The following is a 265,588-nucleotide window of genomic DNA, read 5'->3' as shown; positions in this document are numbered from 1 at the left end:
ATGGACCTTTCCATGTTACTAATAATTAATTTGACTTGATAGGCAAAAGTACCAGAACTTCATCCCCTACTTTAAAACTTCTCCTCTGACTTTTGGAATCAAAATAGGTTTTGTACTGGTCCATTGACAAGCTTAGGTTTTTCGAAACTATGTCAGAGGTCTCCTCAAGTTTGGATCTAAGGTCAAGGAGGAACTGGTAAGAAGACTGAACCTCAGTACTCACCTCCTCATTAGTCCATAAGTCATGAAGGATGGACAATGGGCCTCTGGCCTGTCTACCATAGAGAAGTTCAAAAGGTGAAAACCCCAAAGAGTCACTGGGAACTTCCCTCATGGCAAACAAAGCACAGGGTAGGTAACGATGCCACTCCTTAGGTTTAAGGGAGCAAAGTTTCCTTAAAATGGACTTGAGAATCGAATGCTGGCGCTCAATCCTCCCATTACAGCTGGGATGATAGGGTGTGGTGAAGAGAGGCTTCACTCCCAGAAGTTGGTAGAGAACGGTCAGACAAAATTTCTCTAGGGATGCCCACTCTGGAGAAGATGGACAAAAGGGCTTCAGCCACCTCTGTAGTAGTTATGGTTTTTAAGGGAACGGCTTCAGGGAAACTCGAAGCATAATCAACTAATGTTAATATATATCTATGTCCCCCAGATGAAAGTGGAGACAAAGGACCAACGATGTCAATAGCTACTCTTTCAAAAGGTACCATAAAGACTGGTATTTTGACCATAGGTACTCGCCTGGTACCTCGGGAGGATGACAGTTGCCAAACTTTACACGATCTACAATAGGTAGTGACATCTGAGGACATTTTTGGCCAAAAATAGGTTTCCCTAATTTTATTTAAGGTTTTACGATGCGAGAAATGTCCGGCCACTGGCAGGTCATGAGCCATTTTAAGAACAGTCTCTCTGCATTGACTTGGAACAACTAAGATGGAATAGTCTATCTTATCTGGATTTAATTTGAATACTGACTTGTACAAGATACCTTTTATATATTCAAATTTATATGAAAAGTTTTTCCTTTGGATAACTTGATTTTGTTTAGCGGCATTATGGCAATTCTGAAGAGAAGGGCAATTGCGTTGAAAATTGACAAAGGAGTCCTTCGATATATCTAAAGGCTTAAAGTCAGGGAAAATCAAAGGATGGATAGTAGGAGAAGCCTGGGCTTTGGTCTGAGCCCTAGTCAAGACATTTATTGTATCGGAGGTGATATCTTCACTTTCATCCCCTCATGGAAGGTTCCTTGATGTTGGTGAGGGGCTCTTGATTTAGGGAATTGGATCTGTGCCCCAGTTCCCCGAATTAAGCCTGAATGCCTTCCACATATCCCCCCCCCAGGCGCTGTATAATCCTCCGGGTTTAGCGCTTCCCCCTTGATTATAATAATAATTCACTTTCATCTAACAAGTGAACCGGTGATCCTACTACCTCGCTTTCAAGAGTATCATCACTGGTTTTTAATCCCACATGAATCTCACGAGACATTGTCTCATCTGAACTTTCGAGGGACTTCTCTGACTCTACAGAGAGAGGATCTGAAACACCTATGTCCATCTTTGGTGATGAAAGGTCAATCTCAGAAGGAAGAATGGCACCTTTTACATTACCTATTAGTACGGAGCAAGAAGTGATGGGAGCTAGTATGGCTTCAGAGCAACCTGTGAACCATTTAGACCTAATGTAACAACGGATGGTAGAAAAAGTGTCCGTACGGCCCAAGTAGTCTGAAAGTATAGCAGAGGAATGAGTTTCTTTAAGCTTAGGGAACAGCTTATCAGAAATGACTATACATGTGCATCCAGTGTCTCTTAAAATGGTAGATACATTAAGTCCATTAACTGTTCCTGAACAGAAGGGTGCTTGGTCATTACAGTCTTTAAAACATCTTCCAACTTTTTGGATCTTCTTAGAAGGACAATCTGGACGTTTATGTTCCTTAACACCACACAAATGACAAACAGGAATAAAAGAAGTCATTTTACTTTCCACTAGAGGCTTTGATTTCTTAAGGTCTGATGAACCCTTGCCCTTAGGGTTCGATCCCTTTAGGTCTTTATAGGAATTGTGAGCCTCAGCATACAGGTCAGCAGCCTCAGCAACTTCCTCAGCTTTAATCAGGTTACGTTCTCTAATGAATGTTCGTATCTGGTGAGGAAGAGCTGTCAGGAACTGGTCAGCAACCATGAAGTCTCTAAGAGATTCATAACTGCGATCAATTCCTGAACTCTCTATCCAAAAGTCGAATAAACGAAAGAGTGTTACTTGTAACTGTTGAAAGTTCTGGCCAGGCTGTAAGGTGGCATACCTGAAATCTTTCCTGTAAGAATTAGTGGTTTTTTGATATGCTTTAAGGATTGCCTTCTTCAGTAGGTTATAATTACATATGATATCCTGCGACGAAGTTGCATAGATATTCAAGGCTGTACCAAAAAATCACATTCCTAACCTGGTAGCCCAGGTGTCAGCAGGCCATTCACAGAGGGTAGCAGTATTTTCAAACCTGATAATGTATGAAGTTATGTCTTCCCCCTCTGTGAAGGGAGGTAAATTAGGTGTTGGAATATGTGCACTAGCTGCACGTTGTTCCATTACTCCTTCCTCTAATTGTTGTTGTGTAAAAGTTAACTTTTTATTCTCTAATTCAAGGCGAGATTTTTCGTGCTCGTGATCCTTTTCTCTCTCTATTAACTCAAGTTCTCTAGCTTTTCCTCAACTTCTCTATCCTTTGCTCTTTCCTCAAGTTCTCTTATTTTAGCCTGTTCCTCACATATTTTAGCCTGTTCTTCACATATTTTAGCCTGTTCCTCACGTTCTCTAGCTCTTTCTTTTTGTCTTCTCTTTCTCTTTCTAACTGTCTTTCTTGGATTTCTCTCTCAATTCTCTCTCCTTTTTCTCTTCTCTTTCAATTCTCTCTCTCTCCTTTTTCTCTTCTCTTTCGATTCTCTCTCTCCTTTTCTTCTTCTCTTTCCCTTTCTGTCTCTCTTCTCTCTCAATTCTCTCTCTTTCAAGTCTTTCCTGGATCTTAGCACTAATGAAAGATTCTAAATTTTTCCCTGTTATTCCTAACTTACTACCAGCGTTCATCCAAAACTGGTATTCCTCCATGCTTGCAAGAATAACTTAAACTATCAGGAGAAATGAAACGGGTATTAAAGAAAACGGAGGGCTCAATTCCTGCTCCGCTCAAACTGTAAATAAATCAGAGGGCTCGATCCCTGCTTCAATTAAACAATATGTATTAATTAAAACGAAGGGTTCTATGCCGGCTCCGAGGAAACAGTAAGTAGAATGGGGTCCCTTGACCATCCAATCTTCTCACCAACAAATCAAGAGTGCCCTATTACAGTTCCCTTGATATAATAAAGAGCTCAATGAAACAAATTGTCACTGGAAAATCTCGGGTCCCTAGAGTCTAATCCTCCAAAGTGTTTCAAGCTCACACAAAATTAGGTGGCAGAATTAAATATTATATCCTGCCTAACTTGACTTACAATAAATTGAGACTATAACAATCACCAAATCTTTTAAATACCTGTACTGTAGTCCTACCATAGAGAATGATTACTCATGGCTGGTGGTAACCGTCTGTGGTATGCGGCGTTGAAGTTCCAATGGTAGATTCGAGATGGAGTTGAATCTTGATTCTGTAGAGTTGATCCTGGCAAGGTCGCCACTTGTGAAGGCTTACTCAGCCCTGTAACAACTTCAGACAGTATTACCAAGGCTGGCTCCTCCTCAGGAAAATTAATGAATAGAAAAAGAAATAATAACAAACTTAAACACTTTATTATATAGAAAATATAAAATATAAAACAGTCACAGAAACCCAAGGCAAACGGAAACCAAGCCTGTGCACATACTATGCACTCGGTATCTGCTGGCATGGGAAATCTGGAAAAACAGATGGGACGTGCAACTATGACCACCCTAGGAAATGCCATGCCCATATGACAACAGGAAAATGCAAACTCCCTTCCTGTAAGCTTTTTCACCCTGAACTGTGTACCTCTTCAGTACAGGAAAGACTGTGCTATAACTTAAATTGCCAGGCATACCATCTAAAGGGGACAAAAAGATACAAAACATCCAGGCCATGGGAAAACCTGGGTAGCCACAGCCACTCAAGAGGGAGAGGTTTTTTAGTGCCAGGAAGGAAAAAAAACTGGCAGGAAATGGCAGAAATCGTACACCAAATCCAGTCATTCCTGGAGTGGAACCACAGTCGATGGCCTCCACTCCAAACCAACAGATACAGATACTAATGCCGGAAAAAAAAATCCCCCCCCAGTACCAACAATACCACCAGTCCGATAACATTCTTCTTTGCAAATATACAGGGTCTAAAGCCAGCAACAAACAACAAAATACCTTTCATCCGTGGACTGCTTGCAGAGGCAAAGGCAATGTTCGCGGCTTTCACTGAGACCCACATAAAGGATCACTTGGACAACGAAGTATGGATCCCAGGTTACAACCTATACAGATGTGACAGAGTGAACAGGCAAAAGGGGGGGGGGGGGTTGGCCTGTACATTGCAGAGTCACTTGTTTGCACAGAACTGCTAAATGCCTCAAATGATGTAGTGGAAGTTTTAGCAGTAAAGGTCGAGAACCAAAACCTAGTCATTGTGATAGTCTACAAGCCTCCGGATGCAACATCCCAGCAATTCCAGGAACAGCTGTTAAAAATTGACCACTGTCTGGAAAACCTTCCAGCTCCTGCACCCAACATCTTGCTCCTGGGGGATTTCAACTTAAGGCACCTAAAATGGAGGAATATAGCAAATAATATTGTTGCAGAAATAACACCAGGAGGCAGCTCTGATGAAAACTCACACTCACGCGAGCTTTTAAATCTCTGCACAAAATTCAATTTAAACCAGCAAATAATAGAGCCTACTAGACTGGAGAATACACTAGACCTCATCTTCACTAACAATGATGATCTGATAAGAAATATCACCATATCAAAAACAATATACTCAGATCACAACATAATTGAGGTTCAGTCATGTATGCGCGGAGCCCCAGACCGACATAAGGAGATTAGTCACGAGGGAGCATTCACCAAATTCAACTTCAATAACAAAAACATAAAGTGGGACCAAGTAAACCAAGTCCTAACCGATATAAGCTGGGAAGATATACTAAGCAACACAGACCCCAACTTATGCCTAGAACAGATTAACTCGGTAGCACTCGATGTATGCACAAGGCTTATTCCTCTAAGAAAAAGGAGGAGTAGATGTAAAACAGAAAGAGACAGGCGCTCCCTTTACAGGCGACGGAAAAGAATAACAGAGCGGCTAAAAGAGGTCAATATATCTGAAATGCGTAGGGAGACACTGGTCAGAGAAATAGCAAGCATCGAACTTAAGCTAAAAGAATCCTTTAGGAGTCAGGAATCGCGGGAAGAACTAAAAGCCATAAATGAAATCGAAAGAAACCCAAAGTATTTCTTCTCCTATGCCAAATCAAAATCGAGAACAACGTCCAGTATTGGGCCCCTACTTAAACAAGATGGGTCCTACACAGATGACAACAAGGAAATGAGTGAGCTACTCAAGTCCCAATATGACTCAGTTTTTAGCAAGCCGCTAACCAGACTGAGAGTCGAAGATCAAAATGAATTTTTTATGAGAGAGCCACAAAATTTGATTAACACAAGCCTATCCGATGTTATCCTGACGCCAAATGACTTCGAACAGGCGATAAATGACATGCCCATGCACTCTGCCCCAGGGCCAGACTCATAGAACTCTGTGTTCATCAAGAACTGCAAGAAGCCCCTATCACGAGCCTTTTCCATCCTATGGAGAGGGAGCATGGACACGGGGGTCGTCCCACAGTTACTAAAAACAACAGACATAGCCCCACTCCACAAAGGGGGCAGTAAAGCAACAGCAAAGAACTACAGACCAATAGCACTAACATCCCATATCATAAAAATCTTTGAAAGGGTCCTAAGAAGCAAGATCACCACGCATCTAGAAACCCATCAGTTACACAACCCAGGGCAACATGGGTTTAGAACAGGTCGCTCCTGTCTGTCTCAACTATTGGACCACTACGACAAGGTCCTAAATGGACTAGAAGACAAAAAGAATGCAGATGTAATATATACAGACTTTGCAAAAGCCTTCGACAAGTGTGACCATGGCGTAATAGCGCACAAAATGCGTGCTAAAGGAATAACAGGAAAAGTCGGTCGATGGATCTATAATTTCCTCACTAACAGAACACAGAGAGTAGTCGTCAACAGAGTAAAGTCCGAGGCAGCTACGGTGAAAAGCTCTGTTCCACAAGGCACATTACTCGCTCCCATCTTGTTCCTTATCCTTATATCCGACATAGACAAGGATGTCAGCCACAGCACCGTGTCTTCCTTTGCAGATGACACCCGAATCTGCATGACAGTGTCTTCCATTGCAGACACTGCAAAGCTCCAGGCAGACATCAACCAAATCTTTCAGTGGGCTGCAGAAAACAATATGAAGTTCAACGATGAGAAATTTCAATTACTCAGATATGGTAAACATGAGGAAATTAAATCTTCATCAGAGTACAAAACAAATTCTGGCCACAAAATAGAGCGAAACACCAACGTCAAAGACCTGGGAGTGATCATGTCGGAGGATCTCACCTTCAAGGACCATAACATTGTATCAATCGCATCTGCTAGAAAAATGACAGGATGGATAATGAGAACCTTCAAAACTAGGGAGGCCAAGCCCATGATGACACTCTTCAGGTCACTTGTTCTATCTAGGCTGGAATATTGCTGCACACTGACAGCACCTTTCAAGGCAGGTGAAATTGCCGACCTAGAAAATGTACCTGGAGTTTACCTGGAGAGAGTTTCGGGGGTCAACGCCCCCGCGGCCCGGTCTGTGACCAGGCCTCCTGGTGGATCAGCGCCTGATCAACCAGGCTGTTGCTGCTGGCTGCACGCAAACCAACGTACGAGCCACAGCCCGGCTGATCAGGAACTGACTTTAGGTGCTTGTCCAGTGCCAGCTTGAAGACTGCCAGGGGTCTGTTGGTAATCCCCCTTATGTGTGCTGGGAGGCAGTTGAACAGTCTCGGGCCCCTGACACTTATTGTATGGTCTCTTAACGTGCTAGTGACACCCCTGCTTTTCATTGGGGGGATGGTGCATCGTCTTCCAAGTCTTTTGCTTTCGTAGTGAGTGATTTTCGTGTGCAAGTTCGGTACTAGTCCCTCTAGGATTTTCCAGGTGTATATAATCATGTATCTCTCCCTCCTGCGTTCCAGGGAATACAGGTTTAGAAACCTCAAGCGCTCCCAGTAATTGAGGTGTTTTATCTCCGTTATGCGCGCCGTGAAAGTTCTCTGTACATTTTCTAGGTCGGCAATTTCACCTGCCTTGAAAGGTGCTGTTAGAGTGCAGCAATATTCCAGCCTAGATAGAACAAGTGACCTGAAGAGTGTCATCATGGGCTTGGCCTCCCTAGTTTTGAAGGTTCTCATTATCCATCCTGTCATTTTTCTAGCAGATGCGATTGATACAATGTTATGGTCCTTGAAGGTGAGATCCTCCGACATAATCACTCCCAGGTCTTTGACGTTGGTGTTTCGCTCTATTTTGTGGCCAGAATTTGTTTTGTACTCTGATGAAGATTTAATTTCCTCATGTTAACCATATCTGAGTAATTGAAATTTCTCATCGTTGAACTTCATATTGTTTTCTGCAGCCCACTGAAAGATTTGGTTGATGTCCGCCTGGAGCCTTGCAGTGTCTGCAATGGAAGATACTGTCATGCAGATTCGGGTGTCATCTGCAAAGGAAGACACGGTGCTGTGGCTGACATCCTTGTCTATGTCGGATATGAGGATGAGGAACAAGATGGGAGCTAGTACTGTGCCTTGTGGAACAGAGCTTTTCACCGTAGCTGCCTCGGACTTTACTCTGTTGACGACTACTCTCTGTGTTCTGTTAGTGAGGAAATTATAGATCCATCGACCGACTTTTCCTGTTATTCCTTTAGCGCGCATTTTGTGCGCTATTACGCCATGGTCACACTTGTCGAAGGCTTTTGCAAAGTCTGTATATATTACATCTGCATTCTTTTTGTCTTCTAGTGCATTTAGGACCTTGTCGTAGTGATCCAGTAGTTGAGACAGACAGGAGCGACCTGTTCTAAACCCATGTTGCCCTGGGTTGTGTAACTGATGGGTTTCTAGATGGGTGGTGATCTTGCTTCTTAGGACCCTTTCAAAGATTTTTATGATATGGGATGTTAGTGCTATTGGTCTGTAGTTCTTTGCTGTTGCTTTACTGCCCCCTTTGTGGAGTGGGGCTATGTCTGTTGTTTTTAGTAACTGAGGGACGACCCCCGTGTCCATGCTCCCTCTCCATAGGATGGAAAAGGCTCGTGATAGGGGCTTCTTGCAGTTCTTGATGAACACAGAGTTCCATGAGTCTGGCCCTGGGGCAGAGTGCATGGGCATGTCATTTATCGCCTGTTCGAAGTCATTTGGCGTCAGGATAACATCGGATAGGCTTGTGTTAATCAAATTTTGTGGCTCTCTCATAAAAAATTCATTTTGATCTTCGACTCTCAGTCTGGTTAGCGGCTTGCTAAAAACTGAGTCATATTGGGACTTGAGTAGCTCACTCATTTCCTTGTTGTCATCTGTGTAGGACCCATCTTGTTTAAGTAGGGGCCCAATACTGGACGTTGTTCTCGATTTTGATTTGGCATAGGAGAAGAAATACTTTGGGTTTCTTTCGATTTCATTTATGGCTTTTAGTTCTTCCCGCGATTCCTGACTCCTAAAGGATTCTTTTAGCTTAAGTTCGATGCTTGCTATTTCTCTGACCAGAGAACTTTCACGGCGCGCATAACGGAGATAAAACACCTCAATTATTGGGAGCGCTTGAGGTTCCTAAACCTGTATTCCCTGGAACGCAGGAGGGAGAGATACATGATTATATACACCTGGAAAATCCTAGAGGGACTAGTACCGAACTTGCACACGAGAATCACCCACTACGAAAGCAAAAGACTTGGCAGACGATGCACCATCCCCCCAATGAAAAGCAGGGGTGTCACTAGCACGTTAAGAGACCATACAATAAGTGTCAGGGGCCCGAGACTGTTCAACTGCCTCCCAGCACACATAAGGGGGATTACCAACAGACCCCTGGCAGTCTTCAAGCTGGCACTGGACAAGCACCTAAAGTCAGTTCCGGATCAGCCGGGCTGTGGCTTGTATGTTGGTTTGCGTGCAGCCAGCAGCAACAGCCTGGTTGATCAGGCTCTGATCCACCAGGAGGACTGGTCTCAGACCGGGCCGCGGGGGCGTTGACCCCCGGAACTCTCTCCAGGTAAACTCCAGGTAAACTTAAATATGAAATATTAATCCTACATTAAAGAAAATGAAAAATGAAAAAAAAATGATAACTGAATTCAACGCTAATTTAAAACTTGACTGACCCTACCTTAACAAGCAGCCGGCAGTCAAACTATCACTTTCAGGGTGGGGGAAAAAAGGCGTGAATAGCAGGAGCTTGACTTACCCTACCTTAACAAGTAGCCAGCAATGAAACTATTGTTACTATATACTCCCTCGCTACTCTTATCTATTGAACTTTTCCCTCACAGTGGACGTATCAGTTGTTCATTACTTTGTAATTTGTTCATGACTGTAACCATGTATAGGAGTGAGGCTGATTCATTACCTTTGTAACTTGTCATGACTGTGACCAGATCTACCTGGAGTTCATTACCTTCGTAACCAGTTCAGCTATCATAACTTTGGGGTCCAGTCCCTAGAACCATTATGTACCTTTGTAATTTTTTGACTACCGCCCACAGGATGGGTATGGGGTGCATAATAAACATATTAAACTAACTTTGTCTCTGTAGATGCCTTACGTTGCATTACATTGTAAAATTCTCCAAACTTCAGAACACCCATAACTTAACCTGATTCTTTTTTCCCCTTCTTCTTCCCCCTTTCCTCTTTCTCTTTTGGGTTTTCTTTCATGTGTCTTGGGTGTTTGGTCCATTATTATTTTTTCCCTTCTCTGTGTTCTTGTTCCTACTACCTCTACCACTCCCTCTCTTCTTCCTTTCCTACTAATCTGCACCTCTCCTTCAGACAGTATGTAAGTCTCAACACTGTCGCTGGATCTTCAGATAGTTCCTGACTATGGAACTGAACTTCTCCAGGCTGAGGGACTGACAACCTCAAATCTACGACTTCAGTGGTGATGGATTGATTACATCGTCTTCACATCTCTACTTCTCCTGCCTACTTTCTGTACTCGACTGAAGAAGCCTACTGTGTAGGCGAAACGTTTCAGAATAAAGTTGGCTAAATGTTGCCTATGTGTCTTACCTATCATCTATAACTTCGCAGTAATTAATTAGTTTCCCATAGTTCGAGAGGACAGATATGTCAGTGTTTTACCCGAGAGAAGCTCTAAAACCACAGGGGGTGACATAACGCCTGGAGAATGGGAAGCAATCAGGCAAGATCCAAGGAAAGAGAAGTCCAATTCTTTTGATTAAGATCCCCTGGCCGGTATAAAAATATCTCGCCGATATCAAGAGCCCCTCACCGATATCAAGATCCCCTCGCCGGTAACAAGATCCCCTAGCCGATATCAAGATCCCTCGCCGATATCAAGATCCCCTCGCCGGTATCAAGGATCCTCCCTAAAGGGAGAAATAAATGGACAACTACAGTTTTGAGTGTGTTTCAAGTTCTATTAAGTAAATACTGATGCACAACATATATAAACAAACTTAGTCAAAGGTCTCACAGTGACCCTGACAATAATAGTCATTAATATTCACTGTTTGTATATACCCAATCCCTATAAAACGGAATAATAGCGTATATTTTAATATAAGAGAGATAAAAGGTCTTAGGGAACTTGTGTACCACTTAACAGGAGTGACTAAGTATGCCCGAAATGCCTAGCCATGCTAAGCGTTCTAGTGGTACACTCTGTAATCACAGTTTTACTGCATGTAAACCAAACAATAACCAAATTTCTGTAAACTCAGCATTGTAATCCTTATAGAGAATAAACTTTGAATGTGTACGGTGTACCCTATCACCGTGAGAGTAAGACACATGTGCAACATCTGGGTATCTTTATTGTAGACGTTTCGCCATCCAGTGGCTTTATCAATACAAATTCCAGGACATAACTTGAAGACAGTAGAACTATGTACAGAAGATGAGGTAATCAGTCCCTCAACCTAGGAGTAGGTGCGAACAGCATCATAGTCGTGGAGATTCTGAAAGAATCTCCACGACTATGGTGCTGTTCGCACCTACTCCTAGGTTGAGGGACTGATTACCTCATCTTCTGTACATAGTTCTACTGTCTTCAAGTTATGTCCTGGAATTTGTATTGATAAAGCCACTGGATGGCGAAACGTCTACAATAAAGATACCCAGATGTTGCACATGTGTCTTACTCTCATCTTGTCGGTATTATATACCTTTCGTACACACCCTATCACCGAGAGAGATAATAAACAGCTTCACTTACCCTATCTGTAATACTGTACTTCAGTTTTTTGTAGCTCACTACAAAAACTCTCGGTACAGATTAGATTTTAGATTTTGCCACCGAAGTGGCTAGTTTATTGTGCACCCCATATCCATCCTGTGGACGGTAGCGCGAGAGCATATGGATACACAAAAGGCCTAGGAACTAGGCCCCAAAGGGTTAACAGGAATACATATGGATTTATATCTACATATCTATAGTTCACTTATCTGTTACAAGCAAATTTAGAAAATTTGCTTAGTATATCTGGTATCTTATTTTCATTAATAAGATATCTTGACATGTCACATAGGTTATTATACTGTGTCTCTGTATTCCTCAATAAGTGGACAATTAAGCACATAGTGTTCAAGAGAGTGACCATATGCCTGATCACATAATTTACATTTAGTTTGATCATCATCTGTGTGTCTCCCAAACTGCCAGAAGTACTTGTAACCAAGCCTAAGCCAGGCCACTACAACATCAGTCAGTACTTGTAACCAAGCCTAAGCCTGGCCACTACAACATCAGTCAGTACTTGTAACCAAGCCTAAGCCTGGCCACTACAACATCAGTCAGTACTTGTAACCAAGCCTAAGCCTGGCCACTACAACATCAGTCAGTCTGTTCACATTGCAAGTTGCTCCATAAACATACTTATCTACGTTCATGTTATCATAGTGGGTTATAGATCTACTCAGGCTTCTAACTGCATTCCTATAACAATCATCTTCATTATTTACTTCTCTCCTAATATTATTCCTAATGCTAGACACAGTTATACCAAAGTTATATTCTACGTTCTCCTTCTGGGTACTCTTCTTGGCTAACATATCAACTTTATCATGAAGGAGTAATCCAATGTGTGATGGGATCCATAGCAATTGTACATTAATTCCTTTGTCCCTAATTTTGAGTATCTATAACTGGCTTCTCCAATGAGCATGTTGTTGGAGTCATTATGTGAGTCAAGAGCCTTCAATGATGACATAGAATCAGTAATGATGATAGAGTCAAGCTCAGTGTCATAGGTTAGCTTTAGCGCCATTAGGATTGCAAACAATTCAGTTTGCAGTGTAGACGCCCAGTTGTTAATTCTTATGCCTAACTCAACAAATTTATTACCGTTTTTAACAAGGGAGGTGGCAACAAGAGCAGATGCAGCCCTGCCAGAAGACTCCTGTTTAGATCCATCAGTGTATATAACTTGTGATAACTTATTACTACCAGCTAGGTGAGAAATTACAAAGGAGATGATTAAGTAAAAATTGTATAATTTGTATCATGCAGAAAGTGAAGGTAATCATAAGCAAGCAAAAATAGGCGAATGGCGGATTTAGAGTGTGAGAGTGGCAGCCGAGGGAGACTGATGTAAGTGACCTTGATGGTCTGCTGTTGTTGGCCAGGAGCAGTCACTCACACCAGTATCTCTTTCTCAGTGGTCAGGAGCAGTCACTCACACCAGTGTCTCTTTCTCAGTGGTCAGGAGCAGTCACTCACACCAGTGTCTCTTTCTCAGTGGCCAGGGGCAGTCACTCACACCAGTGTCTCTTTCTCAATGGTCAGGAGCAGTCACTCACACCAGTGTCTCTTTCTCAGTGGGCAGGGGCAGTCACTAACACCAGTGTCTCCTTCTCAGTGGCCAGGGGCAGTCACTCACACCAGTGTCTCTTTCTCAGAGGTCAGGAGCAGTCACTCACACCAGTGTCTCTTTCTCAGTGGCCAGGGGCAGTCACTCATACCAGTGTCTCTTTCTCAGTGGTCAGGAGCAGTCACTCACACCAGTGTCTCTTTCTCAGTGGTCAGGAGCAGTCACTCACACCAGTGTCTCTTTCTCAGTGGCCAGGGGCAGTCACTCACACCAGTGTCTCTTTCTCAGTGGTCAGGAGCACTCACACCAGTGTCTCTTCCTCAGCGGTCAGGAGCAGTCACTCATATCAGTGTCTCTTTCTCAGTGGTCAGGAGCAGTCACTCACACCAGTGTCTCTTTCTCAGTGGTCAGGAGCACTCACACCAGTGTCTCTTCCTCAGCGGTCAGGAGCAGTCACTCATATCAGTGTCTCTTTCTCAGTGGTCAGGAGCAGTCACTCACACCGGTGTCTCTTTCTCAGTGGTCAGGAGCAGTCACTCACACCAGTGTCTCTTTCTCAGTGGTCAGGAGCAGTCACTCACACCAGTGTCTCTTTCTCAGTGGTCAGGAGCAGTCACTCACACCAGTGTCTCTTTCTCAGTGGTCGGAAGCAGTCACTCACACCAGTGTCTCTTTCTCAGTGGTCAGGAGCAGTCACTCACACCAGTGTCTCTTTCTCAGTGGTCAGGAGCAGTCACTCACACCAGTGTCTCTTTCTCAGTGGCCAGGGGCAGTCACTAACACCAGTGTCTCCTTCTCAGTGGCCAGGGGTAGTCACTCACACCAGTGTCTCTTTCTCAGTGGTCAGGAGCAGTCACTCACACCAGTGTCTCTTTCTCAGTGGTCAGGAGCAGTCACTCACACCAGTGTCTCTTTCTCAGTGGCCAGGGGCAGTCACTCACACCAGTGTCTCTTTCTCAGTGGTCAGGAGCAGTCACTCACACCAGTGTCTCTTTCTCAGTGGGCAGGGGCAGTCACTAACACCAGTGTCTCCTTCTCAGTGGCCAGGGGCAGTCACTCACACCAGTGTCTCTTTCTCAGAGGTCAGGAGCAGTCACTCACACCAGTGTCTCTTTCTCAGTGGCCAGGGGCAGTCACTCATACCAGTGTCTCTTTCTCAGTGGTCAGGAGCAGTCACTCACACCAGTGTCTCTTTCTCAGTGGTCAGGAGCAGTCACTCACACCAGTGTCTCTTTCTCAGTGGCCAGGAGCAGTCACTCATATCAGTGTCTCTTTCTCAGTGGTCAGGAGCAGTCACTCACACCGGTGTCTCTTTCTCAGTGGTCAGGAGCAGTCACTCACACCAGTGTCTCTTTCTCAGTGGTCAGGAGCAGTCACTCACACCAGTGTCTCTTTCTCAGTGGTCGGAAGCAGTCACTCACACCAGTGTCTCTTTCTCAGTGGTCAGGAGCAGTCACTCACACCAGTGTCTCTTTCTCAGTGGTCAGGAGCAGTCACTCACACCAGTGTCTCTTTCTCAGTGGCCAGGGGCAGTCACTAACACCAGTGTCTCCTTCTCAGTGGCCAGGGGTAGTCACTCACACCAGTGTCTCTTTCTCAGTGGTCAGGAGCAGTCACTTACACCAGTGTCCCTTTCTCAGTGGTCAGGAGCAGTCACTCACACCAGTGTCTCTTTCTCAGTGGTCAGGAGCAGTCACTCACACCAGTGTCTCTTTCTCAGTGGCCAGGGGCAGTCACTAACACCAGTGTCTCCTTCTCAGTGGCCAGGGGTAGTCACTCATATCAGTGTCTCTTTCTCAGTGGTCAGGAGCAGTCACTCACACCGGTGTCTCTTTCTCAGTGGTCAGGAGCAGTCACTCACACCGGTGTCTCTTTCTCAGTGGTCAGGAGCAGTCACTCACACCGGTGTCTTTCTCAGTGGTCAGGAGCAGTCACTCACACCAGTGTCTCTTTCTCAGTGGTCAGGAGCAGTCACTCACACCAGTGTCTCTTTCTCAGTGGTCAGGAGCAGTCACTCACACCAGTGTCTCTTTCTCAGTGGTCAGGAGCAGTCACTCACACCAGTGTCTCTTTCTCAGTGGTCAGGAGCAGTCACTCACACCAGTGTCTCTTTCTCAGTGGTCAGGAGCAGTCACTCACACCAGTGTCTCTTTCTCAGTGATCGGGAGCAGTCACTTACACCAGTGTCTCTTTCTCAGTGGTCAGGAGCAGTCACTCACACCAGTGTCTCTTTCTCAGTGGTCAGGAGCAGTCACTCACACCAGTGTCTCTTTCTCAGTGGCCAGGGGCAGTCACTAACACCAGTGTCTCCTTCTCAGTTGCCAGGGGAAGTCACTCAAACCAGTGTCTCTTTCTCAGTGGTCAGGAGCAGTCACTCACACCAGTGTCTCTTTCGAAGTGGTCAGGAGCAGTCACTCACACCAGTGTCTCTTTCTCAGTGGTCAGGAGCAGTCACTCACACCAGTGTCTCTTTCTCAGTGGTCAGGAGCAGTCACTCACACCAGTGTCTCTTTCTCAGTGGTCAGGAGCAGTCACTCACACCAGTGTCTCTTTCTCAGTGGTCAGGAGCAGTCACTTACACCAGTGTCTCTTTCTCAGTGGTCAGGAGCAGTCACTCACACCAGTGTCTCTTTCTCAGTGGCCAAGGGCAGTCACTCACACCAGTGTCTCTTCCTCAGTGGTCAGGAGCATTCACACCAGTGTCTCTTCCTCAGTGGTCAGGAGCAGTCACTCATATCAGTGTCTCTTTCTCAGTGGTCAGGAGCAGTCACTCACACCGGTGTCTCTTTCTCAGTGGTCAGGAGCAGTCACTCACACCGGTGTCTCTTTCTCAGTGGTCAGGAGCAGTCACTCACACCAGTGTCTCTCTCTCAGTGGTCAGGAGCAGTCACTCACACCAGTGTCTCTTTCTCAGTGGTCGGGAGCAGTCACTCACACCAGTGTCTCTTTCTCAGTGGTCAGGAGCAGTCACTCACACCAGTGTCTTTTTCTCAGTGGCCAGGGGCAGTCACTAACACCAGTGTCTCCTTCTCAATGGTCAGGAGCAGTCACTCACACCAGTGTCTCTTTCTCAGTGGTCAGGAGCAGTCACTCATATCAGTGTCTCTTTCTCAGTGGTCAGGGGCAGTCACTCACACCGGTGTCTCTTTCTCAGTGGTCAGGAGCAGTCACTCACACCGGTGTCTCTTTCTCAGTGGTCAGGAGCAGTCACTCACACCAGTATCTCTTTCTCAGTGGTCAGGAGCAGTCACTCACACCAGTGTCTCTTACTCAGTGGTCAGGAGCACTCACACAAGTGTCTCTTTCTCAGTGGCCTGGGGCACTCACACTAGTGTCTCTTTCTCAGTGGTCAGGAGTAGTCACTCACACCAGTGTCTCTTTCTCAGTGGTCAGGAGCAGTCACTCACACCAGTGTCTCTTTCTCAGTGGTCAGGAGCAGTCACTCACACCAGTGTCTCTTTCTCAGTGGCCAGGGGCAGTCACTCACACCAGTGTCTCTTTCTCAGTGGTCAGGAGCAGTCACTCACACCAGTGTCTCTTACTCAGTGGTCAGGAGCACTCACACCAGTGTCTCTTCCTCAGTGGTCAGGAGCAGTCACTCATATCAGTGTCTCTTTCTCAGTGGTCAGGGGCAGTCACTTACACCGGTGTCTCTTTCTCAGTGGTCAGGGGTAGTCACTCACACCAGTGTCTCTTTCTCAGTGGTCAGGAGCAGTCACTCACACCAGTGTCTCTTTCTCAGTGGTCAGGAGCAGTCACTCGCACCAGTGTCTCTTTCTCAGTGGCCAGGGGCAGTCACTCACACCAGTGTCTCTTTCTCAGTGGTCAGGAGCAGTCACACCAGTGTCTCTTTCTCAGTGGTCAGGAGCAGTCACTCACATCAGTGTCTCTTTCTCAGTGGCCAGGGGCAGTCACTAACACCAGTGTCTCCTTCTCAGTTGCCAGGGGAAGTCACTCAAACCAGTGTCTCTTTCTCAGTGGTCAGGAGCAGTCACTCACACCAGTGTCTCTTTCTCAGTGGTCAGGAGCAGTCACTCACACCAGTGTCTCTTTCTCAGTGGCCAGGGGCAGTCACTCACACCAGTGTCTCTTTCTCAATGGTCAGGAGCAGTCACTCACACCAGTGTCTCTTTCTCAGTGGGCAGGGGCAGTCACTAACACCAGTGTCTCCTTCTCAGTGGCCAGGGGCAGTCACTCACACCAGTGTCTCTTTCTCAGAGGTCAGGAGCAGTCACTCACACCAGTGTCTCTTTCTCAGTGGCCAGGGGCAGTCACTCATACCAGTGTCTCTTTCTCAGTGGTCAGGAGCAGTCACTCACACCAGTGTCTCTTTCTCAGTGGTCAGGAGCAGTCACTCACACCAGTGTCTCTTTCTCAGTGGCCAGGGGCAGTCACTCACACCAGTGTCTCTTTCTCAGTGGTCAGGAGCACTCACACCAGTGTCTCTTCCTCAGCGGTCAGGAGCAGTCACTCATATCAGTGTCTCTTTCTCAGTGGTCAGGAGCAGTCACTCACACCAGTGTCTCTTTCTCAGTGGTCAGGAGCACTCACACCAGTGTCTCTTCCTCAGCGGTCAGGAGCAGTCACTCATATCAGTGTCTCTTTCTCAGTGGTCAGGAGCAGTCACTCACACCGGTGTCTCTTTCTCAGTGGTCAGGAGCAGTCACTCACACCAGTGTCTCTTTCTCAGTGGTCAGGAGCAGTCACTCACACCAGTGTCTCTTTCTCAGTGGTCAGGAGCAGTCACTCACACCAGTGTCTCTTTCTCAGTGGTCGGAAGCAGTCACTCACACCAGTGTCTCTTTCTCAGTGGTCAGGAGCAGTCACTCACACCAGTGTCTCTTTCTCAGTGGTCAGGAGCAGTCACTCACACCAGTGTCTCTTTCTCAGTGGCCAGGGGCAGTCACTAACACCAGTGTCTCCTTCTCAGTGGCCAGGGGTAGTCACTCACACCAGTGTCTCTTTCTCAGTGGTCAGGAGCAGTCACTCACACCAGTGTCTCTTTCTCAGTGGTCAGGAGCAGTCACTCACACCAGTGTCTCTTTCTCAGTGGCCAGGGGCAGTCACTCACACCAGTGTCTCTTTCTCAGTGGTCAGGAGCAGTCACTCACACCAGTGTCTCTTTCTCAGTGGGCAGGGGCAGTCACTAACACCAGTGTCTCCTTCTCAGTGGCCAGGGGCAGTCACTCACACCAGTGTCTCTTTCTCAGAGGTCAGGAGCAGTCACTCACACCAGTGTCTCTTTCTCAGTGGCCAGGGGCAGTCACTCATACCAGTGTCTCTTTCTCAGTGGTCAGGAGCAGTCACTCACACCAGTGTCTCTTTCTCAGTGGTCAGGAGCAGTCACTCACACCAGTGTCTCTTTCTCAGTGGCCAGGAGCAGTCACTCATATCAGTGTCTCTTTCTCAGTGGTCAGGAGCAGTCACTCACACCGGTGTCTCTTTCTCAGTGGTCAGGAGCAGTCACTCACACCAGTGTCTCTTTCTCAGTGGTCAGGAGCAGTCACTCACACCAGTGTCTCTTTCTCAGTGGTCGGAAGCAGTCACTCACACCAGTGTCTCTTTCTCAGTGGTCAGGAGCAGTCACTCACACCAGTGTCTCTTTCTCAGTGGTCAGGAGCAGTCACTCACACCAGTGTCTCTTTCTCAGTGGCCAGGGGCAGTCACTAACACCAGTGTCTCCTTCTCAGTGGCCAGGGGTAGTCACTCACACCAGTGTCTCTTTCTCAGTGGTCAGGAGCAGTCACTTACACCAGTGTCCCTTTCTCAGTGGTCAGGAGCAGTCACTCACACCAGTGTCTCTTTCTCAGTGGTCAGGAGCAGTCACTCACACCAGTGTCTCTTTCTCAGTGGCCAGGGGCAGTCACTAACACCAGTGTCTCCTTCTCAGTGGCCAGGGTAGTCACTCATATCAGTGTCTCTTTCTCAGTGGTCAGGAGCAGTCACTCACACCGGTGTCTCTTTCTCAGTGGTCAGGAGCAGTCACTCACACCGGTGTCTCTTTCTCAGTGGTCAGGAGCAGTCACTCACACCGGTGTCTTTCTCAGTGGTCAGGAGCAGTCACTCACACCAGTGTCTCTTTCTCAGTGGTCAGGAGCAGTCACTCACACCAGTGTCTCTTTCTCAGTGGTCAGGAGCAGTCACTCACACCAGTGTCTCTTTCTCAGTGGTCAGGAGCAGTCACTCACACCAGTGTCTCTTTCTCAGTGGTCAGGAGCAGTCACTCACACCAGTGTCTCTTTCTCAGTGGTCAGGAGCAGTCACTCACACCAGTGTCTCTTTCTCAGTGGTCAGGAGCAGTCACTCACACCAGTGTCTCTTTCTCAGTGATCGGGAGCAGTCACTTACACCAGTGTCTCTTTCTCAGTGGTCAGGAGCAGTCACTCACACCAGTGTCTCTTTCTCAGTGGTCAGGAGCAGTCACTCACACCAGTGTCTCTTTCTCAGTGGCCAGGGGCAGTCACTAACACCAGTGTCTCCTTCTCAGTTGCCAGGGGAAGTCACTCAAACCAGTGTCTCTTTCTCAGTGGTCAGGAGCAGTCACTCACACCAGTGTCTCTTTCGAAGTGGTCAGGAGCAGTCACTCACACCAGTGTCTCTTTCTCAGTGGTCAGGAGCAGTCACTCACACCAGTGTCTCTTTCTCAGTGGTCAGGAGCAGTCACTCACACCAGTGTCTCTTTCTCAGTGGTCAGGAGCAGTCACTCACACCAGTGTCTCTTTCTCAGTGGTCAGGAGCAGTCACTTACACCAGTGTCTCTTTCTCAGTGGTCAGGAGCAGTCACTCACACCAGTGTCTCTTTCTCAGTGGCCAAGGGCAGTCACTCACACCAGTGTCTCTTCCTCAGTGGTCAGGAGCATTCACACCAGTGTCTCTTCCTCAGTGGTCAGGAGCAGTCACTCATATCAGTGTCTCTTTCTCAGTGGTCAGGAGCAGTCACTCACACCGGTGTCTCTTTCTCAGTGGTCAGGAGCAGTCACTCACACCGGTGTCTCTTTCTCAGTGGTCAGGAGCAGTCACTCACACCAGTGTCTCTCTCTCAGTGGTCAGGAGCAGTCACTCACACCAGTGTCTCTTTCTCAGTGGTCGGGAGCAGTCACTCACACCAGTGTCTCTTTCTCAGTGGTCAGGAGCAGTCACTCACACCAGTGTCTTTTTCTCAGTGGCCAGGGGCAGTCACTAACACCAGTGTCTCCTTCTCAATGGTCAGGAGCAGTCACTCACACCAGTGTCTCTTTCTCAGTGGTCAGGAGCAGTCACTCATATCAGTGTCTCTTTCTCAGTGGTCAGGGGCAGTCACTCACACCGGTGTCTCTTTCTCAGTGGTCAGGAGCAGTCACTCACACCGGTGTCTCTTTCTCAGTGGTCAGGAGCAGTCACTCACACCAGTATCTCTTTCTCAGTGGTCAGGAGCAGTCACTCACACCAGTGTCTCTTACTCAGTGGTCAGGAGCACTCACACAAGTGTCTCTTTCTCAGTGGCCTGGGGCACTCACACTAGTGTCTCTTTCTCAGTGGTCAGGAGTAGTCACTCACACCAGTGTCTCTTTCTCAGTGGTCAGGAGCAGTCACTCACACCAGTGTCTCTTTCTCAGTGGTCAGGAGCAGTCACTCACACCAGTGTCTCTTTCTCAGTGGCCAGGGGCAGTCACTCACACCAGTGTCTCTTTCTCAGTGGTCAGGAGCAGTCACTCACACCAGTGTCTCTTACTCAGTGGTCAGGAGCACTCACACCAGTGTCTCTTCCTCAGTGGTCAGGAGCAGTCACTCATATCAGTGTCTCTTTCTCAGTGGTCAGGGGCAGTCACTTACACCGGTGTCTCTTTCTCAGTGGTCAGGGGTAGTCACTCACACCAGTGTCTCTTTCTCAGTGGTCAGGAGCAGTCACTCACACCAGTGTCTCTTTCTCAGTGGTCAGGAGCAGTCACTCGCACCAGTGTCTCTTTCTCAGTGGCCAGGGGCAGTCACTCACACCAGTGTCTCTTTCTCAGTGGTCAGGAGCAGTCACACCAGTGTCTCTTTCTCAGTGGTCAGGAGCAGTCACTCACATCAGTGTCTCTTTCTCAGTGGCCAGGGGCAGTCACTAACACCAGTGTCTCCTTCTCAGTTGCCAGGGGAAGTCACTCAAACCAGTGTCTCTTTCTCAGTGGTCAGGAGCAGTCACTCACACCAGTGTCTCTTTCTCAGTGGTCAGGAGCAGTCACTCACACCAGTGTCTCTTTCTCAGTGGTCAGGAGCAGTCACTCACACCAGTGTCTCTTTCTCAGTGGCCAGGGGCAGTCACTAACACCAGTGTCTCCTTCTCAGTTGCCAGGGGAAGTCACTCAAACCAGTGTCTCTTTCTCAGTGGTCAGGAGCAGTCACTCACACCAGTGTCTCTTTCGAAGTGGTCAGGAGCAGTCACTCACACCAGTGTCTCTTTCTCAGTGGTCAGGAGCAGTCACTCACACCAGTGTCTCTTTCTCAGTGGTCAGGAGCAGTCACTCACACCAGTGTCTCTTTCTCAGTGGTCAGGAGCAGTCACTCACACCAGTGTCTCTTTCTCAGTGGTCAGGAGCAGTCACTTACACCAGTGTCTCTTTCTCAGTGGTCAGGAGCAGTCACTCACACCAGTGTCTCTTTCTCAGTGGCCAAGGGCAGTCACTCACACCAGTGTCTCTTCCTCAGTGGTCAGGAGCATTCACACCAGTGTCTCTTCCTCAGTGGTCAGGAGCAGTCACTCATATCAGTGTCTCTTTCTCAGTGGTCAGGAGCAGTCACTCACACCGGTGTCTCTTTCTCAGTGGTCAGGAGCAGTCACTCACACCGGTGTCTCTTTCTCAGTGGTCAGGAGCAGTCACTCACACCAGTGTCTCTCTCTCAGTGGTCAGGAGCAGTCACTCACACCAGTGTCTCTTTCTCAGTGGTCGGGAGCAGTCACTCACACCAGTGTCTCTTTCTCAGTGGTCAGGAGCAGTCACTCACACCAGTGTCTTTTTCTCAGTGGCCAGGGGCAGTCACTAACACCAGTGTCTCCTTCTCAATGGTCAGGAGCAGTCACTCACACCAGTGTCTCTTTCTCAGTGGTCAGGAGCAGTCACTCATATCAGTGTCTCTTTCTCAGTGGTCAGGGGCAGTCACTCACACCGGTGTCTCTTTCTCAGTGGTCAGGAGCAGTCACTCACACCGTTGTCTCTTTCTCAGTGGTCAGGAGCAGTCACTCACACCAGTATCTCTTTCTCAGTGGTCAGGAGCAGTCACTCACACCAGTGTCTCTTACTCAGTGGTCAGGAGCACTCACACAAGTGTCTCTTTCTCAGTGGCCTGGGGCACTCACCAGTGTCTCTTTCTCAGTGGTCAGGAGTAGTCACTCACACCAGTGTCTCTTTCTCAGTGGTCAGGAGCAGTCACTCACACCAGTGTCTCTTTCTCAGTGGTCAGGAGCAGTCACTCACACCAGTGTCTCTTTCTCAGTGGCCAGGGGCAGTCACTCACACCAGTGTCTCTTTCTCAGTGGTCAGGAGCAGTCACTCACACCAGTGTCTCTTACTCAGTGGTCAGCACTCACACCAGTGTCTCTTCCTCAGTGGTCAGGAGCAGTCACTCATAACAGTGTCTCTTTCTCAGTGGTCAGGAGCAGTCACTCACACCAGTGTCTCTTTCTCAGTGGGCAGGAGCAGTCACTCACACCAGTGTCTCATTCTCAGTGGCCAGGAGCAGTCACTCACACCAGTGTCTCTTTCTCAGTGGTCAGGAGCAGTCACTCACACCAGTGTCTCTTTCTCAGTGGTCAGGAGCAGTCACTCACACCAGTGTCTCTTTCTCAGTGGTCAGGAGCAGTCACTCACACCAGTGTCTCTTTCTCAGTGATCGGGAGCAGTCACTCACACCAGTGTCTCTTTCTCAGTGGTCAGGAGCAGTCACTCACACCAGTGTCTCTTTCTCAGTGGTCAGGAGCAGTCACTCACACCAGTGTCTTTTTCTCAGTGGCCAGGGGCAGTCACTAACACCAGTGTCTCCTTCTCAGTGGCCAGGGGCAGTCACTCACACCAGTGTCTCTTTCTCAGTGGTCAGGAGCAGTCACTCACATCAGTGTCTCTTTCTCAGTGGTCAGGAGCAGTCACTCACACCAGTGTCTCTTTCTCAGTGGTCAGGAGCAGTCACTCACACCAGTGTCTCTTTCTCAGTGGTCAGGAGCAGTCACTCACACCAGTGTCTCTTTCTCAGTGGTCAGGAGCAGTCACTCACACCAGTGTCTCTTTCTCAGTGGTCAGGAGCAGTCACTCACACCAGTGTCTCTTTCTCAGTGGTCAGGAGCAGTCACTCACACCAGTGTCTCTTTCTCAGTGGTCAGGAGCAGTCACTCACACCAGTGTCTCTTTCTCAGTGGTCAGGAGCAGTCACTCACACCAGTGTCTCTTTCTCAGTGGTCAGGAGCAGTCACTCACACCAGTGTCTCTTTCTCAGTGGTCAGGAGCAGTCACTCACACCAGTGTCTCTTTCTCAGTGGTCAGGAGCAGTCACTCACACCAGTGTCTCTTTCTCAGTGGTCAGGAGCAGTCACTCACACCAGTGTCTCTTTCTCAGTGGTCAGGAGCAGTCACTCACACCAGTGTCTCTTTCTCAGTGGTCGGGAGCAGTCACTCACACCAGTGTCTCTTTCTCAGTGGTCAGGGAGCAGTCACTCACACCAGTGTCTCTTTCTCAGTGGTCAGGAGCAGTCACTCACACCAGTGTCTCTTTCTCAGTGGTCTCTTTCTCAGGGGCAGTCACTAACACCAGTGTCTCCTTCTCAGTGGCCAGGGGCAGTCACTCACACCAGTGTCTCTTTCTCAGTGGTCAGGAGCAGTCACTCACATCAGTGTCTCTTTCTCAGTGGCCAGGGGCAGTCACTCACACCAGTGTCTTTCTCAGTGGTCAGGAGCAGTCACTCACACCAGTGTCTCTTTCTCAGAGGTCAGGAGCAGTCACTCACACCAGTGTCTCTTTCTCAGAGGTCAGGAGCAGTCACTCACACCAGTGTCTCTTTCTCAGTGGTCAGGAGCAGTCACTAACACCAGTGTCTTTCTCAGTGGTCAGGAGCAGTCACTCACACCAGTGTCTCTTTCTCAGTGGTCAGGAGCAGTCACTCACACCAGTGTCTCTTTCTCAGTGGTCAGGAGCAGTCACTCACACCAGTGTCTCTTTCTCAGTGGTCAGGAGCAGTCACTCACACCAGTGTCTCTTTCTCAGTGGTCAGGAGCAGTCACTCATATCAGTGTCTCTTTCTCAGTGGTCAGGGGCAGTCACTCACACCGGTGTCTCTTTCTCAGTGGTCAGGAGCAGTCACTCACACCAGTGTCTCTTTCTCAGTGGTCAGGAGCAGTCACTCATATCAGTGTCTCTTTCTCAGTGGTCAGGAGCAGTCACTCACACCAGTGTCTCTTTCTCGGTGGTCAGGAGCAGTCACTCACACCAGTGTCTCTTACTCAGTGGTCAGGAGCACTCACACCAGTGTCTCTTTCTCAGTGGTCAGGAGCAGTCACTCACACCAGTGTCTCTTTCTCAGTGGTCAGGAGCAGTCACTCACACCAGTGTCTCTTTCTCAGTGGTCTGCAGCAGTCACACCTGTGTCTCTTTCTCAGTGGTCTGTAGCAGTCACTCACACGAGTGTCTCTTTCTCAGTGGTCTGCAGCAGTCACACCTGTGTCTCTTTCTCAGTGGTCTGTAGCAGTCACTCACACCAGTGTCTCTTTCTCAGTGGTCAGGAGCAGTCACTCATATCAGTGTTTCTTTCTCAGTAGTAAGGAGCAGTCACACCAGTGTCTCTTTCTCAGTGGTCAGGAGCACTCACAACAGTGTCTCTTTCTCAGTGGTCAGGAGCAGTCACTCACACCAGTGTCTCTTTCTCAGTGGTCAGGAGCAGTCACTAACACCAGTGTCTCTTTCTCAGTGGTCAGGAGCAGTCACTCACACCAGTGTCTCTTTCTCAGTGGTCAGGAGCAGTCACTCACACCAGTGTCTCTTTCTCAGTGGTCAGGAGCAGTCACTCACACCAGTGTCTCTTTCTCAGTGGTCAGGAGCAGTCACTCACACCAGTGTCTCTTTCTCAGTGGTCAGGAGCAGTCACTCACACCAGTGTCTCTTTCTCAGTGGTCAGGAGCAGTCACTCACACCAGTGTCTCTTTCTCAGTGGTCAGGAGCAGTCACTCACACCAGTGTCTCCTTCTCAGTGTGGTCAGGGGAGCAGTCACTCACACCAGTGTCTTTCTCAGTGGTCTGCAGCAGTCACTCACACCAGTGTCTTTCTCAGTGGTCTGCAGCAGTCACACCTGTGTCTCTTTCTCAGTGGTCTGTAGCAGTCACTCACACGAGTGTCTCTTTCTCAGTGGTCTGCAGCAGTCACTCACACCAGTGTCTCTTACTCAGTGGTCAGGAGCACTCACACCAGTGTCTCTTTCTCAGTGGCCTGGGGCACTCACACCAGTGTCTCTTTCTCAGTGGTCAGGAGCAGTCACTCACACCAGTGTCTCTTTCTCAGTGGTCAGGAGCAGTCACTCACACCAGTGTCTCTTTCTCAGTGGCCAGGGGCAGTCACTAACACCAGTGTCTCCTTCTCAGTTGCCAGGGGAAGTCACTCAAACCAGTGTCTCTTTCTCAGTGGTCAGGAGCAGTCACTCACACCAGTGTCTCTTTCTCAGTGGTCAGGAGCAGTCACTCACACCAGTGTCTCTTTCTCAGTGGTCAGGAGCAGTCACTCACACCAGTGTCTCTTTCTCAGTGGTCAGGAGCAGTCACTCACACCAGTGTCTCTTTCTCAGTGGTCAGGAGCAGTCACTCACACCAGTGTCTCTTTCTCAGTGGCCAGGGGCAGTCACTCACACCAGTGTCTCTTCCTCAGTGGTCAGGAGCACTCACACCAGTGTCTCTTCCTCAGTGGTCAGGAGCAGTCACTCATATCAGTGTCTCTTTCTCAGTGGTCAGGAGCAGTCACTCACACCGGTGTCTCTTTCTCAGTGGTCAGGAGCAGTCACTCACACCAGTGTCTCTTTCTCAGTGGTCAGGAGCAGTCACTCACACCAGTGTCTCTTTCTCAGTGGTCAGGAGCAGTCACTCACACCAGTGTCTCTTTCTCAGTGGTCAGGAGCAGTCACTCACACCAGTGTCTCTTTCTCAGTGGTCAGGAGCAGTCACTCACACCAGTGTCTCTTTCTCAGTGGCCAGGGGCAGTCACTCACACCAGTGTCTCTTTCTCAGTGGTCAGGAGCAGTCACTCACACCAGTGTCTCTTTCTCAGTGGTCAGGAGCAGTCACTCACACCAGTGTCTCTTTCTCAGTGGCCAGGGGCAGTCACTCACACCAGTGTCTCTTTCTCAGTGGTCAGGAGCAGTCACTCACACCAGTGTCTCTTTCTCAGTGGTCAGGAGCAGTCACTCACACCAGTGTCTCTTTCTCAGTGGGCAGGGGCAGTCACTCACACCAGTGTCTCTTACTCAGTGGTCAGGAGCAGTCACTCACACCAGTGTCTCTTTCTCAGTGGTCAGGAGCAGTCACTCACACCAGTGTCTCTTTCTCAGTGGTCAGGAGCAGTCACTCACACCAGTGTCTCTTTCTCAGTGGTCAGGAGCAGTCACTCACACCAGTGTCTCTTTCTCAGTGGTCAGGAGCAGTCACTCACACCAGTGTCTCTTTCTCAGTGGTCAGGAGCAGTCACTCACACCAGTGTCTCTTTCTCAGTGGTCAGGAGCAGTCACTAACACCAGTGTCTTTCTCAGTGGTCAGGAGCAGTCACTCACACCAGTGTCTCTTTCTCAGTGGTCAGGGCAGTCACTCACACCAGTGTCTCTTTCTCAGTGGCCAGGGGCAGTCACTAACACCAGTGTCTCCTTCTCAGTTGCCAGGGGTCACTCACACCAGTGTCTCTTTCTCAGTGGTCAGGAGCAGTCACTCACACCAGTGTCTCTTTCTCAGTGGTCAGGAGCAGTCACTCACACCAGTGTCTCTTTCTCAGTGGTCAGGAGCAGTCACTCACACCAGTGTCTCTTTCTCAGTGGTCAGGAGCAGTCACTCACACCAGTGTCTCTTTCTCAGTGGTCAGGAGCAGTCACTTACACCAGTGTCTCTTTCTCAGTGGTCAGGAGCAGTCACTCACACCAGTGTCTCTTTCTCAGTGGCCAGGGGCAGTCACTCACACCAGTGTCTCTTCCTCAGTGGTCAGGAGCACTCACACCAGTGTCTCTTCCTCAGTGGTCAGGAGCAGTCACTCATATCAGTGTCTCTTTCTCAGTGGTCAGGAGCAGTCACTCACACCGGTGTCTCTTTCTCAGTGGTCAGGAGCAGTCACTCACACCGGTGTCTCTTTCTCAGTGGTCAGGAGCAGTCACTCACACCAGTGTCTCTTTCTCAGTGGTCAGGAGCAGTCACTCACACCAGTGTCTCTTTCTCAGTGGTCGGGAGCAGTCACTCACACCAGTGTCTCTTTCTCAGTGGCCAGGGGCAGTCACTCACACCAGTGTCTCTTTCTCAGTGGTCAGGAGCAGTCACTCACACCAGTGTCTCTTTCTCAGTGGTCAGGAGCAGTCACTCACACCAGTGTCTCTTTCTCAGTGGTCAGGAGCAGTCACTCACACCAGTGTCTCTTTCTCAGTGGTCAGGAGCAGTCACTCACACGAGTATCTCTTTCTCAGTGGTCAGGAGCAGTCACTCAAACCAGTGTCTCTTACTCAGTGGTCAGGAGCACTCACACCAGTGTCTCTTTCTCAGTGGTCTCTTTCTCAGTGGTCAGGAGCAGTCACTCACACCAGTGTCTCTTTCTCAGTGGTCAGGAGCAGTCACTCACACCAGTGTCTCTTTCTCAGTGGTCAGGAGCAGTCACTCACACCAGTGTCTCTTTCTCAGTGGTCAGGAGCAGTCACTCACACCAGTGTCTCTTTCTCAGTGGCCAGGGGCAGTCACTAACACCAGTGTCTGCTTCTCAGTGGCCAGGGGCACTCACACCAGTGTCTCTTTCTCAGTGGTCAGGAGCAGTCACTCACACCAGTGTCTCTTTCTCAGTGGCCAGGGGCAGTCACTCACACCAGTGTCTCTTTCTCAGTGGTCAGGAGCAGTCACTCACACCAGTGTCTCTTACTCAGTGGTCAGGAGCACTCACACCAGTGTCTCTTCCTCAGTGGTCAGGAGCAGTCACTCATATCAGTGTCTCTTTCTCAGTGGTCAGGGGCAGTCACTTACACCGGTGTCTCTTTCTCAGTGGTCAGGGGTAGTCACTCACACCAGTGTCTCTTTCTCAGTGGTCAGGAGCAGTCACTCACACCAGTGTCTCTTTCTCAGTGGTCAGGAGCAGTCACTCGCACCAGTGTCTCTTTCTCAGTGGCCAGGGGCAGTCACTCACACCAGTGTCTCTTTCTCAGTGGTCAGGAGCAGTCACTCACACCAGTGTCTCTTTCTCAGTGGTCAGGAGCAGTCACTCACACCAGTGTCTCTTTCTCAGTGGTCAGGGGCAGTCACTCACACCGGTGTCTCTTTCTCAGTGGTCAGGAGCAGTCACTCACACCGGTGTCTCTTTCTCAGTGGTCAGGAGCATTCACTCAAACCAGTATCTCTTTCTCAGTGGTCAGGAGCAGTCACTCACACCAGTGTCTCTTTATCAGTGGTCAGGAGCAGTCACTCACACCAGTGTCTCTTTCTCAGTGGCCAGGGGCAGTCACTCACACCAGTGTCTCTTTCTCGGTGGTCAGGAGCAGTCACTCACACCAGTGTCTCTTTCTCAGTGGTCAGGAGCAGTCACTCACACCAGTGACTCTTTCTCGGTGGTCAGGAGCAGTCACTCACACCAGTGTCTCTTACTCAGTGGTCAGGAGCACTCACACCAGTGTCTCTTTCTCAGTGGTCAGGAGCAGTCACTCATATCAGTGTCTCTTTCTCAGTGGTCAGGAGCAGTCACTCATATCAGTGTCTCTTTCTCAGTGGCCAGGGGCAGTCACTAACACCATTGTCTGCTTCTCAGTGGCCAGGGGCACTCACACCAGTGTCTCTTTCTCAGTGGTCAGGAGCAGTCACTCACACCAGTGTCTCTTTCTCAGTGGCCAGGGGCAGTCACTCACACCAGTGTCTCTTTCTCAGTGGTCAGGAGCAGTCACTCACACCAGTGTCTCTTTCTCGGTGGTCAGGAGCAGTCACTCACACCAGTGTCTCTTACTCAGTGGTCAGGAGCAGTCACTCACACCAGTGTCTCTTACTCAGTGGTCAGGAGCAGTCACTCACACCAGTGTCTCTTTCTCGGTGGTCAGGAGCAGTCACTCACACCAGTGTCTCTTACTCAGTGGTCAGGAGCAGTCACTCACACCAGTGTCTCTTTCTCGGTGGTCAGGAGCAGTCACTCACACCAGTGTCTCTTACTCAGTGGTCAGGAGCACTCACACCAGTGTCTCTTTCTCAGTGGTCAGGAGCAGTCACTCATATCAGTGTCTCTTTCTCAGTGGTCAGGAGCAGTCACTCATATCAGTGTCTCTTTCTCAGTGGTCAGGGGCAGTCACTCACACCGGTGTTTCTTTCTCACTGGTCAGGAGCAGTCACTCACACCAGTGTTTCTTTCTCAGTGGTCAGGAGCAGTCACTCACACCAGTGTTTCTTTCTCAGTGGTCAGGAGCAGTCACTCACACCAGTGTTTCTTTCTCACTGGTCAGGAGCAGTCACTCACACCAGTGTTTCTTTCTCAGTGGTCAGGAGCACTCACACCAGTGTCTCTTTCTCAGTGGTCAGGAGCAGTCACTCACACCAGTGTTTCTTTCTCAGTGGTCAGGAGCACTCACACCAGTGTCTCTTTCTCAGTGGTCAGGAGCAGTCACTCACACCAGTGTTTCTTTCTCACTGGTCAGGAGCAGTCACTCACACCAGTGTTTCTTTCTCAGTGGTCAGGAGCACTCACACCAGTGTCTCTTTCTCAGTGGTCAGGAGCAGTCACTCACTCCAGTGTCTTTACCTCAGTGGTCAGGAGCAGTCACTCACACCAGTGTCTTTACCTCAGTGGTCAGGAGCAGTCACTCATATCAGTGCTTCACTCTGCGTCACTGGATCCTCACAGATAACTAATTACTTCAGTAACATACAAATTCTCTGGACACCAGATATACTGCAAGTGACTTAGTGACCCTTAACATCAAGTTTGGTGCAGACTGAGTATTTGTTACAGTGTTCTTTGTTTGTTACAGTTACGTCGCAATATATACACGAAATACTCTCTCTTTGTGCCTCAGTTAAGGTTACATACACTGAGGTATATATCCCTCGGTGTATATATACTGAGAGGCCACAAACTAGACGCGGAAATTAAGTTGAGACACTTGTATCATGGCAGAAGGTAAGCAACACTACATCTCGTACATTTATATTTTCTTAATATCTTTTGTAGTTGATGCTTATAAATACTGTGGCCCCACACCGCGTATATACGCAGAGTTGTATATCCATCTGTGGATATACGCAGAGCTGTATATCCATCTGTGGATATACGCAGAGCTGTATATCCATATATGGATATACGTAGAGTTGTATATGCTGGAGTGTACCTGGAGAGGTAAACTCCAGGATATACAACTGCGTATATCCACAGATGGATATACAACTGCGTATATACGCGGTGTGGGGCCACAGTATTTAAATCCATCTGGTGATATATACTAGAATTTACATTAATAGTTTTTCTTGATATTAGTGCACAGATGATTTGAGCCATGTACATGACACGTGCACCTGGTGAGAGGATCAGACATGTGCACCTGGTGAGAGGATCAGACATGTGCACCTGGTGAGAGGATCAGACATGTGCACCTGGTAACAGGATGAGACACGTGCACCTGGTGATAGGATCAGACATGTGCACCTGGTGAGAGGATCAGACATGTGCACCTGGTGAGAGGATCAGACATGTGCACCTGGTAACAGGATGAGACACGTGCACCTGGTGAGAGGATCAGACATGTGCACCTGGTGAGAGGATCAGACATGTGCACCTGGTGAGAGGATCAGACACGTGCACCTGGTGAGAGGATCAGACATGTGCACCTGGTGAGAGGATCAGACATGTGCACCTGGTGAGAGGATCAGACACGTGCACCTGGTGAGAGGATCAGACATGTGCACCTGGTGAGAGGATCAGACACGTGCACCTGGTGAGAGGATCAGACACGTGCACCTGGTGCGAGGATCAGACATGTGCACCTGGTGAGAGGATCAGACACGTGCCCCTGGTGAGAGGATCAGACACGTGCACCTGGTGAGAGGATCAGACATGTGCACCTGGTGAGAGGATCAGACACGTGCACCTGGTGAGAGGATCAGACATGTGCACCTGGTGAGAGGATCAGACATGTGCACCTGGTGAGAGGATCAGACACGTGCACCTGGTGAGAGGATCAGACATGTGCACCTGGTGAGAGGATCAGACATGTGCACCTGGTGAGAGGATCAGACACGTGCACCTGGTGAGAGGATCAGACATGTGCACCTGGTGAGAGGATCAGACATGTGCACCTGGTGAGAGGATCAGACACGTGCACCTGGTGAGAGGATCAGACACGTGCACCTGGTGAGAGGATCAGACATGTGCACCTGGTGAGAGGATCAGACACGTGCACCTGGTGAGAGGATCAGACACGTGCACCTGGTGAGAGGATCAGACATGTGCACCTGGTGAGAGGATCAGACATGTGCACCTGGTGAGAGGATCAGACACGTGCACCTGGTGAGAGGATCAGACACGTGCACCTGGTGAGAGGATCAGACATGTGCACCTGGTGAGAGGATCAGACACGTGCACCTGGTGAGAGGATCAGACACGTGCACCTGGTGAGAGGATCAGACATGTGCACCTGGTGAGAGGATCAGACACGTGCACCTGGTGAGAGGATCAGACACGTGCACCTGGTGAGAGGATCAGACATGTGCACCTGGTGAGAGGATCAGACACGTGCACCTGGTGAGAGGATCAGACACGTGCACCTGGTGAGAGGATCAGACATGTGCACCTGGTGAGAGGATCAGACACGTGCACCTGGTGAGAGGATCAGACACGTGCACCTGGTGAGAGGATCAGACACGTGCACCTGGTGAGAGGATCAGACATGTGCACCTGGTGAGAGGATCAGACACGTGCACCTGGTGAGAGGATCAGACACGTGCACCTGGTGAGAGGATCAGACATGTGCACCTGGTGAGAGGATCAGACATGTGCACCTGGTGAGAGGATCAGACATGTGCACCTGGTGAGAGGATCAGACACGTGCACCTGGTGAGAGGATCAGACATGTGCACCTGGTGAGAGGATCAGACATGTGCACCTGGTGAGAGGATCAGACATGTGCACCTGGTAACAGGATGAGACACGTGCACCTGGTGAGAGGATCAGACATGTGCACCTGGTGAGAGGATCAGACATGTGCACCTGGTGAGAGGATCAGACATGTGCACCTGGTGAGAGGATCAGACATGTGCACCTGGTAACAGGATGAGACACGTGCACCTGGTGAGAGGATCAGACATGTGCACCTGGTGAGAGGATCAGACATGTGCACCTGGTGAGAGGATCAGACATGTGCACCTGGTGAGAGGATCAGACATGTGCACCTGGTAACAGGATCAGACACGTGCACCTGGTGAGAGGATCAGACACGTGCACCTGGTGAGAGGATCAGACATGTGCACCTGGTGAGAGGATCAGACATGTGCACCTGGTGAGAGGATCAGACATGTGCACCTGGTAACAGGATGAGACACGTGCACCTGGTGAGAGGATCAGACATGTGCACCTGGTAACAGGATGAGACACGTGCACCTGGTGAGAGGATCAGACATGTGCACCTGGTAACAGGATGAGACACGTGCACCTGGTGAGAGGATCAGACATGTGCACCTGGTAACAGGATGAGAATGTGCACCTGGTGAGAGGATCAGACATGTGCACCTGGTAACAGGATGAGACACGTGCACCTGGTGAGAGGATCAGACATGTGCACCTGGTAACAGGATGAGACACGTGCACCTGGTGAGAGGATCAGACATGTGCACCTGGTAACAGGATGAGACACGTGCACCTGGTGAGAGGATCAGACATGTGCACCTGGTAACAGGATGAGACACGTGCACCTGGTGAGAGGATCAGACATGTGCACCTGGTAACAGGATGAGACACGTGCACCTGGTGAGAGGATCAGACATGTGCACCTGGTAACAGGATGAGACAGTGCACCTGGTGAGAGGATCAGACATGTGCACCTGGTAACAGGATGAGACACGTGCACCTGGTGAGAGGATCAGACATGTGCACCTGGTAACAGGATGAGACACGTGCACCTGGTGAGAGGATCAGACATGTGCACCTGGTAACAGGATGAGACACGTGCACCTGGTGAGAGGATCAGACATGTGCACCTGGTAACAGGATGAGACACGTGCACCTGGTGAGAGGATCAGACATGTGCACCTGGTAACAGGATGAGAAGTGCACCTGGTGAGAGGATCAGACATGTGCACCTGGTAACAGGATGAGACACGTGCACCTGGTGAGAGGATCAGACATGTGCACCTGGTAACAGGATGAGACACGTGCACCTGGTGAGAGGATCAGACATGTGCACCTGGTAACAGGATGAGACACGTGCACCTGGTGAGAGGATCAGACATGTGCACCTGGTAACAGGATGAGACGTGCACCTGGTGAGAGGATCAGACATGTGCACCTGGTAACAGGATGAGACACGTGCACCTGGTGAGAGGATCAGACATGTGCACCTGGTAACAGGATGAGAGACGTGCACCTGGTGAGAGGATCAGACATGTGCACCTGGTAACAGGATGAGACACGTGCACCTGGTGAGAGGATCAGACATGTGCACCTGGTAACAGGATGAGACGTGCACCTGGTGAGAGGATTAGACTTGTGCACCAGGTGAGAGGATCAGACATGTGCACCTGGTAACAGGATGAGACATGTGCACCTGTTGAGAGGATGAGACATGTGCACCTGTTGAGAGGATGAGACATGTGCACCTGGTGAGAGGATCAGGCATGTGCACCTGGTGAGAGGATCAGGCACGTGCACCTGGTGAGAGGATCAGACACGTGCACCTGGTGAGAGGATCAGGCACGTGCATCTGGTGAGAGGATCAGACATGTGCACCTGGTGAGAGGATCAGACATGTGCACCTGGTGAGAGGATCAGACACGTGCACCTGGTGAGAGGATCAGACATGTGCACCTGGTGAGAGGACCAGACATGTGCATCTGGTAACAGGACCAGACATGTGCATCTGGTAACAGGACCAGACATGTGCATCTGGTAACAGGACCAGACATGTGTATCTGGTAACAGGATCAGATCTGTGCATCTGGTAACAGGATCAGACATGTGCATCTGGTAACAGGACCAGACATGTGCATCTAGTAACAGGACCAGACATGTGCCCATGGTAACAGGATGAGACATGTGCACCTGGTAACAGGTTCAGACATGTGCACCTGGTAACAGGATGAGACATGTGCACCTGGTAACAGGATGAGACATGTGCACCTGGTAACAGGATGAGACATGTGCACCTGGTAACAGGATGAGACATGTGCACCTGGTAACAGGATGAGACATGTGCACCTGGTAACAGGATGAGACATGTGCACCTGGTAATGGGATGAGACATGTGCACCTGGTAACAGGATGAGACATGTGCACCTGGTAACAGGATGAGACATGTGCACCTGGTAACAGGATGAGACATGTGCACCTGGTAACAGGATGAGACATGTGCACCTGGTAATGGGATGAGACATGTGCACCTGGTAATGGGATGAGACATGTGCACCTGGTAATGGGATGAGACATGTGCACCTGGTAACAGGATGAGACATGTGCACCTGGTAACAGGATGAGACATGTGCACCTGGTAATGGGATGAGACATGTGCACCTGGTAACAGGATGAGACATGTGCACCTGGTAACAGGATGAGACATGTGCACCTGGTGACAGGATGAGACGTGCACCTGGTGACAGGATGAGACATGTACCCTGGGTAACAGGATGAGACATGTGCACCTGGTAACAGGATGAGACATGCACCTGGTAACAGGATGAGACATGTGCACCTGGTAACAGGATGAGACATGTGCACCTGGTAACAGGATGAGACATGTGCACCTGGTAAAAGGATATATGTCATGGGAGTTCATCAGGAGACATTTGGAGTAAGAAACACACACGATGGATGTCTTGGAGACGTATAATAAAAGAGTGTTGAGGAGAAGCCAGGCCTGCCTGGCGAGTCTACTAGGCCTGGCGAGTCTGGTAGGCCTGGTGAGTCTGCTAGGCCTGGCGAGTCTACTAGGCCTGGCGAGTCTGCTAGGCCTGGTGAGTCTTAGGCCTAGTGTGGAAGTGAGGGGGAGGCCTGAAGGTGATGGCTTACATGTGAGGTTCTGGTGATGTCACAGTTAGCATGGGACCCTTACTATAAGTAGCTGGGATTATCTAAGTGTACTACCCAAGTGCACAGTAACACTACTGACAGCTCGGCGATGCTAACATATGGCTTCCATGACTAACTTATACACAGGATAGACTGTAGGCAATAAATAATAAATACCGACAAGTTGGTTTAGAAAGACACGTAAGCAAACACTATGACATATTTATTAGAAAACGTTTCGGTCCTGGGACCTTGATCACTTCTAACATACAGAGGTAGAAAGACATTATATATATAGGCGGAGAGTGAGGTGTGACGCACGTGACCTGAGGAATGTCATAAGAACATAAGAATGGAGGAACACTGTAGAAGGCCTACTGGCCCATGTGAGGCAGGTCCTTGTCAAAACAACCTCTACCTATGATGAGGATGGGTAGACGATGAAATCATGTGACTCCTGTGTTGTTGGGTTGGTGGTGCTTAAGTATCATGTATGCCAATGTTTTTGAAATTTTGTAGTTTCCAGTGTTGCATTCTATAGTGTCGGTGACGGCGATTAGTGGTGATGTTGCCACGAATACTCTCCGGGCACTTGCTATGAGTAACATCAACGTTTCCACCATAAACACATCATATATCAAAGACCTCAATACGAAACGGAGCCCCTCACCTCTAACTTCTACAGCAGGCATCTACACTATCCCCTGTGGGTTCTGTCCCAAGAAATATGTAGGCGAGACAGGCAGAGATCTTGCAGTCCGCCTGAATGAGCATCGAAATGCCTCTAACAGAGACGATGTAAGGTATGTCTGTGTCCTCCACAGAGACTCCACGGGGCATTTGACGAACTGGAATGAGGCACAACTCGTTCTCACCGAACCAGACCTCAGACGCCGACGGTGCCTAGAAGCCTCACTAATCACAGTCACCGGCACTATAGAACGCAACACTGGAAACTACAAAATTTCAAAAACATTGGCATACATGATACTGAAGCACCACCAACCCAACAACACAGGAGTCACATGATTTGATCGTCTACCCGTCCTCATCATAGGTAGAGGTTGTTCTGACAAGGACCTGCCTCGCACGGGCCAGTAGGCCTTCTACAGTGTTCCTCCATTCTTACGTTCTTATGTTCTTATGACATTCCTCAGGTCACGTGCGTCACACCTCACTCTCTGCCTATATATGCACCTGGTAACAGGTTCAGACATGTGCACCTGGTAACAGGATGAGACATGTGCACATGGTAACAGGATGAGACAAGTGCACCTGGTAACAGGTTCCGACATGTGCCCCGGGTAACAGGATGAGACATGTGCACCTGGTAACAGGATGAGACATATGCCCTGGGTAACAGGATGAGACATGCACCTGGTGACAGGATGAGACATGTGCACCTGGTGACGTGTACTTTCAGTGGTGACGTGTACTTAGCTCTGTGAAGACCTGTTTGTGTGCTCTCTGTGAATCTGTACCAGGATGCCCTCTCTTGAGCAACTTTACCAGCAGCTGAGAGAAGAGCTCAGAGTTGCTAAGATGGAGATACGGCGATTAACGGAGGAGAACAAGAGGATTCGTAGTAATCCTTCTGTTGTGAGTCCCCAGGTTAAGAGGGGAGCTTGGTCAGTGGTCGGGCAACATGGTACCAAGCTGAAGATCAAGAAAACGGTTGGAGAGGCAGAAACAACGAGAAACCAGAAGACTACCGTGGAAACTTCCAACACTTTCTCGGTGCTACCTGACGAATGTGAGTGTTCTACTGGGAATGCCACAACGAGCACCAATGAAACATTGGCAGACGTGAGTAAGACATCCCTAGAAACCCCAACGAAGACCATCGAGAACGTCTTGACGAATTCTACAAGTGGTGTAATACTACCTGGCGAATGTGAGTCGACTACTCGGAGCATCACGACGGACGACGCCAAGGAAGGTAAAAACATTGTTATTGTTGGGGATAGCCAGATTAGGTACATGGATAGGGCATTCTGTTTGAAGGATAGGAGTAGGAGACAGAGAGTGTGTTTTCCTGGGGCTGGGATGAAGGATATTGTTAGTAATCTGGATGACATCATGAGAGGTAATGGGAGCAATCCTATTATCTGTCTCAGTGCTGGAGGCAACGATGTTGGCAGACGTAGGAGTGAGGACCTGATTAGCAGGTATAGGTCAGCAATAGACATAATTAGGAGGAAGGGTGGGAAACCTGTCATATGTGGCATTTTGCCTAGGAGAGGAGTTGGAAATGAATGGTTGTCCAGAGCAATTGGTGTCAATTGCTGGCTGGACAAATACTGTAAGGATAATGCGGTAACATTCATTGACAACTGGGACCTCTTCTATGGCAGAAATGACATGTATGCCAGGGATGGGGTTCACTTATCTAGGTGTGGGGTGGGAGCACTGGCAAACGCAGTGGAGGGAGCTGTTAGGTCTTTAAACTAGGAATAGTTAGTGGTATGGGTTTTGGCGGGAAAACTGTGAAGTCGCAGGGTAGTAACATGAGTACTAGGAGAACTAGTAATAGGCAAAATAAGGTGGATATTGGAAAGCCAGTGGCACTAATTGACAAGGACAGTAATAGGTTTAGTGGAATAACAGAAAGGAGCAGGAATGGTAAAGAGAAAGGAGGGTCCTTAAGTATATATTACACAAATAGTCGCAGTGCTAGGAATAAGATGGACGAGTTGAGACTAGTTGCTAGTGCAGGTAACATAGATGTATTTGCCATTACTGAGACGTGGTTCAATTCAAAAAGTCGGGACATGCCTGCAGAATGTCACATTCAGGGTTTTAAATTGTTCCAAGTAGATAGAAGTATCGGGAAGGGGGGTGGGGTGGCATTGTATGTCCGAGATCGCTTGAACTGTTGCATAAAAACGGGTATTAAGTCTGAAGTAACACATACAGAGTCTGTTTGGATAGAATTTTCAGAGGGGCATGAAAAATTAATTTTAGGTGTGATATACCGTCCTCCAAATTTAGATAGGGACCAGGGGAGACTACTATGGGAGGAAATTGTTAGGGCCACAAGACACGATAATGTAGTAATTCTAGGAGACTTTAACTTTAGTCATATTGATTGGAATTTCTTGACTGGGAATTTAGAATCATACGATTTCTTAGAAGTAGTTCAGGATTGTTTTTTGAAGCAGTTTGTGACAGAACCTACAAGGGGTAATAACCTGCTTGACTTAGTTCTGGCAAACAATGAATCCCTTGTTAATAATTTAGAAGTTTCAGAGGAACTGGGTGCTAGCGACCACAAATCAATTACATTTAGAATTGAATGGAAGTATGATAGTAGGGATAACTCAGTAACAGTCCCAGATTTTCGCTTAGCAGATTACGATGGGCTTAGAGAACACTTATCATCTGTTGACTGGGGTAACGAAGAGAGCTATCAATATGACAGTTTTCTGAACACAATACATGCTGCTCAAAGAACGTTTATCCCTTATAAGGAAATTAGATCAAATAGAAATGACCCAAAATGGATGAATAATAGGCTGAAATATCTACTAGGGCATAAGAAAGGAATTTATAGGCGTATCAAAAGAGGCGAGGGTCAGCTTATGAATCAGTATATTGACATTAAGAGGGACATTAAAAAGGGGATAAGAAAAGCTAAAAGGGACTATGAAATTAAAGTTGCTAGGGATTCTAAAACTAACCCAAAAAGTTTTTTCCAGGTCTATAGAACAAAAGTCAGAGATAAGATAGGTCCCCTTAAAAATAGCTATGGGCATCTTACTGACAAAGAGAATGAAATGTGCTCGATTTTAAATAATTATTTTCTCTCGGTTTTTACACAGGAAGATACTAATAATATTCCGGTAATTGATTTTTATAGCGGATCAGAAGAAGATAAATTATGTAACATCACAGTCACTAGTGAAATGGTTGTGAAGCAGATAGACCGACTGAAGCAAAATAAGTCACCGGGTCCTGATGAGGTTTTTTCAAGGGTTCTTAAGGAATGCAAAATGGAAGTCTGTGAACCATTAACTAATATTTTTAATTTATCTCTTCAAACAGGTGTAGTGTCTGTTATGTGGAAGATGGCTAATGTAATTCCTATTTTTAAAACAGGGGACAAGTCGTTACCGTCAAATTACCGCCCAATAAGCCTGACCTCAATTGTAGGCAAATTACTAGAGTCAATTATAGCTGAGATTATAAGAAGCCATCTCGATAAGCATAGCTTGATTAAGGATACTCAGCATGGATTCACAAGAGGCCGGTCTTGTCTAACTAATTTATTAACTTTCTTCAGTAAAGCTTTTGAGGCTGTTGACCACGATAAAGAATTTGATATTGTTTACTTAGATTTTAGTAAAGCATTTGATAGAGTTCCGCACCAAAGACTGTTGAAGAAAGTAGCAGCTCATGGCATTGGGGGAAGGGTGCTCTCGTGGATCGAATCATGGCTCACAGACAGGAAGCAGAGAGTGTCCATAAATGGGGTTAAATCCGAGTGGGGATCAGTAACTAGTGGCGTTCCACAGGGATCAGTCTTGGGCCCGTTGTTGTTTATAATATATATCAATGATCTTGATGAAGGAATTACTAGTGATATGAGCAAATTCGCCGATGACACGAAGATAGGTAGGATAATTGATTCAAACGTAGATGTTAGGGAACTTCAGGAGGATTTAGACAAACTCTACTCTTGGTCAGAAAAGTGGCAGATGCAGTTCAATGTAGATAAATGCAAGGTTCTGAAGCTCGGGAGTGTCCATAACCCTAGCACTTATAAGTTAAATAATGTAGAACTTAGCCATACAGATTGCGAAAAGGACTTGGGGGTTATGGTAAGCAGCAACCTTAAACCAAGACAGCAATGCCTAAGCGTACGTAATAAGGCAAATAGATTACTGGGATTTATATCAAGAAGTGTAAGCAACAGAAGTCCAGAGGTCATACTGCAGCTTTATACATCATTAGTAAGGCCTCACCTAGATTATGCAGCTCAATTCTGGTCTCCATATTACAGAATGGACATAAATTCGTTAGAAAACATTCAGCGTAGGATGACTAAATTAATACATAGCATTAGAAATCTTCCTTATGAAGAAAGATTGAAGACTCTTAAGTTACATTCACTTGTTAGACGAAGAATGAGGGGAGACCTGATCGAAGTGTATAAGTGGAAGATAGGTATAAATAAAGGGGATATTAACAAGGTCTTGAGGATATCTCTCCAAGAGAGAACCCGCAGTAATGGATTTAAATTAGATAAGTTTAGATTTAGAAAGGACATAGGAAAGTATTGGTTTGGAAATAGGGTAGTAGATGAGTGGAACAGTCTACCTAGTTGGGTTATTGAGGCTAGGACTTTGGGTAGTTTCAAATTTAGGTTGGATAAATACATGAGTGGGAAGGGTTGGATTTGAGTGGGACTTGCACATCAGAGCTTATTTCTTGGGTAGCATTGAAAATTGGGTAGGTCAAATGTTTGTTAGTGGGATGAATTGTAAAGGACCTGCCTAGTATGGGCCAACAGGCCTGCTGCAGTGTTCCTCCTTTCTTATGTTCTTATGTTCTTATATATAGTCTTTCTACCTCTGTATGTTAAAAGTGATCAAGGCCCCAGGACCGAAACGTTTTCTAATACATATGTCATAGTGTTTGCTTACATGTCTTTCTAAACAATATCAATGTACACAACAATTGAGCAAAAGCAACTATTCATAATAATTGACTAATGCATTGCAAATTATGATATATCACAATGCACAGTAATTGAATGTACAGTTTAACAAAAGGATTAAGATGGAGACAGAAAGAGAAGGAGATTGAGAAAAAGAAAAGGAGATTGCTTAATCTGTATTCATGTAATCTATTGATTCTGAGGATGTATATTTACAAAGAAGAAAGTGTTTAATAGAAAAGGCAGACTTGGTGCACACAAATCTTTTACTGTTAAGGTGAATTTGGTGTGTGTGTGTGTGTGTGTGTGTGAATTTTGATCTGAGCTGCCTCCTGGGGTGATCTCTGCTAAAATACTATTTGTTACACTCCTCCATTTTAGGTGTCTCAAGTTGAAATCTCCGAGTCGCAAGATGGGGTAGGAGTTGGAAGATTTTACAGACAGTGGTCAAAAGCTGCTCCTGGAATTGATGGGAAGTTGCATCTAGTGGCTTATATACAACCACAATGACAAGATTTTGGTTTTAAATTTTTACCGCCAAAACTTCAACTACATCATTTGAGATGTTTAGTAGTTCTAAGCAAATGAGCGACTATAATAATAATAATAATAATAATAATAATAATAATAATATTAACACCTTCATTTACTACAAGTACATGTACATGGTATACAGGCCTAGCTGACATCAATGACATACTACTATATTATAGAAAGCCCCTTGTTATGCTCAGCATTTCGGCCAAATTAGGTCAGTGTCCCAGGATGCAATCCACAACAGTTGACTAACACCCAGGTACCCATTTTACTGATGGGGAACATAGGCAACAGGTGGAAAGAAACACGCCCAATGTTTCTACTCTGGCTGGGAATCGAACCAAGTCCCTCGCGATGTGAAGTGAGAGCATTAGCCACCAGGCCACCAGAGCCCAGGCCAACCCAGGGCAACCCCTTCTTGTTGTCTGTTTAGTCTGTTGTATCTGAATAGGTTACAACCTATTCAGATACATTTCATTGTCAAAGTGATCCTTTATGTGGGCTTCTGTGAAAGCTGGTAACATTGCATTTGACTCAGTGAGCAGTCCATTAATGTAAGGAATTTTGTTGTTTGTTGACGGCTTTAGAATCTGTATGTTTGCAAAGTCAAATGTCATTATATTGATGGAATTTGTGGGGGTTTTATTTGCTGGTTCTAATATCTGTTGTTCTGGAATGGAGGCCAATGACTGCGCCTCTGCTCCAGAAGTGTTTTCAGTTGGTGTAAGATTATTGTCATTTCTTGCCAGTTTTTTACTTCCTGGCACTATAAAACCACTTTCTCTGGAGAGGTTTTAGCTCCCCTGTTTTGTTTCCCATAGTCTGGCTGGTCGGTGTCTTGTCCCCTTTGGATAGTATACCTGACAGTATGTGTTGTTGCAGTTTCTTTCGTGGAGTGACGAGTGACACATTTCAAGGTGAAATAATTTACAGGAATGGGAGGTGCACCCTTCTGTTGTCATGTGGGTGCGACATTTTTTGGGATGGTCAAAGGTGCATGTACCACCTGTTTTACCAGATATACCGTGCCTACAGATACCAAATCTAAGTCGAGAACAACATCCAGTATTGAGCCCTGACTTAGACGAGATAGGTCCTACACAGATGACAGCAAGGAAATGAGTGAGCTACTCAAGTCCCAGTATCAGTCGGTTTTAGCGAGTCACTAACCAGACTGAGAGTCGAAGACCTAAATGAATTTTTTATGAGCAAGACAGAATCTGGAAGATTCAAACCTTTCCTGTATTATCCTGACACCAAATGATTTCGAGAAGGCGATAAATGACATGCCCATGCACTCTGCCTGATACCCAAACAAATGAAACTCCTTGTTCATCAGGTGGCCCGGTGGTCTGGTGGCTAAAACTCCCGCTTCACACACGGAGGGCCCGGGTTCGATTCCCGGCGGGTGGAAATTCTGACACGTTTCCTTACACCTATTGTCCTGTTCACCTAGCAGCAAATAGGTACCTGGGTGTTAGTCGACTGGTGTGGGTCGCATCCTGGGGGACAAGATTAAGGACCCCAATGGAAATAAGTTAGACAGTCCTCGATGACGCACTGACTTTCTTGGGTTATCCTGGGTGGCTAACCCTCCGGGGTTAAAAATCCGAACGAAATCTTATCTTATCTTATCTAACTGCAGACAACTCCTATCATGTGCTTATAACAACCTATGAAGTGGGAGCATGAACACAGCTGCTAAGAACTAAAAACATAGCCCCACTCCACAAAGTGGGCAGTAAAGCAATAGCAGAGAACTACAGACTGATAGCACTAACATCCCATATCATGAAAATCCTTGAAAAGGTTCTAAGAAGCAAGATCACCGCTCATCTAGATACCCATTAGTTATACAACCCAGGACAGCATGGGTTTAGAGCAGGTCGCTCCTGTCTGTCCTAACTACTGGACCACTATGACAAGGTCCTGGATGCTCTGGAAGACAAGCAAAATGCAGATTCAGATGCCTTGACAAAAGTGACCATGTCGTAATAGTGCACAAAATATGTGATAAGGAATAACGGAAAAAGTTGGTAGATGGGTCTATAATTTCCTAACAAATAGAACGCAAAGAGTAGTAGTAAACAGAGTAAAGTCTGAGACAGTTACTGCGAAAAGCTCTATTCCACAAGAAACAGTACTTGCTCCCATTCTGTTCCTCATCTTCATATCTGACAGACAGGGATGTAAGCCACAGCACTGTGTCTTCCTTCTAATGACTCCCTAATTTGTATGACAGTGTCCTTCAGTGAAGACACTACAAGATTCCAGGCAAACATAAACCAAATCTTTAAATGGGCCGCAGAAAACAATACGAAGTTCAATGATGAGATATCGGAAACGTGAGGAAATTAAAACTATATCGGAGTATAAAAAAAATTCCAACTACACAACAGAGCGAAAAACTAATGTAAGACCTGGGAGTGATCATGTCAGAGGATCTCACTTTCGAAGACCACAACACTATCAATTGCATCTGCTGGAAAACTGACGGGATGAATAATGAGAACCTTCAAAACTAGGGATGCCAAGCCCATGATGACACTCTTCATGTCACTTGTTCTATCTAGGCTGGAATATTGCTCCACACTAACACCACCTTTCAAGGCAGGTGAAATTACTGATCCAGAAAATGTACAGAGAACCTTCACGGCACACATACCTTTGATATACATTTGAAAACTTTCGAGAGTTTATCTACTCTCTGAGCCCGGCCATGGGCCAGGCTCGTCTGGTGCTTTCCTGGTCAACCAGGCTGTTGCTGCTGGTGGCCCGCTGCCCAACATATCCATCACAACCTGGTTGATCTGGCACCTCGTGAAGATACTTGTCAAGTTTTCTCTTGAAGGCTTCTTATTACGGTAGACCTTAGAATTTATAATATATTTGGCCCGAGTATAGGTGATCTTCAGTATGGAATATACTCGTGGAAAATCGTAATAAGGATTTATATGATGGGCTGATGGAAAGACTGAATTAAAATTTGTTTTTAATATAACTTAATTTACGTAATATTCTTTAAGGTATTTTAAAATGGTACCTTTACTTGTAATATAGAAATAACACTTAACAGACCTATAACTTATATACCACTTACAATTACCTTCATTCTGACTGAATGGGTATTTACATATGAAATTGCTAAGATACATGGTCGCTCTAACCAGAGACGATCCAAGCTTAATAAGTGAAACCTCTTTAAACACTGATGAGATTTTACTTGGTGAAAGTTTCACAAATACTCTACTTTCAAAAGATTGAAAGAATAATGCTATACTGCTGAATAACTCCTCAAAGTAAACGAGTAGGTAGAGAGGACCTTCTTGAAGACTGAGAGAGTTGTTGTACTGCCTAACCCACACCACTCACCCCTGACGTCAGCTCACGTCAGGCGAGTAGTGACGCCACACAAACATAAATTGGTCGTTACCTATGGTGAACGATCCATTTCCTTACCAAAATAATTCGTTATATAAATATTTACATATAATGAAAACGGGGAAGATGAAAATGAATATTTAATATTATATTGATGATTACTCTCGTTTTAGCTATTAATGATGGTAATCGCAATGTAATCTTAGATAGATGAACATATATAAAAGTTAGATTTTAGAAAGCCACATCTCGGGGTAGCACTTCTACACTTGTCCCAGCCGTGTTTCTGATATCTTCTGGAAAGATGTTGAATAGTCTGTGACCCTGGATGTTGATACAGTGTTCTCTTATTGTCCCCACTGCACCCCTGCTCCTCACTGGGTTTATTTTACACTTCCTCCCATACCTCTCTCTCCAGTGTATTGTTATGGCAGTGTGCAGATTTGGGACCAAGCCTTCGAGTACTTTCCAGGTATATATTATCGTGTATCTCTCTCACCTCCGCTCCAGTGAGTACATGTTCAAGACTTGAAGGCGTCCCCAGTAGTTCAGGTGCTTTACTGACTCACTGTGAGCTGCAAACGATCTCTGTATTTGTTCCACCTCTGATATTTCTCCTGCTTTGAATGGGGCTGTCAGCACTGAGCAATATTCTAAGTGAGGGAGCACTAGTGATTTGAAGAATGTCACGATCGGCATTATTTTCCTTGTTTTGAAAGTTCTCAATACCCACCCCATCATCTTCCTGGCTGTTGTGATCTTTGTCTTCTTATGGTTTTTAAAAGAAAGGTCAGCTTACATAATTATTTCCAGGTCTTTTACATGTTCTTTGTGCTCTTTTTGGTGACCCTCTTGAGTTTTATATGTAGCGTTCCTTTAGAGTTCTTCATTTCATACGTAAGCAGCTGGAACTTATCACCATTGAACGTCACGTTGTTCTCCACTGCCCACTGGAAAACCCTTCTTATGTCTTCCAGTACTTTTTCAGTGTCCTTTACCGTAGTGACTCATTTTTATTTTAGTGTCATATGCAAATCATGTATATCTCCCTCCTGCATTCCAGGGAGTACAGGTTGAGGAACTTCAAACGCTCCCAGTAACTGAGGTGTTTTATCTCAGTAATGCGCGCTGTGAAGGTTCTCTGTACATTTTCTAGGTCAGCAATTTCACCTGCTTTGAAAGTTGGTGTTAGTGTGCAGCAATATTCCAGCCTAGATAGAGCTAGCGATCTGAAGAGTGTCATCATGGGCTTGGCATTCCTACTTTTGAAGGTTTCTATTTTCCATCCCTTGTCCTTTACATTAGTTTTTCGCTCTATTGTGTGGTGGCATTTGTTTTATACTCCGATGTAGTTTCAATTTCCTCACTTTTTCCATATCGGAGTAATTGAAATTTCTCATTATTGAACTTCATATTGTTTTCTGCAGCCCATTTAAAGATTTGGTTTATGTTTGCCTGCAGTCTTGTAGTGTCTTCATTGGAGGACACTGTCATGCAAATTAGGGAGTCATTGGAAGGAAGACACGGTGCTGTGGCTTACATCTGTCAGATAGGATGAGGAACAAGATGGGAGCGAGTACTGTACCTTGTGGAACAGAGCTTTTCACCGTAGCTGCCTCAGACTTTACTTTGTTTTCTACTATTCTTTGTGTTCTATTTTTTTTTAGAAAATTAGAGATCCGTCTACCAACTTTTACTGTTATTTCTTTATCACATATTTTGTGCGCTATTACAACATGGTCACACTTGTCAAAGGATTTTGCAAAGTCTGTGTATACTATATTTGCGTTTTGTTTGTCTTCTAGAGCATCCGATACCTTGTCGTAGTGGTCCAGTAGTTGGGACAGACAGGAGCGACCAGCTCTAAATCCATGCTGCCCTGGGTTGTGTAACTGATGGGTATCTAGATGGGTGGCGATATTGCTTCACAAAGATTTTTGTGATAAGGGAAGTTAGCGCTATCGGTTTGTAGTTCTTTGCTATTGCTTTACTGACACCTTTGTGGAGTGGGGCTTTGTCTGCTTTTTTAGCAACTGTATGACGACCCCTATGACAATGCTCCTTCTGCATAGAATGTTTAAAGCACATAATAGGGGTTTCTTGCAGTTTTTGTTGAACTCGGAGTTCCATGAGTCTGGGCCTGGGGCAGAGTGCATGGACATGCCATTTATCGCCTTATCGATGTTATGTGGTGTTAGGATAATATCAGATTACTTTTTAATCTACCAAATTGTGAGTCTCGCTCATATAAAATTCATTTCATAGTCTCTTAGTCTAGTTAGGGGCTCACTAAAATCTGAGTCATGCTGGGACTTGAGTAGCTCACACATTTTCATTCTGTCATCTGTGTAGAACCCATCTCGTCTAAGTAGGGGCCCAATACTGGATGTTGTTCTCGACTTTAATTTGGCATAAGGAAAGATGTATTTTGGGTTTCTTTAAATTTCTTTTATGGCTTTGTTCTTCCTACGTTTCTTGACTCCTGTAAGATTCCTGTAGCATAAGTTCGATGTTAGCTATTTCTCTGACCAGTGTCTCCCTTCGTATTACAGATATAGTGGTCTCATTTAGCAGCTCTGTTATTCTTCTCCTTCACTGGTATAGGGAGCGCCTCTTACTTTCTGATTAGCTTTCAGTTGCAATTAGTGTATTTTTTTTTTACATTTGATTTAAAACATCATAAATTACAAGGTAGTATAAAATATTAAATACCACAATAATACAGGATCTGGACAAGATTACGAAGAATTATATCACAAGTGCAAGAGAAAAAAAAAATTGAAACACGCAAAATACATACACATCATTCACTGACACACATTACACAAAATGATAATATATTCAATTCAATTCAATTCAATTCAAAGTTTATTCTCTATAAGGATTACAATGCTGAGTTTACAGAAATTTGGTTATTGTGTGGTTTACATGTAGTAAAATTGTGATTACAGAGTGTACCACTAGAACGCTTAGCATGGCTAGGCATTTCGGGCAGACTTAGTTTTATTCTTAATTGTAAAATATTACAAATTATGAGGTAAGTTGGTATTATGGCTAAGTGATTAAATACTAGTTTGTGAGTTTAGCAATGTGAATGCTTTTGTTTTGGCACAGTACATAGTTTCAGTATTGGAGTATCACAGGATTCATTATTTTAAGATTGAGATTAATATTTCTGTTTATGGTCAAATGAGTGAGTGAGTGTAAGTGTGAACCACCAGGTGGTATTCGTGTAGTTAGTTGACGGGGTGTATCAGGGAGATAAGATGTTTTCTAATGGTAGTTTTGAAGGTGATGAATGTGTCTGCAGTTCTAGAGTTCTCAGGTAGGGTATTCCAGATTTTAGGGCCTTTGACATACATAGAATTTTTGTAAAGGTTTAGTCGGACACGGGGAATGTCGTAGAGATGTTTGTGTCTGGTGTTATGCCTGTGGGTTCTGTCACAACTATCAAGAAAGCGTTTTAGGTCAAGGTTGATATTAGAGTTTAAGGCCCTGTAGATGTAGATTGCACAGTATTAAGTGTGGATGTACTGAACTGGGAGTAAGTTTAGGTCTATGCTGAGTGGGGGGGTGTGTTGCCAGGGATGGGATTCAGTGATTATTCTTACTGCAGCTTTTTGTTGGGTTATTATTGGCTTTAGGTGAGTTGCTGCAGTTGATCCCCATGCACAAATAGCATAGGTGAGGTATGGATAAATAAGTGAGTGGTATAGTGTGAGAAAGGCATTTTGCGGCACATAGTATCGTATCTTGGAGAGGATCCCAACCGTTTTGGATACTTTTTTGGTTATATGCTGGATATGGGTGCTGAAATTCAGGTTGTTGTCAAGGTATAAACCTAGGAATTTGCCCCCATTATTTCTGGTAATTAGAGTGTTGTCAATCTTAATGTTAATTTGTGCATCTCCTGCTCTGCTACCAAACAAAATATAGTAGGTTTTGTCAGTGTTAAGTGTAAGTTTATTGGCTGTCATCCAAGTCGATATTTTAATCAGCTCCTCATTCACAATTCAAATTCAAAGTTTATTCTCTATAAGGATTACAATGCTGAGTTTACAGAAATTTGGTTATTGTTTGGTTTACATGTAGTAAAATTGTGATTACAGAGTGTACCACTAGAACGCATAGCATGGCTGGGCATTTCGGGCATACTTAGTTTTATTCTTAATTGTAAAATATTACAAATTATGAGGTAAGTTGTTCTTATGGCTAAGTGACTAAATACTAGTTTATGAGTTTAGCAATGTGAATGCTTTTGTTTTGGCACAGTGTATAGTTTCAGTATTGGAGTATCACAGGATTCATTATTTTAAGACTGAGATTAATATTTCTGTTTATGGTCAAATGAGTGAGCGAGTGTAAGTGTGAACCACCAGGTGGTATTCGTGTAGTTAGTTGACGTGGTGTATCAGGGAGATAAGATGTTTTCTAATGGTAGTTTTGAAGGTGATGAATGTGTCTGCAGTTCTAGAGTTCTCAGGTAGGGTATTCCAGATTTTAGGGCCTTTGACATACATTGAATTTTTGTAAAGGTTTAGTCGGACACGGGGAATGTCGTAGAGATGTTTGTTTCTGGTGTTATGCCTGTGGGTTCTGTCACAACTATCAAGAAAGCGTTTTAGGTCAAGGTTGATATTAGAGTTTAAGGCCCTGTAGATATAGATTGCACAGTAGTAAGTGTGGATGTACTGAACTGGGAGTATGTTTAGATCTTTGAAGAGTGGGGGGGTGTGCTGCCAGGGATGGGATTTAGTGATTATTCTTACTGCAGCTTTTTGTTGGGTTATTATTGGCTTTAGGTGTGTTGCTGCAGTTGATCCCCAAGCACAAATAGCATAGGTGAGGTATGGATAAATAAGTGAGTGGTATAGTGTGAGAAGGGCATTTTGCGGCATGTAGTATCGTATCTTGGAGAGGATCCCAACCGTTTTGGATACTTTTTTGGCTATATGCTGGATATGGGTGCTGAAATTCAGGTTGTTGTCAAGGTATAAGCCTAGGAATTTTCCCCCATTATTTCTGGTAATTAGAGTGTTGTCAATCTTAATGTTAATTTGTGCATCTCCTGCTCTGCTACCAAACATAATATAGTAAGTTTTGTCAGTGTTAAGCGTAAGTTTATTGGCTGTCATCCAAGTCGATATTTTAATCAGCTCCTCATTCACAATGGTGTTGAGGGTGGCAAGATTAGGGTGAGAGATGACATAAGTCGTGTCATCAGCAAAGAGAATGGGTTTCAGGTGTTGGGATACGTTTGGAAGGTCATTGATGTATATGAGGAAGAGCAGGGGACCAAGGACACTTCCCTGCGGAACTCCAGTATCAAGTGGCCGTGTTGCTGATGCTGTGTCTTTAATGGTGACATACTGATACCTATTAGTAATGTAAGATTTGAAATAAGCAAGCGCATGGCCTCTTATACCGTAATGATCAAGTTTGTGGAGTAGGATGTCGTGGTCTACTGTGTCAAAAGCTTTTCTTAGGTCAATAAAAATTCCTAGTGGATATTCCTTATTTTCTAATGCTGTGTAAAGCAGATCTAGCATTTTTATGATTGCATCATTAGTGCTTTTATTTTTCCTGAATCCAAATTGGCAGGGGTTGAGTATGTTTTGAGCCGTTATAAATGAATACAGTCTACTGTGCACGAGTTTCTCAAAGATTTTGGATAGCAATGGTAAGTTAGATATTGGCCTATAGTTGTTTAAATCTGTAGGGTCACCACCTTTATGTATTGGTGTAACCCTTGCCATCTTGAGTAGTTTTGGGAAGGTGCTAGTCTCTAGTGACTTGTTAAAAAGTAATGAAATAGCATGCGAAAGGACATGGGCCGCTCGCTTGTACAGTAATGGTGGGACATGAGACAGATTCCCCGAGTTATTTTTAAGTGACTTTATAATCTCAGTGACTTCCGTGGGCTCAGTTGGTGCAAGATAGAAGGAATTAGGGAAATTCCCATCTAGGTAGTCCCCGGCATGGGCATTGGTATGTGGGATTTTACTGGCGAGATTAGATCCTATGGTTGAGAAGAAGTCGTTTATCTTGTTAGCTGTGTCAGTGGGATGTAGTGGTGTTTCATTAAGTTTAGTTAGGACAATATTCTTGGTTTTTCTCAGTTTGTGGGTCCCTAGAATCTGAGAGAGTGTTTTCCAGGTCTTTTTTATATCTCCTCTAGTGTCTGTGAATCTACTGGAGTAGTATAGTTGTTTGGCTTTCTTAATTACGTTGGTGAGAGCTGATGAATAGTGTTTAAGAATATCTTTGTGTATTAAGCCCTGTCTATATTGCTTTTTATATTGGTGTTTCTTGTCAATGGATTTCAGAATGGTGTTGGTTAGCCATGGGCAACCAAGCCGTTTGTTTGTGATCTGTTTTGTTTTTATAGGACAATGTTTGTTGTATAGTCTAAGTAATTTGTTAAGAAAAATGTCTGTCCAGTCATCAATACCATTGGCCTTGGAGAATTCTGTAGGCCAATCAACAGTCTCTAGGTCAGCTGTGAACTTCCTTACTGAGGCCTCGTCATGGAGTCTAAATGAGACTTTGTTGTATTCAAGTGGTGGTTTACTAATGTTTGTCAGGAGGAAGGTAGGGTAGTGGTCTGTAGTGCTATCTGTGATTATCCCTGATTTAAGGGGGGCTAGTATATTGGTCCATATGTGGTCTATTATGGTTGCACTTGTCTCAGTGAGCCTGGTTGGTTTAGTTATTGTTGGTATGAGAAGTGTGTTGTTCATATTGTTGATGAAATCAGTTACAGGCTGATCATCTAGTAAGCCAAGGTTGATGTTGAAGTCTCCAGCTAAGAGAAGGTGGTGCTTATTCATTTGTCTGTTTGTTATTAGTGACTTTAATTTCTCACTGAAATTTGGGATGTTTGTGTGAGGTATCCGGTAAATGGCACCGATTGTTATAGGCGTCTTAAGTTTTTTTACAGTAAAATTAGCAAAAATGTATTCCCCATATTCATCACTAAAGCAAGTGGTGCTAAGACAAGATAATTGGTTAGAGTAATAGATTGCAATACCACCCCCAACTTGGTTTGGTCTGCAGTTGTGAATTGCTGTGTATCCTGGTAGAGGGTAGATATCTATTGTGTCCTGCTTAAGCCAGGTCTCGGTAAGAATAATGCAGGAGAAGGGTGTCTTTAGTAATTCAAGGAGTGCTAGGAGGTCATCATAGTGTTTGCTTAAGGACCTGATGTTGTAGTTAAGTACTGATAGACTTTTAGCATTGTTTAGGATAGTGGTGGCTTGTGATGCTGTGTAATAAAGGCAGTTACTTTCCAATAGGTTTTGATTGGGTGACAGATTATGGAGGTTTAGATCAGGGTCAATGTGATCAATCATCTTCTAGGTTTAAATTATGGTTATTTATATCCTGAGTTGTGTGTTGAGTTCTAGTACTGATATCTGTAGTGGTAGGAAGTTTGGACAAGTATATAGCTAGAGTATTTTGGTCATGTAGAGTATAGTCAGTACTACACATAATGAAGTTGATGTTGTCTATGTGTTGTGCTGGAATGAACTAAAGTACAACTAGGTATAAACTAGTAATATAAAAATACAAATTAAAAATAGAACAAGACTCTCACTTGTAATTGCACTAAGGTCTAATAATGACTTTTGTGGAGTCTATGTTTTGAGCTAGAATGAGCTATAGTACAATAGGTTTAATCTAATAATATAAAAATACAAATTAAAAATAGCACTAGTCTCTCACTAGTAATTGCACTATGGTCTAATTTAGTGAATTTGGTATTGACTATGTATTGAGTTAGAATGAGCTATAGCACCAGTCTCTCACTAGTAATTGCACTATGGTCTGACTATGTATTTTATATACAACTAGGTTTATAATATAAAAATACAAATTACAAATAGCACCAGTCTCTCACTAGTAATTGCACTATGGTCTAGTATAGTGAATTTGGTATTGACTATGTATTGAGCTAGAATGAGCTAGAGTAAAACTGTGATTAATCTAATAATATAATAAAGGAACAAGACTCTCAATTGTAATTGCACTAAGGTCTTATATAAGTTGTTTACAAGAATTAGAGTATAATTAGATTTTAAATTGACAGGATAAAATACACAAATTAAGGTAGCAAAAGAATAATAAAAAAAATGATAAAAATAAAAATGGCAATGACTTGGTTATAATATGCTAGTAAGATGGTAGACAGGATGATATAAAAGTTGTAGTTGAAAATACTAGTTTAAAAAAGTATGGAATAAAAATGGTCAATAAAAGAAGTTTACAATAAGTTTGATCAATATAGTTTAAAGTAAAATTGGGCAATAATAGGGATTTAGAATAAAATTGGGCAATTGAGTATTTTTTAAAGTGAGGTAGAATTATTGAAGACAAGTTATGGTTAGTTTATAATAAAATAAGATGGAACAGTGATGTGGTAAGTTGTAAAAAAGGAGATAGATTCTGTAGATATTAAACACAATTAAGACTATGAGGTAGGATGGTAGTTGAATACAACAATGACAATCAAAAGTAGTTGGGGTATTAGAATTTTAGGGGGGCACAAATTTATGACAATATAACACTAACGGTGGACTATGGGTATTATCTGCACTTTACTCTGATTCTGTTAGTCCAGCCTCACTTAGGAATGTTTTAAGGTCATGTTCTGTAGAGATGAAGTATCTCTTCCCAGTGGGCTGTTTCCTAACTGCGATTTTTCCATCCCTCACAAAGCACTGGTGGATTTTTTTGGGCATAGCGTAATTTTCTTAGCCGATAAAGGTTTTGTCTTGTTTTGGTAAGGCACTCATTGACGTAAACATCAGTTTTCATAGAAATAGATGTTTTTAGTAGGTTGTTTCTGACACACACAAAACTGTTGGAGGGGGGACCCGCCCCCCATGAAAACTCATCTATAAATACACCCACATCATTCGCACACTTATTGTTCACAGCAGTGATCAAACATAAATTTTTGTAACTTTATATATACATGCAACTGCTTATGAGATTTAACTTAAGAACAAAGTCTGTTAATTATCCGAAAACATTACCCTATAACAAAAATAAGCATTACACAAAATTGCATAAGCATATAAAGCATCAACAACTGAAAGATTTTTACAGCATACGTTGCATCAGCAACGAAACTTAATACCATTACAAAAGTGGTGGAAAACAAATTATGTAAAAACAAATATAAAAGCCATCTAAGAGGAAAGAAATTCCCTACAAAATTACAATAAATACTACGAAAATACATACCAGAAAAATTATCTTTGCAAAAACTGGTAGACCAATATGGACAGTGACTTCTATAACTCCCTTTTAATCACAAGGCCCTAATTTATACAAATCTTGGGCTAATCAAAATCTTGCACACAAAACTTACATGTCAACACAGCACCACGCAGTACATACCTTCCCGACCCTCACATTCCTTCGCAAGTCCTTTACCTCATACACTCTCCCTCCGAAAAACTAATGGCAACCCGCTTATAAAGGAAACCAGTCCTTTACGTATAATTAGCTCGCCAACTGCATGAGGCCATTGACCGTAAGTTTGCAGTAGGTCTCCGGAAAACGTGCCCTCCACTGTCCCCCCGTAAATAAGTTTGTTTGTGCAAACCTTTCTATATATGCCCACCGCAATTGCCCTAATCCTAATTCTTCCCCCTCCCATGTCCCTCATCCCCCAGGAAATATACAGAAAATCCACCACTACATACATAATCGCCCTTTTCACTTCTCTGCAGACCCCACGTACTTCTAATGTTAAGGCTCGCAGGGTCTCTACATTACCCCCACCCAGCAACCTAAAAACCTTCGCTAACCCCACCCTTACCTCCCTCAACTCTTCACAGAAATAAACCGCATGAAAAGCTGTTTCCTGTTCTCCACAGTGATCGCAGGTCTGTTCCCTCACCAATCCCATTGAACACAAAACAGCTTTCGATGCTAATATCCCCATTATAAATCTATATACAAACTCCCGTACTCTCGGCATTAACTTAAGCTTTCGAAAGTCATTCCATATCATACCCCAATCATACAAGGGATAAACCGATACCCCCTATATGATTTCCGGCCTTCTGCTCATCGTCACCAAACGCCCCACCCTAAGTTTTTCCACCTCCCTAATCAGTAACAATAACCTCAGCATATCCTCGCATTCAATTAATTCTTTTAAGCTCCACCATCTCCGCACATCCTCCATCACTTTTCCCACTCTAACCCCTCTTTCCCCCCCTCCCTAACGAACCTCTGTTTCACATATAAGGCCTTTACTCTCGGCCCCATCGCTAAAAGGCCTACTCCTCCACTGCGTATATTCGACATCACCTCCTTGCTTAGCCATGCCCTCCCAAAACCCCAAACATAATGTAATGCCCTCCTCTGAATCTCATGTACGTCTGGAGTCCGCAGTGGATACACCACAGCCATACTCCACACTTTACTATAAACTAATGAATTTATGATTATCGCCCGCTGTTGTAAGGTGACGTCCCCCGCCCGTAAACTCCTTAACCTTTTTACTGCCTTCTCCACCACCCCCTCCGAATTCACCTGCCTAGCCTCCCGCGCATCTGTCATGCATATAACTCCACAAATTTTTAGCCTAGCCACTACTTCCCACCCAAACTCCAACCCCAAGCCCCCCCCAGGCACCCACCTCCAGCAAACTTGATTTTGCTCTGTTCAGATGCCCTCCCGAAAAGCTCCAACACACTTTCCACCGTACGCAATCCCTCCACTCCGGCTATCAGAACAGTGGTATCATCCACATACCCCACCACATCTATACACCCATCCTTCTCCCCATTTAAAATCCCCCTCCCCTCAACGAGCCCATAAAATGGATGCTGCATACACGCAAACAATATTTGAGACAGGGGACACCCCTGTCTCAAACCCCTCTCCATATCTGAGATATGGGTAAATATGTTGAAACTTAGTCTAATAAAAATAACAATTATTATTATTATTATTATTATTATTATTATTATTATTATTATTATTATTATTATTATTATTATTATTATTATACTCTTTCACGGTAGGCTACCGTAGGCATAGCTCCAAGGCTCCAACCCACTCCACTCTGGCACTGTTCCACAAGGCCCCAAAACAGGCATAAACACAATAGCCTAATGTATTAATCTTGCCCTGGCCCCTTTACCTGGTGCAGTAAGGTCACTGAATGGTTCATGAACCCTTACCCTCTCATCCTGGTTCGTGCCCGGCTCGCAGTGAGTCAGTATGTGTGTTGGAGCCTTGAAATACCGGGGGACGGTGACTCACCGTCACGGGGTCACGCCACATCAGCCGTCTGATGTTACCACGTGCTCTCAACATGCAACACTGCTTGACGCTCGCTGAGGCTGAGCCTCGCTCTCTCAGAGCCTGCCTGCCTCTCTGGCTGTTATGCCAAATTTCTTTCAAGTTAGGACATTTCCACGACTTTTTTTGCCACATCTCATTATTCTCAGCATCAATACAGCTCCAAAATGTTTATTATAAGTATCCAACCTTAAAAAGCATTTTTGTATTGTTATGGAGCTCGAGGTATTAGTGGTCTGTAAACTTGCAAAGTTGCAAAACAAATTTAAATGTATCCCAAAACAGTGGCGTAACTACGGGGAGCCTGGGGGGTCCGCCCCCCTCTCCCTCACTAGAGCTGTGGCCCCCCCACTTGAAAAGGAATTTCTGCATAGTTTTGTGTCTAGAAAAGTAATATATATATATATATATATATATATATATATATATATATATATATATATATATATATATATATATAACGGCTTTAAAATCTCAAATAATTCGGGAGGGCATGCCCCCGCCATGTAAAGGATTGGCCCCTCCTTCCCCTCGCCCCAAAATGAAAACCCAGCTACGACACTGGGCCAAAGCCCAAAGAGGGCCAAAGGGGGGGGGGCGGGCCCCCTGGGGCCCCCCCCCTTATATCTGCGCCTGGGCCAGTACCATTCAGCCCAGACTTTTTATGTTCCCATCTGTTGTAGAGAGCTTCCAGGTTTTCTATGAAAGTAGCTTTGATGTTGTCCTCTTTTAATACCCTTGTGATTTTAGTCCACAGATTTATCTCATTTGGGCATACCCAAAAACACTTCCCTGTTTTAATACTGCTTGTAGCTAGTTCTTGGATATCTGCACAAGGGGCGTGACACCAATTTCCACAAAAATGACAATTTATCCATGTGGAAGCCCGTTTGTTTGACTGAGCACAGACTACACACAGCTTCATAATGATTTGAATGGTTGATTTACTGCAATTCTACTAGCAACCTCTTGAATATTCTATTAATAACCTCCTTAAATGAAGCTCTAGCTATTTGTATTTCTGTTTCTAACTGTTTTTGTATATTGGACAGCTTACCGTGCACGTTCCTGATTTATATTTAATGTTTGTGTTTATAAGGGCGCCTACAACCACATCCGTTTACAGTCTGCTTTATTGTCCAACGAAACCGTTTGAAACCAGTCAAGGGTTCGGACCAGTCAAGGGTTCGGACCAGTCAAGGGTTCGGACCAGTCAAGGGTTCGGACCAGTCGATCTGATCTGATCAGTGGGTCACTTATTTAAAACATACTGGTCGGTGATTTGGGCTAACACATGAAGGATCTACTGGAAATTATCTACCCGAGTAATATGTGATTTGATTGATACAAAAGTATAACTTGCATGTTGAAGAAACCGGTGACTGCTGGCAACTCCTACAATGACGAACGGTCGACCTCAACCCTTGTTTATCAATCGCTGTATCTAGCTTTTCTATTTTTTTTCCGTCTCCACCACAATAAATGCTATATTATCACTATAGTTGACTGGTGGAAATTTTGGAGGAAGGACGCTTTTTCTGTAGTAATAATTGCTTCTGGTTGTGTATATTGCGACCGCTGGTAACTACAGGTTGTATGAAATTCACAGTATATGTCTGGTATTTCAAGAAAAAAGAAACTAATGAAAGTCACTCCACTCCACTAAGTACCATTATAATACTGGTTAGTTGCTACTACAACACTGTATTCTGCTATTCACTGGTATCACTAGATTATATGCGAGAACACTAGCAAGCCAGGAAGATTATTAAAAACAGCTGACCTGTGGTAAGTTTCTGGCGACTTCTGGCACCTGCCTCTATAGGCTTATCACTTCATTTACAAATTCACCTGTTTTCAAATGACACTTTAGCCTTTATCATCAATATACTAGGGAGCCACTGTAGTATACACTATACACTATGTATACTCAATGTTATCAGGGAGACTTTCTTTCCTCCATTCCCTCCATTCCCATCCTTACACGTACCGCATCAAATCTACCATTATGTAACTCTGCCAACCTGTTCTTGAGTTGCACCATGTTTCCGTACTGCTGCCCCCCCCTTCCTCATAACACCCATTTAGCTGATATTCAAAATAATTTTGCAACCCATACCTCCACCCTGCCTCTTCCCTTCCCTTCCTTTTATAAAAACCTGCTATACCCGGCTTAGCATGCCTTTCCCACCATTCTACGACACACGACTCCACCTCTCTAGAATCCCAAAAAGTTTGCCACCATTCCCCAAAAGCCATACTCCCCTCCTCACTCCTCACGAGTCTTGCATTTAATTTCCCAAAATCCGATTGTATCCTAACCATACCCTCCCAATCAAGATCTGCCATAACTGCCCTATGATCAGAAAACCCCACATCAAAAAGTCCTGACTCCCAACACACGTACAGCTTCGGTTGCATAGATCTTATCTAATCTTGCAGCATAATCCCGTCTGGCAAACGTATACTCAACCTGCCAACCCCCCCTCCCCACAACATCCAAAAACCCCACGTCTCCAAACACATTATGTAACATGCCCAACATACACCCCGCCCCCTCGGTTCCACATCCCCACCCCTAATAACACAATTCCAATCTCCCCCTATGACAGTGACTAAAGGTAAACCCCTTAAAAAGCACATCAAATATTCCCTCGCAAAGTTCTCCTTGACTCGTGCATTGCCATCCGCCGGCATATACACTCCTATAAAACAAACCCTCGTTGCACCCCATTCTACCTCAGCCCGCACGACCGAGTCCCCCTCCTCCCACCCCAAAATACGCAATGGACTGGTTTCCTTTACAGCCACAGCAACCCCACCTTTCAACCTCAACGAGCCACTCACATACAATTTATATCCTTTCAAAGACAACTCACAACCAAACTTATAATTGTGCTCCTGGATGAAACATATGTCTACATTAAATCTCTTTGAAAACCATTCCACCCATACTCTTTTAACCTCGGCTCTCAGGCCATTAACATTGATAGTTACAACCTTGAATTATGACAGTAAAGGCAGCTTGCCCCGCCACCTTGGAATGGCACCCGCATGACGTGGCTGCTGACTAGAGCCCCGTTTGTCACCTTGTCTGTCCAGTCCCCCAACCACCCCCCCTTATCCTTTGAACCTTTCAGTACTTCAGCACCGCTACACCCACTCTCCGGGAGATCCAACCTGGGCTTCCAAGACTTCTTCCCAGGTCTCTGCCCTGGCGTTAAGACGTCATCCATATCAGACGTCCCAGCTGTTCTCTTGCGTGACCCTCCATCTCCACATGTAACCTCCTCTTCCATGCACGCTCTGTGCACCTAAGCCACTACCATGTGCTTCTTCCCCTCATTGCACATCGTCTTCCCACATCCCTATGAGACTGTATTCTCCTCCAATGAGCGTCCACGCTGCTCATCATCCAGACTCCCCTCCACCTCACTCAGGAAGGTATTCAAAACCTCATCCAGCATTACATCCTGTTGCATTACAGGCTCACCGTCATCGTTCGTCGTCGTCGTCTGCTCAGGCCCAGTCCCCACAGGTAATGTAGCACATGAGTCTGTCTCCGCCTCTGCTTTATCCACTTCCTCACTCCAACTGCACGATGCCTGCCTTTCGGCAGCATCTGTCTCCTGCACCACAGGACCCAACTGCTGATCCACTGGTGTTGGCATCTGTTCCCTCCGTCCTGGTTTCCTATGGCATTGGGCTGCCATATGGTCAAATGATCCGCACAGCCTACAAGTCTGCCTCTGTCCTGCATAGTATACATAGACCTGCGTTCGGAACTTTTCCAGTAAAACATACGAAGGAATTGATTGCCGTAACGTCATATTCAGATTGAAGGATCCCTCGGGCAGTCCCACATAAGGCCCATCCTTCCACACTCCCAATTCCGCCGCATGAATCTTGCCATAACGACGGAAGACCGCAACCACATCATACTCTGTAGCTTCAAAGGGCACATTCCTGACTTTTACGTATGTCACATAGCTGGATACATCATGTAGACATACCTCCACTGCTGTATTCACGGCCATCCTCTTCTCGTGGTACTTGTCAACTGTGCTAGAGTAAAATCCAGCATTTATAAATTTGATGAAAATCCTCGTAACTCCGTTAACAGCCACGCCATAAAGCTCTTCATTGGGTATCCCATACACATCACGAATAATCGTAGGGAGTAGCACCTGCATTGTAGAACTGCTTAGGGCACCACGTACCAGTTCCACACAGACAGTATTCACACGTCTGCCATGTCTATCCGCCATGTTGATTGCTCAAAACAGGCAAACTGCACAGAAAATCAACTGAATCGGGAGCATCTGTGCAGCACGTCCACACGGCCCGGAAGCGATGAGGACAATGATTAGTGTATTAACTGTAAAACACTAGGATATGTATATTCAGTTAGAAAAATAGCCACAATGACCCAGTTATGTGTTTTCCCAACAGTTTTGGAAACTGATGTTGTTGTGGTTGGTGCTGGCATCATCGGCAGCTGGACGGCTCTTCACGTGGCCCGTGCTGGCCGCAAGATCATACTCCTGGACCAGGTTAGTGTGGCCATGTACGGTGGTAGTGTGGGGAGATTTATTGGTATGTGACCAGGTTAAATACAGTGTGGCCAGGTTAAATGGTAATGTGGCTAGGTTAAGTGGTAGAATAACAATGGGTATAGCAACAGTAACAGCTGGTATAGCAAGAGTAGCAGTAGGTGTAGCAACAGTGGCAACAGGTGTAGCAACAGTGGCAGCAGGTGTAGCAACAGTGGCAACAGGTGTAGCAACAGTGGCAGCAGGTGTAGCAACAGTGGCAGCAGGTGTAGCAACAGTGGCAACAGGTGTAGCAACAGTGGCAGCAGGTGTAGCAACAGTGGCAGCAGGTGTAGCAACAGTAGCAGCAGGTGTAGCAACTGCAGCAGATGTAGCAACAGTGGCAGCAGGTGTAGCAACAGTAGCAGCAGATGTAGCAACATTGGCAGCAGGTGTAACAACAGTGGCAGCAGGTGTAACAACAGTGGCAGCAGGTGGAGCAACAGTGGCAGCAGGTGGAGCAACAGTAGCAGCAGATGTAACAACAGTGGCAGCAGGTGTAACAACAGTGGCAGCAGGTGGAGCAACAGTAGCAGCAGAAGTTTACCTGGAGTTTATCTGGAGAGAGTTCCGGGGGTCAACGCCCCCGCGGCCCGGTCTGTGACCAGGCCTCCTGGTGGATCAGAGCCTGATCAACCAGGCTGTTACTGCTGGCTGCACGCAAACCAACGTACGAGCCACAGCCCGGCTGGTCAGGAACCGACTTTAGGTGCTTGTCCAGTGCCAGCTTGAAGACTGCCAGGGGTCTGTTGGTAATCCCCCTTATGTATGCTGGGAGGCAGTTGAACAGTCTCGGGCCCCTGAAACTTATTGTATGGTCTCTTAACGTGCTAGCGACACCCCTGCTTTTCATTGGGGGGATGTTGCATCGTCTGCCAAGTCTTTTGCTTTCGTAGTGAGTGATTTTCGTGTGCAAGTTCGGTACAAGTCCCTCTAGGATTTTCCAGGTGTATATAATCATGTATCTCTCCCGCCTGCGTTCCAGGGAATACAGGTTTAGGAACCTCAAGCGCTCCCAGTAATTGAGGTGTTTTATCTCTGTTATGCGTGCTGTGAAGGTTCTCTGTACATTTTTTAGGTCAGCAATTTCACCTGCCTTGAAAGGTGCTGTTAGTGTGCAGCAATATTCCAGCCTAGATAGAACAAGTGACCTGAAGAGTGTCATCATGGGCTTGGCCTCCCTAGTTTTGAAGGTTCTCATTATCCATCCTGTCATTTTTCTAGCAGATGCGATTGATACAATGTTATGGTCCTTGAAGGTGAGATCCTCCGACATGATCACTCCCAGGTCTTTGACGTTGGTGTTTCGCTCTATTTTGTGGCCAGAATTTGTTTTGTACTCTGATGAAGATTTAATTTCCTCGTGTTTACCATATCTGAGTAATTGAAATTTCTCATCGTTGAACTTCATATTGTTTTCTGCAGCCCACTGAAAGATTTGGTTGATGTCCGCCTGGAGCTTTGCAGTGTCTGCAATGGAAGACACTGTCATGCAGATTCGGGTGTCATCTGCAAAGGAAGACACGGTGCTGTGGCTGACATCCTTGTCTATGTCAGATATGAGGATGAGGAACAAGATGGGAGCGAGTACTGTTCCTTGTGGAACAGAGCTTTTCACAGTAGCTGCCTCGGACTTTACTGTGTTGACTACTACTCTCTGTGTTCTGTTAGTGAGGAAATTATAGATCCAACGACCGACTTTTCCTGTTATTCCTTTAGCACGCACTTTGTGCACTATTACGCCATGGTCACACTTGTCGAAGGCTTTTGCAAAGTCTGTATATATTACATCTGCATTTTTTTTGTCTTCTAGTGCATCTAGGACCTTGTCGTAGTGATCCAATAGTTGAGACAGACAGGAGTGACCTGTTCTAAACCCATGTTGCCCTGGGTTGTGTAACTGATGGGATTCTAGATGGGTGGTGATCTTGCTTCTTAGGACCCTTTCAAAGATTTTTATGATATGGGATGTTAGTGCTATCGGTCTGTAGTTCTTTGCTGTTGCTTTACTGCCCCCTTTGTTGAGTGGGGCTATGTCTGTTGTTTTTAGTAACTGTGGGACGACCCTCGTGTCCATGCTCCCTCTCCAGTAGTAGCAGTTGTAACAACAGTGACAGCAGGTGTAGCAACAGTAGCAGTAGATGTAGCAACAGTAGCAGTAGGTGTAGCAACAGTAGCAGGTGTAGCAACAGCAGCAGGTGCAGCAACAGTGGCAGCAGGTGTAGCAACAGTGGAAGCAGGTGCAGCAACAGTGGCAGCAGGTATAGCAACAGTGGCAGCAGGTGTAGCAACAGTGGAATCAGGTGTAGCAACAGTGACAGCTGGTGCAGCAACAGTGGCAGCAGGTGTAGCAACAGCAGTAGGCGTAGGAATAGTGGTAGCAGGTGTAGCAACAGTAGCAGCAGGTGTTGCAACAGTAGCAGCAGGTGTAGTAACAGTGGCAGCTAGTATAGCAACAGTGGCAGCTGGTATAGCAACAGTAGCAGCAGGTGTAGCAACAGTAGCAGGTGTAGCAACAGGAGCAGCAAGTGTAGCAACAGTGGCAACAGGTGTAGGAACAGTGACAGCAGGTATAGTAACAGTGACAGCAGGTGTAGCAACAATAGCAGATGGTGTAGCAACAATAGCAGCAGGTGTTGCAGCAGTAACAGCAGGTGTAGCAACAGTAGCAGCAGGTGTAGCAACAGTAGCAGCAGGTGTAGCAACAGTAGCAGGTTTAACAACAGCAGCATGTGTAGCAACAGTGGCAGCAGGTGTAGGAACAGTGACAACAGGTGTAGTAACAGTGACAGTAGGTGTTTCAACAATAGCAGATGGTGTAGCAACAGTAGCAGCAGGTGTTGCAGCAGTAACAGCAGGTGTAGCAACAGTAGCAGCAGGTGTTGCAACAGCAGCAGCAGGTGTAGCAACAGTGGCAGCTGGTGTAGCAACAGTAGCAGTAGGTGTAGCAACAGTAGCAGGTGTAGGAACAGTGACAGCAGGTGTAGTAACAGTGACAGCAGGTGTAGCAACAATAGCAGATGGTGTAGCAACAGTAGCAGCAGGTGTTGCAGCAGTAACAGCAGGTGTAGCAACAGTAGCAGCAGCTGTAGCAACAGTAGCAGCAGCTGTAGCAACAGTAGCAGGTGTAACAACAGCAGCAGGTGTAGCAACAGTGGCAGCAGGTGTAGGAACAGTGACAACAGGTGTAGTAACAGTGACAGCAGGTGTAGCAACAGTGGCAGCAGGTGTTGCAACAGTGAAAGCTGGTGCAGCAACAGTAGCAGTAGGTGTAGCAACAGTGGCAGCTGGTGTAGCAACAGTAGCAGTAGGTGTAGCAACAGTAGCAGGTGTAGGAACAGTGACAACAGGTGTAGTAACAGTGACAGCAGGTGTAGCAACAATAGCAGATGGTGTAGCAACAGTAGCAGCAGGTGTTGCAACAGTGACAGCAGGTGTAGCAACAGTAGCAGCTGGAGTGACAACAGTAGCAGTAGGTGTAGCAACAGTAGCAGGTGTAGCAACAGTGGCAGCAGGTATAGCAACAGTGGCAGCAGGTGTAGCAACAGTGGCAGCAGGTGCAGCAACAGTGGCAGCAGGTATAGCAACAGTGGCAGCAGGTGTAGCAACAGTGGTATCAGGTGTAGCAACAGTGAAAGCTGGTGCAGCAACAGTGGCAGCAGGTGTAGCAACAGCAGTAGGCGTAGGAACAGTGGCAGCAGGTGTAGCAACAGTAGCAGCAGGTGTTGCAACAGTAGCAGCAGGTGTAGCAACAGTGGCAGCTGGTGTAGCAACAGTATCAGCAGGTGTAGCAACAGTAGCAGGCGTAGCAACAGTGGCAGCAGGTGTAGCAACAGTGGCAGCAGGTGTAGGAACAGTGACAGCAGGTGTAGTAACAGTGACAGCAGGTGTAGCAACAATAGCAGATGGTGTAGCAACAGTAGCAGGTGTAACAACAGCAGCAGGTGTAGCAACAGCAGTAGCAGGTGTAGCAACAGTAGCAGGTGTAGCAACAGCAGCAGGTGTAGCAACAGCAGTAGCAGGTGTAGCAACAGTAGCAGGTGTAACAACAGCAGCAGGTGTAGCAACAGCAGTAGCAGGTGTAGCAACAGCAGCAGGTGTATCAACAGTGGCAGCAGGTGTAGCAACAGTGGTAGCAGGTGTAGCAACAGTGGCAGTAGGTGTAGCAACAGTGGCAGCAGGTGTAGCCACAGTGGCAGTAGGTGTAGCAACAGTGGCAGCAGGTGTAGCAACAGTGGCAGCAGGTGTAGCAACAGTGGCAGCAGGTGTAGCAACAGTGGCAGCAGGTGTAGCAACAGTGGCAGCAGGTGTAGCAACAGTGGCAGCAGGTGTAGCAACAGTGGCAGCAGGTGTAGCAACTGTGGCAGGTGTAGCAACAGTAGCAGGTGTATCAACAGTGGCAGCAGGTGTAGCAACAGTGGCAGCAGGTGTAGCAACAGTGGCAGCAGGTGTAGCAACAGTGGCAGCAGGTGTAGCAACAGTGGCAGCAGGTGTAGCAACAGTGGCAGCAGGTGTAGCAACAGTGGCAGCAGGTGTAGCAACAGTGCCAGTAGGTGTAGCAACAGCAGCAGGTGTAGCAACAGTGGCAGCAGGTGTAGCAACAGTGGCAGCAGGTGTAGCAACAGTGCCAGTAGGTGTAACAACGGTGGTAGACGTAATAAGTTCAGCGCAATACTCACCCCAAACTTCTGTATGTTTGTGTGTGCTCACCTAGTTGTACTCACCTAGTTGAGGTTGCAGGGGTCGAGTCACAGCTCCTGGCCCCACCTCTTCACTGATCGCTATTAGCTCTTCTTTCTCTCTCTGCTCCCTGAGCTTTTTCATACCTCTTCTTAAAGCAATGTATGGATCATGCCTCCACTACATCACTACCCAGACTATTTCACTTCCTGACAACTCTGTGAGTTAAGAAATACTTCCTACCTTTCCTGTGGTTCATCTGTGTCTTCAACTTCCAACTGCGGCCCCGTGTTGCTGTGTCCCATCTTTGAGACATCCTGTCTCTGTCCAACTCGTCGATTCCTCTCAGTATTTTATATGTTGTTATTATATGCCCCCTATCTTTCCTGTTTCCAGTGTCGTCAAGTCGATTTCCCTTAACCTCCCCTCGTAGGATATACCCCTTAGCTTCTGGACTAGTCTTGTTGCAAACCTTTGCACTTTCTCTAGTTTCCTTATATGCTTGGCTAGGTGAGGGTTCCAAACTGACTATGCATGGATCCTGCATGTACCACTGCGCCGTACAGGTAGTTACACCGCCCGCCCACTCTAACCTAGATACCTAGAGGTTACCTGGAGGTTATTCCGGGGATCAACGCCCCCGCGACCCGGTCCATGACCAGGCCTCCCGATGGATCAGGGCCCATCAGTACCACACACCAGAGTGTAACACCATCAGTACCACACACCAGAGTGTAACACCATCAGTACCACACACCAGAGTGTAACACCATCAGTACCACACACCAGAGTGTAACACCATCAGTACCACACACCAGAGTGTAACACCATCAGTACCACACACCAGAGTGTAACACCATCAGTACCACACACCAGAGTGTAACACCATCAGTACCACACACCAGAGTGTAACACCATCAGTACCACACACCAGAGTGTAACACCATCAGTACCACACACCAGAGTGTAACACCATCAGTACCACACACCAGAGTGTAACACCATCAGTACCACACACCAGAGTGTAACACCATCAGTACCACACACCAGAGTGTAACACCATCAGTACCACACACCAGAGTGTAACACCATCAGTACCACACACCAGAGTGTAACACCATCAGTACCACACACCAGAGTGTAACACCATCAGTACCACACACCAGAGTGTAACACCATCAGTACCACACACCAGAGTGTAACACCATCAGTACCACACACCAGAGTGTAACACCATCAGTACCACACACCAGAGTGTAACACCATCAGTACCACACACCAGAGTGTAACACCATCAGTACCACACACCAGAGTGTAACACCATCAGTACCACACACCAGAGTGTAACACCATCAGTACCACACACCAGAGTGTAACACCATCAGTACCACACACCAGAGTGTAACACCATCAGTACCACACACCAGAGTGTAACACCATCAGTACCACACACCAGAGTGTAACACCATCAGTACCACACACCAGAGTGTAACACCATCAGTACCACACACCAGAGTGTAACACCATCAGTACCACACACCAGAGTGTAACACCATCAGTACCACACACCAGAGTGTAACACCATCAGTACCACACACCAGAGTGTAACACCATCAGTACCACACACCAGAGTGTAACACCATCAGTACCACACACCAGAGTGTAACACCATCAGTACCACACACCAGAGTGTAACACCATCAGTACCACACACCAGAGTGTAACACCATCAGTACCACACACCAGAGTGTACACACCAGTGTCAGTACCACACACCAGAGTGTAACACCATCAGTACCACACACCAGAGTGTAACACCATCAGTACCACACACCAGAGTGTAACACCATCAGTACCACACACCAGAGTGTAACACCATCAGTACCACACACCAGAGTGTAACACCATCAGTACCACACACCAGAGTGTAACACCATCAGTACCACACACCAGAGTGTAACACCATCAGTACCACACACCAGAGTGTAACACCATCAGTACCACACACCAGAGTGTAACACCATCAGTACCACACACCAGAGTGTAACACCATCAGTACCACACACCAGAGTGTAACACCATCAGTACCACACACCAGAGTGTAACACCATCAGTACCACACACCAGAGTGTAACACCATCAGTACCACACACCAGAGTGAGTACCACACACCAGAGTGTAACACCATCAGTACCACACACCAGAGTGTAACACCATCAGTACCACACACCAGAGTGTAACACCATCAGTACCACACACCAGAGTGTAACACCATCAGTACCACACACCAGAGTGTAACACCATCAGTACCACACACCAGAGTGTAACACCATCAGTACCACACACCAGAGTGTAACACCATCAGTACCACACACCAGAGTGTAACACCATCAGTACCACACACCAGAGTGTAACACCATCAGTACCACACACCAGAGTGTAACACCATCAGTACCACACACCAGAGTGTAACACCATCAGTACCACACACCAGAGTGTAACACCATCAGTACCACACACCAGAGTGTAACACCATCAGTACCACACACCAGAGTGTAACACCATCAGTACCACACACCAGAGTGTAACACCATCAGTACCACACACCAGAGTGTAACACCATCAGTACCACACACCAGAGTGTAACACCATCAGTACCACACACCAGAGTGTAACACCATCAGTACCACACACCAGAGTGTAACACCATCAGTACCACACACCAGAGTGTAACACCATCAGTACCACACACCAGAGTGTAACACCATCAGTACCACACACCAGAGTGTAACACCATCAGTACCACACACCAGAGTGTAACACCATCAGTACCACACACCAGAGTGTAACACCATCAGTACCACACACCAGAGTGTAACACCATCAGTACCACACACCAGAGTGTAACACCATCAGTACCACACACCAGAGTGTAACACCATCAGTACCACACACCAGAGTGTAACACCATCAGTACCACACACCAGAGTGTAACACCATCAGTACCACACACCAGAGTGTAACACCATCAGTACCACACACCAGAGTGTAACACCATCAGTACCACACACCAGAGTGTAACACCATCAGTACCACACACCAGAGTGTAACACCATCAGTACCACACACCAGAGTGTAACACCATCAGTACCACACACCAGAGTGTAACACCATCAGTACCACACACCAGAGTGTAACACCATCAGTACCACACACCAGAGTGTAACACCATCAGTACCACACACCAGAGTGTAACACCATCAGTACCACACACCAGAGTGTAACACCATCAGTACCACACACCAGAGTGTAACACCATCAGTACCACACACCAGAGTGTAACACCATCAGTACCACACACCAGAGTGTAACACCATCAGTACCACACACCAGAGTGTAACACCATCAGTACCACACACCAGAGTGTAACACCATCAGTACCACACACCAGAGTGTAACACCATCAGTACCACACACCAGAGTGTAACACCATCAGTACCACACACCAGAGTGTAACACCATCAGTACCACACACCAGAGTGTAACACCATCAGTACCACACACCAGAGTGTAACACCATCAGTACCACACACCAGAGTGTAACACCATCAGTACCACACACCAGAGTGTAACACCATCAGTACCACACACCAGAGTGTAACACCATCAGTACCACACACCAGAGTGTAACACCATCAGTACCACACACCAGAGTGTAACACCATCAGTACCACACACCAGAGTGTAACACCATCAGTACCACACACCAGAGTGTAACACCATCAGTACCACACACCAGAGTGTACCACACACCAGAGTGTCAGTACCACACACCAGAGTGTAACACCATCAGTACCACACACCAGAGTGTAACACCATCAGTACCACACACCAGAGTGTAACACCATCAGTACCACACACCAGAGTGTACCACACACCAGAACACCATCAGTACCACACACCAGAGTGTAACACCATCAGTACCACACACCAGAGTGTAACACCATCAGTACCACACACCAGAGTGTAACACCATCAGTACCACACACCAGAGTGTAACACCATCAGTACCACACACCAGAGTGTAACACCATCAGTACCACACACCAGAGTGTAACACCATCAGTACCACACACCAGAGTGTAACACCATCAGTACCACACACCAGAGTGTAACACCATCAGTACCACACACCAGAGTGTAACACCATCAGTACCACACACCAGAGTGTAACACCATCAGTACCACACACCAGAGTGTAACACCATCAGTACCACACACCAGAGTGTAACACCATCAGTACCACACACCAGAGTGTAACACCATCAGTACCACACACCAGAGTGTAACACCATCAGTACCACACACCAGAGTGTAACACCATCAGTACCACACACCAGAGTGTAACACCATCAGTACCACACACCAGAGTGTAACACCATCAGTACCACACACCAGAGTGTAACACCATCAGTACCACACACCAGAGTGTACCACACACCAGAGTGTCAGTACCACACACCAGAGTGTAACACCATCAGTACCACACACCAGAGTGTAACACCATCAGTACCACACACCAGAGTGTAACACCATCAGTACCACACACCAGAGTGTAACACCATCAGTACCACACACCAGAGTGTAACACCATCAGTACCACACACCAGAGTGTAACACCATCAGTACCACACACCAGAGTGTAACACCATCAGTACCACACACCAGAGTGTAACACCATCAGTACCACACACCAGAGTGTAACACCATCAGTACCACACACCAGAGTGTAACACCATCAGTACCACACACCAGAGTGTAACACCATCAGTACCACACACCAGAGTGTAACACCATCAGTACCACACACCAGAGTGTAACACCATCAGTACCACACACCAGAGTGTAACACCATCAGTACCACACACCAGAGTGTAACACCATCAGTACCACACACCAGAGTGTAACACCATCAGTACCACACACCAGAGTGTAACACCATCAGTACCACACACCAGAGTGTAACACCATCAGTACCACACACCAGAGTGTAACACCATCAGTACCACACACCAGAGTGTAACACCATCAGTACCACACACCAGAGTAACACCATCAGTACACACCAGAGTGTCAGTACCACACACCAGAGTGTAACACCATCAGTACCACACACCAGAGTGTAACACCATCAGTACCACACACCAGAGTGTAACACCATCAGTACCACACACCAGAGTGTAACACCATCAGTACCACACACCAGAGTGTAACACCATCAGTACCACACACCAGAGTGTAACACCATCAGTACCACACACCAGAGTGTAACACCATCAGTACCACACACCAGAGTGTAACACCATCAGTACCACACACCAGAGTGTAACACCATCAGTACCACACACCAGAGTGTAACACCATCAGTACCACACACCAGAGTGTAACACCATCAGTACCACACACCAGAGTGTAACACCATCAGTACCACACACCAGAGTGTAACACCATCAGTACCACACACCAGAGTGTAACACCATCAGTACCACACACCAGAGTGTAACACCATCAGTACCACACACCAGAGTGTAACACCATCAGTACCACACACCAGAGTGTAACACCATCAGTACCACACACCAGAGTGTGACACACCAGAGTGTCAGTACCACACACCAGAGTGTAACACCATCAGTACCACACACCAGAGTGTAACACCATCAGTACCACACACCAGAGTGTAACACCATCAGTACCACACACCAGAGTGTAACACCATCAGTACCACACACCAGAGTGTAACACCATCAGTACCACACACCAGAGTGTAACACCATCAGTACCACACACCAGAGTGTAACACCATCAGTACCACACACCAGATTCAAACACCATCAGTACCACACACCAGAGTGTAACACCATCAGTACCACACACCAGAGTGTAACACCATCAGTACCACACACCAGAGTGTAACACCATCAGTACCACACACCAGAGTGTAACACCATCAGTACCACACACCAGAGTGTAACACCATCAGTACCACACACCAGAGTGTAACACCATCAGTACCACACACCAGAGTGTAACACCATCAGTACCACACACCAGAGTGTAACACCATCAGTACCACACACCAGAGTGTAACACCATCAGTACCACACACCAGAGTGTAACACCATCAGTACCACACACCAGAGTGTAACACCATCAGTACCACACACCAGAGTGTAACACCATCAGTACCACACACCAGAGTGTAACACCATCAGTACCACACACCAGAGTGTAACACCATCAGAACACACCAGAGTGTAACACCATCAGTACCACACACCAGAGTGTAACACCATCAGTACCACACACCAGAGTGTAACACCATCAGTACCACACACCAGAGTGTAACACCATCAGTACCACACACCAGAGTGTAACACCATCAGTACCACACACCAGAGTGTAACACCATCAGTACCACACACCAGAGTGTAACACCATCAGTACCACACACCAGAGTGTAACACCATCAGTACCACACACCAGAGTGTAACACCATCAGTACCACACACCAGAGTGTAACACCATCAGTACCACACACCAGAGTGTAACACCATCAGTACCACACACCAGAGTGTAACACCATCAGTACCACACACCAGAGTGTAACACCATCAGTACCACACACCAGAGTGTAACACCATCAGTACCACACACCAGAGTGTAACACCATCAGTACCACACACCAGAGTGTAACACCATCAGTACCACACACCAGAGTGTAACACCATCAGTACCACACACCAGAGTGTAACACCATCAGTACCACACACCAGAGTGTAACACCATCAGTACCACACACCAGAGTGTAACACCATCAGTACCACACACCAGAGTGTAACACCATCAGTACCACACACCAGAGTGTAACACCATCAGTACCACACACCAGAGTGTAACACCATCAGTACCACACACCAGAGTGTAACACCATCAGTACCACACACCAGAGTGTAACACCATCAGTACCACACACCAGAGTGTAACACCATCAGTACCACACACCAGAGTGTAACACCATCAGTACCACACACCAGAGTGTAACACCATCAGTACCACACACCAGAGTGTAACACCATCAGTACCACACACCAGAGTGTAACACCATCAGTACCACACACCAGAGTGTAACACCATCAGTACCACACACCAGAGTGTAACACCATCAGTACCACACACCAGAGTGTAACACCATCAGTACCACACACCAGAGTGTAACACCATCAGTACCACACACCAGAGTGTAACACCATCAGTACCACACACCAGAGTGTAACACCATCAGTACCACACACCAGAGTGTAACACCATCAGTACCACACACCAGAGTGTAACACCATCAGTACCACACACCAGAGTGTAACACCATCAGTACCACACACCAGAGTGTAACACCATCAGTACCACACACCAGAGTGTAACACCATCAGTACCACACACCAGAGTGTAACACCATCAGTACCACACACCAGAGTGTAACACCATCAGTACCACACACCAGAGTGTAACACCATCAGTACCACACACCAGAGTGTAACACCATCAGTACCACACACCAGAGTGTAACACCATCAGTACCACACACCAGAGTGTAACACCATCAGTACCACACACCAGAGTGTAACACCATCAGTACCACACACCAGAGTGTAACACCATCAGTACCACACACCAGAGTGTAACACCATCAGTACCACACACCAGAGTGTAACACCATCAGTACCACACACCAGAGTGTAACACCATCAGTACCACACACCAGAGTGTAACACCATCAGTACCACACACCAGAGTGTAACACCATCAGTACCACACACCAGAGTGTAACACCATCAGTACCACACACCAGAGTGTAACACCATCAGTACCACACACCAGAGTGTAACACCATCAGTACCACACACCAGAGTGTAACACCATCAGTACCACACACCAGAGTGTAACACCATCAGTACCACACACCAGAGTGTAACACCATCAGTACCACACACCAGAGTGTAACACCATCAGTACCACACACCAGAGTGTAACACCATCAGTACCACACACCAGAGTGTAACACCATCAGTACCACACACCAGAGTGTAACACCATCAGTACCACACACCAGAGTGTAACACCATCAGTACCACACACCAGAGTGTAACACCATCAGTACCACACACCAGAGTGTAACACCATCAGTACCACACACCAGAGTGTAACACCATCAGTACCACACACCAGAGTGTAACACCATCAGTACCACACACCAGAGTGTAACACCATCAGTACCACACACCAGAGTGTAACACCATCAGTACCACACACCAGAGTGTAACACCATCAGTACCACACACCAGAGTGTAACACCATCAGTACCACACACCAGAGTGTAACACCATCAGTACCACACACCAGAGTGTAACACCATCAGTACCACACACCAGAGTGTAACACCATCAGTACCACACACCAGAGTGTAACACCATCAGTACCACACACCAGAGTGTAACACCATCAGTACCACACACCAGAGTGTAACACCATCAGTACCACACACCAGAGTGTAACACCATCAGTACCACACACCAGAGTGTAACACCATCAGTACCACACACCAGAGTGTAACACCATCAGTACCACACACCAGAGTGTAACACCATCAGTACCACACACCAGAGTGTAACACCATCAGTCAGTACCACACACCAGAGTGTAACACCATCAGTACCACACACCAGAGTGTAACACCATCAGTACCACACACCAGAGTGTAACACCATCAGTACCACACACCAGAGTGTAACACCATCAGTACCACACACCAGAGTGTAACACCATCAGTACCACACACCAGAGTGTAACACCATCAGTACCACACACCAGAGTGTAACACCATCAGTACCACACACCAGAGTGTAACACCATCAGTACCACACACCAGAGTGTAACACCATCAGTACCACACACCAGAGTGTAACACCATCAGTACCACACACCAGAGTGTAACACCATCAGTACCACACACCAGAGTGTAACACCATCAGTACCACACACCAGAGTGTAACACCATCAGTACCACACACCAGAGTGTAACACCATCAGTACCACACACCAGAGTGTAACACCATCAGTACCACACACCAGAGTGTAACACCATCAGTACCACACACCAGAGTGTAACACCATAACACCATCAGTACCACACACCAGAGTGTAACACCATCAGTACCACACACCAGAGTGTAACACCATCAGTACCACACACCAGAGTGTAACACCATCAGTACCACACACCAGAGTGTAACACCATCAGTACCACACACCAGAGTGTAACACCATCAGTACCACACACCAGAGTGTAACACCATCAGTACCACACACCAGAGTGTAACACCATCAGTACCACACACCAGAGTGTAACACCATCAGTACCACACACCAGAGTGTAACACCATCAGTACCACACACCAGAGTGTAACACCATCAGTACCACACACCAGAGTGTAACACCATCAGTACCACACACCAGAGTGTAACACCATCAGTACCACACACCAGAGTGTAACACCATCAGTACCACACACCAGAGTGTAACACCATCAGTACCACACACCAGAGTGTAACACCATCAGTACCACACACCAGAGTGTAACACCATCAGTACCACACACCAGAGTGTAACACCATCAGTACCACACACCAGAGTGTAACACCATCAGTACCACACACCAGAGTGTAACACCATCAGTACCACACACCAGAGTGTAACACCATCAGTACCACACACCAGAGTGTAACACCATCAGTACCACACACCAGAGTGTAACACCATCAGTACCACACACCAGAGTGTAACACCATCAGTACCACACACCAGAGTGTAACACCATCAGTACCACACACCAGAGTGTAACACCATCAGTACCACACACCAGAGTGTAACACCATCAGTACCACACACCAGAGTGTAACACCATCAGTACCACACACCAGAGTGTAACACCATCAGTACCACACACCAGAGTGTAACACCATCAGTACCACACACCAGAGTGTAACACCATCAGTACCACACACCAGAGTGTAACACCATCAGTACCACACACCAGAGTGTAACACCATCAGTACCACACACCAGAGTGTAACACCATCAGTACCACACACCAGAGTGTAACACCATCAGTACCACACACCAGAGTGTAACACCATCAGTACCACACACCAGAGTGTAACACCATCAGTACCACACACCAGAGTGTAACACCATCAGTACCACACACCAGAGTGTAACACCATCAGTACCACACACCAGAGTGTAACACCATCAGTACCACACACCAGAGTGTAACACCATCAGTACCACACACCAGAGTGTAACACCATCAGTACCACACACCAGAGTGTAACACCATCAGTACCACACACCAGAGTGTAACACCATCAGTACCACACACCAGAGTGTAACACCATCAGTACCACACACCAGAGTGTAACACCATCAGTACCACACACCAGAGTGTAACACCATCAGTACCACACACCAGAGTGTAACACCATCAGTACCACACACCAGAGTGTAACACCATCAGTACCACACACCAGAGTGTAACACCATCAGTACCACACACCAGAGTGTAACACCATCAGTACCACACACCAGAGTGTAACACCATCAGTACCACACACCAGAGTGTAACACCATCAGTACCACACACCAGAGTGTAACACCATCAGTACCACACACCAGAGTGTAACACCATCAGTACCACACACCAGAGTGTAACACCAGTACCACACACCAGAGTGTAACACCATCAGTACCACACACCAGAGTGTAACACCATCAGTACCACACACCAGAGTGTAACACCATCAGTACCACACACCAGAGTGTAACACCATCAGTACCACACACCAGAGTGTAACACCATCAGTACCACACACCAGAGTGTAACACCATCAGTACCACACACCAGAGTGTAACACCATCAGTACCACACACCAGAGTGTAACACCATCAGTACCACACACCAGAGTGTAACACCATCAGTACCACACACCAGAGTGTAACACCATCAGTACCACACACCAGAGTGTAACACCATCAGTACCACACACCAGAGTGTAACACCAGAGTGTAACACCATCAGTACCAGTACACACCAGAGTGTAACACCATCAGTACCACACACCAGAGTGTAACACCATCAGTACCACACACCAGAGTGTAACACCATCAGTACCACACACCAGAGTGTAACACCATCAGTACCACACACCAGAGTGTAACACCATCAGTACCACACACCAGAGTGTAACACCATCAGTACCACACACCAGAGTGTAACACCATCAGTACCACACACCAGAGTGTAACACCATCAGTACCACACACCAGAGTGTAACACCATCAGTACCACACACCAGAGTGTAACACCATCAGTACCACACACCAGAGTGTAACACCATCAGTACTTTTTTTATATATATTTTATTTAAAATTACATTTCAATACATTAAAATAAATAAAAGAATCCTATTATCGGCTCCGCCACAAAAACATAATTTTTCATATGCTAAATACAGACTGCAGGTTGCACTTTGTGCTGACACAAAACATCCCTCATCCACTATGTTTTTTATCCCTTACTAACTTACTTACTAACTTACTAACTCCTGTGCTAAAAACAGCTTTGATTGTTACTCTGCCGGCTTCTGTTACTGGGCAGTACTGTCCACGGAGCTATCACGTAATCGAGGGTGGGGTGTCCTCACCTCACCTGAAGTATTCAGTCTGGTCTAGACTCTCTTTGGTGGTTGGACAGATTGTGTGTCTCATTATTCTTGTTAGTTCTGTAGAACTCTGTTCACAGAACATTGTATAGACTTAGTGATTTTCGACGTTGTACTGAGGTTGTGTGTCGCATAGACACTCTGAGCAACTCAGGTCCTGAGCTGTAGCTTCTGACCTAACTTGTACCTGGAGTTTACTTGGAGAGAGTTCCGGGGGTCAACGCCCCCACGGTCCGGTCTGTGACCAGGCCTCCTGGTGGATCAGAGCCTGATCAACCAGGCTGTTACTTCTGGCTGCACGCAAACCAACGTACGAGCCACAGCCAGGCTGGTCAGGAATGTACTGGTATCTGTGTATTATCACAGTTGGGATTTTCTTATGCTGAACTTAGATTCAGTTGTTGGGAGTTTTGTGACTTTTGTGGAGGATCTGCTGATGGTCCCTACTTTGTGTCGTTATATTATCTCCTTGTTCCTAATTCTGTGTTGCAGTTGCTTGTTATATTGCTATTGGCCTTAGCATTCTTTTTATTGTTCAAGCAGACTGTTCTGACTGCCAGTTGGTCAAGAAGCTAGTTTATTTGAGGACTTTTTCAGTCATTTGTATAAGTCTAGTCGAGTCGTGAGACATAGCGAACTACTTAGAGCACTTACACACATACACACAAACTTACTTGTACATATTTTTAATATCTTATTAAATGTTAATGTACCAGACGGTACTTGAGACTTATAAATGTTATATGTGCTTTCGGCACAATACTACTGTATACGAGAGAAGTAATTATTCTTATTTTGTTGATTACTGTGATTAATTTAATTTGATATACGCCTAGACAACTTAATAAATTTATTAAATTTTAATTTCTCTAGTTAGTAGCCTACCAGTTGTAATCCTGAAGCACTATTGAATCTTACTGAATTCTAATGGATAATTGGACAAGGATACTGACTACTTGTTACGAAAACCCAGTAACAGGCTGGATGCTAGAAGGGCAGTCCATTCTAGTATTACCTGGAGATCTCTAAGCTTTTAGAATCGCGTTTTTTTGTAACACTTACACCCCCACTTTTCCCCACTGCAAAATTAAATGCCGCTTACACTAGACGTCACAACGTCTGACTATTGTTCACTTAACTTATAAAATAATTAATTAACATAATTAAAAGTTATGACAAAAAATAGATAAGAACATTACTTGACAATAATATAGAATGTCAACTAAAAATGGTAACTGTGCACTAGATAATGAAACTCACACACTAAATACATATTCCCTTATTTATGTTTTAAAATGTTCAATAAGATATTGATGTATAGTAACAAGTATTCGGAACATTATCAGACCTACTCTTTGACACACTGAAATAGATAATATAACATTGCTCTTAATAATACACGTGCAGAGCAGTACTACCTCCATCATTAAAAATCCATCCAGGCACAAGACACTTCAGAAAACCACCCCCTGTCATCCCCTGACCCCATACTGTCTATATTAAAAACACAAACTTACGCTCCCTTACATGCTCAAGCTTGTACCTGAAGTCTAAAGTCATAAACCCATGTCTCTTAATCACAGGTCACCAGGTCACCCCCCCCCCTACGCCCCCCCCCTCATGCCTAACAACTGCACACCCATATACTCCAATACAACACACTTTTATTCGCATTCCATCCTCCACTAATCTCAAAACAGAACAGAAGTGACAGACTCAGGGAATACACCCATTCCAGCTCTACCCTGCACCCAACCCTAACAAAACACCTACCGTCAGATTACGATAACCCACTGGGATCTATTTACCCACACCTTCCCATATAGTAGCCTATTCCTGCAAACTGTACGATACACACTCGCTGCAAGTGCCCTCACCCTGTAATCACCCCCCACCTTCCGCATACCCCAAGAAACATACAAAAATTCTGCCACCACGTACATCACAGCCCGCCGAATGTCCTTAGAAACCCCACCCACATCAAAGTGCAACGCCCTCAAGGTCGAGATGTTACTCCCCCCCCCCGCCACTATACCTAGGATTCTCGCTAACCATGTCCTTACAACCCCCAAGTTTTCACAAAAATATACAGCATAAAAAGCTGTCTCCTCCTCCCCACAATGCTGACAGTTCCCCGCACCTACATAGCCCATTCTATATAGTACAGACCTTGTAGCTAGAATTCCCAGAAAAAAACCTATATACCAATTCACGAACCTTCAGCTTTAATCTAATCTTTCGAAAGTCTTCCCAAATGCCCCTCCAATCATACATCGGGTATGTATCTAGTCCCTGTATCACCTCTCCCTGCCTACCTGTCCTCCCAAGCCTACTAACCTTTACCTTCCTTGCATCCTGGATTGTCAATAAATTACGCATTATATCTTCACACATCAATAACTCCTTCCCCTTACACCATTTCCTCACATTCTCCATGACCTCTCCCACCCTTATACCCCTCTCCCCTCCCGCCCTTAGTTACCTCTGCTTCACATATACTCTAGACACGTGTGTCCAAAGGTATGAGACCCAGCCCACCCAGTCGCACGTCCGTCATCACCACCTCCTTCCGAAGCCACGGCCTCCCATAACCCCACACATACCTCAAAACCCCCCTCTCCAGTTCCTGAATATCACACGTCCTCAGGGGATATACTTCTGCCACTCCCCACACTTTACTATACACCAGTGTGTTTACCACCATCACCCTCTGCTGCAACGTTGTATCCCCGGCCCTCCACCCTCGCATCCTACCCATCGCTCTACTCACAACATCCCTTGAATTTACCCTCTGCGCCTCCCCAGCCTCTTCCATGTACACCACCCCACATATCTTAAGTCTATCCGCAACGTTCCACCCATACAATTCTCCCAAACCCCCCAACCCACGTACCTACTTCCATTAACTTAGACTTTGCGTCATTAACCCTCATCCCAGTCACCCCACCAAAAATCTCCATTATAAGTCCCACATTCCACAATCCTATTTCCCCTCCCACCAACATTGTGGTGTCATCCACATACCCCACAATCCCACATCTGCCAGGACCCTTCCCTCCCTGTTACTACACTCCTTCCTCTGTAAGCCTATAAAATGGGTCCTGCATGCATGCAAAGAGGATTTGTGACAAGGGACAACCCTGTCTCAAACCCTCCCCCATCTGTACCGGCAGCCCTAACTTCCCATTAACTTGTACCCTGACTCTCGCAGGTGTATACAAAGTAGTCACCCACTGCACAATCTCATCCCCAAAACCCTGTGTTTGTAAAATACGCCACAACATACGTCTATCAACACAGTCATAAGCATGCCTCCAATCGATCCCCAAGATCCCCCCCCCCATGTCTGCCCTCCACGAAATCCCTAATTCTTCCATGCCCCTCATGCATACTTTGACCTGGAATCCCATACTGTTCTTTATGTAGAACAAGGTCAATCACCTTCTTCATGCGATTGCCCAAAACCTTTGCAAATATCTTATAATCAGCACACATGAGGGATATCGCCCTATAGGCACCCAGGGTCCTCCCCCCCTCCTTTATAAACCAAAACAACTATTCCCGTGTCCTGCATTTCCCCCAACACTCCCCCTTCCTTCATACAGTTAAGCAACGAGACCAGACATTCCTTCATACAATCCCACTGTGCAATATAGAAATCGTTAGGAATTCCATCCATCCCTGGCACTTTTCCCCTACTCAAGCTCATTACCGCCTCCCCCACCTCCTCCTCACTGATCCTACCTTCAAGCTCCACCCTCTCTTCCCTAAAATTCCCCAAATTCCCTCCCCTATAATCTCTCCCTCCCTCCCTCCACCCTCCCCCTGCTTAAAATTCTCCCTGAACCAATGATCAGCATAGTTACTCATTCCATCAGTGGTTCTTAGTGCCTGCCCCACCCTATAGCCCCCTGCCCCTTTACACACCTCTAATCCCATAATCGTGGTCATCTGCTGTCTTTCCCTGAACCTCTGCAAAACACATCCTGACGGTTTATCAACCCATAGTACCTCTTCTAATCCTTCCCTCACACATATCGCATCAAAACGAGAATTCTGTATATCCTTCAATCTTCCCCTTAAAACCTCAATTTTCCCATGCCTACCACCCCACCCCCTTCATAGCAATCATTGAGCTGCCCCTCAAGGTATTTCTGTAATCCAAACCTCCACCGCGCATCATCCCATTCTCTATGCTGGTAATAATCCTTAATCCGCCGTTTAGCTTGCGTCTCACACCATCCCAAAACATCTTCCTTGATGTTCCGTGCCTCCCAGAATCATCTCCACCAGTCCCTGAATGTAAACCCCTCCCCCTCCCCCTGAAATAACCTCACATTCATTTTCCAATACCCTGCATACCGGCGAACCATACCATCCCATGCCACCTCTGCCAACACGGCACGATGGTCCGAAAAACCTACGTAAACCGTCAGCACACGTTCTACTGTAATCTCACGAGTTAAGTATATGCGATCTAATCTGGCTGCATAACCCCTCCGCATAAACGTGTGCTCCACTTTCCACCCATCACCCCTGACTACATCATAAACCCCTGCATCCCTCAACAAAGCCCTCAACACCCCAAGCACACACCCTGCACCCCTCGGCTCCACATCCTTATTTCCAATTACACAATTTCAGTCCCCACCTACTATGGAAACCATGGGTAAACCCCTCAAGTGGAAAAGCAGAACATCTCATATAAAATTCACCTTTATCCGTCTGTTACTATCAGCCAGCATATATATCCCCAGAAAACACACTCTAATCTCCCCCCAGATCCCCTCCACCCTCACCACTCTCCCCTCCCCCCTCTTCCCACGCGAGCACTTGAAATGGGCTGGATTCCCTCACTGCCACTGCCACCCCACCCTTTAGTTTCCCTGAACCACCAGCATACATCCTAAACCCTTTCAACTTCAACTCTCTGCCACACTTAAAACTGTGTTCCTGTATAAAGCACACGTCACCATCAAAACGTCTCAAAACATTCTCGAACCATACACGTTTAACTTCAGCTCTTAGGCCATTCACATATATAGTTAAACACTTAAAGATGCAAAAAAGGTGGCTTTCCTCTATGTCTCTGTGTCCTGTCTACAACGCTTTTTATTACTCCTGACTTCTCCCGTACACTCTTGCCCTCCTTGATTCCCTCCCTCCCCTGTGTACTACTCTGCTCTTTCTTAGTTACTCCCGCCCACATCTTCTTGCCAGGTCGCTGAGCTGGAGTAATGATCTCGTCATCCGACAGGTCTCCAGCTCTCTTCCTAGAAGCCCCCTCAATCTCCATGTCATTATTTCCACTCTCCCTGTGCACCTCAGCGTCCACCTGCAACAACTGCAACATGCCAGATCCTGACCCCGTCGACCCCGTGGCCTGTCCAGTCAGGTCGTCAACCATCAGAAGTCCCCCGTCTAGAGCGGGGTTCTCCTCCGCTGGCACGTCTAGGAAGGACTTAATCATCTCCTGCAAAGGTTCAGATAATTCCTGTAGGTCACCAGCCTCCCCCACTCCCACAGGCTGCTGCTCCACTTCAGGTTCTTCCTGTGGGGGAGCTACCGAAGCTTCTGGTAGCGTCACACAACACTACTCCACACCGTCCACTTCATCCTCCCAATTTCCTTTGCCTGCTGCAACCACCGCAGCAGATGAAGGAGCCACCAACAACTCTGTGGCTACTGGCATTTCCTTTGACCGTGGAGCTGCAGCCTTACCACACCCGGCTGCCATGTGATCAAAAACATCACACAGTCGACACGTTTTGCGTGTCACAAACACCTGTGTCCTAAAATCCACCAGGACAACATACGAGGGGATAGGTCTTCTCAAAGCCATCTTGATATTGGAGGATCCTGCAGGAAGCCCCGCATAGATTCCATCCGTCCATCGTTCCAAAGTCACAGCATGTACCTCACCATAGCTTCGAAAAGTCTCTCGAATATCCACGTCATCTGCTTCAAAAGGAACATTCCGAATCCTCACCCAGGTGTAGTATCTGGAGGCATCCTGCAGGCGTACCTCCAGCCCAGATGAAACAGTGATACATCTCTCCTGGTAGTTAGTTACCATCCTTTCGTAAGCTTCCACTGTGCAGAACTTGACGAAAATCCTTGTAGAACCATTCAGAGCAATCCCATATAACTCATCGTTGGCAACACAGAAAGTATCCCTGATGATCGTCGGCAGCAAAACAGAGGCATTTGTAGGGTAAATTGCCCCTTTGACTAAGTCAACACACACAGTGTTACTCCTCCTGCGGCCACTGGCAGCCATCTTGGAGAAAACAGGAAGTTGCGCAACAGAGAAAGCAGGAGCTTTTGCGCAGCACGTCCACACGGCCGGAGAGCGTTGAGGACAATGTCCATCAGTACTACACACATGCAGCACCTGTTTGGAACCCGCACTTTAACAAGCACGTCAAGAAATTAGAGAAAGTGCAATGGTTTGTGACAAGGTTAGTTACAGAGCTAAGGGAAATGTCCTATGAAGAAAAGTTAAGGTAAATCTGCCTGTCGACACTGGAGGACAGGAGGGTCAGGGGAGACATGATAACGACATATAAAATAATGCACAGAATAGACAAGATGGACAAAGACAAGATGTTCCAGGGAGGGGACAGAGAAACAAGAGGCCACAATTGGAAGTTGAAGACTCAGATGAGTCAAAGGGATGTTAGGAAGTATTTCTTCAGTCATAGAGTTGTCAGGCAGTGGAATAGCCTAGAAAGTGACGTAGTGGAGGCAGGAACCATACATAGTTTTAAGACGAGGTTTAATAAAGCTCATGGAGCAGGGAGAGAGAGGACTCAGTAGCAACCAGTGAAGAGGCGCGGCCAGGAGCTAAAACTCGAACCCTGCAGCCACAAATAGGTGAGTACAAATAGGTGAGTACACCAGAGTGTAACACCATCAGTTCTATGCACCATAGTACTCACCTAATTGTACTCACGTAATTGTAGTTTCAGGGGTCGAGACTCAGCTCCTGGTCCTGCCTCTTCACTGAACGCTACTAGGTCCTCTCTCTCCCTGCTCCATGAGCTTTATCATACCTCGTCTTAAAGCTATGTATGGTTCCTGCCTCCACTACATTGCTTGCCTGACTGTTCCACTTCCTGACCACTCCATGACTGAAGAAATACTTCCTAACATCCCTGTGGCTCATCTGAGTCTTCAACTTCCAAGAGTGACCCCTGGTTTATGTGTTCCCTCTATGGAACATTTTGTCTCTGTCCACCTTGTCTATTCCACGCAGTATTTTGTGTATCGTTATCATGTCTCCCGTATCCCTCCTGTCCTCCAGTGTCGTCAGGCCGATTTCCCTCAACTTTTCTTCCTAGGATATTCCCCTTAGCTCTGGAACTAACCTTATCGCAAACCTTTGCACTTTCTCTAATTTCTTGACGTTCTTGACCAGGTGTGGGCTCCAAATTGGTGCTGCATACTTCAGTATGGGCCTGACGAACACGGTGTACAGTGTCTCGAAAGATTCCTTACTGAGGTATCGGAATGTTAATCTCAGGTTTGCCAGGCGCCCATATGCTACAGCAGTTGTCTGGTTGATGTGTACCTCCGGAGACGTGTTTGTTGTTATACTCACGCCGAGATCTGTAACACCATCAGTAATATACACCATAGAGTAGCACCATCAGGGCACCGCACCAAAGAGTAGCACCATCAGTGCTACGCACCATAGAGTAGCACCATCAGTGCTCCGCATCATAGAGTAGCACCATCAGTGCTCCGCACCATAGAGTAGCACCATCAGTGCTACGCACCACAGAGTAGCACCATCAGTGCTCCGCACCATAGAGTAGCACCATCAGTGCTACGCACCACAGAGTAGCACCATCAGTGCTACGCACCACAGAGTAGCACCATCAGTGCTCTGCATCATAGAGTAGCACCATCAGTGCTCCGCATCATAGAGTAGCACCATCAGTGCTCCGCATCATAGAGTAGCACCATCAGTGCTCCGCATCATAGAGTAGCACCATCAGTGCTCCGCATCATAGAGTAGCACCATCAGTGCTCCGCATCATAGAGTAGCACCATCAGTGCTCCGCATCATAGAGTAGCACCATCAGTGCTCCGCAGCATAGAGTAGCACCATCAGTGCTCCGCATCATAGAGTAGCACCATCAGTGCTCCGCAGCATAGAGTAGCACCATCAGTGCTCCGCACCACAGAGTAGCACCATCAGTGCTACGCAGCATAGAGTAGCGCCATCAGTGCTACGCAGCATAGAGTAGCACCATCAGTGCTACGCAGCATAGAGTAGCACCATCAGTGCTACGCAGCATAGAGTAGCACCATCAGTGCTCCGCAGCATAGAGTAGCACCATCAGTGCTCCGCACCACAGAGTAGCACCATCAGTGCTCCGCAGCATAGAGTAGCACCATCAGTGCTACGCACCACAGAGTAGCACCATCAGTGCTACGCACCACAGAGTAGCACCGTTAGTGCAACAAAATCAGTCGTGTCATTTCGTCACGGAAACTCACGGAACATTGTTATTCTATGTTTACATAATTATTCCCAGCATCACCTGTCTCCTCTCTCACCATCTTGATTCTGGAAGCCATTTTTTCCCCTGTGTAGTTCCCGCTGCCTCACAGCCGGGGCAGCAGCCACGGCCAGAGTCGCATCAACCGTCTGGCAAACTTTGGAGATGCAGCTCTCACTGGGATCATGAGAGACGCCTTTACTCAGTGGGAGAGTCTCCAGCAGGACTCTGGCAGTAACCTCTTCAGGTGAGTCCTTCTTTACTGACAGTTCATCTCGCATTATTGGCAGTCGTTATATCACTTTCATTCTTCTTGGTTCGCCGGTTGAAGTATGGCATCCAACTTGTGGGAGATCTGTCCTTTTATTTATGTAAGTGTTCAGCACTTATATGATAAAGTAGTTGCAGTTTTTTTTATCAATCTCAAAGAAAGAATCACATTTGAATTATGGAACCTCATTTATTCTCTCTCACTCGTCTTGAGATAGTGACTCTGGACTCAAAACTTTTGCTAGCTTCCATGATAGTGACACTAGACCTGTGATAGCTTCCATGACAGTATCTCCGTACCCAAGACCTATGCTAACTTCTATGATAGTGACCCTAGACATGAGCTTGCTTCCCTGATAGTAACTCTAGACCTGTGCTAGCTTCCATAATAGTGACTCTAGACCTGTGTTAGCTTCCATGACAGTGACACTAGACCTGTGCTAGCTTCCATGACACTAACTCTAGACCTGTGTTAGCTTCCATTACAGTGACTCTAGACCTGTGTTAGCTTCCATGATTGTGACTCCAGACCTATGCTAGCTTCCACGATATTGATGGCTCCTAGAGTGGGCACCTTGTACCTAGCTAGTGTAGATGATAATGAACTAATTAAAGATAATTATATTTTTTTGACTCAAGGTAGAGAATGGTGTTACCAACACGTAATATATTTGTTTGAAGTATTTCAAATAGATTTTTCTTCTGCTTGTTACAGGCCAGCATCGCTGTTGGCACTGGGCCTGGGAAAGCAACGGCAGCTCTTGGAGAAGATCGCTGGCTCAGTAGAGGCTGGCGGTCACACACCTGTCTGGCTGACCTCACAGTGTCTCAAAGACAAATACGGGTTTGTCTTCTGTGTTAGAGCAGTTATATGGTGGGAACATTAATTAGTGTTGTGTTCTTGTTATATTCCATCACAAGGTTTGAATTTCATTCAGTACAAGAATTACATATGTCAACTTTAGCTGATAGACTTCGTAATAGCGAAGAAAATGTCAAAAATATTTACTAAAAGTGTAAATAGTTATGCTAAAATTAGTAAAGACTTTTTTTAGATTTTGCCGCCGAAGCAGCTAGTTCGTTGTGCACCCCTGTGTCCATCCTGTGGATGGTAGCCAAGAACGTATGGATACACAGAAGGCTTAGGAACTAGGACCCAAATGGGTTATCAGGAGTACAACTGGATTCATATCTTCAGTTCACTTATCTGTTGCAAACAGATTTTGGAAATTTGCTTAATATGTCTTACATATCATTAATAAATATATTGGCATACCACTCAGGTTATTATACTGTCTATCTCTATATTCCCCAATAAGAGGACAATTAAGTACTTAGTGTTCAAGACAGTGACCAGAGGGCTGGCCACATACTTTGCATATCATTTATGTGTATACCAAACTGCCAGAAGGACCCAGGAGATCAGTCGAAGAGTCTGAAACGAGTGTGCACAGATAAAGAGGGAGGCCCAGCGACTGTATGATAATGACATAGCATCGAAAGTCAAATCTGACCCGTAGGAGGAAGACAACAGTCAAGGACCAAGTAATCAGGCTGAGGAAAGAAGGTGGGGAGCTCACAGGAAACGACCAAGAAGTATGTGAGGGGCTTCCAGCAGTGAGAAGACTGATGGATGTTTCCAGCAGCAACAAGACTGATGGAGGCTTCCAGCAGTGACAGACTGCTGGATGCATCCAGCAGTGACAGACTGCTGGATGCTTTCCAGCGGTGACAGACTGCTGGATGCTTCCAGCAGTGACTGACTCCTGGATGCTTCCAGGTGTGACAGACTGCTGAATGCTTCCAGCAGTCCGTCACTGGGTAGTGGCTCATGTACTGGTCCATTGCCAGTGCATGTGTAACTTGTACATTCATGAAGGCTGAGGGACTGAACACATAATCTCTAGGCTGAGGGACTGAGCACATCATCTTTAGGCTGAGGGACAGAACACATCATCTTTAGGGTGAGGACTAAACACATTATCTCTAGGCTGATGGACTGAGCACATCATCTCTAGGCTGATGGACTGAGCACATCATCTCTAGGCTGAGGGACTGAACACATCATCTCTAGGCTAATGGACTGAGCACATCATCTCTAGGCTGAGGGACTGAACACATCATCTTTAGGGTGAGGGACTGAGCACATCATCTTTAGGGTGAGGGACTGAACACATAATCTCTACGTGAGGGACTGAGCACATCATCTCTAGGCTGAGGGACTGAGCACATCATCTTTAGGGTGAGGGACTGAACACATAATCTCTACGTGAGGGACTGAGCACATCATCTCTAGGCTGAGGGACTGAACACATCATCTCTAGGCTGAGGGACTGAACACATCATCTCTAGGCTGAGGGACTGAACACATTATCTCTAGGCTGAAGGACTGAACACATCATCTCTAGGCTGAGGGACTGAACACAGCATCTCTAGGCTGAGTGACTCATCACTCATCTCTAGGCTGAGGGACTGAACACATCATCTTTAGGCTGAGGGACTGAACACATCATCTCTAGGCTGAGGGACTGAACACATCATCTCTAGGCTGAGGGACTGAACACATCATCTCTAGGCTGAGGGACTGAACACATCATCTCTAGGCTGAGGGACTGAACACATCATCTCTAGGCTGAGAGACTGAGCACATTATCTCTAGTCTGAGTGACTGAACACATCATCTCTAGTCTGAGTGACTGAACACATCATCTCTAGGCTGAGGGACTGAACACATCATCTCTAGGCTGAGTGACTGAACACATCATCTCTAGGCTGAGGGACTCTACACTCATCTCTAGGCTGAGGGACTCATCACTCATCTCTAGGCTGAGGGACTGATTACCTCTCACTTTCTCACACTGGTTGGTGAAACGGTGTTAAGAGCTGTTGAATGAAAAATGAGATAGAAACAGTGATGTTAAAAGCTGTGAAATGAGAAATATGACAGAAGCATCCAGCAGTGATGATGTAAAGACCTGTGGAATGAGGAATATTATAGAAGCATCCAGCAGTGATGATGTGAAGACCTGTGGAATGAGAAATATGATAGAAGCATCCAGCAATGATGATGTAAAGACCTGTGGAATGAGAAATATGACAGAAGCATCCAGCAGTGATGATGTAAAGACCTGTGGAATGAGAAATATGATAGAAGCATCCAGCAGTGATGGTGAATATTATGAGTTAATATTTAAGTTGGTCCTATGCAGAGAGAAAATCACTGCAGTGCTAGTGTTGTAATAGATACTTAGGATTCAGGTTAATATTACTTTCTAGTCGAGCGTAAAATTTTGCCAGCTTATAATTTTTAGTTTACAGCTGAGAGAAGATAATTTATGGAAGATTAGTGTCTTGTTTAGGTCATGATGTTTAACCCTTGACCTCTGATGAAATAATTGTTATTGTTGCAGGATCAATGTTGTTGATGACGGGATGGCTGTGCTTGACCCGTCAGGAGGGGTGCTCATGGCTGACAAGTGCCTGGCTGCCGTCCAGGTTAGTGTGGGGGAAGGGAAGTATCTGTCAGACTCTCGGTTAGTCTGTCTCTCTTTCTGTCTGTTTTTAACTATGATTTATGGGAGTTCTACTTTTTTCGCGACTGTCACCAGCAGGTAAGAAATATGATGGAATGACTTGTGTGTGTGAGATTTGCCAAGTTACGTGTGTGAGGGACGCTGCCTCACCAGACATGGTGACGGCTGCCTCGCCAGCCATGGTGATGGCTGCCTCTCCAGCAACGGTGATGGCTGCCTCGCCAGCCATGGTGATGGTTGCCTTGCCAGCCATGGTGATGGCTGCCTTGCCAGCCATGGTGATGGCTGCCTTGCCAGCCATGGTGATGGCTGCCTTGCCAGCCATGGTGATGGCTGCCTTGCCAGCCATGGTGATGGCTGCCTTGCCAGCCATGGTGATGGCTGCCTCTCCAGCAACGGTGATGGCTGCCTCGCCAGCCATGGTGATGGTTGCCTTGCCAGCAACGGTGATGGCTGCCTTGCCAGCCATGGTGATGGCTGCCTTGCCAGCCATGGTGATGGCTGCCTCGCCAGCCATGGTGATAGCTGCCTCGCCAGCCATAGTGATGGCTGCCTCGCCAGCCATGGTGATGGCTGCCTTGCCAGCAACGGTGATGGCTGCCTCGCCAGCCATGGTGATAGCTGCCTCGCCAGCCATAGTGATGGCTGCCTCGCCAGCCATGGTGATGGCTGCCTTGCTACCCATGGTGATGGCTGCCTCACCCTCTATATAGAGGTGATGGCTTCGCCGTCAGCCATGGTGATGGCTGGCTCATCTGCCATGGTGATGGCTGCCTCGCCAGCTCTTTCATGCAAAGAGTACGTAACCTTTATTCGGCGCATGTACACACCCTCATTTACAGGCTATCTCCCCCAAGCAGTGAACCAGGTGACTGAGGGTTGACGATGGAGCCCCGTCGTTCAACCAGTACCCAGGTTCCAGCCAATGAGAAGATGGTTTTGGCAATCGCAGAGGTTATGTGGGTACCACTCTCCTCTCTGCCCTTGTCATTCCCATTCTAGAGCTGGTTGAAGAACAGTCTGCTCTCTAGTGGCTTCTATTCTGCCTTGCTTACCTTGGAGTGCACTAATACCTATTGCTGTACATAGTGTATATAGTGTACATACTTCTGTTCTAAATTGGTGAAGGATGATATAAGTCAAAAGTTTTCTGCTGTGTTTATTTTGCTTGCTTTACACCCAGGATAACAGGCCATTTGGACTCCTGGGTTGTAATACCAGTCATGGTGATGGCTGCTTCGCCTGCCATGGTGATGATACAACCATCATTCCCTACCTTCCCTACAAGACAGCTACCCCACCCGCCTGGTACCACCACCCATCAGCTACCACCATCCACCAGCTACCACCACTCACCAGCTAAAACCACCCACCGGCTACCACTACCCACGAGCTTAAGGCTGTCATGTTGTATTGTCTCAAACGATGATGTTACAGTGTTGCCTCATGTCTTGTGAAGACAACCCTGGAAGGTGTAGTGAAGACAACCCTGGAAGGTGTAGTGAAGACAACCCTGGAAGGTGTTGTGAAGACAACCCTGGAAGGTGTAGTGAAGACAACCCTGGAAGGTGTTGTGAAGACAACCCTGGAAGGTGTAGTGAAGACAACCCTGGAAGGTGTAGTGAAGACAACCCTGGAAGGTGTAGTGAAGACAACCCTGGAAGGTGTAGTGAAGACAACCCTGGAAGGTGTAGTGAAGACAACCCTGGAAGGTGTAGTGAAGACAACCCTGGAAGGTGTAGTGAAGACAACCCTGGAAGGTGTTGTGAAGACAACCCTGGAAGGTGTAGTGAAGACAACCCTGGAAGGTGTAGTGAAGACAACCCTGGAAGGTGTAGTGAAGACAACCCTGGAAGGTGTAGTGAAGACAACCCTGGAAGGTGTAGTGAAGACAACCCTGGAAGGTGTTGTGAAGACAACCCTGGAAGGTGTAGTGAAGACAACCCTGGAAGGTGTTGTGAAGACAACCCTGGAAGGTGATAAATTAGACACATGTGCAACTCTTGGGTATCTTTATTGAGGAAACTTTTCGCCACACAGTGGCTTCATCAGTCCATACGTAGGAGAAACTTGAAGAACAGGAGGAGAATGAGGTAATCAGTCCCTCAACCTTGAGTCGATGTGTTCAGTCCATCAATCTTGACTCATGGTTGAGGGACTGGTTACCTCATTCTCCTCCTGTTCTTCAAGTTTCTCCTACGTATGGACTGATGAAGCCACTGTGTGGCGAAACGTTTCCTCAATAAAGATACCCAAGAGTTGCACATGTGTCTAATTTATCAACATGTCGGTTCTCTGAACCATCCATCTACAAACCCTGGAAGGTGTTGTGAAGACAACCCTTGAAGGTGTTGTGAAGACAACCCTTGAAGGTGTTGTGAAGACAACCCTGGAAGGTGTTGTGAAGACAACCCTGGAATGTCTTGCGAAGACAACCCTGGAAGGTCTTGCGAAGACAACCCTGGAAGGTCTTGTGAAGACAACCCTGGAAGGTCTTGTGAAGACAACCCTGGAAGGTCTTGTGAAGACAACCCTGGAAGGTCTTGTGAAGGCAACCCTGGAAGGTCTCATGAAGACAACCCTGGAAGGTCTCGTGAAGACAACCCTGGAAGGTCTTGTGCAGACAACCCCCAAAGGTCTTGTGAAGGCAACCCTGGAAGGTCTTCTGAAGGCAACCCTGGAAGGTTTTGTGAAGACAATCCTGGAAGGTCTTGTGAAGACAACCCTGGAAGGTCTTGTGAAGACAACCCTGGAAGGTCTTGTGAAGACAACCCTGGAAGGTCTTGTGAAGACAACCCTGGAAGGTCTTGTGAAGACAACCCTGGAAGGTCTTGTGAAGACAACCCTGGAAGGTCTTGTGAAGACAACCCTGGAAGGTCTTCGATTGAGAAGTTAAATAAAACATCTGGGATTACCGTGATGTGTTGCCTCAGACTGTGATGTTGTGTTGCCTCAAACTGAGATGTTGTGCTGCCTCAGACTGTGATATTGTGTTGCCTCAGACTGTGACATTGTGTTGCCTCAGACTGTGATGTTGTGTTGCCTCAGACTGTGATGTTGTGTTGCCTCAGACTGTGATGTTGTGTTGCCTCAGACTGTGATGTTGTGTTGCCTCAGACTGTGATGTTGTGTTGCCTCAGACTGTGATGTTGTGTTGCCTCAGACTGTGATGTTGTGTTGCCTCAGACTGTGATGTTGTGTTGCCTCAGACTGTGATGTTGTGTTGCCTCAGACTGTGATGTTGTGTTGCCTCAGACTGAGATGTTGTGTTGCCTCAGACTGTGATGTTGTGTTGCCTCAGACTGTGATGTTGTGTTGCCTCAGACTGTGATGTTGTGTTGCCTCAGACTGAGATGTTGTGTTGCCTCAGACTGTGATGTTGTGTTGCCTCAGACTGTGATGTTGTGTTGCCTCAGACTGAGATGTTGTGTTGCCTCAGACTGTGATGTTGTGTTGCCTCAGACTGTGATGTTGTGTTGCCTCAGACTGTGATGTTGTGTTGCCTCAGACTGTGATGTTGTGTTGCCTCAGACTGAGATGTTGTGTTGCCTCAGACTGTGATGTTGTGTTGCCTCAGACTGTGATGTTGTGTTGCCTCAGACTGTGATGTTGTGTTGCCTCAGACTGTGATGTTGTGTTGCCTCAGACTGTGATGTTGTGTTGCCTCAGACTGTGATGTTGTGTTGCCTCAGACTGTGATGTTGTGTTGCCTCAGACTGTGATGTTGTGTTGCCTCAGACTGAGATGTTGTGTTGCCTCAGACTGTGATGTTGTGTTGCCTCAGACTGTGATGTTGTGTTGCCTCAGACTGTGATGTTGTGTTGCCTCAGACTGTGATGTTGTGTTGCCTCAGACTGAGATGTTGTGTTGCCTCAGACTGAGATGTTGTGCTGCCTCAGACTGTGATATTGTGTTGCCTCAGACTAATGTTGTGTTGCCTCAGACTGTGATGTTGTGTTGCCTCAGACTGTGATGTTGTGCTGCCTCAGACTGTGATATTGTGTTGCCTCAGACTAATGTTGTGTTGCCTCAATCTGTGATATTGTGTTGCCTAAGACTGTGACATTGTGTTGCCTCAGACTGTGATATTGTGTTGCCTCAGACTGTGATATTGTGTTGCCTCAGACTGTGATGTTGTGCTGCCTCAGACTGTGATGTGTTGCTTCAGCCAGTGTTGTGGTGTTGCCTCAGACTATGATGTTGTGTTGCTTCAGACTGTAATATTCTGTTGCCTCAGACTATGTTGTGTTGCCTCAGACTGTGATGTTGTGTTGCCTCAAATTGTGACGTTGTGTTGCATCAGATTGTGATATTGTGTTGCATCAGATTGTGATATTGTGTTGCCTCAGACTGTGATATTGTGTTGCCTCAGACTGTGATATTGTGTTGCCTCAGACTGTGATATTGTGTTGCCTCAGCCTGTGATATTGTGTTGCCTCAGACTGTGATATTGTGTTGCCTCAGACTGTGATATTGTGTTGCCTCAGACTGTGATATTGTGTTGCCTCAGACTGTGATATTGTGTTGCCTCAGCCTGTGATATTGTGTTGCCTCAGACTGTGATATTGTGTTGCCTCAGACTGTGATATTGTGTTGCCTCAGATTGTGATATTGTGTTGCCTGAGCCTGTCATATTGTGTTGCCTCAGAATGTGATGTTGTGTTGCTTCAGACTGTAATATTGTGTTGCCTTAGATTGTGATGTTATGTTTCCTCAGACTGTGATGCTGTGTTGCCTCAAACTGTGATGTTGTGTTGCTTCAGACTGCTTTGTTGAATTGTTGCCTCAGACTGTGGTGTTATTGTGTTGACTTCGAGTGTGGTGTTCTAGTGTTTCCTTAGACTGTGGTGTTGTAGTGTTGGCTCAGACAATGGTGTTGCAGTGTTGCCTCAGGCTGTAGTTTTGTAGTGTTGACTCAGACTGTGATGTTGAAGTGATGCTTCAGATTGTGGTGTTGCAGGGTTGCCTCAGACCTTGGTGTTGCAGTGTTGCCTCAGGCTGTAGTGTTGTAGTGTTGCCTCAGGCTGTAGTGTTGTAGTGTTGGCTCAGACTGTGATGTTGTAGTGTTGACTCAGACTGTGGTATTGCAGTGTTGCCTAAGAATGTGATGTTGTAGTGTTGCCTCAGACTGTGGTGTTGTAGTGTTGCCTCAGACTGTGATGTTGTAGTGTTGTCTCAGACTGTGATGTTGTAGTGTTGCCTCAGACTGTGATGTTGTAGTGTTGTCTCAGACTGTGATGTTGTAGTGTTGCCTCAGACTGTGATGTTGTAGTGTCTCAGACTGTGATGTTGTAGTGTTGCCTCAGACTGTGATGTTGTAGTGTTGTCTCAGACTGTGATGTTGTAGTGTTGCCTCAGACTGTGATGTTGTAGTGTTGTCTCAGACTGTGATGTAGTGTTGCCTCAGACTGTGATGTTGTAGTGTTGCCTCAGACTGTGATGTTGTAGTGTTGTCTCAGACTGTGATGTAGTGTTGCCTCAGACTGTGATGTTGTAGTGTTGCCTCAGACTGTGATGTTGTAGTGTTGTCTCAGACTGTGATGTTGTAGTGTTGCCTCAGACTGTGATGTTGTAGTGTTGTCTCAGACTGTGATGTAGTGTTGCCTCAGACTGTGATGTTGTAGTGTTGCCTCAGACTGTGATGTTGTAGTGTTGTCTCAGACTGTGATGTAGTGTTGTCTCAGACTGTGATGTTGTAGTGTTGCCTCAGACTGTGATGTTGTAGTGTTGCCTCAGACTGTGATGTTGTAGTGTTGCCTCAGACTGTGATGCTGTAGTGTTGCCTCAGACTGTGATGTGGTAGTGTTGCCTCAGACTGTGATGTTGTAGTGTTGCATCAGACTGTGATGTTGTAGTGTTGCCTCAGACTGTGATGTTGTAGTGTTGCCTCATACTGTGATGCTGTAGTGTTGCCTCAGACTGTGATGTTGTAGTGTTGCCTCAGACTGTGATGTTGTAGTGTTGCCTCAGACTGTGATGTTGTAGTGTTGCCTCAGACTGTGATGCTGTAGTGTTGCCTCAGACTGTGGTGTTGTAGTGTTGCCTCAGACTGTGATGATGTCGTGTTGCCTCAGACAGTGATGTTGTAGTGTTGCCTCATGGTGTGATGTTGTAGTGTTGCCTCAGACTGTGATGTTGTAGTGTTGCCTCAGACTGTGGTGTTGTAGTGTTGCCTCAGACTGTGGTGTTGTAGTGTTGCCTCAGACTGTGGTGTTGTAGTGTTGCCTCAGACTGTGGTATTGTAGTGTTGCCTCAGACTGTGATGTTGTAGTGTTGCCTCAGACTCTGGTGTTGTAGTGTTGCCTCAGACTGTGGTATTGTAGTGTTGCCTCAGACTGTGATGTTGTAGTGTTGCCTCAGCCTGTGGCGTTGTAGTGTTGCCTCAGATTGTGGTGTTGTAGTATTGCCTCAGATTGTGGTGTTGTAGTGTTGCCTCAGACGGTGATGTTGTAGCGTTGCCTCAGACTGTGACGTTGTAGTGTTGCCTCAGACTGTTTTGCTGTAGTGTTGCCTCAGACTGTGATGCTGTAGTGTTGCCTCAGACTGTTTTGCTGTAGTGTTGCCTCAGACTGTGATGTTGTAGTCTTGCCTCAGACTGTGATGTTGTAGTGTTGCCCCAGACTGTGGTGTTGTAGTGTTGCCTCAGACTGTGATGTTGTAGTCTTGCCTCAGACTGTGATGTTGTAGTCTTGCCTCAGACTGTGGCTTTGTAGTGTTGCCTCAGACTGTGATGTTGTAGTGTTGCCGCAGACTGTGGTGTTGTAGTGTTGCCTCAGAATGTGATGTTGTAGTCTTGCCTCAGACTGTGGCTTTGTAGTGTTGTCTCAGACTGTGTTGTTGTAGTGTTTCCTCAGTCTGTAGTGTTGTAGTGTTGCCTGGGACTGTGGTGTTGTAGTGTTGCCTCAGACTGTGGTGTACTGTTTCCTCAGACTGTGTTGTTGTAGTGTTTCCTCAGTCTGTAGTGTTGTAGTGTTGCCTGGGACTGTGGTGTGTTACTGTTGTCTCAGACTGTGGAGTTGTAGTGTTGTCTGGGACTGTTGTGTTGTAGTGTTGTCTGGGACTGTTGTGTTGTAGTGTTGTTTCAGACTGTGTTGTAGTGTTGTCTCAGACTGTGATGTTGGAGTGTTGCCTCAGACTGCGGAATTGTAGTGTTGCCTCAGACTGTGGTGTTATAGTGTTACCTCAGATTGTTGTGTTGTAGTGTTGCCTCAGACTTTGGTGTTGTAGTGTTGCATCAGTCTGTGATGTTGTAGTGTTGCCTCAGACTGTGATGTTGTAGTTTTGCCTCAGTCTGTGATGTTGTAGTGTTGTCTCTGACTGTGGTGTTGTAGTGTTGCCTCAGACTGCGGAGTTGTAGTGTTGCCTCAGACTGTGGTGTTATAGTGTTGCCTCAGATTGTTGTGTTGTAGTGTTGCCTCAGACTGTGGTGTTGTAGTGTTGCATCAGTCTGTGGTGTTGTAGTGTTGCCTCAGACTGTGGTGTTGTAGTGTTGCCTCAGACTGTGGTGTTGAAGTGTTGCCTCAGACTGTATTGTTATAGTGTTGCCTCAGACTGTGGTGTTGTAGTGTTGTGTAGACAGCCTGTACTGTCTGCACAGACAGCCTATGCTGTGTGCCAGCTTAGTTCATATTTTACGCCACTAAAGTGCTGCCCTCTGGGCCTGCCCAAGTCTGTGGGATGCTGGGCCCACAATCTCTCACTCTCACAGCGGCCTAGCAGAAAGACACAAGGCCTACACTCGCACTCTCCCTCGTGGGCATGGCCCTACTCTGGCCATGGACACAACACACAAGCCTATGTGCCCACCACCACGTTACAAATAAAGTAAAGAAGCCTCCGAAGAACTTTATCATTCACCCACGCCACTGCCTCACCAAACAATCTCGAAGAAATTCGGCAAATTTCGGCTAGATCCTGCTTGTACCTGTGTTTGAATGCTGAAACTTGCAGACACGACATCAGGATAAGTCGTTGAGAGATGGATGTTACTAGTGTAGGGTGATGAAGTGAAGATGACTTCATTCCTCTCAGTCAGTGTTCTCACATGTTAGTGTATGGCTTAGTGTCAATTTTGTGCTCAGAGAAGCAACATTTGCTAGTTAAGCCATGTTGTACCACCGCGGGTGTGTGTAAAGTTTTCCGTGTGTCCAGTGGTCTTGAGCCAGACCCCTGAGTAGCACCACTGTGTTAAGTCACCAGGTGTGACCAGTGCATTTGACAGCTGACATCAGTCAGCCTGAGCCTGAATCCCCTTGTACAGAAAGCTCTTATGCTCGTCGCTCATAGATGTTCTGCAGAATCGTACCTGCTATGATTCCCATCAAGATTTGTTTCACTTCACCTCCAGACCTTCAGAGTGCAGTTACATGTAGATAAACAAGTCTGGGGACGCTTAGACTAACCTCTGCTATAACTCCAACTGCCGAAAGAATGACACTCGTCAAGCCGCAGTTAGCCCTGTCAGAAGGTGCTGTGTCAGCCTCGTGTCACAAGCTTCAGTGAGCAGCCTGCACAAAGATGTCACTTTGACTGCAGTCTGGTGTATGATGTTACAACTCCCAGATGTTTCGCCCAGTCGTTTCTGCCACGACTCACTCCACGCTCGCCGGCAGTTACAGCCCACTGACAGTACCAGTTGAGAAGTGTCCTCCTGAGTTGCTTGCCAGAAGTCCTGCCCAGTTGCCGAGTTTTGTCGACACCTCACTCGAGGGCACCAGCAGGTTGTGCCCCAGGTTGAGTGAAAACCTGCAGCGACTATTACGATGACTGCTTCACCGTTCTAGAGGAGACTGTACCCTGTTACGTCACAGCTCAGCCGCAGCGATGACTCCTGTGTTGCAGTATCTGTCCAGACGCAGGAAGGCGTGCAGTGATGCCCTTCGATGCTCACTGCCCTTGACCACGATGTTTAGCACACCCCACATGTTTTTTTCTTCCCTCCCTGTAGGAAGTTTTTTTTTTTATGTCCATATGTATATATATGTTTTTAATTTGTGTTCTGTGCCCTGTTTCTACGAGAGAGAGGCCGAGTTTTTTTTTTTACCACAAGTATTGTCGTGTCGGGACGACGCGAGGTAGGTGGCCGAGCATATGTAGACAGCCTGTACTGTCTGCACAGACAGCCTTTGCTGTCTGCCAGCTTAGTTCATATTTCGCGCCACTAAAGTGCTGATCTCTGGGCCTGCCCAAGTCTGTCGGATGCTGGGCCCACACTCTCTCACTCTCACAGCGGCCTAGCAGAAAGACACAAGGGCTACACTCGCACTCTCCCTCGTGGGCATGGCCCTTTCCGGGCCATGGGCACAACACACAAGCCTGTGTACCCACCACCACATTACAAATAAAGTAAAGAAGCCTACGAAGACCTTTATCATTCACCCACGCCACTGCCTCACCAAACAATCTCATTAAACAGTTGCTTCAGACTCTGGTGTTGTAGTGTTCCCTCAGACTGTGATGTTGTCGTGTTGCCTCAGACTGTGGTGTTGTAGTGTTGCCTCAGACTGGGATGTTGTCGTGTTGCCTCAGACTGTGGTGTTGTAGTGTTGCCTCAGACTGGGATGTTGTCGTGTTGCCTCAGACTGTGGTGTTGTAGTGTTGCCTCAGACTGGGATGTTGTCGTGTTGCCTCAGACTGTGGTGTTGTAGTGTTCCCTCAGACTGTGGTCTTGTAGTGTTGCCTCAGACTGTGATGTTGTCGTGTTGCCTCAGACTGTGGTGTTGTAGTGTTGCCTCAGACTGTGGTGTTGTCGTGTTCCCTCAGACTGTGGTGTTGTAGTGTTCCCTCAGACTGTGGTGTTGTAGTGTTCCCTCAGACTGTGATGTTGTCGTGTTTCCTCAGACTGTGGTGTTGTAGTGTTCCCTCAGACTGTGATGTTGTCGTGTTGCCTCAGACTGTGGTGTTGTAGTGTTGCCTCAGACTGGGATGTTGTCGTGTTGCCTCAGACTGTGGTGTTGTAGTGTTCCCTCAGACTGTGGTCTTGTAGTGTTGCCTCAGACTGTGGTGTTGTAGTGTTGCCGCAGACTGTGGTGTTGTAATGTTGCCGCGGACTGTGGTGTTGTAGTGTTGCCGCAGACTGTGGTGTTGTAGTGTTGCCTCAGGCTGTGGTGTTGTAGTGTTGCCTCAGACTGTGGTGTTGTAGTGTTGCCTCAGGCTGTTATGTTGTAGTGTTGCCTCCGGCTGTGGTGTTGTAGTGTTGCCTCAAGCTATGATGTTATAGTGTTACCTTAGACTGTGTTGAAGTGTTGCCTCAGACTGTGGTGTTGTAGTGTTGTCTCAGGCATTGGTGTTGGAGTGTTGCCTCTCTGGTGGTGTTGTAGTGTTGCCTCTGCTGTGGTGTTGTAGTGTTGCCTCAGGCTGTGATGTCATGTTTCCTCAGACTGTGGTGTTGTAGTGTTGCCGCAGACTGTGATGTTGTAGTGTTGCCTAAAACTGTGGTCTTGTAGTGTTGCCTAAGACTGTGGTGTTGTAGTGTTGCCTCAGACTGTGGTGTTGTAGTGTTGACTCACACTGTGATGTTGTAGTGTTGAGTCAGACTGCGGTGTTGTAGTGTTCCGTCGGACTGGGATGCAGTAGTGTTGAGTCAGACAGTGGTGTTGTAGTGTTGCCTCAGACTTGGATGTTGTAGTGTTGCTTCAGACTGTGATGTTGTAGTGTTCACTGAGACTGTCGTGTTGTAGTGTTGCCTCAGACTGTCGTGTTGTAGTGTTGCCTGAGACTGTGATGTTGTAGTGTTGCCTCAGACTTTGGTGTTGCAGTGTTGCCTCAGACTGCACTGTCATAGTGTTGCCTCAGACTGTGATATTGTAGTGTTGCCTCAGGCTGTGGTGTTGTAGTGTTGCCTCAGATTGTAGTGTTGCCTCTGACTGTGGTGTTCTAGTGTTGCCTAAGATTGTGGTGCTGTAGTGCTGAGTCAGACTGCAGTGTTGTAGTGTTGCCTAAGACTGTGATGTTGTTAAGTTGCCTCATACTGTGTTGTTTTAGTGTTGCATCAGACATTGGTGTTGTAGTGTTGCCTCTGACTCTGGTGTTGTAATGTTGCCTCAGACTCTGGTGTTGTAGCGTTGCCTCAGCCTGTGGTGTTGACATTACTTGCACGCGAGTATATACATTGAGAATGGACACCTTCACCGAGTAACTCCCTGGCATAAGGAATATATCACTTAAAGTTCTAAACTTGACACAGTCCGTCACATCATAAACTGAAGGTAACAGTATATAACTGTCCGCAGACTTCGTTTCAGAGTAAACCTCAAGCTGGTTCAAGAGTTTCTACAAAGAGGAGGCAGTTAGGGTAAGATATAAACAGCTATTGGAGGATAGATGGGCTAATGAGAGCATAGGCAATGGGGTCGAAGAGGTATGGGGTAGGTTTAAAAATGTAGTGTTAGAGTGTTCAGCAGAAGTTTGTGGTTACAGGAAGGTGGGTGCGGGAGGGAAGAGGAGAGATTGGTGGAATGATAATGTAAAGAGAGCAGTAAGGGAGAAAAAGTTAGCATATGAGAAGTTTTTACAAAGTAGAAGTGATGCAAGGAGGGAAGAGTATATGGAGAAAAAGAGAGAGGTTAAGAGAGTGGTGAAGCAATGGAAAAAGAGAGAAAATGAGAGAGTGAGACGTTATCAACAAATTTTGTTGAAAATAAGAAAAAGTTTTGGAGTGAGATTAACAAGTTAAGGAACCCTAGAGAACAAAAGGATTTGTCAGTTAAAAATAGGAGAGGAGAGTTATTAAATGGAGAGTTAGAGGTACTGGGAAGATGGAGGGAATATTTTGAGGAATTGTTAAATGTTGATGAAGTTAGGGAAGCTGTGATTTCGTGTATAGGGCAAGGAGGAATAACATCTTGTAGGAGTGAGGAAGAGCCAGTTGTGAGTGTGGGGGAAGTTCGTGAGGCAGTAGGTAAAATGAAAGGGGGTAAGGCAGCCGGGATTGATGGGATGAAGATAGAAATGTTAAAAGCAGGTGAGGATATAGTTTTGGAGTGGTTGGTGCTATTATTTAATAAATGTATGGAAGAGGGTAAGGTACCTAGGGATTGGCAGAGAGCATGCATAGTTCCTTTGTATAAAGGCAAAGGGGACAAAAGAGAGTGCAAAAATTATAGGGGGATAAGTCTGTTGAGTATACCTGGTAAAGTGTATGGTAGAGTTATTATTGAAAGAATTAAGAGTAAGACGGAAAATAGGATAGCAGATGAACAAGGAGGCTTTAGGAAAGGTAGGGGGTGTGTGGACCAGGTGTTCACAGTGAAACATATAAGTGAACAGTATTTAGATAAGGCTAAAGAGGTCTTTGTGGTATTTATGGATTTGGAAAAGGCGTATGACAGGGTGGATAGGGGAGCAATGTGGCAGATGTTGCAGGTGTATGGTGTAGGAGGTAGGTTACTGAAAGCAGTGAAGAGTTTTTACGAGGATAGTGAGGCTCAAGTTAGAGTATGTAGGAAAGAGGGAAATTATTTCCCAGTAAAAGTAGGCCTTAGACAAGGATGTGTGATGTCACCGTGGTTGTTTAATATATTTATAGATGGGGTTTTAAGAGAAGTAAATGCGAGGGTCTTGGCAAGAGGCGTGGAGTTAAAAGATAAAGAATCACACATAAAGTGGGAGTTGTCACAGCTGCTCTTTGCTGATGACACTGTGCTCTTGGGAGATTCTGAAGAGAAGTTGCAGAGATTGGTGGATGAATTTGGTAGGGTATGCAAAAGAAGAAAATTAAAAGTGAATACAGGAAAGAGTAAGGTTATGAGGATAACAAAAAGATTAGGTGATGAAAGATTGGATATCAGATTGAAGGGAGAGAGTATGGAGGAGGTGAATGCATTCAGATATTTGGGAGTGGACGTGTCAGCGGATGGGTCTATGAAAGATGAGGTGAATCATAGAATTGATGAGGGGAAAAGGGTGAGTGGTGCACTTAGGAGTCTGTGGAGACAAAGAACTTTGTCTTTGGAGGCAAAGAGGGGAATGTATGAAAGCATAGTTTTACCAACGCTCTTATATGGGTGTGAAGCATGGGTGTTGAATGTTGCAGCGAGGAGAAGGCTGGAGGCAGTGGAGATGTCATGTCTGAGGGCAATGTGTGGTGTGAATATAATGAAGAGAATTCGTAGTTTGGAAGTGAGGAGGTGTGGGATTACCAAAACTGTTGTCCAGAGGGCTGAGGAAGGGTTGTTGAGGTGGTTCGGACATGTAGAGAGAATGGAGTGAAACAGAATGACTTCAAGAGTGTATCAGTCTGTAGTGGAAGGAAGGCGGGGTAGGGGTCGGCCTAGGAAAGGTTGGAGGGAGGGGGTAAATGAGGTTTTGTGTGCGAGGGGCTTGGACTTCCAGCAGGCATGCGTGAGCGTGTTTGATAGGAGTGAATGGAGACAAATGTTTTTTTTTAATACTTGACGTGCTGGTGGAGTGTGAGCAAAGTAACATTTATGAAGGGGTTCAGGGAAACCGGCAGGCCGGACTTGAGTCCTGGAGATGGGAAGTACAGTGCCTGCACTCTGAAGGAGGGGTGTTAATGTTGCAGTTTAAAAACTGTAGTGTAAAGCACCCTTCTGGCAAGACAGTGATGGAGTAAATGATGGTGAAAGTTTTTATTTTTCAGGCCACCCTGCCTTGGTGGGAATCGGCCAGTGTGATAATAATAATAAAAAAAAATTCTCTGTCAATAGTGCTGATTTCTACAGAGCAGTCTTCTACAGAGCGGTCCCCACGGTACGGTCCCCTCCCAAAAGGCCTTCTACAGAGTGGCTCCCACGGTACGGTCTCCTCTGAGCCGACTCCTTTTCACACCTTTATGCTAATGACCTTGACCTCGCCCTCGAGACCACCTCGCCCTCGAGACCACTTCGCCCTAGAGACCACCTCGCCCTCGACCACCTCACCCTCAACCCCAACCCACGCCCCCCCCACCTGCCCCTGCCCTCACGCCGACCCACCCGCCCGCCGCACCCTCGCACCTGCCCGCGCCCCTCGCGCCCGTCCATCGCGCCCGCCCGCGCCTTCTGCTGCACCTTCTGTAGCGTCGTCCGGATCGCCCCCGCTCCCCGAATTTTTTCCGATTTTTTTTTTAATTTTTTTTTGAATTTCATTTTCTTGTGCTCTCCATCTCCTCGGATCAAATTTTTGAGGTTCCCCCTCCCACTTTCACCCCCATCCCAATTTTTTTTTGAATTTCATTTTCTTATGATCTCCTCGGATCAAGTTTTTTGGATTCCACTTCTCCCCACTTTCACCCCCATCCCAAAATTTCTCCTCCATCTCCTTGGATTCCCCCGTATGGGGGTTCGAATTTCTTATGATCTCCTTGGATCAAGGTTTTCTCGATAATACAAAGACTCCATCTCCTTGGATCAAGTTTTTGGATTCTCCCCTCTGGGGGTAAGCATTCAAATGAACTCCTCCTATGAGGCATGGTACTTTCTCTTACTACAGGTCTAAACAAGTGTGACGCCACCCCACCTGTGTTTACTCGGCGGTCAGTGACGTCACTTGATGACCTCACACACACAGGCTGAATCTTGTCGACTTCCCCCTATGTCAGTGACGTCACGTGATGACCCCGCACACAGGCTGAATCTTGTCGAGCAGACAATAACTTAAAATGCAGGATAACACTATTTATTATACAACCAATGCATTTCATATACATCCAACAAAAAAAATTCATTGAAAAAAGGTACAATTCATTGACTAAAATCAACATATATTTCTCTTGAAGAAATTCTATGCATTTTTGTTCTGGATCTTCTTCGTCGTCCCCATCTCAGTATCACTCATTTCATATACAACAAAGGGAAAACATTACACATTTTCGCTCTTAACTCAGGATAACACAAATAATTCCACATTGTTTCGTTAATACCCACAACAATCCACAATTTCTTTACAAAAGATTCACTCTCCTCAAGTCTAGACATTTTTCTCGTTTTAACTATTTCATCTCAGGTCACTCCCCACGAAGTAACCTTCTCTCTCTCCTTCTCCCCGCCCTCCCAAACCCTCACACTCCCACCAACATCTCACAATTTTCACTCATAACCCACAATTTTTCTCGTTTTAACTATTTCATCTGAAAAAGTCACCACAACACTTACAACTTATAACCACTTTTCGATTAATTCACTAGTCACAATTTTACATATTACAAAGTTAATACGCACGCACGCACACACACACACACACACACACACACACACACACACACACACACACACACACACACACACACACACACACACACACACACACACACTTTTCTCTATATCTCTTAAGAAATATTCATCTACAACCTTTATCATCTCACTACAAAACATCCTCCAGATTACTTCGAACACTCTCATAAATCATTTGAATACTCACAAAAATACCTTTGAACATTTCCAAACAACACTGAAACACTTCCAAAATATCATTTTGAGTACTCCCAAATACACCACTGAATACTACTAAAACACCACTGAATACAGTCAAAACACCACCAAAATTACCATAAACTAAGATCAACATAACAGACTAACACCCATTTTCACACAAATCCACTCAAATCACTATAACCAAGACGATTACCAATTTCTATGAGTACACTCTCCTCCAACTAAGATATAACATCACCCACAACACCCCACAACCCACAATTTTTTTTTCTCGTTTTAACTAATTACATCGGAAAAAGTCACAACAACAACCCACAACTTATAAACACTTTTCAGCGTCTCTAGTTCGACAACAACACCCACAACCCACAACACACACAAAAATCTAAGATCATTCATCTCAAAACTACTATGATCACTGAAAACACTTACTTTTTTTTAAACATTCGCACAAAAATAAGACATACACAAAAATACCACGACACTTCCACCAACATCTATAACATAACATGAGCACTATAACATATCTCCATCACAAAAAACAAAAATAATACAGACACCAACAACTTATACATTTCAATCGCAAATCTAAGACATTCACCTCCAACTAAGACATACACATCATAACTAAGACATACACCAAAACCTATAATTGACACATTGACAATAAATATAAGACATAAGCACAAAAAAAAATTATCATATCATGAGACATTACCAGAACTAAGTCACACACCTCCAACTAATACACAATCACTTTACTAAGTTCATGTTAACTATTCATCATCAAAAAATATTAATACATTTTACCCACCAAATTTATGTCAAAACATAAAATTGTTTTACACATTTTCTTTCTCAAACTGAATATTCATACCACATTTATCATTTCTCATCTATGTTACATATAACATTTCTCATCCACATCAACCCTAAAACATCCTTTCTTATTCATCCGTATATCACCTAGAGAGGTTTTAACCCCGACGAGCCATCACGACGTAGGAGCCAGAGCAACCATCACCACTCCAACACCACCTACTACACTCTGGCTCCTATGACATGATGGCTCATCAGGGTTAAAACCTCTCTAGGTGATATACGGATTTTTATTTTTTTTTATTTATTTATTAACAATTTGAGCATATATACAGAGGTACAAAAAAATACAGATAAGAGCAGCATGCCAAAGCCATTTATACTATGCATAGCATTTCAGGCTGGCTTAAAATTAACTAAGCAATGATGAAATCAGTGATAAAACATTATTGTAAACAGATAACTATAAAGCACAAGTGAGTATTACAAAGACAGGTCATATGGTTCCATGCATTGTTGTACATTCAGTCGTATGGAGTATTCTGTTAGGTAGTGTATTTAAAAAATAATAAAGTTAGATTGGGTTTTAGGTTTAACATTAATGTGATATAATTGTGAGAAACATTTAAGATATACAATTTATAAGGTTCAGTTATTCAGTATTTATTTGATTTTGGGTGAGTAAGTGATCTTTGAGAAGAGACTTGAATTTATAAACAGGTAGTGTTTCTTTTATATTTACAGGTAATGAATTCCAGATTTTAGGGCCTTTTATGTGCATTGAGTTTTTGCATAGTGTGAGATGGACACGAGGAACATCAAAGAGTGATCTGTGCCTTGTGTTATGGTCATGTGTTCTGTTGAGGTTGGCAAGGAGATCTTTGAGGGGAGGGTTAATATCAGAGTTAAGTGTTCTATGTATGTAATAGGTGCAGTAATAAGTATGGATGTTTTGTATGGTGAGTAGGTTTAGTGTATTGAATATTGGTGGAGTGTGCTGCCTGTAGTGAGAATTTGTTATCATTCTAACTGCAGCCTTTTGTTGGGTAATTAGTGGTCTGAGATGGTTAATTGTTGTTGAGCCCCATGCACAAATTCCATAGGTGAGATAGGGGTAAATAAGAGAGTGATATAGGGCCAGGAGGGCTGACTGTGGAACATAGTACCGTATCTTCGATAGTATGCCTACAGTCTTGGAAATTTTCTTAGAAATTTGTTGTATATGTGTATGAAATTTGAGTCTATTATCAAGGTGGATTCCTAAGAATTTTCCCTCTGTTAGCTTTGTGATAGGTGATCCGTTTATCATTATGTTAAGAGGGACATCTGTAGCTCTGTTACCAAACTGAATGAAGTAGGTTTTGTCAATGTTTAGTGTAAGTTTGTTAGTCCTCATCCAGGTAGATATTTTCTGTAATTCGGTATTTACAGTATTGGCTAGCGTGACTGGGCTCGGGTGAGAGAAGACTTATGTAGTGTCATCTGCAAATAGTGTGGGTTTGAGTAATTGCGAAGCATTTGGAAGGTCATTTATGTATAGGAGAAAGAGAAGAGGGCCAAGGACACTTCCTGTGGGACACCAACTGTAATTGGTTGTTCAGAAGAGTTTGCCCCATTTGCGTACACATATTGGCTTCTGTTGCTGAGGTATGACTTGAGGTAGTTGAGGGAGTGCCCTCTTATACCATAGTGTGACAATTTTACGTGGAGCAAGTCATGGTCAACTGTATCAAAAGCTTTACGTAAGTCAATGAAGATCCCCAGTGGGACTTCTTTTTTCTCTATTGCAGTGTATATATGTTCTAGCATGTGTATAATAGCATCATTAGTATTTTTATTAGGCCTGAATCCAAATTGGCAGGGGTTGAGTATGTTTTGGGAGATAAGGTAGGAGTAGATTCGTTTATGAATTAATTTTTCGAAGATTTTTGAGAGAGGGTGTAAGTTGGATATTGGCCTATAGTTATTCAACTCTGTTTGGTCTCCTCCTTTGTGGATCGGGGTGACCCTTGCTATTTTGAGTAATGTAGGGAAGGTGGAGGATTCTATGGATTTGTTAAAGAGTGTTGCAATGATTGGTGATAGCACTTGTGACAGTTTTTTGTATATAAAGGGTGGTAAGGTATTTAAATCTCCTGCCTTGTTTTTTAGTGCGTTGATAATAAGGGAGACTTCGTATGGGTTAGTCGGAGCTAGGAACAGTGTGTTCGGGTAGTTGCCGGTGAGGTAGTCATTTGGTGGGGTATCTGAGCTTGGGATTTTATTGGCAAGGTTTTGTCCTATAGTGGAGAAGAAATCATTGAGTCTGTTTGCTGTTTCTGTTGGTGGGAGTTGGGGTTCATCTGATTTTGCTAATTTTATTTCGCTATTTCGTGATATCTTTTTTGTTCCCAGAATTTCTGATAGGGTCTTCCAGGTCTTTTTTATATCACCTCGTAAGTTGGATAATCTGTTCTCATAATACAATTTTTTTGCCCTTCTTATCAGGCTGGTTAGGATTGACGAGTAACGTTTTGTTTGGTCTCTGGTTATGTGACCCATTCTGTACTGTTTTTCATATTGGTGTTTTGTATTTATGGATTTGAGAATGCTGGGTGTTAGCCAGGGACTGTTCAGTCTCTTAGCTGTCATCTGTTTAGTTTTTTTAGGGCAGTGCTTGTTATAGAGGTATTGGGTCTTTTTTAGAAAGTTTTTAATACATTCGTCAATATCTGTATAGATTTCTAGCTCAGTGTGCCAATCAATGTTTGCTACTGCTGTTGTGAAGTTATTAATGGCTGCCTCATTGTGAAGTCTGAAGGTGACTTTAGTAGTGTCTTGGGGTAGTTTACCAAGAGTTGTTATGAGGAAAGTAGGGTAGTGGTCTGTGGTATTATCTGTAATTATGCCTGATTTTAAAGGGGATATGGTGTTGGTCCAGATGTGGTCAAGTAGGGAAGCACTAGTCTCTGTAACTCTTGTAGGTTTTGTTACTGTTGGTAGTAACATACAGTTACTCATTGTGTTTGTGAATTCAGTAACGTGTGGGTCCGGGTCTTGCAGGAGATTTATATTGAAGTCACCTGAGAGTAGTAAGTGATCTTTGTTCATGCGTGCATCAGTTATCATACTTCCTAGGTTTTGACTAAATTGGCTAATGTTTGACCGTGGAACTCTGTAGATGTTTATCAATGTGAGAGGTTTTTGTAGGTATTTGGATTTGAATTTAGCTATTATATATTCCCCATGTTCATCCCTTGTGCAAGTATTAGTGATACATTCTAGTTGGTCTGAGTAGTATATGGGTGTGCCACCCCCTTGTTGGTCTGGCCTACAGTTGTGTATGGCTGTGTAACCAGGAATGGCATAGACATCTGTACTATCAGGCTTTAGCCAGGTTTCAGTTAGTGTAATGATGGACATATTGGCATGTAAGGAATTTAGTAATGCTATGAGGTCATCGTAATGCTTGCTTAAAGATCTGATATTGTAGTTAAAGATAGTTATGTTGTTGTTGGCACTGAGAAGTGCCTTTGATTGTTCTGCAGTGTAGTAATTACAGTAACTGTTTGATTCATTAAAGTCATTAAATAAGAGGTTGGTATCAGGATCAATGCTTGTAATCATAAGATTTGTAGTGAATCTATAGTTAGAATTAAGTATAAAACAAAGTAAATAGTCTTAAGCTAAAAATAGCACCTGAATTATTTAACAAATGTAAAATAATGAGCTAAGGTAGTTTTTTTTTTTTTTTTTTTTTTAAGCTAAAATAAAGGAGACAATATAAAAGGGACTAATACAAATAAAGTGATGATCAAATAATGGAGCTTGGGAATATGATAGTAGGTAGTACTATAAAGGTAATTTTTTAAAGTTAGAATTATAGTATAAAATTATAATATAGAAGGGACTAATATAGGTTGTGGTGAACAATAAAGTGGTAATCAAATAAATGAGCTTCGGAATGTAATGGCAAAATTGTGAACTTATTCTACTTTAGCACCTGAGAATAGCACCTTGATTATTTTAACAATTGTGAATGTATAAACTAGGGTAGCTATATAAAGCTAAAATAAAGGAGAAAATATATAAGGGACTAAAATTAAGTAATGGTAAACAAAGTTAAATGGACAGATGGTAGGAATTATAATATAAACTTATAATATAAAAATACAATTTGAAATGGTACTTGCAATTGCACTAGAGTCTGGTATAGGTTGTTGACAAGATCAAGATTATAACTAGATTTAAATTGACAAAATAAAATTCACAATTAAAGTACCAAAAGAATAATATGATAATAATATAATATGATAGTAAGATGGTAGACAGGTACACAGGTACACAGGTACAAAGGATAATATAAAGGTTGGGGTTGAATATACAAACTTGAAAATTTGGCAACAAAATGTTATGGGAAGTATAAGATAATGTTTAATGTACAAAAGTAAAATTGACTGGTAGTAAATATGGTGTTTAATAAAATTTTAGTAAGTAATAATGATTACAAAAAAGTGAAAAAGTAATGTTTATTTCATTCAATATTGCACTGGTAGTTATACTTGGTTATATGGCAGTACAAGGTAATTAAGAGTAATCTAAGATAGTAAATGTGGTATTAAAACAGGTAAAGGTAATTAGACAAGTAATGGTTATTAAATGTCAAAAATGTTAAGAGTAAATTGAAATTTTAGTAAAAATGATAATTATTAATTTTAGTAAGTAATATCAATTGATAGTATTTAAAAAAATATGAGGTAGTAATATGGACAGAGAATGTATCAATTCAGCTAATGTTTAAGCAAACAATAGTAAATAACAAAATCACATAAGGTGACTTATGCTTACTAGTAAAATCACAAAATGAGGTAGTTGATTATTTAATTACTAAGAGATTGCACAATGAAATTTGAACAATAATGGAGCAAAACATACACTACACTACGTAGGCTTTTAAGTTGGACATTGTTTAGTTATTCTCTGTAAGATTAGTATCCCTGAGAAATCGTGATAGATCATTCTCGTTCGTGATTGTGTACAGTTGACCTACATTTGTTTTCCTAACAAGAATTTTCCCATCCCGTGTGAAGCATTGGTGTATTGTGTCGTTATTCTCCCGCTTAAGTTTTCTGACTCTATACAGGAGGTTCTGACGTTTTTTTGGTAAGACACTCGTTTATGTATACCTCTTTCTTTACTTTAATAGATGCAATAATTAAGTCTTTTTTCCTGTCATGTGAGTGGAATCTAAGCATAACACTTTTTCTACCATGGGATCCTAGTAACCTGGCTTCTTTTATTTCAGACTCTGGTACAATAACACTTGTTTGGTCGTTTATGATCTGCAGAGTAATTTCTTTACTGTTTGTTTGGTTCATATCACTGGGAAAAAGTGGACTGTTAACTATTACTGCGTCCAATAGTTTATCTTGTTCAGTTTTATCTTCTTGGAGAGCAAAGTAGTCACTGAACTGGTTATCTAAGTTGTTCTTCCAGTCTTTTACTGCTTCTTCAACCTTTGTATTAAGAGATATTATTTGTTGGGTATGGCTATCTATGACTGCTTGGATGGTCTTGTCACAGTTAGTCATTCCTGGTGTTGTTAACTTTTGTTCAAGACTGAGGATTTTGTTCTCGAGTTGTGTCATCCTGGTTTCTTGTTTTGTTAGCGTCTCTCGAAGATTCATATTTTCAATAGCTAAGTTGGAGATGCATGTCTTTAGGGTATCTGGATCGTTGGTCATACCTGAGAGACTACTTGGTAGGTTGAATCCGGGGAAGAGAGGGGAGGATGGGCTGGTGGCAGCCATGTTTGTTGTTATTGTTGTGGTGTGGCCTTGAGTGGTGGTGAGTGGGGTGGTTGCTGAGCCGGCGTCCTCCTGGCTACACTTGTTGAATAGTTGATTTTTCGGTGTTTTCTTGCTGGCCTTGGTGGTGTTTCCTCTTAGGATGTTTTAGGGTTGATGTGGATGAGAAATGTTATATGTAACATAGATGAGAAATGATAAATGTGGTATGAATATTCAGTTTTATGTTTTGACATAAATTTGGTGGGCAAATTGTATTAATATTTTTTGATGATGAATAGTTAACATGAACTTAGTAAAGTGATTGTTTGTTAGTTGGAGGTGTGTGACTTAGTTCTGGTAATGTCTCATGATATGGTAATTTTTTTTTGTGCTTATGTCTTATATTTATTGTCAATGTGTCAATTATAGGTTTTGGTGTATGTCTTAGTTATGATGTGTATGTCTTAGTTGGAGGTGAATGTCTTAGATTTGCGATTGAAATGTATAAGTTGTTGGTGTCTGTATTATTTTTGTTTTTTGTGATGGAGATATGTTACAGTGCTCATGTTATGTTATAGATGTTGGTGGAAGTGTCGTGGTATTTTTGTGTATGTCTTATTTTTGTGCGAATGTTAAAAAAAAAAATAAGTGTTTTCAGTGATCATAGTAGTTTTGAGATGAATGATCTTAGATTTTTGGTGATCTTGGTGATGAGTGTTGATAGATGATGGTAACCATGATATGGAATTGGTGATCGTGATTTTTGTGTGAATGATTATAAAAATGAGTGCTTTCTGTGATATTAGTGGTGGGGTCATAAAATCTGGTAATCATCTTGGTTATAGTGTTCTTAGATATTGTGGGTACAACAGGTTGAAACAAGGTGGGTTGGGTGTGATGTTACCGACCGTCAAGTAAACACAGATGGGAGTGTGACGTCACTGGAGGTGACCTCGCCGGTCCTGTGGGGTGTGACATCGTGTGTTGGTGGTAGTGAGGTGAGTGCGCTTAGATATTGTCAAATATGATTTTTTTTGTGTGAAAGTTTATAAAAAATGAGTGTTTTCTGTGATATTAGTGATTTCTGAGGTAAGTGAACATGGGTGATTGTAGTTGGTGGTTGTCTTAGATTTATGTGTGTACAAGATATGTTTTCAGTTGATGGTGATCATGTACTAAGTGTTTGTGTATTAGGTTTGTGATCAAGTTTTTCTTTTTTTTTTGGGCCCATGGGGAGGGAGTTCTTGGTTATAGTGATTTGAGGGAATTTCCATAAAATGGGTGTTAGCTGGTGATGCTAAACTTTGTTTCTGGTGATTTTGATGGTGTTTTGGTAGTATTCAGTAGTGTTTTGGGAGTATTCGGAGGTGTTGTTGAAGGTGTTCAAATGATGTGCAGAGTATTTTTGAAGATGTTCAGTGGTGTTTTGGTGATGTTCAGAGTTGGTTCAAAGTTAGTCAGTGTGTTAGTTGTGGTAATGTCTCATGACATATGTGTATGAGTTAGTTTTTTTTGTGCTAATGTTGTAAAGTCTGGAGAATGAGGGAGGAGTTTGGTGGATGAGATGTAATTTCGGTTAATGAAATGTGTAAGTGTGAATGTGGATTAGACACATGTGCAACTCTTGGGTATCTTTATTGAGGAAACGTTTCGCCACACAGAGTTGCATATGTGTCTAATTTATCAACATGTCGGTTCTCTGAACCATTCATCTACAAGTGTGAATGTAAATTGGTGAGTGAGTTAGAGAAGACGAAATGATATGTGATCTTAGTAAAAGTATAGATAGTTTTAGTGATCTTCGTTATGATGATGTTTTAAGAGATTGTGTACAAAAAAAAGTGTGATCTTAGTGGTGGTGTTATAGAATTCGGTAAACGTCTTGATTGTGGTGATCTTAGATATTAGAGATATAACAGGTTGAAACAAGTAGCTTCCTCTCAATAAGTTATATGAAGTAAAAAGTGGGGTGTGACGTCGTCAAGTAAACACAGGATGGAGTGTGATGTCATGGGAGGTATCTCTATCTGTGTTGGTATGTGTTGGTGGTAGTGAGAGGAGTGTATTAGATATTGTATGGAGTTGGTGATTGTGATTTTTTGTGCGAATGTTTATAAAAATGAGTGGTCATTGATGATAGTTGATGGATGTCTTAGTTTTTTTTTTGTGTGTGTGTGTACATGTTATGTTTTCAGTTGGTGGTGATCCTGCTGTAAGTGTTTCGGTGTTGTTTGGAAATGTACAAAGGTGTTTTTTGTGAGTATTCAAAATGATATATGAGTTTTTTTTTTTTTTTTTTTTTTTGCGTTCATGTTATATAATAGTCTGAGGTGAGTGGGATCGTCTTGGTTATAGTGATTTGAGGGGATTTCTATAAAATGGTTGTTAGTCGGTGGTGTTGAACTTAGTTTCTGGTGATTTTTAGTGTTGTTTGGGCAGTATTCGGTGCTGTTTTGGTAGTATTCAGTGGTGTTTTGGGAGTATTCAAAGGAGTTTGTTGATGTTTTTGAATGTGTTCAAATGATGTTTTTGGAGTAATCAAAGGTAATTGATGATGTTTTTGGTGTTATACAAAGTAAAATGTGGTGTGTGTGGGTGTGTTTGTGTTCGTTTTGGTAAAATGTCTCATGTCATAAGTGTATGAGTTAGTTTTTGTGATAATGTTGTAAAGTCTGGAGACTGAGGGAGTAGTATGGTGGATGAGTTGTAATTTAATAAAATATATAAGTGTAGATAAATTAGAGATGATAAATCTTATTTGGGAGTATTCAAAATGATATTTTGGAAGTGCTTCAGTGTTGTTTGGAAATGTTCAAAGGTGTTTATGTGAGTATTCAAATGATTTATGAGAGTGTTCGAAGTAATCTTGGGGTTGTTCTGTAGTGAGATGATAAAGGTTGTGGATGAGAGAATATTTCTTAAGAGATAATTAGAAAAGGTGGTCTCAAATGATGTATGAGAGTGTTTTGAAGGTGTTCAAAGTAAAGTGAGGTATTTGTGTGTGTGTACTCACCTATTTGTACTCACCTATTTGTGGTTGCAGGGGTCGAGTCTTAGCTCCTGGCCCCGCCTCTTCATCGGTTGCTACTGGGCCCTCTCTCTCCCCGCTCCATGAGCTTTATCAAACCTCGTCTTAAAACTGTGTATGGTTCCTGCCTCCACTACGTCATTTTCTAGGCTATTCCACTGCCTTACAACTCTATGACTGAAGAAATACTTTCTAATATCTCTCTGACTCATTTCTGTCTTCAACTTCCAATTGTGGCCTCTTGTTTCTGTGTCCCCTCCCTGGAACATCCTGTCTTTGTCCACCTTGTCTATTCCACGCAGTATTTTATATGTCGTTATTATGTCTCCCCTGACCCTCCTGTCCTCCAGTGTCGTCAGGCCGATTTCCCTTAATCTTTCTTCATAGGACATTCCCCTTAGCTCTGGAACTAACCTTGTGGCAAACCTTTGTACTTTCTCTAGTTTCTTGACGTGTTTTATCAAGTGCGGGTTCCAAACAGGTGCTGCATACTCCAGTATGGGCCTGACATACACGGTGTACAGTGTCTTGAACGATTCCTTACTAAGGTATTGGAATGCTGTTCTCAGGTTTGCCAGGCGCCCATATGCTGCAGCAGTTATCTGATTGATGTGTGTGTGTGTGTGTGTGTGTGTGTGTGTGTGTGTGTGTGTGTGTGTGTGTGTGCGTGCGTATTAACTTCGTAATATGTAAAATTGTGACTAGTGAATTAATCGAAAAGTGGTTATAAGTTGTAAGTGTTGTGGTGACTTTTTCTGATGAAATAGTTAAAACGAGAAAAATTGTGGGTTATGAGTGAAAATTGTGAGGTGTTGGTGGGAGTGTGAAGGTTTGGGAGGGTTTGTGAGGGTTTGTGAGGGTTTGTGAGGGTGGGGAGAAGGAGAGAGAGAAGGTTACTTCGTGGGGAGTGACCTGAGATGAAATAGTTAAAACGAGAAAAATGTCTAGACTTAAGGAGAGTGAATCTTTTGTAAAGAAATTGTGGATTGTTTTGGGTATTAACGAAACAATGTGGAACTATTTGTGTTATCCTGAGTTAAGAGCGAAAATGTGTAATGTTTTCCCTATGTTGTATATGAAATGTGTAATTCTGAGATGGAGATGACGAAGAAGATCCAGAACAAAATGCATAGAATTTCTTCAAGAGAAAAATATGTTGATTTTAGTCAATGAATTGTACCTTTTTTCAATGAATTTTTTTTGTTGGATGTATATGAAATGCATTGTTGTATAATAAATAGTGTTATCCTGCATTTTAAGTTATTGTCTGCTCGACAAGATTCAGCCTGTGTGTGTGTGGTCATCACGTGATGTCACTGACATAGGGGGAAGTCGACAAGATTCAGCCTGTGTGTGTGTGGTCATCACGTGACGTCACTGACATAGGGGGAAGTCGACAAGATTCAGCCTGTGTGTGTGAGGTCATCACGTGACGTCACTGACATAGGGGGAAGTCGACAAGATTCAGCCTGTGTGTGTGAGGTCATCACGTGACGTCACTGACATAGGGGGAAGTCGACAAGATTCAGCCTGTGTGTGTGAGGTCATCACGTGACGTCACTGACATAGGGGGAAGTCAACAAGATTCAGCCTGTGTGTGTGAGGTCATCACGTGACGTCACTGACCGCCGAGTAAACACAGGTGGGGTGACGTCACACTTGTTTAGACCTGTAGTAAGAGAAAGTACCATGACTCATAGGAGGAGTTCATTTGAATGCTTACCCCCAGAGGGGAGAATCCAAAAACTTGATCCAAGGAGATGGAGTCTTTGTATTATCGAGAAAACCTTGATCCGAGGAGATGGAGTCTTTGTATTATCGAGAAAACCTTGATCCAAGGAGATCATAAGAAATTCGAACCCCCATACGGGGGAATCCAAGGAGATGGAGGAGAAATTTTGGGATGGGGGTGAAAGTGGGGAGAGGTGGAATCCAAAAAACTTGATCCGAGGAGATCATAAGAAAATGAAATTCAAAAAAAATTGGGATGGGGGTGAAAGTGGGAGTCCATTTTGAATGCTTACCCTCAGAGGAGGGGAATCCAAAAAACTTCATCCAAGGAAGTAGAGTCTTTGTATTATCGAGAAAATCTTGATCCGAGGAGATGGAGTCTTTGTATTATCGAGAAAACCTTGATCCAAGGAGATGGAAGAGGAATATTTATGGTGAAAGTGGGAGTCCATTTTGAATGCTTACCCCCAGAGGGGGGGAATCCAAAAAACTTCATCCAAGGAATTAGAGTCTTTGTATTATTGAGAAAAAAAAATTGGGATTGGGGTGAAAGTGGGGAGAGGGGAATCCAAAAAACTTGATCCGAGGAGATGGAGAGCACAAGAAAATGAAATTCAAAAAAAATTAAAAAAAAATCGGAAAAAATTCGGGGAGTGGGGGCGATCCGGACGACACTGCAGAAGGCACAGCAGAAGGCGCAGGCGGGCGCGACGGACGGGCGCGAGGGGCGGGCGTGGGGCGGGGTGCGGGGGCGGGCGGAGCGCGCGGGCCTGGGTGGGGGTCGTGGGTGGGGGGCGTCGGTGGGGGGTTGAGGGCGAGGTGGTCGAGGGCGAGGTGGTCGAGGGTGAGGTGGTCTCGAGGGCGAGGTCAAGGTCATTAGCATAAAGGTGTGAAAAGGAGTCCGCTCAGAGGAGACCGTACCGTGGGAGCCACTCTGTAGAAGGCCTTTTGGGAGGGGACCGTACCGTGGGGACTGCTCTGTAGAAGACCGCTCTGTAGAAATCAGCACTACTTCTATCCAAGTGTGAATAAGGTGGAGTACTGGAGGGGTAGCTCAGTCAATGCACACTGAGTCAGCAGAGAGAGCGAACTGAATTAATACAGTTAATCCCTACATGACATCAATTCGCCAAAGGGAAGAGGGAATAGTAGACTAAACTACCCTCCAAGGACATACCTTGTTTCAACTCTTAGCCAGCTGTTACCTACCTACATAACACATTACTCCAAATACATAAATATATATGTATACACATCATACCCAGTTATATTTCTAAACCAGATAATATTATAAACTAGTGGAGTCTTTAATTTAGCTAATATTAAAAAAAATCCCGAGTATAATATAAGTGGACAAAATATAAATTAATCTCATTATGACCTTGGTCATAACAGTGAACATTGTCCTCATCACTCTCAGGCCGTGTGGACCTGCTGAGCAGACGCTCCTGCTTAAGTTGGTTTTCCTGCGCAGTTTTCCTGTTTTGAGCAATCAAAATAGTGGACAGACATGGACGCCGGGTAAATACCGTCTGTGTGGAGCTGGTATGTGGTACCCTGAGCAGTTCTACAATGCAGGTACTTCTGCCAAGTATCATCCGTGATGTGAACGGCATTCCAAACGTAACAGTGAATGGAGTGTCGAGGATATTCATCAAGTTCAAGAGTGCTGGGTTTTACTCCAGCATAGTCGACGCGTTTCAAGAAAAGAGAATGACCGTTAATTCTGCAGTGAAGGTCTGCCTACATGACGTATCAAGCTATGTAACGTGGGTAAAGGTGAGAAATGTCCCCTTTGTGGCCTTGGAATATGATGATGTGGTGGTGTTCCGTAGATATGGCAAGATCCATTCGGCGGAGTTGAGAGTGTGGAAGGATGGGCCTTATATGGGGCTGCCAGAGGGATCTTTCACCTTGAAGATGACATTGATACAACCTATACCATCGTACGTTCTGATGGAAGAATTCAGAACCCAGGTTTGTGTATATTATGCAGGACAGTGCAGGACATGTAGGCTGTGTGGGTCTTACGACCATATGGCGGCCCAATGTCATCAACGGCAGGGAAGGAGAAAACAGGTGCCAACAACGGTGGAACAACAGCTGGGCTCTTTGGCACCTGGGACAGGTGAAGCTGCAGGCCAGGCATCTGGAAGTTGGAGTGAAGAAGTTGACAGAGCGGCGTCGGAGATGGGAGTATGCACCACGTTACCTGTGGGAACTGTGTCTGAGCGAACATCTATGGATGTGATTGTTGACAGGAGTGACTTGCAACAGTATGGTCTGTTGGACGAGGTCTTGAAAGACTTCCTGGGGGAGGTGGAAACCAGTCAGAAAGGGGAGAAGGACGGGAGGGCAATGGTGGGGGTAGTAGCTGCACAGGAGTGTGAGGACACCTTGTGCAACGAGAGTAAGGAGCACACGGTGGTGGTTGAGGTGCACCAGGAGGACATGGATGCTGAGGCACCGTGTGGAGAAGGAGGCTCACGTAAATGAGCAGCTGGGACGTCTGATATGGAAGATTCCTTAACGCCTGGGCAGAGATCAGGAAAGAAAACTTGGAAGAACGTGATAGATCTCCCGGAGAATGGTGGCACCAGTTCTGTGGCGCTGAAAGGGTCAAAGGAAAAGGGGGGGATCGGAGATCTGGATAGACCAGGTGCCAAACGTGGCTATAGTCAACAGCCAAGTCTTTCGAGCAATCTTCACAGGCGGCGGGGGAAGCCGCCTTTATTGTAATAATTCAAGGTGGTCACTATTAATGTTAACGCCCTGAGAGCTGAGGTTAAGAGAGTGTGGATGGATTGGCTTTTGAGGAGATTTGATGTGGATATTTGTTTCATACAGGAGCATAATTACAAGTTTGGATGTGAGTTGCGTTTGAAGGGATATAAGTTATATGTGAGAGGATTGGTGAGGTTAAAAAGGGGGAGGGGTTGCTGTGGCTGTGAAGGAAACCAGTCCCTTGCGTGTGTTGGGGTGGGAGGAGGGTGGGGGTGGGAGGGTGGTGCGGGTAGAGGGAGAGTGGAGTGAGACAAGGGTTTGTTTTATAGGAGTATACATGCCGGCGGATGGAAATGCAACATATTAAGGTAACTTTCGTGAGGGATGTTTTGCTTTTTTATTTGAGAGGATTTCCTTTAGTCACTGTGATAGGAGGAGATTGGAATTGTGTCATACGCCAGGGTGATGTGGAACCTAGGGGGCCGGGGTGTGTGTTGGGGTTTTTACGCAATGTGTTTGGGGATGTGGGCATTTTAGATGTAGTGGGGAGGGGTGGTTGGAGGGTTGAGTATACGTTTGTACGATGGGGTTATGCTGCATAACTGGATAGGCTCTATGCTACGGAGGTAATACGCGTTCTGGGAGTTACGACTTTCGATGTGGGGTTTTCTTACCACAGGGCAGTTATTGCGGATCTTGATTGGGAGGGTATGGTTAGGATACACACTGGTTATTGGAAATTAAATGCGAGACTCGTGAAGGGGGAGGGGGTGTGTGATGCTCTTGGGGATTGGTGGCACTCTTTTTGGGGATCAAGGGATGTGGGGTCGGGTGTCTTGGAATGGTGGGAGAAGCGAGCTAAGCAGGGTATTGCTGGATTCTTTAAAAATAGGCGACAGGAAGAGGCCAGGTGGAGGTATGGGTTACAGAATTATTTGGAATGTCAGATGAACGAGTGTTATGAGGAGGGAGGGGGGAGGCAGTACAGGACTGTGGAGCAACTTAGAGGTAGATTGGCGGAAATACATAATGACAGATTTGATGCGGTGCATGTGAGGGCAGGATTGGAGGCTGTATTGTGGGGGGATAAACCTTCAGGAAATGTTTTAAGACGTTTTAGGGTAGAGTGGGGAAGGTGATGGGGGATGTGCAGAGATGGTGGGGAGGTAATGAGTTAATTGAATGTGAAGATATGCTGAGGGTTGTTATTGGTCAAGGATGTGGTGCGACTTAAAGTGGGGCGTTTGGCATCATTGAATAGGAGGACGGAAATCCTGCAGGGCATATCGGTTGTATGATTGGGGGACGATGTGGGAGGACTTCCGAAGGCTCAAGTTAATACCTAGGGTACGGAAGTTAGTATACACATTCATGATGAGGATCCTAGCTTCAAAATCAGTTTTGAGTTTAATTGGTTTGGTGTGGGAACCGTCCTGCAGTCAGTGTGGCGAGCTGGAAACAGCATTTCATGCGGTTTTGGTTTATTTTTGTGAAGCATTAAGGGAGGTATGGATGTGGTTGGCGAGGGTTTTTCGTCTGCTGGGTGGGGGTAATGTAGAGACCCTGCAAGCTTTTAACATTAGAGGTGAAAGGGGTATCAAGGGAGGTAAAAAGGGCGATTATGTATGTGGTAGTAGATTTTCTGTAGATTTCCTGGTGAATGAGAGATGCTGGGGGTAGGATTCGAATTAAGGCAATTGCGGCGTGTATAGACAGGACTGCTGGTAAGAACAAACTTATTTATGGGAGTCGGTGGGGAGCTTGTTTTCCAGAGAACTACCGATACCTTACGGTCAGTCGTCTCCTGCGATTGGTGCAGTGATAACCATGTAGGGGACTGGTTTCCTTTGGTAGTCGGTTTTTCAAGGGTTTTAGGTGGTGGTGGTGTGTATGGGGATGGTTTTACCGAACGAGAGGGTGGATGGTATGGAGTGTATGGGATTATGGTAGGTTGATAATTTGTCTGATTTCAGTGTGTATGGTTTTTCTTCTGGTTATGAATGTATAATTCAAGGCCTTGTTAAAAAATTAGGAGGTTAATAATGCTAAGTTACATGCAGTATGCATGTCTAGAGATTGGTTGATTCCAATGTTATGTGTATGTTAACATCAGCGAGACCGTGTAATTGGTAGTTTTGTGGTGGCCATTATTTAGGCCTACTGAATGTGGTTTTTGGTATAATTACGAATAAACAGTGTTGTGCTGTTACTGTGTATAAGGTTTATAGATGATTTTTAAATATGGATTTACATAGCTTGTTTTCAATCACTTCGTGTAATGGTATAAAGTTTCGTTGCTGTTACAGGAATGGAACAAGTAAAACTGTGTTCAAGTGTGAATGGTTTTTGGTATGGAGGTGAATGTGTGTAAATGTAGTGTGTGGTGTGTGAAAGTAATGTTCTTAAAGATAAGAAAGCTCCCTGTGTCTGGCGTTGTTATGAGGAAATAAAGATGAGATGTAAGATACAATGGTGTCCAGGGTTAATTTATCATTATGGCAGAGTTCATGATAACAGATGAACAATTTAGTGGTTATTTAAAAAACTTTCATGGAGAGTAAAATTTTTGTTTTTTTAGGGAAATATTATATTGTAAATACTTTTTGGGTTGGTGAGACACTCCATTGTCAAAATAGTAATGTAACATCTGATAAACGTTAGTAAATGTTTGTATATATGCCAATCTGTTGGTGATACTAGTTTTTTTACTTTGTGGTGGAGGGGGGATATTTAATTAAGAAATTCTATGCCATGATCAATACTTCCAATTTTATTGGTAATCGTCACAAGTGTTGGAAATGTAAACTTAACATATTGTCTTATGTATGATTTTAAATAACATATAAATAAAAATTCTTTAGTGTTATGCGACACTTTGTTAAATATCTAATTTAGTATTTGTAGATGAATGGTTCTACAAACCTGTCAGACACTGCAACTTCTTGGGATCTTAATACTTGGGAATTCTTCGCTTGCCTAATTCTTGGGCACGACCTACTTCAACATTGAACAAATGTTACACGACCTATGACTGCTGCACCTCTCCTGCCATACGGTTTATAAGCTCCTTCTCAGCACGTATGCCGTATTCTATTCAAGATTGATGGACTGACCACATCGACTCAAGGTTGAGGGACTGATTACCTCATTCTCCTCCTGTTCTTCAAGATTCTCCTTTGTGGTAATAAATGGTATAAAATACCGACACAATGGAAATATAAACACAAATGCAGTATAACGTGATCCTTTATTGACAACGTTTCACCCACACAGTGGGCTTTCTCAAGTCACACACGGATCTGACTTGAGAAAGCCCACTGTGTGGGTGAAACGTTGTCAATTAAGGATCACGTTATACTGCATTTGTGTTTATATTTCCATTCTCCTTTGTATGGACTGATGAAGCCACTGTGTGGCGAAACGTTTCCTCAATAAAGATACCCAAGAGTTGCACATGTGTCTAATTTATCAACATTGATAGCTCTGGTATAAATACCGTCACTATTATGTAATGTATGCCGTGGAGGAGATAGTGGTATATGATTTATTATAGCATGTCTTTTAGTGAATTTTTGTAGTAGGATGACATATGTGGCCACAAAGCTCTTATCTGATGTTTACTTATGTATGATGAACATCCTAGGTGGCTCGAAGTGTTTATAGCGACTGTCGGAATGTTGCGCAATTCTTACGGTGTACTGTGCTTATGAATTCTATTTTGGATACCTGTTTGTTAAGGGATGGTGGTTTTCTATAGATTTACTTTTTATGTTGTAATATTACGTTTTAAATAAAATATAAAAAAAAATCCCTTACACCTCGACAGCAAGTCTTCAGCCAGACTCAGGGGATCATAGTGGACAGTTGGCCTGTCGATGATATCTTGGTGGCCACTGAGGGGCAAGCTGAAGTGAAGGGACCACGAGGCACAGTGAGAGCTAATGTAGTGGTCTTATGTCCCGGGCCATGGGCTGGACCACTCCTGGCCAAGCTGGATGTTCACATACCTCTCAAGTGAGTATTAGTACTAATAGTACCTGTGGTAATACCAGCAGTCATAGTATAAGCATACTAGTGAGTACTAGTACTAATAGTACCTGTAGTAGTACCAGCAGTCATACTAACCATACTAGTAGTAATAGTATAATGAATAAAAGACACAATATCATGTCTGTAAAAATACACACATAACCCGTCACATTCATTACATACATACATACGGACTCACAGGTAAGAACCCCTGGGGGCGAGGGGAAGTGGGGACAGTACGAAGGGTAGATGGTGAGAGGAATGTCTTGAGTCGAAGATAGAGTCGGGACTAAACCCAACCACTAAGCCTTGGAAGCAGTAACTAGTGACATGGTCCTTAGACAAATAGAGAAACTAAAACCTAACAAATCCCCAGGCCCTGATGAACTGTTTGCAAGGGTGTTAAAGGAATGTAAAGAGGAACTTAGCATATCTTTGGCTAATCTTTTTAACATATCACTACAAACTGGCATAGTGCCTGATAAGTGGAAAATGGCAAATGTAATACCTATTTACAAGGCAGGTGACAGGTCCTTAGCCTCGAACTATAGACCAATAAGCCTTACCTCCATAGTGGGAAAATTTATGGAATCAATAGGTGCCGAAGCAATTCGTAGCCATCTTGATAGGCACAGATTGATTAATGAATCTCAACGCGGTTTTACAAAGGGGCGTTCCTGTCTTACGAATTTACTAACTTTTTTCACTAAGGTGTTTGAGGAGGTAGATCATGGTAATGAATATGATATTGTGTATATGGATTTCAGTAAGGCTTTCGAGAAAGTTCCACACCAGAGACTATTGAAGAAACTTAAGGTACACGGAACAGGAGAAATTTTTTCCTGGGTAGAGGCATGGCTGACAAATAGGCAGCAGTGAGTTTGCATAAAAGGGGAGAAATTAGAATGGGTTCACGTCACAAGCGGTGTTCCTCAGGAGTCAGTGTTGGGCCCCTTGTTGTTCACAATTTACATAAACGACATAGATGAGGGAATAAATAACGACATAAGCAAATTTGCTGATGACACCAAAATAGGCCGTCCAATTTATTCTAATGAGGACACTAGAGCACTCCAGGATGATTTGAATAGACTGATGCAATGGTCGGAGAAGTGGCAGATGCATTTTAATATTGACAAATGCAAAGTTCTAAATGTTAGACAGGTAAATAACCATGCTACATATAAACTAAATAATGTAGATCTTAATACTACTGATTGGTAAAAGGATTTAGTAGTTCTGATTAGCAGTAACCTAAAACCAAAGACAACCGTGCATCAGTGTTCGCAATAAAGCTAACAGAATTCTTGGCTTCATATCTAGAAGTATAAATAATAGAAGTCCTTAGGTTGTTCTTCAACTCTGTATATCCTTGGTTAGGCCTCATTTAGACTATGCTGCTCAGTTCTGGTCACCGTATTACAGAATGGATATAAATTCTCTGGAAAACGTACAGAGGAGGATGACAAAGATGATCCCATGTATCAGAAATCTTCCCTATGAGGATAGACTAAGGGCCCTGAATCTGCACTCTCTAGAAAGGCGTAGAATTAGGGGGGATATGATCGAGGTGTATAAATGGAAAACAGGAATAAATAAAGGGGATGTAAATAGCGTGCTGAAAATTTCCAGCCAAGACAGGACTCGCAGCAATGGTTTCAGGTTGGAAAAATTCAGATTCAGGAAGGATATAGGAAAGCACTGGATTAGTAATAGAGTTGTGGATGAGTGGAACAAGCTCCCGAGTACAGTTATTCAGGCTTAAACGTTGTTTAGTTTTAAAAATAGGATAGATAAATACATGAGTGGGTGTTGGTGGGTGTGAGTTGAACCTGACTAGCTTGTGCTGCTGGGTCTGGTGCCGTGCTCCATCCTTGAGTGTAGGTGACCAGACTGGGTGGGTCATTGGGCTTATCCGGGGGGGGGGGATATGGACCTGCTCCGCATGGGTCAGTAGACCTGTTGCAGTGTTCCTTCTTTCTTATGTTCTTATGTTAACAGCAACACAAAAAGCAGGAGAACACTCAGTCTGCCTGGCCGCTTGCTGCATCTTGCATTCTTGATATTTATTGGCGGCTGGCAGAAGCTAGGGGGCGTGGTCAAGGGAGGCTTGTCCTTGATTGGTCAGGTGTCGTTGAAGTGTAAGTCAGGTGTTACTTCTCTTTTTCAGTGGTGGAGGCATTCTTATGTTGTGCAATTGTTGGGAGGAAACGATAAGTAGTCTTGTAATCCTGGGTCGAAATGCCGGGTCGGCCTGCAACGAGTCCAAGATCTGCATTAGTGTTGAGAAGGAGCAACAGGTGTATTTACGATTTGTAAACTTGACTGTTCTGTCGACTACATTCTGATACAAAGTGTCGACATTCATGGTGGGTTCTCGGTCAGGAGTCGTATAAAAAGTTATATCTTTCCAGTGTAGGTATTGATCTTGGCAGCGGTCTTTCCAGTGTAGGTATTGATCTAGGTAGGGGTCTCCTGTATCAATACGTCGAGTGAAGACTGGTGGAGTTTTTGTTGTCTTTGTTGGTGGTTGCAACATGGAAGGTTTCTTCAATGTTGGTGTCTCAGCTACGGAGTGTATAGAAGACTGTGGTGGAATCGTGGCTTCTGATTGGTCCGTTTGTGTAGTGGTGAGTGGAAGCGAGGAAATGCGATTGACGTCATCACGACGAGCCGATCGACGAATAGCAGGCTTGGTGGTGCCTTGGATGGTGTCAGGTGAGTGTTGATTGGAGGATTCAGAGGAGGTGTCGGCGTTATCAATTATTAATTCCTTCAAGTCATCTGGCGCTTCAAAACTGACGATCTTCGGGATTATTTTCAAAATCTCAGCTGATGGTGGACTTGCAGGGAAGTTAAATGATGGCATGTTGTTAAGTGCAAGAAGTTCATTAATAGTCGTGTTGAAAGAGCCAGGTTATTTGTATAGTGACATTATAATGTTAACACTCCGGCCGTCACTCACACAGGTACAATAACTTGACAGATAATTTCACTATTTTGCAAAAAGCGTAATGACATCACAGCTGAGATGATTCTCCACACCGCAATATTTCCACCTTTCCTTCAGAGTACAGGCACTGTACTGACCACCTCCAGGACTCAAGTCCGGCTAACCTGTTTCCCTGAATTTCTTCATAAATGTTACTTTCCTCACACTCCTATACCACGTTAAACCATAAAAGACACTTGCCTCCACTCGTCTCTAACATGCTCACAAAAACTAATTGGATGTTTAATTAGGCTTTTAGCACTCAAAACCACCTAGACCACTTCCCTCCATCCTCTACTAGGACGACTCAAACCCCTCCCTCACTTAACCACTGTTTCAGATGTCTTCTTATTCACACTTCTTCCATCCTCTCTAAATTTCCAAAACACCTGAACAATCTTCATATTTGTACTTCTCTACACAATATTCACACCATACATTGCTTTACTGCCTCCAGCCTCCACATGCTCCACTGCCTCCAGCCTCCACATGCTCCACTGCCTCCAGCCTCCACATGCTTCACTACACTCTGCTACATTCTCCTTTTGCCTCCATAGGTAAAGTTTGTCTCCACAGATGCCTCAATGCACCTCCATCATATTTTTTATTTTTTTTAACACATCAGCCGTTTCCCACCAAAGCAGAGTGACCCGACGAGAAAAAAAAACTTTCATCGTCATTCACTCCATCACTGTCTTGCCAGAGGCATGCCTACACTACAGATATATAAGTTCAACATTATCACCCGTCCTTCAGAGTGCAGACACTGTACTTACCACCACCAGGACTCAAGTCCGGCCTGCCGGTTTCCCTGAATCCCTTCATAAATGTTACCTTCCTCACACTCCACCTGCATCAAGTCAGAAAAAAACCACTTACCTCCACTCCCTTCTAACACGCTCGTGCATGCTTGCTGGAAGTCCAAGCCCTTCGCACACAAAACCTCCTTTACCTCCCTCCCTCCAACCTTTCCTAGGCCGTCCCCTATCCCGGCTTCCTTCCACTACAGGTTTATACACTCTCCAAGTTAGTCTATTTTGTTCCATCTTCTCTCAGTGTCCGAACAACTTCAACAATCCCTCCTCAGCCCTCACACCTCTTCCTAATTTCCAAACTATGAATTCTCTGCATTATATTCACACCACACATTGCCCTCAGACACATCTCCACTGCCTCCAGCCTTCTCCATGTTGCAATATTCACCACCCATGCTTTGGAATAACTATACTCTCGTGCATTCCCCTCTTTGCTTCCGTGGATAAAGTTCTTTGTCTCCACAGACTCATAAGTGCACACTCACTTTTTCTTCCTCATCAGTTCTATGACTTACCTCATCTTTCATCGACCCATCTGATGACACGTTCGCTCCAAAATATCTGAATACATTCACTTCCTCCATACTCTTTCTCTCCAATTTGATATCCAATCTTTCGTTACCTAATTTTTTTTGTTATCCTCATCACCTTACTCTTTCCTATATTCACTCTTAATTTCCTTCTTTTACACATCCTACCAAGCTCGTCCACCAACCTCTGCAACTTCTCTTCAGAATCTTCCAAAAGCACAGTGTCATCAGCACAGAGCAACTGTGACAACTCTCACTGTGTGTTAGACTTTATCTTTTAACCCCACACCTCTTGCCAACATCCGATCATTCACTTCTCTTACAACCCCATGTATAAATATATTAAACAACCACGGTGACATCACACATCCTTGTCTATGGCCTACTTTTACTGGGAAATAATCTCTCTCTCTCTCCTGCATACTTTACCTGAGCCTCATTATCCTCGTAAAAACTCTTCACTGCTTTCAGTAACCTACCTCCTATTCCATACATTTGTAACATCTGCCACATTGCGTCTCTATCGACCCTATAATACGCCTTTTCCAGAACCATAAATACAATAAAAAACCTCTTTACCCTTATCTAAATATTGTTCACTTATATGTTTCACTGCAAACACTTGGTCTACACATCCCCTACCTTTCCTAAAGCCTCCTTGTTCATCTTCTATGCTGCTCTCCATCTTACTCTTAATTTTTTCAATAATAACTCTACCATACACTTTACCAGGTATACTCAACAGACTTATTCCCCTGAAATTTTTGCACTCTCTCTTGTCTCCTTTGCTTTTATGCAAAGAAACTATGCATGCTCTCTGCCAATCTCTAGAAACCTTACCCTCTTCCATACATTAATTAAATAATAGCTCAAACTACTCCAAAACTATATCCCTACCTACTTTTAACATTTCTATCTCTATCCCCCAGCTGCCTTAACCCTTTACATTCTACCCAATGCCTCACGAACTTTCCCCACACTCACAACTGGTTCTTCCTCACTTCTACAATATGATATTCCTCCTTGCCCTATACACGAAATCACAGCCTTCCTGTCTTCATAAACATTTAACAATTCCTCAAAATATTCTCTCCATCTTCCCGATATCTCATTGTTCGCATCGCTATTGGGCCGTGCGGACAGGCTGCGCAGTAGCTCCTAATTCAACTGGTTTCTGCGCAGTTTTCAGTGTTCCAAGATGGCGGATCGTGCCGGCAGGAGGGTTAACACTGTGTGCATCGAGCTGATACGGGGATCATTAAGCACTGCTACGATGAATGTGCTCCTTCCAGCTATTATTAGGGATCTCTATGGCATCCCTAATGAGGAGCTGTATGGTGTTACCCTCAATGGGTTGAGAAGAGTCTTCGTGAAGTTTACGAGGGCCAGTTTCTACAGTAGTGTGGTGGCTGAGTACCAGGAACGACGGATGTGCCTTAACTCGATGGTGGAGGTGTGTATGCATGATGTGTCTACATACTACACATGGGTTCGGGTAAGGTATGTACCGTTTGAGGCGACGAAGTTTGGGATAGAGGACGTCTTCAGCAACTACGGTGTCGTTCATGAGGCTCGAGGAGGGGTATGGAGGGATGGCCCATATGAAGGCCTCCTGGAAGGTTCCTACACCCTCAAGATGACATTGAAGAGGCCTATACCTTCATATGTTCTGTTGACTGGAAACAGAACTCAGGTCTATGTGCATTACACGGGGCAAAGGAGGACGTGCCGTCTTTGTGACTCGTACGAGCACATGGTGGCGCAATGTGTACGTAGAGCTGCCCCAGGTGTGCCAACCCTTTTGGAGGAGGACCGACAGTTGAGTACGGTGGTGACGGCGAGGAATGGGACGGCTCTCTGGAGTGAGGAGGCGGAGAAGGAGGGGGACCTGTTGGGGACATGTGTCACACTCCCATTTCTGTCTTTGTCCCATCAATCCCAACTGCTTTACCCTCTTTCATTGTACCCACTATCTCACGCACCTCCCCCACACTCACAACTGGCTCTTCCTTACTCCTACAAGATGTTATACCTTCCTGGCCAATGCACGAAGTCACAGCTTCTTTATCTTCATCAACTTTCAACAGTTCCTCAAAACATTCCCTCTGTCTTCCCAGTACCTCTTCCCGCCAATCTAATAACTCTCCTCTTTTGCTTGTTAACTGTTAGATCCATTTGATAACTTTTAGATTCATAATGATAGTTATGTCAGTATGACCATGGCAGCGTAGTTAAGATAATGATAGTTATGTCAGTATGACCATGGCAGGGTAGTTAAGATAATGATAGTAAAGTAATTATGACCATGGTAGGGTGCTTATGATAATGATAGTTATATTAGTATGACCATGGCAGGGTGGTTACGATAATGATAGTTATATTAGTATGACCATGGCAGGGTGGTTAAGATAATGATAGTTATAAGTATAATTACTTCAGGGTAGAGAAGATCTCAGTGTTGTACTGGCGCATCCAGAACCCAGGCTTCACCACCACAACTTTTATTGACTTCCACGACCCAAGAGGACACTTCTATGGACTGCCGGAGCTCGAGTACCCTGGTCTCGTGAAGGTGAGTACCCTGGCCTCGTGTAGGTGAGTACCCTGGCCTCATGAAAGTGAGCACCCTGGCCTTGTGAAGGTGAGTTCCCTGGCCTCGTGATGATAAGTACCCTGGCCTCGTGAAGGTGAGTACCCTGGCCTCGTGAAAGTGAGTACCTTGGCATCGTGAAAGTGAGTACCCTGGCCTCATGAAAGTGAGTACCCTGGCCTTGTGAAGGTGAGTACCCTGGCCTCGTGAAAATGAGTACTCTGGCCTCATGAAGGTGAGTACCCTGGCCTCGTAAAAGTGAGTACCCTGGCCTCGTGAAAGTGAGTACCCTGGCCACGTGAAGGTGAGTACCCTGGCCGCGTGAAAGTGAGTACGCTGGCCTCGTGAAGGTGAGTATCTTGGCTTCGTGAAGGTGAGTATCCTAGCCTCGTGAAGGTGAGTGCCCTGGCCACGTGAAGGTGAGTGCCCTGGCCACGTGAAGGTGAGTACCCTGGTCTCGTGAAGGTGAGTATCCTGGCCTCGTGAAGGCGAGTACCTTGGTCTCGTGAAGGTGAGTACCATAGCCCCCTGAAGTTGAATACCCTGGCCTCGTGAAAATGAAGGCCATAGCGTTGTGAAGGTTAGTACCATGGCCTGAAATTGAATACCTTGGCCAAGTGAAGGTGAGTACCCTGACCAGGAGAAGGTGAGTACCCTGGTCACGTGAAGGTGAGTACCCTGGCCACGTGAAGGAGAGTACCCTGGTCTCGTGAAGATGAATACCATAGCCTCGTGAGTGTTAGTACCCTGGCCTCGTGACGGTGATAACCATGGCTTCGTGAAGGTGAATACCCTGGATCACACACACACACACAAACAACACACACACAAAAAAAATGGGTGGCCTTAGAGGACGGAAAACCAGAGATTTGGTAGACGAACCAGGGAGGAAAGACTGGGAGTTAGAGCTCCAAAAAAGGGAGGAAGAGTGGGGAAGGAAGATAGTAGAGCTTGGTAAGAAAATGGAGGAGCGGATAGCTGAAGAGTGCAGGAAGTGGGAAGTACAGGTCTTAGCAGCAGAAGCTAGGATACAGTGCTTAGAAGAGAAACTGCAAAGCCTGAAACAGATTAGAGAGACAAATGACAATTCAGATGTGACATCAGGAAATTCAAAGTCAGGCGCAGACAAGGGGATGGTAAGCAACAACGGAGACATGCCGTACACGAAGGCCCTATCAGACCCACGTGGGGCCAGGGAAAAGACGATGAGCACACTAAGATCAAACGACAGGTCCGAAGACAATGAAGGTATGCTATATGCAGAGATTCTAACAGCCAACTGCAGTAGCAAGGGACAGCTGGTCTGGAAAGACAGTTCACTGAGAATAGAAGTTTCAGATATGACAGGGACTGAAGGCAAGAACATGTCAATGGAAGGAAATAAAATGCCTCAGAGGAAGCAGATGGAGACTCAGTGGGAGGAGGAAAGGGCGAGGTCAGTTTTTGTGTACGGGCTCCAAGAAGCCAAGGGGGACAACTTTGAAGAAATAAAACAGGAGGAGAAAAAAATGATTGAAGGCATCATGAAAACAATAGGGGAGGGCGATATGACCCAGGTGACAAATTTTCAGAGAATTGGGTGGTTTACGAGTGGAAGGATACGGCCTGTCAGAGTAACTTTCAAGGAAGAATCAGTTCGAACCAGGATTCTGCAAGAGAAAGCAAGACTGAGGGACAAAGAGGGGTACCAGAGAGTATACCTCGACCGCGACAGAACACAAGAAGAAAGGACTACACTGAAAGAGAGGGTACAGAGATGCAAGGAGGAACGAGAAGCAACGAAAATGAGCAGGACCCAGACACAGGAGAAAGGGCAAACACACCCCACAGAATCTCCCACCAAAAGACTCCAACCGCGACATTCCCAACGCAACTGAGCAACCTATACTACAACCCACTCACTGTTCCCTCTGCCACCAACCCCCATATCACAAACCTCACCCCAACAGCTGTCCCTTATGGGCATTCTGACGCCACCCCCATCAACAAAAACCCCACCTACACCACAGCCCCATATAGGCCCCCACCAAGGCTCTCGCTCCCCCAACCCCAATATTCTTGCATGACCACAATGATAGAAAAGAAACTGAAGGTTTGGTACACAAACGCGGATGGAATAACGAATAAACATGAGGAGTGGAACGAAAGAATCAGTGAAAAATCCCCAGACATCATAGCAGTCACAGAAACAAAACTCGCTGAGACAATAACAGACACAGTCTTCCCAACAGGATATCAGATCCTGAGGAAAGATAGAAGGAGTAAAGGGGGAGGAGGGGTTGCACTGCTCATAAAACACCGATGGGGATTTGAGGAAATGGAAGGCATGGACATGATTGGAGAAAGAGACTACATTGTAGGTACAATTCAGCCCGGGTTCAATCCCGGCCGGGGGTATGGTTTAACATAAAGTAGTCATTGGAGTGATGTACAACCCACCACAGAACTGCAGGAGGCCAAGAGAGGAGTACGAAGAAAACAACAGGGTGATGGTGGACACACTGGCTGAGGTGGCAAGAAGAGCTCACTCGAGCAGAGCAAAGTTACTGGTAATGGGCGATTTCAACCACAGGGAGATCGACTGGGAAAACCTGGAGCCACATGGGGGTCCCGAAACATGGAGAGCCAAGATGATGGATGTGGTACTTGAAAACCTCATGCATCAACATGTCAGGGACACAACCAGAGAGAGAGGGAAGGATGAGCCAGCAAGACTGGATCTTGTGCTCACCCTGAGCAGTTCAGACATTGAGGACATCACTTACGAGAGGCCCCTTGGAGCTAGCGATCACGTGGTTCTGAGTTTTGACTATATAGTAGAGTTACAAGTGGAGAAGGTAACAGGAACTGAAGGGGACAGGCCAAACTATAAAAGGAGGGACTACACAGGTATGAGAAACTTCCTGCAGGAGGTTCAGTGGGACAGAGAAATGGTAGGAAAATCAGTAAACGAGATGATGGAATATGTGGCAACAAAGTGCAAGGAGGCAGAGGAAAGTTTTGTTCCCAAGGGAAACAGAAATAATAGGAAGACGAAAACGAGTCCTTGGTTTACCCGAAGGTGTAGGGAGGCAAAAACTAAGTGCAACAGAGAATGGAAAAGGTACAGGAGGCATAGGACCCAGGAAAACAAGGAGATTAGTAGAAGAGCCAGAAATGAGTATGTACAGATAAGGAGGGAGGCCCAGCGACAGTATGAAAACGACATAGCATCGAAAGTAAAATCTGACCCAAAACTGCTGTATAGCCACATTAGGAGGAAGACAACAGTCAAGGACCAGGTGATAAGGCTGAGGAAAGAAGGTGGAGAACTCCCAAGAAACGATCAAGAGGTATGTGAGGAGCTCAACACGAGATTTAAGGAAGTATTTACAGTAGAGACAGGAAGGACTCTGGGGGGACAGACCAGATGGGGACACCAGCAAGGAATACACCAACAAGTGTTGGACGACATACATACAGATGAGGAGGAGGTGAAGAAACTGCTAAGGGACATCGATACCTCAAAGGCAATGGGACCGGACAACATCTCCCCGTGAGTCCTTAGAGAGGGAGTAGATATGTTGTGCGTGCCACTTACCACAATCTTCAACACGTCCCTGGAAACTGGGCAACTACCTGAGGTATGGAAGATGGCAAATGTAGTTCCCATTTTTAAAAAAGGAGACAGAAAAGATGCACTAAACTATAGACCTGTGTCATTGACGTGTATAGTATGCAAAATTATGGAGAAGATTATCAGGAGGAGAGTGGTGGAGCACCTGGAACGGAACAAGAGTATAAATGCCAACCAGCACGAAGTCACGGAAGGCAAATCCTGTGTCACAAACCTTCTGGAGTTTTATGATAAAATAACAGAAGTAAGACACGAGAGAGAGGGGTGGGTTGATTGCATCTTCTTGGACTGCAAGAAGGCCTTTGACACAGTTCCTCACAAGAGATTAGTGCAGAAGCTAGAGCATCAGGTGCATATAACAGGAAGGGCACTGCAATGGATCAGAGAATACCTGACAGGGAGGCAACAACGAGTCATGGTACGTAATGATGTATCACAGTGGGCACCTGTGACGAGCGGGGTCCCACAGGGGTCGGTCCTAGGACCAGTGCTATTTTTGGTATATGTGAACGACATGACGGAAGGGTTAGACTCAGAAGTATCCCTGTTTGCAGATGATGTGAAGTTAATGAGGAGAATTAAATCTGATGAGAACCAGGCAGGACTTCAAAGAGACCTGGACAGACTGGACACCTGGTCCAGCAAATGGCTTCTCGAATTTAATCCTGCCAAATGCAAAGTCATGAAGATAGGGGAAGGGCACAGAAGACCACAGACAGAGTATAGGCTAGGTGGCCAAAGACTGCAAACCTCACTCAAGGAGAAAGATCTTGGGGTAAGTATAACACCGAGCATGTCTCCGGAAGCACACATCAATCAGATAACTGCTGCAGCATATGGGCGCCTGGCAAACCTGAGAACAGCATTCAGATACCTTAATAAGGAATCATTCAAGACACTGTACACCGTGTATGTCAGGCCCATACTGGAGTATGCAGCACCTGTTTGGAACCCGCACTTGATAAAGCACGTCAAGAAACTAGAGAAAGTACAAAGGTTTGCGACAAGGTTAGTTCCAGAGCTAAGGGGAATGTCCTATGAAGAAAGATTATGGGAAATCGGCCTGACGACACTGGAGGACAGGAGGGTCAGGGGAGACATGATAACGACATATAAAATACTGCGTGGAATAGACAAGGTGGACAAAGACAGGATGTTCCAGGGAGGGGACACAGAAACAAGAGGCCACAATTGGAAGTTGAAGACACAAATGAGTCAGAGAGATAGTAGGAAGTATTTCTTCAGTCATAGAGTTGTAAGGCAGTGGAATAGCCTAGAAAATGACGTAGTGGAGGCAGGAACCATACACAGTTTTAAGACGAGGTTTGATAAAGCTCATGGAGCGGGGAGAGAGAGGGCCCAGTAGCAACCGGTGAAGAGGCGGGGCCAGGAGCTAAGACTCGACCCCTGCAACCACAAATAGGTGAGTACAAATAGGTGAGTACACACACACACACACACACACACACATATATATATATATATATATATATATATATATATATATATATATATATATATGCAATAAGATCACAGTAAACAGGTGATTTCAAAATATGCAAAACAACCACTCTGAAAGAATCGAGAAATTCCAAGCGCTTTCGTGACTACTCACATTATCAAGGAACTATGAAAGTGAAGCATCCAAGGAAGCTATATAAGGGGTCCGGCCAGCACCTCAGTATCAGATCCCACAACGGTTAAACACGTGACGCGCGGCGAGCCAACTTGGATAGGTCCTTTGCACAACTCACCCCCAAGCTATTCTACCCAAGAAAATTTAAAAATTATTTGTCCAGTGTATTATTAAATTCTTCCCAAATTCTATTAATTATAAATGGATCTAATTTATATAAACCAAAGGAAATATTCATATTATTGTCAAAACTGCTTTTTATGAAACAAGATTCAATTATATTCCTGTCGACCATGGACTTGCTTGATACTACTTTCTCAACTTTTTGAAAATCAATTGGATGGTTAAAATCTCTTACATGAATAAATAGAGCATTGGAATCTTGTCCAGTTCTAATGCTATATTTATGTTGTTTTAATCTTAGTTCGAGATTTTTACCAGTTTGACCGTAATAAACTTTATTGCAAATTTTACAAGGAATCTTATAGACACATCCATCAGCATTTTGGGGGGAATTCTTTATCAAAAGTTTTTTTACTGTATCAAGATTTTTGAATACAACTTTAATATTAAAAGTCTTAAGAAGAGAAGGCATATCAACCAAGTTTTCATGGTAAGGGAGAACCAACATATTTTTAGTTGAATAAGGCTGTTTGTCCCTTTTTGGATTATAAAAAGTGTTTCTAGCAACTTTAAAAGATTTATCTTGTTTCATAAAAAGCAGTTTTGACAATAATATGAATATTTCCTTTGGTTTATATAAATTAGATCCATTTATAATTAATAGAATTTGGGAAGAATTTAATAATACACTGCACAAATAATAATTTTTAAATTTTCTTGGGTAGAATAGCTTGGGGGTGAGTTGTGCAAGGGACCTATCCAAGTTGGGTCGGCGCGCGTCAGGTGTTTAACCGTTGTGGGATTTGATAGTGAGGTGCTGGCCGGACCCCTTATATAGCTTCCTTGGATGCTTCACTTTCATAGTTCCTTGATAATGTGAGTAGTCACGAAAGCGCTTGGAATTTCTCTATTCTTTCAGAGTGGTTGTTTTGCATATTTTGAAATCATCTGTTTACTGTGATCTTATTGCATATATATATATATATATATATATATATATATATATATATATATATATATATATATATATATATATATATATATATATATATATATAGACCGCCTGTACTGTCTGTACAGACAGCCCATACTGTCTGCCAGCTTAGTTCATATTTCGCGCCATGCTGGTGCTGCCACCTATAGGCCTTGCCACTTCAGTATGCCCACACTTGCCTCTCTCTCACTCACACAGCGGCCTAGCAGCAAGTCACAAGTACTCCCAGCTCTCTCTCGTGGGATGGCCCTGCCTGGGCCATGGGCACAAACACACAAGCCTGTGTACCCACCACGACCTTACAAATAAACAAAGAAGCCTCGAAGAGACGTATCATTCACACCCGCTTACAGCTTACCAAACAAATTCGTTATATATATATATATATATATATATATATATATATATATATATATATATATATATATATATATATATATATATATATATATATATGTATATATATATAATATCAATAACAACACTGCACTAGCCAAGGACTCGAACCCATGCTGCTTTGGCCTGCCTCATGGTGGGCGAAAACACATGATGCCCTTATTCACTGAACCATACGATCCTTAAGAATAGCACATCCAGCTGAACTGGATGTTGTACTCGCTACCCAAGGACACACGATGGTGTGGATGTCTCTACGCAAATTTCATTCTAGTCCCTGTTTGGTGTACTAGTTCAACGAGCAGTATTTTGTATTATTGTGACCTTGAGTGAGGTTTGTAGTCTCTGGTCCCATAGACTGTACTCCGTCTGTTGTCTTCTTTGCCCTCCTCAATCTTCGTGACTTTGCAGTTGGCGGGTTGAACTCTGGATCTAGACCAGGCCTGCAGCCTGTCCAGATCCCTTTGTAGTTATGCCTGGTCCTCGTCTGATTGAATTATTCTTATCAACTTCACATCATCTACAAACAGGGACACTTCTCAATTTACTCCTTCCGCCATGACCTTTACAAATACTTGAAACAGCACCGGTACTTGGACTGACCCCTGTGGAACCGCCCTCTTCACAGGCGCCCACTCCGACACCTCGCCACGTATGTACTTACCTAGTTGAGGTTGCAGGGTCGAGTCCTAGCTCCTGGCCCCGCCTCTTCACTGGTCGCTACTAGGTCACTCTCCCTGAACCGTGAACTTTACCATACCTCTGCTTAAAGCCATGTACGGATCCTGCCTCCACTACATTGCTTCCCAAACTATTCCACTTCCTGACTACTCTGTGGCTGAAGAAATACTTCCTAACATCCCTGTGAGTCCCCTTGTTGCTGTGTCCAATCTCTGGAACATCCTGTCTTTGTCCACCTTGTCAATTCCTCTCAGTATTTTGTATGTCGTTATCATGTCCCCCCTATCTTTCCTGTCCTCCAGTGTCGTCAGGTCGATTTCCCTTAACCTCTCCTCGTAGGACTTACCCCTTAGATCTGGGACTGGTCTTGTTGCAAACCTTTGCACTTTCTCTAGTTTCTTTACGTTCTTGGCTAGGTTAGGGTTCCAAACTGGTGCCGCATACTCCAATATGGGCCTAACGTACACGGCATACAGGGTCCTGAACGATTCCTTATTAAGATGTCGGAATGCTGTTCTGAGGTTTGCTAGGCACCCATATGCTGCAGCAGTTACTTGGTTGAAGTGTGCCTCAGCAGATGTGCTCGGTGTTAAACTCACCACCAAGATATTTTTCCTTGAGTGAGGTTTGTAGTCTCTGGCCCCCTAGACTGTACTCCGTCTGCAGTCTTCTTTGCCCTTCCCCAATCTTCATTACTTTGCACTTGGTGGGGCTGAACTCCAGGAGCCAATTGCTGGACCAGGTCTGCAGCCTGTCCAGATCCCTTTGTAGTTCTGTCTGGTCTTCGACCGAATGAATTCTTCTCATCATCTTCACGTTATCTGCAAACAGGGACACTTCGGAGTCTATTCCTTCCGTCTTGTCATTCACAAATACCAGAAACAGCACTGGTCCTAGGACTGACCCCAGTGGGACCCCGCTGGTCACAGGTGCCCACTCTGACACCTCGTCACGTACCATGGCTCGCTGCTGTCTTTCTGACAAGTATTCCCTGATCCATTGTAGAGTCTTCCCTGTTTTCTCTGCTTGGTCCTCCTCTTGTGTGGAAAATGCCATCTTCCCACCCCTCTCTCTCTCTTGTCTTACTGCTGTCACTCTGTCATAGAACTCCAGTAGGTTTGTGACACAGGATTTTCCATCCCTGAAACCATGTTGGCTGCTGTTGATGAGATCGTTCCTTTCCAGGTGTTCCACCACTCTTCTCCTGATAATCTTCTCCATGGCTTTGCATACTATACATATCAGTGACACGGGTCTGTAGTTTAGTACTTCATGTCTGTCTCCTTTTTTGAAGATTGGGACTACATTTGTTGTCTTCCATGCCTCAGGCAATCTCCCTGTTTCGATAGATGTATTGAATATTGTTAGGGGTACACATAGTGCCTCTGCTTCCTCTCTCAGGACCCATGGAGAGATGTTATCCGGTTCCATTGCCTTTGAGGTATCTAGCTCACTCAGAAGCCTCTTCACTTCTTCCTCGGTTGTGTGTACTGTGTCCAACACTTGGTGGTGTGCCCCACCTCTCCGTCTTTCTGGAGCCCTTTCTGTCTCCTCTGTGAGCACTTCTTTGAATCTCATATTGAGTTCCTCACATACTTCACAGTCGTTTCTTGTTGTCTCTCCTCCATCCTTCCTTAGCCTGATTACCTGGTCCTTGACTGTTGTTTTCCTACTGATGTGGCTTTATAACAGCTTCGGGTCAGATTTGCCTTTCGCTGCTATGTCGTGTTCATATTGTCGTTCGGCCTCCCTTCTTATCTGTGCATATTCATTTCTGGCTCTACGACTGCTCTCCTTATTCTCCTGGGTCCTTTGCCTTCTATACTTCTTCCATTCCCTAGCACACTTGGTTTTTGCCTCCCTGTACCTTTGGGTGAACAATGGGCTCATCCTGGCTTTTTCATTATTCCTGTTACCCTTGGGTACAAACCTCTCCTCAGCTTCCTAGAATATTGTTGTTACATATTCCATCATCTCATTTACTGGCTTCCCTGCCAGTTCTATGTCCCACTGAACCCCGTTCAGGAAGTTCCTCATTTCCATGTAGTTCCCTTTCTTGTAGTTTGACTTCATTCGCCTGGGCCTTCCTGCTTCCCCTCCCCCCCCACTTGTAGCTCTGCTGTGTATTCGAAGCTTAAAACCACATTATCGCTGGTCCCAAGGGGTCTTTCATATGTGATGTCCTCAATATCTGCACTACTCAAGGTGAATACTAGGTCCAGTCTTGCTGGTTCATCCTCTCCTCTCTCTCTTGTAGTGTCCCTTACGTGTTGGTACATGAAGTTTTCCAGTACCACCTCCATCATCTTAGCCCTCCATGTATCTTGGCCCCCATGTGGCTCCAAGTTCTCCCAGTCAATTTCCCTGTGGTTAAAGTTACCCATGATCAGTAGCCTTGCCCTGCATGCATGAGTCCTTCTGGCCACTGCAGCCAGTGTGTCAATTATCTCTCTATTGCTCTCATACTCTAGCCTTGGCTTTCTGCTGTTCTGTGGTGGGTTATACATCACTGCAATTACCACCTTGGGACCTCCAGACTGAAGGGTTCCCGCTATGTAATCACATGCTTCTCCACTGTCTCCTCTCTCCAGCTTATCAAAATTCCATCGGTTTTTGATCAGCAGTGCCACTCCTCCACCCCCCTTGTTCCCTCTGTCTTTCCTCAGGATCTGGTATGCCATTTGAAAGATGGCATCTGTTATCATACCTGTAAGCTTGGTTTCTGTGAGAGCTATGATGTCCAGTGATGCCCCTTTGACTCTTTCATCCCACTCCTCCCACTTATTTGCTATTCCATCAGCGTTTGTGTACCATACCTTCAGTTTCCTCTCCAACACTGTGTTTTGAGGGGGTCTGTGAGGGTTGTAGACCTGTTAGTGTACTGTGGGATTCTGTAGCTGAGTGTTGGGTGGGAGCTGTGAGTATGGATTGAAGTTTGTGTTGGGATGGTGTTATAGATTGTGGAGTTCTGGGGATGGTTCTGTGTGTGCTTGCTCTTGTTGTGTGTGTGTGTGTGTGTGTGTGTGTGCTCACATGTTTGTGGTTGCAGGGGTCGAGTCATAGCTCCTGGCCTCGCCTCTTCACTGATCCCTACTAGGTCCTCTCTCTCCCTGCTCCATGAGTAAGGAGAGAGAGGACCTGGAGTACAGTGAGGGACCAGGAGCACAGTGAGAGACCAGGAGTACAGTGAGGAATCAGGAGTACAGTGAGGCATCAGAAGTACAGTGAGGCATCAGAAGTACAGTGAAGGGTGTACTCAACTCTCATCTAGATCACTCCTCTACCTGCACAGCTGGTGCTGTAATCCACCTGCACAGCTTGTGCTGTACTCCACTTGCAGAGCTGGTGCTGTACTCTATTTGCACAGCTGGTGCTGTACTCTACCTGCACATCTGGTACTGTACTCTTCATGTACATGTGCGTGTATCGATGTGCATATTTCCATATACACATACATCAAATCAATCAAATCAAGTTTATTCTCTATAAGAGTTACATTGTGGGGTTTACAGGATTTGGATATTGTGTAGTTTACATGTTATAAAATACTAATTACAGAGGGGGCCACTAGGACACCTAGCATGGCTAGGCATTTCGGGCAGACTTAGATTAATTCTTAACATTAAATCCTTACAGATTATGGTATTAAGGCTAAGTGACTACGTTATAATTTGTGAGTTTAGCAATGTGAATGCTTTTGTTTTAGCACAATACAAAGTGTCTATATTGGAGTATCATAGGGAAACTTATGACTAGTTAGGATTCATTATTTTAAGATTAAGATTAGTATTTCTGGGTTTATAGTCAGTGGGTGAGTGAGTGTAATTGTGAACCACTAGGTGGTTATCATGTAGTTAGTTGTCAGGGTGTATCAGGGAGATAAGATGTTTTTTAATTTTTTGAAAGTGATGAGTGTGTCTTCAGTTCTAGAGTTTTCAGGTAGGGTGTTCCAGATTTTAGGTCCTTTGAAATACATTGAATTTTTGTAAAGGTTTAGTCGGACACCTGGAATGTCATAGAGATGTTTGTGTCTGGTGTTATGCCTGTGGATCCTGTCACAACTATCAAGAAAGCGTTTTAGGTAAATGTTAATATTGGAATTTAAGGTTCTGTAGATATAGATTGCACAGTAATAAGTGTGGATGTACTGAACAGGGAGTAAGTTTAGATCTATGAAGAGTGGGGGAAGGGGTGTTGCCTGGGATGGGATTTAGTGATTATTCTTACTGCGGCTTTTTGTTGGGTTATTATTGGCTTTAGGTGTGTTGCTGCAGTTGAACCCCAAACACAGATAGCATAGGTGAGGTATGGATATATAAGTGAATGGTATAGTGTGAGAAGGGCAGTTTGCGGCACGTAGTATCGTATCTTGGAGAGGATCCCCACCGTTTTGGATACTTTTTTTGTTGTGTTGGATATGGGTGCTGAAATTTAGGTTGTTGTCGAGGTATAGGCCAAGGAATTTGCCCTCATTATGTCTGGCAATTAGAGTGTTGTCGATCTTAATGTTAAGTTGCGCAACATCTGCTCTGCTACCAAACATAATATAGTAGGTTTTGTCAGTGTTAAGTGTAAGTGTAGATGAACCTGTACAAACACACATGAACACGTACACATAAATATACGTACATGTACACTAAGGTTATAACATTTTTACCTTTTTTTCCAAATAAAGCATCTCGTGTGTCATAATTCGATAAACTTTTGTTTAAAAACAATGAAAAAGTCCCCAATTCCTCTCAGTTTCCACAAAAGGTCACCCCTAAATAAAAACTCTGAATCACCATATATCTGCGTTACTACTCAGAAGTATCAACTTAGGAAAGTACAAATTGGCAATTCAAATTAATGAAAAATATTAATCACCATATATTAACGTTACTAATTACTAATTTGCAAGTCTATTATACTGGCGTCTACTTTTGTTGTTATCATTTTCTCATTGTATTTCACAGAGGACAATATATTTGAAGAATTGAGACACTTATGCAACATATGGGAATCTTTATTAAAGATACGTTTCGCCACACAGTGGCTTCATCAGTTCTATACAAAGTAGGAAGGTATAAGGAGAGGAGGAGCTTCAGGTAGTCAATCCCTCAGCCTGGAGTCGATGTGTTCAGTCCATCAAGATTCAGTCCATCTAGACTGATGGACTGAACACATCGACTCCAGGCTGAGGGACTGATTACCTCAAACTTCTCTCTTTATACCTTCTTGCTTTGTATAGGACTGATAAAGCCACTGTGTGGCGAAACGTTTCTTTAATAAAGATTCCCATATGTTGCATAAGTGTCTCAATTCTTCAACTTGTCGGTTTTCAAAACCATTCGACAATATATTTTCAGGTACAGCCTAACAGTGTGGGTTTTATTGTCAATATTTGACATTCATGTCACTGCAAACTTTTCCAGTTTCTAGAACTGTTAAGAAATTTCTGAAACGGTATAGAAGTTTGTAGAACAATTCAAATCCTGCTATATACAAAAAACTTTGTGAGCAAACAAATCAACTTATTGCCGTTATATCTATTTCAGAAATTCAAAATTAATTATAATGTGACACAAGAAAGTGATACTGCCATAAAGAAGTACAAAGATATCTGGACCAATAATTTGGTGGGATTCCAGAGGTCACATAGAAGAGGAATTGTGCCTTTAGAAGAATCTTCACTAGAAGAAAAGTGGAGAATACTTCTCCAAACCCAAATCATTGGACGATATCAGTTTCTTGGAGTAGAAATCAAAGGACGAAGGGAGTGAATAGCGAAAATTTCAAAAGAACTTACAAAAATCAAGATGGAGAGATGATATGAAGTTTTTGTACCATCTAACGCGAGTGTTCAGATTCTTTGAAGGAAAAGGACTCTTTCCTTTGATTAACTTTCAGAAAATTCCAAACATCAGCAATGTGAGGTGGAATTCAAGAGCCATTCTAGCTACTCTTACATTTATTCTTATACTTACAAGACGGAAGACTTTGGAGAAGATATATAGATTAATTTCAAACACCTGGACAGATTATTGGTTTACTGATCAGATGTACGATGAAAATGACTTCAAGAATTTATCAGAAATATTGAAACCTTACGAAAAGCATTGAACTTGTTGAAAAATCACTGGAAGCAGGAGCCGTCCACACTCAATATACCAAGAAGTAATCAGTGTGCTGAACGTGCAATCAAAGTTATGCAGGAACTGTATGTTGCTGCAGAAACAAAAACTGTAACTTCGGTTCATTCTAAGCAATAAGTAGTAATATACGTACAAACATGACAACAATGATACTGTAAGCTGTTTTATTTGTTGTAAATATTATATGCAAAATACATTTAAGTTATTTGTTTTCGTTAGTTTTTTTTTTTTTCATTTAGGGATGACATTTTCTAAAAAAATATTGAAATGAAAGGTCATTTCTTTGCTTTTAGGCAAAAGTTCTTCTGATTAAGGTACAGGAATATTACGTTGTAAAAAAAGTTATAACCCTAACTTCGGCAAAGCTGATTATTTTTTCAGTTGGTTATGTTTGGCTGCCACAGGTGGTGTTCCACGGGGGACCAGAGGTGAAACCAGATGAGAGGGACGAAGGAGGGAGGGATGAAGAGATGAGGAAGATGGTGAGTGACTACGTGAGGAAGACGTTCCCCTTCCTTCATCCTCATCCAGTCATCCAGGAAACCTGCCTCTACACGGTAACTTATTTATGGTGTTTCCTTCCTTCAGTAACCTGCTTCTACACGGTAACTTATTTATGGTGTTTCCTTCCTTCAGTAACCTGCTTCTACACGGTAACTTATTTATGGTGTTTCCTTCCTTCAGTAACCTGCTTCTACATGGTAACTTATTTATGGTGTTTCCTTCCTTCAGCAACCTGCCTCTTCACGGTAACTTATTTATGGTGTTTCCTTCCTTCAGTAATCAGATTTAGTTTTCTCGATCATGGTGTTTGGTTGCCTTATTATTATTATAACTATTGTTCTTGTTGTCTATCACCTTATTAATATGTCCGTCACCATATTATTATTTCTATCACCTTATTAATGTTTGTCACATTATTAATGGTGTCTGTTCGTGTGTCCTTTTATTAATAATATCTGTAATCTTATTAGTATGTCTGTCATCTTATTAATGGTGTCTGAGTCATTAATAATATTGTCTAACTTATCATTAATAGTATGGAGTTACCTTATTTACTGCCAGAATATCTTACGTAGACAAATCAAACCTGTTCGGGAGACATTACGGTAGGAAGAGTTGTGAGTCCCGGGGCTTGACTGCCAACTCGCTCTGCTCACATACTGTCTGAGGCTCGGTCCCACAACAGATAGAAACGTTTGGTATGTTTTCTATTCCTGACGTCCATGTTTACGTAGCAGTAAGTAGGTACATGGGTGTTAGCCGACTCTTGTGGATGGCTTATTTCAAAGCCCAGCCCTTAGATAGGGCTGGGGTTCGAAATAAGCTTATGAAGAATAACATTTCTGTCAGCATAGTTGCTGATTCCCTTATATGTGTTGTATAGCATATCATAGTACCATCCATGTGCTTTATATAGAAGATCCCTTTTAGGCCGAGTGACTGTTCGTGTGACATCACAGGACGCGCATGTGTACGTTCGTACCTCTGCCTCCCTCTCAGTCGGCAGATAGACATCCAGGCATTGACACGGCAGGCTGGGCTTCGTCTCCCATCACAGTCTGACAATATATATCGTTACCATCCAACTAGTGTGTCTACCTTCAACCCTCAAATCTCCTTTTAAGAACCCCCACGACAATTGGTGGCAACGGAGGGCCTGTAATCCTGACGATTACAGCGATTTCTGGAGATAAATTTCTACTGGGCCGGTCGCCATCTCCTGACGCTAGGCCGACCTAGCCAGCCAGCTACCTCAAGACAGCTGCCTCAAGACAGCTGCCTCTGCAAGTGTCTACGAGCCTCTACAATATTCACTGGTCAGTCTCTCTGTATTAGTGTTTATCTGCTTATTTGCATCACTCCTGAGGGGTTGACCCGAGTTTGCAAAGTAAGCAAGCAACCAGTCTGTGGTGGGGGAGTCAGAACAACCCAGTCAGTTCAGCCTAGCCTACTCCATCCAGCTTTTGCCTGCCAAGCCAGCTTTCCACCCCTGCTGTGCTCTTTGTGAGAAGTTATCAAGCTATTCTGTGTGAAGGGTTAAGATAAGCCAGCAAGCAACTAACCCAGGTGTCTTACCCCAGTATTCAAGCAAGCTACGTGGGTACAGTCTTCTTCACTTGTGATTCAAGCTCCAAGCCATTCTGAGTGCTCTTTTTCATCCCTGTGGTGTTGTGGTAATTCGTGGGTTTGTTTTCAAGCCAGCCAGCTTAGAAATATCTTCGTGCCAGTGTGGGTGTCCCCAGTGAGGCTTACGCCATTCATCCCATAGGCCCACTCACCACGCGGTCTCGGTCTTAGCCCTGTTCCAGCCCACCCACCGCTGCCTCAGACACCTCACTCAGCCATTCACCCACTCACCCAGCCTCTACCATTGTTTTGGTAATCTTACTACGGGTACTAGCACCATATTTTAAGGACCACATAGGGGGTCAAGAGCTAGAGTGTATTTGGCACCACCGTTGAAAGCCTCCTGTGTGAGTTCATCGTCGATTTAAGTGCAAATACTTCGAGTGTGGAGAGAAGTCAGTGATCGTAGCCAGCCACAAGAGGACATAAACATTCACAACCTTCTACCTAATTCTTCACCAAGTCGCTACAGTGATAACATTTTTCATAGAGACATTTGCGAGTGTTGAGACATTTCTTTTGTGTTCCAGTGATTTTTCTTAGTGACATTCAGTGACTCTTGATTAGACTCAGTGTTTATTATATACTGTTTGCAATAATTTTTTTTATCTTCTTAATTCATTGTTAATTTTCGTGCTATTATCTTATGTCTGTTGTATTGTGTTTCATTGTAGGAGCTGCCAGAAATCACCAGTTTCTTCAACATGCAAGTTATACTTTTGTATCAATCAAATCACATATTACTCGGGTAGATAATTTCCAGTAGATCCTTCATGTGTTAGCCCAAATCACCGACCAGTATGTTTTAAATAAGTGACCCACTGATCAGATCAGATCGACTGGTCCGAACCCTCGACTGGTCCGAACCCTTGACTGGTCCGAACCCTTGACTGGTCCGAACCCTTGACTGGTCTGAACCCTTGACTGGTTTCAAACGGATTCGTTGGACAATAAAACAGACTGTAAACGAATGGGGTTGTAGGCACCCTTATCAAACACAAACAATAAATATAAATCAAGAACGTACACGGTAAGCTGTCCAATATACAAGTACAGTTAGAAATAGAAATACAAATAGCTAGAGCTTCATTTAAGGAGGTTATTAATAGAATATTCAAGAGGTTGCTAGTAGAATTACAGTAAATCAACCATTCAAATCATTATGAAGCTCTGTGTAGTCTGTGGTCAATCAAACAAACGGGCTTCCACATGGATAAATTGTCATTTTTGTGGAAATTGGTGTCACGCCCCTTGTGCAGATATCCATGAACTATCTACAAGCAGTATTAAAACAGGGAAGTGTTTTTGGGTATGCCCAAATGAGATAAATCTGTGGACTAAAATCACAAGGGTATTAAAAGAGGATAACATCAAAGCTGCTTTCATAGAAAACCTGGAAGCTTTCTACAACAGATGGGAACATAAAAAGTCTGGGCTGAATGGTACTGCCCTTGATACTGGCCATGTAGTCAGAAACTGTAAGGCTGGAGGTGATGTCCTGGTAGTCAGTAAATGTGGGGCTGATAGTGCTGTCCTGGGAGACAGTAATGGTGAAGCTGGAGGTGCTGTCCTGGGAGACAGCAATGGTGAAGCTGGAGGTGCTGTCCTGGGAGACAGTAATGGTGAAGCTGGAGATTTTGTCCAGGTAGTCGGGAATTATACGCAGGAAAGAATACATATAAATGACGTCATAGGGGACAGGAGCCGTAGTAGGGAAACAAGTGCAGTCAAAGATAAGATAAAACCAATATTGCAAACTAGAAATACCACAGGAAATAGCAAACAAGAGGACTCCACTAGCAATAGTAAGGATATATTACCAAAAACAACTGGTGGGAGCTCCTTTGTTGGTGCTAGGGAGGATAGGAATAAGACAGGGAAACATGCACCAACAGGGAATACAGTCACAGAAACCCAAGGCAAACGAAAACCAAGCCTGTGCACATACTATGCACTTGGTATCTGCAGGCATGGAAAATCTGGAAAAACAGACAGGACGTGCAACTATGACCACCCTAGAAAATGCCATGCCCATATGACAACAGGAAAATGCAAACTCTCTTCCTGTAAGCTTTTTCACCCTGAACTGTGTACCTCTTCAGTACAGGAAAGACTGTGCTATAACTTAAATTGACAGGCACACCATCTAAAGGGGACAAAAAGATACAAAACATCCAGGCCATGGGAAAACCTGAGTAGCCACAGCCACTCAAGAGGGAGAGGTTTTTTAGTGCCAGGAAGAAAAAAAACTGGCAGGAAATGGCAGAAATCGTACACCAAATCCAGTCATTCCTGGAGTGGAACCACAGTCGATGGTCTCCACTCCAAACCAACAGATACAGATACTAATGCCAGAAAAAAAATCCCCCCCAGTACCAACAATACCATCAGTCCGATGACATTCTTCTTTGCAAATATACAGGGTCTAAAGCCAGCAACAAACAACAAAATACCTTTCATCCGTGGACTGCTTGCAGAGGCAAAGGCAATGTTCGCGACCTTCACTGAGACCCACATAAAGGATCACTTGGACAACGAAATATGGATCCCAGGTTACAACCAATACAGATGTGACAGAGTGAACAGGCAAAAGGGGAGGGTTGGCCTGTACATTGCAGAGTCACTTGTTTGCACAGAACTGCTTAATGCCTCAAATGATGTAGTGGAAGTTTTAGCAGTAAAGGTCGAGAACCAAAACCTAGTCATTGCGGTAGTCTACAAGCCTCCGGATGCAACATCCCAGCAATTCCAGGAACAGCTGTTAAAAATTAACCACTGTTTGGAAAATCTTCCAGCTCCTGCACCCAACATCTTGCTCCTGGGGGATTTCAACTTAAGGCACCTAAAATGGAGGAATATAGCAAATAATATTGTTGCAGTAATAACACCAGGAGGCAGCTCTGATGAAAACTCACACTCACACGAGCTTTTAAATCTCTGCACAAAATTCAATTTAAACCAGCAAATAATAGAGCCTACTAGACTGGAGAATACACTAGACCTCATCTTCACTAACAATGATGATCTGATAAGAAATGTCACCATATCAAAAACAATATACTCAGATCACAACATAATTGAGGTTCAGACATGTATGCGTGGAGCCCCAGACCGACATAATGAGACTAGTCACGATGGAGCATTCACCAAATTCAACTTCAATAACAAAAACATAAAGTTGGACCAAGTAAACCAAGTCCTAACCGATACAAGCTGGGAAGATATTTACCTGGAGTTTACCTGGAGAGAGTTCCGGGGGTCAACGCCCCCGCGGCCCGGTCTGAGACCAGGCCTCCTGGTGGATCAGTGCCTGATCAACCAGGCTGTTGCTGCTGGCTGCACGCAAACCAACATACGAGCCACAGCCCGGCTGATCCGGAACTGACTTTAGGTGCTTGTCCAGTGCCAGCTTGAAGACTGCCAGGGGTCTGTTGGTAATCCCCCTTATGTGTGCTGGGAGGCAGTTGAACAGTCTCGGGCCCCTGACACTTATTGTATGGTCTCTTAACGTGCTAGTGACACCCCTGCTTTTCATTGGGGGGATGGTGCATCGTCTGCCAAGTCTTTTGCTTTCGTAGTGGGTGATTTTCGTGTGCAAGTTCGGTACTAGTCCCTCTAGGATTTTCCAGGTGTATATAATCATGTATCTCTCCCTCCTGCGTTCCAGGGAATACAGGTTTAGGAACCTCAAGCGCTCCCAATAATTGAGGTGTTTTATCTCCGTTATGCGCGCCGTGAAAGTTCTCTGTACATTTTCTAGGTCGGCAATTTCACCTGCCTTGAAAGGTGCTGTTAGTGTGCAGCAATATTCCAGCCTAGATAGAACAAGTGACCTGAAGAGTGTCATCATGGGCTTGGCCTCCCTAGTTTTGAAGGTTCTCATTATCCATCCTGTCATTTTTCTAGCAGATGCGATTGATACAGTGTTATGGTCCTTGAAGGTGAGATCCTCCGACATGATCACTCCCAGGTCTTTGACGTTGGTGTTTCGCTCTATTTTGTGGCCAGAATTTGTTTTGTACTCTGATGAAGATTTAATTTCCTCATGTTTACCATATCTGAGTAATTGAAATTTCTCATCGTTGAACTTCATATTGTTTTCAGCTGCCCACTGAAAGATTTGGTTGATGTCTGCCTAGAGCTTTGCAGTGTCTGCAATGGAAGACACTGTCATGCAGATTCGGGTGTCATCTGCAAAGGAAGACACGGTGCTGTGGCTGACATCCTTGTCTATGTCGGATATAAGGATGAGGAACAAGATGGGAGCGAGTACTGTGCCTTGTGGAACAGAGCTTTTCACCGTAGCTGCCTCGGACTTTACTCTGTTGACGACTACTCTCTGTGTTCTGTTAGTGAGGAAATTATAGATCCATCGACCGACTTTTCCTGTTATTCCTTTAGCACGCATTTTGTGCGCTATTACGCCATGGTCACACTTGTCGAAGGCTTTTGCAAAGTCTGTATATATTACATCTGCATTCTTTTTGTCTTCTAGTGCATTTAGGACCTTGTCGTAGTGGTCCAATAGTTGAGACAGACAGGAGCGACCTGTTCTAAACCCATGTTGCCCTGGGTTGTGTAACTGATGGGTTTCTAGATGCGTGGTGATCTTGCTTCTTAGGACCCTTTCAAAGATTTTTATGATATGGGATGTTAGTGCTATTGGTCTGTAGTTCTTTGCTGTTGCTTTACTGCCCCCTTTGTGGAGTGGGGCTATGTCTGTTGTTTTTAGTAACTGTGGGACGACCCCCGTGTCCATGCTCCCTCTCCATAGGATGGAAAAGGCTCGTGATAGGGGCTTCTTGCAGTTCTTGATGAACACAGAGTTCCATGAGTCTGGCCCTGGGGCAGAGTGCATGGGCATGTCATTTATCGCCTGTTCGAAGTCATTTGGCGTCAGGATAACATCGGATAGGCTTGTGTTAATCAAATTTTGTGGCTCTCTCATAAAAAATTCATTTTGATCTTCGACTCTCAGTCTGGTTAGCGGCTTGCTAAAAACTGAGTCATATTGGGACTTGAGTAGCTCACTCATTTCCTTGTTGTCATCTGTGTAGGACCCATCTTGTTTAAGTAGGGGCCCAATACTGGACGTTGTTCTCGACTTTGATTTGGCATAGGAGAAGAAATACTTTGGGTTTCTTTCGATTTCATTTATGGCTTTTAGTTCTTCCCGCGATTCCTGACTCCTAAAGGATTCTTTTAGCTTAAGTTCGATGCTTGCTATTTCTCTGACCAGTGTCTCCCTACGCATTTCAGATATATTGACCTCTTTTAGCCGCTCTGTTATTCTTTTCCGTCGCCTGTAAAGGGAGCGCCTGTCTCTTTCTGTTTTACATCTACTCCTCCTTTTTCTTAGAGGAATAAGCCTTGTGCATACATCGAGTGCTACCGAGTTAATCTGTTCTAGGCATAAGTTGGGGTCTGTGTTGCTTAGTATATCTTCCCAGCTTATATCGGTTAGGACTTGGTTTACTTGGTCCCACTTTATGTTTTTGTTATTGAAGTTGAATTTGGTGAATGCTCCCTCGTGACTAATCTCATTATGTCGGTCTGGGGCTCCGCGCATACATGACTGAACCTCAATTATGTTGTGATCTGAGTATATTGTTTTTGATATGGTGATATTTCTTATCAGATCATCATTGTTAGTGAAGATGAGGTCTAGTGTATTCTCCAGTCTAGTAGGCTCTATTATTTGCTGGTTTAAATTGAATTTTGTGCAGAGATTTAAAAGCTCGCGTGAGTGTGAGTTTTCATCAGAGCTGCCTCCTGGTGTTATTACTGCAACAATATTATTTGCTATATTCCTCCATTTTAGGTGCCTTAAGTTGAAATCCCCCAGGAGCAAGATGTTGGGTGCAGGAGCTGGAAGGTTTTCCAGACAGTGGTCAATTTTTAACAGCTGTTCCTGGAATTGCTGGGATGTTGCATCCGGAGGCTTGTAGACTATCACAATGACTAGGTTTTGGTTCTCGACCTTTACTGCTAAAACTTCCACTACATCATTTGAGGCATTTAGCAGTTCTGTGCAAACAAGTGACTCTGCAATGTACAGGCCAACCCCCCCCTTTTGCCTGTTCACTCTGTCACATCTGTATAGGTTGTAACCTGGGATCCATATTTCGTTGTCCAAGTGATCCTTTATGTGGGTCTCAGTGAAAGCCGCGAACATTGCCTTTGCCTCTGCAAGCAGTCCACGGATGAAAGGTATTTTGTTGTTTGTTGCTGGCTTTAGACCCTGTATATTTGCAAAGAAGAATGTTATCGGACTGGTGGTATTGTTCGTACTGGGGGGGGATTTTTTTTCCGGCATTAGTATCTGTATCTGTTGGTTTGGAGTGGAGGCCATCGACTGTGGTTCCACTCCAGGAATGACTGGATTTGGTGTACGATTTCTGCCATTTCCTGCCAGTTTTTTTTCCTTCCTGGCACTAAAAAACCTCTCCCTCTTGAGTGGCTGTGGCTACCCAGGTTTTCCCATGGCCTGGATGTTTTGTATCTTTTTGTCCCCTTTAGATGGTATGCCTGGCAATTTAAGTTATAGCACAGTCTTTCCTGTACTGAAGAGGTACACAGTTCAGGGTGAAAAAGCTTACAGGAAGGGAGTTTGCATTTTCCTGTTGTCATATGGGCATGGCATTTCCTAGGGTGGTCATAGTTGCACGTCCCATCTGTTTTTCCAGATTTCCCATGCCAGCAGATACCGAGTGCATAGTATGTGCACAGGCTTGGTTTCCGTTTGCCTTGGGTTTCTGTGACTGTATTCCCTGTTGGTGCATGTTTCCCTGTCTTACTTCTATCTTCCCTAGCACCAACAATGGAGCTCCCACCATTTGTTTTTGGTAATATATCCTCACTATTGCTAGTGGAGTCCTCTTGTTTGCTATTTCCTGCGGTATTTCTAGTTTGCAATATTGGTTTTATCTTATCTTTGACTACACTTGTTTCCCTACTATGGCTCCTGTCCCCTATGCGGTCATTCATATGTATTCCTTCCTGCGTATAATTCCCGACTACCTGGACAAAATCTCCAGCTTCACCATTACTGTCTCCCAGGACAGCATCTCCAGCTTCCCCATTACTGTCTCCCAGGACAGCATCTCCAGCTTCACCATTACTGTCTCCCAGGACAGCACCTCCAGCTTCACCATTACTGTCTCCCAGGACAGCACCTCCAGCTTCCCCATTACTGTCTCCCAGGACAGCACTATCGGCCCCCCATTTACTGACTACCAGGACATCATCTCCAGCCTTACAGTTTCTGACTACATGGCCAGTATCAAGGGCAGTACCATTCAGCCCGGACTTTTTATGTTCCCATCTGTTGTAGAAAGCTTCCAGGTTTTCTATGAAAGCAGCTTTGATGTTGACCTCTTTTAATACCCTTGTGATTTTAGTCCACAGATTTATCTCATTTGGGCATACCCAAAAACACTTCCCTGTTTTAATACTGCTTGTAGCTAGTTCTTGGATATCTGCACAAGGGGCGTGACACCAATTTCCACAGAAATGACAATTTATGCATGTGGAAGCCCGTTTGTTTGACTGACCACAGACTACACACATCTTCATAATGATTTGAATGGTTGATTTACTGCAATTCTACTAGCAACCTCTTGAATATTCTATTAATAACCTGCTAGGTGGTGCACAACGAAACCGTTTGAAACCAGTCCAGGGTTCGGACCAGTCAAGGGTTCGGACCAGTCAAGGGTTCGGACCAGTCAAGGGTTCGGACCAGTCAAGGGTTCGGACCAGTCTATCTGATCTGATCAGTGGGTCACTTATTTAAACCATACTGGTCGGTGATTTGAGCTAACACATGAAGGATCTACTGGAAATTATACTAAGCAACACAGACCCCAACTTATGCCTAGAACAGATTAACTTGGTGGCACTCGATGTATGCACAAGGCTTATTCCTCTAAGAAAAAGGAGGAGTAGATGTAAAACAGAAAGAGACGGGCGCTCCCTTTACAGGCGACGGAAAAGAATAACAGAGCGGCTAAAAGAGGTCAATATATCTGAAATGCGTAGGGAGACACTGGTCAGAGAAATAGTAAGCATCGAACTTAAGCTAAAGGAATCTTATAGGAGTCAGGAATCGCGGGAAGAACTAAAAGCCATAAATGAAATCGAAAGAAACCCAAAGTATTTCTTCTCCTATGCCAAATCAAAGTCGAGAACAACGTCCAGTATTGGGCCCCTACTTAAACAAGATGGGTCCTACACAGATGACAGCAAGGAAATGAGTGAGCTACTCAAGTCCCAATATGACTCAGTTTTTAGCATGCCGCTAACCAGACTGAGAGTCGAAGATCAAAATGATTTTTTTATGAGAGAGCCACAAAATTTGGTTAACACAAGCCTATCCGATGTGATCCTGACGCCAAATGACTTCGAACAGGCGATAAATGACATGCCCATGCACTCTGCCCCAGGGCCAGACTCATGGAACTCCGTGTTCATCAAGAACTGCAAGAAGCCCCTATCACGAGCCTTTTCCATCCTATGGAGAGGGAGCATGGACACGGGGGTCGTCCCACAGTTACTAAAAACAACAGACATAGCCCCACTCCACAAAGGGGGCAGTAAAGCAACAGCAAAGAACTACAGACCAATAGCACTAACATCCCATATCATAAAAATCTTTGAAAGCTTCCTAAGAAGCAAGATCACCACCCATCTAGAAACCCATCAGTTACACAACCCAGGGCAACATGGGTTTAGAGCAGGTCGCTCCTGTCTGTCTCAACTATTGGATCACTACGACAAGGTCCTAAATGCACTAGAAGACAAAAAGAATGCAGATGTAATATATACAGACTTTGCAAAAGCCTTCGACAAGTGTGACCATTGCGTAATAGCGCACAAAATGCGTGCTAAAGGAATAACAGGAAAAGTCGGTCGATGGATCTATAATTTCCTCACTAACAGAACACAGAGAGTAGTCGTCAACAGAGTAAAGTCCGAGGCAGCTACGGTGAAAAGCTCTGTTCCACAAGGCACAGTACTCGCTCCCATCTTGTTCCTCATCCTCATATCCGACATAGACAAGGATGTCAGCCACAGCACCGTGTCTTCCTTTGCAGATGACACCCGAATCTGCATGACAGTGTCTTCCATTGCAGACACTGCAAGGCTCCAGGCGGACATCAACCAAATCTTTTAGTTGGCTGCAGAAAAGAATATGAAGTTCAACGATGAGAAATTTCAATTACTCAGATATGGTAAACACGAGGAAATAAAATCTTCATCAGAGTACAAAACAAATTCTGACCACAAAATAGAGCGAAACACCAACTTCAAAGACCTGGGAGTGATCATGTCGGAGGATCTCACCTTCAAGGACCATAACATTGTATCAATCGCATCTGCTAGAAAAATGACAGAATGGATAATGAGAACCTTCAAAACTAGGGAGGCCAAGCCCATGATGACACTCTTCAGGTCACTTGTTCTATGTAGGCTGGAATATTGCTGCACACTAACAGCACCTTTCAAGGCACGTGAAATTGCTGACCTAGAAAATGTACAGAGAACCTTCATGGCGCGCATAACGGAGATAAAACACCTCAATTACTGGGAGCGCTTGAGGTTCCTAAACCTGTATTCCCTGGAACGCAGGCGGGAGAGATACATGATTATATACACCTGGAAAATCCTAGAGGGACTAGTACCGAACTTGCACACGAAAATCACTCACTACGAAAGCAAAAGACTTGGCAGACGATGCAACATCCCCTCAATGAAAAGCAGGGGTGTCACTAGCACGTTAAGAGACCATACAATAAGTGTCAGGGGCCCGAGACTGTTCAACTGCCTCCCAGCACACATAAGGGGGATTACCAACAGACCCCTGGCAGTCTTCAAGCTGGCACTGGACAAGCACCTAAAGTCGGTTCCTGACCAGCCGGACTGTGGATCGTACGTTGGTTTGCGTGCAGCCAGCAGCAACAGCCTGGTTGATCAGGCTCTGATCCACCAGGAGGCCTGGTCACAGACCGGGCCGCGGGGGCGTTGACCCCCGGAACTCTCTCCAGGTAAACTCCAGGTAAACTTGAAGTACCTTAGTGTTTTTCCTTGTTGTGTGCAACATATAAGCAGTTTAAAACTTGTGTTACACTTCACAATTATCTTGTGTTCACAGTATTGCAGTGAAGTAATTCAGTAATTTATTACCTTGTATTCTGCATCACAACTCAGTGTTGTCTGTTATATTTTCCTCCCAGTATTTGTGTATTCTTGTTTTGTTTTCTCTGTGTGTGTTGAACTTTTTTTGAGTTCATATTTTTTTCCTGTAGCCAGTGTCTAATTTGTCTTATTTCCACAGACAATAGTGCCATTGTTTTGTGCAAGCAAGAAACTATTTTTCAAAGTTTTCACACATCAAGTTTCATAGCAAGAAAATTCTAGTATTGTGTTTATGTTGATGTGTTGTGTTCTGCATCACTGTAAGTGTTGTGTTCTGCATCACTGTAAGTGTTGTGTTCTGCATCACTGTAAGTGTTGTGTTCTGCATCACTGTAAGTGTTGTGTTCTGCATCACTGTAAGTGTTGTGTTCTGCATCACTGTAAGTGTTGTGTTCTGCATCACTGTAAGTGTTGTGTTCTGCATCACTGTAAGTGTTGTGTTCTGCATCACTGTAAGTGTTGTGTTCTGCATCACTGTAAGTGTTGTGTTCTGCATCACTGTAAGTGTTGTGTTCTGCATCACTGTAAGTGTTGTGTTCTGCATCACTGTAAGTGTTGTGTTCTGCATCACTGTAAGTGTTGTGTTCTGCATCACTGTAAGTGTTCAAACTTTTTTTGTTCTGTGTTTTAGCACCTATTATTTTTCATGTTTCATTGAACAAATTCACTCTTAGTGAAATTTTTAAGTTCTTCTTTTAAAGTAAATTGTTCTTTTGCTTGCTAAGTGTTGCTTAAGTTGCAGTCAAGAGTTAAAGTGTTCACTCAGTTCATTTCTTGATAATAATATTTTCTTTTTTTGTAAACAGTGTTTTCTTGTGTGTGTAATATTTTTTTTATTATTATTGCACATTGACTCATTTTGCAATAATTCTTGTGCAAACATTGTGTTCTCATTAAAATTTTTCTTGCAGAAATTTTAAGTATTGTTGTGCAATAATCTTGATTAGCAATTGTTATTTGCAATATTACTACAGTTTATTTCAGTGCAGTTGCTTATGCTCTGTTCTGTGCATAATATTTTATTCTTTCTGTGACATTTTATTTTATTTCAGTGAATTGTTACCCAGTTTGTTTTATTTTGCACAAGCTTCATTGAGTCCATTTTATCATTTATTGTTGTATTTCCCTATTGCCATTCATTCAATTTCAAGTAAAATTTGAGCAAATTAGATTTGAGTAAGATTAAAAGTTCTCTTGATTTTCAAAGTGTTGCTTATTCAGTTGAGTATTATCTTTTGTGACTGAGTTTCCTTGCTTAAAGTGTGACCTGTCAATTTTTATTTACTTATGCAGAATAGTTAAGCATTTTCTTCCCATTTAAGCTTACTGTGACATTCTCTCTATTTTTCTTGCCTTTATGTCCTTCAGTAAGTTCACTGAGAAGATGTCCCAGTCACTTTTGAGCGTTCACTTAATGCATCATGCCAGTCAAAGTCAATATGAATCAGTCCACAGTACCAATATTCCCCTACTGACTGAAAGACAATACCTAGCCCTTGAACAATGTGTTTGTTCTCACAGCTTGTATCTGAGATTTGTTAAAGTGCTGCGAAATGTGAAGTTCAGATTAAGTTCCTATAGATTCGTTCATTACTTATTAACGTAGCCGAGCGGTCAGGCACTAGTAATACTGTCACTCCTGTCTGGACTCCAGCCACAATATCGTGCACGCAGGATAGTGCTGAGACTACTATCCTTGCGATGGCGACTTGTTCAAGTACTCGTTCCTTCCCAGGGGACGCTTTGAGAAGAACTTTACTTGCAACGAGTTATGCCATCTCTTGTTGATGTCACAAGCCATTGCAGAAAGACGTTTCTGTGGCTAGTGTACTCACTTGAGTGTTGTTGTTGTCCCTTGTGTTCCAGATGGTGATCCCATCCTAGTTGACAGTAATCAGTGCAATGTAAGAAGTTATTTCTAGAGTAACTTTCACATGTTGTTAATGTTTGTAAGTGAAGTTTCCTTATAGTTGATACCTCGTGTCACTGTGTGCGACTCAGATTGAATATCTGTATTGTTGACATAAGAACATAAGAACATAAGAACATAAGAACGAAGGAACACTGCAGAAGGCCTACTGGCCCATGCGAGGCAGGTCCAAGTCTCCTACCGGCTTAAGCCAATGCACCCAACCTAGTCAGGTCAGGTCACATTGACTTAAGGGAGGAACACGGCAACCGACCTGGTAGCACAAGCTATCAGGTCTAACTCACACCCACCCACATCCACTCATGTATTTATCCAACCTATTTTTAAAGCTACACAACGTTCTGGCCTCTATAACGGTACTTGGGAGTTTGTTCCACTCATCCACAACTCTATTACCAAACCAGTACTTTCCTATATCCTTCCTGAATCTGAATTTTTCCAACTTAAAACCATTGCTGCGAGTCCTGTCTAGGCTAGATATTTTCAGCACACTATTTACATCCCCTTTATTTATTCCTGTCTTCCATTTATACACCTCAATCATATCCCCCCTAATTCTACGTCTTTCTAGAGAGTGCAGATTCAGGGCCCTTAGTCTATCCTCATAGGGAAGGTTTCTGATACATGGGATCAACTTTGTCATCCTCCTTTGTACATTTTCCAGAGAATTTATATCCATTCTGTAATAAGGTGACCAAAACTGTGCAGCATAATCTAAATGAGGCCTAACCAAGGATGTATAGAGTTGAAGAACAACCTGAGGACTCCTATTATTTATGCTTCTTGATATGAAGCCAAGGATTCTATTAGCTTTATTGCGAACACTTATGCACTGTTGTCTTGGTTTCAGATTACTGCTAACCAGAACTCCTAAATCTTTTTCGCAATCTGTAATATTAAGATCTACATTATTTAGTTTATATGTGGCATGGTTATTGTCCTGTCCAACATTTAGAACTTTGCATTTGTCTATATTAAACTGCATCTGCCACTTCTCCGACCACTGCATCAGTCTATTCAAATCTTCCTGGAGTGCTCGAATGTCCTCGTCAGAATGAATTCGACGGCCTATTTTGGTGTCATCGGCAAACTTGCCGATGTCGCTCTTTATGCCCTCATCTATGTCGTTTATGTAGATTGTGAACAGCAGGGGGCCCAACACTGACCCCTGTGGAACACCGCTCGTGACACTTCCCCACTCTGATTTCTCCCCATTTATGCAAACTCTCTGCTGCCTATTTGACAACCATGCCTCTATCCAGGAAAAAATTTCTCCTCCTATTCCATGTGCTTTAATTTTCCTCAATAGTCTCTGATGTGGGACCCTGTCAAAAGCCTTACTGAAGTCCATATACACAATATCATATTCATTACCATGATCTACCTCCTCAAATACCTTAGTGAAAAAAGTTAATAAATTCGTAAGGCAGGAACGCCCCTTTGTAAAACCATGCTGAGATTCGTTGATTAATTTATGCTTTTCAAGGTGGCTACGAACTGCCTCGGCAATTATTGATTCCATAAATTTTCCCACTATGGAGGTTAGGCTTATTGGTCTATAGTTCGAAGCTAAGGACCTGTCACCTGTTTTGAAAATAGGTATCACATTTGCCATTTTCCACTTATCTGGCACCATGCCAGTTTGTAGTGATATGTTGAAAAGATTAGCCAAAGGTGTGCTAAGCTCCTCTTTACATTCCTTTAGAACCCTTGCATACAGTTCATCAGGGCCTGGGGATTTGTTAGGTTTTAATTTATCTATTTGCCTAAGGACCATGTCACTTGTGACCCTAATAGTACACAGTTTATTATCGTCCTGTTCTACATAATTTATCATTACTGGAATATCGCTGGTATCCTCCTGTGTAAAAACTGAGAGGAAGTATGTGTTAAAAATTCTACACATTTCCTTATCACTGTCAGTGAGCTGACCCGAGGAACTTTTGAGTGGGCCTATCTTGTCCCTGATCTTACTTCTGTATACCTGAAAGAATCCTTTTGGGTTAGTCTTCGATTCTCTTGCAACTTTAACCTCATAATCTCTTTTTGCTTTTCTAATTCCCTTTTTTATTTCTCTCTTTAACTGAATATATCGATTTCTCAATTGCCCCTCTCCTCTTTTGATTTGCCTATATATGCCTCTCTTTTGACCAATCAGATATTTTAATCTATTGTTCATCCATTTAGGATCATTTTTGTTTGATCTGATTTCCCTATTTGGAACATAATTTGACTGAGCAGCTAGAACTATGCCCTGGAAAGCATCATATCGGCAACCATCACCACCTACCTGACCCTTAGTCAGGTCATTCCAGTTCAGCCCACCTAAGTAATTTTTCAGTCCTATGAAATCAGCCAAGCGAAAGTCAGGGACGGAGACTTGATTGCCATTATTAGGGGAATTCCATGATATATTAAAACTGAGTGATTTGTGATCACTTTCCCCAAGCTCATCATTAACCTCAAGATTATTAATTAGTGTTTCCCTACTGGCAAGAACCAAGTCAAGGAGGTTATTTCCCCTAGTTGGCTCTGTCACAAACTGTTTTAAAAAACAATCCTGGATCGTATCAAGAAAGTCACCTGACTCTAAATTTCCTGTCAAATTGCTCCAGTCAGTCTGTCTATAGTTGAAATCTCCCATTAGCACAACATTTTCGTATGTAGATGCCTTACGAATTTCGTCCCATAGAAGTTTACTGCACTCCCTATCAAGATTTGGGGCCCTGTAAATCACACCCAAAATTAGTTTTTCTCGGCCCTCGAGAAGCTGTAACCAAACAGATTCAGTGGCTGACGCTTCTAATTTAATATCTTGTCTAACACAACAATTTAAATTGTCTCTGACATACATCGCTACTCCACCACCTTTCCTGTTGACCCTGTCAGTGTGGAATAATTTATAGCCTTGTATGTGACATTCAGAGGGCATCTCTCTATCTTTCAGATTGAGCCAGGTCTCTGTTATAGCAATAATATCTATGTCTCCTGCACTTGCAATTAATCTTAGCTCATCTATCTTATTTCTTACACTCCTGCTATTAGTATAGTAAACCTTAAGGGAGCTAGTCCCTTGCTGCCCTCTGCTGTCCCCCTTTGTTTGCTGACCTGATCTATTGTCTTTATTTATAACTTCATGCTGAATGCCTTTTATACATTTACTGTTTCCAACCCAAGTGTTGCAACCTGCTTGTTTCCCACACACACCCATACCTCTATCTTCCATCAGTTTAAAATCATAGGCATTTCACCAATGGCCTTCTCAATCGAGTCTGCAAGTGCTACCACCCCAGCCCCAGAGAGATGTACCCCATCCCTTGCATACATATCATGTTTGCCATAAAAGTTGTTCCAGTTGTCAATGAATGGGATTGCAAGTTCCTTGCAGTATCTGTCTAGCCAGCAATTTACACCAATTGCCCTAGACAACCATTCATTTCCTACTCCCCTTCTAGGCAAGATGCTACATATGATTGGGATCCCTCCCTTAGACTTAATGAAATCTATAGCTGACCTGTACTTATCTAGCAGCTCTTCTCTCCTACCCTTCCCAATATCATTTCCACCAGCACTGAGACAGATAATGGGCTTGCTCCCATTACCTGACATGATATTATCCAGCCTGTTGACAATGTCCCCAACACCAGCTCCAGGGAAGCACACTCTATCTCTCATCTTCTTATTCCTATTACAAAAAGCACGGTCAATGTATCTTACCTGAGAGTCACCAACCACAAGAATGCGCTTACCTCCATTAGCAGGGGCAGTAGTACCCTTACCTTCACTGGCCACTGAAGTACATTCATCCTGAAGAACAGAGAAGCGATTTCCTACCTTCAGATCTTCACTCTTAACTTTCCTTACTCTGATGCGCCTTCCATTACTGTGAACTACTCGCCACTTGTAGCAGGTGTTGGGCTGCACCTCACTGCTGGTAGCCGTTGCTGCCTCCCCAACTACAGCCTCCTCACAGCGAGAGACAGACTGCACCTCGCTGCTAGAAGCCTCATTCCCCACAACTCCAGCCACCTCACACTCTCTCCCAGACCCATTGAGGTGGACCTTCAGCCTCCTAATCTCCTCCTGGAGAAGCAAGACCTCCTCCTTCAACTCTCCAACCTCAATTTTTAAAACACTGCAGAAGCAAGCCATGCTTTGTAACCGTCCACACTAATCCCCAAGGCAGCTCAGGGTCTGTGACCTCACGTGACGACTGACCACTGAGTACTGACGACTGTGCTTGCAGTTTGAGATAGTAGATTCGTTCTCCCTTGCTCATATTGCGTGTTATAACGTTGTTTTTTTTCAACTGGGGAGAGTCATCCACCCCACTGAGTTTGTTCATTTCTCCAGTAAGAAAGAACCGATCCCTTGTGTTCTGGTGATTCGATTCCTGCTCCAGGAAGATCTTATTCTGACTGTGTAGCCACCACCACCCATTAGTGACTTTGTAATGAGCCAGAATTACTGTATCGAACAGCCGAGTTGGGTACTCCAAGCAGAAGAGTGTACCAGTTAGTAATTCCACAGTCACTAGTGAACGTAGCTCTACAGCTAGTTCATGATGCACTAGGTGTTGCACACCCTGGTATGGATCGTTCTGTGAAACAAGTCAGAATGAAATACTTTTGGCCACGTATGGCAACTGACATTTCTGAGTATGTTAAGAAATGTAGTGTTTGTATGCAACATAAAGGAAATGTCAATGGTCCTAATCCAATCCAAGTGTACCCAACCACTAGCGAACCGTGGGAAAGAGTTGCCCTTGATTTGTTAACCAATTTAAATATTCCCTCCAAGGCAACAAACATCTGTGTGTTATGGTAGGCCATTTCACCAGATATTGTGAGTTAGTTCCTATTGCAGATAAGACTGCCGAGACAGTAGCTAAAGCGTTTAAAGAACGCATTATCTGCAGGCATACCACCCCTAAGTCCTTAGTAACAGATAATGGAGGTGAATTCTGTAATGAGATTCTTGAAAATTTGTGTACTTTGTACGTGATCTCTAAATCCACCATTGTTCCTCATCATCCTGCCAGCAATGGGTTAGCTGAACTAACCAATAAGAAAGTACTTGATGTTTTGAGAGCCACTATCAACCCCAATAGTGAAACTTGGGATGAAGTTATACCAGATGTCCAATGTGCCATAAATTCTGCTTACAATGCTTCCATAGGTGATACTCCACATTATGCATTGTATGGTGTAGACAAGCGTTTACCCTGTGAGTTGTTATATTCCACTCCGAAACCCAATTACAACCCTGATGATTTCGTAGCAACTCGTACAGGCTTAGCTCAAAGTGTTTTTAGAAGAATCCGTGAAACACTTCATAAATCAACAGCAGAATTTACTAGAGTAACTAATAGCGGTGCTAAGCCATCAAAAGTTAAAGTAGGTTCAAGAGCAATGCTGACAAATTTCAACAAAACATCCGAAATGCCTAAGCTCGATCAAAAGTTTGTCGGCCCTTATTGAGTTGTAGAACATATCTCGGGCAATAAGTATAAGGTTAGAGAAATTAGTACGGGTAAGTACAAAGATGTACATAGTCTGTATAACTAGATGTCCGAGATGAAGTAAATTGTCAACTGTTTGTTATTAACTGATTAGTTTTTCATATTTTTTTTTTCGTATTCACGTTCCCTCCGTATTCTGAGAATTTGACAGTAATGATCTGAGTGCGCACCACATGCCTTTGCTGTTAATTTCACCTTGTATATATATATATATTTATTCTTCCTCAGAATCCGTAGAATGCATGAATACAGATCGATCGATGAATTCCATCCCATATTGTACAATGAATTGTTCTTATAAGTCGTAATGCATTACGTTAAAAGTGATTACATTAACACTCATTATGTAGAACTCATTATGTTAACATCCATTATGATACCATCCATTAGTTCTAAGTTATATATGTCTTTGTTATTGTCTATAATCAGTCCAGAACCCCCTGCCTGTTCAGCCTATAGTATGGTGGTGTATGTTGAGAAGACATACGTAACATGACCGAGCTGTCAGCATAGTTGCTGATCCCCTTATATGTGTTGTATAGCATATCATAGTACCATCCATGTGCTTTATATAGAAGATCCCTTTTAGGCCGAGTGACTGTTTGTGTGACGTCACGGGATGCGCATGTGTATATTCGTACCTTTGCCTCCCTCTCAGTCGGCAGATAGACATCCAGGCACTGACACGGCAGGCTGGGCTTCGTCTCCAATCACAGTCTGACAATATATATCGTTACCATCCAACTAGTGTGTCTACCTTCAACCCTCAAATCTCCTTTTAAGAACCCCCACAACATTTCATTGTCTATCAAACTGACCTGTATAAAAAAATTAATATTAGAACTTCACCAAAAAAACACTAATGATGGTTTTGTAGACTCACATCAACCAAATAACTGCTGCATCAGTTATTTGTGTGGCCACATGTAACACTTGTGTGACCATCACATGTAACACTTGTGTGACCATCACATGTAACACTTGTGTGACCATCACATGTAACACTTGTGTGACCATCACATGTAGCACTTGTGTGACCATCACATGTAACACTTGTGTGACCATCACATGTAACACTTGTGTGACCATTACATCTAACACTTGTGTGACCATCACATGTAACACTTGTGTGACCATCACATATAACACTTGTGTGACCACATCTAACACTTGTGTGACCATCACATCTAACACTTGTGTGACCATCTCATCTAACACTTGTGTGACCATCACATCTAACACTTGTGTGACCATCACATCTAACACTTGTGTGACCATCACATATAACACTTTTGTGACAACATCTAACACTTGTGTGACCCTCACATCTAACACTTGTGTGACCATCACATTTAACACTTGTGTGACCATCACATCTAACACTTGTGTGACCGTCACATTTAACACTTGTGTAACCACATCTAACACATGTGTGACCATCAGTTATAACACTTATGTCACAATCACTTGTGTGGCTATCACCTCTAAGACCTGTGTGACCATCACACCTAACACTTGTGTGACCATCACATCTAACACTTGTGTGACCATCACACCTAACACTTGTGTGACCATCACACCTAACACTTGTGTGACCATCACATCTAACACTTGTGTGACCATCACACCTAACACTTGTGTGACCATCACATCTAACACTTGTGTGACCATCACATCTAACACTTGTGTGACTATCACATCTAACACTTGTGTGACCATCACATCTAACACTTGTGTGACTATCACATCTAACACTTGTGTGACCGTCACATCTAACACTTGTGTGACCACACATCTAACACATGTGTGACCATCACATCTAACACTTGTGTGACCGTCACATCTAACACTTGTGTGACCACACATCTAACACATGTGTGACCATCACATCTAACACTTGTGTGACCATCACATCTAACACTTGTGTGACCATCACATCTAACACTTGTGTGACCATCACACCTAACACTTGTGTGACCATCACATGTAACACTTGTGTGACCATCACATGTAACACTTGTGTGACCATCACACCTAACACTTGTGTGACCATCACATCTAACACTTGTGTGACCATCTCTTCTAACACTTGTGTGACAATCACATGTAACACTTGTGTGACCGTCACATCTAACACTTGTGTGACCATCACATGTAACACTTGTGTGACCATCACACCTAACACTTGTGTGACCATCACATCTAACACTTGTGTGACCATCTCTTCTAACACTTGTGTGACAATCACATGTAACACTTGTGTGACCGTCACATCTAACACTTGTGTGACCATCACATCTAACACTTGTGTGACCATCACATATAACACTTTTGTGACAACATCTAACACTTGTGTGACCCTCACATCTAACACTTGTGTGACCACACATCTAACACTTGTGTGACCATCACATCTAACACTTGTGTGACCATCACATCTAACACTTGTGTAACCATCACATGTAACGCTTGTGTGACCATCATATGTAACACTTGTGTGACCACATCTAACACTTGTGTGACCATCACATCTAACACTTGTGTGACCATCACATGTAACACTTGTGTGACAATCACATCTAACACTTGTGTGACCATCACATCTAACACTTGTGTGACCATCATATGTAACACTTGAGTGACCATCACATCTAACACTTGTGTGACCATCACATGTAACACATAAGAACATAAGAACATAAGAAAGGAGGAACACTGCTGGAGGCCTGCTGGCCCATGCTAGGCAGGTCCTTTACAATTCATCCCACTAACAAAACATTTGCCCAACCCAATTTTCAATGCCACCCAAGAAATAAGCTCTGATGTGAAAGTCCCACTCAAATCCAACCCCTCCCACTCATGTACTTATCCAACCTAGATTTGAAACTACCCAAAGTCCCAGCCTCAATAACCCAACTAGGTAGACTGTTCCACTCATCAACTACCCTATTTCCAAACCAATGCTTTCCTATGTCCTTTCTAAATCTAAACTTATCTAATTTAAATCCATTACTGAGGGTTCTCTCTTGGAGAGACATCCTCAAGACCTTATTAATATCCCCTTTATTAATACCTATCTTCCACTTATACACTTCGATCAGGTCTCCCCTCATTCTTCGTCTAACAAGTGAATGTAACTTAAGAGTCTTCAATCTTTCTTCATAAGGAAGATTTCTAATGCTATGTATTAATTTAGTCATCCTACGCTGAATGTTTTCTAACGAATTTATGTCCATTCTGTAATATGGAGACCAGAACTGAGCTGCATAATCTAGGTGAGACTTTACTAATGATGTATAAAGCTGCAGTATGACCTATGGACTTCTGATGCTTACTCTTCTTGATATAAATCCCAGTAATCTATTTGCCTTATTACTTACGCTTAGGCATTGCTGCTCACCATAACCCCCAAGTCCTTTTCGCAATCTGTATGGCTAAGTTTTACATCATTTAACTTATAAGTACTAGGGTTAGGGCACTCCCAAGCTTCAGAACCTTGCATTTATCTACATTGAACTGCATCTGCCACTTTTCTGACCAAGAATAGAGTTTGTTTAAATCCTCCTGAAATTCCATAACATCTACGTTTGAATCAATTATCCTACCTATCTTTGTGTCATCGGCGAATTTGCTCATATCACTAGTAATTCCCTCATCAAGATCATTGATATATATTATAAACAACAACGGGCCCAAGTCTGATCCCTGTGGAACGCCACTTGTTACTGATCCCCACTCGGATTTAACCCCATTTATGGACACTCTCTGCTTCCTGTCAGTGAGCCATGACTCGATCCACGAGAGCACTTTTCCCCCAATGCCATGAGCTGCCACTTTCTTTAACAGTCTATGGTGCGGAACTCTTTCAAAAGCCTTACTAAAATATAAGTAAATCATATCAAATTCTTTATTGTGGCCAACAGCCTCAAAAGCTTTAATGGAGAAAGTTAATAAATTAGTTATACAAGACCGGCCTCTTGTGAATCCATGCTGAGTATCATTAATCAAGCTATGCATATAGAGAGGGATTCTTATAATCTCAGCTATAATTGACTCTAGTAATTTGCCTACAATTGAGGTCAGGCTTATTGGGCGGTAATTTGACGGTAACGACTTGTCCCCTGTTTTAAAAATAGGAATTACATTAGCCATCTTCCACATATCAGACACTACACCTGTTTGAAGAGATAAATTAAAAATATTAGTTAATGGTTCACAGAGTTCCATTTTGCATTCCTTAAGAACCCTTGAAAAAACCTCATCAGGACCCAGCGACTTATTTTGCTTCAGTCGGTCTATCTGCTTCACAACCATCTCACTAGTGACTGTGATGTTACATAATTTATCTTCTTCTAGCCCACTGTAAAAATTAATTACTGGAATATTGTTAGTGTCTTCCTGTGTAAAAACTGAGAGAAAATAATTATTTAAAATCAAGCACATTTCATTCTCTTTGTCAGTAAGGTGCCCATAGTTATTTTTAAGGGGACCTATCTTATCTCTAACTTTTGTTCTATAGACCTGGAAAAAACTTTTTGGGTTAGTTTTAGAATCCCTAGCAACTTTAATTTCATAGTCCCTTTTAGCTTTTCTTATCCCCTTTTTAATGTCCCTCTTAATGTCAATATACTGATTCATAAGATGACCCTCACCTCTTTTGATACGCCTATAAATTCCTTTCTTATGCCCTAGTAGATATTTGAGCCTACTATTCATCCATTTTGGGTCATTTCTATTTGATCTAATTTCTTTATATGAGATAAACGCTCTTTGAGCAGCATGTATAGTGTTCAGAAAACTGTCATATTGATAGCTCTCTTCGTTACCCCAGTCAACAGATGATAAGTGTTCTCTAAGCCCATCGTAATCTGCTAAGCAAAAATCTGGGACTGTTACTGAGTTATCGCTACTATCGTACTTCCATTCAATGCTAAATGATTTGTGGTCGCTAGCACCCAGTTCCACTGAAATTTCTAAATTATTAACAAGGGATTCATTGTTTGCCATAACTAAGTCAAGCAGGTTATTTCCCCTTGTAGGTTCTGTCACAAACTGCTTCAAAAAACAATCCTGAAATACTTCTAAGAAGTCGTATGATTCTAAATTCCCAGTCAAGAAATTCCAATCAACATGACTAAAGTTAAAGTCTCCTAGAATTACTACATTATCGTGCCTTGTGGCCTTAACAATTTCCTCCCATAGTAGTTTCCCTTGGTCCCTATCTAAGTTTGGGGGACGGTATATCACTCCTAAAATCAGTTTTTCATGCCCCTCTGAAAATTCTATCCAAACAGACTCTGTATGTGTTACTTCAGACTTAATACCCGTTTTTATGCAACAGTTCAAGCGATCTCGGACATACAATGCCACCCCACCCCCCTTCCCAATACTTCTATCTTCTTGGAACAATTTAAAACCCTGAATATGACATTCCACAGGCATGTCCCGACTTTTTGAATTAAACCACGTCTCAGTTAAGGCAAATACATCAATTTTACCTGCACTAGCAACTAATCTCAACTCGTCCATCTTATTCCTAGCACTACGGCAATTAGCATAATAAACATTGAAAGACTCTCCTTTCTCTTTACCCTTCCTGCTCATTTCTATTTTTCTACTAAACCTATTACTGTCCTTATCACCCAAGGTCCATGGCTTTTCAATATCTACCTCGTTCTTATTATTACTAGTTCCCCTAGAACTCGTAATATTACTACTCTGGGACTTCACTGTTTTCCTGCCAAAACCCATACCACTAACTATTCCTAGTTTAAAGTCCTAACTGCTCCCTCCACTGCAGTTGCCAGTGATCCCACCCCACACCTAGATAAGTGAACCCCATCCCTGGCATACATGTCATTTCCGCCATAGAAGAGGTCCCAGTTGTCAACGAATGTTACCGCATTTTCCTTACAGTATTTGTCCAGCCAGCAATTGACACCAATTGCCCTGGACAACCATTCATTTCCAACTCCCCTCCTTGGCAAAATACCACATATGAGAGGGTTCCCACCCTTACTCCTAATTATTTCTATTGCTGACCTATACCTGCTAATCAGGTCTTCACTCCTACGTCTGCCAACATCGTTGCCTCCAGCACTGAGACAGATAATAGGATTGCTCCCATTACCTCTCATGATGTCATCCAGACGGCTAACAATATCCTCCATCCCTACTCCTGTCCTTCAAGCAGAATGCCCTATCCATATACCTAACTTGGCTATCCCCAACAACAACAATACTCATACCTTCCTTGGTGTCGTTCGCCGTGACGTTCCCAGTAGTCGACTCACATTCGTCGGGTAGCACTGAGAATGTATTAGATGTTTCCACAACAGTTTCCACGGCAGTCTCTTTCTTCTTCATCGTTTCTACCTTTCCATTCGTCTTCTTGATCGTCAACTTCTTTCCCTGCTGTCCAGCCTCTGACCAGTTTCCCTTCTTGACCTGAGGACTCAAAACAGGAGGACTACTACGAATCTTTTTGTTTTCCTCGGTCAGTCGCCGAATTTCCATATTCGCCAACCTCAATTCTTCCTTAAGCTGTTAGTAAAGTTGCTCGATGGAGGGCATCTTGCTTCAATTCTAGAGAGCGCGCAAACAGGTCTTCCCAAAGCCGAGTACACGTCAACACTGCGCAAAAGATACAATCAGGAGCTACTGCGCAGCACGTCCGCACGGCCCAATAGCGATGCGAACACTTGTGTGACCATCACATTTAACACTTGTGTGACCATCACATCTAACACTTGTGTGACCATCACATCTAACACATATGTGACGTTCACATCTAACACTTGTGGGGCCATCACATCTAACACTTGTGTGACCATCACATCTAACACTTGTGTGACCATCACATGTAACACTTGTGTGACCATCACATGTAACACTTGTGTGACCATCACATGTAACACTGTGTGACCATCACATGTAACACTTGTGTGACCATCACATGAAACACTTGTGTGACCATCACATGTAACACTTGTGTGACCATCACATCTAACACTTGTGTTACAGTCACATCTAACACTTGAGTGACCATCACATCTAACACTTGTGTGACCATCACATGTAACACTTGTGTGACCATCACATGTAACACTTGTGTGACCATCACATGTAACACATGTGTGACCATCACATCTAACACTTGTGTGACCACATCTAACACTTGTGTGACCATCACATCTAACACTTGTGTGACCATCACATCTAACACTTGTGTGACCATCACATCTAACACTTGTGTGACCATCACATCTAACACTTGTGTGACCATCACATGTAACACTTGTGTGACCATCACATCTAACACTTGTGTGACCATCACATCTAACACTTGTGTGACCATCACATCTAACACTTGTGTGACCATCACATGTAACACTTGTGTGACCATCACATCTAACACTTGTGTGACCATCACATCTAACACTTGTGTGACCATCACATCTAACACTTGTGTGACCATCACATCTAACACTTGTGTGACCATCACATCTAACACTTGTGTGACCATCACATGTAACACTTGTGTGACCATCACATCTAACACTTGTGTGACCATCACATCTAACACTTGTGTGACCATCACATGTAACACTTGTGTGACCATCACATGTAACACTTGTGTGACCATCACTAACACTTGTGTGACCATCACATAACACTTGTGTGACCATCACATGTAACACTTGTGTGACCATCACATCTAACACTTGTGTGACCATCACATCTAACACTTGTGTGACCATCACATCTAACACTTGTGTGACCATCACATGTAACACTTGTGTGACCATCACATCTAACACTTGTGTGACCATCACATCTAACACTTGTGTGACCATCACATCTAACACTTGTGTGACCATCACATCTAACACTTGTGTGACCATCACATGTAACACTTGTGTGACCATCATATGCAACACTGTGTGACCATCACATGTAACACTTGTGTGACCATCACATGTAACACTTGAGTGACCATCACATCTAACACTTGAGTGACAGTCACATGTAACACTTGTGTGACCATCACATGTAACACTTGTGTGACCATCACATCTAACACTTGTGTTACCACATCTAACACTTGTGTGACCATCACATCTAACACTTGTGTGACCATCACATCTAACACTTGTGTGACTATCACATCTAACACTTGTGTGACCATCACATCTAACACTTGTGTGACCATCACATCTAACACTTGTGTGACCATCACATCTAACACTTGTGTGACCATCACATCTAACACTTGTGTGACCATCACATAAAACACTTGTGTGACCATCATATCTAACACTTGTGTGACCATCACATCTAACACTTTTGTGACCATCACATATAACACTTGTGTGACCATCACATCTAACACTTGTGTGACCATCACATCTAACACTTTTGTGACCACATCTAAGACTTGTCTGACCATCACATCCAACACTTGTGTGACCACATCTAACACATGTGACCATCACATCTAACACTTGTGTGACCATCACATCTAACACTTGTGTGACCATCACATCTAACACTTGTGTGACCATCACATCTAACACTTGTGTGACCATCACATCTAACACTTGTGTTACCACATCTAACACTTGTGTGACCATCACATCTAGCACTTGTGTGACCATCACATCTAGCACTTGTGTGACCATCACATCTAACACTTGTGTGACCATCACATCTAACACTTTTGTGACCATCACATATAACACTTGTGTGACCATCACATCTAACACTTGTGTGACCATCACATCTAACACTTGTGTGACCATCACATCTAGCACTTGTGTGACCATCACATCTAACACTTGTGTGACCATCACATCTAACACTTTTGTGACCATCACATCTAAGACTTGTCTGACCATCACATGCAGAGAATTCGTAGTTTTGAAGTTAGGAGGAGGTGCAGCATTACCAAAACTGTTGCCCAGAGGGCTGAGGAAGGGTTGTTGAGGTGGTTCGGACATGTAGAGAGAATGGAGCCTGACAGAATGACTTCAAGAGTGTATCAGTCTGTAGTGGAAGGAAGGCGGGGAAGGGGTCGACCTAGGAAAGGTTGGAGGGAGGGGGTTGAGAAGGCTTACTCAGCCCTGTAACAACTTCAGACAGTATTATCAAAGCTGGCTCCTCCTCAGAAAAATTAATGAATAGAAAAAGAACAAAAACTGACAAACATAAACAATTTATTTAGAAAATATAAAATATAAAACACTTAAATATGAAATATTAATCCTACATTAAAAAAAAGGAAAAATGAAAAATATAAATGATAACTGAATTCAACACTAATATATATATGTATAAAACTTGGGTGTCTGGTGTTGGTGACACTGCGTGTTGTTGAAATCGTAGCCGTTGCTGATGATGAGGGGGTCGCAGGTGTTGGTGACAACCCACTGGCTCGTTCTTCACAGATTTTATAGCCATCAATAATCCATCCAGACGATAGGAAAGCAGTTTTTTTCCACTGCAATGATGAGGGGTTATATCCTGCTACTTGCATACACAAACAGGTAAGTGGATCAGAAATTGGGACGTCTCAGAACGTTAGTCTGTCTCCTTCAATTCTACTCGTTGATTGGCAGGTGACCCTCTCTGTCATTTCAAGCTGTAAAGAGAGACAGATTACCCACTGCTTAAGAAATCACTCTCCATTACAAGTACAATACCTAAAAGATGTGGTGATTATTAAAACATTTAACCTATCAAGACTGAAAAGACTAAGATAATTATTGGTCAAAAGTGAAGCTTTCAACCAATAAGTCCACTAAAATATGATCAGGCATGTACTTACAGTACTGTTGGGAGCTGTGAGCCGAGTGATTTACTGATTGACCGGAGCCCCACACGTCACCTTTCGGGGGGGGGGGGAAGAGGGAGGGGAAGGGATAGTGGGAGCTAGACTGACCCTACCTTACCTTAACAAGCAGCCGGCAATCAAACTATCACTTTCAGGGAGGGGGAAAAGGGGGGGAATAGCGGGAGCTGGACTTACCCTACCTTAACAAGTAGCCAGCAATGAAACTATTGTTACTATATACTCCCTCGCTACTCCTATCTATTGAACTTTTCCATCACACTCCCCCATACCAAGACTTATAGTCAAGGAGTATAAGAAGAATAGGCGAGGAAAAAGTTCTAACATGTGGAAGTCGCGTAAGGCAACAAATCTTCTGCTGACTGTCATGACTTAACCAGTCAGAGAAATATTTGGATGAAGCATTGATATACACAATATGGAACTTAAAAGCCTGGAGTGCCAATGTCCACCTCAAGAGGTGACTGTTGGTTCCCTTAAAAGTTTCTAGGTATATCAAAGGTTTGTGGTCCATTTCTAAAATGAATTCTTTTCCCAGCAAATAAAATTTAAGTTTGGAGATACCCCACACAAGGGTCAAACATTCCTTTTCTATGGTGGAGTATCTCGTTTCTGCGGGAAGGAGTTTCTGGCTTAGGAAGCTTACAGGGAAGGGAGTACCATCATGGTATTGTAGTAACACCGCACCTAAGCCAGTATTGGAGGCATCAGTTCTTAAACAAAATGTTTATTAATATCTGGAATCTTAAGTATAGGGTCTTTTGAAAAGATACTTTTAATCTCATTAAACTTTTCTGGAGCTACATCGGAAAGTTCAAGAGGTTCCTTCACAGACTTTTTAAGGAAGTTGGATAAGATGCCTGTAAGATCAGTAAGGTTCGGGATAAACTGTGCATAAAAATTTACAGAACCAAGAAAGCTACGCATGAGCTTCTTGGTTTTGGGGAATTTAAATTCTAAAAAAGTTTTCATCTTACTGGGGAGAGGCTGCAGAGAGTTATTAGAAAGTATCAGTTCAAGATATCTAATCTTGTTATACCCAAGGAAGCATTTGTTCGGCTTGGCAGTGAGGCCATGTGAGCGTACCCTACGCAAAACTGATGTTAATGTTTGGATATGATCGCCCCACGTGGATGTCATTACGTAAATGTTATCAAAATAAACTGAAACATTTAGCATATTACCCAAGACCTTTCTCATCAGTCTCACGTAGGTAGCACAGGCAGTTACACCAATTTAATGACTGCAGACACGCACTGACACATAATAAACACATTAAAACGCTGGTACCTCTCCAGAAGCTGGGCCTAGTGTGTGACCTTGAGAAGTTGAGTGTGTTTATTACGGCCAGCGGTGTACCACTCTCACCTATATTTACATCAACACAAGTGTATTCTAAGTGATAAAGTGTACACTTGGTGTACTTGGTAACACTTGTCATACATAGTAACGCGTGTGTAAGTGAGATTGTTTAGGTACTGGTTCATCTATCTACAGCTGCACACTTATGCTTACATACATTTATAACATAGTAACGTGTGAGTTACCCAGGATGGACCAAGGAAGTCAACCAGAGTGATTTATCTCATTGTCATTGTAACATTACCTAGTTTTTTTTTTTTTTTTTTTTTTTTTTTTTTTTTTTTTTTTTTTTTTTTTTTTTTTTACAATCTATGGTTGGGGTAAGAGGTTGTCTTCAGCATTCATTGTGATGTCTGCTATATTATTATTTTAGTGAGGTACATTAGGTGGCAGTAGCCTGAACTAACTCAAGTGGAAGTTATCATTGAATTTGAACCTCTTGTTTAATGTGATGTATGTCAGAATTCTAATTTTATGCTCAATATTACCTACTTTGTCTCTCTCTCTCTCTCTCTCTCTCTCTTTTCATCTTTGTAATTTGTAATACGGTGTAAGACCTCGCCTGTACCATCCATTATATCATTATATGTACCATATTATTAACACACATACAAGAGGTCTCTGAGTGTGTTTTTGGTGGGGTGTGTGTCGTATTGAGTGGTGGTGGTCTGGGTTGAGTATGGTTGGAGGTGTTCATTGAACTTGAGCACTTGTGTCTTGTGATCTATTTTGGACTTCTGACTTTGTAGTGAATATTTGCTCTTGCATAAGCTATAAGGGAAAGATAAGCGAGGAATTCTTGTGTTGTGAGTCTTACACCAGATATCATCACTGGCAAACATGGCAACTGTTATAGAGGAACCTATTTCTGCAGGTGATGGAAATGATGATAGCTTCCAGACCTTTAAAAGTAAACAAAAGAGAAAAAGTGAGAAAAGGCTAGAGCGTCGACGTAGTCACTCACTTGATTCGTACACAATGTGACACTAAACGTCCTTGGTGCACACAGGCTGCAAGAAGTCTTTCTTCAAAGGAAGAATGTGTTAAGCTGAACTTCCCTGACAACACCCCGCTGCCTGCTAAGTGTGCATGGCTAATGGAAGCTGTAAACAAGCATCCTAACTCAAGGATCCAATTTAGGAAAAACACACACAACTTTGTGTTTGTGGAACAGAATGCAGAACTGATCAATGATCTACTTAGTACACCTTATGGGGATATTAAGCTGCTCCGACCTCCATCAGACACTCACCACTTTAAAAAATGGGTCAGTATCATAATCTTTGGATACCCTCACTGCATGGACCCATCCCATTTGACTCTCAGTGAGCATATCATCAAGCCTAAAAGACTTAAAGGAAAATCCCAAATTATTGCCAGTTGGGTGGGTCCTGTGCCCCTTCCCCGGAATATCTGGGTGCATGGTTTACGTTTCCTAAACATCGAAGTGTACCTACCCCCTAAACGTAGGTGTTACAAATGCCAGCACTATGGCCATGTTGCAGTAGACTGTGGAATACTACATTCTTGGTGTGGTAAGTGTGCTGGGAAACATTCCACTAGAGAATGCACAGTAGACCCTGACAGCCAAAAATTTAAGTGTATTAACTGTAAAGAAGTTGGGGTTACAGTTTCCCACAAGGACTGCAGTCAGAACCCAAACAACCTTCGATGTAAACCTGATAACAACCCTTTAATGGTAACTGAGGATGAGGCCATCCAGTCTACCACAGCCAGATCTGAGACTGAACCTCTGCAAAGTGTGCAAGAACCCCACCTCACTGCAAATGATTCTGGTGATACCAGAATGCCATCACACACACCAGCTGTGGAGGAGCTAGCCATCCCTGCTAGCATATATGGAACTACTGGTCTGCCACTACAGATACCTATGGCTACACCTGAATATGGGGATGAGTTTGTCATTTCTTCCAATACACACAACTACAACAGTCAGACGGACACCACACAGGTAACCCCCCTGGAAATTGGAGATGAGTCAGATGCACAGGACCTACCTGCAATGAATGATGAAACAGAGTACACTAATGTAACCATGGTACCTGTTAAGGTGATAGGTGTTAAAGAAAGCACTAACCCAGAAGTGCCATCCTCCGGAGAGGCATTGGATTCGCCTGACCTTCCTCATATTATAACAAATTTCCAGAAAAAAATTGAGCATCTTGAACAGATCCTGACAAGTTTAATAAATATGTGTAATCAGGATGATGCTCTTGAGCATGGTGATGATGTCAAAAGTGCAGCAATCTCCGTTCAGCTTCCAGCAATTTGTGAGAAAGAAGCCCATGACTCTTGCCTTCAAGACTTGCCTTTTAACTGGCTGCCAAGATGCCGAAAAATGCTTAAAAATAAAGGTCCTGAAGATAAAGACGTACAAACTATGCTATTTGCTCTTAAGTGTCTGCACACTGTAGCCAAAGCAAGAGGTTGTAATAACTCACTACAATGGATACATTACAAATCTTTTCATGGAACATTGCTTCCATCAGGAAGCGGTTGCCTGACTTACATCATATTAGTGCAACCAAGAATATTGATGTCATCTGTTTGCAGGAATGTAGATTGAAAGATGGAGCACCTCCACCAAACTTGCCTGGATATGCAGCTTATAACCTAAGGTCAACCAACTGTTGTGTGATGTATGTCAGAAAGAACTTGCCACATTCACTCCTTTCCTTGCAGAGTAGAGTTAACATGCAGTATCATGGTGTCAAAGTATATGCAGGCGATTTTTCCATAAACATTTTTAATCTCTATGCCCCAGCGAACCAGCTTCGACCTGATGCTTTACCAGATCGCATCAATAGTGAACCTACCATCATTCTTGGAGATTTTAATGCCAGACATAAGAATATTGGTGGGTCTATGACAAACACCAATGGAACTAAACTAGTGAGATTGCTAAATGAGCATGATAATTTTCGAATTGTGGGCACTACTGAGCCTACTCACATATATGGTGGCATACTAGATCTATGTCTTGGATTTAATACATCATATACGATGCATGACTCTGTCATAGTTGATGATCTTCTATCTGATCACTTCCCAAGACTAACAACTGTCAATCTTGATCACATCTCCAGCAATCAAGGAGCTATATACAGAAGGAGGAAACTTATTCTCAAACCAGAACACAGAGACAACTTTATTAACCACTTGGATCAATGGTATAAGAATTACGAGCCCATTGGCACACAAAAATTTAATGATGATTTAATTACCACTATTGAGAGTGTTCTCACAGATCAAGTGGGAAGGAATAGGAAACAAAAACCCTCTATTATAAATAACAATAAAAACCAATGTAAATACTATAATGATCCACAGCTGCGCAATCTAACACATGCAGCTAGGAGGATTGGTAAAGCATACCGTGAATGTAGAACCCCAGACCTGCTCAGAACGTTCCAAGCTGCACTAACAAATGCAAGGAATAGAAAGGAAGAACTTAGGCAACAGGAATGGGAACAGTTTGTTAGTGGATTAAATAGGTCCACCCCTTTGAGTTTGGCTTGGAAAGGTATAAATAAAATAACCAGGAAAAAGACTGGCAATGTTGCTCATCCCTTTCCTCTTGAAAAAGCAAATGACCTCATAAATGACTGGTCCAAACCATCCAGGCATGAAAGCCTTCCATCTCATATTAGAAAAAATTTAGAGAGTACTTCTGAAGAAATGTTGAAACTGATTAATTTTATGAGCCAAAATATTGATGAGAGTGATTGCCTGTTTACCGAGTATGAATTAGATAATGCATTAACCAAAGGTCGATCAACTGCTCCTGGAGAGGATGGTATAACCTATGATATTCTCAGAACTCTAAGGCACGTGCCTGATAACCCTTTGTTGGCACTGTATAATCTCAGTTACATTGAGGGCGTTCTTCCTACTTCCTGGACCAATAGTCTCATTGTGCCTATCCCTAAGCCCCAACAGCCTGATACATTTAGGCCGATCTCCTTAACTAGTTGTCTTTGTAAAACTTTTGAAAGAATGATGCTTAACAGACTGTACTACAGAATCAGAGATCAACTTTCCCCCTACCTCTATGAGTTCATGAAAGGTAAAAGTGTGCAGAACTGTATTTCCACCTTTCTCACTGCACACACCTCTACTAGTTTTACCACTTTTCTTGATCTAAAATCTGCATTTGATATTGCGAACAGAACCGTTATACTACATGAACTAGCCAAAATGAATATTGGTGGTAGCTTACTCTGCTGGATAATAGGATACCTGTCAAATAGAGTATCCTCTGTCCTTTACCAAGGCTTCAGAAGTGATTCTAAAGAAATGTCTTTAGGTACACCGCAGGGAGGAGTTCTTAGCCCCATGCTATTTAATATTCTGATTAATGCTCTCCTAAATGCTCTACCTGCCTCACCTAAACATATAGCTATAAGCTATGCTGATGATATCATGATCCATACAACAGGGCATAAGAAGATGAATACCATTCTTAATGAAGTTCAAGCAATTTGTAATCGACTAGGCCTCATAATATCTTCCTCTAAAACAAAGATCTTAACAAGCAAACGACATCCCCCACCCATCTATTTGCAGGGTGAAATCATTAGCTACGTTAAAACTTACAGATATCTTGGTGTAGATGTACCCTTTAACAAATCCACTATACCACAACTAAACAAGAAATGCAAAGCTAGGCTAAATGCTCTCAAAGCTGTTGCTGGCTACAATCCCAACTATGGTGCTAATGTGAGAATCGTGAGAATGATGTACATAGCCTATGTTAGGTCCTTAATTGATTATGCTGCTCCCATGCTAATATTAGCTAGAGAAAGTTCTCTCCGACCCTTGGAGTTAATGCAAAATGAAGCTCTCAGGATTATTCTTGGCTGTCCCAGATCTACAAAAGTTCTTAACATGAGGAAGGAGCTTGGTATTTCTAGTATCAGTGATAGGATTGTTGAAATTAACACTGTACTCGGTATTAGAATGTTGAGAAACGAACCAGACACTGTCACAGTGAATCTTACCAAGTGTCTAGAGGTAAATACACACAGATCTAAATGGATTGTGAAAACGTGCAATTGCATTAAGTTTTATAACCTACATGAACTGTATCACTGTAGGCAACAAGAGCATTTCACCCCTCCATGGAAGATGTGTTCATTTAATATCACATACCTACAAGTCCCTCCCAAGAAGCTCATTGCTAGTAATCCCTTCCTTAAATCTCTTGTTAGAGCAACTGCTCAAGAAGAAATTTCTCACCTAGCCGGTAGTAATAAGTTATCACAAGTTATATACACTGATGGATCTAAACAGGAGTCTTCTGGCAGGGCTGCATCTGCTCTTGTTGCCACCTCCCTAGTTAAGAACGATAATAAATTTGTTGAGTTAGGCATAAGAATTAACAACTGGGCGTCTACACTGCAAACTGAATTGTTTGCAATCCTAATGGCGCTAAAGCTAACCTATGACACTGAGCTTGACTCTATCATCATTACTGATTCTATGTCATCATTGAAGGCTCTTGACTCATATAATGACTCCAACAACATGCTCATTGGGGAAGCCAGGTATAGTAGATACTCAAAAATTAGGGACAAAGGAATTAATGTACAATTGCTATGGATCCCATCACACATTGGATTACTCCTTCATGATAAAGTTGATATGTTAGCCAAGAAGAGTACCCAGAAGGAGAATGTAGAATATAACTTTGGTATAACTGTGTCTAGCATTAGGAATAATATTAGGAGAGAAGTAAATAATGAAAATGATTGTTATAGGAATGCAGTTAGAAGCCTGAGTAGATCTATAACCCACTATGATAACATGAACGTAGATAAGTATGTTTATGGAGCAACTTGCAATGTGAACAGACTGACTGATGTTGTAGTGGCCAGGCTTAGGCTTGGTTACAAGTACTTCTGGCAGTTTGGGAGACACACAGATGATGATCAAACTAAATGTAAATTATGTGATCAGGCATATGGTCACTCTCTTGAACACTATGTGTTTAATTGTCCACTTACTGAGGAATACAGAGACAGACAGTATAATAACCTATGTGACATGTCAAGATATCTTATTAATGAAAATAAGATACCAGATATACTAAGCAAATTTCCTAAATTTGCTTGTAACAGATAAGTGAACTATAGATATGTAGATATAAATCCATATGTATTCCTGTTAACCCTTTGGGGCCTAGTTCCTAGGCCTTTTGTGTGTCCATATGCTCTCGCGCTACCGTCCACAGGATGGATATGGGGTGCACAATAAACTAGCCACTTCGGTGGCAAAATCAAAATCTAATCTTCAGAATTGCCATAATGCCGCTAAACAAAATCAAGTTATCCAAAGGAAAAACTTTTCATATAAATTTGAATATATAAAGGATATCTTGTATAAGTCAGTATTCAAATTAAATTCAGATGAGATAGACTATTCCATCTTAGTTGTTCCAAGTCAATGCAGAGAGACTGTTCTTAAAATGGCTCATGACCTGCCAGTGGCCGGACATTTCTCGCATCGTAAAACCTTAAATAAAATTAGGGAAATCTATTTTTGGCCAAAAATGTCCTCAGATGTCACTACCTATTGTAGATCGTGTAAAGTTTGCCAACTGTCATCCTCCCGAGGTACCAGGCGAGTATCTATGGTCAAAATGCCAGTCTTTACGGTACCTTTTGAAAGAGTAGCTATTGACATCGTTGGTCCTTTATCTCCACTTTCATCTGGGGGACATAGATATATATTAACATTAGTTGATTATGCTTCGAGTTTCCCTGAAGCCGTACCCTTAAAGACCATAACTACTACAGAGGTGGCTGAAGCCTTTTTGTCCATCTTCTCCAGAGTGGGCATCCCTAGAGAAATTTTGTCGGACCGTGGGACACAATTCACATCTGACTTAATGCAACATCTCTACCAACTTCTGGGAGTGAAGCCTCTCTTCACCACACCCTATCATCCCAGCTGTAATGGGAGGATTGAACGCCATGATTCGATTTTCAAGTCCATTTTAAGGAAACTTTGCTCCCTTAAACCTAAGGAGTGGCATCGTTACCTACCCTGTGCTTTGTTTGCCCTGAGGGAAGTTCCCAGTGACTCTTTGGGGTTTTCACCTTTTGAACTTCTCTATGGTAGACAGGCCAGAGGTCCATTGTCCATCCTTCATGACTTATGGACTAATGAGGAGGTAAATGCTGAGGTTCAGTCTTCTTACCAGTTTCTCCTTGACCATAGATCCAAACTTGAGGAGACCTCTGACATAGATTCGTAAACGTTAAGCTTGTCAATGGACCACTACAAAACCTATTTTGATTCCAAAATTCAGAGGAGAAGTTTTAAAGTAGGATATGAAGTTCTTGTACTTTTGCCTATCAAGTCAAATAAATTATTAGTAGCATGGAAAGGTCCATATAAAGTATTAAAAATTTGTGGGAAAGTTGACTACCTCATAGAAGTCAAGGGGAAACCTAAGCTTTATCATATCAACATCCTTAAGAAATATTACCGAAGAAATTCGGTTAACTGCCTTAATAACTTTGACTTAGTTTTTCCACACGAACTTGATACGACAACTGAAGAATGTAAGGTGTGCGTAATTGACACCTCTAACTTAGACTATGATGAAGAACTACATGACTTGGTGACTCTTGACCACTCGGATGCTACCAACATTAATATTAATGAATCTTTGGATGACCATAAGAGACATGAACTACTTCAATGTGTGAGTAACTTTTCAGACATCTTTACTGATATTCCAGGTGTTACCTCCACGGTAGTCCATAAGATTGACTTAGTGACAGACAATCCTATCAAACGAAAATTATACCCAGTTCCAGTTCACCTTAGGGATGCATTTGACCGAGAGGTAGACAAATTATTAAAACTAAAGATCATTGAACCTTCAGTATCTGCATATTGCTCACCAGTAGTCATGGTTAAGAAGGATAATTCATATAGACTTGCTACTGACTTCAGAGGCCTTAATGCTATAACTCGGTGGGATGCTGAGCCTATGCCCTTAATAGATAGCGATCTACACAAATTTTATGACTCTTCCTTCTTTTCAGAGATTGATATTGCGCAGGCATATCATCAAGTAATGTTAGATCCTTTATCTAAGCAGTACACCGCTTTTCCTTCACACCAAGGACTGATGCAATATAGAACTATGCCCTTCGGTTTGGTAACTGCCTGTACTACCTACGTGAGACTGATGAGAAAGGTCTTGGGTAATATGCTAAATGTTTCAGTTTATTTTGATAACATTTACGTAATGACATCCACGTGGGGCGATCATATCCAAACATTAACATCAGTTTTGCGTAGGTTGCGCTCACATGGCCTCACTGCCAAGCCGAACAAATGCTTCCTTGGGTATAATAAGATTAGATATCTTGACCTGATACTTTCTAATAACTCTCTGCAGCCTCTCCCCAGTAAGATGAAAACTTTATTAGAATTTAAATTCCCCAAAACCAAGAAGCTCATGCATAGCTTTCTTGGTTCTGTAAATTTTTATGCACAGTTTATCCCGAACCTTACTGATCTTACAGGCATCTTATCCGACTTCCTTAAAAAGTCTCTGAAGGAACCTCTTGAACTTTCCGACGTAGCTCAGGAAAAGTTTAATGAGATTAAAAGTATCTTTTCAAAAGACCCTATACTTAAGATTCCAGATATTAATAAAACATTTTGTTTAAGAACTGATGCCTCCAACACTGGCTTAGGTGCAGTGTTACTACAATACCATGATGGTACTCCCTTCCCTGTATGCTTCCTAAGCCAGAAACTCCTTCCCGCAGAAACGAGATACTCCACCATAGAAAAGGAATGTTTGGCCCTTGTGTGGGGTATCTCCAAACTTAAATTTTATTTGCTGGGAAAAGAATTCATTTTAGAAATGGACCACAAACCTTTGATATACCTAGAAACTTTTAAGGGAACCAACAGTCACCTCTTGAGGTGGACAATGGCACTCCAGGCTTTTAAGTTCCATATTGTGTATATCAATGCTTCATCCAATTATTTCTCTGACTGGTTAAGTCGTGACAGTCAGCAGAAGATTTGTTGCCTTACACGACTTCCACATGTTAGAACTTTTTCTTTGCCTATTCTTCTTATACTCCTTGACTATAAGTCTTGGTATGGGGGAGTGTGATGGAAAAGTTCAATAGATAGGATTAGCGAGGGAGTATATAGTAACAATAGTTTCATTGCCGGCTACTTGTTAAGGTAGGGTCAGTCTAGCTCCCACTATCCCTTCTCCTCCCTCTTCCCCCCCCCCCCCGAAAGGTGACGTGTGGGGCTCCGGTCAATCAGTAAATCACTCGGCTCACAGCTCCCAACAGTACTGTAAGTACATGCCTGATCATATTTTAGTGGACTTATTGGTTGAAAGCTTCACTTTTGACCAATAATTAACTTAGTCTTTTCAGTCTTGATAGGTTAAATGTTTTAATAATCACCACATCTTTTAGGTATTGTACTTGTAATGGAGAGTGATTTCTTAAGCAGTGGGTAATCTGTCTCTCTTTACAGCTTGAAATGACAGAGAGGGTCACCTGCCAATCAACGAGTAGAATTGAAGGAGACGGACTAACGTTCTGAGACGTCCCAATTTCTGATCCACTTACCTGTTTGTGTATGCAAGTAGCAGGATATAACCCCTCATCATTGCAGTGGAAAAAACCTGCTTTCCTATCGTCTGGATGGATTATTGATGGCTATAAAATCTGTGAAGAACGAGCCAGTGGGTTGTCACCAACACCTGCGACCCCCCCATCATCAGCAACGGCTACGATTTCAACAACACGCAGTGTCACCAACACCAGACACCCAAGTTTTATATATATATATATTAGTGTTGAATTCAGTTATCATTTATATTTTTCATTTTTCATTTTTTTTAATGTAGGATTAATATTTCATATTTAAGTGTTTTATATTTTATATTTTCTAAATAAATTGTTTATGTTTGTCAGTTTTTGTTCTTTTTCTATTCATTAATTTTTCTGAGGAGGAGCCAGCTTTGATAATACTGTCTGAAGTTGTTACAGGGCTGAGTAAGCCTTCTCAACCCCCTCCCTCCAACCTTTCCTAGGTCGACCCCTTCCCCGCCTTCCTTCCACTACAGACTGATACACTCTTGAAGTCATTCTGTTTCGCTCCATTCTCTCTACATGTCCGAACCACCTCAACAACCCTTCCTCAGCCCTCTGGACAACAGTTTTGGTAATCCTGCACCTCCTCCTAACTTCCAAACTACGAATTCTCTGCATTATATTCACACCACACATTGACCTCAGACATGCCATCTCCACTGCCTCCAGTCTTCTCCTCGCTGCAGCATTCATCACGCATGCTTCACACCCATATAAGAGCGTTGGTAAAACTATACTCTCATACATTCCCCTCTTTGCCTCCAAGGACAAAATCCTTTGTCTTCCCAGACTCCTAAGTACACCACTCACCCTTTTCCCCTCATCAATTCTATGATTCACCTCATCTTTCATAGACCCATCCACTGACACGTCCACTCCCAAATATCTGAATACATTCACCTCCTCCATACTCTCTCCCTCCAATCTGATATCCAATCTTTCATCACAGAATCTTTTTGTTATCCTCATAGCCTTACTCTTTCCTGTATTCACTTTTAATTTTCTTCTTTTGCACACCCTACCAAATTCATCCACCAATCTCTGCAACTTCTCTTCAGAATCTCCCAAGAGCACAGTGCTATCAGCAAAGAGCAACTGTGACAACTCCTATTTTATGTGTGATTCTTTATCTTTTAACTCCACGCCTCTTGTCAAGACCCTCGCATTTACTTCTCTTACAACCCCATCTATAAATATATTAAACAACCACGGTGACATCACACATCCTTGTCTAAGTCCCACTTTTACTGGGAAATAATTTCCCTCTTTCCTACATACTCTAACTTGAGCCTCACCATCCTCGTAAAAACTCTTCACTGCTTTCAGTAACCTACCTCCTACACCATACACTTGCAACATCTGCCACATTGCCCCCCTATCCACCCTGTCATACGCCTTTCCCAGATCCATAAATGCCACAAAGACCTCTTTAGCCTTATCTAAATACTGTTCACTTATATGTTTCACTGTAAACACCTGGTCCACACACCCCCTACCTTTCCTAAAGCCTCCTTGTTCATCTGCTATCCTATTCTCCGTCTTACTCTTAATTCTTTCAATAATAACTCTACCATACACTTTACCAGGTATACTCAACAGACTTATCCCCCTATAATTTTTCACTCTCTTTTGTCTCCTTTGCCTTTATACAAAGGAATTCTGCATACTCTCTGCCAATCCCTAGGTACCATACCCTCTTCCATACGTTTATTAAATAATTGCACCAACCACTCCAAAACTATATCCCCACCTGCTTTTAGCATTTCTATCTTTATCCCATCAATCCCGGCTGCCTTACCCTCTTTCATTTTACCTACTGCCTCACGAACTTCCCCCACACTCACAACTGGCTCTTCCTAACTCCTACAAGATGTTATTCCTCCTTGCCCTATACACGAAATCACAGCTTCCCTATCTTCATCAACATTTAACAATTCCTCAAAATATTCCCTCCATCTTCCTAATACCTCTAACTCTCCATTTAATAACTCTCCTCTCCTATTTTTAACTGACAAATCCTTCTGTTCTCTAGGCTTCCTTAACTTGTTAATCTCACTCCAAAATTTTTCTTATTTCCAACAAAATTTGTTGATAACATCTCACCCACTCTCTCATTTGCTCTCTTTTTACATTGCTTCACCTCTCTCTTAACCTCTCTCTTTTTCTCCATATACTCTTCCCTCCTTGCATCACTTCTACTTTGTAAAAACTTCTCATATGCTAACTTTTTCTCCCTTATTACTCTCTTTGCATCATTCCACCAATCGCTCCTCTTCCCTCCAGCACCCACTTTCCTGTAACCACAAACTTCTGCTGAACACTCTAACACTACATTTTTAAACCTACCCCATACCTCTTCGACCCCATTGCCTATGCTCTCATTAGCCCATCTATCCTCCAATAGCTGTTTATATCTTTCCCTAACTGCCTCCTCTTTTAGTTTATAAACCTTCACCTCTCTCTTCCCTGATGCTTCTATTCTCCTTGTATCACATCTACCTTTTACTCTCAGTGTAGCTACAACTAGAAAGTGATCTGATATATCTGTGTCCCCTCTATAAACATGTACATCCTGAAGTCTACTCAACAGTCTTTTATCTACCAATACATAATCCAACAAACTACTGTCATTTCGCCCTACATCATATCTTGTATACTTATTTATCCTCTTTTTCTTAAAATATGTATTACCTATAACTAAACCCCTTTCTATACAAAGTTCAATCAAAGGGCTCCCATTATCATTTACACCTGGCACCCCAAACTTACCTACTACACCCTTATTAATAATATTATTATTATTGTTATTATTATTGTTGTTATAATTATTATTATTATTATTATTATTATTATTATTATTATTATTATGATTATTATTATTATTATTGTTGTTGTTGTTGTTTTTGTTATAATTATTATTATTATTATTATTATTATTATTATTATTATTATTATTATTATTATTATTATTATTACTGTTGCTGTTGTTGTTGTTATTATTATTATTATTAATATTATTATTATTATTATTATTATTATTATTATGATTGTTGTTGTTATAATTATTATTATTATTATTATTATTATTGTTGTTGTTATAATTATTATTATTATTATTATTATTATTATTATTTTTATTATTATTATTATTATTATTAATGGTAAAATATTTGTGATAGAGCGATGCGCTAGACAGTGTTATGAGAGGCCTAGTGCAGTGTGTACAAGATGATAGATGAAGACAGTACATAAGTTGTTGTTACAGTGCTCACCAGACCAGAAGATGGTGGTGGATCAGTACATAACTTGTTGTTGTTACAGTGCTCACCAGACCAGAAGATGGTGGTGGATCAGTACATAACTTGTTGTTTGTGTATGGTTGTTACTGGTGGTATTGGTTGTTACTGGTGGTATTGTAGCCTCTGCTCTGACTGGTGCTCTTGTGTGTGGTTGTTACTGGTGGTATTGTAGCCTCTGCTCTGACTGGTGCTCAAGTTGTGTATGGTTGTTACTGGTGGTATTGTAGCCTCTGCTCTGACTGGTGCTCAAGTTGTGTGTGGTTGTTACTGGTGGTATTGTAGCCTCTGCTCTGACTGGTGCTCAAGTTGTGTGTGGTTGTTACTGGTGGTATTGTAGCCTCTGCTCTGACTGGTGCTCAAGTTGTGTGTGGTTGTTACTGGTGGTATTGTAGCCTCTGCTCTGACTGGTGCTCAAGTTGTGTATGGTTGTTACTGGTGGTATTGTAGCCTCTGCTCTGACTGGTGCTCAAGTTGTGTATGGTTGTTACTGGTGGTATTGTAGCCTCTGCTCTGACTGGTGCTCAAGTTGTGTATGGTTGTTACTGGTGGTATTGTAGCCTCTGCTCTGACTGGTGCTCAAGTTGTGTGTGGTTGTTACTGGTGATATTGTAGCCTCTGCTCTGACTGGTGCTCAAGTTGTGTATGGTTGTTACTGGTGATATTGTAGCCTCTGCTCTGACTGGTGCTCAAGTTGTGTATGGTTGTTACTGGTGGTATTGTAGCCTCTGCTCTGACTGGTGCTCAAGTTGTGTGTGGTTGTTACTGGTGGTATTGTAGCCTCTGCTCTGACTGGTGCTCAAGTTGTGTATGGTTGTTACTGGTGGTATTGTAGCCTCTGCTCTGACTGGTGCTCAAGTTGTGTATGGTTGTTACTGGTGGTATTGTAGCCTCTGCTCTGACTGGTGCTCAAGTTGTGTATGGTTGTTACTGGTGGTATTGTAGCCTCTGCTCTGACTGGTGCTCAAGTTGTGTATGGTTGTTACTGGTGGTATTGTAGCCTCTGCTCTAACTGGTGCTCAAGTTGTGTATGGTTGTTACTGGTGGTATTGTAGCCTCTGCTCTGACTGGTGCTCAAGTTGTGTATGGTTGTTACTGGTGGTATTGTAGCCTCTGCTCTAACTGGTGCTCAAGTTGTGTATGGTTGTTACTGGTGATATTGTAGCCTCTGCTCTGACTGGTGCTCAAGTTGTGTATGGTTGTTACTGGTGGTATTGTAGCCTCTGCTCTGACTGGTGCTCAAGTTGTGTGTGGTTGTTACTGGTGGTATTGTAGCCTCTGCTCTGACTGGTGCTCAAGTTGTGTATGGTTGTTACTGGTGGTATTGTAGCCTCTGCTCTGACTGGTGCTCAAGTTGTGTATGGTTGTTACTGGTGGTATTGTAGCCTCTGCTCTGACTGGTGCTCAAGTTGTGTATGGTTGTTACTGGTGGTATTGTAGCCTCTGCTCTGACTGGTGCTCAAGTTGTGTATGGTTGTTACTGGTGGTATTGTAGCCTCTGCTCTGACTGGTGCTCAAGTTGTGTATGGTTGTTACTGGTGGTATTGTAGCCTCTGCTCTGACTGGTGCTCAAGTTGTGTATGGTTGTTACTGGTGGTATTGTAGCCTCTGCTCTGACTGGTGCTCAAGTTGTGTATGGTTGTTACTGGTGGTATTGTAGCCTCTGCTCTGACTGGTGCTCAAGTTGTGTATGGTTGTTACTGGTGGTATTGTAGCCTCTGCTCTGACTGGTGCTCAAGTTGTGTATGGTTGTTACTGGTGATATTGTATTGTAGCCTCTGCTCTGACTGGTGCTCAAGTTGTGTATGGTTGTTACTGGTGGTATTGTAGCCTCTGCTCTGACTGGTGCTCAAGTTGTGTATGGTTGTTACTGGTGGTATTGTAGCCTCTGCTCTGACTGGTGCTCAAGTTGTGTGTGGTTGTTACTGGTGGTATTGTAGCCTCTGCTCTGACTGGTGCTCAAGTTGTGTGTGGTTGTTACTGGTGGTATTGTAGCCTCTGCTCTGACTGGTGCTCAAGTTGTGTGTGGTTGTTACTGGTGGTATTGTAGCCTCTGCTCTGACTGGTGCTCAAGTTGTGTGTGGTTGTTACTGGTGGTATTGTAGCCTCTGCTCTGACTGGTGCTCAAGTTGTGTATGGTTGTTACTGGTGGTATTGTAGCCTCTGCTCTGACTGGTGCTCAAGTTGTGTGTGGTTGTTACTGGTGGTATTGTATCCTCTGCTCTGACTGGTGCTCAAGTTGTGTATGGTTGTTACTGGTTACTGGTGGTATTGTAGCCTCTGCTCTGACTGGTGCTCAAGTTGTGTGTGGTTGTTACTGGTGGTATTGTAGCCTCTGCTCTGACTGGTGCTCAAGTTGTGTATGGTTGTTACTGGTGGTATTGTAGCCTCTGCTCTGACTGGTGCTCAAGTTGTGTGTGGTTGTTACTGGTGGTATTGTAGCCTCTGCTCTGACTGGTGCTCAAGTTGTGTATGGTTGTTACTGGTGGTATTGTAGCCTCTGCTCTGACTGGTGCTCAAGTTGTTACTGTGGTATTGTAGCCTCTGCTCTACTGGTGGTATTGTAGCCTCTGCTCTGACTGGTGCAAGTTGTGTATGGTTGTTACTGGTGGTATTGTAGCCTCTGCTCTGACTGGTGCTCAATGGTTGTTACTGGTGGTATTGTAGCCTCTGCTCTGACTGGTGCTCAAGTTGTGTATGGTTGTTACTGGTGGTATTGTAGCCTCTGCTCTGACTGGTGCTCAAGTTGTGTGTGGTTGTTACTGGTGGTATTGTAGCCTCTGCTCTGACTGGTGCTCAAGTTGTGTGTGGTTGTTACTGGTGGTATTGTAGCCTCTGCTCTGACTGGTGCTCAAGTTGTGTGTGGTTGTTACTGGTGGTATTGTAGCCTCTGCTCTAACTGGTGCTCAAGTTGTGTGTGGTTGTTACTGGTGGTATTGTAGCCTCTGCTCTGACTGGTGCTCAAGTTGTGTATGGTTGTTACTGGTGATATTGTAGCCTCTGCTCTGACTGGTGCTCAAGTTGTGTGTGGTTGTTACTGGTGATATTGTAGCCTCTGCTCTGACTGGTGCTCAAGTTGTGTATGGTTGTTACTGGTGGTATTGTAGCCTCTGCTCTAACTGGTGCTCAAGTTGTGTATGGTTGTTACTGGTGATATTGTAGCCTCTGCTCTGACTGGTGCTCAAGTTGTGTGTGGTTGTTACTGGTGATATTGTAGCCTCTGCTCTGACTGGTGCTCAAGTTGTGTATGGTTGTTACTGGTGGTATTGTAGCCTCTGCTCTAACTGGTGCTCAAGTTGTGTATGGTTGTTACTGGTGATATTGTAGCCTCTGCTCTGACTGGTGCTCAAGTTGTGTATGGTTGTTACTGGTGGTATTGTAGCCTCTGCTCTAACTGGTGCTCAAGTTGTGTATGGTTGTTACTGGTGATATTGTAGCCTCTGCTCTGACTGGTGCTCAAGTTGTGTATGGTTGTTACTGGTGGTATTGTAGCCTCTGCTCTAACTGGTGCTCAAGTTGTGTGTGGTTGTTACTGGTGGTATTGTAGCCTCTGCTCTGACTGGTGCTCAAGTTGTGTGTGGTTGTTACTGGTGGTATTGTAGCCTCTGCTCTAACTGGTGCTCAAGTTGTGTGTGGTTGTTACTGGTGGTATTGTAGCCTCTGCTCTGACTGGTGCTCAAGTTGTGTGTGGTTGTTACTGGTGGTATTGTAGCCTCTGCTCTGACTGGTGCTCAAGTTGTGTATGGTTGTTACTGGTGGTATTGTAGCCTCTGCTCTGACTGGTGCTCAAGTTGTGTGTGGTTGTTACTGGTGGTATTGTAGTCTCTGCTCTGACTGGTGCTCAAGTTGTGTATGGTTGTTACTGGTGGTATTGTAGCCTCTGCTCTGACTGGTGCTCAAGTTGTGTGTGGTTGTTACTGGTGGTATTGTAGTCTCTGCTCTGACTGGTGCTCAAGTTGTGTATGGTTGTTACTGGTGGTATTGTAGCCTCTGCTCTGACTGGTGCTCAAGTTGTGTATGGTTGTTACTGGTGGTATTGTAGCCTCTGCTCTGACTGGTGCTCAAGTTGTGTATGGTTGTTACTGGTGGTATTGTAGCCTCTGCTCTGACTGGTGCTCAAGTTGTGTATGGTTGTTACTGGTGGTATTGTAGCCTCTGCTCTGACTGGTGCTCAAGTTGTGTGTGGTTGTTACTGGTGGTATTGTAGCCTCTGCTCTGACTGGTGCTCAAGTTGTGTGTGGTTGTTACTGGTGGTATTGTAGCCTCTGCTCTGACTGGTGCTCAAGTTGTGTGTGGTTGTTACTGGTGGTATTGTAGCCTCTGCTCTAACTGGTGCTCAAGTTGTGTGTGGTTGTTACTGGTGATATTGTAGCCTCTGCTCTGACTGGTGCTCAAGTTGTGTATGGTTGTTACTGGTGATATTGTAGCCTCTGCTCTGACTGGTGCTCAAGTTGTGTGTGGTTGTTACTGGTGATATTGTAGCCTCTGCTCTGACTGGTGCTCAAGTTGTGTATGGTTGTTACTGGTGGTATTGTAGCCTCTGCTCTAACTGGTGCTCAAGTTGTGTATGGTTGTTACTGGTGATATTGTAGCCTCTGCTCTGACTGGTGCTCAAGTTGTGTGTGGTTGTTACTGGTGATATTGTAGCCTCTGCTCTGACTGGTGCTCAAGTTGTGTATGGTTGTTACTGGTGGTATTGTAGCCTCTGCTCTAACTGGTGCTCAAGTTGTGTATGGTTGTTACTGGTGATATTGTAGCCTCTGCTCTGACTGGTGCTCAAGTTGTGTATGGTTGTTACTGGTGGTATTGTAGCCTCTGCTCTAACTGGTGCTCAAGTTGTGTATGGTTGTTACTGGTGATATTGTAGCCTCTGCTCTGACTGGTGCTCAAGTTGTGTATGGTTGTTACTGGTGGTATTGTAGCCTCTGCTCTAACTGGTGCTCAAGTTGTGTGTGGTTGTTACTGGTGGTATTGTAGCCTCTGCTCTGACTGGTGCTCAAGTTGTGTGTGGTTGTTACTGGTGGTATTGTAGCCTCTGCTCTAACTGGTGCTCAAGTTGTGTGTGGTTGTTACTGGTGGTATTGTAGCCTCTGCTCTGACTGGTGCTCAAGTTGTGTGTGGTTGTTACTGGTGGTATTGTAGCCTCTGCTCTGACTGGTGCTCAAGTTGTGTATGGTTGTTACTGGTGGTATTGTAGCCTCTGCTCTGACTGGTGCTCAAGTTGTGTGTGGTTGTTACTGGTGGTATTGTAGTCTCTGCTCTGACTGGTGCTCAAGTTGTGTATGGTTGTTACTGGTGGTATTGTAGCCTCTGCTCTGACTGGTGCTCAAGTTGTGTGTGGTTGTTACTGGTGGTATTGTAGTCTCTGCTCTGACTGGTGCTCAAGTTGTGTATGGTTGTTACTGGTGGTATTGTAGCCTCTGCTCTGACTGGTGCTCAAGTTGTGTATGGTTGTTACTGGTGGTATTGTAGCCTCTGCTCTGACTGGTGCTCAAGTTGTGTATGGTTGTTACTGGTGGTATTGTAGCCTCTGCTCTGACTGGTGCTCAAGTTGTGTATGGTTGTTACTGGTGATATTGTAGCCTCTGCTCTGACTGGTGCTCAAGTTGTGTGTGGTTGTTACTGGTGATATTGTAGCCTCTGCTCTAACTGGTGCTCAAGTTGTGTATGGTTGTTACTGGTGGTATTGTAGCCTCTGCTCTGACTGGTGCTCAAGTTGTGTATGGTTGTTACTGGTGATATTGTAGCCTCTGCTCTGACTGGTGCTCAAGTTGTGTGTGGTTGTTACTGGTGATATTGTAGCCTCTGCTCTGACTGGTGCTCAAGTTGTGTGTGGTTGTTACTGGTGGTATTGTAGCCTCTGCTCTAACTGGTGCTCAAGTTGTGTGTGGTTGTTACTGGTGGTATTGTAGCCTCTGCTCTGACTGGTGCTCAAGTTGTGTATGGTTGTTACTGGTGATATTGTAGCCTCTGCTCTGACTGGTGCTCAAGTTGTGTATGGTTGTTACTGGTGGTATTGTAGCCTCTGCTCTGACTGGTGCTCAAGTTGTGTATGGTTGTTACTGGTGATATTGTAGCCTCTGCTCTGACTGGTGCTCAAGTTGTGTATGGTTGTTACTGGTGGTATTGTAGCCTCTGCTCTGACTGGTGCTCAAGTTGTGTATGGTTGTTACTGGTGGTATTGTAGCCTCTGCTCTGACTGGTGCTCAAGTTGTGTGTGGTTGTTACTGGTGGTATTGTAGCCTCTGCTCTAGTTGTGTGTGGTTGTTACTGGTGGTATTGTAGCCTCTGCTCTGACTGGTGCTCAAGTTGTGTGTGGTTGTTACTGGTGCCTCTGCTCTATTGTAGCCTCTGCTCTGACTGGTGCTCAAGTTGTGTATGGTTGTTACTGGTGATATTGTAGCCTCTGCTCTGACTGGTGCTCAAGTTGTGTATGGTTGTTACTGGTGATATTGTAGCCTCTGCTCTGACTGGTGCTCAAGTTGTGTGTGGTTGTTACTGGTGGTATTGTAGCCTCTGCTCTGACTGGTGCTCAAGTTGTGTATGGTTGTTACTGGTGATATTGTAGCCTCTGCTCTAACTGGTGCTCAAGTTGTGTATGGTTGTTACTGGTGGTATTGTAGCCTCTGCTCTGACTGGTGCTCAAGTTGTGTATGGTTGTTACTGGTGTAGCCTCTGCTCTATTGTAGCCTCTGCTCTGACTGGTGCTCAAGTTGTGTATGGTTGTTACTGGTGGTATTGTAGCCTCTGCTCTGACTGGTGCTCAAGTTGTGTATGGTTGTTACTGGTGGTATTGTAGCCTCTGCTCTGACTGGTGCTCAAGTTGTGTGTGGTTGTTACTGGTGGTATTGTAGCCTCTGCTCTGACTGGTGCTCAAGTTGTGTGTGGTTGTTACTGGTGATATTGTAGCCTCTGCTCTGACTGGTGCTCAAGTTGTGTGTGGTTGTTACTGGTGATATTGTAGCCTCTGCTCTGACTGGTGCTCAAGTTGTGTATGGTTGTTACTGGTGGTATTGTAGCCTCTGCTCTGACTGGTGCTCAAGTTGTGTGTGGTTGTTACTGGTGGTATTGTAGCCTCTGCTCTGACTGGTGCTCAAGTTGTGTGTGGTTGTTACTGGTGGTATTGTAGCCTCTGCTCTGACTGGTGCTCAAGTTGTGTGTGGTTGTTACTGGTGGTATTGTAGCCTCTGCTCTGACTGGTGCTCAAGTTGTGTATGGTTGTTACTGGTGGTATTGTAGCCTCTGCTCTGACTGGTGCTCAAGTTGTGTGTGGTTGTTACTGGTGGTATTGTAGCCTCTGCTCTGACTGGTGCTCAAGTTGTGTATGGTTGTTACTGGTGATATTGTAGCCTCTGCTCTAACTGGTGCTCAAGTTGTGTATGGTTGTTACTGGTGGTATTGTAGCCTCTGCTCTAACTGGTGCTCAAGTTGTGTATGGTTGTTACTGGTGGTATTGTAGCCTCTGCTCTGACTGGTGCTCAAGTTGTGTATGGTTGTTACTGGTGGTATTGTAGCCTCTGCTCTGACTGGTGCTCAAGTTGTGTATGGTTGTTACTGGTGGTATTGTAGCCTCTGCTCTGACTGGTGCTCAAGTTGTGTATGGTTGTTACTGGTGGTATTGTAGCCTCTGCTCTAACTGGTGCTCAAGTTGTGTATGGTTGTTACTGGTGGTATTGTAGCCTCTGCTCTGACTGGTGCTCAAGTTGTGTGTGGTTGTTACTGGTGGTATTGTAGCCTCTGCTCTGACTGGTGCTCAAGTTGTGTATGGTTGTTACTGGTGGTATTGTAGCCTCTGCTCTAACTGGTGCTCAAGTTGTGTGTGGTTGTTACTGGTGATATTGTAGCCTCTGCTCTGACTGGTGCTCAAGTTGTGTATGGTTGTTACTGGTGATATTGTAGCCTCTGCTCTGACTGGTGCTCAAGTTGTGTGTGGTTGTTACTGGTGATATTGTAGCCTCTGCTCTGACTGGTGCTCAAGTTGTGTATGGTTGTTACTGGTGATATTGTAGCCTCTGCTCTGACTGGTGCTCAAGTTGTGTGTGGTTGTTACTGGTGATATTGTAGCCTCTGCTCTGACTGGTGCTCAAGTTGTGTGTGGTTGTTACTGGTGGTATTGTAGCCTCTGCTCTAACTGGTGCTCAAGTTGTGTATGGTTGTTACTGGTGGTATTGTAGCCTCTGCTCTGACTGGTGCTCAAGTTGTGTATGGTTGTTACTGGTGATATTGTAGCCTCTGCTCTAACTGGTGCTCAAGTTGTGTATGGTTGTTACTGGTGGTATTGTAGCCTCTGCTCTGACTGGTGCTCAAGTTGTGTATGGTTGTTACTGGTGTTATTGTAGCCTCTGCTCTGTCTGGTGCTCAAGTTGTGTGTGGTTGTTACTGGTGATATTGTAGCCTCTGCTCTGACTGGTGCTCAAGTTGTGTATGGTTGTTACTGGTGGTATTGTAGCCTCTGCTCTAACTGATACTGATGATGTATTGCAGTTGTTGATACTACTTCTGCTGCTGTGATGCAATTATTGCTACTACTGAAGTTATACTGATAATGTTAGCTCAACACACACACACACACACACACACACACACACTCACACACACGCTTTGACTCGACCCCTGCAACCACAAATAAGTGAGTATACACACACACACACACACACACCTGTGTCACATACCTACTGGAGTTTTATGACAAGGTAACTGAAGTAAGACACTAAAGTGAGAGGTGGACACATTGCAGTTTCTTGGTCTGCAGGAAGGCCTTCGACACAGTTCCTCACAAGAGATTAGTGCAAAAACTAGAGAATTAGGCACATACAACAGGAAGGGCACTGCAGTGGATCAGAGAATATCTGACAGGGAGGCAACAACGAGTCATGGTACGTGATGAGGTATCACAGTGGGCGCCAATGACAAGCAGGGTTCCACAGGGGTCAGTCCTACCACCAGTGCTATTTTTGGTATATGTGAATGACATGATGGAAGGGATAGACTCAGAAGTGTCCCTGTTTGCAGACGATGTGAAGTTAATGAGGAGAATTCAATCGGATGAGGATCAGGCAGGACTACAAAGAGACCTGGATAGGCTACAAGCCTGGTCCAGCAATTGATTCTTTGAATTTAACTCTGCCAAATACAAAGTCATGCAGATCGGGGAAGGGAATTAATGACCGCAGACAGAGTATAATCTAGGTGGCCAAAGACTGCAAACCTCACTCAAGGAAAATAATCTTGGTGTGAGTATAATACCGAGCATATCTCCTGAGGCGCACATTAACCAGATAACTGCTGCAGCATATGGGCGCCTGGCAAACCTGAGAATAACGTTCCAATACTTCAGTAAGGAATCGTTCAAGACTCTATACACCATGTACGTAAGACCCATATTGGAGTTTGCAGCGCCAGTTTCGAATCCACACCTGGTCAAGCACGTCAAGAAATTACAGAAAGTGCAAAGGTTTGCAACAAGACAAGTCTCAAAGCTAAAGAGATTGTCCTACGAAGAAAGGTTAAGGGAAATCGGACGGACGACACTGGAGGATAGGGGGGGTTAGGGAGACATGATAACGACATATAAAATACTGCGAGAAATTGATAACGATATATAAAATACTGAGAGGAATTAACAAGAGATGCGACACAGAAACAAGGGGTCACAATTGGAGGTTGAAGACTTCGATGAGTCAAAGGGATGTTAGGAAGTATTTCTTCAATCATAGAGTAGTCAGGAAGTGGAATAGTCTAGCAAGTGAGGTAGTGGAGGCAGGAACAATACATAGCTTTGAGAGGAGGTATGATAAAGTTCATGGAGCAGGGAGAGAGAGGACCTAGTAGCGTTCGGTGAAGAGGCGGGGCCAGGAGCTGAGTCTCGTCCCCTGCAACCTCAACTAGGCAAGTACAACTAAGTGAGTGGACACACACACACACACACACACACACACACACACACACAAACACAGAAAGACTGGACCTAGTATTCATCTTCAGTAGTGCAGATATTGAGGACTTCACATACGAAAGACCCCTTGGGGCCAGCGATCATGTGGTTTTAAGCTTCGAATACACAGTAGAGCTACAAGTGGAGGGAGAAGCAGGAAGGCCAGGACGAATGAAGCCAAACTACAAGGTTAGTACACGGGAATTAGGAACTCCCTGAACGGGGTTCAGTGGGACAGAGAACTGGCAGGGAAGCCAGTTAATGAGATGATGGAATATGTAACAACCAGTTGCAAGGAGGCTGAGGATAGGTTTGTACCCAAGGGTAACAGGAATAATGAAAAAGCCAGGATGAGCCCATGGTTCACCCAAAGGTACAGGGAGGCAAAAACCAAGTGTGCTAGGGAATGGATGAAATATAGAAGGCAAAGGACCCAGGAGAATAAGGAGAGCAGTCGTAGAGCCAGAAATGAATATGCACAGATAAGAAGGGAGGCCCAATGACAGTACGAAAACGACAGCAGCGAAAGCCAAATCTGACCTGAAGCTGTTATACAGCCACATCAGGAGGAAAACATCAGTCAAGGACCAGGTAATTAGGCTAAGGAAGGAAGGAGGAGAGACAACAAGAAATGACCGTGAAGTATATGAGGAACTCAACAAGAGATTCAAAGAAGTGTTCAAAGAGGAGACAGAAGGGGCTCCAGAAAGACGGAGAGGTGGGGTACACCACCAAGTGCTGGACACAGTACACACAACTGAGGAAGAAGTGAAGAGGCTTCTGAGTGAGCTAGATACCTCAAAGGCAATGGGACCGGATGACATCTCTCCATGGGTCCTGAGAGAGGAAGCAGAGGCACTATGTGTACCCCTAACAACAATATTCAATACATCTATCGAAACAGGGAGATTGCCTGAGGCATGGAAGACAGCAAATGTAGTCCCAATCTTCAAAAAAGGAGACAGACATGAAGTACTAAACTACAGACCAGTGTCACTGGCATGTATATTATGCAAAATCATGGAGAGGATTGTCAGGAGAAGAGTGGTGGAACATCTAGAAAGGAATGATCTCATCAACAGCAGCCAACATGGTTTCAGGGACGGAAAATCCTGTGTCACAAACCTACTGGAGTTCTATGACATGGTGACAGCAGTAAGACAAGAGAGAGAGGGGTGGGTGGATTGCATATTCTTGGACTGCAAAAAGGCGTTTGACACAGTTCCACACAGATTGGTGCAAAAACTGGAGGACCAAGCAGGGATAACAGGGAAGGCACTACAATGGACCAGGGAATACCTGTCAGGAAGACAGCAGCGAGTCATGGTACGTGGCGAGGTGTCAGAGTGGGCACCTGTGACCAGCGGGGTCCCACAGGGGTCAATCCTAGGACCAGTGCTGTTTCTGGTATTTGTGAACGACATTACGGAAGGAATAGACTCTGAGGTGTCCCTGTTTGCAGATGACGTGAAGTTGATGAGAAGAATTCACTCGATCGAAGATCAGGCAGAACTACAAAGGGATCTGGACAGGCTGCAGACCTGGTCCAGCAATTGGCTCCTGGAGTTCAATCCCATCAAGTGCAAAGTCATGAAGATTGGGGAAGGGCAAAGAAGACTGCAGACGGAGTACATTCTAGGGGGCCAGAGACTACAAACCTCACTCAAGGAAAAAGATCTTGGGGTGAGTATAACACCAGGCACATCTCCTGAAGCGCACATCAACCAAATAACGGCTGCAGCATATGGGCACCTATCAAACCTCATAACAGCATTCCGACATCTTAATAAGGAATCGTTCAGGACCCTGTACACCGTGTACGTTAGGCCCATATTGGAGTATGCGGCACCAGTTTAGAACCCACACCTAGCCAAGCACGTAAAGAAACTAGAGAAAGTGCAAAGTTTTGCAACAAGGCTAGTCCCAGAGCTAAGAGGTATGTTCTACGAGGAGAGGTTAAGGGAAATCAACCTGACGACACTGGAGGACAGGAGAGATAGGGGGGGACATGATAACGACATACAAAATACTGAGAGGAATTGACAAGGTGGACAAAGACAGGATGTTCCAGAGATTGGACACAGTAACACAGGGACACAGTTGGAAGTTGAAGACACAGATGGATCACTGGGATGTTAGGAAGTATTTCTTTAGCCACAGAGTAGTCAGTAAGTGGAATAGTTTGGGAAGCAATGTAGTGGAGGCAGGATCCATACATAGCTTTAAGCAGAGGTATGATAAAGCTCACGGTTCAGGGAGAGTGACCTAGTAGCTATTGTCATGTAGGGGGCTAATGATTAGGGGAATATGGGGGTAAGAGGAGGGAGTTAGTAGGTAGGGGACATGCGGCGAGGTGGTAGGAGAGATGTATGCGGAGGTAGGTAGGTAATGTGAGGTCACTGGTGACCACCTTCACCTCTCATTTACTCTACTCACCACACTACTCACCCTCTCACTACTTGAAAATAAAAAAAATAAAATATAAGAAAAAAGAATAAATAACGGTGGGCCGTGAATATTGCTATTATACTCAAACACAGTTTATATTAAGTCTTTGTACAATAATATATTTGGGAGCAGAACATTATTGTGGTTTAGATAAATGGGATGGTACACATAGGCAGTGAGACAGGGAACACAATCAACTTGACGAAAATGAATAAACTTACAATGTAGCACAGAGAGCAGTTCATCACAGGAACTAAGCCACAGGTCCCAAGACCTACACAGCACGAGTACGGCGCCAAGCCAGTACTCTGCCCAATGCCTCCAACAGTCTCCTCCAGAGACTTCAGCAGCCTTCTCCCGAGCCCTGCACCCCAGCAGCAGCTCCGCTCGAAGTCTCTGCTCAGGAGCTCTGCACCCCAGCAGCAGCTCCGCACGAATCTCCCTACTCAGCTCTTCCTTGGGCTTTTATGGTGGTCCAAGCACCCTCCACAACCACGTGTACGACCTGACGCCTAGGTCTGAGGCGTCAAGAACAAAAGACCTCAGACCTGGGCGTGGCTACAGACGTTTGCCAAGGCAAGGTGTGACCATATAATTGGTTAAATTAGGTCTCCCCAGAGACCTCACAAGCCCAGCTGGACTACATCACATCCCCCTTTCTCCCCCAATTTAAAATATCTGAGAACTAGGACAATTTGTCCTAGTTATTAGACTATTTTAATCCTAATCCCTTAAATCTATTACAATACAAAGACAAAATTATACATAATACAATTATATTTCCCTCAACCTCCTCAACTACCACAAGGCAGCATAATCAGTACACCTGGCAGTTGGCCAGCATAATAGTCGCTCTCTGGTGCAAAGCCTCTTTACCCGTCATTTCTCCCTAAACCTAAATATCGGGCTCCAGTGCCTTCCCTACTTCTACTAGAAATGCACTAGCCAATGCTAGTCACCCTCGCACGTTAACCATTGGGCCAAACCTCTCTACGCTTCTATGGCGTGGAAAACTGCTCCAACGGGTTGCATTCTTTCAAGTAACTGCAACTGGACCACTTCACGACCACCAAGGTCGCATTTTCGGCACACTTCACATGCACACTACAACATCTGAAAATCGAGACAGGGCAGGCATCACAGCTAAGACCCTCCATTATCCTATGCCACTACTAGGATTCACTGGCCTCATAAAACAAGGCGGCCATAATCACTGGACCGTATTCAAGGTCCCCTTATTTCATACAGGTAACACTAACACTTCTGGCAAGTCAAAGTAGGCTGGGGACATCTCACACTCTCAATTGTCTCTCATGGCTGGCAGGGCATCCCCGCATACCGGTCGTACAGGTCGACCAGCAAGGCAGGATACGCCTCCATACCGCCCTTGAAAGCAGGCTGGTCCCAACAGCTGGAGTCCATCTCCGCGGCTCACTTCCTTCCACATCTCCGAGGATGGCAACTCCTTCATAGTAGATTCTCCTGTCCTGGCACACCAGCCAGAATCCCTCACACACCACTGCAGCATCACCGCCATCTCCTCCTCTTGAGCTAGGCAGCATCGCAGCATCACAGCACGGCCGTATCACAGCAGCACACAGCACGGCCACAGCATCGCAGCACGGTCCCAGCATCACAGCACGGCCGCAGCATCTCAACATCATCGCACGACCGCAGCATCTCAACATCACAGCACGGCCGCATCACAGCAGCACACAGCACGGCCACAGCATCGCAGCACGGTCCCAGCATCACAGCACGGCCGCAGCATCTCAACATCATAGCAAGGCCGTATCACAGCAGCACACAGCACGGCCACAGCATAGCAGACAGCATCACAGCACGGCCACAGCATAGCAGACAGCATCACAGCACGGCCACAGCATAGCAGACAGCATCACAGCACGGCCACAGCATAGCAGACAGCATCACAGCACGGCCACAGCATAGCAGACAGCATCACAGCACGGCCACAGCATAGCAGACAGCATCACAGTAGCCGACATCAGCAGTAGCAGGCAATGGTCAGTTGCTCTGGGTGAGGTGAGGTCACTTCAGGTCATCAACAGCAGGTGCGGTCACCCATCCTTGGCAACTGCGGGTAACTGGCGGTCCGTGGGTGATGGTCACAGAGGCTGGGTGACGCAGACAGACACCCACTACACTGGATGACAGACCAGGGCAGCAATACATCTACTGGGGCACATCAGCTGGGTGACTGGGCATATCAGCTGGGTGACTGGGCACATCAGGTGGACAGCAATCATAGGCAACTCTTCAATGGGTGACAGTTGTGGGTAAGTCTTCCAAGGCGGGCTGGGTGACTTCTCATTCCTCTGTAAATATTCAACTTCGGCCAGCAACTGCTTCCCCCAAAAGTCTCACCCAAATACTGATATTCTCCACCATTTATCTCAAACCAACAACCAACTCCACCAAACACAACACTACACCCAAACAACTACTCAGACCCACCGCCAAAAAAGGACAGTCAAGGTCACTAGGACTACAATATCACACAGATATTCACTTTAGATTCCACACACACAAGAAAAAAAAAAGTGGTAGCAAATGGTAGCATAACAAGTACAACCGAGCAGTCAAAAATAAGGCACATGGGACTTGTCCCCACTATAAAAATAACAAGAACCACCACCGCCTAGACACCATGTCATGCAGGGGGTATCGGAATGAATTTTATATAAGTGGGGAATATGGGAGTAAGGGATTATGTAGGCAGGGGAGAGGCAGGCGAGGTGGTAGGAGTGAGATGATTAGTGGAGGCAGGTAGGCAATGACAGGTCAGTGGTGACCACCACGACACTCTCATTAACTCTACACTACTCACTAACATATGCCTCGCCCATTCTTCACTCATATAAACATAATAAAATATAAGAAAAAAAAAATAACGGTGGGCCGTGAATATTGCTATTCTACTCAAACACAGTTTATTATTAAGTCTTTGTACAATAATATATTTGGGAGCAGAACATTATTGTGGTTTAGATAAATGGGATGGTACACATAGGCAGTGAGACAAGGAACACAATCAACTTGACCAAAATGAATAAACTTACAATGTAGCACAGAGAGCAGTTCATCACAGGAACTAAGCCACAGGTCCCAAGACCTACACAGCACGAGTACGGCGCCAAGCCAGTACTCTGCCCAATGCCTCCAACAGTCTCCTCCAGAGACTTCAGCAGCCTTCTCCCGAGCCCTGCACCCCAGCAGCAGCTCCGCTCGAAGTCTGCTCAGGAGCTCTGCACCCCAGCAGCAGCTCCGCACGAATCTCCCTACTCAGCTCTTCCTTGGGCTTTTATGGTGGTCCAAGCACCCTCCACAACCACGTGTACGACCTGACGCCTAGGTCTGAGGCGTCAAGAACAAAAGACCTCAGACGTGGGCGTGGCTACAGACGTTTGCCAAGGCAAGGTGTGACCATATAATTGGTTAAATTAGGTCTCCCCAGAGACCTCACAAGCCCAGCTGGACTACATCACACTATCAGTGAAGAGGCGGGGCCAGGAGCTCTGACTCGACCCCTGCAACCTCAACTAGATGAGTACACACACATACATATGGGATATTTCAATCACAAGGAAATTGACTGGGAAAACCTGGAGCCACATGGGAGTCCCAAAACATGGAGAACCAAGAAGATGGATGTGGTGCTGGATAACCTCATGCATCAACATGTTAAGGACACTACCAGAGAGACGTGAGGATGTACCAACGAGACTGGACCTAGTATTCACCTTGAGTAGTTCAGACATCGAGGATACCACATTCGAATGGCCCCTTTGAGTTAATGTTCACGTGGTTCTGAGCTTAGAATACATAGTTGAGTTATAAGTGGAGAGGGTAGCAGGAATAGGATGTGATAAGCCAAACTACAGAAGGAGAGACTACACAGACACAAGGAACTTCCTGCAAGAGGCTCAGTGTGAAAGAGAATTGGTAGGAAAATCAGAAAGCGAAATGGACTCTATGACAAAACAAAATGCAAGGAGGCAGAGAAGAGGTTTGTTCCCAAGGGCAACATAAATAATGGAAAGACCAGAACGAGCCCTTGGTTCACCCAAAAGTGTAGGGAGGCAAAAACTAAGAGTGCTAGAGAATGGAAAAAAAAACCAAAGGACCCAGGCAAATAAAGAGATTAGTAGAAAAGCCAGAAACCAATATGCACAGATAAGGAGGGAGGCCCAGCGACAGTATGAAAACGACATAGCATCAAAAGTCAAGTCTGACCCAAAGCTGTTGTATAGCCATATCAGGAGGAAAACATCAGTTAGAGACCAGGTAATCAGGCTGAGGAAGGAAAGTGGGGAGCTCACAAGAAACGACCAAGAAGTATGTTAGGAACTCAACTAGAGATTGAGAGAAGTATTCACAGTGGAAACAGTAAGGACTCCAGGAAGTTTGAATATGGGGAAACACCAACGAGGGATATGAAATTCCAAGCGCTTTCGTGACTACTCACATTACACACACACACACACACACACACACACACACACACACACACACACACACACACACACAGAGGCGGGGCCAGGAGCTAGGACTCGACCCCTGCAACCACAAATAGGTGAGTACACACACGTGTATATATATATATATATATATATATATATATATATATATATATATATATATATATATATATATATATAACACTGATCTTTGGCCGAAGGAGACTCGAATCTACGAACCTTGGAACAAGGTATGCAGTGCTTTACCATTCTCACCACACTGGACCAATACCTTGGCGCCCAGCTTGCGCTAGACGTTAATCCAAGGCAGCCAGCTTTCAGGGAGAAGGCTTACAGCTTTTCATCTCATCCCCTGCATGCATCAGCCTTAGTAGAGATTTTAACAATGCAAGGAATTCGCAAGAACAGGCGAAATATACACAAACACTGTTTGTGTATATTTCATGACTCACGAAATCGTAATGACACGATTGCAAACAAACCATACCACGGGCGGGGATAGAACCCGCTATCAGAGAGTCTCAAAACTCCAGACCGTCGCGTTAGCCACTGGACCAGCTAGCCACAATAAGATTCGTCCAACTAGGTATATTTCTACACCATAAGAAGGTTAGCATAGGCACCACTGTAAGGCTGATGCATTAGTTTGTATGTACATATATTCGTACGTCCTCAGTGCTTCTGATAAAGGTGTTTCTCACACACAGGATCAGGCTTCAAGATAGCACCTAGCATTGGCCTGGACCTGTGTCATCTAGCGTTGGGTCGTGACCCCCTTCACGACCTGTCGGTCTTCTCCGCCTCCAGGTTCACACCATGAACCAGATGCTACCAGACACAACATCCTTGTAAACAAGCTACTATTCATTGTTCAGTTTATATCTTCCATCAATTCTGGAAAGAGTTCTCAAGGTCGATTATTTCCTCAGAATTGTAATTACATAATTGTGTCAGAATGAACACAACTCTGGTATCTCTTTTTCAATGTTTATTTTAATTTTCTTAACAGTTCGTTGGTTTGAATAAATAATTTAGATAACCCCACAAGATGATAAGAAAAAGCACTTGTGCAACACTTAGGATTCTTTATTCCGGAAATGTTTCGTCAGTCAGTGACTTCTTCAGTACAATGATGAGAAACAAACGATGAGAAGTTTGAAGTAATCAGTCCCTGAGCTTGGAGTCTATGCGCTGAGTCCATCAATCTTGGCACTTGTACCAAGACTGATGTTTAAGTTTAATATGTTTATTATGCACCCCATACCCATCCTGTGGGCGGTAGTCAAAAGATTACAGAGGTACATAATTGGTCCAGGGACTGGACCCCAAAGTTTTGATAGCTGAGCAAGTTACAGAGGTAATGAAATCATAATTTACAAAGGTAATGAACTCACAATTTACAAAGGTAATGAACTCCAGGTAGGTCTAGTCACAATTATGACAAGTTACAAAGGTATTTACAGATTACAGAGGTACGTAATGGGTCCAGGGACTGGGCTCCAAAGTTTGATAGCTGAACTAGGTACAAAGGTAATGAACTCACAAGTTACAAAGGTAATGAATCCTGTAAGAATGGACTCAACACGTTGACTCATCAACTCCAGCCTGAGGGACTCATTACCTCAAAATTCTCATCTTCTGTCGTTTCTCTATATTGAACTGAAGAAGTCACTGGTTGGCTTCTTTAGTTCAGTGTGTCTTATTTATCACCACGTAGGTTGTAGCTCTGGGTCTTGTATCACCTGCTGTGATATACTTTACTGTAGGTTGTAGCTCTGGGTCTTGTATCACCTGCTGTGATATACTTTACTGTAGGTTGTAGCTCTGGGTCTTGTATCACCTGCTGTGATATACTTTACTGTAGGTTGTAGCTCTGGGTCTTGTATCACCTGCTGTGATATACTTTACTGTAGGTTGTAGCTCTGGGTCTTGTATCACCTGCTGTGATATACTTTACTGTAGGTTGTAGCTCTGGGTCTTGTATCACCTGCTGTGATATACTTTACTGCAGGTTGTAGCTCTGGGTCTTATATCACCTGCTGTGATCTACTTTACTGTAGGTTGTAGCTCTGGGTCTTAGATCTCCTGCTAGTGATCTACTTTACTGTAGGTTGTAGCTCTGGGTCTTGTATCACCTGCTGTGATATACTTTACTGTAGGTTGTAGCTCTGGGTCTTAGATCTTATTACAACCTAGGAATCCAAAGGCCTGTTATCCTGAGTGTAAAGGAAGCAAAATAAACACAGCAGAAAACTTTTGACTTACATTATCCTTTCACCAAGTAAGAACAGATGTACACGTGCACTAATACCTATTGTACAACAGGTATTAGTGCACGCCACGGTAAACAAGGCAGAATAGAAGCCGCTAGAGAGCAGACCGTGCTTCAACCAGCTCTAGAATGGAAATGACAAGGGCAGACAGGCGGGTGGTGCCCAAAACACCTCTGCGATTGCGAAAACCATCTTCTCATTGGCTGAACCTGGGTACTGATCGAACAACGTGGCCCCATCGTCCAATCCCTGATACTAGTTCGCTGGTTGGGGGAGATAGCCTTTCAATGAGGGTGTGTACATGCCCCGAATAAAGATTATGTACACTTTGAATGCCACACCCCCACCCCAAGAGGGCTCAGGAATAGGCTCCCACCTCCCATTGGTAACCGTGCCAACATGGTACCAAATGGGACTGCCTTTCTTCTCAACCATCCAACTCTTAGATAAAGCTCAGCTTTATTCACGACATAAAGCCAAAGGGGTGAAAAAGAGAGCTTTCACGTTACCATAGGTCCCTAATACATCCTAACCTAATACATTAATACAATCTGGATAACGCATCTGCCAACTTTTTTCTTTGCTGGCAATGTGTAATATTCTGAGAGAATAGGGTTGCAGTCGTAGACTCCATCTCATGAGCCTCATATTGTGGTTCTTCATGGCTTGGAGATATACCAGAGGGTTGTGGTCACTTTAGACAGTGACCACCTGTGAAGTCTGGCCCATGTAAACATCGAAGTTCTCCAAGGTCAGTACCAGCACGAAGGCTTCTTTTTCAATGGTAGAGTAAGCCCTCTTATGCGGCTGGAACTTTGCCGAGTAGAAGGCCACAGGCTGCAATCCCACATCTCCATTCTGCATCAGTACTGCTCCAACCCCAGACTTACAAACATCAACCTGTAATGAGAAAGGTTTGGAGAAGTTTGGAGACAAAAGAATGGCTTCAGTACACACTAATCTTTTTGCTTTCGTAAAAGCATTTTGACATTCTGGGGTCCAATTAAAGGGAACTTTGTGACTGGTAAGAGAGGTAAGGGGAGGGCTACAATATCTGAAATTTTTTTTACAGAATTTTCAGTAAAACCCTATCATGCCTAGAAAACGTTGAAGAGATTTCCTATCATAAGGAATTGGGTAATCTTTAATGGTAAGAGCTTTAGTAAATTTAGGACCAACTTTGCCACTACCTACTTCATGGCCCAGAAAAGTAACAGTGGCTTGGCCAAAGGAAGACTTAGATAAATTAACAGTTAAATAGAAACTGAAAGGTCTCAAAGAGAGCCTTAAGCCTAAACAGGTGTTGATCCCAAGCATCAGACACCACCACGATGTCATCTAGGTAAGCTGTAGTGCCTTCAAGTCCTTTAATAGCCTGATGGATAAGTTTCTGGAATGAAGAAGGGGAGTTTTTCATTCCGAAGGGGGTAACAGTATATTGATAATGACCTCCTGGAATTATGAAGGCAGAGATTTCCTGCGCCTTATCCGTCAAAGGTACCTGACAGTAACATTTAAGGAGATCTAACTTGGACACAAAAGTAGCCTTACACACAAAGTCGATTATATCATTCAGACGAGGAAGAGGGTAAGCATCTGTGATTGTGACCTCATTCACCTTACGATAGTCTGTACACATGCGAAACAATCCATCAGCTTTTTTAACAAGGATGCACGGTGAAGCCCATGGACTAGATGACTCCTCCACTAACCCATGCTCTAACAGAAATTCCCCTCCTGTTGAAGTAATTTCTGTTTTTCAGGATTAGCTCTGTAGGGGCAGAGTTTAATAGCTTTAGAGTGTCCAACATCTACGTCATGATAATCTAATGCACATTTTTCGGCACATTCGAAAAAATGTAAGGGTATGACTGTAGAAGCGCAGTTAAACTTGTTAGTTGAGTTTTAGATAGCCCCACCATTAAAGGGCAAGGGGCCTTGAGGAGGACAGAGTTTAGAAGCTTGACATTAATTTCAGAAATAGAGTGTAAAGAGTCAGAGTCTTCCTCAGAGGTAGAGGACAGAATCACTACCTTTGTTGCTGTTTTCAATAACGGAAACTGTGCAGGAGTCTATCGGGTATAGTCCGTTTGAGCTGATCTTGGAGCACAATGCACGAGGTCCTCTTCGGGTGCTCAAAGAAGGATGGATGGGAGAAGACGTTAGCTCAACACTCTATAACTCATCTTCAAGGTTGCAGGTGGCACGTCAGTTAGCCAAGGCTAACCTAAAGGCAGCTCAAAATAAGATGAAACAGAGGTAGTGATTCATCCCAGTCTGTAGGAAAATGCATTCAAAAAGTTCTCATCATGGTTTTTAACGTCTGATGGAATCTTTCCAAGGCGCCTTGGGACTGAGGATGATAGGCAGTGGATAAGTTGTGGATTATCCCTAACCTAGTTAATGCTTCCCTAAATGCTTTGGCAGTGAAGTTAGTACCTTGATCACTTTGAATAGATTTAGGAATGCCAAAACAAGAAATAAATCTGGTTAAAACCTTGAGAATGGCTTTAGTATTAATACTGCACATGGGAATCGCTTCTGGGTATCTACTCTATCGATAATGGTAAATAAGTACTGATTTCCAGACTTTGACTTAGGTAGTGAACCTGCACAATCTATAATTAATTCTGCAAAAGGTTCCCCATCAGCAGGTATAGGCTGGAGAGGTGCAGGTTTAATGGAATGTCCAGATTTCCCTACTTGTTGACATTCTCGGCAACATCGGATATGATTCTTCACATCCTGCCTTAATTTTGGCCAATAGAATTCTTTTTTGATTCTATATAATGTTTTTGTAATTCCTAGGTGACGTCCTAATGAAGTAATATGACCTATATTCAATATTTGAGGTCTAAACTTTGTCGGAACCACTAACCTGTCTGACAGTTGCCTACCCTCTATCTCCTTACAAGTCTCAGTGCAGATCAAAGAGTTGTTTTTAAGTTTATATTTGGCTGGATGATCCGAAAAGAATTTACCCATGGCTGCCTGAAAAGCAAAATTCAAAGAAGGGTCCTTTCGTTGTTCCTCCCGGAAAAACAATCCCTCGGGCATGGAAACAGAGATATCTGGAAATCCTGCAACCCTGGAATAGGAAGGCCTTGATTTGGGTCTGTTCACTTAATTTACAAGGTTCTGGCCAGTTTTCCTCGTAAAATAAATTCGCTATTCTGAGATGAGAGTCGTCCAAGGATAGGTCAGCATTCTCGCCAGACAACCCTTGGGATGTTAAATTAGACACATGTGCAACTCTTGGGTATCTTTATTGAGGAAACGTTTCGCCACACAGTGGCTTTATCAGTCCATACATAGGAGAAACTTGAAGAACAGGATGAGAATGAGGTAATCAGTCCCTCAACCTTGAGTCGATGTGGTCAGTCCATCAATCTATTCAAGATTGATGGACTGACCACATCGACTCAAGGTTGAGGGACTGATTACCTCATTCTCCTCCTGTTCTTCAAGTTTCTCCTATGTATGGACTGATGAAGCCACTGTGTGGCGAAACGTTTCCTCAATAAAGATACCCAAGAGTTGCACACGTGTCTAATTTAACAACGTGTCGGTTCTTTGAACCATTCGTCTACAACCCTTGGGATGTTGCCCGAGTTATGGCCAACACCGGAGAAGAATTAACCATTATGGGTTCAGGACATACACTAGCAGTGGAAATGTTATTACCCAGTAATAACACAGCATGTTTCATAGGAAATCCATCGGATACATCTACAGTCAAATATCCAGTGTAATATTTGCACTGTACATAGATTCTATGCAAGGGGACAGAAAATATTGCTCCTCAGAAGGTTTCTAGCAAGACGGAGAATTGCAATGAAGTGTGTTCAGAAAGGGGAAGTACTCCCTCTCTTATAAGTGAGAAATATGCTACAGTATCTCTAAAGATTCTGATTTCAGTTGTTTTTAAGTCTTCCTGAAGGGAAATAAGACTCTGACAGTAATAAGGAGCCATCCCTTTCTCTACTTCTTTCAGGGACATGTTACTAGGGACTATTGATTTTCCCTAATGGTTGGGGTTTATGTGGGCAATTTGGACTGATGTGACCTACTTGGTTGCATAGAAAGCAGACGACAGGCTTGACCTTAGCTCCCTGCTGACGTTGCAACTGGTGTCGCTCTGGATTCTGTTGTCGGGTTGCACCATGTTGAGTGGTTTGTCGCTCACCAGGTTGACCATAAGTTGAGCACCGTGGCTCACCAGGTGACTTGGTTGACGTAGACATTTTCCCTCTGGCTGGCACTTCATTCTCCAATGCTGACGATCTCTGCTCATGCCAGGCTGTTGAAAAGAAAGATGGGACTGCTCAGACAAGGAACGGTTTGTTTCAAAGGTATCAGCCAACCTGGCTGCCTCCAATACAGTGGTTGTCATGATCCTGCAGAAATACTCTAACCTCTAATGCCACAGACTCCAGCAGGTTGTCGACTAGGATAAGCTGCACGAGATCATCAAAGGTGATGACACCACTTGCTGTATACCAGCTGGTAAAAGCTTTGGTCTGCTGTCGCACGAAATCCACCAGGGATTGACCAAGCTGTCATCTGCCTAACTTGAATGACTTCCTATATACTAAGCTGGGATGCATTGATATGCTCAGGGCCGGATTAAGAAGTCTCCGGGCCCTAGGCTATTCAGATTGGCGGGGCCCCTTTGAGTTATGGGTAAGCGAAGCGACCCCTTCCAGCTTGGGGGTGGGGGGGGGGTCGGTGTGAGCCTGTTTAAGACCTAATTAAATACATTCTGGCTATTTAGATTAAATTTAATAGGGAATTCTGGCTATTTAGATTAAATTTAATAGGGAAAGTACATCAAGACAACCAAAACCATTTACCAACAGTCATTATAACTATCTTGTTAAATCATGCATTTTAAAGAGAATAAACTCAAGACAGCATAGTATTACTAGATTAGGCTATTAAAGTAGTGACATCATGTACCTATTATATTCAGCATAACCACTACAGCACTATTATTCCCTTTATAAATCACTGGCCATTATTGTTATCATTGCATCATGCATAAGACTATCAAATCATATAAACTCAAGAAAGTAAAGAATTGTTTATATTCACAGGCACTTCTTAAATAAACTTTTTTCTGGATTTCATATTGGCAAAATCATCAATTATATTCTGAAAATCAATATTTCTTGTTAGATCAGACTCAATGGTCAACAAGGCTAGGTTACTAGGTAAGACACATATGCAACAGTTAGACAACTTTATTCCGAAACGTTTCGCCTACACAGTAGGCTTCTTCAGTCGAATACAGAAAGTAGACAGGAACAGTAGAGATGTGAAGACGATGTAATCAGTCCATCACCCTTAAAGTCGTAGAATTTGAGGTTGTCAGTCCCTCGGCCTGGAGAAGTTCAGTTCCATAGTCAGGAACTATCTGAAGATCAAGCGACAGTGCGGAGACTTAAATACTGTCGGAAGGAGAGGTGCAGGGTAGTAGTAGTAGTAGTAGTAGTAGTAGTAGTAGTAGTGAGAGGCAACTGAGAGGTCATGTCCCTCTCAGATCCAACCCTTCTCACTTGAGAAGCTTGTCCAAGGTGTTTTCTGTACCAAGATGCCACGTGTTGCAGTGTCTGACAAGATGAACATCAAAATGGTATACAATACCGACAGGTTGTTAGGTAAGACACATATGCAACAGTTAGACAACTTTATTCCGAAACGTTTCTCCTACACAGTAGGCTTCTTCAGTCGAATACAGAAAGTAGGCAGGAACAGTAGAGATGTGAAGACTGTTCCTGCCTACTTTCTGTATTCGACTGAAGAAGCCTACTGTGTAGGCGAAACGTTTCGGAATAAAGTTGTCTAACTGTTGCATATGTGTCTTACCTAACAACCTGTCGGTATTGTATACCATTTTGATGTTCATCTTGTCAGACACTGCAACACGTGGCATCTTGGTACAGAAAACACCTTGGACAAGTTTCTCAAGTGAGAAGGGTTGGATCTGAGAGGGAACCTCTCAGTTGCCTCTCACTACTACTACTACTACTACTACTACTACTACCCTGCACCTCTCCTTCCGACAGTATTTAAGCCTCCGCACTGTCGCTTGATCTTCAGATAGTTCCTGACTATGGAACTGAACTTCTCCAGGCCGAGGGACTGACAACCTCAAATTCTACGACTTTAAGGGTGATGGACTGATTACATCGTCTTCACATCTCTACTGTTCCTGCCTACTTTCTGTATTCGACTGAAGAAGCCTACTGTGTAGGCGAAACGTTTCGGAATAAAGTTGTCTAACTGTTGCATATGTGTCTTACCTAACAACCTGTCGGTATTGTATACCATTTTGATGTTCAAGGCTAGGTTACACAATTTGTCTTGGCTCATTGTTGAAAGGAGCTGGTTTTTCACTCTTTTCAAAACAGAAAATGAACGTTCTCCGTCACAGTTAGTAGCTGGAAGTGTTAGGTAAAGGCGATACACTATGTCAACATTAGGGAAGGTTTCTGAGATACCTGCATTTCTTAAATGTTTCAAAGCAGCTGAGGGCGCACATTTTTCAGGTGGAGCTTTAATCTGATTCACATACCCAGAAAAATGAACTATTTCTTCAACAAATGTGTCCTGAACATCTGCTGAAAGGTGTTGTTGCAACTTTAATGCAGCTTCTCTCAATTCTGCATCTGGCATAGTAGTAATTTTGAACAGAAATCCAAATTTGTCATTGAGATTCTGGTAGATTTCTTTTCTTTTCACCAATTCTGTAATCAGTGAATCCAGAATGACGAAGTATGTAGCTGTCTTACATTTCTGCCTTGGTAGCAACACAATTTCATTGTCTGGCTCTTCAAAATTGCGTTTCCTCTTCCTTGACCGCTGATGATCAGCCCGGTAACTGTAGTCTTTCACCAGCAGTTTAGCTTTCTCTTCAAACATTTCAAAAGCTTCATCATTGCGAAGTGAGCTTACAAATTCCACTAAGCCTGCATAGAGGTTAGCACAAGTAGCCATTTCAATTTCAATTTTCTGAAGTGTCTTGCTCGTGGCATTTAACCGTTCCAGTATACAGTCTCAAAGCACACAGAGTAAGGCCAATTCAAAATCTTCCAATTTTGATGCTAAGCTGGCTGCTTCGCTTATTGTAGTTGCTGTCTGGTCTTCATCCTCTGCTATTTGGATCAAAGCAGAACGTATTTCAGCAAAGCTGTCTTTCAAAGCATGTGTTGCATCATGCTGCGCTGACCACCTTGTTGTTGATAATGAATGGTTGACTTGAGTATACTCCACCGATGAGTTGAAGCAGAGAAAAAGTTAAAGAGTGCTTGTAAAAGTCAAAAAAATGAAACTGCAGCGACACAACACTCCGCAGCACATGACCCAACAAGATTAAGAGAATGTGCTGAGCAGGGCACATACTCAGCAAATGGGTTGATTTGCTTGATACGGGCTTGCAATCCATTATGTTTACCCGACATGTTACTTGCATTGTCGTAGCTCTGGCCAGGGCAATCCATAATAGAGAGATCATGTTCAAGCATAGTATCCAGTACTACATTCATCATTGTTTCTCCATCATGGCCTGAAAGAGGAATGAATATTATAAAGCGCTCTGCAGGCTCACCACTGGAGTCGACAAAGTGAACAATGAATGTCAATTGATCTGTATGTGAAATATCTTGTGTTGAATCTACACTTATTGCAAAGTATTTTGCAGTTTTCACAGCTGCTATGATGTTATTGAGGACCTTCTTAGTCATCAGTTCAATAAATTCATTGCATATAGTAGATGACATGTAAGATACAGTGCCTCTTCCTGCATTCCCAAGGCGTGACACATGATTTGCTAAGAATGGATCGAATTGTGCTAACAGTTTTATGATCCCTAGGAAATTGCCATTGTTTTCCGAACCAAAAACCTCATTTTCTCCACGGAAAGCAAGTCTTCTTAGAGCTAAGAATTTTACAACAGCAACAACTCTTTCTAGAACTTTTCTCCAATAAGTGCGCTCTTTTTCAGTTTGATTTTCCAAATGAGAATCCAATAAGCCTTTTTTCTGTGCACGAAATACACTGGCTAAAATGCAGCTCCTGTGAGTGGTGCTTCCTGTATGATCTGACGTATCTGCAGATTCAACTGTACTGGTAACATCAGAAACTGTTTTCGTGAGTATGTCTGTGATCTTTCTGCAGCTTCCTACATCTTTCTTTTTCTGTTCTTCTTCTTGAATTTTCTTCTTTCTTTTCTGTGAGCCACTCGCATAAGAACGTGCAACATCACGTTCACGAGATGCCATAATGAGGATGTATCACTGTCTGTAATCATGCAAATACAAATTTTTCATTATCAATTATTATTAATTTTTTAATTATTATTAATTTTTTTTTCTGACAATTTGGGGGATATGGCCCTTGTAGTCCCCTTTCCTCTGGCTGCGCATCTAAAAATTCAAAACGTTACCAGAAAGGAGTCATATACAGAACTTTTACCATAGATTAGGTTAGTGATTTGGGCTACGAATATTTTACTAATTCATCCTCCTTGATCTCCAATTTACTTAAACAGAAATCATACTGAGTCCAAGAACAATGCACAATGGTATTTATATTACCATTTTCATAACTAAACTAATCATTATGTTTTGCATGATATATGGCCTACCACCATAGATAAGGACATGAGAATTAAAGAATGCAGGGACAATTTTCAGTTTCACCCAACCAACGATTTTCTGATGTGGCTTATGTGTTTCTGGGGAAATGTGTAGTAAATTAATTGATGTTTCTACATCACTTCCGTCGCAACTTTAAAACTAAGCATTTGCGACGGAAGTGATGTAGAACATCAATCAATTGAGATCTGTTATTGAAATGATAAAGACTTAAAGACAGGACAAAGTGCTTTTAAAACCTACAAACGGAAGTCAGTTTGTGTTTTTAGGTTTTTCTTTATAGAATTTTTACCAAAAATGCGTCTTTACTGGTCCATGCGTCTTTACTGGTCAAGTAACCCTATCAGGTACCTCCCTTAACATTTAGAGGCGAAAACAAACATTTATCCATACACATCAATGTCTATCAACAACACTTCAGTTAATTTGTCACAGTACAAGTCTAGATAACGTGTAATTACTACAGAAAATTGGAGAGGAATCTCCCATACTCACCCATTAGCGGGAAAACACAGCTGTTCTGATGTAAACAAAGGCGTGGTGAGTGTTGCCATCTATAGTTAGGTTTATTTATTTTTATTTTATTTTATTTCATTATTTATTTTTGTTTTGATTAATTTTTAAAAATCAATTTTACTCTCCAAACACTTGAACTTTTTAGGTAGGGACTCCTTTGCACTTGCACCATGTGCGCAGTCTTGGATGAGCCCCTGAACCCCTTGGACCGCGGGACCTCCAAATGCGCGGGGCCCTAGGCAAATGCCTAGTTTGCCTATGCGGTAATCCGGCCCTGGATATGCTCCCAGAACTGTGGTTTTCACCACTTTATAATTGGCAAAATCAGTGTCATTTAACATTGATGTAAACTCCTATGCCTTACCAAACAATGCTGTGTGAACCAATGATGCCCAATGCTGTTCAGGCCACCTCAAGGCTTGAGCCTGATTTTCGAAAGTTTCGAAAATTGTTCTGGTTCTGCCTCATTGAAGCGGGGGACCAGCTGTAATGCTTTCTGTAAACTAAAGTCTTTTACAGCTTGAGAAAACTGCCTTCTTTCTTTTTCCCTAGCAAACTCTTCCTTGGCATTGCCCTCTGTTCCCTAGTCTGCTCAAGATTGATTTTCGCCAACTCAAGTGCCAATGCAGCGGATTCACCTTCAGACAACTCTTTTGCACGAGACTGACGATTTCGCTCATTTGATGTATCATTTTCCTCCTGCGAGAACATCAGGGTTTTATTCCTGGCTCCCGTAGTGGGAGAAATTTGATGAGTCATCTCCTCTTCTTGAAGTTTGATACATAAAAGAGTACGAAGCTGTGCGGCTGTGAGAGTGTGTTCATAATCAATGCCAATGGAATGATCAATTTGCCAACAATGCCGTAGGGAAAATTTAAACAAGTTTAATAAAGTGTATTCAGATACTAGACGTCTGATTCATCTATGTGGCATACCTCAATGTAACATGCTATTTGCAATACATGCTTAGTTATGCACAGTATGACTGCAAAATAATCGTACCCCAATGTAACACGTTACTTGCAATGCACGCTCAGCTGTGCACAGTACGACTGCAGAATATGCACGTACAATAGCAAGGCTGTTACACAATAGCAAAGCTGACTGCAAAATCTTCACACAACAGCAAGACTGACCGTAGCGAAGTGAGCACAATGAAGAAGCTAGTAGCAAGCTGTCAATAATCATTCAATAGCAGGCTGATCATAAAACGCAAGGCTGACACGCAAAGTTTCATAAAGCGTTGGCAAAGCTATTGCAATGCCAGACAGCAAGCTACAAAATGTTCCTGCTTCCAGCATCACCCTAGGCTCAACTCGTGCTCTAAGTCCAGCTCCAGCTCCCGGACAGACCCCCATATTACAACCCAGGAATCCAAAGGCCTGTTATCCTGGGTGTAAAGGGAGCAAAATAAACACAGCAGAAAACTTTTGACTTATATTATCCTTTCACCAAGTAAGAACAGAAATATGTATACTATATACACTATGTGCAACAATAATGTAAAAGCTGCTAGAGAGCAGACCGTGCTTCAACCTGCTCTAGAATGGAAATGACAAGGGCAGACAGGCGGGTGGTGCCCACAACACCTCTGTGATTGTAAAAACCATCTTCTCATTGGCTGAACCTGGGTACTGATCGAACGACGGGGACCCATCGTCCGATCCTTAGTACTGGTTCACTGGTTGGGGGAGATAGGTTTTCAATGAGGGTGTGGACATGCCCTAAGTAAAGGTTATGTACGCTTTGTATGCCACAGATCTCCTGCTAGTGATATACTTTACTGTAGGTTCTAGCTCTGGGTCTTTGATCTCCTGCTAGTGATCTACTTTACTGCTGTTCTTCGAGATAATATTCCCACAGTTTTCAACAATTACTCTTGGTTCTTCCCCTGAGGGAACTAGGTTAACTTACTTTGGTTCTTTCTCTGAGGGTACTAAGTTATCTTACTTTGGTTCTCCCCCTGAGGGAACTTGATTATCTTACTTTGGTTCTTCCTCTGAGGGTACTAAGTTATCTTGCTTTGATTCTTTCCCTGAGGGAACTAAGTTATCTTACTGTTGGCTCTTCCCCTGAGGGAACTAAGTTATCTTACTTTGGCTCTTACCCTGAGGGAACTAAGTTATCTTACTGTTGGTTCTTCCCCTGAGGGAACTAGGTTATCTTACTTTGGCTCTTCCCCTGAGGGAACTAAGTTATCTTACTGTTGGTTCTTCCCCTGAGGGAACTACATTATCTTACTTTTGTTCTTCCCCTGAGGGAAATAAGTTATCTTACTTTGGTTCTTCCCCTGAGGGAACCAAGTTATCTTACTTTGGTTCTTACCCTGAGGGAACTAAGTTATCTTACTGTTGGTTCTTACCCCGAGGGAACTAAGTTATCTTACTGTTGGTTCTTACCCTGAGGGAACTAAGTTATCTTACTGTTGGTTCTTACCCTGAAGAAACTAAGTTATCTTACTGCTGGTTCTTACCCTGAGGGAACTAAGTTATCTTACTGTTGGTTCTTACCCTGAGGGAACTAAGTTATCTTACTTTGGTTCTTCCCCCTGAGGGAACTAAGTTATCTTACTGTTGGTTCTTACCCTGAGGGAACTAAGTTATCTTACTGTTGGTTCTTACCCTGAGAGAACTAAGTTATCTTACTTTGGTTCTTCCCCTGAGGGAACTAAGTTATCTTTGGTTCTTCTTCTGAGGGAACTAAGTTATCTTACTGTTGGTTCTTACCCTGAGAGAACTAAGTTATCTTACTGTTGGTTCTTACCCTGAGGGAACTAAGTTATCTTACTTTGGTTCTTCCCCCTGGAGGAACTAAGTTATCTTACTGTTGGTTCTTACCCTGAGGGAACTAAGTTATCTTACTGTTGGTTCTTACCCTGAGAGAACTAAGTTATCTTACTGTTGGCTCTTCCCCTGAGGGAACTAAGTTATCTTACTGTTAATTCTTACCCTGAGGGAACTAAGTTATCTTACTTTCATAACGTTATTTCTCTCTAACTTGGCTCATCTTTTTCCTCTATCAGTCAATGTATTTCAAATGTTGCCAGCTTATCCTCCTAGCATATATTTTTCTCTATTATATTTTCTTTCATACGTTCCTTTTAAGACCTGTACATCACATCACTGCTGTGTTCTTTTTTTTTTTCATAAAATGAATATTCTTAAGTATTCTTCCCTTATATCAGAAGGTTACTAAGAATCTTCCCTTATATCAGAAGGTTACTAAGAATTGTTAAGAAGCGTGAAGGTTGTAACCATGTGATTCTATGGTAGTGTGTTGCTTGTTCCATGTGATTGTATGGTAGTAAGTTGCTTGTTCCATGTGGTTGTATGGTAGTGTGTTGCTTGTTCCATGTGGTTGTATGGTAGTGTGTTGCTTGTTCCATGTGGTTGTATGGTAGTGTGTTGCTTGTTCCATGTGGTTGTATGGTAGTGTGTTGCTTGTTCCATGTGGTTGTATGGTAGTGTGTTGCTTGTTCCAGGTGGTTGTATGGTAGTGTGTTGCTTGTTCCATGTGGTTGTATGGTACTGTGTTGCTTGTTCCATGTGGTTGTATTGTAGTGTGTTGCTTGTTCCAGGTGGTTGTATGGTAGTGTGTTGCTTGTTCCATGTGGTTGTATGGTACTGTGTTGCTTGTTCCATGTGGTTGTATGGTAGTGTGTTGCTTGTTCCAGGTGGTTGTATGGTAGTGTGTTGCTTGTTCCATGTGATTGTATGGTAGTGTGTTGCTTGTTCCATGTGGTTGTATTGTAGTGGGTTGTTTGTTCCATGTGGTTGTATTGTAGTGTGTTGCTTGTACCATGTAATTGTATGGTAGTGTGTTGTTTGTACCATGTGATTGTATGGTAGTGTGTTGCTTGTACCATGTGATTCTATGGTAGTAAGTTGCTTGTTCCATGTGGTTGTATTGTAGTGTGTTGCTTGTTCCATGTGATTGTATGGTAGTGTGTTGCTTGTTCCAGGCGGTTATATGGTAGTGTGTTGCTTGTTCCATGTGATTATATGGTAGTGTGTTGCTTGTTCCATGTGGTTGTATTGTAGTGTGTTGCTTGTTCCATGTGGTTGTATGGTAGTGTGTTGCTTGTTCCATGTGGTTGTATTGTAGTGTGTTGCTTGTTCCATGTTGTTGTATGGTAGTGTGTTGCTTGTTCCAGGTGGTTGTATTGTAGTGTGTTGCTTGTTCCATGTTGTTGTATTGTAGTGTGTTGCTTGTTCCATGTGGTTGTATTGTAGTGTGTTGCTTGTTCCATGTTGTTGTATTGTAGTGTGTTGCTTGTTCCATGTTGTTGTATGGTAGTGTGTTGCTTGTTCCATGTGATTGTATGGTAGTGTGTTGCTTGTTCCATGTGATTGTATGGTAGTGCGTCGCTTGTAAAATGTGATTGTATGCTAGTGTGTTGCTTGTTCCATGTGATTCTATGGTAGTAAGTTGCTTGTTCCATGTGATTGTATGGTAGTGTGTTGCTCGTACCATGTGATTCTATGGTAGTAAGTTGCTTGTTCCATGTGATTGTATGGTAGTGTGTTGCTTGTTCCATGTGGTTGTATTGTAGTGTGTTGCTTGTACCATGTGATTGTATTGTAGTGTGTTGCTTGTACCATGTGATTGTATGGTAGTGTGTTGCTTGTACTATATGATTGTATGGTAGTGTGTTGCTTGTAAAATGTGATTGTATGGTAGTGTGTTGCTTGTTCCATGTGATTCTATGGTAGTAAGTTGCTTGTTCCATGTGATTGTATGGTAGTTTGTTGCTCGTACCATGTGATTCTATGGTAGTAAGTTGCTTGTTCCATGTGGTTGTATTGTAGTGTGTTGCTTGTTCCATGTGGTTGCATTGTAGTGTGTTGCTTGTTCCATGTGATTGTATGGTAGTGTGTTGCTTGTTCCATGTGGTTGTATTGTAGTGTGTTGCTTGTTCCATGTGGTTGTATTGTAGTGTGTTGCTTGTTCCATGTGATTGTATGGTAGTGTGTTGCTTGTTCCATGTGGTTGTATTGTAGTGTGTTGCTTGTTCCATGTTGTTGTATGGTAGTGTGTTGCTTGTTCCATGTGGTTGTATGGTAGTGTGTTGCTTGTTCCATGTGGTTGTATGGTAGTGTGTTGCTTGTTCCATGTGGTTGTATTGTAGTGTGTTGCTTGTTCCATGTGGTTGTATTGTAGTGTGTTGCTTGTACCATGTAATTGTATGGTAGTGTGTTGTTTGTACCATGTGATTGTATGGTAGTGTGTTGCTTGTACCATGTGATTGTATGGTAGTGCGTCGCTTGAAAAATGTGATTGTATGCTAGTGTGTTGCTTGTTCCATGTGATTCTATGGAAGCAAGTTGCTTGTTCCATGTGATTGTATGGTAGTGTGTTGCTCGTACCATGTGATTCTATGGTAGTAAGTTGCTTGTTCCATGTGATTGTATGGTAGTGTGTTGCTTGTAAAATGTGATTGTATGGTAGTGTTTTGCTTGTACCATGTGATTGTATGGTAGTATGCTGCTTGCACCATGTGATCACATGGTAGTGACCACATGGTAGATCACATGGGAGTATGTTGCTTGCAACATGGGATCACATGGTAGTGATCACATGGTAGATCACATGGTAGTATGTTGCTTGCACCATGTGATCACATGGTAGTGACCACATGGTAGATCAAATGGTAGTATTGTAGTGATACTGCTCCTGTGGGGAGCAGCAGCAGGATAATACTGCACCACCTCTTGGGGCCCTTAACAACAACAGTTTGGTGTGTGTCATGGGCGCCAACACATGGTGTGTGATTCTCTTCTCTTCTATCTATATATTAGTGATGCAGATTACATGGTGAGTTTAAATATGTGGCCTGTAGTTATAACTTTTCTCTTGACGTATGCAAGACATCACCATCCCTGTAGAAGCCGTTATTAGATGTGCTAGTCATTATATTTTGTTGTTGCAGAAGTACTATGAAGATTCTATGTTCAATAAAGCCTAGAGATAAGGTCTGTGTTTCTATCACAACAATTTATTGAACATAGAATCCTGGGCTACCTGGTGGTGATCCTGCGCTAGACTACATCACAACATGGAGCGTTTACTGAAACCTGAGAGGCTAGACTGTGACCCCAGCTTATCAACGGCTGCTCAGGAATGGAAGCACTGGTTTAAGACTTTCGAAAACTTCTTGGGAGCCCTTCCTAAAGAAGATCTAGATAAACTAAGTCTGCTCATCAATTTTGTGTCACCTAAGATATATGAGGCTATTTCTGAGTGTAATACCTACGAAGATGCTATCAAAACCCTCAAGTCTCAGTATATTAAACCTACAAATGAAATCTTTGCACGCTATCGCCTTGCAACTCGCCGCCAGCAGATTGATGAATCCTTAGAGGAATACTTTCAAGCACTGAAAATTTTAGGTAAGGACTGTCACTTCCAAGCAGTGACAGCTGCTCAGTATGAAGAGTCCATCAGGGATGCTTTTATCAGTGGCCTGCAATCACCAATAATAAGGCAGCGTTTATTGGAGAATAAAACTCTCGACTTAGCCGCTGCCTTTGACCAGGCAAGAGCTCTAGATTCAGCCCAGAAGAATTCTGAAGTATACAGTACCACTCAGCCTTCTCGAGTGGTAAGTGCTGCAATTCCTGACCAAGACTCTTGCAATGAAGTTACTGTGGAACCTGCCTCAGTGACAGCAGCAGCAGGTACAGTGTGTTTCTTTTGTGGTTTTTCAAGACATCCACGTCCAAAGTGTCCTGCTCGTGAAGCAATGTGCCATAAATCCCACAAGAAAGGTCACTTTGCTAAAGTATGTCGTGCTAATGCATCAACAAGAGCTAGTGCCTCCACACATTCCAGTGATCATGCAACTCTAGCAACAGTGACTTCTGCGGCTACTCCAAATTCACTGTCAAAGGCAGTTGTGAAAGTATTCATCAAAGGAACAGAAGTAGATGGTCTTATTGATAGTGGCAGCTCAGAGAGTTTCATCAAGCTTGACTTAGTTAAACGCCACTCCTTGACTCTACATCACTCATCAGGTACCGTTTCCATGGCATCAACATCTCTCTCTATTCAGACCTTAGGGTTTTGTAAGGTAAATCTCAGAGTTAATGGAAAGGACTATCAAGATGTACATTTAGCTATTCTGCCACAACTGTGCTCTGATGTTATCCTTGGTCAGGACTTTCAGAAGCTTCATGGTAGTGTCACCTTAACATATGGAGGTGAACTGCCTCCTCTTGTTGTCTGTGGACTTAGCACTTTAAGGGTAGACCCACCAAAGCTGTTTGCAAATCTTACCGCGGATTGCCATCCTATATCAGGTAAGTCACACCGCTATTCTTATGAGGATCGGATGTTCATTGAGAAAGAAACTCAGAGGCTGCTGAAGGAGGGTATTATAGAACCGAGTGATTCCCCTTGGCGTGCACAGGTTGTTGTTGTTAAAGATGATTATAGGAAACGGAGACTGGCTATCGATTACTCTGAGACAATCAACAAATTTACACTTCTTGATGGGTACCCTCTACCTCGAGTTGATGATACAGTGAACAAAATTGCTCAGTACTATGTGTTTAGCACAATTGATCTACAGAGTGCCTATCATCAAGTCCCTATAAGGAATGAAGATAAACCATACACAGCATTTCAGGCTAGTGATGGCCTGTATCAGTTTACCAGAGTCGCTTTTGGAGTCACCAATGGGGTAGCCTGCTTCCAACGAATTATGGATTCACTCATTCAGGAAGAGCATCTCATGGGAACTTACGCATATTTAGATAATGTTACCATTTGTGGCAAGACCCAGGAGGAACATGATGCAAACCTTGATATGTTTATTGGAAGCCGCCAAGAAGAAAAATATCAGTTACAATGAGGAAAAGTGCACTTTTTCCTTGGTTATGTAGTGGAAGGAGGTTCAATATTCCCAGACCCTGAACGACCACGACCTCTACGGGAACTTCCAATGCCTCAAGACAAAAAGTCACTCCGATGAACTCTTGGTCTCTTTGCTTATTGCTCACAATGGATCTACAACTATTCAAGTAAAGTCCGCCCATTGAGTGCTACCACATTTCCTGTGACAAAGGAAGCAGAAGCCGCTTTCCATACTCTCAAACAGGACATTGAAAACTCAGTAGTTTAAGCCGTTGATGAGTCCCTACCATTCGAAGTGGAAACGGATGCATCTGACATTGCCATTGCTGCAGTCTTATCTCAGGCAGGACGACCAGTAGCCTTCTTTTCGAGAACTTTTCGAGGATCAGAGAAATATTATGCTGCTGTAGAAAAGGAAGCCCAGGCCATCATAGAAGCAGTTCGCCACTGGAGGCATTATTTAACTGGTAGACATTTCACCATAAGGATTGACCAACGGTCCGTGATGTATATGTTCGACAAGAAGCACAAAAGTAGGATAAAGAATGACAAGATATTACGCTGGAGGATGGAACTATCGTGTTATGACTTTGATATTCTGTACCGACCGGGTCAAGAGAACATCTCACCTGATGCATTCTCTAGGTTCCACTGTGGAGCAGCATGTCATGATTTGCAATCACTCTCAGCGCTCCACAAGGCTTTGTGTCACCCAGGAGTTACACGCCTGTACCATTTTGTCAAATCAAAGAACATGCCCTACTCAGTGGAAGATGTGCGACAAGTGATCAGAGCATGCAGAGTATGTGCAGAGTGCAAGCCAAACTTTCATCAGCCAGAGAAGACTCATCTCATAAAATCCACCCAGCCTTTCGAGAGACTGAATATAGATTTCAAAGGACCTCTACCAAGCATAAATCAGAATAGGTATTTCCTTAACATAGTAGATGAATATTCAAGGTTTCCCTTTGTATTCCCCTGTGCAAATATGACTGCTTCAACTGTTATTAGTTGACTTTCACAGTTGCTTATATGCCAGCTTATATCCATTCAGACAGGGGATCCTCGTTCATGAGTAACGAACTTCAGGAGTTTTTGGCTAGCAAAGGTATTGCCTGCAGCAGAACAACAAGCTACAACCCTCAAGGCAATGGTCAAGTGGAGTGGTTCAATGGTACTATATGGAAGGCAGTTACAATGACATTGAAGTCGCGCAATCTACCTGTTGAACACTGGCAAACTGTCCTACCTGATGCTCTTCACTCTATTAGATCACTGCTGTGCACAGCTACTAATGCAACCCCTCATGAAAGACTCCTCAACTATTCACGTCGTTCCTCTACGGGAGCCTCCGTGCCCACTTGGTTATGTCATCCTGGACCCGTTCTCCTGAAGAGTCACCGTAGGATGAACAAGACAGATCCTTTAGTGGAAGAGGTAGAGCTCCTGCAAGCTAATCCACATTATGCCCACATTCGCTACCAAAATGGTGAAGAGACTACAGTATCTACAAGACATTTAGCCCCAGTTGAAATCCCCATTAGTGTGGAATCTCAAGATACACCAATAGATGTGAAAGATGCTTCGTTTTCTCCTGGAAAGCCCCTTGAGACTACCCCTACGGAAATAGAGGATTCTGCTCCAGCAGTTAGTCAAACCCCGCTGGAAAATATTGAACCTGGTGAAGAGGCTCAAAGGCTACAAAGGTCGGGACGTGTACGTCGCCCACCTAACAGTTTGGGAGATTACTGTCTCTGATATTTTAGAAGGGGGAGATTGTAGTGATACTGCTCCTGTGGGGAGCAGCAGCAGTATAATACTGCACCACCTCTCGGGGCCCTTAACAACAACAGTTTGGTGTGTGTCATGGGCACCAACACATGGTGTGTGATTCTCTTCTCTTCTATCTATATATTAGTGATGCAGATTACATGGTGAGTTTAAATATGTGGCCTGTAGTTATAACTTTTCTCTTGACATATGTAAGACATCACCATCCCTGTAGAAGCCGTTATTAGATGTACTAGTCATTATATTTTGTTGTTGCAGAAGTACTATGAAGATTCTATGTTCAATAAAGCCTAGAGATAAGGCCTGTGTTTCTATCACAACAAGTATGTTGCTTGCACCATGTGGTCACATGGTAGCATGTTGTGTAGACAGCCTGTACTGTCAGCACAGACAGCCCATGCTGTCTGCCAGCTTAGTTCATATTTCGCGGCACTCAGATGCTGCCCTCTGAAGCAAGGCCTCTCGGTGGGCACGCCAGCCTGACGGCCCTTGCCACGCTCTCACTCTGGCATCACTCTTCACTCAGTCAAGAAGTGTCCTCTCTCATGGGCATGGCCCTCCCGGGCCATGGGCACAACACACAAGCCTGTGTACCCACTACAACATTAACAATAAAGTTAGAAGCCTCCAAAGAAGAAGTATATCATTAACCACCCGCTTACAGCTCTACCAAATAAACTCGTTATAAATGGTAGAAAGCGGTGGACGCAACAGTTGTGTTTACCCTGAGAGAGGAAGGAAGAGGTATGAAGTCATTTTCACTTCATCACCCTACACAAGAAGCATCCGTCTCTCAACGAGTTATCCTGATGTCCTGTCTGCACGTTTCAGCATCCAGACACAGATACAAGCAGGATCTAGCCGAAATTTGCCGAAATTCTCCGAGAATTGTAAGAGGAGTCCCAGTGACCCCACGCTACAGGGTCCCACGCTGTTTCTCAAGTCACGTGTTCAGCGTCACTTGTATGTTGCTGTTCAGCTCAGCACAGCTGTTTCAGCAAGCCAGAGGTGAGTTTCGTGGTGATTTCTGTGTCCAGTGTGTTTCCCTGTGTTTGTGGGTGGGAGGAGGAGAGACGGCCAGATGCTCCCTCGCCATACACTCACCCACACTCCTCGCCACCACACTACCATACACTCACCACTACTCACTCCCTCTGCTGTGTTTTCTGCTGTTTTCCGTGTGAATTCATTGCCAGAACTGTGTATCCGAGTGCCCGAGGCCACTCGAAGCTACGTGGATCAGCATGCCACGTGGATCACGACGGCACGTTGGGTGTGGGCGATGTCACGTGGATCTACCAGCCACGTGAGTTACCAGATGTCCCAGGCCACATGCTGTGGTCTGCTGCCAGCATCACATTGACGTCACCGACGATGCTGCTCGACTTCATGACGTCACGATGTCTGCCTGACGTCACCTCGAGATGTCTGCTGACGTCACCTCGCGACATCACGCCTGACATCACATGTCACATCGAGTGTTCTAGTAATTATTTCAGTATTGTCGAGAAGATTGAGAGAAGATATATGTCGTGTGTTAAATAATTCCTCTCAGTTAGTGTTCTCACATGTTAGTGTATGCACAGAAAAGCATCATTTGCTAGTTTAAGCTATGTTGTACTGCATGTACCGTGCGTGTGTAAAGTTTCCGTGTGTCCAGTGAGGTCTGAGCCAGACCTGAGTAGCACCACTGTGCTAAGTCACCCATGTGACCAGTACGTTTGACAGCTGATGTCAAGTCAGCCCCCGAGTGAATGAGCCCTCTTGTACAGAAAGCTTTTATGCTCGTCGCTCGTGATGTTCTGCAGAATCGTACCTGCTACGATTCCCATCGAGATTTGTTTCACTTCACCTCCAGACCATCAGAGTGCAGTTATATGTAGAGAAACAAGTCTGGGGACGCTTAGACTAACTTCTGCTATAACTCCAACTGTCGAGAGAATGACACTCGCCAAGCCGCAGTTAGCCACTGTCGGCAGGTGCTGTGTCAGCCTCATGTCACAAGCTTCAGTGAGCAGCCTGCACAAAGAAGATGTCACTTTGACTGCTAACTCTTTCACTGCAGTCTGGTGTATGATGTTACGACTCCCAGATGTTTTGCCCAGTCGTCTCTGCCACGACTCGTTCCACAACTAGCTCCATGCTCGCCGGCAGTGACAGCCCAGCGACAGTACCAGTCGAGAAGTGTCCTCCTGAGTCGCTTGCCAGAAGTCCTGCCCAATTGCCGAGTTTTGTCGACGCCTCACTTGAGGGCACCAGCATGTCGTGCCCCAGGTTGAGTGAAACATGCAGCGACTCCTACGATGACTGCTTCACCGTTGCAGAGGAGACCGTATCCTGTTACGTCACAGCTCAGCCGCAGCGATGTCTCCTGTGTTTCAGTATCTGTCCAGACGCAGGAAGGCGTGCAGTGATGCCCATCGATGCTCTCTGCCTTTGACCACGATGTTTAGCACACCCCACATGTTTTTTCTTCCCTCCCTGTAGGAAGTTTTTTTTCCATGTCCATATGTATATATATGTTTTTATTTTGTGTTCTGTGCCCTGTTCCTACGAGAGAGAGACCGAGTTTCTTTTACCACTAGTATTGTCGCGTCGGGACGACGCGCGGTAGGTGGCCAAGCATATGTAGACAGCCTGTACTGTCAGCACAGACAGCCCATGCTGTCTGCCAGCTTAGTTCATATTTCGCAGCACTCAAATGCTGCCCTCTGTAGCCAGGCCTCTCGGTGGGCACGCCAGCCTGCCGGCCCTTGCCACGCTCTCACTCTGGCGTCACTCTTCACTCAGTCAAGAAGTGTCCTCTCTCGTGGGCATGGCCCTCCCGGGCCATGGGCACAACACACAAGCCTGTGTACCCACCACGACATTAACAATAAAGTAAGAAGCCTCTGAAAACGTATATCATTTGAGCCCTGCTACCATACTACCAAACAAACTCCTTATAGTTGTTTGCACCATGTGATCACATGGTAGTGATCACATGGTAGATCACATGGTAGTATGTTGCTTGCACCATGTGATCACATGGTAATGATCACATCTTAGATCAAATGATAGTGATAACATGGTAGATCAAATGGTAGAATGTTGCTTGCACCATGTGGTCGCATGGTAGTATGTTGCTTGCACCATGTGGTCACATGGTAGTATGTTGCTTGCAACATGTGATCACATGGTAGTATGTTGCTTGCAATATGTGATCAAATGGTAGTATGTTGCTTGCTCCATGTGATCACATGGTAGATCATATGGTAGTATGTTGCTTGTAACAAGAGAACACATGGTAGTGATCACATGGTAGATCACATGGTAATATGTTGTTTGCAACTTGTGATCACATAGTAGTGATTGTAGACAGCCTGTACTGTCTGCACAGACAGCCTATGCTGACTGCCAGCTTAGTTCATATTTTGCACCACTAAGGTGCTGCCCTCTGGGTCTGCCCAGGACAGTGGGACGCTGGTCCCACACTCACTCACTCATTCAGCAGCCAAGCAGCAAGAAAGAATCAAATCAAATGAAATCAAATCAAGTTTATTCTCTATAAGAAGGCCTACTAGCTCTCTCCCTCGTGGGAATGGCCCTTCCCGGGCCATGGGCACAACACACAAGCCTGTGTACCCACCACTACATTACAAATGTAGTAAGAAGCCTACGAAGACATCATTTACACCCCGCTTTCAGTTCACCAAATAAACCTGTTTCACATAGGTGGGAAGCAGTGGTCGCAGAAGTTGTGTTTGCCCGGAAAGAGGAAGGAAGGAATGAAGTCATCTTCTCTTTATCACCCTATACAACAAGCATCTGTCTCTCAACGAGTTATCCTGATGTCGTGTCTGCACGTTTCAGCATCCAGACACAGGTACAAGCAGGATCCAGCCGAAATTTGCCGAATTTCTTCGAGAATTGTAAGTGGCGTCCCAGTGACTCCACGCTACAGCGTCACACACTGTTTCTCAAGTCACGTGTTCAGTGTCACTTGTATGTTGCTGTTGTTGTTCAGTTCAGCACAGCTGTTTCAGCAAGCCAGAGGTGAGTTTTGTGGTGATTTCTGTGCCCAGTGTGTCTCCCTGTGTTTGTGGGTGGGAGAGGAGGAGGAAGAAGTGGCCGTTCCTCATATTGCCCACATTAACCCTGCTGTACACTCACACCTCACCAGCCTACTATACACCACCACGCTATCACTCCCTCTGCTGTGTTTTCTGCTGTTTTCCGTGTGAATTCATTGCCAGAGCTGTGTATCCAAGTGCCCGAGGCCACTCGAAGCCACGTGGATCACTAAGCCACATGGATCAGCAAGCTACGTGGATCGGCATGCCATGTAGATCACTCGAAGCCATGTGGATGAGCAAGCCACGTGGATGAGCAAGCCACGTGGATCAGCAAGCCACATGGATCAGCAAGCCACAAGGATCAGCAATCCATGTGGATCAGACAGCCACATGGATCAGCAAGCCATGTAGATCAGCAAGCCATGTGGATCAGCATGCCACGTAGATCACGATACCACGTGGATCCCGACGCCACGTGGGGTGTGGGCGATGTCACCAAGCCAGATGTCACAGGCCTCATGCTGTGGTTTGCTGCCTGCATCACATTGACATCACCGATGCTGCCTCCCGACTTCATGACGTCATGATGTCTGCCTGACATCACCTCGAGATGTCTACTGACGTCACAGTGCTACTGACGTCACAGTGCTACTGACATCACCTCGCGACGTCACGCCTGGCATCACATGATGTCACATCGAGTGTTCTAATAATTATTTCAGTATTGTCGAGAAGATTAAGAGAAGATATATGTCATGTGTTAATTAATTCCTCTCAGTCAGTGTTCTCACATGTTAGTGTATGGCTTAGTGTTAATTTTGTGCACAGAAAAGCATCATTTGCTAGTTAAGCCATGTTGTACTGCATATACTGCGGGTGTGTGTAAAGTTTTCCGTATGTCCAGCAAGGTCTGCGGTCAGACCCTTGTGTAGCACCTTGTGTTGTCATCTGGTGTGACCAGCGCGTTTGACAGCTGATTACTCAGCCCCGAGCGACCGAGCCCCCTTGTACAGAAAGCTCTTATGCTCGTCACTCATAGATGTTCTCCAGAATCGTACCTGCTATAATTCCTATCAATATTTGTTTCACTTCACGTCCAGACCTTCAGAGTGCAGTTATATCTAGAGAAACAAGTCTGGGGATGCTTAGACTAATCTCTGCTATAACTTCAACTGCCGAGAGAATGACACTCATCAAGACACAGTTAGCCCTGTCTGCAGGTGCTGTGTCAGCCTCGTGTCACAAGCTTCAGTGAGCAGCCTGCACAAAGAAGATGTCACTTTGACTGCTAGCTCGCTCACTGCAGTCTGGTGTATGATGTTACGACTCCCTGGTGTTTCCCCCAGTCGTCTCTGCCATGACTCGCTCCACAACTCGCTCCACGCTCACCGGCAGCGACAGCCCAGCAACAGTACCAGTCGAGAAGTGTCCTCCTGAGTCGCTTGCCAGAAGTCCTGCCCAGTTGCCGAGTTTTGTCGACGCCTCACTCGAGGGCACCAGCATGTTGTGCCCCAGGTTAAGTGAAACCTGCAGCGACTCCTACAATGACTGCTTCACCGTTCTAGAGGAGACCATACCCTGTTACATCACAACTCAGCTGCAGAGATGTCTCCTGTGTTGCAGCATCTGTCCAGATGCAGGAAGGCGTGCGGTGATGCCCATCGACGCTCACTGCCCTTGATCACGATGTTTAGCACACCCCTGTAGGAAGTTTTTTTTTCCATGTCCATATGTATATATATGTTTTTTATTTTGTGTTCTGTGCCCTGTTCCTACGAGAGAGAGACCAAGTTTCTTTTTTACCACCAGTATTGTCGCGTTGGGACGACGTGAGGTAGGTGGCCGAGCGGATGTAGACAGCCTGTACTGTCTGCACAGACAGCTTTTGCTGTCTGCCAGCTTAGTTCATATTTTGCGCCACTAAGGTGCTGCCCTCTGGGCCTGCCCAGGTCAGTGGGACGCTGGTCCCACACTCACTCAGCGGCCAAGCAGCAAGACAGAAGAGCTACTAGCTCTCTCCTCTCCTGGGCATGGCACTACCCGGGCCATGGGCACAACACACAAGCCTGTGTACCCACCACTACATTACAAATAAAGTAAAGAAGCCTCCAAAGACGTTTATCATTTACTCCATGTGATCACATGGTAGTATGTTGCTTGCATCATGTGATCACATGGTAGTATGTTGCTTGCATCATGTGATCACATGGTAGTATGTTGCTTGCACCATGTGATCACATGGTAGTATGTTGCTTGCATCATGTGATCACATGGTAGTATGTTGCTTGCACCATGTGATCACATGGTAGTATGTTGCTTGCACCACGTGATCACATGGTAGTATGTTGCTTGCACCATGTGATCACCTGGTAGTATGTTGCTTGCACCACGTGATCACATGGTAGTATGTTGCTTGCACCATGTGATCACATGGTAGTATGTTGCTTGCACCATGTGATCACATGGTAGTATGTTGCTTGCACCATGTGATCACATGGTAGTATGTTGCTTGCACCATGTGATCACATGGTAGTATGTTGCTTGCACCATGTGATCACATGGTAGTATGTTGCTTGCACCACGTGATCACATGGTAGTATGTTGCTTGCACCACGTGATCACATGGTAGTATGTTGCTTGCACCATGTGATCACATGGTAGTATGTTGCTTGCACCATGTGATCACATGGTAGTATGTTGCTTGCACCATGTGATCACATGGTAGTATGTTGCTTGCACCATGTGATCACATGGTAGTATGTTGCTTGCACCATGTGATCACATGGTAGTATGTTGCTTGCACCATGTGATCACATGGTAGTATGTTGCTTGCACCATGTGATCACATGGTAGTATGTTGCTTGCACCATGTGATCACATGGTAGTATGTTGCTTGCACCATGTGATCACATGGTAGTATGTTGCTTGCACCATGTGATCACATGGTAGTATGTTGCTTGCACCATGTGATCACATGGTAGTATGTGATCACATGGTAGTATGTTGCTTGCACCATGTGATCACATGGTAGTATGTTGCTTGCACCATGTGATCACATGGTAGTATGTTGCTTGCACCATGTGATCACATGGTAGTATGTTGCTTGCACCATGTGATCACATGGTAGTATGTTGCTTGCACCATGTGATCACATGGTAGTATGTTGCTTGCACCATGTGATCACATGGTAGTATGTTGCTTGCACCATGTGATCACATGGTAGTATGTTGCTTGCACCATGTGATCACATGGTAGTATGTTGCTTGCACCATGTGATCACATGGTAGTATGTTGCTTGCACCATGTGATCACATGGTAGTATGTTGCTACCACCATGTGATCACATGGTAGTATGTTGCTTGCACCATGTGATCACATGGTAGTATGTTGTATGTGATCACATGGTAGTATGTTGCTACCACCATGTGATCACATGGTAGCACCATGTGATCACATGGTAGTATGTTGCTACCACCATGTGATCACATGGTAGTATGTTGCTTGCACCACGTGATCACATGGTAGTATGCACCATGTGCTATGTTGCTAGCACCATGTGATCACATGGTAGTAGGTTGCTTGCTCCCTGTGATCACATGGTAGTATGTTGCTACCACCATGTGATCACATGGTAGTATGTTGCTTGCACCATGTGATCACATGGTAGTATGTTGCTTGCACCATGTGATCACATGGTAGTATGTTGCTTGCACCATGTGATCACATGGTAGTATGTTGCTACCACCATGTGATCACATGGTAGTATGTTGCTTGCACCATGTGATCACATGGTAGTATGTTGCTACCACCATGTGATCACATGGTAGTATGTTGCTACCACCATGTGATCACATGGTAGTATGTTGCTTGCACCATGTGATCACATGGTAGTATGTTGCTTGCACCATGTGATCACATGGTAGTATGTTGCTACCACCATGTGATCACATGGTAGTATGTTGCTTGCACCATGTGATCACATGGTAGTATGTTGCTTGCACCATGTGATCACATGGTAGTATGTTGCTTGCACCATGTGATCACATGGTAGTATGTAATATGAAGGAAGACACTGGTCAGAGAAATAGCAAATATCGAACTAAAGCTTACAGGAGTCAAGAAATGCCGGAGGAACTAAAAGAAATAAATGAAATGAAAGGAACCCAAAATATTTATTTTCTAATGCCAAATCAAAGTAGAGCACAACATCCAGTATTGGGCCCCTACTTAAGCCAGATGGATCTTACACAGATAACAGACCTAAATGAATTTGGCTCAAACCTATGTGTCATTATCCGGACGCCAAATGACTTCTAGAAGGTGATACATGACATGCCCATGAACTCTGCCCCAGGCCCAGACTTATGGAACTCCGTGTTCATCAAGAACTGCAAGAATCCCCTATTATGTGCTATTAACATCCTATTGAGAGGAAGTATGGACTCAGGAGGCGTCTCCCAGCAGCTAAAAACGACAGACATCACCCCACTCCACAAAACGGACAGTAAATCAATAGCAAAGAACTACAGACCGATAGTGCTAACCTCCCATATCATAAAAATCTTTGAAAGGGTTCTAAGAAGTAAGATAGCCACACATCTAGATACCCAATAGTTACACAATCTAATGCAACGTGGGATTAGATCAGGTCGCTCCTGCCTGTCCCAACTACTGGACCACTATGACAAGGTCCTGGATGCTCTAGAAGACAAACAAAATGCAGATGTAGTATACACAGATTTTGCAAAAACCTTCGACAAATGTGACCATGGTGTAATAGCTCACAAAATGCGTGATAAAGGAATAACAGGAAAAGCTGGTAGATGGATGTATAATTTTCTGACAAAAAGAACACAAAGAGCTGTAGTAAACAGAGTAAAGACTGAGGCAGCTACGGTGAAAAACTCTGTTCCACAAGACACAGTACTCGCTCCCATTTTGTTCTTAATCCTCATATCTGACATAGACAGGGTTGTAAGCCACAGCACCGTGTCTTCCTTTGTAGATGACACCCAAATTTGCATAACAGTGTCCTCCATTGCAGACACTACGAGGCTCCATGCAGACATCAACCAAATCTTTAAAAGGGCTGCAGAAAACAATATGAAGTTCAATGATGTGAAATTTCAATTACTCCGATATGGAAAATGTGAGGAAATTAAAAATGTATCGGTTTATAAAACAAATTCCAACTACACAAAAGAGCGAAAAACTAATGTAAAAGACCTGGGAGTGATAATGTCAGAGAATCTCACTTTCAATCGCATCTGCTAGATAAATGACAGGATGGATATTGAGAACCTTCAAAACTAGGGATGCCAAGCCCATGATGACACTCTTCAGGTCGCTTGTTCTATCAAGGCTGGAATATTGCTGCACACTAACAGCACCTTTCAAGGCAGGTGAAATTGCTGACCTAGAAAATGAACAGAGAACCTTCACGGCGCGCATAACGGAGATAAAACACCTCATTTACTGGGAGCGCTTGAGGTTCCTAAACCTGTATTCCCTGGAACGCAGGCGGGAGAGATACATGATTATATACACCTGGAAAATTCTAGAGGGACTAATACCGAACTTGCACACGAAAATCACTTCCTATAAAAGCAAGACTCGGTAGACGATGCAACATTCCTCAGTGAAAAGCAGGGGTGTCACTAGCATGATAAGAGGCAACAAAAAAGTGTGAGGGGCCCAAGACTGTTCAACTGTCTCCCAGCATACATAAGAGGGATTACCAAAAAACCTCTGGCTATCTTCAAGAAGGAGCTGATCAGCCAGGCTGTGGTTCATACGTTGGGTTGCATGCAGCCAACAGTAACACCCCGACTGATCAGGTCCTGATCCACCATGAGGCATGGTCACAGACCATGTCAAGGAGTTCAATTATATGATCTTCATAACCAGTGAGTAATATTGAAATTATGTACTTAAGATAAGATAAGATTTTGTTCGGATTTTTAACTTCGGAGGGTCAGCCACAGAGGACAACCCAATAAACTCAATGCCTATCGAGGACTGTGTCTTATTTCCATTGTTGTCCTTAATCTTGTCGCCCAGGATGCGACCCACACTAGTCCACTAACACCCAGGTACCTATTTGCTGCTAGGTGAACAGGACAACAGGTGTAAGGAAACACGTCGAAATGTTTTCACTCCGCCGGGACTCGAACCTGGGTCCTCCGTGTGTGAAGCGAGAGCTTTAGCCACCAGGCCACCAATAATCCGAGTATTGTAATTTTAAATGGGACTGAATGTATGTATATATCTCGAGAGTTTGTTGTAATATATACACTGACAGTTGTATTTCTCTAAGTGTATATATCTTGAGAGTTTGTTGTAATATATACACTGACAGTTGTATTTCTCTAAGTGTATATATCTTGAGAGTTTGCTGTAATATATACACTGACAGTTGTATTTCTCTAAGTGTAGATATCTTGAGAGTTTGCTGTAATATATACACTGACAGGTGATTAAAATATTCTGTCAGAGCTTTAAGCAAAAAACAGTTAAAGGTTAGTAGTTCTTGTAGGGAAAATGGATTTTTGAGGCAGCAATTTCAGCTGTTTCAATTTCCAGGTTTGTGATAATATGGATTTTAGAGGCAAGTTTCACTTATCATTGTGTAAAGACAATTCCAGCTATAAATTGTATAAAGGCAAAGATGAACAAGGAAAAAAGTCCCATACAAAAAATCATCTTAAAATATATTATACAAAAATCGAAGTGTCAGAAATAAGATAAACGAAAATAAATGGTAAAGTTACAATAAACGCGATTTCTAATAAGCTTAGAGATCTCCAGTGAATACTAGAAAGGACTGCCCTTCTAGCATCCAGTCTGTTACTGGGTTTTTGTAATAAGTAGTCAGTATCCTGGTCCAATTATCCATTAGAATTCAGTAAGAATTAATAGTGCTTCAGGATTACAACTGGTAGGCTACTAACTAGAGAAATTAAAATTTAATAAATTTATTAATAACAAAGTCTAGAGGTATAAGATCAAAGTAAATTAAATTAATCAAAATCAAAATAATAATAATAATAATAATAATAATAATAATAATAATAATAATAATAATAATAATAATAATAACAATCACTTCTCTCATGTACAGTAGTATTGTGCTGAAGGCACATATCACATTTATATGTCTTGAGTACCGTCTGGTACATTAATATTTAATAATACAAATATATACACTTACACACATGCACACAAATAAGTTTGTGTGTATGTGTGTAAGTGCTCTAAGTAGTTCACTATGTCTCACGACTCGACTAGACTTAAACCAGTGACTGACAAAGTCCTCATATCAACTAACTTCTTGACAAACCTGGCAATCAGAACAGCTTGCTTGAACAATAAAACGACTGCTAAGCCCAATAATAATACAACAAGAAACAGCGACACAGAATCAGGATCAAGGAGATAATATAACAACACTAAGTAGAGACAATCAGCAGATCCTCCACAAAAGTCACAAAACTCCCATACTACTGAATCTAAGTTCAGCATAAGAAAATCCCCAACTGTGACAGTACACAGATACCAGTACAAGTTAGGTCAGAAGCTACAGCTCAGGACTTGAGTTGCTCAGAGTGTCCATGCGAAACACAACCTCAGTACAACGTCGAAAATCACTAAGTCTAGACAATGTTCTGAGAACAGAGTTCTACAGAACCAACAACAAGAAAGCGACAGAGACGATCTTCCAACAAGGGCCCACAAGAGAGAGGAGTGTGGTGCGCCTTGCCAGGAGAACGTCCAACCGACAAGAGAGTCTAGCCCAGACTGACTACTCCAGGCAAGGTGTGAACCCCCATCCCTCGATCACGTGATTGCTCCGTGGACAGTTGCTGCCCAGCAACACCGAGAAGCTGGCAGGAAAACTAGCAACGAGCAATAATTACAGTAGTTAGACAATCAAGACTTGAACTATGAGCACTGAATAATATATATAAATGTTACATCCTACCTAATAAAAATAACTAAGTCAAATAATAATATAAAGCAATATATTTATGATTTAGCTATTACTGCAAATATAAGCAATATAAAATTATAAAAACAGGTAATATACATTACATACTTTGTGACCCATTCAGGGGTCGCAAGAGGTGATGACTCACGACATCGTAATGACATGACTAAACAAACTATACCATGGGCTGGGTTAGAACCCGCGATCAGTGAGTCATAAAACTCCAGACTGATGGGTTAGCTACCTGGCTCAGTGGCTAGCGCGTCAGTCTGGAGTTTTATGACTATGACCTCGGGTTCTAACCCCGCCCATGGTATGGTTTGGTCTGGTGATACCGACAAGTTGATGTGGAAAAAGACACTTATGTACAGTCGAGAACATTTATTAAAGGAAATATTTCAACACAAGTGACTCTTTCAGTCCTAATACAGAGATAACTAAGAACGTGTATATATAATGTCAGGAGTCAGGTGGTGAGCAGCGAGATGATGGTTGTAGTAGTACTAGTAATAGTAGTAGCACTTAACGGTAGTATGTAGCAGTAGCACAACTGTGATCAGATGGGACGGGTTTGAGAAGCTCTTATCTTAAAGTAATTATGGTCTCCAGAACTGGCAATTCATCCTCTAGATTAACAAGATCAATGAACTTCATCTAGTTGCATCTGCGGGAAACGTTGATGTTATTCCATTAACTGAGATATGAATTAATTTTAAGAGTCGAGACGTGATCGCTGAGTGTTGCATTGAAGGTATAACTTGTTCCATGGGACAGAGGGAGACATCTCTGGGACGAAATTCATACGGTTTCAAGACACGATAAGAAAGTAATAAGTAGGTATTTTAACTATAGTCCAATTGACTAGACTTCTTTGTCCGGTAATTTATAGTCCAGTGACTTCCTGGAAGTGGAACAGAACTGCATTTGGAAGCAGTTAGTAACATAACCTACCTGAGATAATAATCTGCTTGACCTGGTTTTGTTAAATAAGGAAACACTCGTAATTAATAAAAAGATTACCGAAGAGCATGGAACAAGTGATCATAAATGCATTTACTTACATAGAGAATAAAGATTATGCAGTAAATGTCCCCGATTTTCCTTCAGTCAGTTATAATGGACTTAAGAAACACTTGTCTAGTCTTGACTGGGTAAATTTACCTAACGATTTTATAAACAAAAATTACACTTATAATAACGATACAATATACGTTTATGATTTTATCTTAATGTACAATGTATAGAAAGCATAAAGAGAGTATACTGTCCAGAGAGGAACTAGGTCAGGTAAAAACGATCTGGATGAAGAGGAGAATAATGCATTTAATAAGAGAGAAGAAAGGAATTTATAGAAGTATCCAAAGTGAATAGGAGAACCGTACTGACCAATATTAAAACACTTAAAGAAACCGACAAGAAAACCTAAATACGACAAGGAAATTAAAGAAGGAAGTGAAACAAAGACACATCCAAAAATGTTCTCCCAGTTGTTTGTTAAGTTGTCTTTGTCTCCAGCGCTGTAGCACTCACTCCAGCGCTGTAGCACTCACTCCAGCAGACTGTAGCACTGACTCCAGCAGACTGTAGCACTCACTCCAGCAGACTGTAGCACTCACTCCAGCAGACTTTAGCACTCACTCCAGCAGACTGTAGCACTCACTCCAGCAGACTGTAGCACTCACTCCAGCAGACTGTAGCACTCACTCCAGCAGACTGTAGCACTCACTCCAGCAGACTGTAGCACTCACTCCAGCAGACTGTAGCACTCACTCCAGCAGACTGTAGCACTCACTCCAGCAGACTTTAGCACTGACTCCAGCAGACTGTAGCACTCACTCCAGCAGACTGTAGCACTCACTCCAGCAGACTGTAGCACTCACTCCAGCAGACTGTAGCACTCACTCCAGCAGACTGTAGCACTCACTCCAGCAGACTGTAGCACTCACTCCAGCAGACTGTAGCACTCACTCCAGCAGACTTTAGCACTGACTCCAGCAGACTGTAGCACTCACTCCAGCAGACTGTAGCACTCACTCCAGCAGACTGTAGCACTCACTCCAGCAGACTGTAGCACTCACTCCAGCAGACTGTAGCACTCACTCCAGCAGACTGTAGCACTCACTCCAGCAGACTGTAGCACTCACTCCAGCAGACTGTAGCACTCACTCCAGCAGACTGTAGCACTCACTCCAGCAGACTGTAGCACTCACTCCAGCAGACTGTAGCACTCACTCCAGCAGACTGTAGCACTCACTCCAGCAGACTATAGCACTCACTCCAGCAGACTTTAGCACTGACTCCAGCAGACTTTAGCACTCACTACAGCAGACTTTAGCACTGACTCCAGCAGACTTTAGCACTCACTACAGCAGACTTTAGCACTCACTCCAGCAGACTTTAGCACTCACTCCAGCAGACTTTAGCACTCACTCCAGCAGACTTCAGCACTCACTACAGCAGACTTTAGCACTCACTCCAGCAGACTTTAGCACTCACTCCAGCAGACTTTAGCACTCACTCTAGCAGACTTTAGCACTCACTCCAGCAGACTTTAGCACTCACTCCAGCAGACTTTAGCACTCACTCCAGCAGACTTTAGCACTCACTCCAGCAGACTTTAGCACTCACTCCAGCAGACTTTAGCACTCACTCCAGCAGACTTTAGCACTCACTCCAGCAGACATTAGCATTCACTCCAGCAGACTTTAGCACTCACTCCAGCAGACTTTAGCACTCACTCCAGCAGACTTTAGCACTCACTCCAGCAGACTTTAGCACTCACTCCAGCAGACTTTAGCACTCACTCCAGCAGACTTTAGCATTCACTCCAGCAGACTTTAGCACTCACTCCAGCAGACTTTAGCACTCACTCCAGCAGACTTTAGCACTCACTCCAGCAGACTTTAGCACTCACTCCAGCAGACTTTAGCATTCACTCCAGCAGACTTTAGCACTCACTCCAGCAGACTTTAGCATTCACTCCAGCAGACTTTAGCACTCACTCCAGCATACTTTAGCACTCACTCCAGCAGACTTTAGCATTCACTCCAGCAGACTTTAGCACTCACTCCAGCAGACTTTAGCACTCACTCCAGCAGACTTTAGCACTCACTCCAGCAGACTTTAGCACTCACTCCAGCAGACTTTAGCACTCACTACAGCAGACTTTAGCACTCACTCCAGCAGACTTTAGCACTCACTCCAGTAGACTTTAGCACTCACTCCAGCAGACTTTAGCATTCACTCCAGCAGACTTTAGCACTCACTACAGCAGACTTTAGCACTCACTCCAGCAGACTTTAGCACTCACTACAGCAGACTTTAGCACTCACTCCAGCAGACTTTAGCACTCACTCCAGCAGACTTTAGCACTCACTCCAGCAGACTTTAGCACTCACTCCAGCAGACTTTAGCACTCACTCTGGCAGACTTTAGCACTCACTACAGCAGACTTTAGCACTCACTCCAGCAGACTTTAGCACTCACTCCAGCAGACTTTAGCACTCACTCCAGCAGACTTTAGCACTCACTCCAGCAGACTTTAGCATTCACTCCAGCAGACTTTAGCATTCACTCCAGCAGACTTTAGCATTCACTCCAGCAGACTTTAGCACTCACTCCAGCAGACTTTAGCACTCACTCCAGAAGACTTTAGCATTCACTCCAGCAGACTTTAGCACTCACTCCAGCAGACTTTAGCACTCACTCCAGCAGACTTTAGCACTCACTCCAGCAGACTTTAGCACTCACTCCAGCAGACTTTAGCATTCACTCCAGCAGACTTTAGCACTCACTCCAGCAGACTTTAGCACTCACTCCAGCAGACTTTAGCACTCACTCCAGCAGACTTTAGCATTCACTCCAGCAGACTTTAGCACTCACTCCAGCAGACTTTAGCATTCACTTCAGCAGACTTTAGCACTCACTCTACCAGACTTTAGCATTCACTCCAGCAGACTTTAGCACTCACTCCAGCAGACTTTAGCACTCACTCTAGCAGACTTTAGCATTCACTTCAGCAGACTTTAGCACTCACTCGAGCAGACTTTAGCATTCACTTCAGCAGACTTTAGCACTCACTATAGCAGACTTTAGCATTCACTCCAGCAGACTTTAGCATTCACTCCAGCAGACTTTAGCACTCACTCCAGCAGACTTAAGCACTTACTCTAGCAGACTTTAGCATTCACTTCAGCAGACTTTAGCACTCACTCTAGCAGACTTTAGCATTCACTTCAGCAGACTTTAGCACTCACTCTAGCAGACTTTAGCATTCACTTCAGCAGACTTTAGCATTCACTCCAGCAGACTTTAGCACTCACTCCAGCAGACTTTAGCATTCACTTCAGCAGACTTTAGCACTCACTCTAGCAGACTTTAGCATTCACTCCAGCAGACTTTAGCACTCACTCCAGCAGACTTTAGCACTCACTCTAGCAGACTTTAGCATTCACTTCAGCAGTCTTAAGCACTCACTCTAGCAGACTTTAGCATTCACTTCAGCAGACTTTAGCACTCACTCTAGCAGACTTTAGCATTCACTCCAGCAGACTTTAGCACTCACTCCAGCAGACTTTAGCACTCACTCTAGCAGACTTTAGCATTCACTTCAGCAGACTTTAGCACTCACTCTAGCAGACTTTAGCATTCACTTCAGCAGACTTTAGCACTCACTCTAGCAGACTTTAGCATTCACTCCAGCAGACTTTAGCACTCACTCCAGCAGACTTTAGCACTCACTCCAGCAGACTTTAGCACTCACTCCAGCAGACTTTAGCACTCACTTCAGCAGAGTTTAGCACTCACTCTAGCACACTTTAGCATTCACTTCAGCAGACTTTAAAACTCACTCTAGCAGACTTTAGCATTCACTCCAGCAGACTTTAGCACTCACTCCAGCAGACTTTAGCATTCACTCCAGCACACTTTAGCATTCACTTCAGCAGACTTTAGAACTCACTCCAGCAGACTTTAGCAATCACTCCAGCAGACTTTAGCACTCACTCTAGCAGACTTTAGCATTCACTTCAGCAGACTTTAGCACTCACTCGAGCAGACTTTAGCATTCACTTCAGCAGACTTTAGCACTCACTCTAGCAGACTTTAGCATTCACTCCAGCAGACTTTAGCATTCACTCCAGCAGACTTAAGCACTCACTCTAGCAGACTTTAGCATTCACTTCAGCAGACTTTAGCACTCACTCTAGCAGACTTTAGCATTCACTTCAGCAGACTTTAGCACTCACTCTAGCAGACTTTAGCATTCACTTCAGCAGACTTTAGCATTCACTCCAGCAGACTTTAGCACTCACTCCAGCAGACTTTAGCATTCACTTCAGCAGACTTTAGCACTCACTCTAGCAGACTTTAGCATTCACTCCAGCAGACTTTAGCATTCACATCAGCAGACTTTAGCACTCACTCTAGCAGACTTTAGCATTCACTCCAGCAGACTTTAGTACTCACTCCAGCAGACTTTAGCACTCACTCTAGCAGACTTTAGCATTCACTTCAGCAGACTTTAGCACTCACTCTAGCAGACTTTAGCATTCACTTCAGCAGACTTTAGCACTCACTCTAGCAGACTTTAGCATTCACTCCAGCAGACTTTAGCACTCACTCCAGCAGACTTTAGCACTCACTCCAGCAGACTTTAGCACTCACTCCAGCAGACTTTAGCACTCACTTCAGCAGACTTTAGCACTCACTCTAGCAGACTTTAGCATTCACTTCAGCAGACTTTAGCACTCACTCTAGCAGACTTTAGCACTCACTTCAGCAGACTTTAGCACTCACTCTAGCAGACTTTAGCATTCACTTCAGCAGACTTTAGCACTCACTCTAGCAGACTTTAGCATTCACTCCAGCAGACTTTAGCACTCACTCCAGCAGACTTTAGCATTCACTCCAGCACACTTTAGCATTCACTTCAGCAGACTTTAGCACTCACTCTAGCAGACTTTAGCATTCACTCCAGCAGACTTTAGCACTCACTCTAGCAGACTTTAGCATTCACTTCAGCAGACTTTAGCACTCACTCTAGCAGACTTTAGCATTCACTCCAGCAGACTTTAGCACTCACTCCAGCAGACTTTGGCATTCACTCCAGCAGACTTTAGCATTCACTTCAGCAGACTTTAGCACTCACTCTAGCAGACTTTAGCATTCACTCCAGCAAACTTTAGCACTCACTCCAGCAGACTTTAGCACTCACTCCAGCAGACTTTAGCACTCACTCCAGCAGACTTTAGCACTAACTTCAGCAGACTTTAGCACTCACTCTAGCAGACTTTAGCATTCACTTCAGCAGACTTTAGCACTCACTCTAGCAGACTTTAGCACTCACTTCAGCAGACTTTAGCACTCACTCTAGCAGACTTTAGCATTCACTTCAGCAGACTTTAGCACTCACTCTAGCAGACTTTAGCATTCACTCCAGCAGACTTTAGCACTCACTCCAGCAGACTTTAGCATTCACTCCAGCACACTTTAGCATTCACTTCAGCAGACTTTAGCACTCACTCCAGCAGACTTTAGCATTCACTTCAGCAGACTTTAGCATTCACTCCAGCAGACTTTAGCACTCACTCCAGCAGACTTTAGCATTCACTTCAGCAGACTTTAGCATTCACTCCAGCAGACTTTAGCACTCACTCCAGCAGACTTTAGCACTCACTCCAGCAGACTTTAGCACTCACTCCAGCAGACTTTAGCATTCACTTCAGCAGACTTTAGCATTCACTCCAGCAGACTTTAGCACTCACTCCAGCAGACTTTAGCACTCACTCCAGCAGACTTTAGCACTCACTCAAGCAGACTTTAGCATTCACTTCAGCAGACTTTAGCATTCACTCCAGCAGACTTTAGCACTCACTCCAGCAGACTTTAGCACTCACTCCAGCAGACTTTAGCACTTACTCCAGCAGACTTTAGCATTCACTTCACCAGACTTTAGCATTCACTCCAGCAGACTTTAGCACTCACTCCAGCAGACTTTACCACTCACTCCAGCAGACTTTAGCACTCACTTCAGCAGACTTTAGCACTCACTCCAGCAGACTTTAGCATTCACTTCAGCAGACTTTAGCAGTCACTCCAGCAGACTTTAGCACTCACTCCAGCAGACTTTAGCATTCACTCCAGCAGACTTTAGCACTCACTCCAGCAGACTTTAGCATTCACTCCAGCAGACTTTAGCACTCACTCCAGCACACTTTAGCACTCACTCCAGCAGACTTTAGCACTCACTCCAGCAGACTTTAGCACTCACTTCAGCAGACTTTAGCACTCACTCCAGCAGACTTTAGCATTCACTCCAGCAGACTTTAGCACTCACTTCAGCAGACTTTAGCATTCACTCCAGCAGACTTTAGCATTCACTCCAGCAGACTTTAGCATTCACTTCAGCAGACTTTAGCATTCACTCCAGCAGACTTTAGCATTCACTCCAGCAAACTTTAGCACTCACTTCAGCAGACTTTAGCATTCACTCCAGCAGACTTTAGCATTCACTCCAGCAGACTTTAGCACTCACTTCAGCAGACTTTAGCATTCACTTCAGCAGACTTTAGCATTCACTCCAGCAGACTTTAGCACTCACTTCAGCAGACTTTAGCACTCACTTCAGCAGACTTTAGCATTCACTCCAGCAGACTTTAGCATTCACTTCACCAGACTTTAGCATTCACTTCACCAGACTTTAGAATTCACTCCAGCAGACTTTAGCACTCACTCAAGCAGACTTTAGCACTCACTACAGCAGACTTTAGCACTCACTCCAGCAGACTTTAACACTCACTCCAGCAGACTTTAGCACTCACTCCAGCAGACTTTAGCACTCACTCCAGCAGACTTTAGCACTCACTCCAGCAGACTTTAGCATTCACTCAAGCAGACTTTAGCATTCACTAAAGCAGACTTTAGCAATCACTCCAGCAGACTTTAGCACTCACTCCAGCAGACTTTAGCATTCACTCCAGCAGACTTTAGCATTCACTCCAGCAGACTTTAGCATTCACTTCAGCAGACTTTAGCATTCACTCCAGCAGACTTTAGCATTAACTCCAGCAGACTTTAGCACTCACTCCAGCAGATTTTAGCATTCACTTTAGCAGACTTTAGCATTCACTCTAGCAGACTTTAGCATTCACTCCAGCAGACTTTTGCATTCACTCCAGCAGACGACTTTATCATTCACTCTAGCAGACTTTAGCATTCACTCTAGCAAACTTTAGCATTCACTCTAGCAGACTTTAGCATTCACTCTAGCAGACTTTAGCATTCGCTCTAGCAGACTTTAGCATTAGCTCTAGCAGATTTTAGCATTCACTCTAGCAGACTTTAGCATCCACTCTAGCAGACTTTGGCATTCACTCTAGCAGACTTTAGCATTCACTCCAGCAGACTTTAGCACTCACTCCAGCAGACTTTAGCATTCACTCCAGCAGACTTTTGCACTCACTCCAGCAGACTTTAGCATTCACTCCAGCAGACTTTAGCACTCACTCCAGCAGACTTTAGCACTCACTCCAGCAGACTTTAGCACTCACTCCAGCAGACTTTAGCACTCACTTCAGCAGACTTTAGCACTCACTCCAGCAGACTTTAGCATTCACTCCAGCAGACTTTAGCACTCACTTCAGCAGACTTTAGCATTCACTCCAGCAGACTTTAGCATTCACTCCAGCAGACTTTAGCATTCACTTCAGCAGACTTTAGCATTCACTCCAGCAGACTTTAGCATTCACTCCAGCAGACTTTAGCACTCACTTCAGCAGACTTTAGCATTCACTCCAGCAGACTTTAGCATTCACTCCAGCAGACTTTAGCACTCACTTCAGCAGACTTTAGCATTCACTTCAGCAGACTTTAGCATTCACTCCAGCAGACTTTAGCACTCACTTCAGCAGACTTTAGCACTCACTTCAGCAGACTTTAGCATTCACTCCAGCAGACTTTAGCATTCACTTCACCAGACTTTAGCATTCACTTCACCAGACTTTAGAATTCACTCCACCAGACTTTAGCACTCACTCAAGCAGACTTTAGCACTCACTATAGCAGACTTTAGCACTCACTCCAGCAGACTTTAACACTCACTCCAGCAGACTTTAGCACTCACTCCAGCAGACTTTAGCACTCACTCCAGCAGACTTTAGCACTCACTCCAGCAGACTTTAGCATTCACTCAAGCAGACTTTAGCATTCACTAAAGCAGACTTTAGCAATCACTCCAGCAGACTTTAGCACTCACTCCAGCAGACTTTAGCATTCACTCCAGCAGACTTTAGCATTCACTCCAGCAGACTTTAGCATTCACTTCAGCAGACTTTAGCATTCACTCCAGCAGACTTTAGCATTAACTCCAGCAGACTTTAGCACTCACTCCAGAAGATTTTAGCATTCACTCTAGCAGACTTTAGCATTCACTCTAGCAGACTTTAGCATTCACTCCACCAGACTTTTGCATTCACTCCAGCAGACGACTTTATCATTCACTCTAGCAGACTTTAGCATTCACTCTAGCAAACTTTAGCATTCACTCTAGCAGACTTTAGCATTCACTCTAGGAGACTTTACCATTCTCTCTAGCAGACTTTAGCATTAGCTCTAGCAGATTTTAGCATTCACTCTAGCAGACTTTAGCATCCACTCTAGCAGACTTTGGCATTCACTCGAGAAAACTTTAGCATTCACTCTAGCAGACTTTAGCATTCACTTTAGCATACATTAGTATTCACTCCAGCAGAGTTTAGCATTCACTCAAGCAGACTTTAGCATTCACTCTAGCAGACTTTAGCTTTCACTCTAGCAGACTTCAGCTTTCACTCTAGCAGACATTAGGATTCATTCAGACAGGCTTTAGCATTCACTCTAGCAGACTTTAACATTCACTATAGAAGACTTTAGCATTCACTCTAGCAGACTTTAGCATTCACTCTAGCAGACTTTAGCATTCACTCTAGCAGATTTTAGCATTAGCTCTAGCAGACTTTAGCATTCATTCCAGCAGACTTTAGCACTCACTCTAGCAGACTTTAGCTTTCACTCTAGCAGACATTAGCATTCACTCAGACAGACTTTAGCATTCACTCTAGCAGACTTTAACATTCACTATAGCCGACTTTAGCATTCACTCTAGCAGACTTTAGCATTCACTTCAGCAGAATTTAGCATTCACTCCAGCAGACTTTAGCATTCACTTCAGCAGACTTTAGCATTCACTCCAGCAGACTTTAGCATTCACTCCAGCAGACTTTAGCATTCACTCCAGCAGACTTTAGCACTCACTCCAGCAGACTTTAGCACTCACTCCAGCAGACTTTAGCATTCACTCCAGCAGACTTTAGCATTTACTTCATCAGAATTTAGCATTCACTCCAGCAGACTTTAGCTTTCACTTCAGCAGACTTTAGCATTCACTCCAGCAGACTTTAGCATTCACTCCAGCAGACTTTAGCATTCACTCCAGCAGACTTTAGCATTCACTCCAGCAGACTTTAGCACACACTCCAGCAGACTCTAGCACTCACTCCAACAGACTTAGCATTCACTCTAGAAGACTTTAGCTTTCACTTCAGCAGACTTTAGCATTCACTAAAGCAGACTTTAGCATTCACTCCAGCAGACTTTAGCATTCACTCCAGCAGACTTTAGCATTCACTCTAGCAGACTTTAGCATTCACTCCAGCAGACTTTAGCATTCACTCCCCCAGACTTTAGCATTAACTCCAGCAGACTTTAGCACTCTCTCCAGCAGATTTTAGCATTCACTCTAGCAGACTTTAACATTCACTCAAGCAGATTTTAGCATTCACTCTAGCAGACTTTTGCATTCACTCCAGCAGACGACTTTAGCATTCACTCTAGCAGACTTTAGCTTTCACTCTAGCAGATTTTAGCATTCACTCTAGCAGACTTTAGCATTCACTCTAGCGGACTTTAGCATTCACTCTAGCAGACTTTAGCATTCACTTTAGCAGACAGTCACTCCAGCAGACATTTCTAGCAGTAAGCACTCTAGCAGATTTTAGCATTCACTCTAGCAGACAGCATTCACTCTCAGCATCCACTCTAGCAGACATTTCTAGCTGATTCTCTCCAGCAGACTTTAGCATTTACTCTAGCAGACTTCAGCACTCACTCCATCAGACTTTAGCATTCACTCCAGCAGACTTTAGCATTCACTCCAGCAGACTTTAGCACTCACTCCAGCAGACTGTAGCACTCACTCCAGCAGACTTTAGCATTCACTCCAGCAGACTTTAGCATTCACTTCAGCAGACTTTAGCATTCACTCCAGCAGACTTTAGCATTCACTTCAGCAGACTTTAGCATTCACTCTAGCAGACTTTAGCATTCACTCCAGCAGACTTTAGCACTCACTCCAGCAGACTTTAGCACTCACTCCAGCAGACTTTAGCATTGACTCCAGCAAACTTTAGCATTCACTTCAGCAGAATTTAGCATTCACTCCAGCAGACTTTAGCATTCACTTCAGCAGACTTTAGTATTCACTCCATCAGAGTTTAGCATTCACTCTAGCAGACTTTAGCAGTCACTCTAGCAGACTTTAGCATTCACTCCAGCAGACTTCAGCATCCACTACAGCAGACTTTAGCATTCACTCCAGCAGACTTTAGCATTCACTCCAGCAGACTTTAGCATTCACTCCAGCAGACTTTAGCATTCACTCCAGCAGACTTTAGCATTCACTCCAGCACACTTTAGCATTCACTCCAGCAGACTTTAGCATTAACTCCAGCAGACTTTAGCACTCACTCCAGCAGATTTTAGCATTCACTCTAGCAGACTTTAGCATTCACTCTAGCAGACTTTTGCATTCACTCCAGCAGACGACTTTAGCATTCACTCTAGCAGACTTTAGCATTCACTCTAGCAGATTTTAGCATTCACTCTAGCAGACTTTAGCATTCACTCTAGCAGACTTTAGCATTCACTCTAGCAGACTTTTGCATTCACTCCAGTAGACGACTTTAGCATTCACTCTAGCAGACTTTAGCATTCACTCTAGCAAACTTTAGCATTCACTCTAGCAGACTTTAGCATTCACTTTAGCAGACTTTAGTATTCACTCCAGCAGAGTTTAGCATTCACTCTAGCAGACTTTAGCATTCGCTCTAGCAGACTTTAGCATTCGCTCTAGCAGATTTTAGCATTCACTCTAGCAGACTTTAGCATTCACTCTAGCAGACTTTGGCATCCACTCTAGCAGACTTTGGCATTCACTCTAGCTGACTTCAGCATTCATTCCAGCAGACTTTAGCATTTACTCTAGCAGACTTCTGCTCTCACTCTAGCAGACTTTAGCTTTCACTCTAGCAGACATTAGCATTCATTAAGACAGGCTTTAGCATTCACTCTAGCAGACTTTAACATTCACTCTAGCAGACTTTAGCATTCACTCTAGCAGACTTTAGCATTCACTTCAGCAGACTTTAGCATTCACTCCAGCAGACTTTAGCAGTCACTCCAGCAGACTTTAGGAGTCACTCCAGCAGACTTTAGCATTCACTTCAGCAGACTCTAGCATTCACTCCAGCAGACTTTAGCATTCACTCGAGCAGATGCCTTTAGCATTCACTCTAGCAGAATTTAGCATTCACTCTAGCAGACTTTAGCTTTCACTCTAGCAAACTTTAACATTCACTCTAGCAGACTTTAGCATTCACTCTAGCAGACTTTAGCATTCACTCTAGCAGATTTTTGCATTCACTCTAGCAGATTTTAGCATCCACTATAGCAGACTTTGACATTCACTCTAGCAGACTTTGGCATTCACTCTAACAGACTTTTGCATTCACTCTAGCAGATTTTAGCATTTATTCCAGCAGACTTTAGCGTTGTCTCTAGCAGACTTTAAAATTCACTCTAGCAGACTTTGGCATTCACTCTAACAGACTTTTGCATTCACTCTAGCAGACTTTAGCATTCATTCCAGCAGACTTTAGCGTTGTCTCTAGCAGACTTTATGACTCACTCTAGCAGATTTTAGCATTCACTCTTGCAGACTTTAAAATTCACTCTAGCAGACTTTAAAATTCACTCTAGCAGACTTTAAGATTCACTCTAGCAGACATTAGCATTCACTCACACAGACTTTAGCATTCACTCCAGCAGACTTTAGCATTCACTCTAGCAGACTTTAGCATTCACTCTAGCAGACTTTAGTATTCACTCTAGCAGACTTTAGCATTCACTCTAGCAGAAGTTGGCATTCACTCTAGCAGACTTTAGCATTCATTCCAGCTGACTTTAACATTTACTCTAGGAGACTTTAGCACTCTAGCAGATTTTAGCATTCACTCTAGCAGACTTTAGCATTCACTCTAGCAGACTTTAGCATTCACTCCAGCAGACTTTAGCATTCACTCTAGCAAACTTTAGCATTCTCTAGCAAACTTTAGCATTCACTCTAGCAGACTTTAGCATTCACTCCAGCAGACTTTAGCATTCACTCTAGCAGATTTTAGCATTCACTCCAGCAGAGTTTAGCATTCACTCTAGCAGACTTTAGTATTCACTCTAGCAGACTTTAGCCTTCACTCTAGCAGATTTTAGCATTCACTCTAGCACACTTTAGCATTCACTCTAGGAGAATTTAGCATTCACTCCAGGAGACGACTTTAGCATTCACTCTAGCAGACTTTAGCATTCACTCTAGCAAACTTTAGCATTCACTATAGCAGACTTTAGCATTCACTCCAGCAGACTTTAGCATTCACTCTAGCAGACTTTAGCATTCACTCTAGTAGATTTTAGCATCCACTCTAGCAGACTTTAGCATTCACTCCAGCACACGACTTTAGCATTCACTCCAGCAGACGACTTTAGTATTCACTCTAGCAGACTTTAGCATCCACTCTAGCAGACTTTAGCATCCACTCTAGCAGACTTTGGCATTCACTCTAGCAGACTTTGGCATTCACTCTAGCAGACTTTGGCATTCACTCCAGCAGACTTTGGCATTCACTCTGGCAGACTTTAGCATCCACTCTAGCAGACTTTAGCATCCACTCTAGCAGACTTTGGCATTCACTCTAGCAGACTTTAGCATCCACTCTAGCAGACTTTAGCATCCACTCTAGCAGACTTTGGCATCCACTCTAGCAGACTTTGGCATTCACTCTAGCATACTTTAGCATCCACTCTAGCAGACTTTAGCATCCACTCTAGCAGACTTTGGCATTCACTCTAGCAGACTTTGGCATCCACTCTAGCAGACTTTGGCATCCACTCTAGCAGACTTTGGCATTCGCTCTAGCAGACTTTAGCATCCACTCTAGCAGACTTTAGCATCCACTCTAGCAGACTTTGGCATTCACTCTAGCAGACTTTGGCATCCACTCTAGCAGACTTTGGCATTCACTCTAGCAGACTTTAGCTTTCACTCTAGCAGACTTTATCATTCACTCTAGCAGACTTTGGCATCCACTCTAGCAGACTTTGGCATTCACTCTAGCAGACTTTGGCATTCACTCTGGCAGACATGTTGATTGTTTCCTCTTTCTAGGTGGATTCGCCTCGAAAACTTTGCACTGGACCTTGAACGAAATGCAAAATTCCTGTCCCCTGAAATAGCTAGCACCACCTGCCTGAATGCTGGCTGCCTTGGATCAAAACGTCTAGCGTTGGCTGGAAGCGAAGGTATTGGTCCATTGTGGTACGACACCAACAATCTTCTCTTCTAAATGTGATTAGAGCACTGCATTCCTTGTCCCAAGGTTCGTAGGTTCGAGGTCTCCTTCGACCAGAGATTAGCCTTTGTGATTATTTCGCGGTTGATGCTGTTCAACATATATATATATATATATATATATATATATATATATATATATATATATATATATATATATATATATATATATATATATATATATATATATATATATATATATATATATGTATAATGCAAGAATCACAAAGAAACAAACAACAAGGTGAAAAAAACCATGAGGAGAGTTGAATGATAATTCTAGGTCTTTCTTGTTGCCATCAACACATCAGAAGCTTGAAATGTAGCAGAGTAGAGAAGATCCAAGAAAAATGATCAAGCATCTTTGGTTGAATGAGGCAGAAAGAATGGAAGCAACAGACAGCAGGTAGGATGTGCCCAGAGGCATACCAATACCCATAGCCATAAAGACTGAATATTCTGTTCAAACTAAGAGGAACAAGGGACAAAAACTCTGGCTTCCAACCAACTTGCCCAGTTATTGCAGATTCTAATGATGCTGAAAACTGTGTTCGATTCCTGGGCAATTTGTATCGAATAGCAGTGTTGTGATGTCCTAAAATCTAGAGGTTTGCCAGTTTGTCCCATATAGGATAAGGTGCAACCATTGGAACCAATTCTGCGGACACCACCAGCAAACTGTTGAGGAGAATTCTTTATCACAATGATTCTTAACAATATGTTAATCCTTAAAAACTACTTGTTTATTAAGTATTATAAGGGCATTCAGAAGGACAGATAAATTCTCATTGTATGGGAGAACCAGCACATTTGTTGAGCTGAGGTGTTATCCCAAGCTCAGCTCTATGATTAGCTTTCCTAGCTGTCAGCAATGCAGATTCCACGAACTCTTAGTGTACCTCAGTTTCATGGCAATGTAAGATATTCACCTAATTTCTTCATCTAGGAACTCCGGGATGCACACTCGTTAAGCTATAAGAAGCACAGTAAAAACAAAATACACCTTTTAACTCTTGTCTCATGGTTGGAATTATAGTGAATGTGTGAACACACATTGGTGGCCTTCCAATATACTGTAAACTTAAATTTTCTGTCAACCCGGTACATCAACGCATCTAAAAATGGAAGTTTAAAATACACTTCATTTTTCAATGGAGATTTAATACACTGGACGAAAGGTTAGGTTTTGGTAAATGGCAGACACAAGATGTCACCTTCATATCTGAACCATTTAGCTTGACAGGGCAGGATATCTTTCAGCAGCCTAACCTCGATAAATTCCATGTAAATATTGCTCAATAGGAAGATAATAGATTACCCATGGCCATTCCTTGCCTTTGTGCATAATATTTCCCCTCAAACTCAAACTTGCAGTCAACTACACACAACTCTGTTCAATAATGGTACTTTTTTTGTTTTTTCAAAAGGCAAGGAGAACTTTTTTAATTGTTCTTCCAATTAAGATAACAAGTCGTTGACAAGGAATCACGTGAACAACATAGTGACATCAAAACTTACTAGTGTAAAATCATTAGATATGTTGACATTCTACAATTTGTCAATGAGATCAACTCCACAGGTTAGTAATTACTAAGAACATTACTGACTCACGAAATCGTAATGACACGATTGCAAACAAACCATACCACGGGTGGGGTTAGAACCCACGATCAGACGGTCTGGAGTTTCGTGACTCTCCGATCGCTGACTCTAACCCCACCCGTGGTATGGTTTCTTTACTAAGAATATTGCTCTGCTCAAATACTGACTGAGTATATATATTATCTTATCTTATCTTATCTTATCTTATCTTATCATTATGTTTTAGCCTAAATACATATTTCAAGTCTAGTGGTCATCGTGTGATCTGCAATCTTTTGCTAGATCGCAGCCAATGTTCTGACCACCCCTGCTCTAGGTGATGCAACATTCCTAGGATTATCTAACTGCACTCACCTATTGTGCTTGCAGAGGTCGAGTTCACTCTTCCTGCTCCATGAGCTTATCGTACCTCTTCTTAAAACTATGTATGGATCCTGCCTCCACTACTTGATTTCCCAGACTGTTCCACTTCCTGACAACTCTGTGACTAAAGAAATACTTCCTAATATCCCAGAGATTCATCTAAGTTGAACTCCAGGAGGCAGTTACTGGACCAGGCCTGCAGCCTGTCCAGATCCCTTTGTAATTCTGCCTGATCCTCATTCGATTAAATTCTTCTCATCAACTTCACATTATCTGCAAGCATGGACACTTCTGAGTGTATTCATTCTGTCACGTCATTTACATAAACCAGAAACAGCAACGGTGCTAGGACTGACCCCTGAGGAACCCCGCTCGTCACAGGTGCCCATTTTGACACCTTGTTGCATACCTTGACTTGCTGTTGTCTTCCTGACAGGTATTCCCTGATCCATTGCAGTACCTTCCTTGTTATACCTGCCTGGTCCTCCAGCTTTTGCATTTATCTCTTGTGCAGAACTGTGTCAAAAGCCTTCTTACAGTCGAAGAAAATGCAATCTACCCACCTTTCTCTCTCTTGTCTTACTGCTGTCACCCTGTCATAAAACTCCAGCAGGTGTATGACACAGGATTTCCCGTCCCTGAAACCATGCTAGTTAACATTGATAAGCTCATTCCTTTCAAGGTGCTCCACCACTCTTCTTTTGATAACCTTCTCCATGACTTTTCATTCTATACATGTCAATGACACTGGTCTGTAGTTTAATGCTTCATGTCTGTCTCCTGTTTTAAAAACAGGGACTACATTTGTTGTCTTCCATACCTCAGGTAGTCGTCCTGTTTCGATAAATATGTTGAAGATTGTTAACAGTTGTACACATAGCATCTCTGCTCCCTCTCTCAGGACCCATGGAGAGATGTTATCCGGCCCCATCACCTTTGAGGTATCAAGCTCATTTAGAAGCCTCTTCACATATTCTTCGGTTGTATGCATTGTGTCCAACACTTGATGGTGTACCTCAACTCTCCATCTTTCTGGAGCCCCTTCTGTCTCCTCTGTGAACACTTCTTTGAATCTCTTGTTGAGCTCCTTACATACTTCACGGTCATTTCTTGTGATCTATCCTTCCTTCCTCAACCTGATTACCTAGTCCTTGACTGTTGTTTTTCCTCCTGATGTGGCTGTACAACAGGTTCGGGTTACATTTGGATATCACTTCTATGTTATTTTCGTATTATCTTTGGGCCTCCCTTCTTACCTGTGCAAATTCATTTCTGGCTCTACGATTGCTCTCCTTATTTTCCTGGGTCCTTTATCTTCTATACTTCTTCCATTCTCTAGCACACATGGTTTTGGCCTCTCTACACCTTTGGGTTAATCAAAGGCTCATCCTGGCTTTCTCGTTATTTCTGTTACCTTAGGGTAAAAACCTCTCCTCAGCTTCCTTGTATATTGTTGTCACATATTTCATCATTTCATTTACGAAGTTCCCTGCCAGTTCTCTGTCCCTCTGAACCTCGTGCAGGAAATTCTTCATGTCTGTGTAGTCCCCTCTCTTGTAGTTTTGCTTCATTCGTCTTGCCCTTCCTGCTTCCCTCTCCACTTGTTACTCTACTATGCATTCGAAGCTCAGAATCACGTGTCACTGGCCCCGAGGTGTCCTTCATATATGTGTGTGTGTGTGTGTGTGTGTGTGTGTGTGTGTGTGTGTGTGTGTGTGTGTGTGTGTGTGTGTGTGTGTGTGTGTGCGTGTGTGTGTGTGTGTGTGTGTGTGTGTGTGTGCGTGTGTGTGTGTGTGTGTATGTATGTGTGTACTCACCTATTTGTGGTTGAAGGGGTCAAATCTCAGCTCCTAGTCCCAACTCTTCTCTAGTCCTTTCCATCTCAACTCTGCTCCATAAGCTTTATCGTACTTCTTAAAGTTATGTATGGATCCTGCCTCACTACATCACCCTCCAAACTGTTTCACTTCCTGACAGTCTGTGACTGAAGGAATATGTCCTAACATCCCTATGACTCATCTATGTTTTCAACTTCCAGTTTTCAACCCCTTCTTGTTATGTTCCATCTCTGCAACATTCTATCCCTATCCACCTTGTCAATTTTTCTCAGTATTTTATAAGTCGTTGTCATGCTCCCTCAATCTCTCCTGTCCTCCAGTGTCGTCAGGTTGATTTCCCTCTAATCGCAGACATGCCTCATAGCTTTGGAACCATTCTTGTTGCAAAGCTTTGCACTCTCTCTAATTTCTTGACGTGCTTGACCGGATGTGGGTTCCATACTGGTGCTACATACTCCAATATGGGCCTGAAGTACACGGTATACAGTGTCTTGAACGACCCCTTACTCAGGTGTTGAAATGCTATTCTTAGGTTTGCCAGGTGCCCATATGCTGCTGCATTTATATGTGATCGGTACGGTTCTCAACACAAGATTCTTTTCCTTGAATGAGGTTTGCAGCCTTTGGGCTCCTAGCCTGTACTGCGTCTGCGGTCTTCTTTGGCCTTCTCCAATCTTTACGATTTTGCACTTGGTGGGGTTAAACTCCAGGAGTCAGTTGTTGGACCAGCCTTGTAGCGTGTCCAGATTCCTTTGTAGTCATACCTGATCCTCATCCGTTTGAATTCTCCGCATTGGTTTCACATCGTCTGCGAACAGAGTCACCTCTCAATCTATCCCTTCCATCATGTCATTCACACATACTAGAAGCAGCAACGGCCCTAAAACTAATCCTTGTGGAACCCCACTCGTAACAGGCGCCTCTTTGACACCTCGTCATGTAGCATCCCTCATTGTTTCCTTTCTCTTAGGTATTCTGTAATCCATTGAAGTACCTTTCCTGTTATTCTTGCCTGCTCCTCTAGCTTCTGCACTGATCTCTCGTGCACAACTGTCTCGAAAGCATTTTTACAGTTTTCTTCCTGTTTGTGTATAATCCCCTTATTGTACTCTCCAAATTGTGGTTGCAAGGGTCGAAACCCACCTCTTCACTAGTTGCTGCTAAGTCCACTCTCTCTCTGCTTCTTTATCATACTTCTACTTAAAGCTATGTATGGATTCTGCCTCCACTACATCACTTTCCAGACTATTCCACTTCCTGAAAGCTTTGTGACTGAAGAAATGCTTCCTGACAATGTGCTTATGTGTGTGTACACACCTATTTCTTGTTTCAGGGGTTGAGTCACAGCTCCTGGCCTGTGTGTGTGTGTGTGTGTGTGTGTGTGTGTGTGTGTGTGTGTGTGCGTGTGTGATGATCAGTGATGGCTGAGGCAGAGAGAACGGTGCTTGGTAGTGTCAGTAGCTGGGTTGTTCTGGACGTCAGTGCTGTGAGATCTCATGATACAGGAGAGGGAGGCACAGGACGTCCTCTTATAGGGAGTCAAACGTACCTGGGAACAACAAACAGTTAATTTATAATTCATAGAGTCATCTCTCCAAGGGACACACACACACACACACACACACACACACACACACACACACACACACACACACACACACACACACACACACACACACACACACACAGGCCCCCCAAACCACAGTGTTGGAAAGGAAACTGAAGGTATGGTACACAAACGCTGATGGAATTACAAATAAGTGGGAGGAGTGGCATGAAAGAGTCAAAGAAGCATCACCGGACATCATAGCTCTCACAGAAACCAAGCTTACAGGTATGATAACAGATGCCATCTTTCCAACGGGATACCAAATCCTGAGGAAAGACAGAGGGAACAGGGGGGGTGGAGGAGTTGCTGATCAAAAATCGCTGGAATTTTGATGAGCTGGAGAGAGGAGATAGCGGAGAAGAAAGTGATTACATAGTGGGAACACTTCACTCTGGAGGTCCCAAGGTGGTAATAGCAGTGATGTATAACCCACCACAGAACAACAGGAGGCCAAGGCAAGAGTACGACGAGAGCAATAGAGCGATGGTTGACACACTGGCTAGAGTGGCCAGAAGAGCTCATGCATGCAGGGCAAAGCTCCTGATCATGGGTGACTTTAACCACAAGGAGATCGATTGGGAGAACTTGGACCCACATGGGGGCCAAGATACATGGAGGGCTAAGATGATGGAGGTGGTACTGGAGAACTTCATGTACCAACACGTAAGGGACACTACAAGAGAGAGAGGAGAGGATGAACCAGCAAGGCTGGACTTAGTATTCACCTTCAGTAGTGCAGATATCGAGGACATCACATATGAAAGACCCTTTGGGGCCAGAGACCATGTGGTTTTAAGCTTCGAATACACAGTAGAGCTACAAGTGGAGGGAGAAGCAGGAAGGCCAGGACGAATGAAGCCAAACTACAAGAAAGGGGACTACACAGGAATGAGGAACTACCTGAACGGGGTTCAGTGGGACAGAGAACTGGCAGGGAAGCCAGTTAATGAGATGATGGAATATGTAGCAACAAAATGCAAGGAGGCTGAGGAGAGGTTTGTACCCAAGGGTAACAGGATTAATGAAAAAGCCAGGATGAGCCCATGGTTTACCCAAAGGTGCAGGGAGGCAAAAACCAAGTGTGCTAGGGAATGGAAGAAATATAGAAGGCAAAGGACCCAGGAGAATAAGGAGAACAGTCGTAGAGCCAGAAACGAATATGCACAGATAAGAAGGGAGGCCCAAAGACAATATGAAAATGACATAGCAGCGAAAGCCAAATCTGACCCGAAACTGTTGTACAGCCACATCAGGAGGAAAACAACAGTCAAGGACCAGGTAATCAGGCTAAGGAAGGAAGGAGGAGAGACAACAAGAAATGACCGTGAAGTATGTGAAGAACTCAACAAGAGATTCAAAGAAGTGTTCACAGAGGAGACAGAAGGGACTCCAGAAAGACGGAGAGGTGGGGCACACCACCAAGTGCTGGACACAGTGCACACAACCGAGGAAGAAGTGAAGAGGCTTCTGAGTGAGCTAGATACCTCAAAGGCAATGGGGCCAGATAACATCTCCCCATGGGTATTGAGAGAGGGAGCAGAGGCTCTATGTGTACCCCTAACAACAATATTCAATACATCTATCGAAACAGGGAGATTGCCTGAGGCATGGAAGACAGCAAATGTAGTCCCAATCTTTAAAAAAGGAGACAGACATGAAGCATTAAACTACAGACCAGTGTCACTGACATGTATAGTATGCAAAATCATGGAGAAGATTATCAGGAGAAGAGTGGTGGAACACCTAGAAAGGAATGATCTCATCAACAGCAGCCAACATGGTTTCAGGGACGGGAAATCCTGTGTCACAAACCTACTGGAGTTCTATGACATGGTGACAGCAGTAAGACAAGAGAGAGAGGGGTGGGTGGATTGCATTTTCTTGGACTGCAAGAAGGCGTTTGACACAGTTCCACACAAGAGATTGGTGCAAAAACTGGAGGACCAAGCAGGGATAACAGGGAAGGCACTACAATGGATCAGGGAATACTTGTCAGGAAGACAGCAGCGAGTCATGGTACGTGGCGAGGTGTCAGAGTGGGCACCTGTGACCAGCGGGGTCCCGCAGGGGTCAGTCCTAGGACCAGTGCTGTTTCTGGTATTTGTGAATGACATGACGGAAGGAATAGACTCTGAGGTGTCCCTGTTTGCAGATGACGTGAAGTTGATGAGAAGAATACACTCGATCGAAGACCAGGCAGAACTACAAAGGGATCTGGACAGGCTGCAGACCTGGTCCAGCAATTGGCTCCTGGAGTTCAATCCCACCAAGTGCAAAGTCATGAAGATTGGGGAAGGGCAAAGAAGGCCGCAGACGGAGTACAGTCTAGGGGGTCAGAGACTACAAACCTCACTCAAGGAAAAAGATCTTGGGGTGAGTATAACACCAGGCACATCTCCTGAAGCGCACATCAACCAAATAACTGCTGCAGCATATTGGCGCCTAGCAAACCTCAGAACAGCATTCCGACATCTTAATAAGGAATCATTCAGGACCCTGTACACCGTGTATGTTAGGCCCATATTGGAGTATGCGGCACCAGTTTGGAACCCACACCTAGCCAAGCACGTGAAGAAACTAGAGAAAGTGCAAAGGTTTGCAACAAGACTAGTCCCAGAGCTAAGAGGTATGTCCTACGAGGAGAGGTTAAGGGAAATCAACCTGACGACACTGGAGGACAGGAGAGATAGGGGGGACATGATAACGACATACAAAATACTGAGAGGAATTGACAAGGTGGACAAAGACAGGATGTTGTTAGGTAAGACACATATGCAACAGTTAGACAACTTTATTCCGAAACGTTTCGCCTACACAGTAGGCTTCTTCAGTCGAATACAGAAAGTAGGCAGGAACAGTAGAGATGTGAAGACGATGTAATCAGTCCATCACCCTTGTAGTCGTAGAATTTGAGGTTGTCAGTCCCTCGGCCTGGAGAAATTCAGTTCCATAGTCAGAGATTGGACACAGTAACAAGGGAACACAGTTGGAAGCTGAAGACACAGATGAATCACAGGGATGTTAGGAAGTATTTCTTCAGCCACAGAGTAGTCAGTAAGTGGAATAGTTTGGGAAGCGATGTAGTGGAGGCAGGATCCATACATAGCTTTAAGCAGAGGTATGATAAAGCTCACGGCTCAGGGAGAGTGACCTAGTAGCGATCAGTGAAGAGGCGGGGCCAGGAGCTCGGACTCGACCCCCGCAACCTCAACTAGGTGAGTACAACTAGGTGAGTACACACACACACACACACACACACACACACACACACACACACACACAAATACAAAAAAAAGCACAATACCATCACTACCATCACTACCATCACTACCATCACTACCGTCACCACCTTCACTACCATCACTACCGTCACCACCTTCACTACCATCACTACCATCACTACCGTCACCACCTTCACTACCATCACTACCGTCACCACCTTCACTACCATCACTACCGTCACCACCTTCACTACCATCACTACCATCACTACCATCACTACCGTCACCACCTTCACTACCATCACTACCGTCACCACCTTCACTACCATCACTACCATCACTACCGTCACCACCTTCACTACCATCACTACCGTCACCACCTTCACTACCATCACTACCATCACTACCATCACTACCGTCACCACCTTCACTACCATCACTACCGTCACCACCTTCACTACCATCACTACCGTCACCACCTTCACTACCATCACTACCATCACTACCGTCACCACCTTCACTACCATCACTACCGTCACCACCTTCACTACCATCACTACCATCACTACCGTCACCACCTTCACTACCATCACTACCATCACTACCGTCACCACCTTCACTACCATCACTACCATCACTACCATCACTACCATCACTACCATCACTACCGTCACCACCTTCACTACCATCACTACCATCACTACCGTCACCACCTTCACTACCATCACTACCATCACTACCGTCACCACCTTCACTACCATCACTACCATCACTACCGTCACCACCTTCACTACCATCACTACCATCACTACCGTCACCACCTTCACTACCATCACTACCGTCACCACCTTCACTACCATCACTACCGTCACCACCTTCACTACCATCACTACCGTCACCACCTTCACTACCATCACTACCATCACTACCATCACTACCGTCACCACCTTCACTACCATCACTACCTTCACTACCATCACTACCATCACTACCGTCACCACCTTCACTACCATCACTACCATCACTACCATCACTACCATCACTACCGTCACTACCATCACTACCGTCACCACCTTCACTACCATCACTACCTTCACTACCATCACTACCATCACTACCGTCACCACCTTCACTACCATCACTACCATCACTACCATCACTACCATCACTACCATCACTACCTTCACTACCATCACTACCGTCACCACCTTCACTACCATCACTACCATCACCATCACTACCACCGTCACTACCATCACTACCGTCACCTTCACTACCATCACTACCATCACTACCTTCACTACCATCACTACCGTCACCATCACTACCATCACATCCACCTTCACGACCATCACTCCCCTCACCACCTTCACTACCATCACTACCGTCACCACCTTCACTACCATCACTACCGTCACCACCTTCACTACCATCACTACAGTCACCACCTTCACTACCATCACTACCTTCACTACCTTCACTACCATCACTACCGTCACCACCTTCACTACCATCACTACCATCACTACCACCTTCACTACCATCACTACCGTCACTACCTTCACTACCTTCACTACCATCACTACCGTCCCCACCTTCACTACCATCACCACCTTCACTACCATCACTACCGTCACCACCTTCACTACCATCACTACCTTCACTACCATCACTACCATCACTACCTTCACTACCATCACTACCTTCACTACCGTCACCACCTTCACTACCATCACTACCATCACTACCTTCACTACCATCACTACCGTCACCACCTTCACTACCATCACTACCGTCACCACCTTCACTACCATCACTACCATCACTACCGTCACCACCTTCACTACCATCACTACCATCACTACCGTCACCACCTTCACTACCATCACTACCGTCACCACCTTCACTACCATCACTACCGTCACTACCTTCACTACCATCACTACCATCACTACCATCACTACCGTCACCACCTTCACTACCATCACTACCTTCACTACCATCACTACCGTCACCACCTTCACTACCATCACTACCGTCACCACCTTCACTACCATCACTACCGTCACCACCTTCACTACCATCACTACCATCACTACCTTCACTACCATCACTACCGTCACCACCTTCACTACCATCACTACCGTCACCACCTTCACTACCATCACTACCTTCACTACCATCACTACCGTCACCACCTTCACTACCATCACTACCATCACTACCATCACTACCGTCACCACCTTCACTACCATCACTACCGTCACCACCTTCACTACCATCACTACCGTCACCACCTTCACTACCATCACTACCATCACTACCATCACTACCGTCACCACCTTCACTACCATCACTACCGTCACCACCTTCACTACCATCACTACCATCACTACCATCACTACCATCACTACCGTCACCACCTTCACTACCATCACTACCATCACTACCGTCACCACCTTCACTACCATCACTACCGTCACCACCTTCACTACCATCACTACCTTCACTACCATCACTACCATCACTACCATCACTACCTTCACTACCATCACTACCATCACTACCGTCACCACCTTCACTACCATCACTACCGTCACCACCTTCACTACCATCACTACCGTCACCACCTTCACTACCATCACTACCGTCACCACCTTCACTACCATCACTACCATCACTACCATCACTACCGTCACCACCTTCACTACCATCACTACCGTCACCACCTTCACTACCATCACTACCGTCACCACCTTCACTACCATCACTACCGTCACCACCTTCACTACCATCACTACCGTCACCACCTTCACTACCATCACTACCATCACTACCATCACTACCGTCACCACCTTCACTACCATCACTACCATCACTACCATCACTACCGTCACCACCTTCACTACCATCACTACCGTCACCACCTTCACTACCATCACTACCGTCACCACCTTCACTACCATCACTACCATCACTACCATCACTACCATCACTACCGTCACCACCTTCACTACCATCACTACCGTCACCACCTTCACTACCATCACTACCGTCACCACCTTCACTACCATCACTACCGTCACCACCTTCACTACCATCACTACCGTCACCACCATCACTACCGTCACCACCTTCACTACCATCACTACCATCACTACCATCACTACCGTCACCACCTTCACTACCATCACTACCATCACTACCATCACTACCGTCACCACCTTCACTACCATCACTACCATCACTACCATCACTACCATCACTACCATCACTACCATCACTACCATCACTACCATCACTACCATCACTACCATCACTACCGTCACCACCTTCACTACCATCACTACCTTCACTACCATCACTACCGTCACCACCTTCACTACCATCACTACCTTCACTACCATCACTACCTTCACTACCATCACTACCTTCACTACCATCACTACCGTCACCACCTTCACTACCATCACTACCTTCACTACCATCACTACCGTCACCACCTTCACTACCATCACTACCGTCACCACCTTCACTACCATCACTACCTTCACTACCATCACTACCGTCACCACCTTCACTACCATCACTACCGTCACCACCTTCACTACCATCACTACCGTCACCACCTTCACTACCATCACTACCGTCACCACCTTCACTACCATCACTACCATCACTACCTTCACTACCATCACTACCGTCACCACCTTCACTACCATCACTACCGTCAACCACCTTCACTACCATCACTACCGTCACCACCTTCACTACCATCACTACCGTCACCACCTTCACTACCATCACTACCGTCACCACCTTCACTACCATCACTACCGTCACCACCTTCACTACCATCACTACCGTCACCACCTTCACTACCATCACTACCGTCACCACCTTCACTACCATCACTACCTTCACTACCATCACTACCGTCACCACCTTCACTACCATCACTACCGTCACCACCTTCACTACCATCACTACCGTCACCACCTTCACTACCATCACTACCGTCACCACCTTCACTACCATCACTACCATCACTACCGTCACCACCTTCACTACCATCACTACCGTCACCACCTTCACTACCATCACTACCTTCACTACCATCACTACCGTCACCACCTTCACTACCATCACTACCGTCACCACCTTCACTACCATCACCGTCACCACCTTCACTACCATCACTACCGTCACCACCTTCACTACCATCACTACCGTCACCACCTTCACTACCATCACTACCATCACTACCTTCACTACCATCACTACCGTCACCACCTTCACTACCATCACTAAAATAACTACCTTCTTACCATATATGTTTCCTATGGCTTTATCGTTTCCCTGCTAATTTAGCTATAAATACTTGTCGTATTCTAAATGCTGTATGACTCTTACTGGT

At 44.3% G+C, this 265,588-nt stretch overlaps 2 protein-coding genes across 10 annotated transcripts in view; one reads left to right on the top strand and one right to left on the bottom strand.

Annotated features, from left to right (window-relative positions):
- Positions 1-22,313: 22,313 nt before the first annotated feature.
- LOC128696241 (peroxisomal sarcosine oxidase) lies at positions 22,314-206,942 on the top strand. 8 transcript variants are annotated; one of them, XR_011392938.1, is made up of 11 exons: positions 30,060-30,458; positions 60,904-61,004; positions 86,167-86,318; positions 87,057-87,185; positions 89,752-89,836; positions 123,142-123,329; positions 130,121-130,253; positions 144,256-144,408; positions 205,397-206,700; positions 206,750-206,799; positions 206,849-206,942. XR_011392938.1 is itself a non-coding variant. In XM_070092558.1 (10 exons), the coding sequence occupies exons 2-10, from the start codon at positions 30,449-30,451 to the stop codon at positions 187,871-187,873; spliced, it is 1,047 nt and encodes a 348-aa protein (XP_069948659.1). In that variant the 5' UTR covers positions 22,314-22,366; positions 30,310-30,448; the 3' UTR covers positions 187,874-187,876. The 8 variants fall into 8 exon arrangements, 6 of the variants coding, with proteins under 6 accessions (XP_069948659.1, XP_069948658.1, XP_069948660.1 ...); XM_070092558.1 differs by lacking the exons at positions 205,397-206,700; positions 206,750-206,799; positions 206,849-206,942 and adding exons at positions 22,314-22,366; positions 187,778-187,876 and having other exon boundaries at positions 30,310-30,458; XM_070092557.1 differs by lacking the exons at positions 205,397-206,700; positions 206,750-206,799; positions 206,849-206,942 and adding exons at positions 29,372-29,463; positions 187,778-187,876 and having other exon boundaries at positions 30,086-30,458.
- Positions 206,943-253,678: 46,736 nt separating this feature from the next.
- LOC128696230 (insulin receptor-like) overlaps positions 253,679-265,588 on the bottom strand; it is a 442,718-nt gene continuing 430,808 nt past the window's right edge. For both annotated transcript variants that reach the window (XM_070092553.1, XM_070092554.1), the window contains exon 23: positions 253,679-257,890. In XM_070092553.1, coding sequence (XP_069948654.1) covers positions 257,756-257,890 — 135 coding nt within the window. In that variant the 3' untranslated portion in view covers positions 253,679-257,755. The remainder of the gene's footprint in view (positions 257,891-265,588) is intronic.

The sequence above is a fragment of the Cherax quadricarinatus genome, chromosome 39 (genome assembly GCF_038502225.1).
Source record: "Cherax quadricarinatus isolate ZL_2023a chromosome 39, ASM3850222v1, whole genome shotgun sequence".
In the NCBI taxonomy this organism is placed as follows: Eukaryota; Metazoa; Arthropoda; class Malacostraca; order Decapoda; family Parastacidae; genus Cherax; species Cherax quadricarinatus.
Note: the sequence above shows the minus strand (reverse complement) of the source record. Positions and strands in the feature narration are given on the sequence as shown.

Coding starts and splice junctions, on each gene's coding strand:
- LOC128696241 (XM_070092558.1), top strand. Junction 87,186..89,751: donor TGTCTCAAAGACAAATACGG/GTTTGTCTTCTG, acceptor TTATTGTTGCAG/GATCAATGTTGTTGATGACG. Junction 144,409..187,777: donor AGGAAACCTGCCTCTACACG/GTAACTTATTTA, acceptor TTGTTGTTACAG/TGCTCACCAGACCAGAAGAT.